The sequence below is a fragment of the Corvus moneduloides genome, chromosome 4 (assembly GCF_009650955.1).
Source record: "Corvus moneduloides isolate bCorMon1 chromosome 4, bCorMon1.pri, whole genome shotgun sequence".
Taxonomy (NCBI): Eukaryota; Metazoa; Chordata; class Aves; order Passeriformes; family Corvidae; genus Corvus; species Corvus moneduloides.
The window spans coordinates 16,292,369-16,580,726 of record NC_045479.1 but is presented as its reverse complement, the minus strand read 5'-3'; the positions used below and the strand labels follow the sequence as shown (position 1 = coordinate 16,580,726).

Sequence of the window (288,358 nt, the reverse complement as noted above, 5' to 3'; positions counted from 1 at the left end):
TAGTGAGGTTTATTGACCTGGGAAATGTCACAATGATACACCATTATCCTCCACATCCTTCTTCAAATCTGCTAGATCTCACAAATCACCCATGTTAATGGCTGGAATGCTAAATGGTGTTCCTGGTTGTTTCTTTTTTTTACATTTCTCAGTGTTTTTAAATGAAGGTATACAGCATTGTTTAAGTGAAATACCCAAAATAAATAAACAGGGGTTAATGCAATAACTTTTATCCACCTCTCTCTCCTGTACTATTCTTTATTTTATATCAAAGCACTCTTGTTTCTGGCAGAGACTGTGACTGCTTGCACAGCATCTAACTACATGGGGAGTTTATAATGTGAACAATGAACTTCTGGAAAAGTTTGCATTGAATATTTTTCATCCCATGAAATACTTATGGTTCCCAGACAAGAAAACATCCCTCTCTAATTTAAATGAATGCTGTTCCAAGAAAAGATAAATTTAAAGGTAGAATTGAGTGCTTTTCTCAAAAGGGAAGCTTAGATGATCTCTGGGCCCTTTCTCTTTTCCTGCTCTGAGAAGGAAAAGCTTTGAAGTTCAGTAGGGCACAGAGCACAATGCTGTTCCTGGCTGTGGCTCCTCCAGCTCTATTTGGGGCAGTGCAGCTCTGTCAAACAGTACCTATGTCCCTAGCTGACAAATTTGTCTTCAAATGCAAGTGTCATTCTTCCATGAGTGATTGGCTGATGTAATAGAATTGTGTTATGTGGAAGGCAGTTAAAATTATCTTTTCATACAATTCTGCCCTTAAATAATTAAATAGCTGATTTTTTCTAATCTTTGGGGACGCTTAGGTTGTTACTGTCATAAGTAAATAGGCAATAAGTACTCTCTTGAAGTATCCTTATGACTGAAGTGTGAGACTTTGCCAGTACACTCGAGAATAAATGGCATCCTGGTTATCATTACTGCAATAATCTGTTTGCTCTCAGAATTTCATCATGGCTTTATTTACGGTTTCAACGTAAAAGTACATCCTCAGGTGATAGGACAACCTTTAATAGAATACTGGCTGAGAAATATGTAGCTGAAGCCTACTGGAAACTTTGAATTTTGCCCTGTATCTGACTATTTAGTGCATGTCTGTACAGATGGAATGAAATTTATTTTTCATTCTCTTTTGTGTTTTTCTTTGCAGGCTGTTTGTCATAGCAATGTAGTTTATATCACCTATAGTTATTTCCCAGTTGGTTGCTGTGGAAACAAATGTCAAATCTAAACTAAAGGACTGCATTCCAGGTACAACAGATGCAACATGTGAACCCTTGAGAAAGGCAGTGTGCTGTGAGAGGGATTTGTTTGGTAGATGATTGATGTCTGGACTCTGTAGTTTCGCCCATTTTTGCCCAACACAGAGCTAGTGAGAGAGAACAAAGATGAATTTAAACCACTTTTATGTGCTTTTTATTTTTCCTGTGGACAGGTATTGCTAGGACAGCTTAAAGTGTCCTTCAACTCTTTCTGTCATCTTATGACCCTTGGGAGCTGATCTGACAAAGAGAGAACTCTCTTTGGCATTACCTCAGCCCTGCTCCCCAGAGAGGTTTATCTGCATAGAAGGGATAATCAAGGAGTCAGTTTGATTTGTTCATCGTGCTGCAGGAGAACTTCAAAGAAAACAAAGGCAAAACTGGCTTTTGTCTTTCTGAGCTGAAAACCTGTTGTTTGGTTCTGCTGGGTACTATTCAGCTGGTGAGACTGTAATGTAGCAATAGCTTACCCCATACAAATGGGTCAACAGGAATTATCGTTAATTCAAATAACAAATTATCAAGTATCTTTAGGTAGAAAGAAAGAAATATTTCAAGGAAGACTACTCTTTCCTTCTGTTAAAAGCTGAGAATGAAATGTACTGAATTGTCATTTCAAACTAAAGATTCTTTCAAAGTACAGGTAAAAATGATAAGAGGACATTCAACCAGAAAAAAACCCCAAAACTAAAAAACCCTAACACCCACCCCCACCCAAAAAAAAACCAAGAAAGGTTTTGCTTGGGATTGGCAGATACAATTGTGATGACTTGAAATAATTTAATTTGACAGATTTGTTTCTGCCAATAAACTGAAAAAAAATCCTAAAGGAGAGCTTTGGTTCTCCTGCTTCTTCCTTGGTTTACTGAGTCCTGGGGCAGGGATATATTTTAAACATCTTTGACAATGTTGTGTGACAAAATCCTCCAAGCAGCAATACTTTTTATTGCCTCCATACATTGCACCAAACCCCCTTCCCCTCCTTTTCAGTCCTCCATTCCAAAGCTATCAGACCCTATACTTTTCATAATATATCCTATCCCTTGGTGACTTCATCTTTTATTCATCTTTTATTTTCCTTTTTTTTTCTTTTTTTTTTTTTTTTTTTTTTTTTTTTTTTTTGTGTCAGGGTTTCCCTGGAGCATAAAATGCTCCCTGACAGATGCCAGCCAGTCCTGATCCACCTAAGTAGTGTGCAGCCTGTTGATCTTTTTGTTTCTTGCACAGCCTTAGCAATTAAGCTTGATTAATTTTTTTCAAAGACTCCGGAAATTAAACGGCTACAAATAATTATGCAAATGTTGTAACCACATTTTGCTTAGAGTATAAGTTCATTGAAATAAAGACATCCTCATTTGTACAATGCAGTTCATACTATGAGGTGTTAATCAGTCATTAGGGCTTTAAATGCAACATTTAAAAGTATGATGACATAAAAGAAATATTTCTATTTTCCATAGAAGGAATGAACATCAATTACAAACTCTACTCTTATAATGCTCTTTCGGAATTCTCCATTCTGGTTCTTTTTATTTTAACCAAAAAACAGAAGGGAAAAAAAGACTTTTATGACTCACGAAATTTGCATAACCACTGCTGGCCTCACCAAAGGCTGGAGATGGATGCCAGGAGTGAAAATAGATCTAATACAAACTTTGTATACCAACCCTCATAGACTGTGTTTGCAGCAGGATTTAACATGTAATGCAGAGTGGGTGCAAATTTCAAACTCTGGAATGGGACATTTAGAGGAGCTTGTCTGGCTTTGCTATGTGCAGTTTCCTTACATGAAATGCATTTAACTCTCAAATTCTGACCTTATCAATGAGTTCAGAGAAAGTATGAACAGTTTGTTTACTGCATTTAAAAATTCTTAAACATGAACTTGTGCTTTAAATTTGCCTTTGTGTGAGAGGTTTTTTCACATCATGTTTCTGAACCCCACAGGAAGATTAGTAAATGAAGGGAATCACACTAGCTCTCCCAAAGAATGACATAGCTCTGGTGTTTGCTTGATTGCTCCTTCTCCCCAGTCACCTGTGTTTGCTAATCCCAATAGTTGTGCTGCTCCTAATGGCTTTGTTTGGTGTTCCAGACTGATGTTGCATCAAATTATGAGCTTGCTTGTTTGTTTTCTGCAGGAGTTCTCTTGTAAATTAACAACAGTTAATGGGGAGTTAAACCATTCTCAAACCTGACTGTCAAATTCACCCAATAGGAAGGAAAAAAAAGACCTTTATAGCCAATTGACTGTTACATAAACATACCCCAGGGATAACCCAGAGTGACACATGAGGAGTGGTGGCCATCAGGGAAAGAAGTTATTAAAAGTATTTCATAACTGGCAAAGTACAAATCAGAGCCTTTTTTCACCCTTTCAAAAGTAATTGCCTCCCTTCACTGCACTGGGTCATGCTGTCCGATTTGTTACTGGCATTTAGAAGTAAATATATCAACTTTTTGGTCCATAATCTCACTGTGGTGCTCCCAGCAGAATACTGAAGTTGGAATTAAGGAGGAAAGGCGAAGTTATACACAACTCTCCAGCAATTTGTGTCTTAAATTTTCTCACTTGAATTACTGTGAACTGGATCAGGGAGAGAACCAGCTGGAAATGAATGAGCTACAGACTTGTCTGAATCATTGTCCAAAGCTGTAACTGATGGTCTTCATTCTCAAATGTACACAGAATTTTCCTGTCTTTTAATACCTCATTTTCAGTTGCATTTTTTTGTCAGAGAGCCCAAAACATGACGAGCACTCTTCAGTCAGTGCTTCTAGATCTATCCAGAATAGAGAAACAGTAGAAACCTCAAATATTCTCTAGTCAAGAAATCCAGATATGCCATCAGGTCAATACATAAAATATACATTGTCTGTCATGGAAGATGTGCACTGATAGTGTCATTTAACATCTAAGCCTCATTTTGCAAATGGCAGAATTTGAGAGTTCGCATAATCATGTAAACTCTTCAGCCTTGAAGCAAATTGAAAATCTAAATCCATTTGAAGGTTTCTCTATTGCTGAATTAAAATCCTACCTCATATTCAGAAAAAAACCAAAAAACCCAAGGGTTTTTATTCTGAACTAAGATTTTTCAGCATGCATGCCAGCTTCACTCAAATATCTTTCTCAGCTACGGTCAGCAACCTCAGATTATGAAGAGAAAACTGCCCTTTTACTTCCCAATTATGAGCAATCTGTGACATATAGATTTTGTGCAGCGCTGCTTCTGCAACACTGCTTCAGCTTCCTCATGCAAGTTTACAACAGTTTAAGATACTCACTATATAAAGTGAACATCTAACATGTCTGTAAGGTTTAATGTTTGAAAACAGTGTCTTGAGTCCTGGTTTTAAATTTCTCAAGGAGAGTTTGGTAGGAACCTCTTCCCTACCTTTAGTTTTAAAAAAAATACTAAATAGAATCATAAAATGTAGGATAAATTACATCTTCAGATTTGGCATCTTATGCATCACTGAGAAGATTATTTTTTAATTAATGAATCATAGATATCATAAACTTAACCTGTCTTCTACTCCAGTCTCTCCTACTGCTCACTTGGAAAAAGTTAAGTATCAATTGTTTAATTGAAGCCCAGATCATTGGCATGGGTTTTATAGTTGTACTTTTATTAAAGGACCAGTTTACAAAGAATGGCATAACAATTTGAACAACCTCAAGATTATTAACTAAGCAGTCCAGCAATTTTATTTGGGGGAAAAAACCCTGTCATTGATCAAAATTAAGAGGTTTATAATTGTGATAGAATCTCAAAATATTACAAAAATGCATAGTGAACCAAATAAAGAAAGTTAAATAATTCAGCCTAATGTATTTTGTATTTTTATTTTAGTGGGAAACAAACATCTGTGTTTCAGACTGCTGGAATCAGGTAAGTGGTTGTAATTCTTTCCTGCTCTCACTCTCCCTTTCCCTTTCTCTTTCCCTTTCCTTTTCTTTCACAGAGGCATAGAATCAGAGAATTTAGAGGGGATATCTGAAGGTCATCTTCTCCAGTCCCCCTTCTAATACAGCCTGGGACAGGGTTAGCTTTCTTTGCTGCAAGGGAATGTTGTTGGCTTGTGTAAATGATGGCTTTTCCCTTTTTCTTTATTTTTTCTCACTCCAGACAGTGAAACAAACAAACAAGCAAAAACCCAAATGCCTGCGTTTACAGAGATGTCAATTACTTCCCTAAAAAGGCATTGACCTGATAATTATTATCTGAGTAGATTGTTTTAGCTATAAGGATACTCATAAATTTCAAATACTGTATTAGCACTCTTCTGACAGGCAAGTGCTTCATTCAGCTTACTAGCTCATAGCATTCTTTGAATAAAATGTGTGCTGGAGACTGTGAAAGGTGACAAGGGTAAATCAAGGGGTCTTAAATCAGGTACCTGATGGATCTCATGAGTCTTTCTCTATGTCTCCAGATTTAGCCTCAGAGAGCAGAGACAACTTCATGAATACAAGTTACAAGTATTAGTTGACTATTTGATGGCCTGTGGAAAACAATTATTTCAGTCTAGTTTTGAGTGTTTATATCTCATAAATATGTACACTGGAGAAAGTTACAGTTATATTCTCTTCATCTTAGATGACTGGAGATCAATTAAATCTAGCTTCAATTAGTTAAAAAAAAAAAAAATCAGTCAGAAGTCTTACAGCATTACAATTTTTTATTAAGGCCTTTATCCAAATTCTTGTCAAGGGACCTTTTTGCTCTTGTTTCTATGATTAGTTGGAAGATAAATGATTTAACTTCTGTATACATCTAAGGTGACATGTTATAATTTATAGAAATGCCAGTGCAGTGAAATAACCCAAACACAAATGAATGTACTGACAATTCCTATGTAATTACTTCAGAGCTGTCACTTTTCTATGTGAGCTCAGTGCATTAGTGCATACCAAATGTGAAACAGCCCAGTAATCAATATTCCTTGTCAAGTATAACTATATTGCCAGGGACTTATTAGCACACTATTCCTTCTGATTTTTCTTTTCTATATATTTAATTAATTCAAGTGCATTTCATTTCCATTCTTAACATACAACATTGCATTTTCATTTGGATCCTTAGCAAATTCTGGGAAGAGTGACTCCTTTCTTTTGCAACCTGTTTTTAAAAAGCTGGGTACCAAAACCATGTCCTTTACAGCACACAGTGGGACACAGAATTCTTGCTGAGATTCTCCTTGTTAACCCAACATGGACTCAGGCTGTACTGGTTTGCTTAATTTCTTGTGTGGTCAGTGTATATAAGAGGAAAAAAACCAATGACTGCATTTACTGAAGTGCTGCCCTGAATCATTGAAAGGACAATTTTGTGATGAAAGCTTTCGTCAAAGTTAGGCAGTGTCTTACCAGCCTAAATTTCTCCCTGTGATATCTGGCTGTTCTGTACAATGCATTTTTTTTGTCTGTGAATCTGGAGAATGTGATCTTGTTTCATCAAACTTTCAAATCCATTCCATTCTGGAATATATGTAGGTTAGAGATCTAGCACAGGACTGTCATCCATTCAATCCCCTCAAAGTTGTCTCTCTTATAGCTGCAGCTCAGTCTTTATTTATATCTGGACACTGTCTACAGTGTTTGAGAACTTAGAATTTAATATTACTGAGAGGTACAGAATCATATCATAGCCATCCTTTGACTTCACATCCTAATTTGTGAAATGAGCTACTTTTCTCTGGTGTTTGCAGATGAATTAGCACTGTTACCATCAAGTACTATGTTACTGTCACAGAGAAGTTAAGGAAAATGTTTAGACAATAAATAAAGTGTGTGGATTATTGAGTGGAATGGCTGAAACTCAGTAAACATATGGTCTGCTTTACTGTATGAAGCAAACAAAACAAACGCTGCACCCGAGGCTTTCAATAGTTCACACCGTCAAATGTGTTTTGCCTGGAAACAAAAGGAAAAAACACAAAAAAAGCAACAATTCAGCCAGAAGATTCTGGCTGTCAACTCCCTTCAGAATTCACCCTTTTGGCCTCTGCACCTAGGTCCCATTTCTTTGGGGTTTTTTTGTTTTCTTTCTTGCTACCCATGCATCATCATACTGTGAGCAGGGACATACCAGGTAGAAAAGTCTAGGGAATGCATTCCTCATCAAAATAAAATGGTCTAGAAGGAGGATGGCAAACATCTTCAAGATCTTGAGGACCTGAGCCAGGAAAAGAGGAAAAGACCCAACTAGATCCAGTAGGAGCACCACAGGCTCTTGAAATGCCAGCAGAGAAACAAGTGAACACTGATCTCTGGAGAAAACCATCTCCCACAGATGATGGTGAGCTCTGGCACCAGCACAAGCAATTATCACACAGAAGAGAACTCAGCAACCATGGAAAATACTGACGTAAGTTGTAAATTTCTCAGCCTTTGCATTATACTTGGAGTCTCTTTCTTTTACATTCTGTGTTTCTCGAAAAGCTTGTGAGTGTCATGTTTCAGTCTTGTAACTGATTTTGTAACTTCCTGACATTTTCTAAACACAAAGCCATGAACTAATTTTTTTTTTTTATACAGGTCTTTGACAATTTCTATTTTTTGCTACATTCTTGTATAAGGCTGCTCTTTGTATATGTGAAATCTTATTTCACTTTAACTAATTCAGTTAAAAAATTACAATCTCAGTTAAACAGGAAAAAATGTAGTTTTCCTGAAAAATGCTGTCTGCCTCTAGAGGCAAGTCATTTTGTTTCTCAAGCACAAGGGATGGTGAAAAAAATAGTAACGAAGTGGGAAAGAAGCATATTATGACAACTGAAGCAAGGTGTTTAGTCTGAAAAGGGAAAATCTGCCTGCTTCCAAGTGTTTCCGTTGTGAATTGCACAAAACCTACCCAGAAGATAGGGAAAAGGTTAAATATAGTTTCATTACATGGGGAACCAATGATTACTGCATGTGTCAAGATACATTTTGAAACTCCATTTTGACTGTATTTCTGGGTTTTGCTTTACCACTACTTTTTATGCTTTACTTCGAATGAAAATTTACAAAAGGGTCACTGTGAAGGGTACAGGGTAATTTATTTATGTGCCATATATACCTAAATAGAAACACTGCAGGTGCAAGTGACTTTTGTCAAAGAGCAAACTGAATGCAGCCATGATCTGATCCAGAATGGAAAGCTGTGTGTGCAAAGGGTGCATATGTGTGCCCCGTGACCCTAGGGGAATACCCAGGTGTGTGAGAACATGGCTGTGGGACCTAAGGTGAATTCACAACTATGACTGGTGCTAGGAGATGGAGGATTCTTCTAGGAGGGTGGGGAAGTGGTAAAAAGGATCACACAAGCAGTTTGCTGTTTTGAGTAACTTCATCAGCATGAGCTTGTGCTGATAAGGTAGGGCAACAATCTTTTCCAGACTCCAAATACACCACTGGTGTAGTGCACTGGTGCACTGATCACTCATGTCCTTCTGCCTGGTTGGGCTGAAACTGCAGCTCAGGGGCTCACGCTGTCACCCAGGTGCTGCTCCAGGCTGCCAAGGCTGGCGTGTCCTGTCTGCAGGAGCTGCCAACACAAACAGTCCTATCACAGGCGTGTTGGGACAGGCTGTAAGTCACAAAATTATGCCGGGTATCTTCAGACAAAGCCAGCACCAAGGCTCTCTTAATTCAAAGGGCTTTCAAAAGGCTGAGATCTTCCCAAGTGGTTTGTGGCCAGCAGAAAGCTCTTGGTCAGACCCTTCCACAGGAGGAACCGGGGCCAGCACCCTTCACTGCCTGATGTGGAGAGGTATGTCTCGTCCCATGAAAACTTCACTAACACAAACGCCTGTCTGGCATCTGAAAATGTTATATCCCTGCTTTTCCATAGCTTATGTTGGCATTCAAGCCTTAAGCCATGCAAATTACGGAGTACTTAATTATAGTGAGGCTATTTTGCAGTGCTGCTATGCCATCATACAGAAAACACGAGTTAACTTGCTGCCTTGGTAAAGCTTGAAGACAGTTTCTTATTCTCCTTTCCGCTGATTATGTAAATGTTTGTTGTCATTATGTTATAAAGGGATTTTTCCAACCTTCTTCTTAATAGTTTTCTTAATCCCCACCAACATTACTGCCGAACAAAACATGCATTTGATATATTCAGGGACTTACTGACAGCATCTGGAGGGATTTCAGGTGTCTCTATTTCTGGTATAGGTAGCTTGAATTCTGTTTTAAAATAGTTTGCAATTTTTCAGAAGGGGCTGAGAATCTTCCTTTTTTAAAGTTTCTCATGCAAAGCATTCAGAATTATGTTCCAAAATATTACCCTTTCATGAGTGCATCATAAAATCACCCTTCCTTTCCTGTGAGTTCCAGGTTAAGTAACCAGTGGTTCAGCACAACCAGGGCAGTACATAGTTGAGAGACTGGATTTTTGCAGCAGGTCAAAGTGAACATAAATCCTGTAGCCCCTGAAAGAGGAGGGCAAATACCACGACAGAGGTGAGTCTCAATCTGAATGACTCTCACCTCCTGCAGCCACTTCAGCCTCAGTGCAACACAAACCAGCTTTCAGCTGAGCTGGCTGCCACGGTGAAACCCATTGCTATAATGGGCAGGAAGTGTTCATTTTGGATTGGTTTCCTTATTTTTATCTGCATTCTCAATCCCCGTCTCTCAGTAGGCTGCTTGAGGCTGTGAATCAGTGTTATTTCTGAGTGGTTAAAGCCATCTGGGTTTCAGCCCTGTGACCTGTAACTTGCTCAGGGTGTCCATAACTAGCTGGCAGTGCCTGGCCTGTCAGATCTTATTATTTAAAAGGGATTACGGGCACAATACCTGACATGGATGCAGAGGCACTGAGGAGGGGTAAGTGGCCGTGATAATGTCAGGGACTGCAGTAACACAGCTCGGGGTGTCACCACTCAGGGCACAACACTGTTGAGCAGCAGGAACCACAGGCTTTGGATGATGTTGTCTTGTGGAAGTGACTGATGCCTCTAGACAGAAGGATGCAGTAAAACTCTAATCAATGCTGCTCTGAATGCCATGTGCCTGTCTCACTCTGTCGAGTCTTTTAGCAGGAACTAAGTAAATCTATGCTAAACTGTCAGATTTTGCAGTTATATAGTACCTTGCCCTCACAAGAGGTCCAAGAGGATCATAATCCCATATCCTCCAACATGTCCCTGAATGCCCCCTGTGGAATGAACTGCATGAGCCACAAAGTATCAGAAAAAGGGGAATCAAGCAGCTTGACTTTGATCTGTGCTTCTCAGGCACATGCAATGGACTGTGCAGATGAGTTGATTATCCGTGCAGCAATATCAGCCCCTCTGTTGGTAACACCCACACTATGCTTGAACAGTGGCCCATGATTTTTTTAGGAGATGATTTTATTTTCCCACCCATCAACTGGCTCAGCAAGTAAGGATGTCTGTACAGGTAAAGGAAGTTTTTCTGCCAGGTTAAGCTGCAGGGCACTGCAGTGGGATAGGACCTAGAAATAGCAGACCTTGCAGAGACATGTAGAATATTCTGCCTTCCTAAATGCAAACAGCAGCTGCAATGGGAGACAGGCATGGATGAAGACATGGAAAATAGTAAAGCAAAGATATAGTCATACACATGGAACAATGAAGTTGGAACTGGGGTAGCATTAGTAAGCATTTATAAATCGCTCTTGAATATTGCTGAGGGACAGGGAGTCAATATCGTGTGCTGTTGACTTTCCTATAATATAAATGACATGGGGCAGTCAGGCACAAGTGAGGGAGCAAGTTTTGTGGATAGGAAAAAACTGTGGCTCAGCAAAGACAGCAACGTGGGAATTTGTAGGAGCAGGAACCATATACTCTTGTATCTCACTGTATCTTTTCCCCACTCACTTGGAGATGCTTTTTTGCTGTGGCGTTAGAGGAGTCCTTGGGCTGGCAAGTATCATGTGTGGTACATGGCAGGGTCCTCTGTGAATCAAAACCAGTGCTGAGCTCTGTCTTTGCTCCACAAAAACTCACAGTATTTGGGAGCTTGAAATATAAAATAAGTAAATAAACACTTTAAACTAAAATTTGAGGGCATCTTCTGTTTCCAAGTTATATAATAAGGTATAATTGCAACAGAATCTTGTTTTGTTAATGGTATCAGAAGAAAACAGCTGGAAATTGTGATTCCCCCCTTGCTGTTCTTCCTTTCCCTCCTCTGTGTCCCACAGCACATGGAAAAAATTCAGACAGGCAAGGAAAGAGGAGCAATTGAAAGTGCCTTCATCCACATGAGCAATCTCAGTGAACTGAGCACTGAACTGAATAATACACAGAGCTTTTTTTGATGACGATCAATCAGAGAAACAGCAAATTGCACACAACTTTTAGTCTTTTTCTCTGATGAAAAGGATTTTGACATGAGGAGTCCCAAGGCATCCAAAATATCCCACTGTTAAAGGGGTAAACTGCTTCTAATTCTGCCACAAACATTCTGCATGGCTCTGAAAATTCTGGGAACTCACCTGGTGTCAAGTGCTGGTTGGCGATGGAAGAGACGGGGCAGATTGACTGGATGCAATAAGCCAGTTTTATTGATACAGAGCTAAGTATTTATACCTTTTCAGCAGTAACTAAAAACAATCCTTATATAAGCAGTAAACACTAATATGTCTATGTTTTTTAATAATATTGCAAAACTAGAAGCTAGCACTATCCGACACAGGTACATACCAAGCACACCTTTCCCTTACGCTAGCTATTTTGTGGTAGGCCGTGCTGCCTGCCATGGTTTGTGGCCTAGCAACATTACCGTGTCCACTTCTGACATGAGTTTAGCAGTGCTCTCACTTCTGCTTTCTAGCTGCATCTCCACATCTCCCCCTCTCTTATCTATGAGTAAAATCTTCTTTGTTGTCTTATCAATCAGTCTCCAAACACATTGCAAAACACATGGCAGACAAGTCATCCTAAGCAGCAGCATGGCTAAAATATAAATTCCTGCTTTATCTAAATGCGTAAGCCAGCCAGTAAGTTCCCATCCTCCAAGTATGCTTCCAAGCCAGTCGTTATCACTAACAACTCTCAATTTGGTGACACGATCTCGAAGGGCTTGTATGTTAGCATGAAAAGACAAAGAGTGATCAGACAAGTTCATGCAGCATAAGCCTTCAAATTCATCACAACTGTGCCCCCGTGCCAAAAGCAAAAAATCAATTGCAGGTCTATTCTGCAGTGTAGCATGTCTCACACTATCAACATCTGTTAATAAGCCTGTTAAAGCAGAGCTAGTAGCATTATTTTGTTTTGCAAGCCAGCAGCCAAGGTTATTCAGGGTTTTCAGTGCATGTGCTGTTCCAATAGATGGGATAATAGAGGCAAACACTCGGGCTCCTAGGTTCCAAGACTGAACATTATCATCACAATCCTGGCTATATGTGTGTGTGCTGCGTTTTGCTCACACCAGCTTGTGCAAAGATGGTAAGTTTCCCTGAAAAGAGTGAAACATCATTAGTCACCCAAAAGTACAAGGACCTCCTATGGCCTTACCCGGTGCTCTCTTCCAAGCTCTGTTTCCACATATCAAAAATATGTTGTCTAATAATTCAATAGCAGTGCTTCCAGGAGTAATTGCTGGGGCAAAATATGGTTACACCAGGCAGAAACATTGGCGTAAATTCCTGTTCCTGAAATATCAAGGCCGAATCTTCTCTTGGCATTGTTAGTATCATTTAGACAAAAACACGCTAAAGACTGCATGGATCCAAAAATATCTAATTCTTGAGGTGGCATAGAAAGAGGAGGAAAGTTAAGAACTTTATTTACTCCTAGCCCCTTTTTGTTAGAAAAATACCACCCGGCTGATTCACCAGCCTTTTTACGCCAACTTTCCTGGCACCACCAGGTCGGCTCAATTCGACCCATAGCAGTACCGTCTCTTCAAACTGTTAAATTGAATAAAGCATCCCATTCACTCTCCACTAAGGGCATAGCTACCAAACAGGCTTGGAAATGGTCACCAGGGGAGGTCATGGACAGGCACAGCATAGACTCGTTTAAAGCTTCAGCCAGCGTAAGCCAAACATTGCGTTCTGGAAGGGGTGGCACTGCGACCACCTCTCCTTCATCGAGAAAGAGTCCTACTAGGAGGACCAGCCTGAAAAGGCAGATCCAGCTCCCAAAAATACCAATGTGGAAGCCAGCTATACTCTTGTCCACACACAAATTTTAAAATGATACAATTACCAAAAGAATATCACAAAACATCACACTGTGGGCAGTTGCCATGGGGGCGATGTGATATGCAATACCACCGCTTCTGACACTTCTGACACTTCTGACACTGACACAAAACCCACACTTGATGGGAATAATCCTTGCGAATAAAACAAGGAATAAGGTTGTTCTCAAGTCCAAGTCTCTCCTTAAACCGTTTCCAATACTGCTCACGAAGAGAGACTTGATCTGGGATCATAGCTTCGACCTGATCCGGAGTGGACTCCAGATCAAGTCAAAGCTATAATTGCAGATCAAGTCCCCTGGAATCAAGTAGAAGCAGGCTGAGCTGGTGGTCAGGCGGAGGTGTCCTCTGTGATCTCTGGCACTGAGGCTGAGACTGGAATGGCTGGGGTCTCTGCTGATAGTGTGCCAGGGTGGTCAGGATCCTCAGGATTCTCAGGAGAGGTATTCAAGGATTCTCTGAAGGGTCTCACGTTCTTAGCTGGGATCCACCTCGGGCCATTCTCTATAGAAACACAGGCAAAACCCCTTCCCCATATGATGAGGGGATAAGGTCCCAGGATCTTACCTGTTTCTGGGTCCTTAACAAGGACTGGAGCCTTCTGTTTAACCTCTAACTGTCGATTATTGCCGAAGTGCCTTACAGTCGGAGGGTTGGGATCCATCAGGGAACAATTTAAAAAATTGAAAACATACAATGCCTTCTGTAACCACTCAGCTGGGGTAGCATTCCCCATTCCCCCTTTCTGTCGAAATAAAAGACGCTTTAGTGAACAGTGGGCTCGCTCAATAATAGCTTGGCCTGTTGAGGAATGAGGAATCCCCGTTTTGTGTGTCACTCCCCAGAGGGCAAGAAAATTTACAACTCTCTGGGAAATATACACTGGGCTGTTATCAGTTTTGATCTGTGAAGGAATTCCCAAGACTGCAAAGGCAGTTATAAAGTGACAGCAAACATCTTTCACCGATTCTCCTGTATGACAGGATGCAAACAGGGCACCTGAAAAGGTATCTATAGAGGAATGTATATACTTAAGTCTGCCAAATTTGAGAAAGTGAGTAACGTCTGTTTGCCAAATTTTGAGGCTCTGGAGTCCTCTAGGGTTAACACCTCCAGCAAGAGAGGGAAAGGAGTGTCTTTGACAGTCTGGGCACACAGCCACAATGCTAGAGGCTTGGTGAGAAAGCAAAGCGAAAGCTCTTGCCAGCGCAGCAGCATTCTGGTGAAAAAACGAGTGACTGATTTTTGCCTGGGAAAAGCGATCAGGTAACACTTGCACAGGTAGCATAAGTAGGTCTGCCTGGCAATTCCCTTCTGCAATGAAGCCAGGCAAGGTAGTGTGAGATCTAACATGCATTACAAAATACAACTCCTGTCTATCATCTAAAAGGAAAACAAGTTGTTGCAGCCAATAAAACAAGTCTGCGTTAGGCACATCTTTCAACACGGCAGCTTCAGCTCTTTCCACAAGTCCTGCAACATAAGCAGAATCAGTTATTAGGTTAAAAGGAATAGGCCAGCATTCCAAGGCTCGTATAATGGCTGCTAATTCAACAATTTGAGGGGATCCTGAAACAGTGGTGACATCTGAGTCCCATCAGTTGAGATTTGAGTCCCACCACAGTATTAATGACTTATGGCTGTGGTCAGCTCTATCTGTAAAAACAGTTAATGCTTGCAACGGAACTTCACTTCTCTTGGGTCATGTTAAGAGATTAAAACCGGCTGCCACGAGCTTGTGTGGGATGTGTAGAAAGTTGTCCAGAGAAATCTGTGAGAGCCATCTGAAACACTTCAGACTGTTGAAGTAGCCACTGTAAATAAACAGCAGTAATAGGCAAGCAAATCAAACAAAAATCTACACCTGTAACAAGTCTCTGTCCAGCTTTTACAATGAGCAAAGCAAACATTTCATGTTGGTTGCTGACAGTTTTGGACATGTGATGTGGCAGAAAAATCCATTCAGTGATTAATAAAGGATCTGGCAAACTAGGGTCCCACTGAAAGATTAAAGCATGGGGCTGCTTGGCCGGATTTAAAATGATTAAAGAAAAGGGCAACTCAGGAGCCCATCGGGCCACTTGCAGGTTTGAAATAGCATCAGCTACTTTTTGCAATGCTTGGCAAGCTTCCAGTGTAAGCCGCCGAGGTGATAGTAAATCTGGTTCCCCTTTTAACAGAGCAAATGAAGGGCTCAAATCTGCATTTGAGATTCCTAACAGGGGACGAACCCAATTAAATGTCCCCAAAAGCTTTTGAGCATCATACAAAGTAAAAATGTTGGTTTGAATTTGTAAAGGCTGAGGAGAAATACGCTGGGTTCTAATTTGCCAGCCAAGATATTTCCAAGGGGGTTGACACTGAATTTTTTCAGGAGCAACACAAAGTCCTGCTTGGGTTATGGCATCGCTGACAAGGGCTAAGGCTTTCTCCATGACTTGTTTTTCTGCAGCAATTAGAATATCATCCATATAATGATATAAAATAGTGTCAGTTATGTCCCCATAAATGGGGCTGAGAATTTTTGCAACAAACCACTGGCAGATAGTGCAACTATTTTTCATGCCGTTAGGCAGGACAACCCAGGGATATCTTTGCAAGGGTGCCTGCATATTGGTGCTTGGGACAGAAAAGGCAAATTTGGGTGTGTCTTCAGGATGCAAGGGAATATCAAAAAAACAATCCTTTAAATCAATGACTGTCAAATGCCAATCTCAAGGGATCATGGTAGGAGATGGGAGGCCAGGCTGGAGCACCCCCATGTCCTCCATAACAGCATTAATTTTACGGAGGTCATGGAGCAACTGCCACTTGCCAGTTTGTTTTTTAATGACAAACACAGGTGAATTCCAAGTACTGGTGGAGGGGACAATGCACTCCTTTTGAAGCTGTTCCTGGACCAATTTGGTGAGTGCGTGCAGTTTAAGTAATGTCAGGAACTACTGATCCACCCAAAATAGGCATATCAGTTTTCCAGGTTAATTTCAGGGTGTCACATACTTCAATAGTCCCCATTAAAAATCAGACTGAATTCTGAAACCCCATTGAGAGAGTACATCTCATCCCCATAACACTATGGGCACAGGTAAAACAAATGGCCTTACACTGGCTGTGTGGTTTTCTGGTCCTGTCACCTGAATCAGATGGTGACTTTGATAACTGCAGCTGCTTCCTCCTATCCCGGTGAGGGCCAGGGGCACCTCCATGAGGGCCCAGTTAGGGGGCCACTTATCTTGAGAAATGACAGTGATGTCAGCTCCGGTATCTAAAATACTGTTGAGCGTTATTTGTTGTCCCTGTAATGACAGGGTGCATTGGCAGGTAGGATGTTTACCTGAAATTGTTTGTGCCCATAGTATTTGTGGGGTCCCTATAGAACCAAATCCTCCCACCCTGGTGTTATATTTTTCTACAGAAGGTGGTGAATCATGTGAAAGAGGGATTAATTTAGCTATGCAGGTTCCTCATGGGATAAAACACAGTGGATTAGGGGTACAAACTATGATCTTAAGTTCGTCATTAGAATCTAAGTCCATGATCACAGGGAGAACAGAAAGTCCTGAAAGGCTGGCTGAGGACCTTCCCAAAAGTAGGGCACTTTTTTGGGGCCCTACTGGTCCAAAAATTCCTGTAGGGAGTAAATGAAAAGAAGAATCACATAACATTACTGTGGCTGAGATGTATAAATCCAATCTGGCACCACCTGCAGTTGCTGGGCAAAGACTTGAGGGAAGCTTCCACTGGGCATCTGCGGGACTGGCATCTGCGAGGGCAGCTGAGGCATCTGTGTCAGAGTGCGGCACCACCGTCCTGCGTTCTGGTTCCAGTTTCCCTGGTATCCTTGGAGCAGGCAACCTTCGGAGTCATACTTAGAGCGACATTGGTGAGCAGAATGGGGGCCTCTGCGGCACCATGAGTACACAGGAGTGGTTTTGGGTTTATTTCTTTTCAGAGCAGAGCAGTCCTTTTTTAAGTGACCGGGTTTGCCGCAGCCAAAACAGACTCCTGAAGTTGCAGGGGGCCCTCTCACGGCTGCAAGAGCTGCAGCCATGGTCGCATATAGATGTTCTATTGTGCCAACACAGTTACACACTTCAACCATTTCAATTAGAGTTGGATTTTGATTAGGCAGGGACTTAAGGAGTTTTTTACAGTCTGCATTTGCATTCTCAACAGCAAGCTCCAAAAGCAAAATTTCACGAGCTTCTGCATTATCAACTTGGCAATCGAGAGCCTGCTTAAGGCGGTCGATAAACTGCATATAAGGTTCTTGGGGCCCCTGGACAATAGTTGTGAATGATTTCTGAGGCATTTGTGCATCAGGGACCTTCAAGAAGGCTTGGCGAGCTGCATCTCGGATTCCCTCAAGGGCTTCCCTGGGAATGGCTCGGGCTTGGATGGCTGGATCAGTGGTCCTGCTCCCATAAGCTGTCTAATCGTGAGGCCCGCCAGGGTCTCATTAACATGACCCACATAAGATAGAAGCAGATCCTGTAGACCTTTTTCCCACTCCTTTTCCCATAAAGTGTTTTGAGTGGGCGATAGCAGCAGCTGTGCCAGTGTTTTTAAATCATACAGTGTCATGATATGAGCTGCAAACACAGAATCTAGCAGGCTCACAAAATATGGCGAACTAATGCCGTGCTCTGTGGCCGCCCACCAAAGCTCCTTAAGCTCTGGGAAAGACAGCTGTTCCCAATGAGCAGTTTGCTTTCTTGGTCCCGGTGCCACAATTTTGTCTGCAAAGTCGAAATCCCCTTCCTTTAATGCTTGTTGTTTCAAGCGGACCCAGGTATCGTGAGGGTCAGGGGGAAATAAATCTGGCTCTTTTTCAGGATCGATGGGTCTGGGGTCAAAAGGATCCTCTCCTTCATCCTCGCTGCTGTCAGCTGGAGCATAGCCAGTAGTAAATGTTTTTATGGATCGTGAGGAGCTCTTCTCCCTTTTTGTTGCAAGGGGGGCTGGAGCCTTTAGTGAAAGATGCACAGTCTTTTCAGATTGTAAAGAGTTCTGAGGCTCTGCTTCTGCAGAGGGGGGGCAAGGGGCATCCTCTTTATCTTTACCAAGAGATTTTTCCCAAGCTTTTAAAGTTTCAAAGATTACTTTCCAGGAGGGAATCATCTCTGCAGCAGCTTTATCACCCTCAGCTACAGCATTTCAAAGTTCCACTCCTACTCTGTCCCACAGATCCACTGTAAAAATTGTGGACTGAGTCACCCCTTGCAGTCTGGAAGCAGTCCATCGGAGTATAATTTTTAAATTGTGCGCAGGCAAAGGTTTGCCTTGCTTGTCCAGCAGCTTTGACATAAGGTTAACCAAGTCTCTTTGTAGGGTGGTCATCCCCTGACCCTGGCCCATAGCTCCCTGCAGCGACTCACCTCTTTTTCAGAGGATCAGTTGCCAGCCGGCATGGCTCCCGCTTCTTCCAGCAGCTTAACCACAGCTCCAAAGGCTCCCACTTCTCCTGTGGCTTTACCTTCGGCGGAGTTACTGAAGCTCTGCAGGGCATCACCGACTGTCACTTAGGAGCAGGCCCATCCTCACATGGGACACCAGATGGCAAGTGGTGGTCAGTGATGGAAGAGACGGGGCAGATTGTTTGGATGCAATAAGCAATATGCAATGATACAGAGCTAAGTATTTATACCTTTTCAGCAGTAACTAAAAATAAATCCTTATATAAGCAGTAATCACAACATATACATAAGTATAACAACCATGTCTCTGTTTCTTAATAATATTGCAAAACTAGAAGCTAGCACTATCCGACACAGGTACATACCAAGCATGCCTTTCCCTGACGCTAGCTATTTTGTGGTAGGCCGTGCTGCCTGCCATGGTTTGTGGCCTAGCAACATTACCGTGTCCACTTCTGACATGAGTTTAGCAGTGCTCTCACTTCTGCTTTCTAGCTGCATCTCCACAGCCTGGGACTCAGCAACAGAATTACTGGGTTTTTACAGGTCTTTCCCCAACTGATGTCTTGTGTGAGAGGTGGTTCCTGTGCTGGCTTGTCTTGACACCTTTTATACACAAAATTCTCACCATCTACATGATCAATAAAACTTTCTGTGGTACCTGGATGGGTGACAAAGGCACTTTGAGAAGCTCTCTTAGAGTATTTCTCAGACCTGATCTACCTTAAGAGGCGAGACAGAACCATGAACTTTACTTGTTCACAACATAAGGAGGCTGTCTGAAGGACATTTCACAATCTAGTTAATAATGTACGTTCATGAAAGATATATCAGAGCTATGGGGAAATTAGCCTGTAGTCTTACTGCACATCTGGCAAACACACTGAGGGAGCTTAGGAGAGATCTAAAAGAATGGGTTAAAACAAAATATATATAATAACTTATGTTTTGTACAGGACATAAGGAAACTTTGTTTAGTAAAATAAAAAATGGACCGCATTGGACACATGTAAGGTGAAGAACTAACATTCCAAAGAACAGAAGGAAGTTAAGAGGTACCACTACAACGCTCAGTTTGTTACCCTGTGCTAATGAGCAGCCAGTGGCTTACAGTGCATGGAGAAAAGTGGAACTGATGCTCTGCATAACCTGCTCGATTTGTCTTATGATTGTGAGGGAAATGATTTTATGGTAGAGTCTCTCCTCACCCCTAGTGCCATGTCCTGGTGAATACCATTTAGGGTCTTTTATCTTTCTTCTTTAACTTCCTTTAAAATTAAGGGTCTGAATATGTCCAGGTTGCTGCCTCCCTAAAATTTTGTCCTCTCCTCTCAGGGAATTCCTTTTCAAAATGGGCACGCTTGGAGCTCTGCTGTGCAGGAGTTGTGCAGGAGCAGGAATTTTGGTGAGGAAAGGCAAAAGCAGAACAAAAGTTTGTCTATGACCCTCCCTCCAGCTTCCTCCTCAACACCCACAGGCTTCAAAATCTGCTTCTTTCTCTTTCATTCCAAGGCTGGATTTCAGGGGAAATTTCAAGGCAAAATGCACAGAATTTCTACTCCCTCCCACTGGAATATCTCAGACTGATAATAACAGCAATCTCAAAATATTAGCTATTAAGAATCCCTCAATGTCAGAGGGAAATTATTGACCAAAACAATATTTGTAATAAAAATAAAGGTTTCTGGACTACAGAGAATAACAAACATAACCAGTTAGCTCTATTGAAAGTTGTAGCCATGGGATTTTGTGTTATTTTCGTAAGATATGAAATAATGAATGTATTCAAAAATTGCAGATTTTATTACAGTCAGAACTTCTGATCATAGTATTGATAATTGAAGAAATTATTTTAAATGAGAAGGAAGAAATCCTAGGACTTTTGAACACTGAATAATTTATTTTCTGCCTCTGTGTTTACTTAGTTCTTGAAAGATTTGCTCCAGGTATATATGCAACAAGGCTAGTTAATACAATTGTTGGTTATGCTATAAATGAACAAATAATTTCTTTCCTTAAGGAAGATGAAGCAAAGAATAAAATATGTGCCTCCAAAAGATAATGAGCATTTAGACAGCAGCTAATGAAACTTGAGCAAGGAGTGATGAATCACAGAACTCTAGGTCATGGAGGAGAGCTGTGCAAATCACTGTTTTTTTCAGTTTACTGTCAAATCTGAAAAATGAGGAGAAAAGAATTGTTTCAAGTTAACGTCAAATGTGTTGTTTATCTGTAATAAAAACAAAAAAAAAGAAAAAGTTGGTTTTACACTTAGAAATATGAACACAAAAGCCTTTCTTCATCCTGAACCTAGAAGTTTCATTTTGAATTTGAATACTAGTGCTGTGTATCTTTTCATTTTTTTTAAAAAGAGAAAGAAATCTTAGAAATAAACCTTTGTTTATAGATGAATTTGCATTTTGTATGCCAATATATATGTATGTATTTTCCCTGGTCTGTTAGATGTAGTTTGAAATAAAAGACTGGGGCTCAGTTCTCCCATTTTTTGCTTATTTGAAAAAAATATAACAGGCCAGTGTACATAGAGACTTTTTATAGATGCATAAGCCAGCAGCTAACTAGGCAGACTCCACCATTTTCAGGTATTTTGAGAGGACCATAAACACTGCCTTTTGAAAAGCTGCCTTATTGATTTACAGCACTGCTGTTTTAATATGAGAATATAGCCTTGTGAGGAAAAGACCAAATGGGTTCAGTTCCCTCATTCATGGAGCTAAGAAGAGGGTCTGTAACTTCCCTGCAAGAGAGTGAGCTAAAACTTGGCTCTGACACCTCTCAGTCTTTGAAGCATTATTTCTTCAGCCAGCAGGACCATGACCCAAACAGGGCTCGCTGTATTAAACTGAAATGTTTACATAGACATCAATGGTCTTGGGTCAAGTTCAGAAGGGGTGTCCATGTGTGTTCATGGAAAGAAATGCTGCCCCCTTCTTCAGGGCATATAATTTTTCTAAATATTATATATCTATTAAATTAAATCAAAATATATTCATATTAGCTTCATATTACATGTAATAATCTATCTGGTAGATGTCTATGAATCACAGCTAAGCCATCACCTGGAGATTATACAACTGGCAATAGATTTTTTCATGTTAGGAGCAATTCTGAAATAAAGACAAGTAACCATAAGGGGGGAAAAAATGAAAGAAATGAAAGTGATTGTCTTTCAAAGTCAAATCAAAATTTTCTTCCTGCCAAAGAAATGGATATAGTGGAAAGATTGTCATAGTGCTAGTATAAAAAGAACTAGATAATTCAGAAAATATATGCAAAACACATTAATTGGAAAAACTGTGAGCATTAGGCATCCCACCCATGCCTTTTGAAGGAGAAGGTATCAAATCTGAGGTTACTTATTAAAGACAACAAATATTTTATCCCTTAGATAAAAAGCTTTTTTGCTAAAGACTAACTAGTCTTGTCCTGCACTTTTGTTCTGTAATTGTGCATAATAGAGATGACTAAAAATGTCTGAAACTATTAGCTAGATTCAAATGATATAATATGGACTTTTGTTGTAGGCATAATTTGGTTTTCTTTTTGGTAAAAGAAAATTGGTTGTCCCAGGGCCTGTATATCAATGTGTATATCTTGACATCAGATAGGAGGAGATTAATTGAAATCAACCTCTTCCCGAGCTCTTGCTTTCCTTCTTGTATGCAGTTATCCACGTGTTTTGGGTCTGGATGTCTCCCTAGAGCCAGGTAGACAGAGCAAGAGTAGAAGTCAATTTTTTTTCCATTCTAGGAGAGCACAGAAGAGATTGAGTTACTGTAGAATGATTCACTTGTCCTTTTGGGTAACGTCTCACTATTACTTCTCAACTGGTACTTGGTATACATGCTGAGGGCTGAGGATTATATGCCTCCTATATTTCTCTAGCCCATACATCAATATAAGGTCAATTGCCTTTTATAAGCACTACTAAGTTTATTCTTGCAATTATTTTGTGTCAGTGGCCTCTGTACCTCAGCCATAGCTATGTAAAAAGTATTTTTATTGATCAGCTTCAGCTTGTATATTGTTTTATTGAACTCCCTCTCTTTCCTCTTGATATATGAGGACAGTAGGTGTCAGATATCCATTTTACATTCTCTGTATGTTCACTAGAAACTTCTGCTAGTTTCCTGAAATGCCCACTTTCAGTCATGTCTTTACTAAACTGAACAGACCCAATCTTTCAAATCTCTCCTTCTGTGCAAATCACTGTTTTGATTATGTATTATGCATAATATTTTGTCAATCTTCTTTTCACCCTTCACCTTCAGCAATATCTTTTCTGAGATATGATGAAACTGAATGAAAAAAGTCAAGTGATATCTCACAAGTAATTTACAGTGATGTTATGAACTCCCCAGTGTTCATTTCCTATTCACTCTTTATGCATCCTAACAGTTTCATTTACATTTGATTCATCCTAACAGTTCTATTTACTACTTACGCTATACACTGAGAAGCAAGTTCACTAGGATATCAGATGTAGTATTACACTAATTTTCTGGTTTTTAGATTTTTTTCAATGAATCCAAGTATGTGTGAGTAGTTCAGATTGTTTCCATGGGCATTAAAAATCATTAGTCAGCAATAAATTTCACAGCTGAACTATTTTCTTGGAATAATTTATTTGATGCAGTTAGTTCTTTCTATGAATTCCTGTCTTCTATTTTGATAAAGAATTTGTCATTGGTAATAATTCAGCCAATAGATTACGTAAACACCTTTCAACCTTCAATTGTTCATCTATTGTTTACTTTGACTAGTGATTATTCATTGCTTATCATTTGCACTTCCTCATGGGCTATTTGAGTCAAAATTGTTGCTGTTTCCAGCTGCATTAATAATACTTTTAGCCAGGAACTTTAAAGAGTGTCTAGAATTGTACTTTTGTGAATAGAAGAGTCAATATTGTTTGGGATTTTTTTTGTAATTGGAAGCATTTCTATAACAAGAGTAGACTTACAAGTTGTTGAAGAGTGTTGTCAGGTGTGTCAGAAGCTGTTTGTCAGATGCAATGTTGGAGAAATCTGGTATTGGAGAAGGACAAGATGGCACCAGTAAATTAACAGTGACTCTCAGAATGTGTATGGGAATATTTTAGATTGACAAAGCTGGAGAGCTGACAACAGATAAAGAACTGTATATAGCACAGGTAGTGGAAAAATGCAAATACTGCTCTGAAGAACTGAGTTCAGTGGAAGATTTTTTTGCACCAGGATTTAAACTGAAGACACAATATGATAGAAGGATTGCTAATCAGTCAGAATAAGGCAGTGTGAAAGAAATGAAATTACCTGGAAAATTCAGAAGTAATTGAAACAGTAGAAACAGGAATGCTCTGATAAGTTTAACTTTTAGTGACTGCTTTAAGTACAATTTTAAAATTAGTTGCCATGCAGTCAAGCAACTTGCAAGTGAAATAGCTTATGGAGAGGAGCGTAACTTTTGTTTAATGAAAAAGTAGGTAAAAAAACTGATGGCAGCAAACACAGACAAACGAATTCCTTGGAAACTTACGTCAATTGTCCGGATACGAGCTTAAAAATTTTATCTGTAGACAGAAGAAAATGTGGTGGCAAAAACCTGGCATGAATTGATCAGTGAAAGAAATCTTGTCAAATTCTCGCAGAAAAGAGGTCCCATCTTCTACAGGCCCATACAATACAGCACTTCCCTATTGTAAGTTTGAATTACTTTTCCAGGGTGCGTCTTTCTAAACTGACAACTTTTTCCAACAGGATGAGGTCATGTTGTGCTACTTGTCTGATTTCCACTTGGCAGATAGTTAAACCAAACTTCCTGACAGAGGACATTAAAGTTATGGTAAATTTCAAGTCTTCAGAAGAGGGCTGTGTCCTACTCAAGCTTAGGTACTCATAGCCGCAGATACTTTCCATTTAGAAAATTTCAAAGAACTCTTCTTAAATTTCAAAAGACTAGTCATAACCACAATCCCTCTGACAAGAAAGCCCAACTCTAGAGTAAGCAAAAAACCTCTGAATTATATTTGGTTTCTTTCCATTATCAGCAACAGCAATATTAAAAGGTGTTGCGGGAATATTTGAATTACTTGAGTAAAATATTTCATTTTATGCTCCACCGCTGACAAATCTTCCAATTCTCATTTATGAAGTACCCATTAGCAAATGATATGTGGGGCTTCAAGGGCTTCAAAAGTGATTTTTTTCATTATCAGGAAAGCACAGCAACAGTAGGAAGAGAAATATGAATTGCTACTTGTTTATCAGAGCACTCAGACTTACACAACAGCAAAAATTCCACCAGAATTGTAAACCAAAGACTCAGAATACAGATCCTTAACTAAGAGATCAAGAACAGGGGGCAAAGAAGGAGGGAAAACAAGCATGATAAATCAGAAAGAGAAAATCTAAGTCACAACTTAAAGAGGTAGTGGGGTGGAAATATAAAAAGAGACACCAGAAGTGGCTTAAAAGCAGGAGATAAAAGGATCTTGTGATAAAATGAAGCATAAGATAATTACATGAAGTATTCCTGTAATTTGAGAAAAACACCTAGACTTTGAATGGGAAAGGAAATGCTTGTTTCGCCTTTAGTTGGTGCCCCATTCTCTCTCAATATCTCCAGAAACCCATGTGTTAGAATTTCACTGCCACAGAGTTCTAGAAATGAAAATAATTTTGATAAACCTCTATTTGATGTAGGAGTGAGGAGGCACTGAATAAATACAAGAAATTATTTAAACATTTATTCTAAAAGGATTGAATTTTTATTTATTTTTTTTATAAGGACTTAAGGTGGCTTTTTTAGCACTAAATATATGTTCTTGGAATATTTATGTCTGATAATATAGAGACATACATTTACCTGCAGAGTGGATATCAAACTGTGTGACAGATTGGGCTGGATCCAAAGAAAAAATATGTCTAGAAAATCGTAGAAAGTCTGTGAAAATAGTAATGGCAATAACCAGACATAAAAGAAGTCTTTCTGTTTTCATTGCAGAAACACTGGAACTAATGCCTTCACAGGCTTTTAAAACCATTTTCTCCTTGTTTGCACATTTGCTCTTAGAGGCTGATGAAATTTTGAAAGGCAGCATTGCAGATGTCCTTTCAGGGAAATGTGTTTTTGCCAAGCAATATGAGGATTATGAAACTTCCCATAATCTACTTCAATGACCCAGCCTGAAAATACAAGGGAAATTAAAATTACATGGTAACAAAATAACTCCAGCTTGTAAGGATGCTATTTTTTTAAAAGCCACACAATTCTGTGGATCTTAGAATGTTTTGATCTTTTTCCAGAAACTAACCTTGCTTTCTAAATAATAATTTACATGCTATTACTCACAATTCTTTGCAGTAAGATCTTGTTTTCACTAACTTTGAAGAACTTTTTATTCTGATTATAACTGAGGTGATGCTCAAGCCCATTGTTCCCATATATCTTGAAAAATATTCAGCGAGAAAAATAAATTATGAAATGTCCGTCTTAGTTTTGAGTGATAGTTCCTACAATTACTAACTATAACTTAGCATTTGCCAAAATTAGAATGAGTAATGTTGGACCAATTTTCTTCTCCTCTTTCAAAATTACAGAACCCACACAGAAAGATTATAGAAATACTCCCTTTTTCCCCCCATCTTTGCTGAATTTTGAGAAAAGTCTACTGTAAATGAAGATTATTTATTTCTCTGGAAAGATGTCTTCAAAAATAAGTTTGTAGAAGTAACTGTGTCATTGTGAAATCAAACATCTGAGCAAATACAAAGTGGAAATAACACTGTGATGAGCTTTTTGTTTAAATTTATTTGCTCTTTTCAATTTACAATCTGTTTAAAAAGTATACTAATTCAAAACGGTTCAACGGGTCGATGGAGGGAGATTTCTTCCTATCAGCAGCTCATAAGATGTGTTCACCAGAGTGTCACAAACCACATATATCTGAGGAGAGAGCGAGTCTGCATTGAGTGCTGCAAAACTTTTGGTTTAGTCACAGCAGGCTGGTGCCAGGGAGTGAGATAAAGCAGGTCTCTTGCAGGTATACTGAATGCTGAAACCAGATTTCTCTTCCCTGGAGTTAAGATACACAAGAGACACCTGAATTTGGAGCTGCACCATAGGAATAGTGTGAGATTGTGTGAAGGGCTGCTCATTTCCACTTTTAAAAAGGAGGAATCCTCTGTGCAAATGATAATGATGGAGTAACTGGTACCTCAGAGTCCAACATTCCCCCTGCAGAATGCTGCCCTGAAACACAATCAGTACAAGAGTCGATAATGTTTATTGATTTAGCAGCAAACTGCTAAGAAAGTAAAAAATCAAAAAGCCGATAACCTATTAAATAATGGACACACTGCTGTTAACAATTTACAATTGTGCCATTTTGCACATTATTGTACACAATTATGAAACTTTTATTTATCACTCTTAAATATTTTTAATAGCACACAGCTGCTGTTAAAATACAGTTCTACCACCTGTTCCTCCTCAGTCTACTTAGTGTTAGGATGCAATTCTGTCCATCTTGGCTCCACCCTCCAGCAGCAAACCTTCCAGTCACAGAACCTGATGGAAAGTCCAGGGGGTTGTCCCTTGGGGTTGCCTCTGTCATCCCACTGGGCTTGGGTCTGCAGGCCCACAGAACTGCTGGCTGTAGGTGTTTGCGCCCCTGCCTTCAGAAAGTTCACCCTCCTTTGTGGTCTGTTTGATTTTTACACCTTATTGTTCATTTTCTGCCATATCTACACGTACTTTTCCATTGCTCCTCTTCCCATTTTCTGCCTGGTCACCTCAGAAATACACAATATGCTTCTAGTCTTTTTTTTCCCACTGATTCTAATTTTGTTGCATATGTAACTGTATTTGGAATATTTGCTACCCTTAACTGTACAATTTATATCTTATATGGTTAATTGACTCCCCAACTCCCTTTCAGCTGCACATTTTGTACTGGTTACATCTGGTTTATCTTAAGTATTTGACTGTAGCCTTAATTTCTCAACCTAACTGCTATTAACTTTGAACGTTTTCTCATCTTGTGTGCTTACAGTCCATACATCAGAGCAACATGTTTCTCTAGCTGTGTTTGTACACAATCTTGTGCTCTGGTGTATCTGCTTAATTAGAAATAATTAGTCTTGATATATTCACTGAACAGTCTTCTAGGATTTTTTCAGAAACCTTTTTTTATGGAGTTAAATAATCCAGTGGGATTTCTTGCTCATAGGAATAAAGTAAAACAAAAAATAATATGCTCTCAGCTTAGTGGTTCTGTCTCTCATACATGTTTTGTTTAATTTCAAAATACATTATGCATATACTTCATTTCTATGGAGCTCCTCTCTTTTTCTTTAGTTGCATTTTTTTTATTTATTGGATTTTACAAATATAGGCTTCAGGATCTTCTCAGTCAGCCAGTGACATGAATCAGACCTTAATAGCTGAAACATCTTCCTGATACTCCTGACATCCCCACTGAGACTTTTCCACTGTTGACAGCTGCCTAAGAATCAAGCACATGGGATTGTGTGAGCTTCTTTCACTGATGCAAATGCAGCTTTAGCACCTGCCATTAAATTTAAATGAAAAACAACTCTTAGAAATGGCCACAATCCAGAGGAGAAATCTTGGCAGAGTACAGCCATTTTGAGACAGAAAGGTGTTGATTCCCTAAAGGATGAGGATCAGTCCTACTCAGCAGATCTGAAATGGTTTGGTACAAAGAAAATGAAAGTATTGGACAATAAGGGCAGTATGAATAGATGGAGATGAGTGTTTGGCTCTTGCAGATCTCAGAGGTGCAGTCCCTGAGCTGCTAATCTGAATTGTTGCAGCTTTATCTGACCTTTAACAAGTTCTAGTGTAGGCATGCCACTATCCATGCTGGGGGGAAGTCATGAAATAGTGTGCAACCCCTACTGCTGCAGCCAGCCCTGGATAGTGGAGGGAGAAAGCAGTACAGCAGAGCTGGATTTTCCCCTCTAACTTCTGAAGTCGCATCTCAGTGCTTTATGCCTCTGTTATTAGGCAAGGCATTGAACTAGAGAATAATTTTTTCTAGAAATGTCTCTTGTTACTGACTTCACATCTTTAAGAGGCTGTAAGCATTTAATAGACAGAAAAGGGAAACACCTCATTAAAAGAAATCTCACTGCAGATAATTGAGCACACAGTTCCTCTGATGTGGTTAATAGGGATATGTATTGCCATATCTGATTGTTTTACTGCAGTGGACAACAACGAAGAGCAGAAGCCATGAAATTTCTGTGTAATTTGGCATTTAGCATTGATTTTCCTTAACACTACCTGGATTATTGGCAATCCCATATAGCTAACCCAGTGTGAAAACCCTGTCTTTCGTGGATCTGTATTTCATTTGCTTTTTCATTATTCATCAGTGTGCCTCAGGCTAGAGTATTACTGTGTTCTTTTTTAATCGAGTACTGTGTTGCTGTAAGGAGCTGATCCCTTCCCCTTTGTACCCGTAAACAGACATGCTTCATGTAAAATCTAAATCAAAGCAGTTGAATTCTTTGTCTCCTGAGAGCTTCTGAATGTTACTGAATAGAAATAGTCTCCACAGAAAACATCAAGGAAGTTCAAAAAAGGGATTGTACAATGCTTCCTCAACAATCCTTCTCTATCTTTCTTTCTTTCTTTCTTTCTTTCTTTTTCTTTCTTTCTTTCTTTCTTTCTTTCTCTTTCTTTCTTTCTTTCTCTTTCTTTCTTTCTTTCTTTCTCTTTCTTTCTTTCTTTTTTATTTCTCTTTCTTTCTTTCTCTTTCTTTCTCTCTCTCTCTTTCTCTCTCTCTTTCTTTCTTTCTTTCTCTCTCTCTTTCTCTCTCTCTCTCTCTTTCTCTCTTTCTCTTTCTTTCTTTCTCTCTCTCTTTCTCTTCTTCCTTCTCCTTCTCCTTTTTGTGAGGATTAAAAAGGAGATAAGCTAAAGCATTGTTTCAGAGTTTTACTACCACTACATGACATCAGAACCCTCAATTTCATTCTCTTGCAGCTTGCTAATATCTGACTTTCAAAGACATTTGAGCAACTTTTGTGATTCTCAGAGGCTAATCAGGGAAATGGGTGCTTGACTTAGAAGAGCTAAACACCATAACAAAAGCATATTGGAGGACTGTTCCTTAACCACCACACTGCCTTTTTCTTCATATCAGTCTTTCTCACAGAGTCTCCAATATATGGGGTAGGGATAAGAGTAGTTTCTTATTTTTGGGGGAAGGAGGGTAAGGGAGTGGTTGGATATAAATTCCTGTCCTCTGTTTGTGACACCTCCTCAGTGTCCTGGTCATATCGAACTATTTCGAGATGTTGCACAAATCTTTCTAGAGCCCCTTCAGGCTCTTAAACACACAACTTCTGTGCCTACCCCAGCCAGTGACAGATGCAACCTATTGCAAAAAATGTCAGTCTTTTCTGAAGACTTTGAGTTTTCTTTGAGAAATGTGTCTTTCCCTTTTCCTGGTAAAACTCCAAAGGAAAATTAAATGTTCATGGAATTTAATTTCTGACAGAAACCTACTTTCTGTGTTAGTCATACACTAGTTTTTGAAGGAAGTCATGATTCCTGAGAAACCAGACTGCAACTTGGTAATAACCAGACCAGTGCAGATGATTAAATCAAATGCAGATATTATAATTTTGGGATCTCAAACTAGTTTATGGTGCTGAGCAGTGCCATAGCAGGTATGACAATGCAATGTACATGCACATTTTAATTCACGTCCGTTTTGGCACCCGGTTTCTAATATCAATGTCAGTAAGCAAGCTGATATCTTTTATCTTCCTTATCAAAGGTTATTTCATGCACACCTCATGGAACTCCAACTCACACACACAGGCCTAAGGCTCAAAACTGATAAAGCATGCATGACAGAATCATTATATAAGGCATGCAAAACATGACTGATTAAAAATATTCCAGTAAAGAAACATTGCCAGTATTCTGCAGATGTGGACTCTTTTTAGGAGTCCTCAGATCTGGTACATATTTTCTAACAAAAGATCCACAGCATATAAACAGATTATAACACTACCAGCAAGTAATATCATGAATCTAAGTAAATAAGTAAGTTGTAATATATGCACAAAGGCTTTATTATTTCTTCATGTATATGGAAAACATATAATAAGAGTAAAATGTGCATAGGATATTAGGAAGAATGATTTTTTTTATCTGCTTGCCCTTGCATTATTTTTTTAAAGCCTTTATTTCTTGGAGACACTGTTTGCCAGTCAGCTAGCTGAGTGATAATCAGAGCTAGTCAGGCTGCTTTATGGCTCTGACTGGCCACACAAAAAGTCTTCTTTTCATTTATCACCAGTGAAGAATTTTGTGCTCTGTGCTGCTGCAATGAATGGTAGATGTTTAAGTCACCATGACAGAGAAAGCACAAACTTCTCTAGAAAAAGCTGGTAACATGGATAAACTATAATCTAGATCAAACTAACAAACTAATCCACGTGTGATGGAGCCACATAAAAAATAATCTAGAGATTTCCCCCCACCCCGGGGAGAATTAAATTTTAAATTAGATAGTACAAAATAATAAAGAAAATCTAATATATAACTTGAAGTAATTCTTTACTTTCTATGTCCAGAATCAACTTCTGCTCATGTTAAGCTCTGCAAAAGAAAAATTTTCTTCCGTGTATATCTGATATAATATCTTTTCCACAAGATTTGAGTTTAACTTCCCTTTGGTAGACATAAACACAGGAATTACATGGTAGAATAAATTACTTTTCTTTACATGACATCTGGTTTTGAACTGTTTTTGAATCAGAACAAGAACCTAGAGAAGGGAATTTTATGACATGTATATGTATTGTGACAGGTGAAATTAAGTAAAAAGTTATAGTAGTGACTTTAATAAAGCAAAACCATGAGCAAGGCTGTTTTTATAAATTCATATTCTGATAAAGTCCAGTTGAAAATTAATAGAGAGACTCACTATGCCTTTTAGTAGAGTTTGACTCAGTCAGGTAGCCCATCAACACTAAACTCTCTCAGGACATCACATGGAATGGAATGGAATGGAATAGAATGGAATATTTCAATTATAAGGACCTATAAGAGATCATCCAGCTGCCTGACCATTTCAGGACTGACCAAAAATTAAAGCATATTTTTAAGGGCATTGTCCAAGTGCCTCTGAAACACTGACAAGCATGATGTGGTCTGACACCCCAGATGAGCTTTGCCCTCTTGGCTGCCAGGGTTCACTGCTAACTCAGATTAAATTTACCATCTACCAGCATCCCCAGATTCTTTTCTGCAGGGCTATTCTCCAGGCACTCCTCTCCTAATTTGTACTTATGTCTGCTATTACATCTATCCCAGGTGCAGAATCTGGCATTTGTTCTTGTTAAATTTCATGTAGGCTGATCAGGTTTCATCTTTGGAAATTGGTGGGAGACACAGACGCTGAGAAACATATGAATCTAAAACTGATATCAGAAAAAAGTATCCTCATTTGATTTTTCACCTATATCAAGAAAGAGATAAGCAAAGCAACAAAACATATGTTTTCAGCTATAAAACAGATTTACATCTCCTAGTCAGTGAGAAATTCCATTGAGTATCAGGGTTTGCTTCTCCTTTCCCTCTTCTTTTCATCAGATCAGGGTGAAAATGAGAGCTGGTAGAGCTACCCAATTCACCCAGTTTCCTCAGTCTTGGCTAGATGGCTTGAGTACATCATGAAGCCAGGTCATTCCTAAAGCCAGCACACAACAACTCTAAATCTGCTGCCTTGGGTAGAGAAGCCCAAATAATTCAGTCTGATTGAATAGACTACATGGTCACAACATGCTAAGATCTAAAATGGACACTTCAGAAAAGATCAAAGTCTAGATAGCTTGGTAACAGGGTGTTTTTCTTACAGAATAGCTTACAAATCAAATAACAGCAGTGGGTACTCTGTTTCAATAACTCGTTTCTCTTATTTGATGTTCAAGATATGAAATATAACAGCATAATTTAAATTAATATAATATTAATCAGAATAAAGCACCCAAAAGATCAGCAGTAACAATAATTACAATAAAGCTGCCCTGGGAGAATTCTAATATTCTCCACTGGAGTATGTCCTTCAAGTTCATTGACTTCTAGATAAGACTTGAAAAAGAAATGACTCAAGCATAAAAAAATAAACTGTTTGGGTTAACATCTCCCATAGAAAATCACAATTTTTGGGAGAAAATAATAGCAATTGCTGTCTATATGAGAAGAAGAAGCTAAAGTGTAAGTCAAGTGCAAATGGGTGTCCTTTTTCATCCATTGCAATAACAAAGAAATTGAGTCTAAATTAGAGAAGCTTTTGGAATATAATGTGCTGCAACTGCTACAGCCAGGAAATATCAGATGGGAAGCCAGATCTTTTTGCTATTTATTCCTTCCTCTGCAGCCTACCTCTGGGCAGCAGGTGGAAGGAGCCAAAAGCTGGTCTTGGCAAGGATGCCCATCCTAGCTGTGAATCCGGGGCATGTGTCTGCAGCCAGTCCAGAAACAGGCACACTGAGAGATTCCTCTCCCAAGGGTGATGGCAACTCCTGTTGCTGGTGTCCTGGAGGTTTTATGTGTGGGGTGAGAGAGTGCTGTGGTCAGGCGGGCATCAAAAGCAGAGCTAAGGAGAGGTGAAGAAAGCTTTCTGCCCAGGCAAGTGAATTTCATTCTCCATCTGCATCTGAGCAGGTAAACATCACAGATATTCCTGATGTGAATTTAGTGAGCAAATCTCAATTAATTTGGATTCAGTGGCTGAAAACGACAAAATCAATCATCCAAGCAAACCAGACTACAAACGAATGTAATACTGCAATAAATATAGACTACAGTAAATATGATACTAACAAAACCACCTGAAAAGAAGTATAATATAGCTGTAAATATATATTTAAAAGATCATTTTCCTGTTCCTAGTCAGTCCCTCGTGTCTATATATGCAATGAGTAGGTAACAGCCTACAGATGATTCAGACTTCCCTTCCTTTTACTTATCACATCCCTAAACTGAGAGCTGAATTAGGTCAATGCCAACCTTGTAACACAGAATATAAATTATTCAATTCAAAAGAAATCCTACTTCTATTTTGAACAGAAAAGACCAGATCACCAAGGAGAATGGTGCCATACCACTCCAAGTCCCACAGCACAGGCAGTGCTTCCTCGTGGTAGTGGCTGCAAAGCAGAAAATAAAATAGGCCAAACCAATACTCCAGCTGCTTTCTAATAATTATGTTGTCTCTTTCTTCTCAGTTATTTAACAAAAACCTACACAATGAGGAATGTTTCTTTTGCCACAATTTTCATTCCTAATTGTACTCTGTGGACCTGATTATTAATTTGAAGAAAATTACAATTATCTGGAAATGCAGGGGTCCTGCAATTTCTTTAAAACTCAGTTTTATTAGAGGATAATAAAATCAAGCAGACGGTCTTAAGGAGGAAGAAAAGAAGGAACAAAAAACTCCAACCAAAACCAAACCAAGCTGAGATAATTACTGCCACCAGTGATAAGTCTTTACCATTTCAATAGTTTGGATTAGCTGAGAGAAAACAGGTGGAGCTGTGCAAAAATAATGACAGGATAGACCTGGAACCAGAGACTTTATCTGAACAGCAGCAGCAACTGGCAAAGCGGCTGAACCCTCTGCTCTTGCTAACACAGTAATAAAGCAGCAATGTGGCCTTTCTGCCCAACCCATGGAAAGTTTGTACCCAGCACGAGCAGCTGGCATCACCCATCGTATCAAACACATGGACTGCACCTTTGCTGTGCTCATTGAGATGTGTGACTGCTTGGAGCCACTTCTGTGCTGAACAGCAGTCCTCTCCCCCTCAGGGCAGGCTGTCTGCAGGATTCTCCTGGCTCTTTACAGAAGGTGCTATAATCTGTGTCAGCTGTATGTTTGCTTTTAATCCAGCAAAAGTCAGTGGTTAATTCTGACTCTGGTGCTGTGTTACCGTGGAAGCAGAGAGTCTGCCTGCAGCACAGAACAAAACCAAAGCTTAGCAAAGGGCAGCTGAAGAGGCTCAGCCACGCATGGGAGGCCACGTGGCCTCTCTGCAAAGCAAACGTTGGTCGTGCTAAATTAACAGCATTTTCCATGCTGCTGGCGCACCTCCTGGTGTAGTGGTTTTCGTTCAGCCAGAAGGAAAGTCAACGACTCTGAAATGCAATTTCTTCTTTGACTTGTAGTTTTTCTTCAGTGATTCATTCATACCAGCTTCTTATCTATGCATGCCAGTGGCTTTGAGGGGTTGGATAATAGCGACAACAAGAATACTCAGTCTAGCGCTGGCCTCTTGCTTTAACAAACAGTTATCACTTGGAACATGTCCAGACTCAATCCTTGGGAAATTTGGACATGCAACTGTTTTCAAAGTAAATGAAACTGTGCATGTAAGTCAGAATTTATCCCTTACTACAGTATATTCCTTTGAAAATATTCTCCTGATCTAAATGTACACAAATGATAAAATTCCATATGCTTTCTGAAACCTCCCTTTTGGCATCCATCTCTAAGGGCTCTCCTCTGATATTTATCAGGCTAGATTGCACATGTAGACATAACCCTGATGCTCTCTCTGGGATTTCTTCACAGACATCAAAGATAGGAGCCATCATTTCCTTTCATTCCCCAGAATTGTAATTAACACTGCTCTGATAGGAGGAGAGGAAAACAATGCTCTTCTAGGTTGCCCTGATACTCTTGCTGAGAAAAAATGAATTTGTTTACTCCTTCAGTCTGTCTGGCAAGGGGGTCAAATCAGGGACAAAGACACAAGCAGAAGCCATCCCTGTTTTCCAGATCACATGGCCAGATAACTCACACAAGGCTTGATGGTTTTTATTTTTTTCTGTGGAAAAATAGTTCAAGCCACTGGCTGTTCTTTATTTCATCTGACTTATATTACTCTAAGAAAGTAATAAAAGGGTACCAATGGTATGATTTAAAAATATATTTATTGACACAGCATAGAAAAAAATTAGGAGCTACATCTGTTCTCATGCCCAGAGCCATGGTTAAAGACAAATATGAGCAACAATAACTGTCTATCTCTACTTCAAACACCCACAAGAATGGAAAAGATTTTCATCTTGCTCTGAAAGCTGACAATTCTGGCTGTTTTCACATTTGTCAAGAATTAAAAAAAAAAAATAGGCCCTTCAGAGAATATGTTTTGCAAAATAAAGTTCAGCAAGGTGCAAGGTGAAATTTAACTTCAGCTCTTTGGTTGTCATAATCAATAATAGTTACGCTCTTGGGCTTTCTCCTTGTAAGTGTATGCACATATAGTACCAGCTAATTTCTTGCAGCTCCTGGGTTGTCAAATATCTACTAATTGTTTGATTTTTACAGAGGACCTGTGTACAGTTTTCAAGTAGACTTGTGGACATTCATCACCTTTGCAAATCCAGCCAGATATTCCAAAGGGTCAGAGTGCCCATGTCTGATGGAGAGTACTGCCAAACAAATACCTCCCATCAAGTTGTTATACCTCACCTCAGCCATTCAACTGAAGCCCTCTGAAATCAAGGGAATATCTGTGACTAAAAGTGAACATTATGTATTGTACAAGAGAGAATAAATATGGCTTAGATACTGAAATACTTCAACTGAGGGCATGTATTAATTTTTTGTGACTCTGGCTCAGGGGACATGTCTAGGAAAAGAGTGTCATCCAGTCTGAAGTGAATCAGACTCTGTATTTCTTTACACTTAATACAAAATTAAGTTTAAATAATGTTCCAATATTGATTTAAGCAATTCTAGTGCCAAATTACCTGAAGCTAAGGGACATTGTTTTAATTTACACCCAGATCCATTTTCATCACCCTGGCAGTGTCGGGTGGGTGTGAATTATGTACTCTTTAAAGCTGACATGACATGCTAGAGCTCTGCACAGTGGATACAGAAGAGGCCTCAGAGGGTCAAGGAAGATAATCTTTCATAGATAAAGTCCCTTTGAATATTCAATAGAAGGTGGTCTCAGATTTGGGTGATTTCTGAGAGCCTTATTCTAACAGTTTAGTTCATCTACTGTGGTGCGAGCTGTTTTGACCTTCTCAGTGAAGGATATTAGGAGTCTATTTACACATTTTCTAAATGACACTGAAAGAGACCTCCTATGAGGCCTCTAACCTGGGGTAGAGAGGGGTAACGTGCTATTAGGGAAAAAAACCTACCTTGTAATGCAGCTCTTTGAAGTCATTGAGTGGTTTCAAATGCTAGAGGGTAAAGATGGGGCACAGGGCTGGATTGAGAGAAGGTGATCAAAAAGGGAGATTAAAGCACTTCATCGTGTAATTCTATAATTTATTATATTAATAATCTCAGCACACTGCAGCTCCCAGCTGCAATGCAACTGAAGCTGGCAAAGAGCAACAGTAGATATCATGTGTCACCCCAGACTAGCGTGCAGAGGAAGGAGTTTTGGCAAGGAAAACAGCCAAGCCTTATTACAGAAAAGTTCAGAGGTATTCATCAGAGAGAGAAAATGGACCTCAGCTACTGCAGGCTTGTCTGAGAGCAGTTTGTCTGACCTGGAAGGAGAGGTACCTAAAACAAGCCTGACAATGTTTCAAACTGTGGTGAAGAAACCTGATCTAGCAAACTTGCATCTATACTTCTACTCTGTGTGCTTCCATTCATCAGCTTGATTTTGCCCTTGCATGAAGTATTATTTTATAACCTTTGCCAAGCTGCCACTGAGCAACTTTGATTCTTTGGTCTTCAGCTGATGAATTTTTGGACCTCTTGAGAATGGGCTTGCAGAGAAAGTTAGGCTGGTCCACACAACCAGTGGAAGTGGAGTGGGTCTTGGAGTCTCAAATGCCTGGGAAGTGTTTTCTGTTACGTCTGCATCATTAATCCAGTGAGCCACTACATCATTTTTTACTGTGCTGTTCCACTTTTGCATACATTTTTCTTATCCTTCCATGTGAGATTGAACTTGCACATGCTATTATGCAACATGCAGGTGTTTCAAGTTCCTGAAGAGAAAATGACCTCACTTGCAATGTGTAAATCATAGTGGAAATACCATCCTTCGTGCTATTAATCAAGGGTTTTTCTTTTGTTTTTCATGTTGTGTAGTTGTGAAAGGGTCTGAGATGGTAAGGCAATCCAAAAGAAATCTTGGCAAGAAATCACATGATCAGGATACAACTTTTTTTTAGTTTTTTTACTCGTATTAAACTTTGTTAGAGTTAAGTAGCACTAAAAGTGCTACTGAAGTACTGTAGATTAATTTATATGGAAATTGTATCTGCCACACTGAAGTGAGCCTCTGGTCAATAGTGTGATGGTTAAGGATTAGATGAGATTCAGTGACGAAGTTTAAGATTTCCAGAAGGCTGGATTAATTGAGGCATCAGAGAAGTGAAGGACCAGACCACTTCCAATTCCTGTGCAGAATGTACTGAAAGAGAAGAAAAAAAATTCTTCAGTGTCATTATCAGAAAGCTAAGAATTCAAGTCAGTCAGAAAGGGAGTTTCTCCTAGTGAAACAGTCATCATGAGAATGGCCAGGTAGGGAAATTCATTCATAGAACATTAAGAAGATTCAAAGATGAAATCTGATTCTAGTTTTAGGATCCATGGGATCATGAGGACAGCGAGTTTTGCTACACTAGAAATTTATTCCCTTTAGTTATCTATTAATATCTATTAATAGGGAAATGAGCAGTGATTTTTCTAAATCATTCAAAATGCAAATAAACAATATGTTTTAATTATTAAGAATGTTACATAATTTTCAGTGTTTAATGTCAGAAACATTTAACTGAGGTTATAAATTCTTTATTTTTTGACTCTGTGGTTTGCAGGGGTACTCTAGCAAAAGAAGACAACCTGGATTTAATTTAAAAACAAAGCATGTATTATTTGAAGATTCAAATAAACTTCAAATAGAAAATTCTATTCTATTCTCTAGAAATTCTCCAGAATGTTTTGGAGTCTTAACCTGGTATACACTGACAGTGACAAACATGCAAAATTAATGACATGAAAATAAGAAGCAAACATTTCAGGCAATAAGTCTAGAAAGCCTTAAAAATTGAAAACAGCAATAACATTTATCTGTGTTCTGCATGGCATTCACCTTAGGGAAGTTATTAATACATTTAGTGTAGGTGGTGTGTTGAAAATTGCCTTCAGAGTTATAGGGTAATATATTATATCCCTTGCCATAGCTTCTCTTAAAGGAAAAATATTTTTAATACATTCATTTCCATAGTACTTTGAAACATATACAAGTTTTCTCCCTTTTTAAAATATTATTTTCAAGAATTCACATTAATCACTGACTGTGCTATCCCTTCCCAACAAAGAAATAAAATATATCAAAAGCTGAGCATGCACTGAACAAAGCAATCACATGAAATAGTTTATGTTTTTATCACGTGGCTCTTAGATGTAGTGAAACAGAGAACATAAACCCTTTCAGTGATTATTAGTGCTAGTGAGGTCTTCTCATGCTCACCTCTTGAGAAATTGTTTCCTTGTTTCTGTTGTGTATAGGCTTGCATTAGAAGCCTATCTTTTTCTCTTCCTTCTTCTCCATGGCTCCCCTAACTGTGTGCTAAAATTGCAGGAGTCAGAGTCAAACCTAAGTTTTTTGTCCATAGAACTGCTTGTTTCTAGCAGCAGTAAAATTTCCTCCATGTCCCCTCACTCCATCCTTCCAGAGGCAAGGTCTTTTAAGTAAATGAATCAACTTTTCTGGTTGCAGCAGACTTCATTAAGACTGAAGAAAATAAATGCTGCAGGCCCCAAGTTCACTCCTTCCTTAATTCTCTGGACAAGTCACATGGTGATGTGTGATGTGTCCATGTCCCAGCCCCAGTGACATGGACATGTCCATCTGCTTTTGGTCTCCTTTTAAACTGTAGGAATTTTAATAGAAAACACAGGGACCAACCCTACGGCAGAGAAGCAGAGCTCTGCTCTGGGCTGAGAACATTCTCCACAACCATGAGTTCTTCTGTGGCCTGAAGTTATGGACCTGCAAACACCAGCTAGAACCTGAGTAAGTCATCCAGACCTGAAACTGCAGTAGCACTTCAAAGATATGAAGGCTGGGGTTCTAAGGAGTGGTGGCTGCTGATTTACATTGAACAGTGTATGAATTTGCCTCATCCTTCTTTTCTCTTTTCACAGACTCAGGATTCTTTCTTAAAAAAAAAAAAAGAAAAAGAAAAAGAAAAAAAAGGCATAAGGCTACATTTCTATTTTTCTCCCAAAGGATAAATATGAATCATCTATGAAAACTGGAATATTTTAATGACACATTTCAAAAGATCAACCATTCCATAACAAGCTTTTAGCATCAGCTGAAAATGGAGCTTACTCAGGGAGACAATTGGAAGTCCCTAGATATATCTTATTAATTAACAGAAGAACATCATTGTCAGCATCTCTAAATAATTTATCCACCCTATTAAATATTTTGATCTTAAAATTTTTCTGGATATTCATCCTCTGTGAGTGATTGCAGGAAGAATATTGATGCTTTAATAGTGATATCGATCACTTTTATAGCATTTGGCAGTGATTTTTAGCACCAACTCGTAAAACTGGTGGAACAGACTGATGAATAAGGATTTGCAAATTTGAAGAGCTGCACAGATACTAACTAATCACTGCAACATCACTGAGCCAATATGTTATTATGCTGATGGGAATATTAACATAGAGTGACTTTCCATGTTTTGAAAATCAGAGCTCAAAGCTTCCCACTTTTTTCTCTTTATTTTCACTATTTAATGATAACAACCCAGAACTCCTGAGTACGTGCAGTAATTTTAGGGATGTCCACCTCCTCTGAATCTCCCATAGACCTTGCAGAGTGTTTAAGCTCTCAGGTGATAACAGCCATGCCCCCAGCACACTCCCAAAGCGATGTACATCACTTTGCAGCTCTCTCCTGTGCCCAACTCACCTCACTTTTGATAAGAGGGAGGAGATGAGCATTGCACTGCAGCAGCCAAAGCTGGAAGGATGGGCACTGAGAGAAGTGGTAGCAGCATGTTCCCTTGTGGAGATATAGAAAAATCCCTCCTTCTTGTGTCACAGCCCTTAGTATGTGTGAAGGAGTGGAAGGATGCTGTGGGCTTCAACAAAGATCTGCTGAGACCTCTGAGCACTGGAGGGCATGGATCTCCAGATCAGTCACAGGCTGCTTTTCTTTAAATGATTGTTCTGCCGGTTTGCCCCTACTAAGCCAATGCCCAGAAATCAGACTTAAAGTACCATTAGGATAATCTCAATCATGAAGGTGCCTTGTTCATTACTGTTTGTATTTTTATCCTTTACCTCCAGTCCATTTTATGTTCTTTTCTCTTTCATGTGCCACTAATTATCAGTGATGAAAGAGATTCTCCTTTGCTGATCCTTCCCAGTTAGGACTGGATGTAGCAAATCTGAACGTATCATGAGTACCACTGCAATCTGAGGCAAACACAGCTGCCCTGGAAGGGACAGGCCTGTCTAGCAGGGCTGGTAGAGATACTAAAGAACTACTGCAGGTTTCCTCGGACAGGGACAAATCAAGGCACTAAATGTGCAACATGGTTTGTCTTTGAAATGTACCAAGTCATGGAAAAGACTGAGACACAAATTAAAGGCTGAATCGTTGCCTCCTTAGGCTATATTGATAAATTTGCATCGATCTGGGCTGTGACAGCTCTTGATTCCACAATCTTTCTTTGAAGGAGACTCAGTAACTCAAGGTGTTGCAACTCTAATGCTAAAAGGTGGTGTGAGTGGGTGTCTAATCAGACACTAAACAACATCATTGCTCATGTGAGACAATGGGTGTGAAACCACAAAGGAAATGGCATTTGTAAAGACCCTATTTATACCTATCTTCTGATGGCAAATGCTTCTGCCCCATGAAAATTTTCAACTTGAAACTAGTTCAGTGGGGCACTAGTTTATATGTAACCATGACTCATTAGTTGTGATGTTGGTGCTTTGGTTTCCTAAAACATATTTGGGGCTAGTTTAAGCCAGAGAACCATGTTAATGTAGGAGAACACTGCCCAAAATTGGAAGTGAAATGAAATGCAGTGAGAGGTTTTCTCAATGTTCTACTGTATTATACTTCATTTTTGCTCTGGAGCACTTCTCAGATGAAGCTCTTTCTTAAGAGCCCAGGTCTGGTAAAGATGGGAGAAGAAGAGCTTCAGCTCAACAATGAGCCATAGGAACCCTTCAGACAAAATATTTGTGTATAAAACATCTGGACCTGTGGTCCACAATACAGGTTTTGATACTGTGAGGTTTTAAAATAATAGAAAATTGGTTAGAGAGGTCATCTAACGTTGTAGTTCTGGATTTACCTTAGCAGGCTGGAGCTTCCTGAGAGCTCAGCAGGGCTGCTTAGGGCAGTGCGATCCTGGTTGCCCTCCCGTAGTCCATTTCGGACGGCCCTGCAATCTTGCTCCGGCAGCTGGCAGCGCTACAACCAGTGATGGCAAGGGAGGTGAGAAGGGTCTCCCATGAGGGCTTGAGAGGACTTTAATCACATCTTGTCCCCATGACCCCCAGAGGCAGAGAGACCTCATGATCCGGGCGCAGGGTGGTTTTGTCAGGGGCTCAGGGGCAGTACCTGGGCAGGGTTGGGGCACAGGAGCCAATAGGGAGAGCCTGAGGGAGAGGCCAGGGCTCGGGCAGGGAAAAGTGGGAGAACAATGTGAAATAGGAAAAGCAATGGGTTAACAGATCACCACAATCTAATACATCCCTTGCACCACATTCAAGCTGGGTTATTATTGATAAGTGGAACTGCTATGCATGAATATCTTGGATCACAGAATCTTTATGCCACTCATGCATTTCCTTTGTGCTTCTCCTGCTTTTGCGACCATGATTGCACTTGGGGAGCTGTAAAGCCAAAGTGCTGCAGACTCTTTAAAAAAGATAGCAAGCATTTATCTCCAATGACTTAACATTTCATTTATTGTAGCTATAAAATAAGATAAAAATTTAAATATGCCCATCCTGCACGTTGTATCATCCTACACAGAGAAGCACAACATGTAAAAGCACATCAAAAGAGCTTCATTGCAGTGGGAAATTCACTACTCAAAGTGTAATGCAGGTTGTCTTAACCTGAATCCATCTGTTCCTATGTTTTATGTTATAACCACTGCCTTGTAACATCCAATTTCTTTCTGCACAATGCTTGACCCATTGCTATGCAAAAGAGCATTTTGTTTCCCTTTAGCAGATAAGTTGTGGTTAAAGAAGGAAAAAGGAATAATAATAGGGAGTGTGAAGAAACTTTTACAGTAATGATCACTGTCAGCCCACCCTACAGGAAGGTGTATCACTTGGAACAAATTTGGAAAGTTGACACTGTGAGAGTAAGAGCTGGGAAGAAAAATCCATAAGCAGACTGTGAGGGATGGAAGTTAAGCCATGTGGAAGGTGCACAGATGCAGCAGGCTTCTTCAGTGCCCTGTATGAGTATCATCATCCCACAGAGCTACCAGTCCCCTAATTGCCAAGGCAATCGTTCTATATGTTGGATAAATGAAAAAGGACTGGTTAGAGCATAAAGGATACACTCCTACCACTTTACTCCACATTTTCTCACATCTTTAAAAACATATGGTTGGTTCCAAAGGCTTGATACCTCTATTTCCTTATCAACAAATGGAAATGAAGGCTTAATACCTGTCATACCTCCCAGTGTTCTCACACACAACAAAATAAGTCTCAGCTGTTATTAATTTCCTTTTGTATTTCAGGTAATTTTGTTCTTTGCAGTAGATATAAAATGAACCTGATAGGTGAAGAACAGAAAATGGGATGGTGTTCAGTGCTCCTCTACATCTCATAATGATACTCATGATCAAGATAGTACCTTGTCAGCTGTCAGCTTGCTAAGAGGGAGTACAAACAAACAGGGAGCCAAACAAAAAAAAAGAAAACCCAAACCCCCTAAACGAACAAAACAAAAAAACCCAAAACACTAAAACCAAAATGGAAGAAGGAAAAAAAGATGCCTAGAAAAGAGAAAAAATTACTAATAAAATCAAACATCAATAGATAGTGATGTCCTTTACTGTGAAATTATATGTCAGTTTCTATTCTCATGGTCCACCAAATACTACTATTCTAATAATCTGTCAGGTCTAATCAGAGGGAGCCAGCCAGCCTACCAAAATGTTTTGTGCAGCTGGGAGCTTCATGTCATGACCAATCAGGCACTACTGTCTCTGTCACTATATGATATATGTTTTAAATAAAGCACGATAAACTCTGTGCTGAAGGGGTACTTTAAAGATTTAGTTTTTATTATTTCTGTAATAATTTGGATTTGCTAATCAAAAGTTCTGCTTTGCTTCAGTAACCGGAGCAGCTTTAGTGAGATAAAAAAGCAATTGAGAATAAAAGGAATGATGAAGCTGCTTTTTAAAGCATTTAGGGTTTGTTTTGTTTTGTTTTGTTTCTTCCCCAGGGTCAAAACTCATTTGCATGGTTAGGGTGATGCAACTCACTTCCACAGATGTCTTTCCTTACACTTTTTAGAAACCCACTACACAGTAAGTATAAATCAAATGTAATTTTGTTTAGAATGTATGGTCCAAAGTTTTACTTCATATAAGGATATGAAAAATACCCTGATTTATGCTGAAGATAAACTTGATATAGTGGTTATTTCATAAAAAAAGAAAAAAAAAAAAAAGAAAAAGAAAAAATATAAGGGTAAAACCTGACATTCTGTCTGGGATAATAATACTTGTCCCTCAATGAATAAGCATCTTAAGGCCAGGATGCACACAGACTTTCTAAAAAGGCAGATTGAAGGACATTGGCTGATGCAATCACTGTATTACCACTACCCCACACAGCTTTGGAACTTCTTGTCTCTGGAAAAAGTTAACCAAAGTTCAAGCTCAGTTTGGCCTCCTCTGAACATCCCAGCTATCCAAAGGACTGGAAGTGTTAATAACTACACTAACAAACTGTCAAAAAACAGAACTTGAAATAATGACTTGACAAAACAGGGCACAAAACAGGTAGAGAGAAAAGCATAGGCAGCAGAAAATGTCACTCTGTTCTTGTTTGCAGACTTACCCACATCTCCTGAAGAACAGTTTCCAAAATATTACAAGCTACATGATATCTTTTCTTTCTTATTCTTTCCACTTTAGATGATTGTCTCCTGAAGTTTCTCCATATCTTCCTTCTACTTTTGAGTCACAGTATGAACATTTGTCCTAAAAACTACCAAAGGAGAATCAGCCCCTTGGGAGGAAAAGAATGATTAATTTGTAAGAGTTAATGTAATTAGTTTCTTCCAACTTTTTCTTCCACCTATAGATTAGAAAGTACTCAAACACGTAATTACTTTTATTTTTTCACAGGCTTTGGGAAAAAAATTCTAGTGAAAACTACATTTAGAAATAGCTGACTTTAAGTATCTGAGCAGGAAAATAAAAGCATACCCCCTCCTGATCTGTTATTTAGCCACAGAAATGTCATGGCATTATTCACCTTCCTGAGATTCAGCATTTTCTTTCTTAAAAACACTCTAGCACAGTAGCTGTCCTCCTCTAAGTACTCCATGAAGATTTTAAGGATATTAAACTGATAACAGACTGATGAATATTTATAATCCTTTTTTTTTTTCTTTTCTCCAACAAGTCTGTGGAAGGTTCAGGAGAAATGTCCAGGATAAAAGTCAGTCTGTGAAAAAATATGAAATAGCACTGTTTCCTGTTGATGAAATATCACTTTCTGAAGCTTTTTGTGAAGTCACTAGAAGATTTCACAAACAGCTCTATATGAATATTTGGGCTCCAGGCCTTTGTTCACAGTCTGAACCCTGTGTCACCATCCTTTTACAGGCTATGATCCAGGTTAGAATGTTTGGAGGGCCAAAGGACTCCTTGACTAGATAATGAATTTTCTTTCTGTTGAAGGTGTCTGGATGGACTTCTACTGTTTGTCAATAGAGACCAAGGCAGATAATCAGATGTTCCCCTAAATATAGTTGTAGGATTTTAGATGGGTGCCTCAGCTATTCTTTTGCCACCTTGCTGAACCAACCGTACAGAAAATCCATTTCTTTTCCTTGGAATAGTGCTAAGACATTTATCATTATCCCCTTACCCTCAGCAGGCACAAAGACATTTCTCCATGCTCTCAACTTGCCCTTCAAACGGTTCCCTGTTAATCCTTCTTTGGGTGTCAGGGAGCAGGTATTGGGATCACAGCAAAGAACTGTGTTGGAGGAACTCTTGTCTGCAATGAGTTCTGCACCTTCCACAGGAGTGACCTGAGCCATACCTGAATTCAGGGAAAGTGCTCATTTGTGTCACCAGGTGTTCCTCAGATCCATCCCACTTCAGAGAACCTTTGTTCAGTTACATCATGAAAGTGGATGTATTTTATCCTCAATAAATATGGAAAATTTTTGTAGAAACTAATCTTCTAATCTTGCATGAGATGAGCCCACCTCCTTTTTGAAAATTGTACCTTTCATTTGACTCTGAACCTACAAGAAATATTTCTTGTTTTATCTGAGAGACCCTTCACCTCTTCTTTTTAAATACACATTACAGATGATGTCTCTGTTTATCAGCTTTCTGTCTTTGTGCAGGGCAAAGATCCCTTGACTGATTTTTCTGATCACTTGGGGGAGATCAGATTTTATCTTTCTAATCTTACACAGAACTTTTTATTTTATATTTCTCATATACCTCCTGCATCTGTCTTTAAATAAACACAAAAAACTTTGCCAAACCTGAGGGCTACAGAGGCTACAATTCCATCTCTCCCCAAAGCTCCTCTGAATTGTGGGTTGTAGGATTCCCTCTCATAGGACAGAATAAATAACAGTTAGCTGTCCTCAGAATCACAGATGCTCTGTTTCTATGAAAGACTAGTAAACAGAAAACATCATTCACAAAGGAAAAAAAAGTAAATTACCATTTAGTACTGCATAGCTTTTCCATTCAATAAATATTGATAGGCTTGAAAACCTAAAGCTTTATTCTATCTGATAAATTTTTAGAATTCCTTTGTAGCCTAAAAGCGTAACCCTCAATGGCCTCATTGTCTTTGCAGCTTAGATGCCTTTGGAAATATTTCTGGGTTTTTGACGAGTATAAGAATTCTCTCTCCTTTTTTGCCTATGAATAAACTCAGACAAAGCAAGATTCGCTTAAATTCAGGCAGAATATGTAAGATTTTAAAGTTAAAATTCTTTTCGAAGGTGAACCTTATTCTCACATCATTTCAAAAGATACTGACCCTTCAGAGATTTGTGATCTGTCTTGAAACTTGATACTAGTGTCAGTGAGCAATCTGACAGTGGAGGAAATATAGATTTTCTCTCCTTCCTGAGCCCCTTCCTCTTAAACGTGTGCTAATTACATTGGAGAGGCTCAGAAAATGTTATTATAAGGACTTATTAAGGATTGTGTTTCATGAGACTAAACACTGAGCTCCCCATGGCTTGAACCCTGCTACAACAGCTAAACTGTTGGCACAGGGAAAATGTTTAAATGTTTTAAAGCTTTCCTTTGCTTGAAAAAGAGTTATTCCAGGGCAGAATAATGGAGGGAGCCAGTGAGAGTGTTTCCATCCCAGCCTGGTGCTGAGTGCTCTGTAGTTGAGCTTTCTTAGGATGGAGTTACGTATGCTGCTGGAGGATTGCAGCTTCTGGTGATCCTGCCTGTCAGACTCATGTAGTTAACTTGTCATCTTTAATAGCCCCAGTGTGGGGAATTCCTGAAATAATTACACCAAGCTAATTATCTAAAATCTGAATCACCGCAGATGATGTTTGACTGGTTGGGGTGCAGCACAGACTCTTCTCTCCAGCAGCCCATTTATCTGAGATGAGTCAGGAAAACAGTGATCTCATTACTCTTACAAACACTATTCTGGGATATGGTTTAGTCACAGAGATTATATTTTCTTTTTTTTTTTTTTTTTTCCAGAAAGGTTAATATGAACAATAAAGTCATCATAGCAATAAATGTGGTTTAAATCAGGACCATAATGTCTGAAGAAAAGCCTTGGAATGACCTCCAAGTTTTATGGAGAGTATTCATGTCCTTAAAGAATCACTACCATGCAAGGATGCCTCACAGCTGATACTGTCAGATTTGCTAAAGCTCAAAGAAGCAGTGAAGGGATTACTTTCTCCTTTCTGAATACTTATCCATATCCTGCAGTACTCCAGTGTCTGTACATCCCTTTGGAGAGATCCAGATTTGCCTTGTTCTCTCCCACACTTCCTTTGGATCCCACTTTCCATTACCAAACATAGGAAAACAAGAAATAAAAAGTGAGAGAAGGAATCAAATAAGAACCTGGTGGCTGTGATTTCCCATGCTTCTGATGAATACCCAGTGGCTTTGGCAGGTGCCATGAAACTGGAAATTGTGCAATGTTTTAAAAACATTCTGTTTTTTCTGCAGACAGGAACAGCACTCTGAGTAGTCTTGGAGTATAATATAATGCACAAAATGGATGATCTAGGTCATGATAGGTTCTATAATACAGATGTAAATCATTGTCATTCACTATCTGCCTTCTCTCCCTTTTAAAATTTTTGGTTCAGTGCAGTTCACTTTTGAAAGGTCTCAATCTAATTTCGGAGAAATCCCTACAATTACTTGTCTTCAGCAAAAGCATTCCCCCCATGTCATTCCTGTGAGGGAAGTTGTGATGGATATAAGCCATTCCTGGTCTCATGCAGTGTGGCTGTCCCAAAGCCAAAGGGGCTGTTTCCAGAAAGCCATTGGCCCCAGATTCAAATTTAGAGAGAAGAAAACTAACTTAAAGATTTGGGGATATTTTGCTTTCAGCTACTTCTAATATATATGGCAGGCTGAAAACAAGTGTCAAAGGCATAAGATGTGAATGCTGTAGTGGATAATATCTGGAAAAGACTAAGCTCTGATGGCCAGTTTAGTTAGCTCTCCTGATAACACACCCAGGGCAGCTGGAGACATAATTTTTACAAAATATCATCTCCTTTGCATGGATAGCTACCTAATCCTGACACTTAATTTAGAGGCAGCAGAATGAAGCAAGGTGTCAAGTGCTCAAATTTAAGTTTCAAACCAGCTGTTGTTTCTGGCTTTAATTTTCTGGCATTCATTCCTGCAGATACTAAAAGTATCTTCTGTGTTTATATCTCTTTCTTTTTCTTTCATTTTCTTTCAAGGTTCTTCAGCATTTCAGAGATGCATTAATTCGATTACTTATCGGTCATGTAAGTGAAGTCTTTCACGGCACTAGAACTGAATACAGACTCTACTTTTACTTGTCCCTGAAGTCCTAATCCCTACAGTTTTTCAAAAAGCAGACATTTTTCTTTGAAACCTGCTGGCTCCAACAAAATTTTCACCCAGAATTTTTCACTGGCTTAAAGGCTGGATAGTGGACTGAGAAACAGAGCTCTTAAAAGGCAGATATATCAGACATTCAGCCTGGATATAATGAACTACAATCCTAGTCTCTGTCCTTCGTTGTATTTCTACCCCATGCAAGGGGCCTTTCAAGCCATGGTCTGACCTCAGCATCTCTCCAGGAAGTGGTTTTGGTGTATTTCAAAGTGTTTTATTCATGTGTGACACTTGGCTGGCAACCGTCTCTGTAGTCTCTTGTTTTGCCATTCATCTGTGATGCAGAAGCTTGAAGGCAGCATCTTTCCACTAGGGAATGTTATTGGGCAAGGGAAGTAGCTGGGAGTGAGACACAGGAGTAAGTCCAGGGACCTGTGTGTGGGGACAGTGTTTAGTCACTCAGTGGCATTTTTCCATTGGAGTCAGAGGGAACCAATGGCATGCAAGGGTTCTATCAGCCCACAGCAGGAAAGGAAATGCCTTTGCCAAATCTCCTCAAATGGAGAATGAACCTAAATCTAAAACATTATCATGGGACAAGGCCAAAACAGACATTTCACCATCAGGTTATATCCATTCTGCAACACCTAAGCAGGCTACAAAATGATGTAATTACAAATGTCTGGTATAATTCTTGCCAGGTCATTTCCCAAGGTAGGAGTTTAAGCAGAAGCAATCATTCAATTACTTGAAAGCTCTTCATCACCCACCAGCCTTATCTCACATTTCTGCAGCTGCATGGTACACATAGAGAGATTTGGTTTTACCCACCTTGCTTTTAAGCAGCTCAGAGCTTGTTCCCACATGTTTTACTCTTTTGCACATCATTTTCTATGTTGGCTTTGAAACTGGAGGCTGCAGTTCCTATGACAGTTTCTCTGGCCTTAAATAAATTCTTTGATGAAGTAGTGTTTTGCTTTGTGATCCTTCAGTGTTTTCCGAATTTCTGGTAGGTCCCCCCTTCCCTCCATAGGAAAGGGATTTAAAGATAAATATTCATTTAGAGCATCACATTATGTGTTTCAAGAGCTTGTTAAATATTTAAGGGGAGTTGTGTCTGTTCCAAGAATGTCCCAACCTACAAATGTAAGAAGCATGATACATATTTTTTATCCTGCTAGAAAGATGTCAATTTAAATTATGTTTGCCTTATTCAGCAAAGAAGGTTCTTAATACTGTACTGGAGAGCGTGGAAATCCACTATATATTGAGGAGATCATGTTCTTTATTTGCTGCAGGAAAACCACCTTTGAGACTGTTCTGAAATTCACTAAATTAAATAAAAATTATACTCAAAAACTTCATAGACTTTGAATCATAATCTTTTTTTTTTTTTTTTTTTTTTTTGCATTGACAATGGAGAGTATTTCATAAAAACAAAATAGCGTTCTGGCTGCCACAGTTCTGTCCTTTCATGTGACCATTTCTGTGTCTCAAGTATCTGTGGAGAAACAGAGTAGCACCCCTGAGAGTGTCTGCTTGCACCTGTGTTCAAAGGGACTGTGAGAGATACAAAACTGGGAAAATGTCTGCTCCACTTAATCTCTGCTGCAGCAAAAGTAAATGTTGTTCAGCAATCAAGTCTAAATCTTGATTATGGTGAGTGGATAGACATAGTTTCAGATTGATTTATCCTATTTATCTAAACACCTACCAAACTCAGGCTGGGAATCTCCATCCCATTGGAGATTCTTGTCCTTCCAGGTACACCAAGCTTTTCTTTACAAAGATATCTTATTCTTAAGACTCTTGAAGCAAATTGGCATTTTCCTTTATTGCCACCTAAAGATCTAATTTAACCTACCACACAGATATGACACTGGTATGCAACACAAGGCTGATAGTCCTCAGGGCTACAATAACTCACTGCCTTATTCTATAAATAACACCAGAGGCAAGGCAAGGTAATTTATCTTTGCATTTGACAAGCACTGGTATTTTGTAACTGAAAGAAGTTAAGGAAAACACCATTTGATTTGCATGATGAGCGACAGTGTTAGTGGGGATAACAAATTCATTTCAATAGAAGCACTCTGGGCTGAACAATACATTCATTAAAAGAGCAGTTTCCTGATTAGACAGTGGAGCAAATAGCTTTTTCCCATTTTGCCATCAGATCCACTTTACATAAGCGGTAGCAGAGAACAGGGCATATGTTTGTCTGGCTGCCACTTTTCCTGTGGGTGTACAATGACAGTACAGCTTTTCAATGCCATGGTGGAGCAGAAGAGGGTGATGACACTAGATCTGTGCACCTACAAGTATGCAGAAAACAAATCTGACTGATTTTACAGGCAGGACTAAAGATTCAGGTTGGCTGGATTTTTCACCATTTCAAATTGCTTGACAGGGTAATTTTAACAGCAAGAACATTACTAAAATTGAAGTGAATATGAGCAGGGTCTGAAAAAAGGAGCATTTCACTGGGCTATTGTCCTTGCAGCAATGACTTCAGCATTAGGTGATTTGCTTACAGTACCTCTTGTGGGGATTAATCTGCAAAGAGACCTATGTGACTCTCATATCACTTACCCAAGACTATAAGAACCCTCACTTGAGCTGGAGATTACTTACTTAAGATTACATGTGTTCACAGAGCACATGAATCTGGCTTCAGTTTGATGGGATGAAGACAGTCTGTTCATCTTTTAATGTATTTTATTACAGCCGAGCAAATACAGACATAATTCAACATATTACTGAAATAATATCTGCATTTATTTAAGGTACTTAGAGGTGACTCATATAATAACCACATTTATAACACAAATAAAGTAATAAACCAATAGGTTCAAATGACTAAGTCTTCAAATTATTGCAACAGAATTAGCACAGCACTGCCAGCTGGGCAAGGGAGGGGATTGTCCCCTCTGCTCTGCACTGGGGCGGCCTCACCTCCAGTGCTGGGGGCAGTTTTGTGTGCCACAGTATGAGAAAGAAAAGACATTAAGCTGTGAGAGAGTGTCCAAAGGAGGCCACAAGGATGATGAAGGGTGTGGAGAGCAAGATGTGTGAGGAATTGGTCTGTTCAGTCTCGAGGAGACTGAGGGGAGGCCTCATCGCGGCCTGCAACGTCCTCATGAGGGGAAGAGGAGAGGAGGTACCGACCTCTTCCCTCTCATGATCAGTGACACGACTCGAGGAAACAGCATGAAGCTGAGTTGGGGTGGCTTAAGTTGGATATCAAGAAAAAGTTTTTCACCCAGAGGGTGCTTGTACACTGGAACAGGCTCCCCAGGACAGTGGTCACAGCACCAAGCCTGACAGGGCTCAAGAAGTGTTTGGACAATGCTCTCAGGCACATGGCGGGATTTCCTTGGAGTGTCCTGTGCAGGGCCAGGAGTTGGACTCAATGATCCCAATGGGCCCCTTTTTATCCAGCATAGTCCAAACCAGTCTCGCAGAGAAAGATAGTGTGTAAAAAAATTATTGAAAATGGGTGAAAAAAGCATGAAAATGTACTACTCAGAATTGTAATCATCAGGAAGGGAAAGAATCAGATAATGAGTGAATTAATTTTCCTTGCACAGAAGCATCAGAATGTGCTGTTTATTTGGAAGGATAATGAAAGACTGAACAAGGCAACAAAGCATGGAAAGTGAAGAAGAAAATAAAGGGATTAGAGACAGACAGACTTTTGTATAAAACCACCAAAGAAGGGAAGAAAATAGAAGGAACAGAGAAATTGAAGCAGCAAATAGAAAGGAAAAGAATCCAAAGGAATATAGGTCCCAGAATGAAGGCCCTACAAAATATCTTTTTTCTTAATTAAAACAAAAAAGGAAAGTGAAAAAGGATAAAATGCTGTTGGGAAGCAAAATTGTACCATTGCCTCACAAAAAGAATGGAAAAGATACAACACAGAAATGAGAACATTAGGAAGTGGTAGAAAAAATGTAAAAAAGTAGTAAAGAGTTTTCTGCACTTTGCTGTATCTCCCATTTCCTCATAAATGGCCATTATTTCCGTTGTTCCCAGCGTTGTTCCAGTGTCATCACCATTGCCAGGGGTTTTCAGCAGCCCTTACAGCACAGAGGTATTTTCAGTGGTGAGGCAGTGGGATAACATTGTGCAGCTATTTAAAAAGAAGAGGCATGACATGAGTAATTATAGATCTCCTTAATCTAATAGGAATCATCAACAAAGTAATGCAATGACTAGTAAGGGATCCTGATTGATAAAGAAATTAAAGAGTTTACAGAAGAAAAGATTCAAACTGACTGGATATATCTGGACAACACTATGAAGTTAGTTTCCAGATAGAAGGAAAACTTTCACCTTGATATCTGATGACTTCCTGATTAATAGTTGAAATAGCATGAAATCAACAGATTAGACTGTAAATGAACCAAAAACTGCTTAAATAATAGTTCTAAAATATTGTTAGAAACAGGAAATCTTGCTGATCTACTGTCTCTACTATGATCCCATAGGGCTTGGCTCATAGCTGAGTACATTTAATTTTTTTCTCATATTTGAAGAAATTAATCTTCTCTCATAACCTTGAATGAATTTCTTAGAGTGTCTAATTATAAAATCATAAAATGGATACAAAACATAATTGCAGAAGAATAGATCTTATTGTAGGAAAAACTGATAAAGACTTGAGGTTTATGGTGGACAATTATAGTTCCCAATGTAACAAGAGTGGTCAAAATGGTTATCATCATTTTTAAATATGCAACTGAGAAAGTGCTGAATAGGAAAATTTAAATTCTCTCTTGCAATCAGCACTGAAGTGCCTGGTATTGGAGTACCACATCTTATAACCTGTCCTTTAAAATGGGAATTTAAGCAGCTGGAGAAGGTTCAGAAAAGACTGAGAAAAATAATGAGTTAGATGCATGTCTTTGAGAGTTGAATCTATTTAGTTCACAAAAAACACCAGTTATGGGTGAGCTGTTTACAATCTATGTCCTTGGGGAAGAGATCCAAATTAGTAGCAATTTGGGATTTCTGTTACTTTTCTTTTTTGTAATGCTTCATCCAAAAGCAAGGAATATCTTCTTCTTCTACAGCATAACAAGGAAGATTTAGGCAAGAGCAGAAGTGGTATTTTTAACTACAGAAGCATTCAGTCACTGTAGCAATGTATCCAGGCAGGTAATACATTCTGCATCACTGAAAATGTATATAGGAATGTTTGATTTTTCTCTCAAAGAGATATTCTAGCTCAAGGACAGCTAGTGGGTGTGAAGTGGGAATTAATAAAGAACAATCCAACAGCCTGTGTTAGGAGGAGGTCATAATTGCAGACTGTGATGTGCTTTCCTGGCCCTGACATCTATTAAACCCACATAGGCATATACTCTGGAAAAAATTGACATTTTCACTAATGGCTCTCTGCTAAAAACACTCAGATAGCATGGGTCTGTGAGTGTGTAATACATGTATCATGCTATAGACTAAGAAAATGCAGCAAAAATCTTACGGAGAAGTAAATAATAAAATAGAAGGAGCAGTGTCCTTGTATCTGTAAAGCATTCCAAAAAACATTCCAAAAAACAGTTCCAAGGCAAAGATACTTCTCATACCAGGGTGAGTAAAGAAGTGCTGACATTCAGGACCAGTCTGAGAGATGCATCATGGACCTCATGCCCAGACAGGCTCCAATGGTCCATATGTCTGTCAGTTTCTTAAAGATTACATCTCACTTTGTTAGAGCCACATATACTCAAAACCCAGGATAAGACCAACACAGATGTAAAATTTGAAACAGCAAATACTTCTTAATAAAAGGTTCAGCATCAGCCCTTATGCTCCAGGAAGAAGAGTAGGAAAAGCATTTATAGGGTGTAAGTAATGATAGCCTGCATCACTGGCTCTGAAGCTTTGCTTTGAGACTTGGGGGAGGCCTTCAAAACTTGTGGTCACTGTGCAGCCAGGACAAGAGGGAAGTTTGCATGTGTCTGACACTGACAGGTAGTGCTGCTCTGCAGGGCTTCTTGCCCTCTGCCACCAAGCAACAAGGATAAAATATTCCCTCTGTTTGGATCCCTCTCTGTCAGTGTTCCCAAGCTCTCCCTGTGGGCTCAAACAATAGGCTCTCCTACCCTGCCTGCCTCCTCTCTCCAGGGAAGGAGGCAACAGCCATCTATTTGCCAGGCACAGCTTAGGCACAGACCGACCAGATTTAAGAAGCATGAAGGTTGTTCTGGAGTCATACCTTTCCAGGGAAGAGGGGTTTGGCCTATGCTTGTGGTTTCTTCTCCTCTCTCCCTTTACACTAAAGATGTGATGTCAACCTGCTTCACATACAGCACTGGCAAGGCAGTCAGAGAGCAAGCAGTCGTTGTGCTAATGCATCCTGCAGACACAATTTTCTGCATGTGTTTAGTGCCTTTTACTGAAGGTACCAAGAAAACCCACCACACGTTTCTGTCTTTTACAATGAGGCTTTATTCTGCTTTCTGTTAGGATGTTGTAGCAAGATGTCTTTTAAAAGGCTGTAGGATAAAGAGATAATGCTATGCAAGTTTTCACAGAGAATTGAAAGCCATTTGTATCATTATTAAGGCACTGTCAGTAGAGGTTGTTCACCTACAAAATCATTAAATTTAAGGAAGTCTGAACACGGCATACAAGTTCCTGTAGTCAGCAGAAGTTATATCCCTATGTACTCCATCTTTTAATCTCATAAGTGACAGCTGCTGCTAAGATTTTGTGACATGGGATACTAGGAGCAGGGAAAATTGCCTAACAGAGGAAGATATATGCACTGATGTGCTTTATCACCCAGAAGTCCAGAGGCGATCTAGCAAAACCAACTCTGTTCAGAAGCTAAATACAGCTACAGAGTTGTGGAAGAGCAACTCTCTCTCTGTCTCATTAATGTTATGCAAGGGACACTCAGCTAATGTCACAAAATGAATTGTATAAGTGCTAATGCTTCATTAAGAGTTCCCACTCTCAGTAGTCATTCCTCATTTATGTCCATTCACTGGTGTCTTCACAGGCAGATGGCTAGCAAGATATTTTGGCATAAAAAGGCAAAAAGGAGAAGGAACTCAGAAAAAAGCCATCTTTTCTACTGGTTGGTGCATCAGGTAAGCAGCACCTCAGTTCATCATGCAGCTGCCTTGATAGAGCTGGCAACAGGCAGATTCTCCCCCCCACCCCCCCCCAAATTGAGTAAATTTTGAAAAAAAAAGGAAAACTTTAAATTCACTGCCGTGAATCAGACCAGGAAACTAGATCCACAATAATCCTACTAAATAAATAAATAAAAAACCACTACATTGCCCCATTTTCTCAGATATAAAACCAGTCTTTCTCCAAACCAAGGAATGTTAAATTATTTATTAAAACATAACTGCTTCCCCAAAAGTGACTGAAAGGGGGACTATGTAGTCTTGTTTTGTCAGTCAGTTGGAGGGGGGAGAATTGCAAGTCTAGAAAATGAATCACCAAAATCTGAAGAACAGTCTAAATAGGAGACTGTTGGCAGTTATATCTCAAGTCTCTCGCTCTTCGATTTGTTACTAGAAACATTATCTTCAAACATAGCAATCCTTTCCTGATGACACTTTCGTTGAAATTGTCACATTGCTACACAGGATTTTAATTGAACCAAATCAGAATTTTCTGACAAAAAGCAGTCTGTCAGAAAATGCTGACCCATTTTTACTGAGACTATTTACTTTAGGTTTGATACTAAAGCCTTTCCTGTCAAGAGGAACCTGCTAGAAAATAAATTTCTAGTGGAAATCAAGTGAATTGAGAATACTGCTAGCATTAAAGAAACATACAGTTTATTTTCAAAAAGGAACCTGTATTTCCATTATACTGCTATATAAAATATAACTACTTTCTACCTAAGAAAATACTATTAAGCAAACAAATAATTACAAAGTAACTTTAAAACTTTACTAGATTTCTCTGGAAGGTTTCTAAAGACAGCTATTGCTTGTAAGTGTGCTCATTTTTATATGTCTCGTAGGACTCTGCTAGTTCATCCCCTTATACCTGAGGAGCCTGGAGTCACAGAGCTCATATGTTTATGCCCTTCAGAAATCTTTCTAGGGAGCTGCTATGAAGCCACTGGCTTTTCAGATCTGAGTTTGGTCCTGACAGGATAAATAGCTCAGTTCTTCATTCCAGCATGGTATTTCTGTCCTATGTAGAAGATGTATTTCAGAATTTATTGCAGAGCAGAAATGACAGTTTACATAAAACCTTTGAAAATACATCATGGTCTTCAGAGTATTGGTGATTCTGTGCAAATCATCAGTAAATATGCTGTTTAAGGTACCTTTGCTCTCAACCATGCAGTAGTATTACTTCAAATGAACATCAGAAAAGGGAAAATTTCTGCTCATCATTCATAGCCCTCCATGCAAATGCTTGTGCAGCCCTGGGGCTTGTGGTAGATATTGTACAATGGGCATGTCTTACATCGATCAGCCCATCGCTGCTGGCAGTTTGGTTCAGGAGCTGTCAGAGGAAATTCTTAACCATCACAGAAGAACTGGAATTCAGCCCAGATGCTGGAGACAGCTCTGAGTTTATCATATAGTCTATAAATAATTTATTCACACAGTGCCACATCATCCATGCACAACAGGATGTGGGAGAGCTTCTTTTTGCCACCAGTGTAGCAGCAACTCCTTTTACAATGCACCCATTGTGCAGTGTTTGGGGGGTGCTCGCAGGAAATGTCACTTTCTGTGCTTAAACACAAAGGATGACAGATTGGAATTGCCCATGCTTTTCCTACTCTTATGTCCCACTTTCCCAGGCAGAGGGGCCTTACACTTCTCAGCAACTGCAGAAGACTTTGTGTTGCAGAATACCGTAGTGACTGCTGAGCCTAAATGCTGTCACTAAGTTTAAACACACTTTCGTTTTGAAGCTCTGCTGCCCAGTGAATTACTCAATGGAAGAAGGAAGAAGTCTTCATATGTAACCCCAATTCTGCCACTATTTCACTGTGTAAGTTTCAATAGGCAACTTATACCGTGTTTTCGCTATGTTGTCTGTTAAATAGAGCTGACAGCACTTGCCTGTTTTAAAGACATGTGGTGAGGTTAATTAGCTGATGTTTGTGCAGTGTTTTGACAAAATAAAAATGCTTTTTACAGTCTAAATGTTATTATAAGAAACTTCTGCATAAAAACCGTTTTCATTGGAAAATACCATTTTGTTGAAAGAAACATTATCCCTAAAAAGATGTTCTCTTTCTTCTAGAGGATATAACAAAACAGAAGAATGTTCCTTCCCTATGCAAGTAAAAAAAATGGGGGAGGAATTTAGTGGTGTGAACTACAAAACAAGTTTTCTCCCTGTAGATCCTGCCTGTCTGCTCCCTGACTGACACTGGGTTCCAATCCTGTATAACGCCTCTAACCACCCTCATGTGAAGCACTTACACAGAGAAACATCGGAGCAGTCCAGGGTGGGCAATGTGCCAGAGCAAAGCCTCAATTAATTGCATAAACGGGATGCAAGATTAAAGTTTGCCTTCCCCAACTCTGTGTGTGTGTTAAGATACTTGAAGAATGGGCTGGCGAAATGGTTTTCTATTTATTCCATAACTGTATTTAAAAGCTGAGAAGCCCAAGTGAGCAAAACAGCGTATCTTCAAATATGTGGCAATTTGTTACAGGAATTCCCACAAATTTTTGATTTTATGATGTAGATACAGCTTATCATTTTCTTGTCCTAGTGTGGAAATGGAACAGAAATCAAAGCAAGTTATAAATGGATTTTCCACGGATACAAAGTCTGCTAAAATTTTGCCTTTGGCAACCGTGAGTGGCTAATAATAGAAATGAGCTACTTCTCTCATTTATTTTTCAAAACATGGAGGCAAAAGTTGGATTCCTTTATGCTCCTCCTACCCTCACACTTTCTATTTTTATCTGCTTCACTGGGACTGGAGGGAAATTATAATTTTTAGTGAAACAGGGCAACACTGCAAAGCCTGCAATGAATATTTTGACTTCTGGTTAATCTTTTTAGTTTTATTCTGACTTCACAGAGCTCTAATAGAGATAAAAGGGGGTTGAGGTGTTAAATTTTTGTGGTTTGATTTTTAGTGAAAATTCTCACTGAAATATATATAGGAATAAGAGGAAAGTAAATTAAAAACTTTAATAATATTTCTCTGCTTCCCAAGCAGCTCTATCTCAGCTTTTCTGGCATATAAACTTCCAAATGAAAGAAGAATGTTTTCAGCAAGGGTTTGCTTCCAGCTTTTCTTCTCTACAACAAATACATTTTCAAGTGGATAAAGGCAACAAATCAATCATACACGTCTTTATTGCAGTCTTTATGGATTTTAAAGAAACTTTTCTTTCCCACCAGCCTCAGAGTTCTGCTGTTTCCTGAGTCAAATACACAGGATCCTTTCTGGTTTTTCTCACAGGCTATGGCTGCTGAACTCCTTATAAGACCTGTCAGTCTCCCCCCAGTTTGTCTACAGCTTTTGTAGTAACAATACCCCAAAGACAATGTCATGTTCTTGCTGAAGTCTCTGCAGAGCTGCCAGGAGTTCATTAATTATTTTTATTCATACACCTCAGAATGATGGTTCCTTTCTCTATCACAGCACCATTTTGTTGACCAGTTCAGGCTTCCTTATAAGCCCTGAACTTTTTTTTTTCTGTCTAAACAGACTTTCTCCATTTCCACTCATGCATTAGTACTTCTTAAATATTGAGCACTTCTTTTTGTTGAATTTTATGCTAATTTTAAACTAATATCTCCAGCTAATTCTGAATTTGAATTCCATCCTCCCAGGTGTTAGCAACCTCTTCCAACTTGTCATTCACCTCCAGTTTTGGAATCATGATGTCTCCTTGGTCATGCAACTTCATAAAAATATGGAAGTCAGCTTTAAACATGACCTTTCAACTCACAGGTAACAAGCCTTCCCAGCTGGTTGTAAAGCACTTATGGTAGCTCTGATACTGAGAACTCTTTTCAAATTTTCTGTGTCCATCTGATAAGCCATGCCATATTCTCTAGAATATTGCCATAAAGACAGGATTTTGAGCTTTTTTTTTAAAAAAAGTGACTTCTACACTTTTTAATGTAAATATTCTTCTACTATTTTTCATCATCTATTTGAGATTTTCTTGGAGCTTCATTTCTAGGAACATTTTCTCATTCAATTTTAGGATAAAGGTAACATTTTTTGCAGCTTCTATTATCACTAATACTCCTATACTCTGAGATCAAGCAGTTAAAACGTTGAAAAGTTAAAAACTTACTGTTTGGAAATTATTTTAAGATACATCATGTTATGGGTCAGCATCTCAGAGGCTTTGCTTCCACTGGGTTTTAGAAATTGTCTCAGTTTTATTTTAGGCCTCTCAAAAATGGTTACAGGTAAATCATTTTACAGTGGACATATTAGAACATTATTTTCAAACATCCCTTAGGCTAAGGGTTTATTCTACACTGCTCCTCACCTTTGCAGTCATCTGCATCTTTGCAAATTCTATGTGCCCATTCTAATCCAGCAAACTTTCAGCTTGCACCCTCTAAAACAAATCATTCACAGGGGAATATTGATAATGCTTTATTAGCTTCAGCAGAAAAAGTCCTCTGTTATAAACTGGCTGAGGATGCCCATCCCATTTCCTTAAAGTTTTGAAAAATAACATCTAAATCCCTCCTTGATGGGGCCAGAACCCACCTGCACTAGTAGATAATTTTATTGTACAGTCTGTTTAGTTGTGAAAGCAAAATACTGAGTAATTTCTGATAATTGCTTTGCATAAAAGGAGCAAAGAACACTACCTTTTTCAATTTTAATTGCAGTGTAGATCACCTGGTTTACTGCCTCTAGCTGAATCTGCTAATTGCTGAAATGTTTTAATTATTATGTACTTTTGAAGTGAAGATAATATTATGACAGCTGTTTCCAATACAATGAACAGCAGCTGAACAGCATAACCACTCACTGCATGGAGCAAATCCCTTCAACGACTTTGGGTCTCTCATCATTCAGCTCAATCCTTATATCATGACTAGCTCAGGGGATTTTTTTTCCTCTCTGCCAGCTGCTGTTCTTCAGTTCGAGGAGGCAATTGCTGGTGGGATTTGCAGACAGGTATGGTCACTTTCATACAGTTGTCTGGCTCATTAATGCTGTCTGCTTGGGCTGCTGCTGGGGGCGTGCAGGGATGTGAAGAAGGTTGAGATTTGACATGCTGAAGGGAAAAGAGTTGTTATCCAGTGTGGATCTTGGTTAGCTTGGAGAGCTGTGCTAAAACTCACAGGCAAAAACCAGAAAGGTGTCTCTCTAATGAAAGATCTCATGGCTGTAGTTGTGAGCACTGCTTTAAATATTGATAGTGTTCAGAGAAATAGCTGTAGGCACATCAGGTTGTTTATAGCTTAAAAAAAAATTACAAAGGAGTGATCTATGTCCCCCTGTGCCAAAGTCTACTACATGATACAACCGTTTTTACAACTCCACTCCTGTAACTGCTGACTGTATTTTGTGTTTTCTTCTAGGTGCTACTTCTCTCGTGAGCAGAGAGGTAGAAAAATGTGGAAGCTGCTGTTGTTGTAGAGCTGTTCATGGTGTGCAAGCTGTGTGGATAAGGTAAAGACCTTCTGATTTTCCCCTTAAATATAAACTCATGAATTTGTTTGATTGGCAAAAACTGTGTTTCTGGGAGAAATCTAGTCACTGAGTTAGGTGGTGAGAAAAGTCCAGCTTGATACAGCAAAGGGGCTGAACAGGCTGTGTGCTGGGTATGCTTAACCTTACAGATGTTGATGCCATGAAGATTTTTTGCCTTTTCTTTTATACCCTTGTTATACCTTTTTCACAACTTCTGTATTCCTGGTGCTTTTTCCCTACATTCTTGGACTTGTTTGTCAAGCTGAGAGACTAAACATTTGAGAAGCTTCGTAGGTAGGGATCAGTGTGCCCCAGACCCCAAGGTCCTCTCCAGAACACATTCTGTAAACCAAGATAGAACCATCCAGGGGAAGGTTCCTTGGGGAGGGGGGGCTCACTTGAGCCTCTCACTGGGGAATCTTTGATAGATATGCTAATTAGTAAAACCTATAATGTTATACCCAATCTTCTGAAGGGCATTTTCGGCAGGGTGCATCTCAATGCATATGACCTGGACACGTGCACCTGAGGATCCTTAAAATAAATACCAAGGTAAAATCCCTTTTCCCCTTCTAACCGTGTATGACTCTTGATTTTAAGACCAGGAAATGGCATCAATGTAAATAGAACTCCTAAAACCAACCCTGACACTGGCCTATCTATCATGTATATATTTGAGGATTTGTTTCATTTATCAGAAATTATTATAGAAAGGATTAGTGGAAACTGCCTGGTCACTTGTTTTATATCTAGGAGTTAAGTCTGCATGTGCAGCACCTTTTCCAGCCTCTTTCCAGATTGCCTGATGTGGAATTTCTCCTTTTGTTTCTCTATGACCTGAGAACAGTGAGTGCAGTGCCACAGAATAACACTCTAACTACCATTGCCATCATCTGAAACTTATTTTATGCTTGTACTTGAACTACAAGCCCAGAGTCAAAGCTGGTAATCTGGAAGATTGTTCCCCAAGAGATTTTTACCAGACAGTGTTTTACAAAGATGTCACTCAAAGGTCAGATACTACATAATTCTTCTCTAAACCTGTCTTTGCATATTTTTCTTACTTTTACTAAGTACTTGCTCTGATCTAAGGGCTGCAAAGTCATAATGGCTTGGTTGTCAGTAAAGTAAAAAACACATTAAACATCATCTTTGTATTTCTTTTTTGGTGGGAGTGCACTGTCTCCAAGCAGATGAAAGGGAAAGAGGCATACAGACTCTCTGGTTTCACCCTTTCCCTAGCACCTGGAACAGGATAATACCCTCGTCACTTCCATGGCAAAGGGGAGCTGGCTTTCCTAAACTCCTGTGCAGCAAAGAGCTTTCCTTGTTACCTGTGTCTTTTAGATTGTATAAACAAAATCATGCTTGGAGCTCAATGTTTCCAGGAAACTGGAGTAAGCAATGAAGAAAAGTAGCAAATTTTGAAAAAAAAGATAACTTTATTTTCAGAGAGTATGTTGGATTACTTCATAGTTGCCCCAGGCTAAGACTGTGTGGAAAATCGGGACCTGTGCTTTGGCTGACACATGGCAATTTATTAACCCGCTGTAATTCAGCAACATATGGGGATGAAAGGGAAAGGAACGGCACCCTGGGAGCATGTGGAGGTCACAGAAACTGGCTGAGCTGAAATTTGGTCCTACTGAGAATAAAAATTCCTGTGGCCTATCTGCAACCTTCTGGATACTGATAATCAAAAACCTGTGAGCCAAGATGGACTTAATGCATGTGTCCACACTTTCACGGTGTTTCCCTTATGAGAAGGTGACACCTGGTTGTGCTGGCATGCTGCCTTCCTCCAGACACTGCCCAGTGCCCAGGCCCCACATTTGAGTGCATCACCTACAAGCTGCAACACCTGTCTTTTACTATCCTAGTATCTCTAAATTCTATTGACATCCTCTAAACCCCACAAAATACATCTGAGAGCATTAGGGCTATGAATTTTCCCTTCAAAAGCTGGAGAAGGTGAGAAACATAAATGTTCTGGGCAGACAAAAAATAACTTGTCTGCAGAGCCTGGGGTAGAAATCAAGTTTGGGAAGTCTTGCTACCCTCCCCCCCCCCCCCCCCCCCTTACTTGATCTCACTACATTTTCACATGCTGAAAAAAATTCCCCCCAAAGGCATCAGTGGAATTTCTTCAATTGCACTATATTCATCAGCTATCAATTTAAACAAGAAAGCTCTTGCAGAGAAAGTTATTAGGCTATGAGGGAATAGGTCAGAGGGTAAGCTCTGTCAGGGAATATGTTTAGAGAATTTTTCATTATGATTATTTCTGCAGCAGATTCTTGAAATTGCCTCCCTCTACCAGATACCCAGCAGCTTGTGACCCAGATGCCACATTGCAGACCCCCAAAGGTAGACACAGAAAACTGTCTCTGAACAAGTCCATTTTGTAGCTATTTGCAAATGTTTAATAGCCATCTAAGTAAATCAGTGATTGTTATCTACTGCTTACTAAATGAAGCCCAGCTACAGATTCAAGCCTCTTGAAATGTCAACACAGAATCTCACTGACAAGATGTAGTGGTTTTCCAACGGATCCATCTATATATTTGTTCAGAACTGCTTAGATGGAACCTTTTTTTGGGGGAAAATTACTTTCTCAAAACCAATTCTAAGAAGGGAAGTCCTGGCTGCCATTTTTAAAATAGCATTTAGTGCTGAAGCTCTGGAAAAAACTTAAGCACACTTGCTAAATTCCTACTGCTCTTTACAGGAACACCGTTGTTACCTTCTGTTAAGGGACCTCTTCCTGCAGTAAAATCTACTCTTAATGTTTACTTCACTCATTCTAGAATGCATTGCATAGAAGTGTGTCCAGATGGCTTTTTGGTCTCAGTGAAAGGGACTTCACAACCTCCCAGGACAATTTTTTTCCCTTTTCTGTTGTATTAGAATAAGCCATTAAGTTTGAATGAATGACATGGAAAATGCCTAATCAGACAACCTGTGAAACCCAGAAAGCAGAAAACAGTGGAGATAGGACTTACAGGCAGCAACAAATTGTAGGGAACTGAAGACCTGATTTTCCCACAGGTGCTCACACTCAAACTCTTGGCTTCAGTTAGGGTTGTGGGTGTTCAGAGTTTCTGAAATCCATCCTCCCAAATTCACAGGTCGGGGATTGCAGCACTAGCTCAGCTCAGAATAGCTCTCAGGAGGTCTGACTCATGGTCTCTTGCTCTAATTGCCAGACGTTGCAGAGTTTGCAGGGAAATTACTATTGTTATTCAGGAAGGGTGTATTTAACTGTGTATATAGATCCATATGCTTGACTAGTGTAAATTGCAGTAATTCCATTGACTTCCAACAGCTGAGAATCTTATCTTTACATTTTAGTAATAATTCACATAAAATTCTGACTATTTGAAAGAAAATAGGCTTGCTGGTTACAGGTTCATGATTCCCTCTCCCCTCATTGCTAACTGTCCAGTCCCAGCAAGTATGTATAAATAGACTTACCATCATGCTTTCCTATTAATACCTGCCTTTCAAACCTTTTGAAATTATTTCACAGGTATGATCACAATCCTTTCTTGATGCTGCAGCTAGTAATTCTCACCAGGGAGTAATGAGTGTATAAGCAAGGGTGATTAGGAAGGGTATTTTATTTATTTATTTAAATTTTTTTTAATGCTTTGTATGTGGATTCACTGTTTAAGATATAAAGATGAATCTCCAAGGAGGAGAGCATTCAAGCTTATTAGGAGCACACACATGTTCGTAGCAGTAGCTCTTTAAGCATGGGAATAGCTGCTTGCTGTAAATGATGTCCCACCTACAGAAGTGAGGACTGATGCACTGAAGGGCATTCTGTAGGTAGAAGCCCACAAATCATAACCCCTTGTTTGTATTTCCCATTGCACTAAAAGAATACACACAGCTATTAATTGCTTATACTAAAATATGGTTGCTTCTCTTTTTTCTTGGATGCTTTTTGGTGTAGTTCCTATTTCAATGTAACAATTCAATTGCATACTTTCCTCTAAGAGAAAAAATAGGTTATTTTGTGCAACATGAAAGTAAATGCTTACTAATGACATAATGCAGTTCATAATGCAGTGCTTGGTTTTTGCTCAAGTTAGTCCTGGAAACTTGGAGTAAAAGAAAAAATTTTAAAAGCTTTCTGTAGCAATTGCAAGCATAAGAATCTGCTCTGCAAGCACATTCTGATTAACAAATTACTGCCACTTCTTCCCTCTTCCTCACATGGGCATCTTCAGCATAGATTGTGTGGAGGGCAGATAAAGCAGCTGCAGAAGAAAAAATCCCACTCATCCCAAAGAGGCCAAACGTTGAAGTGAGGCTGCTTTCATCCTGAGTGAAAATATGGCTCAACTAGAAAGGGACCAGCATTTTTTCCACAGGGTATGGTTTTATTGCTGTTGACTTTCCCTTTTTCATGTCAACCTCAGTGTACAAGTATATCTACCCTTCTTTTTTTTATCCTCCTCTATTATACAACAAAAGGCAGGATGTACTTTGCACTTACAGTTCCTCTGAGAACTCCACTTGCAGATTGTTGTAGTTACAGCAAATTCAAAGCTGGAGCACAATGTCTGCTTCTTTATTGCAGATGGAAGGACTGACTTGGAAAAATATAAAGAACAGGCTGACTTCTATGTCATAACAAGCCAAACCTGAATCTGATTTTGAGGAAAGCTAAAATACATGAGATCTGAATCTTGCTAAATCTGACCAAAAATAAATTCCTCACAATTACTTTTTGACTAACATAAAACATTTTTGTGTGTCTGTGTTAAGAATAATTCTTCTTTGAACTTTTGTTACTGGTTGTTTTACTTCATGTTAGTGATTCCTGATGAAGGAATGCAAGGACTTTTAACTCCCTCTGGAAGGACAATAAATCAAAAAGTTAGTTTAAGCAAAATTTCATAACCATCTTGTATTCTGCAAACCTTTTACCAAGTTTTTCTTATTCACAAGGTTTGGGCAAACAGCCTTATGTTTTCCAGCATTAATTAGAACAATTCAGGCTACAACAACTGAAGCAGAGAAGGGGATATCAGTGCCTAAGTAGGACCTCTGGGCTCCAGCTACCACTCTAGAAAGCAGTGTCACGCAGGTTTTTCCATGTCTGTGAGCTGTGTGGACATGTCTCCAACATCATACCACGTCCAAGGTGGCATGAGAGGCCAGTGGCCACTGGAATAGTTCTCAAGGTGTCTAGACATCAATTGTCACTAACACTCCCTCCAGGCGATTGTGATGTTTCATTTTTTTCTCCCCATCTTTCTTGATCAATATGTTCTGATGCTTTTATGACATTTGTTCTTGACCTACAGAATTTTCACTTCATTCCTGACCTCAAAGAGTTTCCTGTGAAAGGTCTCTCTGGATTTATTTTTTGACTTGTATAAGCCTTTTCCAGTCACTTCTACACCTTGATCCTGCAAGACAAAACTCTGCTTCCAGGTGTAGATAGTTTTGCTTTTATTCATTTGGGATATATTAAAATAAAAATAAATTTGGAGTTCAATCCTTCAGCACTGGCCTGAATACTCAAGCTCAGTATATTTGTTCTTCTCTCTTTGCTCATTATGAACTCTGTGTTCAGCCTAGCACCACCTAACAAGCAGTCTTCAATCCCTTACACAATTCCTGAAAACTCTCACTTTAATCAAGGCATTCAGAGAGCTGTGGTCTGAAAGCAGAATAATATCTGTGCTTTCCTAAGTTTCTCTCCAGTGGTGACCTTGCTCTCTCTGTGACCCTGCAGAAGTCATTTGGATCTATGTGTCCTTGGATTCACAAGCATTTAATTTGTAAGAAATAAGGCTGATGGCCCACAGGTATCTGTCAGGAGTGAGTGCTGAGGAGAAAATGAGACATAACTTTATAAGACAGAGGGCACAGGGTTTTGTTTAAAGGAATAGGAAGGGGTGCCTTTCAGTCTGGTAGGGATTTGAGGCAGAGTCTAAAGTGCAGGTAAGTTTAAAAGTTCGTGTGCTACTGTACTTGCAGAGCAATTACCAAGCAGGTTTCTGCAGAAATCTCTCCTGAACCAGATACTGATCCCTGTCTTTATTCACATGCAGTGATGGCATAGAGCATATGAGTTGGAGGAGGGCGGCAAATTAGGGAGACCTGTGAGCACAGAGTGGGCAGGTCAAAACTCAGAATATTTTTGCCTAATTGGAGAAAAACTATGATTCATGAGAGACAATACAACCACCTGTGCTTATGAGTAATTGTCTGCCAAAACACAGAGTGAGGAATGAGTGATTGGAAAATGATATTTCATTAGCCTGGGATATGGACAAGAAGCCAACCTTAATGCCAGTTAACTGTGTTGTGAAAAGGGCAAGTACTGAAAAAGAACATGTAAAAAAAAATAGATGTTACACGCCACCTGAGATATTCCTTCTTTGGGTGCTTGTAAGGCATCAGTTGAGACGCTGTATTCATTTGCAGGTACAGGACATGAAAAAAGAAGTGTGGGAATGCTCAGAGTCTGAATAGCATTGCTATTCTAATTGATTGAAGTGACAAAGTATAATGGATAAATTCTTAAAGAATTTCAGTTTTATCTCCTGGTAGCTAACTTGGATGCTTTCAACAATTAGCAGGTCTTGGAAGAAGGGCTGGGAATCCTCTGAATCTGCCTGCTCTGCATAATAGGCGCTTTGCACTTTTCCAAAATACATAATTGTTAAGGTTGGGGAAAAGGGAAAATTCCACTTAAGGAACATTCACAGTCTTGTTTCAGCAGAGGTGCAATTGCCCTCCAAGAGGAAAAGGGGGAGTCGTAATTTAATTTCTCAACATTTTCTTTTGATCTGTATACTACTTTTCACATCTAGAGTTAATTGGTTTAAAGTGTGATTCTGGTCTCTGGCACCACAGGAGCTCTGTGTTTATTGTCACTCTTTAGTTCCAAGAGCAAGTTTGAAAGGGAATGAACAAACAAACAAATAAATAAATAAATCTACCTGTCAATCACACAAATTCATCTTTAGTCAAGATTGGCTCTTTTATTTCTTTCTGACATTACTGATATTGCTACAACTGTCATTCTTTATTGTGTTTATTTTATTTCTTAGTTGCTCTCAAAGGTACTCGGTGTTTTTCGAGAAATCCTTTTCTTTTGCCATCTTATCATGTACAGCTATCTTGACCTCTGGGTGATGCATGGCAAATGAAGTTAGGATGTAACCTCAGGAAAACCTTATGATAAAATCATAAGAACCATGCAGTACTAGGAGGTATCTATCAGAAACAGAAGAGCCACCTTCTGTGACCAAAAAACAAAGCAAGATGGTTTTAGAAGGAAAGTGGAGAGAAATCTATGAGAAGGGGTAACATCAGCCCTTGTTTTACCTTTGCTATTAGCATGAAGATTATACTTTCAATGATGATCAAACTCCCTAATTGTCACAGGGTCCTTGATGCCTTTTGTGTACAAAACCAATTTGAATGAGGGAGAGGAACAGAGTCCACTGGTAAGACCCGTAATGTGAAGCAATAGGAAAATACTGGTAAATCTGGGTCTTGCCAAGTGCCAGAGACTCTCCATGCATCACTGGCCAACTCTGTTTGGTGAGGTTGCAGAGCTAAAGAACACTGCAAAAGGGCAGAAATTTTTGCAGCAATATGTGAGTAAAGCGTTAAGGGTATTTAGATGCTTAATTACCTCTGAGAAATTGCTCCAAATCCCTAATGTGCTTCTTCTGGGACAAAGCTCTGGAAACTGAGAAACTTTGCAATTTCTCACAGGTCTCCTGAACCATGTATTTAAGAAGCTTACTCTAGACCTTGTTCAAAGTGGAATATGACACAATATCTTGATTCTCTGAGAGACTATGCAGGGATACAGTACAAATGTATTTTCACCTCTCCTGGTCAAAGCAGAACCCCTTTTAATTAATCTTAATTACTGGGATTATAAATTGCCTCTTTCATGCAGGAAATTCGAATAAAACTGAATACATATGATTAAAAGTATTAGTGGGGCTGTGATAAAGTTGATACAGGAATGGCTAGATGAACAATGAATCAGAAGTTTGTGTTGAATATTGAGGAAGAGCTTAAGACCATTAGTTCCCAAACAGTGGTTATGAAGCTCTTCTGAGCTGTCATCACCACCAATTTGAGAACAAAAGGTTTTAATCTACAATTCTTTTTGAACTAAAAATTTACAAGGAGCAAGAACAGTGCTAACAGAGATGAAACCAGAATAGCACTAGGTCAGTACACTGTGTGATTTGTGGTGCTATCTCTTTTGCTCTTGGCTGATACCATCCCAGATTCAGATCAAAGTGCCTGTGCCTGGTGCTGACAGTGCAGTGCAGTGCAGTGCTGGGGGTGGTAGGGGTAGCTGCTGCACCATAAGAAGGGAAGTTGTTCAGAGGACATATTAAATTAAGGCTCTGTTTGGTTGCCTATATGGAAATTAAAGATCCCAAGACAAGTTTTAAAAAGAGTAGAAGATAAACCAAATAATGATTTGCCTTCAGAGCCACTGGCCTATTCAAGCATCAAGCTCATTACTTTAGAAGTCTTGTGGGAATACTTGCACAGAGTATGAAGTGCACTAATCCCTCCATTTCTTCCTTTTTTTATTACCTGGAACTGTGTACGTTACACAGTCTCTCAACTCCATCGCTTTGCTTAGTTTAATTCTGAGCAGACTGAAACCCAACTCAAAACCAAATCAAAATCTCTCTGGAGCACAGAGAGGAATTTTCAGGCTGAACCAAGAGTTTTGCAGGCATACTGGTCTTGTTTTTCTTTCTGTTTTTGTGATTTGAGAGCAGTGATATCATCCATAATCACAGCTGCACTCTCCAGACTGTCCTGTCCCTCACACTCCTTCACAGCTGAAGTGGTGGCAGGTATTCGAGAGCCACTTACAACTTGTTTCAACTGCAGGTGCTGAGTACAAGCCAGGTGGCTTAATTCTTATCAATTTTATTTCAAGGCACCTGTCCAAAAGATGTTAAAATCTCAAAATTGAAATAAGATGATCTTGACCCTCCTTTATGAGAAAATAAGTTATTTACTTTGGTATTTGCTACAGCACCCTTGCATTCTCTGGTGCAGGCATCAAAGCATAAAGGCAAATAGGAATTATCTCAGGGCTCAGTTTGAAAGACAGGCTTGTTTGGGGAACTCTGATCCTCCTGAAATCCATTGGTTTTATGGGTTACTTTTAAGTAGGAATCTCCTGCATATCTAGAATGTCATTAGTTTTATTGTCTATCTCCTAAATAATGGAGATAGCTTTTGAACAACTTTGGGACAATTTTTAATTTTACCATGCACTCCTTGAATTTTGACCTGCAAAGCAATATATACCCATTCTAAATTACAGAATATTAAAGCACTTGATAGCTTTCACAATAGAAAAGCATAAAAGTTGAAAGAAAATATCCGTAAAAGTTAATTAAATCAAGAAAGGTATTAATATGAGAATATTTAATGAATAAAATAATCAATATCAGGGCAGAAGGACACTCACTGTGTGGAAATAAAACACTTTAGAAGACATAAAATACATGAGATATGAGAAGAGTTTTCTTAGATTGGAGAGATAACCACGGTACTCTTCTGTAGGTCAGATCTTTTGGAACATAAATCAGGAAAACTTCTTTGGCTGTAACTGAACTATAATTATTTACTGCAACTGACAATCTGTTCCTAATACTTTTTGCGGTGAGCTAAGTACATCTTATGAAACAAAATGAAATGATAGGTTGCATCTCGGTATAGTTGTATGAGTTTGACATTTTGTGAAAGTTTCTTGTCTGAAAGATGTAGCCAAAGGATCCCTAGAAATAACTGTTTCTCCTCAGGATTGTCTAAATTGTTCCCATCACATAAGAAATGTCATGGAACTGTTTAAAATATTGGACTGGCCCAGAAAGAAAAAAAAATTGGCTATCCTAGCAGAAATCCTAACCACTGGCTTCATTAGAATTAGATGGGATTAACACTGCTGAATGGGAAACTAGAGTTACTGGCAGCGTTTAAGGAAATAAAGAGCAAAAGAAAGCAACACACTTTACCCAAAACCCAAAATGTGTGGCAGAGAAACAAAAGCATTGTTAATACTGTAGCTCCATGTATATCCTCACTGGAGTGGATAAAAAGTTGTGGCAGAAGAGACCTGTAAATTTGTAAGCTAAGAAAAGAAATTTCAAGGCACTCTCTCCAAATATCTTCTGGGCCCAAAGAAGTTTGGCAAAGCTTGGGGCCCACTATGCTCTGTGTGAGAAGAACACCTGCAGGGTAGCTGTAGGGAGGCAGTTGCTGTTACACTCATTAGAATTGCTCACGTTGAAGCACACTCATAGAAACAATAAGATTCCTTGATGTGTGTTTATTTCCCACTGGTACACTGTGTTGAATTATGATAGGTTTGCAGTCACAGTGTGCTTGTTCTGGTTGAAGAAGCACATTCATTATAAGCTCTTCTTTTCAGATGCTTATAAATTTCTGGAAAGGACTATTCTTTGGCCTGACATTTCCTTTGTTCCTGTCCAACAAAAGGTGCTGATTGTTTTCACTCTTTTTCCTTCTGTATTTATTAAAACATATTTGTTGCTTTGGGGTTAACAAGCAAATAAAACTCATCCAGTTGGTTATCACATATTCAAATAATATTTTTATCCATAGATAACTCAAAATACACTGTATTTTAACGTATTCTGTCTTAAGTGGACATAATCGGGATAAACTGTCTTGTGGAAATCAGAAGAAAATTGAAACAAAGCTTGTAGTGATCAGAAAACTCTCAGGCTAAATGTTGCATAAACTTGATCCAGGATTCAGCCAGTTTCAGTCTTTCTTTCAAGTCATGAGCTGACATTTCCATTTTTACAGAGGACAAATTTTGTTGACTTAAATGAATTGAGCATTTATCTTATAATCCCTACTAGATGATTCTCCTGAAAAACCAAAGCAGACTTTTGAGGCTGAGCATGGCTTTCAAAGTTTGGCTCTGTTGGCTATTCATCTGTCCTCCCTTGCTACAGTACTAAAATCCTGATTTCCAGTATATGCTTTGTGTGTGTGCCACTGCTGACATGTCTGCAGCATCACTCTCTGAAGCACAACAGCAGTTGTTTAACAGGTGTCATTTAGCCTGTCCTAATATTAACCACTCCTGAGCCTCTGCACACAGCCCTCCTTCCTCTCAAGCCCCACCAGGATGTTCAGATGAAAGCGTGATTATCAGAGCTTTCAGTCCAATCGGCTTTTTCATTCTTCACAGCCCTGCATCGTGCAGCACACCACAGTCTGCACTGTATGTGTGTGCCTGCCTCATGCCTGAGCTGGGCATTCAGCAGCAAAAGGGAAGAAGAAAAAAGTCTGGCACGTTTATATGGTTTACCATATCAATTCAAGGGTCATCTGCCAATTTCTCCATGCTGCTGCAATGAACTGAGCAATGTTTATTAAAGTTGGTGGAATTTAAGTGGCTTGAAGCAGAGAATGCCAGGTTGAACAAACGCTGAACCCAGATTTAAAAGTTTCTGTGTTTTCACCGGAGAAAAGCCAGGATGTGTACTGTTCAGGTTACCCCATCCATGACATTTTAAACAGCAAATTTAAATGCCTCATACATTGTATTTGCTCATGAGATCCTAGGGGGAAGATTTATATTCAAATATATACAGTCATGCCTTTTAAAGACATTAGATATTTATCTTTTAACATGGGTTTCTGAATTGCACTCCTATATAAATGTGCTAACTCTCTTGTTTCATGAAATGTGTTGAAGTATGAGTATTACATTTTCTTCATGGATTCAGGGATACTCCTAGAGCTTTTATGAAGTGAAAGAGACTACAATAATTTACAGCTGCTCTTCCATAAATGTGAGTAGTACCTTTCAAAACTATGTTTCCTGGCCCAGATTTACAGTCACCTTGGGAATAATTACTCTGTATTGTATATTTAGATTCTCATTGTCACATCTTTCCTGGTACTGAATCCTAGAAGTCACCCCCAGTGTAAAATTCCCAGCATGTAACATAATGACAGGCATGTCCCACAGCATAGGAACAAAATAAAGGGAAACTACACAATAATTTAGTAAAGGCAGTGAGGGTCTGGTGTATAAGGAGAGAATCTGTACAATTATAGTAAGCAGATGTTCTGCTATTGTCTTTAGTGGAATATACTTTTTGTTGTGGAAGATCTGAGGCTTAGTGGTGGGATCAATATAAAGTACAAAAGGAGGAAAAGACAAGTCAGAATAAAAACAGAGACTGATGTGCTGTAGGAAAATATCATGGATGTGATAAACTCCTCAAGGAAGGAATAAAGGAATGCCACGTCTTATTCCTTCCTGCCTTCTGAAAGCAGAGCTCAGATCTACAAACTTGTTCTGACCACAGAAATTATAAAGAGACTGAATATTTATTTCAAAAAATAACTTTCAGAAAGCTTCCCCCATTGGTGAAGTCCAGGAATCTAATTAAAGGTATGTGTATCTTTGCAATGTACATGAACATTCACCCACAGCATTTTTTTTGACAAAGGGAGAGACTGGGCATACCAAAAAAAAAAAAAAAAAAAAAAAAGCAATCAATATATGGCAATCTTCAGGTGCAGAGAAATAATAAAATATCCACTGTCCCAGGGTATGTGAATGGGAGCTATGACTTTTGAGCCTACGGTGCTGTTCAGTTGACTAAACCTCTCTTTGTACCTTCCAGCCCTCTGACAGCATTCTGAATTTCATTGAGCCACCTGTGTCATAAAGTTCCATCCTGAGATAGATATGTATTAAATAGTTGGGTGCTACTGATCTTGAATCTCCTAGAATTTTAAAGTATTCCCACAGAGCTGGACCCGTGTTTACTGTATGGAGCTTTGTTGTGTCTGGATGGCAGCTGCATCCTCATGGTCTTATGTGAGGTGTCTGGATCAAGGATACCTCAAGTGTTTCACATATACTTCAGATATATTTCACTATTCCACTACAGAAAGAGCCTAAAACCTCAAAGGAAAAAATCACTTTGCCACAGGTATAACAAGTTTTAAAATGTTTAATTGTTAGAGAGCAGTTGCACCATTACCCAGAGAGGCAGGGGACAAATAAAGTGAAGACGGCATAATCAAATCCTCTCCTAAAAATCAGTCTTGTGTACCCCCAGGGTATAATCTATGTGTTCTATAGAGGGGCTTTTTTTTTTTCCTAGAACTATTAAATTTAATTTAAGTTGTTAATTGTTCATTTTTATTAAATATATTGAAGCAGCTTTGCTTCTTTGGCCGAATCATACCTGGAGTACTGTCTATCCAACTATCAAAGTTACCTTGATTATAGGGTCTTCTAGAAATAGGAGGATGTGTTTGAAACCTGAGTTTCAAAGTTTTTTATCCCCATTTTAAATGCAGTAGAAATTAGAGGTAACTGATCTATCACTAGCTTGGTGCAACTTTAGGTGGTATATCAGGTCCCAGATCCTTGTCTCAGTTTTAACACAGATTTACAGAGGAGATCTGGATATTATCACTAAACTCGCAGCATCAGACTTTCTTGTAGGTAGTGTAGAAGTGATTGTAGTCCATTGCCAACTTCTGATTAGGGTGAGTTATGCTTGTAAAACTCTTTATAGATCAAAAGAGCTATGTGAGCTTCACAAGGGCTAAGGTAATGTTCCTTGACTGTGGATCCCCTCAGGAGCTAGAGTATAATAAAAACCTTTCTGATTGCCACAGCAGTAACTTTTGGTGCTGAAGCAGACAGATAAGAGATGGACTTTGTCCTCTCTCCAGATGCCATTTGACCCTAGAGGTCTGGGATTAAATATCCAGTCTAAAATCGGTATTTGAAAAAAAAGTGTCTGGTGGACTCTGTAAATCTTTTTTTGATATATTATTGCCAAACAATGCCCACCCCTGCTTCCTCCTAAGGACAGTGACAGATGTGTGTCTGCACTTGAAAGGAGAACGGTGTAGGTTCCTCTGTTAAGGAAAACAACCCATAATTTTTCCAGCTGTCCTATTTTTGAAGTGATACCGAATAGATCATCCACATCTGTGATGATCTTGGCAAGCAAAGGAGGGACTGGCAGCACCAGGCAGTGGTTTTCTGTAATGGAAATAAGTTGGATGCTTACAGTTCCAAAATGATTATATTATACATCCTTTCTACAGAAACTTCATTTACATAACTGAATCATGAAGCATCGTTGTGCTAAAGAAAGCTAATGTAAAAGACCACCAGAGCTTAGCTTTTGCCTAGCTAGCTTGCTTTTTCTTTCTCTCTCTGTTTTGAACATCTGGAATTAGCTGTGGACAAGAGTGACATTTCCAAAAGTGCTCTTCAGAGGAGCAGTACTGGGAATGCCACTCCTTGTTCCTCTACTTTCTCTTTTTTGCCTGTCAGTGATTTTTTCCTCTCCATAAGCTCCTTTTCCACCCTTGCTTTCTCAAAACACCCCCTGAACAAAAAAGCCTTCCTACTCTTCCCCTTGCTACACAAGCAAATATCTTGCTTGGTTAATCATTTATCTACAGACTTCCTGTCATCACACCTTTTTGGTTATTTATCCCCTCACAGCACTTTTATGAGATTTTATGTATCTTTCCAAGCATGAAATAAGTACATGGATTTCCAGGAAATATATTTAACAGACCAGTGGGATAGATATTTTCACTGGCGTTAACATTTCTATTCCATGTTTTGAATGGCACTGGAGACAGCAGGTTTTCCTTGAAACATTTTGATCTTCTTTTCTGGCTGTTATTTTTTCATAGCAGTAATATATGAATTTTTAAATTTACTGAAAATATTCTGATAATAATAATTTTAGCTTAAAATCCTCATCCCCTTGAATATATGGCTTCATACCTTTGTGTCAATAGAAAAGTACTTGAAGAAGTTAGTGAGACTAATGACTTTTAAAAAGTGTTTTTGTGATAAATGTGTCAAATACTCCGCTCTCTACCATGTAAGAAGATACATTTGGGAATTTTGCTTCAAAATGCATTCAAAACTTTTAAAGATGTTTTTAAATAAAATTTTAAAAGATGTTTTTAGAACATTTTAGGATTTTTCAAATCAATTGCTTAAGAAACCAACCACACAAATAAAAAACCCCAAATATGACAGAATGCATCATGGATGTCTCTCCTCCAGTACAAGAAAAACAATGATGGAGCTTTCAAATTAATATACCAATCAGAATTTTGTCTGCTGCAAATTTCAAACTCTCTTTCTGGAATACAGGGGTCTATTCTTCAAATAACTAAAACAGTAGGAAAGAGGTTTTCCATCAGAGAAAAATTTGAAACTTAGTCTGAGGCAAATTATTACCTCCCATAAAGAGATGTATATTTATGCTCTGGGTGCCAAAAGAAATGACTAAGTTACTGAAGAACTGATGTCTTGACACATCCATATTTAATCGATGTACTGAGTTATAAGGGTGATCTGTGTTAGCCTGTGGTGCTTGTAACTTTTAAGAGTGACAGTCAAGTGCTGTTTGAAAACATAGTAACTTGTGTCCCTCACAAGTAGAAAGCTGTGGTTTGATATTTTTTTTCCCTTGGGAGAATGGGATTCAACTTAACACCTGCTTGAATTCTGGTGTTTTACTATGGGCAGTTAAATTTCCAATGCATAACTAGTAAGGCTTTTCTATCATGTAACTGGGCCAAGAAAGCTGTTGTCCTTATGCTACTTAAACAAGTATCCACTCAATCATCAAAGTCCACAATCCTGGAATGCATCTTTTTTTCAATATTTAAGCATCTCTTTCTTTCAACATTTAAACATATACTTAATTTTCAGCATTATCTTAGGCCCTGCTGCTGTCAATAGGACAAGAGCCTGTCACCAGATGCTTTCCTGAATGAGGGTGTTATCTCAGCTAACTTTGTCATCATAAATGTTTTTTCTAGCATGGGAAAAATCACCTTTTGGAGGTTTTCCCAGTCCTTACTTGTCCTGACTCTTGTTGGGAGAAGAGACCCACCCCCACCTCACTAAACCTTCCTTTCAGGTGGTTGTAGGGAGCAATAAGGTGTCCCCAGAGTCTCCTTTTCTCCAGGCTAAACACCCCCAGCTCCCTCAGCCTCTCCTCACAGGGTTTGTTCTCCAGGCCCTTCACTGGCTCTGTTGCCCTTCTCTGGACATGCTCCAGCATCTCCATGTCTTTCTTGTATTGAGGGACCCAAAACTGAACACAGAAGGTGCTGCCTCACCGGTGCCAAGAACAGGGGAATTACCACTCTCCTAGTTCTGCTGGCAACCAGGGAATATATTCCACCAGAGACTCAATTAATGTTTTTTTGGCTTTCAATGAGCCTTAGAGATGCTTAGTTCAGACCTTTAAATCATGTAGACAGAAATCCACACGGTTTTGCCATTTCAAACCTCTTGGTTATCCAGCTCATGGTAGCAATAGTGCTTTAAAAAGGCATGGATTTAAGTATAAAACATTGTTATTTTCTCATTCACAAGTCTTTCTTTGGCTACTGCCAGGCACTTGGGTGTGCCCTCCTATAGGTTTCTGTGGCAGCACGCCGATTTTCTTGGGACACTACCCAATGCAGAAGGAAAAAGATGCAGCTCTGCACCAAGCAGACTGGCACGTCACACAGTTTGCTCTCTCTAATGACTGGAATCTTTCCTAGGGCTTGCTGATGGGCAGGATGCGTGCTGAACCAGAGCTGCCTGGGCTGTGCTAGCAAGGCTGGCGTTAATTATTGCGCAAGTGTTTATAGATTCCCTGTGCTCCTGGCTCCCCTCGGCCCTGTGAGGCATGTCCAAATATAGAGAAATTGATTTCAGCCTTAAACCACAAGATAGGGATTGCTGTGAGCTTTGCATAAAAAGTACCAAATTGTTATTTCTTTTACTTATCTTCTCTTTATTCCTTTATTCTGCTCAGTCTCCACTTCATGTCAGTGTTCTTAACACATTGCTCCTTTTAATTCATTTCTGGGGCCTTCTGGTTATTAATTTTTGGCTAATTTAACACGATAGTTTGAATTTGATTATCTGAGAGGCTATTACCCATGCATTTCTTCATGGTGAAGAGCAGAAAAGTTCAAATTTAAAATAGGCTTGAATGTAGCACTACTGAATTTCTTTGGATAAACTTGGACTCTTTCCTACAACTTTTCTGTACTGTTAGTGCAGAAAATGTGTAACTGACCTTTTTTTTTAAAAAAAAATCCTAATTATTTGTATGCATGCATAAGTATGTATACTCCTTTATAAATGTACACTCACAGTTTTGTAGTCTTCTCACACTGATAAAATCAATTCTCTTGGTATTTCCAGCTGGGATCAAAACCAGAAATGCCAGGCAGCTTCAAGCAGACTGGTGAGATTTCAGGTCAGGCTTTACAGACCAGATTTATACATTTTGAATATTTATTTAATTATACTAAAAGAACTATCTTTCATTGAAGCTATACAAAGTCACAAAAGTTTCCAATCTATTGTAGTTCAAGGCTTTACAACAGACTAGGAAGTACATGTAAAGTGCAATTTTCGTTCTAAAGACATCATGCTTTATCCTCAGCAGATCATTCTGTCCTGGTAAATCGAATTCCTGGAGAGATTTCAGTAGGAGCATACTCCAGAACCAAAAAAGAGTGATGTAGATGGTGCATTTTTGGAAAGACAAAAATTGAGTGAGAGATACATTCTGTATATTTCTGCAAGAGGAAAGGGACAAGGAAAAAAAAACTTGCTCAAAGGTCAGAAATACAGACACTTAAGTAAAGTCTGACTAAAAGTTTTAGCACCCAGAGAGTGTTAACTCCTCACCTGCATGACCTTGACTTCAAGTAGAATTAAATATTGCAATAATTACTTTTCCAAGTTCACTACCAAGTAGCACCTCTGAGGCAACTCAGTTTTGACTGGTGATGTGTTCCAGCCTCCTATTTTGGATCTCTTCCAGTGGACATTATTGACTGTGTGGCACTTGGATTGTAGCTGAAAAGGAAATATTTTGGCCCTTGGTGGTCCAGGCTGTGCATGACTCCAACCCCAGAGGTTTTTGCTATAGCCCTGTGATGCTCTCAGGTCTGGAGGTGAATAATGAAATATGCACAAGCCCAGCAACTTGCAGCTCTTCCAGTGCACTCAGGCAGCTGCCAGCACTGCCCCATCTCCCAGGTTGTGGACTTATCCCATACCAGAAGATGGCACTAATTAGCATCAGCCAGGGCAGACAATCAACCAGACTTGCACTGCTGCCGCAATCCAGGATTCACAATCACCTTGTCAGATTTATGGCCTCTGATGTGATGCTCTCCTCTTCCTTCTTGCCCCACTGTCATCCAGCACAGAGAAATCACAGTTAATGCCATGGGAAACTATTCCTTCACAATTCCTGCTGTCTGGAAAAGCTCTTTGCAACTCTGACTCAGTTGACTTCTGTCTCTTCTTGTGTCATAAGAACCATTTCAACTTTCTTTCTGACACACCTCAGTTTTGTAGCATTTTGTTTCTATTTCTTTTATTTATCTAATTTTTTCATTTTTCCAATCAAAGTTATTCTAGTAAATGCCAAACTATAGCTACTTCCTTAATATCTGTACACAATAGTTATGTGCTTGTCATCTCCCCATGAGATGTCTTTCACTTTTACCAATATTTGATTGTATTTTTTATATGGTTGCCCATCTCATAAATGCTCAGACCTCTGATTTCAATGGGACTTTACCTGGACTTAGTGGGGATAAGGTCACTTACCTATTTTGAAAATGACTTTAATCTGGGGACTGGAGAAGCCTTTTTCAGAGCTCAATACTTTTCTTTCTTTTTTTTCCCCAACTACTATGAATGAAGCTTTGCAGGATGGGCCCTCCTTTGTGACAATGTCAACAATAAAATGATTCTGTTAAATAAAAACCCATGAAAAGGTATTTCAAAATGAGAGGTTGTGTGACACATCACAAAGAGGCTACAAAGCACAAACAAAACTTGTCTAAACATAAACAACCCCACAAGATTAAAATAACTCTGTCTGACTTTGGTTCTCTCCTATATAATACACGGACTCTCTAAATGACACATGCTTAGCAAAGCCACTGGAGTCCCTATGCTCCACCAGAGATAATGCATCACAATAGGGAGTTAGTTAGAGGTAAGACCAATAAAACCACGACATTCACTTTCCTGATATAAGAGGATACTTTTGTTTGTCTGTGCGTCTTTTCATTTGGTTTGGTTGTTAACATTTGATGATACCCAACAAAGCACTGAGCTCATGTACAATTCAGTAGTTGATTTATTTTTCCTGTTTACATGTACATATTTTTCTGGCTGCACTATTTACCCTCTGAAACCATTTCTCTTCGCTCTTATGGATGCAAATGACAAATACTGTGCATGACAAGACCTACTCAAACTGAGTGCCCACAGCCAGTGTAATTCCTCTAATAACTTTTCTCCCAAAAGGTATGAGACGATCACACAGCATATGCACAATGGTAGATTTGTCAGTCATTATCTCCCAAATGTGTTTGTTAACGGCTAGGTTCTGGGCAAGCAACCCAATATTCTTGAGTATATTCTGGCTCAAGAACTACCAATGAATGGCATAAAAATGTTATCCTATTTCATCTGAGAGAGGTTTCATTTTGTTTTTTCTTTTCTTTTCAGTTTTATTTTCCATAATACCTTAAAGCCACCATTTTCACTCACTAGCTTATTTGGGTGCTTGCAAGATTTGGAACCAGAACGCAGAGTATGGGTAAGATCAATGTTGTTTTTCTAGCATAGCAGTGTTGCATTTCTGTAACATGGCATCACTGTGTTTGAGCCTTCAGTAAATGAATATCACATTGTAGCTTAGTAAACAGTTTTATATTACACACTGCTGTAAATTCTGCCAGGGAATTAATTCCACAGGCAATCCACTGATGCCCAAAAAAAGCAGGTATGATCATATAAATACAAAGGCTTACTGAAACTAGATAGGATTAATTCTGTACAGGCAGTGAGATTAATTCCAAAGATAACAGGGTTTTTTTCATAGAGAGGAGGGAGCCGCTTTGAGGTTTTTGCAAAAACTACATAAAAGCTGAAGGTATTACCCTAGGTTTAAGCTCAGGAGAACAGGTTCAGAATCTGTGAATTTCACGTCAGTTTTATCTGAGGCCTAGAGAATAAGATATGTTTAAGGAAATTCAGATTAATTTTGTCTTAACATGAACACATTTCATACCTATAAATAAGAATAAACTGTGCCTGTGTGACTTTCTCTCATAGCAATTAGTGAGACCTGAAGAAGTAGTAGCTCAGTAGTAAGAATTTTTAGTAGTAAGAATTATCAGCCATCTTTCTTTTCAAATCACCTGGGTTGTTTTTATAACACTAAAGGACGGTCTTGGATTTAGTATTTAGAGACAGCTCTCCCACCATAATGAGATGTGAAAACTCTTTCAAGGGGTCCTTAATAATCATAACTGTCCAGAAACTATAATTTCATGTACAGAGCTCTGTTATATATATTTACCTATGCATGCGTGACAAGGCAGATGGATGTGAACAATGTGCATGCAAGCACATGTACATATTCACACACTCACTAACTCATGCAATCACTGGGAATCGTGTATGCAAGTGCTTTATGACAGATAAACACTGGGAATGGGCTAATTTCTGCAGGAAAAATTGAAAATACTTCCATTTCTTTTGCTAACACGTGTTTCAAAAAGACAGCGGGAATTAATAACAATAACAGCACGATTTGTGAGGCATGTTGTTCCTGTTATTATTATTATTATTATTATTATCATTGCCTCATAAAATAGCACAGAGAATTCTAGTTTTGCAGCGAAAGTGAGAGCAAAATATTAGGTTGCTGTGTAATAACTGACAGCTTGCCTGTCTAAGGAAGACTATAGAATAACAACCTGCAGACAGACTCTGTTCCTTGTAAATGATCCTCGTGCTGTTTTAATTTATAGTAAACCATAGAATTGAAACTCCTTGGAATTCATTCCTCTGCAGCTGAAAATGTCAGCTTTTTTTACAAAACACGCAAGCAGGTAAATTTGGGATAGAAAAACAGTGCTGAATTTGAAGTATTAGATGGTAAAAAGTTATTTTTGAAAATTCTGTAATATGGTTTTGAGTTATTTTTCCTATTTTTGCAGCAATTTTCTTCAACTGTACTTTAAAAAAAATTTACACAATGTTTATGGGGGCCTGTCCTCTCTACATCAGGCACTGTGCAAACACATGATGAGAAAGAGTACCTTCACCAAGATGCTTTCAGTCCCACCTGGAATTTCTGAAAAGAGCTGGCTTCTACATCCCACAGTTATTCAGTAGCTCTTCTCATCATTTTATTTAAACCCCTCAGGAAAGTTCACCTGAGATCTTTATCAAAGAGGGATAAAGAAGGGAAACATAACAGGTTGGGAGTTGAGGTAAAGGTACCTGATGGCAAGATGCTCTTTAACACCAAAAGGACATTTAACTGCATATCAGTGTGATGTCCTTGTAGCTTAGGGAGATTTAAGGTGCTGTATCCAGAAGCAGTTCTCTCTCCTCATTTTTAGATAATCCACCCCAGCTTCATCTATTACTGTAGCAGAGTGGTTTTGAAGCAAACTGCCTGGTTTGAACAAACTACATCCAGAAGCTCCACTTTCAGTCCACAAAATGTAGCCCACTCCCACAGGCACAGGAGGGTCCAAAACATTTCTTTTGCCACCACACAGGTTCCTTTTCATCCCCTTTCTTAGTGCAAGTAATCATGCCAGAAACATTTCCTAAGCAGAATAGTTCCTTTCAGAGACTGTGCTGGTTGAATCTCATGTGAATTGTTTAAAATTACATAGAAAATGAAACAAGTCAAATTTCTTCTTTCCAGGATAAAATGTGAAGGAATATAAAGGGAACAAAGCAAGACAATTCATCTTACCTAATATATTTTAGTGGTTATATTTTCTTAAATGACGTATTATTTAATCTAATACCTTAACAGTGAGAAAAAAATTGTTTATGAAACAGTTTCTTCTTTGTATTTTCTTTTAATATTTACCAGAGGGTTTTTTTGGTGGCATTTATGATATCATTAAGTGAGGATAGAATTTCCTGAAATTAAATAACCATTCCTGCCATTTTATAGATAATTTTGTACTATTCTATTATGTTCTGTGTGTCTTAGCTATTGTCAATTAAAATGAATAGAAGTGGCTTTGTGTAGTAAGCAGACAATTAACAAAAATCAGAGGCTATTTTATATTCTGGATCCCAAGTGCTTCATATTCAGGAGTTACTTTATCACTGAAATGGATTGACCCAGTTGCAGAACAGTGGGGAGCCAGAGACAGGGGCAAGGGATACTGAGTAGTTGTAATGTACCTGTCAGAAAGGTCTAAACCACAACCCCCTTGGACTCTACCCCGCATTTCAAACATCTGTAAAAACGAGCGCGTGTATAGTATTTTTCCCTACATCCAGGGAATCAGAAAAGTCTGTCTCTATTTAATCTAACCTATTCTTCCTGAATAGGTTTTTGGCTGTGTAACTTTGTAGCTAAATTCTCTGTCTTTGACTGCAGAGCTGGAGAGTTTGATGCCCGAGAGGTTTTAGTTTATTAGGAATGCCTCACATCTATTATGTGTGCAATTTCAAACAGATAGATACATTTTCAACATATAATTAAATTTGGCATCCAAGGGTACTCACTGCATTTAACAAATAAATTTAATCTTTCTTTTATTTAAGCACATACTCATTATAGTTATAAGTACATGGAATTTTAAGAAAAAATAAAAAATAAATTTCTGCTTTGAATCAGGCACATCTGTATGAACAACAATCACAGAGGTCAACAAAGGAAGCTGGCTGGACACACACAAACAAGCAGCTAACAGATATTTTGTATGACTGAGAAGGAAACAGGAACTTTCTCAATTTGAGAGGAAAAACCTAACTCTTCTCCTGTAAAATGCTACACATATCTCACTTGTCAGAGAGCTAATACAAACCCCCCAGTCACATTGATGGAAAACTTTAAATGGCATTCAAAGGCCTTTAAATGAGGCCTTAAATCTCTTCATGTAGGCCACTAAAAGTCTCCCATCAATCAGTTTGTGACTGTGAGCTTGTTTATCCCTTCCTGTTGTGCTCCTGTGTGAACTACCAGCTTTAATGCTACTGAGAAACTAATTAGACAATCATTCTTTACCCAGCAGCAGGACTGGAACCTGAGAGTGAATAGGTCTGTGGCCAGAGGAGACAGACAGAGTCTGCTTGGAGTTGATGCCTCCTGCAAAGAGTAACATGTTGTGGGTTTTTTTCCTCACTCTTTGCTGCAATCCATCCATCACAAGAGAAAGGGGCAAAGAAGAAGAGAGTTTCACAGTTCAGTATAGTGAATCTTGAACAAATTAGCTCTAAACCAGGCCAGATGATAAGGAAAGTGAATGTGTTCCTGGTCTGGAGTCAGCCCAAGCCCAAAGTCCAGGTTGGCTGCAGTGGCCAAGGCAGTATTTCACTGCTTTTGCCCTGTTTAACCATATTTGCCATTGTCCTGAAGGAGTGAGAGAAAGTGTCTTTGTTCTTCACCACTGTCTGCAGATATTAGGTCACTTTGTGCTGTGGAGCAGGTGTCCAGCATCCTTAAGAACCCATCAGGAACCATAAAATATTTAGATCTGTTCTCACTTATGCCAAGCCTTATCTTCAATTTCCAAATTCCCAGAGTGACAAGAAGGAACTATGTACAGTCCTATTGCAGGCAGCTTTATCTGACACAATTCAAAGAGGTGGAGAGATGCAGAGTGTCAGTTTACCTATATCCAGTACTGCTGTGCATGCCATACCCACTTAGCAAGCTATTGCTGTTTTGAAAACATATTGATTCCATCCCTCCTTCAAAGACAGCAGAGAGATCATAAGCACCAAAGGTTCTGTGGGATTTTACATCTCCTGCAGGTGAAATCGCTCTCCCCAAAGAGAGGGCCTTACATCACAGAGCATTGTATCCCCAAAACAGGGAGCTGAAGGTGTTTGTTCTTGGATTTAGGCATGGCAGAGACAACAGATAAATAAGATAGGATATGGGCTTTACAAATGTCCTATCATTTTCATTCACTTTAATTCTGCCACAATACAAGAGTTCCTCCAAATCTGTCCTTTGAAAGGCATATTCACTGATTCTAGAAAGTTCACAAGCACAGTGAAGGAGACTCATTTTTACAGCAAAATACTCAATATCATGGTGCACAGCTTGGTATGTGGGGACCCCAATTCTGAGCAGTGAAAGGCAGCTCATCTCACTGCTCTGTGTCTTGGCTTTCCCACTCTCCACACATGGACAGGAGAGCCAAACTTACCCCTTTTTCACATCACTTTGAGATGTCCTTGTAACAAATGCTTTAAAATAACTAGAATTTGTCAAGGATCTTAGTGGTCACCCTGCTGTGACACGGTGCTGCTCTCTGTTGTTCCCTGTGCCAGTGATGTCCCTTGTAACCTATGTCCCTTAGGTGTTTAGACTTCTATAAAAGCAAGTGTCTTTAACCTCTAAGTACAGCCTGTAATGATATGGGCTGTCTTGAAAGCAGAGTTAGGGAATTCATGATTTGTCAAACAACAATCAGTTCACTGTATAACCTTAGTCCTTGAAAGTCCACTTAAGAAAAAAAAGAAATGTTTTACCTAAAATGTAAGCTTTTTGTAGTCCAGTAGTCTTCAGGTGATATGCACAAAAGTGAAAGACCTGTGGTTGCATTATGGTTCTTTTTGCTCCTTCCTATGATGTTTGGGTACATTGGCCAGTTTCAAAATAAATTTATTAAGAGGGTAAAGACCTCTGTAGGTTTTGTGAATAATAAAAAAAAAAATATTGAAGACCTTTCTCAGCTTAAATTAGGCATTAATGAATCTACTTCATGATATGGATACACCAGTTTTAAATTTGTGGCATCATAGTACAAACATGAGACAAGCAATATCACTTTATCACCCCCTGATCACCTCATCCTTTATATCAGCCTGGAAACTGCATCTCAGTTGACTGTCAGCTGACAGACCTCATAAACATGACAGAAGCAACCTTGGATGAGTCACTTTACTTCTTTTTTCATTTAAAAAACTGATATAATAATAATAATAATGATGATCTAATATGTATTTCACAGGGGCAAGTAGCTTAATTGTTTATGAAGTACTTCTAGATGAGACCTGATGATGAAAGCACTGTGCAAGTGCAAAGTATTATTTTTTATTATAGCTTACAGCTACTTAATTGATGAAATAGTCCAAACCTAATCCCACACAGACTCACTTCTGCACTATAAACCCTGATTATCTTCATGCACAGACAGCTGATACTTGACTTGTCCTGATGACATTAACTGCATCAATGGTCTCTTTTTTGTTACTATTTTCTATGTTCCAGATGCTGACCTACTCCTCCATTATCCTTTTTGTCTTTAAATTCAAATTATTTGCTCCAGTAACTGATGAATGCCAGCAAAACCTGATTTTGGTATTAAATAACATTTTTAGGTGGCAGCTATCATTCTTTAATGATTTAAATTGCTTGGGCCCATAAAAATCATTTAAGCTTTCCTGAAATCTATGGGTTGATGCCAACACAATGCACCTGGAGAGTCCAGGCACCTTCATTTTCACCATGGTCTCTGCATGGGGAAGAGTGGCCACACTTTAGCTGGAGAAGAGAGGATAGAGGCAGTGAATAAGGCAAGTAAGTCCCTGTAAAGTTCCTGAAACTGAAGCAACAGAGGAGAATGAGTTAAGGGGCCAGGCCATTAACAGCAGATAACAATGGAGTCCTTTATATGATTTCTTCCCATTTATTTGTCAGACTCCAGAATGCCGACAGTGCCAACTAATACCTTAGGACTAGCAGATTGTTGTTGGTATCCCTCTTTGCCATATGGGCAAAGAAAATTTTTTTATTGTTACACTGAGATTTTAGTTTGTCAAGCCACTTACAGATTTATCACAGGTTTAGAATTCTCACTTCACAGAAATTTTGTGGAGAATAGTGATAGACGTCTCTGAGGCCCTGAACCACAAACACCTAACATCCAGATCCTTATTCCTTCCATGAACCAGAATTACTGGATTTCATCTCTATGGGGAAGATGACAGGAATAGTAGGAAAAGTGATGCCAAAAGCTGACAGTCCTTCATGAGCTAAAGAAAGGTTTCTGTTCAGAAGAAAACTGTGGAATGATGAAGTGCACCAAACCCTGGATTTAAATCAGTTAAGATAAGCCCAGAACTGAGCCTTGTCCTCTGTATGAATGTACCAACCTGCTTGGAAATAGTGAAATAGAGATTAGAATCTCTAATTCAGAGCTCATAGATCTGTCATACAAACACCTTGTCTGGGGACACGTAAGAAGGGCTTTTTCAAGGGAAAGAAGAATATGGAGAAAGATAGAAAATGACAGACTAATCAGGGTTGTGAGAAAAGCAAACTTGAATGCAGAGAGTAATAGAATCAAAGCTCTTCTTGACCTTTTATCCAGTTTGCTTTCACACTGAAGAGCTTTCAAAGTGATTTATCTTAAGACAGTGGCAAACGAAAATCTGTGAAGAAACTCCCAAGTGGCAAACTGAGTTCCTGACCTGTGTCTGGTGTCTTTGCTGGCTTATGGATTCCAGTTGTTCTGTGTGAGCCTAGAGCCATACAAGGATGTCACAGAAGTTACAAACCATTAACAAGAGACATTGCCTGGCATGCTGATGTTGTCTTCCAGCAGAAAGGAAGACTGGAAGCTGCTATTGAAATGCCAAATCCCTTCTATGCTGGTGCACCTGTAAGAGAAGTCAGATTTTGCAGTAAAATAAGACTTCCTCTTCTTCCTGAATGCAACAATGAGGTCTCACGGTGGGAATCAGTGCTGCTGGGTGGGCCTTATGTCAATGTGCCTACTGCAGGACTGTGTTGGGTATGGAGATAGGCAAGCCCAGGTTTCACAGAACAGAAAATTAAAGAGTGTTACAAGAGCCTCTGAGTTTCCTGTTTATTTAGAGATTCTAAAAGAGAGTCTGAGTGTTGACAGCACCCCTACTGTGACTGAGGGTAAGTTTCTTTAAGGGTTACAAGAATTTATAAATAATCTTTTCCCTACCACTTCTCTGTGTGAGGAAAAAATTATCCTCTTGCTGAAAATACACAAACAAATGAAGTTTTGCTGTTTTAGGAATGACAATGTTACAGATTTTTACAGTCAAGTGTGGATAATCACAGTGTTTGAGTTTGCTTGCTTTATTTTTTTTTCCTTCAAAACCCTTCATGTCTGTTTAATTTGTCTCAGGTTTTACCTGGGGTCTTGTCACACCAATTTACAATTTTCCTGGTGCCCTGTGTTCTCAGTATTTCAGGGGCTCTTGGGAACTTCATTTGTGCTGCCCAAACGTTGACTGAAAGTGAGTGACGAAGGAAAAGATGGTTCTTTGTAATCTCTAATGACAAACAGTCCTGACACCCTGAGAAACCCACAAACCTGACTGAAGAAAAAAAAGTCAGGATACACAGGCTGTCATCCTCAGCACTAACGGTGTAAAAGGGGACAGGGGCTTGCTAGGGGAGCTTAACTAGCTTGTTTCCATGGCAGCAAGTTTGCAAATGTATAACTAGCTACAACCCTTGTTAAGAAGAACTTATTAACAAAGATCTGTCCTGAAATCAGGAGAGGTACCAAAAGGCAATGGCTCACAGAGCAATTCTAACTGCAGAATTACATTTCCCGTTTCCTGTATCCTCTTGCCCTTTTCACTGTACTGATCTCCTGCCAATCTCGTAAATACTCAATTATTTCAAAGTAAAGGAGATGCAGAAAAGGCTACATACGGATGTGTGCTACACATCTGCTAGGCAGAAAACTGAGAGCCTGAAGAATGCATGATAAATCTTTCTCCATTCTGTGCACTCTTATAGACAAAAGGATTTAAACCAAGTAGCATTAAATGCTCCTTTTTTCTAAAAATGCTAGGAAATCATATATAATCTTAATTTTACAATCATGTCTATATGTACCCCTTCCCTATTTTTTGTTTTCTTGGCTTGTTCTTCCTCAGCAGAGTTGTTTGCATTCTTGTAATCCTCTGATGATTTTCAAAGTCGATTCCACTTCATTATCCCCAAGTTATAGTATCCTAGAGAAATGCCATATAAATGGTGGTCTTCCAGTATTCAAGTACCAAACCGAAAGTTAAAAGTTAGAACAAGAATGCAGCAAAGAGATTTGGACTACGTTATCTCTTACTCTGCTTCATCTGTCCCTGCCTTGGCTTTCCCTACAGAAGAGGATGTGTTGCCTTGCAGAAAGATGTGGGCAGACCCAAGGTTATATGCTAGAGTAGCTGAGGCCTTGCAAGCTGGGCAGTTGCAAGGAAGTGTTGAGGTTAATGGCCAAAGCAAACTTCAGTCTTGCCCCTGGAGGGAGAGAGTCTGACCTGATAGCTCAGATCCAAAAAGCTCCCCCAGAAAAGCACAGAAAGCCTTCCAGGGGCACAGGTAGATCCCTTTTTGCTCTTGCACAGGTTCATTTGATACCTTCTGCCAGCGTTGTCAATCAGTTGCAGCCAGAGGAAAAAATAGCTTTGTGCATACTGTAGTTGATGGAGAGAATATCCTCTGTCAGGGTTCCTTGTTCCAGTCTCAGCATGAATCTTTACTTTCTGCTTTATTTGTACAGGGAACTCCCCTTGGCATCAAAAGGGCTCTCTCTCCAGAGAGAGCACTCCTACAGCAGTTGTGGAAGAAGCATCTGGGTCTTATACAATTGTAATTGTATAATAAATATGGGAGCTGTTATGCTTCTGCAGGATACTGTGCTAAGCTTTTAGTCCTCTGGCAATCCAGCTGTGGAGCTCCACTCTTCACTATCTAGTCTGTGGGCTGATTTTTGTCCCTTAGGAAGACAATCAGTCAGTCTTGATCCAGATTTGTTGGGTTTTTTGGGTTTTTTTTTTTTGTTTTCTATCTGTATTAAAGTATGTGAATAGTTCCTGTTATTTCTGCAGAGAAGTATCTTGCAGTCTTGACTCCAGTGGTCATCACAGTATTCTTGTGAGCTCTAAGTTGTAGAATTTGTTCTAGAAGAGAGCCTAGTGGTGGTCATGTCGTGTCAAGAGGGAAGACTGCCCACCTTAAGTGACATGACATCGATGGACGTCTTGATGGACCTTTTGGTGGCCCTTCTTTCATCCTGTACCCTTTTTCTCTTGACTTCTGCCATGGTCAAGTCACCTGAGGTTGTAGGACTGTGTCCCTAATCCACAGCCACACAGAAGTACCCACTGTCTCGCTTCAAAATCCTGCAGAGGTCAGAAGATTTTCCTGGGGAATGTGACATGCAGGAGGAAGGAGCCAGTGGGACAGACAGCCAGCAATATGCAGGACTTGCACAACAGCATGGGGAGCTAGGACCAAGGCAGGTGCTACCCCATGGCAGCGAGCACCTGCTTGTTAAAGTCACAAAGAAAATTTATTGCAAAGAAGAGATTTGAACTTGTTTCTCCCAAGCCTCTGAGTTATTGCAAGAGGATAAGCACAGAAAATGCCCATGGACCTCAGTACTCACTCGTTTCCAGGTGGGCCCCCTCCATGTCCCACCGTGATAAGAAATATTGCAAGCTCTTCGCAGGTGTGAGAAAACAGATTTTCAGAGCTCTGCAGGGAAGTCTCTGCAGCCATTTCAGCCTGTTCCCTGAAGGTTGCCTTCATGGGAGGTGTGTCAGAATTGGGCAATTTAGGCTCTTTGGCATTTTTTCTAGGTGTCCCAGGCAGAGCACACCATTTTGCATGCAGTGCCATGTGGTGTCCCTGCAGTGGCACCTTCAAGGCTTAAGGAGGACTGTGTGGAACTCAATGCCATGTTGACTTGCTAGTTTCTGACTCACTGACAGCTTTAGCTACAACTTGGAGGGACATGAACCTTTCTGTGGACTATTGAAAAGTCTAGTGCAGGTCTTGATTTGTGTTTTCTAGAGACGAGCGTACTGATACCCAGATGAAGATAAATCCATCAGAATTAAGAGTGCCAAGCAGAATTAAGAGAGGCTGGAAAAGAAAACCAATCACAAATTTCAAGCATCTAAAACGCAATTAAAGGACAGCATGCTTGCAAAAAATTGTTGGAGCAACCTAGTGAATCAGAGAATTGAGAATGTTCTGTCTTCATTTCATTTTTTCTTAATACATAGCGACTTATATTATTAGGCAAAAAGACCTCTCTATTTATAATGCTGGTTGCTTTTGTTCCCCTTCTCAGAAAAAGGAAACATTTGGAAAAATTAAATAACCTGATGATGTCTTGATTCAATATTTGCAGTGAACAGTCTGGGCTGATGGTACTTCTTGCAGAACAAAGAGGCAGACAAAACACAATGAATACCCAGGATGGCTGAAACCCAAGGTATTTTGGACTCAGAAGCAGGAATAAGCTTTTAATTGGTGTTGAAAAATAAACTGGGCAAAGAAATAGAATAAATAATAAATATGTCTTGTGGCAGCACAGCAAGAGACTTCTTGTTTGCTTGCTTCTACAGATGGCCAGTACATCGTGTTCTTCCCACACAAGTTCCAAACAACTTTGTTTGGACTGAGAAATTTAAATCCATGTTTCTAAAACAAATCTATCTAAATATTTTTATATTAACAGCAGCACAAGAAAACCCAGCCTGCCTGCACTTTCTACACAGCAGTGATGTGTTATTGTTATTGCTGCTATTAATTTCAGCTGCTATTATTGCTGGTGACAGCAGAAGACAGTCCACAGCCACTGCAACTCATCCTCTGCTGGAGGAGACCATCCCTGCTCCAGGCAGGCTGTAGCATACAGATAGGATAAAAAATATTGTCCTCACACTTCTGCAGACCTCTAATGAAATGGTGACAGAACAATCTTACTGCAAACTCAAGAAACACATCTCAGGACCACAGTCCTAATAAACACACAATGGTATTTGTATGCTAGTCTAAATGACAGGTTTAGAGCTACTGCCTTTAGATATAAAAAAACCCCAATAAAACCTTTGTAAACTTGGCCCAAAGCACTTAGGCTGCTTTAACAGTTGAGAAAAAAATTTTAAGAACAAAGGTCCTTTCGTCCTTCCACTGAAGAAGCCAAAAGGTGAGACTTAATCTAACTCTACAGTTTTTAGGGTCTCCTTAGAGTCCAAACTGTGTTCAGAAGAAATGACATTTGCTGATCAACTATATTTTTAACGCACAAAATGGCTGCAGGAGCAACAGTGATGTAATTCCATTGGTATGGTGAAGTGGGGAGTGATGGAGTAAAAGTATCACTACATACCCAGAAGAGTATTTATCTCTTAGTTTTCCTGCAAGCCCATTTTTTCTCCAGTTATAGAAGTTCATCTGCTTCTTAATAAAATCAGTAAATTAAGAAGAATAATAAATCAGTAAATCAGTAGATTAAAAGAGAAAATCAGTAAATTAAGAACAAGAATAATTCCATCTCCTTTATTAAAAAAGCTGTAAGACATCTCATTTATTCTGAGTGTTGCAGGCATAAAACTTAAGAAAAATAATTTACTAGAGATGGTTGGATCTTTGGAACAAAATGCCTTTATCTTGAAAGGCACACTGATTTTTCCAATTAAATATTTAGCAAAAAGTTGAATCTATTCCTATTATTTTTCAAGCCTTATGAAAAGTGTTACTTCATTAAAAATTAAGATTATTAAAATCATTATTAAAAGTGATTAGCAGAAGGGAAAATATCCATAATCATTAGCCTGGGTTTCTTAATAATATTCACTGAGAAAATCTACAGGTAAAGGTTATGAAAAAAAATTTAATGGAATGGAAAATTGCCCTACATTTTTCAAAAGAGAACAATTTTTCTTTCTGAAGACTTTTGTGTGTGTGTGTGAGTAGGCAAATGAAACTGTTTTTAATGGTTTCCTCAAGCTTTCTCCAGAAAATTCAACTTGTGTTTTAAGCTAAGGGCTATTTCAATTATTCCTTGCATATAGAATTGCTCTTCTATAAGGAAAAATATTTTTTCAGGATAACAGGAAGAGGGGGAAAAAAGGAGGCTTTTGTGCATACCAGGAAGCATCTGATTATCATAAATGAGCTAATGGATCCAAGGCATATCTGAGATGGGGATTCATCTCATTTGCTTCCGGACGTTTGAAAGTTATCTGAGGTGGCTTAATTCTGTCTATAACCAATGGAGGGAGCCAAGAGGCACGGGCTGACAATTCACTGTCCTCAATTAGTGCCTCTGATAGGTGGGATGTGCTTTCTTCAGGATACACCTACACTCCTAGCTTGGCTGAAGGTGGAACCTGGATAAATACAAATTTCAGGTGAATCCTTCTCTGTCTGCTTCTCTCTAGGTATTCCTACCAGCACACAGGAACCTCTGCCTATTTCTATAGTGGAAAAGAAATTATCAAGGCCGCTTGAGCAACAAAACAAAAAGACATTGCTTTGATATGTACAGCAAAAATATGTGGGCAGTGTTTCCTGGCTATGGAGACAAGTGAATGCCTCTTTTATTTAGATGGTAGTAATTTCTACTGACTCAGAGTACTTCTCAACTGCTTTTTTAGCTGTCATCCTAAATTTATGGCAATTAGATAGGCAATTTAGTTTTCTTTGTAAATTTTCCAGCATATGCAGTAAGTGAATTCTAAGGGTTTTACATCTCCAGTGTGATAATGATTCAGAGCAATGGATAACAAAAGAAAATGCCTTTATGCCATAAATGGAAAAAATTGTGTGTAATCTTAAAATGTACTCTACTATCAGTGAAAAGTTCTTACACTTGGGAATGTACTTCACAGGATGACTCTCAATTGTTTAGATCTTCCCACCTTGCAATATTACTCATGCATGCCTTGTCTGCCCATTCAGTTCATCTTCTCCTCTGCAGATGACACTTGTTTGCAAAAAAGAAGCTGTAATAAAGTTAAGCCTCCCTTTAAACCGACAATTCAGAATTTTGAAGGAGACCTGACATCAGCAGAAAAAGAATCAATCTCCTTGCTATTTAGTTTAATTTCATGCAAATCTTGTTCCCTTCCCTTTCTCAGGCTTTGTGCAAGCAGATCTGGACAGATCTGGCCTTTTGTTTTTACTTGCAGCTTGTGGTGCCTTACAATAATGACGAAACCTCAGCTTAAAAATCAAAGCCCAAACTGTAGTCTTTAACTTTTTAGAGCTCCTGCTCACTGAGCTATGTATAACTCTCCCTGTGTTGTCTGGCTGAGTCTGCAGCAGCTGCTGCTGCGGAGCTGCGTGGGAGACACGCCAAGGTGTGGTGCTGGAGTTATTGCAGTGACTCCTGTCTGATGGGCTGTGAAGTCAGCGGATTTCCATCCTGTGGGCCTCTAGAAGTGCTTTCCTCTACAAATATGCTGAAAGAGCAGCAGTTCTTCTACCATAAACCCAGGCTTTTTTTTTTTTTTTTTTTTCTTTTGATTTGCAAAGAGAAAGAAAATTCTAATTGCTATTCAAGAATGTGAGCAAAAACACTCAGGCAAAGCCAGCAGTTTATAATCTGGAATAAGTACACACTCCCAGAACAAGCTATATTTGCAAGGAGAATTTGACACAGGATTAAGGAAGAGAGGGATGAAACTCCAAATACATGTTCATACATGACTGCAAAGAGGAAAGTTGATGGTTGTGAGTGATCCTGGGATTTGTAGCCACAGTTTCTAAGCAAAGATAAACACTTAAAACATTAGCCACTGAGTCTCACATGGTCACTCCTACCATCATCTGAAAAACAGGTCAAAGACCTTGATCAGAGTCTTGGACTTTTGGATTATACTTTTTTAACTGTGATAGAAGAAAAGATACTACTACCTGAATCTTTTGCCCCACAGTCATTTATTTCCCTCTCACCTTCCCTGATACCTTTCAAAAGATAACTCATCCAGGTTTCGCAGAAAGAAGTCTTAAGTCTCCTTCCTGTGTGGAGAAGCTAATCATCAGCAATTTTTGTGTCTTCTGTCTACAGTAGCATCACAACTTTAGGCATTGTAAACCTCAGACTGTTCTGAAACATGAGAAAAACTTCATACCCTTGCCTTCTATCCTAAAGGGATGTGTGTGTGTGCATGTGTAATACACCTGGGTTTCTGCCTGTGGATAACCTTACTGATAGTTTGGCAGCCCTAATAAAATTATGATGTCCTTTCAGAATAACAGTTGCTATTCTTAAGTGGTCCTTGACATTTAAAAATGTTATATGCTTTGGTTTACCATTTGGTTAATCTTGCTAGTTTAAAGATCATTGCTAGACTAATGTACCCCCACTTCTCAAAAATCCCATGAAAAACCCTATAAATTTCTGTTGTGGTCTAACCCCAGCTGGTAACTAAATATCCCCAGCTAAAACCAGCACAATTTAACACCCAGGCAACAAACAACAGCCATGACTATATCCAAATCCTCTGTTTCTTTGTATTGCCCAAAAAACAATAACAATAAGCAGTTCAATATGGATGGTATTAAAGCAGATTAGAAACAGCTGTTCACAGGGGCTGAACCAGATTTGCAACTGATATAAATCAGGGAAAAACCAATGGCTTTGGCTGTGTGTGGTGGATACCCTCTGAAAATTTGGGTTGCTGCTTTTCGTGTCTGGTGGGGTTTTTCCTTGCAATTTCCTATTTTAAATGGCTTATAAATGACTTATGCCTTAGACAGAAAAGGCGGCAACAGTCGGCTGGTTTTGTTGGACAGAATTTGTGCCAAGGCTATTACCTCAAATGGTTTGCATCAGTAAATTTGGGAGGAGATAATTTTAAGGATTTACTAGTGGTGATAATTTTTTTTTTGCTGCTCCCTAATAGGTAAGGGCACTTCCCATGTAAGCAATTTAGCAAAGTTTCAAGCTATTGTTTAATTAAATAGGAATACATTTTGGGGATGATAATGTATGTGAGAAAGAGCTAATATAAGAGGAGAAGGCTAAGTATAGCAGTTCCTTGTCTTTCTAGGATCTGAAAGGCTTGCCATGGTTTTACACAGTGCAGAAGTGGGGCTATTTTCCCAGAAGACAAGTACATAAAACAAACAGCTATGTTTGTAAAGCAAATCCTGCTTTCTTCATCAGTCTGGAAATATTTTGATGTTAGTATAAAAACCAGGAAGCATTTCCAACAGCAGTAACTGATATCTGCTTATTACTGTATACTTTTCTGTTATAATCTCTGTGATGCAATTAGAAAAAGCCTTTAATGTGCAGCTCTAACTATTTATCATTTCACTAGGCTAAATATTTGCAAATGATGAAGAGGACTCTAAATTTCTAGGCCAGACTTGAGACTAGGAGTTTAGCATTTGATTTTTTTGTTTGGGTTTTGGTGAGGGTTTATTTGTTGGGTTTTTTTTTTTTTAGTGTCTTAAGGATGGGACTCTTAACCATGCAGAACAGAAGAGACTAAATTTTTCTACAAATTTTGGTAATGAAAACTTAACTCAGATGGCAAATCTGTGCAACTGCAACTTATAAATTTCTTCTGTAGCTTTCCATGGGGCAATTCAGATGGGAAGGGATGTGGGGTGATTTCTAGCTGAGCTTAGTGGTCAGAGCAACTTGTTCAGGGCTTGATTGAATTACGCCTCAAATTTTCAAGGATGAAGATTCTGCAAACTGTGTTCAACATTTAGAATGGTCAGTATCTGCATAATGAAAACTTTGTCTAGAGACAGTGGTAGTCTGTCCTGGTTCAATTTAGGAGACCTGTTTTTCCTTTCTTTCTATACATCTTTGGGGAGGGAGGACACATATCCCTCTTCTTGGTAATCTCCTCATAGGCATAAAGTTATTTTAAGTCTTTCCTAAGCCTTCTCCTGTTCCAGGATAGGGTTGATTCCTATGCAACCTCATTCTGAGTCCAGGAATCACATTGGGTGGTTTAGTTTTTGTTTGGTTTTGATTGGGGTGAGGGAGCTGAGGAGTGGTTTCAAACTGAACAACCAAACTAAAATGTTCAGGAAATATTAACCCCATTTTGTCTCTCTAAGTAATCTACTCTACACACCTGTCTGTATATAAATGCACAAGTGTGTAATGAGAAGCAATAGTAAGCATGTGTTAAGCTTTTCATCTTGCCTTTTTTCCCTATCCTTTGTTTTCCTTTTTTTTTTTTTTTTTTTTTAATTGTCAATTCTTCAGAAACTGAATTTTCTAATTTGACTCTACTAAACTTAAGCCAGTGGCTAAGGATCTCATTTGTGGTACTTAAGTGTGACCAAAATAGATGTCACTATTAGAAATATCAACATTGTTTTATGAGAGCAAAATCCTGTGAAGAGCAAATAATAAGATTACTTCATTCTCTGCAACTGTCCCCAGCCTTTGTCACTGGCTACAGCACAAACTCAGGAGATTATTTAGCCTAAAAATATTTAATCCAATTGTACCTGAAGAGAGGTTTTGAGGTAGATGGAATCACTGCATTTGTCATACAGTATTGTGTTGTAGTCCTCACAGCAGTGCAAAGAGGAGGCCAGAGTATGTTTGTGTTCTTGGTTTTTGCACTATTAAGTTGATATTTGGTAGGATACAAAAGCAGTCAAACAAGATGGACAGGTCCTTGATGGCCACTGCCTTACAGCCCAGCATGATACAGAACTATTTCATGGGAATATGACAAAAATAATGGAATACATAATCAGGCTTTCTTCCAAAAATGATGCACCTGTCAAGATCTTTTGACACAAAGAATTAAAATATTCCAAATATTTGAAAGTATCCAAAAATTATTTGTCTCAAATTTTCTGCTAAGTAGCCACATAATGGGAGAGCTGGAAAAGACAGGAAATTTCACCTGCTGGGTGAAAATTAATACCTTCTTTTTATCAAGACAAAATAAATAAAAATGAATTTTTTTTTTTTTTGTGAGCTGCTGCTTCTAAGAAAGAAGAACTACCTCTTAACTTTAGAGACATTGACAGATTGTGATTCCTAAATTGGAAACCAGGTACCAGCTGTGGTCCTGCTGTCTTCAACATACACTTGACTCTGCCATGGTCTGCAGTGGCTCCTCTGAGTACAATGGATCAGCTGACTGACTCTAGTTCTTCAAACACTCTTCTGAATGCAGCCCTGCAGGACGAGGGTTCACACTGAAAACAAACATAGTGGAGAAGTGACAATCACTTGGAAGGCCAGCCTCAGGTAGTCGCTTCCTCTGTCAAATTCTGAGCGTGACATAAATGATATTTATGCCCAGCATTTAGAGTAAAATGACACCACTCTGTTCAGTATTGCAGTACTGAACACATGCCAGCAGTGGTTGTGGGGCATACAAGTATTGTTCTGCAAATTGTCTGGGGAAAGTACTGGCAGTAACTACTCAGTCCCCTCTGGTCCTTACTGCATTTAACACCAGCAACACCATTCCAAAACTTTCAAATAAGAAGGAAACAAAAGCACTGAACCTCACATCATCAACATCATCTGGTAGAAATCTTGCAGACTCATTAGGCAGCAAATTAGCACTGTTTATAAAAATAATGATGCAAATATGAAACATGATAATCAGCTACAGCTAGTAGCTCCAGTTAGCTAATTGAGGAGATCTGCAGATTAGGTGTATCTATCCCATCCTTCACTCTCTGCAGAGAAAAACTTCACCTGCACTTCAGATGAACTGAAAAAGTCCCTGTGACAGTCTAATTCTGTCCTCACTGAGGTCTGTGGAACCACTGGGAGCAAAGTTACCTCAGCAATGAGTGCTGTTCCTCACATGTAATTATCTGGCAAAACAAGTACAGAATGAGGTGGCAAATTCTGATGACATAAAATTAAGTGAGGTGATAAAGTGCTATGTGAAGTAGCAGAATCACCTCAGAGTACTAAATGATTGGGCAAAGAAATTGCAGGAAAAAAATTGGTGCTGTTGGATATAGAATAATGCAGACAGAGAAAGCCTGTCCTAAATACTAAGTGCATGCTGATCGATACCAAAATGTCTATTAAAAAAAAAAATCTTCCAAGTACTGCAGCTGATAATTTTATGAAAATGTCAGCTCTTCACTCAGTCATGAGTAAAGAAAAGTCATTACCAAAAAACCCAGCAAAACAAAGCAGAAAACTGCTGTGTCACAATGTTAATCCACAGTATGTCCAAATCATAAAGAGCCAAAGAATTTCTGGTTGTAGCATCTTGAAGCATTGATGCAGCAGAACCAGAAAAGGTGCAGAGAGTAGTGATAAGAATGATCAAAGGTATTAATGTTTTCATCTGACAGATATTAAATAAACTAAGGCTCATCTGCATAAAAAGAATAGATAATTAAAAAGGGTAGAATATGGGGCTGTGAAATTATCAGTGGCAAGGAGACGGTAAATGGGGAACCATTATTCACTGGTTTTGGTAACATGCAGATGAGAGGCCATCAGGTGAAATTATCAGAAGGCAAGTTCCACTTAAATTATAAGATTTTTTTTTCTCACCTTTCAATTCACAAAGAGTCATTAAACCCAGAGGTAGCACCTCTGGCTTAGGAGGGTTTTGAACCGCATATCATTGGTTCTGGACCAGTAAATAAAGAAATAATAAAGATAATAATAAAGAAATAAAGAGCCTGCTCTTAGGATTTCCCTTTGCTATCCATGGCTAGACATAGCTAGAGACATTTTAGAGGGTAAATAGACCTTTGGCCTGACTCTCTCTCTGTTGTTCGTAAATATTAGGTACTGAAAAATACTACACATTTGCAGATGAAGCAGAATCAGAATGCTTGTCCTTGCAATAAGGGCTTAAAATGAACTTTTCCATCCTAAAATTATTGGCTCATGTGGTGGAGAATTCCTGGTGTTTTGCTTCAAGCACTTAAGAATTTACATGTAACTGCTATAGAAATCCTAAAACCCTCATGCACCATAGAAATTAATTCCCCGATTCTTCTCTAAAAAGAAGTTGTTTAGTCTGGAGTTAAGGTAGACGTGAGGTACTGAAGGAAAAACTCTAACAGAGATGCACTGAGCTTTGCTTTGAAGATTCTCAGTGTTTCTTTTTTTTTTTCTTTATTACAACTTTTCCCTAATTAATGTACGTGTGCAGCCTTATTATTGCTCCTGTGATCTTCTTAGTGCATTTTTCTGGTATAATCTTTATCCCATGGGGCTGCAGAGATAAAGTCCCTTGTTTGTGATGCCTACCTTGTTGAGTGTTCTATGTTATGTGCAGAAGAACAGCAGTTCTCAGTCATCTATTTTCCTTTTGGATTAAGAGATATTTTACATCTGTGAACCCTGAAAACTGGAATCATTCCTGAGACATATAATTTAGCATCAAAACCACAGTAGGAGTTCCTGAGTGCCCTGACAGTAACCCATGTGCAGGTGCACAGCCAGAAAGAAAATACACATGAAGAATGAACCAGGCTTCTATTTCTGGCATCTGTCATTAGTCATGAATAGAATAATAACGGAATTGTGTTAGAAAACAGCTTGACAGGACATGTTACTTCATTTTCTAAGGAAAATGAAAGCAGTATAATGCTAGTACAAAAGAGAAGATCATCTCACTGCAATATATCTTTACACTTAGCTTAAGGCTGTGGTTCAGCTCTGCAAAACTACAGTTATGGTTTCTTGATTTACAAATATATTCCTTCTGTGCATTCAAAGCTGTGGTTTAGTGCCAAAAGTTAACAGTGCAAACACAGCCCAAATATGAGGAAAGGAGCTGAATTTTTCTCCTAACAAACCTGCCTTCAAGAAAAATTTTAACTGATTTTGAGTGATGAGGGTAGAGTCTGCCTTCAATAACAGTTTGAGATTATACAAGTTTTATGGCACACAGAATATTACTCGTGATAATGAGCAAGCTAGACAAAAAGCAGCTGGGCTTTTAAACCCCAGGTTGTTTGTAGAGCTGACAGTTAGAAAAATCTCTTTATTTTTCCCTCCAACTGGCCAAATTGCTATGAGAGGAGCAAGGAGAGAAAAGAAGTGAAACTTAGGTTGAGATTTTTTTTTTTTAAAGAGGTACATTTGAAGCCTGAACAAAACCAAAACAAAATGAAACCTATCAGAAAAATCTCCTAGGTTATGTTCAATTCTCCAAATCACCCTGATATCAAAAATCTGTTTTTTGTTTCCAGAGCTGCTGCTATGTGTGCTCAGCACATTGTCAGTTCCTAGAGATTGCTTTACTCACCAGATAGATGTGGGAACTCTAGGATTCCCATGACCTCAGAGGACCCAAGTGTCCTGAAAGTACAGTGTCTGAAGCAAAGGGAAATAGGAAACAAATCATAAGCCTCCCTATTTAAGGTGAATGAGTGGAAGCAAAATTTAACATTCAGTGTCTCTTTTTTTGCTATCCTTTAGTTTTCCATTCTGCTTCCCCATCTGACGTGAAGCCCAAAAAATACTTCCACCTCCCATTTATATCCACAGTATTAAGATCCAGACCCCTTTTGTTGTTGAGTGATCCCCTAATAGGCACCCTTCCCATTCTGGCTAGGAGAATATTTTTCCCTTAACATATGGTTCTTGCTGTGCTGTAATTTATTGTCACACAGATATTTGGTTGTTTAAATAAGTTATTTTTATTGCCCTTCAGAAAGGTTATGTAGGACTATTCTTGTAACTCTCCTCAATGAACACAGGTGGCTGGGAACTTAGACTATATACAAAAAGTGGTAATGAAACATTAATTTATTCAAATTTAGAAGGAAGGAAGAAAGACACAGCATAACTCTGAGGTGGTTACTCTGCTGTCAGCACAGAGTCTGCTTCCTCTGCTGCTGTACAGCTCTTGAACATAGTGAGGCTCTGCATGACATCAGCAGTCAAAAGTTTCTGGTGTCATGTCATGGTTTAATTTTACCTCTTGACTCAGCAGTGTTAGTTCTAAGATTTATTTCTCTCTGTATTTTTTTTTTTTTTTTGATGAACAGAAGTTCCCTTTTATACAGAGAATGTGTGCACTATTAAGTCCCTTTTAAGCACTTTGTGCAGTAGTTTATAGCCATTTGAATTCAAAGATCTCTTTAGATTCCTAAATTTGAACAAAAATCCAACCTCTCTGGATAGCAACTGCTCAGCAAATATTGATGTTTCCAGTGGAAACACTTTAATTCTTCAGCTTATTTCAGAAAGTTTATGCTTAACAAAATCCTCATTCAAGAAGCCTACGAAAGGTGAAGGTTAAAAAGCCAATTATCTTGGTGTACAGTTCATGGTCTGAAAGGGGAAATACTCACTTCAGGTGTTTTATATGTTTGATTTTGCATGGAACGTATTTTACTCTTCACTTGAAATATGAAATATTTAGTAAGAGGCATATTGATATCCTATCTTAAATAATATGAAACAGAATAAGGAAATGCCTGTGAAATGTGTTCAAGAGCATGGAAGAATCATTTCTACACTGTAGTTTTAGCAAGAGTCACTCTCCTTCCTGTGCTAATGTGGGCACAGAGGACAGTCTGAGCGCTCTTCTTGTGGCAATGGCTACCTATGGCATTCTCTAACCAAAATGTTTAATGATACCACACATGTACCTTTGCTCTCTGTCCTTCCCCGCAGGCATGAAACCAAATACAGAACAAAGGTGCAGAGCATGTGTGGTCCTTCTTGCAGTTTATGAGCCTTTTAGTGGAGCCCAGAAACCAGAGAGCACGGTATTCATTTAGCATACACAGCTGAAAATTAACATATTTGCCTCTTGCAAGAGGTTACCCTACACCAATGCCCTTTTCAATACTTTTATTACTCTCATATGTAACAGAAGCTTCTGCAAGGGTTATTGTGGGTTTGTTTGGTCATTTTTTTTAGTCTCATCCTTTTGAAATTAAGAATCAATGGTGAAATAAGGTCTAAATAGTCAAAATTCTTTAACATTAAGTCTATTGCAAGATAATTTGGCAGCAGACAGATACAAACTAAGGACAACTTTATTCTGTTTTGTGTAATGAACATCAAGTGCTGATAGCATCAGATAAAAATGTGAGTCCCATTCTCTGTGCATAATTCACTTTATTAGAGTCAGTGGTGCATAACTTCAGACATTTATTCACATTCATGCAACCTGATCCTATGATGATGCTTACAGCAAAATGGAAATACTCTTTTAGAGATCAGAGCACAGATGACTGGAAAAATAAGTCATCTTAAGGGGAACCATGGAGTTTTCATATAATGATTTAACTTTGATCACAGAGATCAGAGTGTTCTACTGGAAAAGCAAACAGGGAATAGTTTAAAATATTTATTTAAAATGAAGCAGGGGAAAAAAGCCCTTCTATGACATGTACTTGCAAGTGTGTCATGGGGAAAACACTAGAAATGCTAGTTGATGACAAACCATTTAATTAACATACGGTAATTGGCTTAGGAATGCAGCAGTCAAAAAAATAGGTAGTTTTTACATATTTAAGATATTAGAATATTAATCAGGGGAGAGCTTATCATTATTATCAGACCAGAAATGATGCAGACAGAATAGTTAAGCAGAGATTAGCTAGAATATATTTCCCAGTGTAAATCAGGCTGCAAATGCATTTGTTTCTCTGCTCAACAATATTTCTGGTACCTGTTCAGCAAGGGGAACACCACCCACCACTGCTCTCCACCTGGACATGGAGCCCTTGAGCACAAGTCTTTGAGCATGACCATCCATTCCTTATCCATCCAGTGGTCTGTCCATCCAATCCTTGTCCCATCAGTTTAGAGATCCAGATGTGTCAGATGCTTTGCACAAGCCCAGATAGTCTGTCAATTGCTCTTCCCTTATCCATCAATGTTGTAACCCCATCAAAGAAAGCCACCAAATTTGTCAGGCATGATTTACCCTTAGTGAAGCCATGGTAGCTAGCACAAATTGCCTTCTTGTTTTCCATGTGCCTTAGGATAGCTTCACAATCTTTCCAGGCATAGTGGTGGGACTGACTGCCCTGTAGTAGTTCTGGATAGAACTCAGCAATAATGAACATGTGAAGGACAGAGTTTTGGGCAGCTTGCAAAGCACCACAAGCTCAGCTGGCTGGGGATTGCTGCAGGAACATCTGCTGGGAGCATCAGGAGCAAAGCAGATGCCAGCCATGAGCTGCCCTGTCAGGATGGACACTTCTGTCACACAGCAGCCCATGAGAGACAGTGTGAGCACCAGTCCTTCAGCTAATACACAGCTAATGCCTTGTATATGCTGGAGAGCATCTGGCACAGCGGAGCAGTGTAAGGAGATGAGCCATGAACATAGTCTCACCATCTCCTTCTGGGAATAATCAACACTGGGGAAAGTGGGGCCGTGCATTTTGCCAGAAAAAGTTAATTGCTCTGGCTGTCTGAAGGAACAGCGTATAATTTAAACTGTTTCTTTTCTTTTGCTTTCAACAGGTTTCTCATCCTTTGCTTTGGAGAGACATAGCCCTCTTCAGACTGGTGAGGATTTTTTTTTTTTTTAAGTAATTAATGTTTCTGCTAAGTAGTTATGAAGCATCCAGCTGTTAAAAGCCTTTAATTGGTGAGTCTGCACTTCTTCAGCCCCTAAGGGCTGGAGAAAAATAAGCTTGTCTTTTAGAAATACCAACAATAACTGCAGATGTTATTGAAGTCAAGGTGAAAACAGACAAGTTTGACTTACTAAAATCAATTCAGAATCTAAGCACACCTTTTTCTGTGAAGTTATAGTGGTATACCCAGAATTTTCCATGCTGCAATGATTTTCTGTTTGCATTGTTTTACACTTCTTCATTAAGACTGAGGCTACTGGGAACCCCAAAAATTGACCTGGAATGTTGTGGCTTATCTCTGTTCATTACACTAGAGTTAAAATACAGCTGTATATTCCTAACTTTCCTTAACATGATAATTTGAGATTTGTGAGCTTCAGTGCACTGAAACACATACCTAAGCAGCAGTAGCAGAATTCTGGATTATCTTCAGTTTATTCAAATGTTTGTATCTACTTAAGTTATTTCAGAAATTCAGTCTTTCTGTGACAAGCACATTAGTTCCTCATCTGAAATCTGTGGTTTCTGTCTTTATAACAACACAAGTTGAAAATCCAGCAGCAGCTTCTTTTAAACTTTTTATCTGAAGTTTGTACTGCTGTCTGTTGTACAAGCATACAGAGGTACAGCAGTTGTCCTGCAGCCTGGTTTAAAATTCAGCTGAAGGTACTTTGCATTTTCCTCAGGTTTTCTCTGTGCTGTGGCTGCTTTAATTTGTTACCAATTAATGGCATTGTCAAGGCTGCTTTGGGAAGGTGACTGACAGAAAGAAATGGAGTCTGGGGGTATAAGAGATAGGATTAAAGCATTTTGGAGTTATGGGAATAATTAATTAGTGAGGTGGCTTGGAAGGTGGGTGGTTAATTCCCCAGGAAAACGCCTCCCATAATCTCTCTCTGCCTTGTCCTTACTATAACTCATGTTCTCCCTGTACCATCGGCTGGTTCCAACTCCGCACACTGCTTGTCAAAGAGGGACTGGCTGTTGCCTGCTGGGGTAGGTGGTTTGCAGGATGGTCTGTAGCACTGCCGTGTCTTCCTTGGCTCCTGCAAGGCAAAGGATGGGAATCTCCTATTTCTGCTCTCATTCCTTGAGGCGCCAGAACCCCAAATTCCCAGGACGTCAATCTGGCCTGGACAGAGACACATTGTCTACAGAGACAGGTTTGTCCAAGTCCAATTCCCACCCAGTTCAATATTATTACCTACACAGGGTATAAACGAGATCATTAGTTCAGGTGAGAGTTAAGCACTTATTTACAGCAACTACTGGATTATGAAGAGATAAAATCTTAAAATAAGTTGTTTATGACTTCACTGCACTCTTAGTTGAGCACTAAGGATTTCTCCCTTAGGCTAGAGGCATATCCCAGTAAACCTTAGCTCTGCCGGGACAGTGTCCTTTCTCTGTCCTTTCCTTTAAGTCTAGCTCATTGTTTGGACATTTGTTTCATGTGAGACATCAGGGATTGTGAATGATGTCTTAAAGGGGATATCTCTCAAGAGTGTTTACTGCCTGATTCAAAGCATGGCTGAATAACTCCCTTTCCTTGAAATACTTGGGAGCTCTGTATGTAATGATCTTTGTCATATGGTGCTTAACGTCAGGACACTGCTATGGGAATGCTCTTTCACCTATGTAAGAATTCATGGTACATGAAGAGGGTTACTGATGGGCTCATCCCTTTGTATCCTCCACTGTGATCACAAATCTACATTTTTGTAAACTCTCCCACCTTTTGCAGTAATTTTCCCTTCATTTTTCCCTGCCATGCTCCTCCTGTCCCTTAGCTAAAGCAAGACACAACACAAGACTTTCTACCTGATTCACAGTACACTTTCATGTACCTAATAATAAAAGAGCACTAGTAATGTATATGAGAGACCTAACAGTGGCTTGTAATGCCAAAACTCTGTGTTTCCCATGGATTCCACACAACAAGCCAGAAATTATGTAAATAACTTGTCAGCTGGAGTCTCTCCATCTTCCTGCCTCTGACATATCTGATCAGTTCTGTCACCATTCCTACCTAAAAAATAGTGATCCAAACTATACAAAGGCTTTATTTAAAAACTTTTAAAATTGATTAAGAAGGACAGAATAAATTGAGAAGTGTTGTTCTTCACATGTGCTGCTTTTCTCAAAGTCTTTTATGTCAACATTACTGATCTTATACATCAAACCCTAGTGTTTCTAAATGCTGGTGTTGAAAATCCAAACCACAGTGGAAAATTGAACAGCATTCTTTCTCCATCATCAGAAATAGAAGTCCTGCAATCAGATCTGAGCCGACAGGTTTATTAATGATGTGTGAAGCAAAACTGAATCCAACTCAGCCTTCCTTGGCTGTGTAGGCTCTGCAATGATAACAGTAGCAAAATCATCATTACAGCTACCACTAAAAAAAAAAATACCCAAATGAAATTCAAGGAGCTGCAGAGGGAGCCAGTATATTGAGGATGATGATGCTGGTTTCTACAATGCCTCTGTTTGCTATAATCACTTTTTAAGTAACAATTTTTTTGTGTATGCTTAATTTTTTCTGCAGTCATATAGAAATAAAATGTAATTTGATGACACTGACTTCCTTGGAGAGTGAAGCTATATTTACAATACGTTTGGAAGAAAGCAAAATATCTCTCTGGAATAACTAACAGCTAGTCAGAATCAAAGACTGGAAGAAGAATTTAACATGCTGACAAATGAGAGAAAACATCCAAATAGACAATCCTAATCTTTGGGAAGCAGTAAGACATATAGAAGTTGTGAAATTAAATGTAAAAAGACAAAATTCTTCTAGTAGAGAAGGTCTCTATAGTACTGGTAAATGTTTGAAGGTTTGAGATTTTTACATTAGAACATGTAAGAGAACAGAGCAGCATTCCTCGTAAAATAGCTGCCAGAAAATATTATACAATGCAGTATATTTTCCTGTTTCTTCTTATGATGATATATTTAGGACTGACTTTGGAAGGAAAACCATATGGGATTATTCTTCTCTTATTTTCTTCCCTTGAATATATCTGTAAAGCAGGTCTGTGTGAATGTCAGTGGTTGTTTGTCATTGAAGACATAGTAGAACACCATCTGAACTCACAGTTTTGCATTACAAAGCACAGTCTTTAAAGGATTAGAATATCATTTCCAGATAGTTTTTAAAAAGAGGGTCTGGCAGTCCAAGAGGAATACACTAGATAGCACTACTTTTTGTCCAATTCTGTGCCTAAATAAATGTCAAACTGTGAATAAATGACTTGGATGTCATCCAAGAATGAAAGTTTTCAAACAGTAATTGTGCTACATAAGCAAATCAGAAACCCTGATACTAATTTAAATAGGACAAGGATGTTACTCATGATCAGAAATAAGAGTTTGTGAAGGAGCCTTTTTAGATGTACATTATCTTGTGATTTTGCTTCAAATGGAAATGCTTCATGCATGACTACCCCCTTGCTAAAGAAAGGGTTCCAGTTTGGGATCAAGCTACCATGAAAGCCTTGTCCTCAAGCTGAGTCAACTCGTAGTTATTTACTATTGAACAACTTTCTTCTATTCTTACTATGACAAGTAATTTTTGTTTATTACATCACCCCAGAAAAAGAGATTGTGAATGGAAAGACACTTAGGGTACCTAAGATGCTATGTACCCTGAGTCCAGGTAGTCTGTCAATTGCTCTTCCCTTGTCCATCAATGTTGTAACCCCATCATAGAAGCCACCAAATTTGTCAGGCAGGATTTGGCCTTGATTGTTATTGCTCTTCATTCACACCAATCATTAATTAAAGCTCTTCTAATTAAGTGCTTTCCAGGCAAAAATCCCACCAGTTTTTCTCAATTAGAATCATGGGCATCAGAAAGTGTAAAGGTAAACACAGCTGAATATTCACCTTGTTTATATTTATAATATTGCTTTGTTATATTTATAATATTGCTTGTTTAGGTTGCAGCAGTGACCAGGCTGTTTCCAGATGGAAAGTCAGAGACCAGAATTGAGCAGTGCAGCAAATGCTGCTTTAGGGCTCTTTGTGGTGTTGAATGAAAGATAATGATGGGACGTGGTATTCTACTGCTGTAAATTAGTACCAGTAGTTAAAATTTACTCATTAATTTGTAGCTGTGATTATGAGGTTTTACTAGGTATGCTCTGTGACATTCTAATGTTGTGCTATACCAAGTACTGCAGCTTCTTCCACAGCTGCCATCAAAGCAAAAAATCAGTATAAACTTTATATTGTGTGTTCTTGCACAGGAGAGAAATTCAGTCATATGCACACATTTATTTGGATTAAGTTTATATTGGAAAAAAACCCTGCAGTTACTGATCAAATATTTAGGACTGTGAATCCAGACACACCATTGCTACCACACACCATGTTTAGTGCTTGCTGTAGAAGGGCGTGGAGCCAAAGTGAAACCACAGTCATCCATTTTGGATTAGGTTTAGAATTCCAGTCCCTCCTGGCCGCGCAGCTGGAGCCACAGGTATTCCCTCTACTTCTGAAAGAATAAAGTATGTTCCTGCCCTCCTCATGTAGGAATATTGTTCCTGAAACTCATTCCTCTTGTACTTAACAGCCCTTTAAAGGGAGCCTGGAAGTACTCATGGGTCATTTATCCTGATCTGGTTTTGTGCTAGCGTAATTCTTTAGTTCAAATTACCCTCCCTTTCTCCTTTGTTTTTAGCACACACTAAAGATGAGCAGTCATGTCTTCTACTACCTTCCAGTCTGATAAGATTAAAGTCTCATGTCTCCAAGTTAATTCTGACAAAATAAAGCTTTTCTTCTGCTCACCCCACAAACTTCATTCACTTAAGCTCGTACTGAACTTTTCTGGGCAGGTGACCAAACTCTTTCTACATCGTGCCACCAGCATTTTCTCAGTGAAGTGTCCTTCCTAAACACTCCCTACCTTCAGCATCTGCAGGCTGCATTTGCCCTCTTCACTGCTACATCACAGTGGGGTAGAGTCAGGCCTTCATCAACCCAAGTGCCAAGGTTCCTCTCTTCTTTTGGGTCCAATGGTGAGACCCAGATTGTGGCAGAAGTTCTTGGTATAAGCCCTTCTGCATATCACTTTGCATGTTGCATTTCACTTCGTTTCTGTTAAAAAGGTCAAGCACTGTTTTTTGTGATATGCCAAACCTTAGCAATATTTGTACCTCCCAAGGTGACACTGTCAGCAAATTTCATGAAAGCACAGTTCCACTCTTGCTGTTTGAATCACTAATGAAGAACAATAAGAAGTGTAATTAAGCTCCAAATAATTATGTCTACTGGTTCTATAAGATTGCATACACTCTGGTAATGTTTTACATTATTTACAAAGAACAGTTGTGATTGTTTCCAAGTTTATTCACTACATGACCTCTAAGAACATACATGGAAGTAAATTGCGTACTGCTGCATGATTGCAGGGCTCAGAGAGAAGATGGTGGTCACTTATCTGCAGACTAACTTTTTTTTTTTTAAAGTTTCTGCCTTCTACACAGAGCCAACTCTCAGCTAGTAACCGAAGTATTAACTAATACTTTTGTAATTCCTGATTCTTCTCAGATTTTGTAAATTAACCAGTAAACAGATGATGGGGTCATCTGAACAAATAGTCTTCATGGTGCAGAGGCTGGCAATCTAATCTGAAAGACTAAGAAGAGAGAAATACAGGTCTGCAGGGCAGCCAGCAATCTGCTTCTCTGCATCTGGTTCAGAACTTAACAGTGAGATTACTCTATAGCATAAACTCTGCTCCTCTGGCACATTGGAGAAACAGGGAAAGTCAGTGCTCTTTGTCCACAGCCAAGCCCTGTCTGCTCTCATTCAGGGTGGACGCGGTAGGACTGACTGACCTGTTCACCCTTCATTACCTCTACAGCTAAAGCAAACGGGTCTCTGAAATGAGTCAGTGCTTAGGAGGATCTCAGAGGTTGATGCCACAGAGACACTGCTGTATTAACCTTTATGATCACTGCATAGCTCTGACACTCCTCACCAATCCAGTAGAAATAACTGAAACTCACACAAAGGTCTCCTGGAGAAAGAAAGAAAATCCAATGACATTTCTGTTGAACAAGAGAATGATGTCCTCTTTGGTGAGGAGACAAATCTTATGTGCATTCTCTGCTAGGCCATGGAGAAAGTAAAGGGGTGATCCCTTCATGATGTCATTTCTTTGCCCTCTGCACAGCCTTTAGATGTCTGTAACTGGGAAGGTGAGATCTGGTGGAGAAATTACATTTTGAGGCAGCTTGGGGCAAAACCACATAATGTTATTCATTGTGTCCTAGGAACCTGGTACATTTATTAATACTGAAGAAAATTCCAGCATGTTGGCTGGATTTTTTTTTCCTTCTCCAAATCATAGCAAAAAGTGCAACAGAACATTCAAACAGAAAAGGGGTTGAATTTACTTGCAGACTGATGTTAATCCAGCTGAAAAGATGCAGCCCTTCAGCCAAGTTTGCCTCAAGACTCTTATGCTCCTTTTCTTGCTCCTTCATGCTCTGTGATTTGTTCATGACGCAACCCTATCAGGAACTGGAAACAGAATAATTTCCTTATCTTCCTCTGGTGAAAATATTCAAATTATATTATTTTTCTAACAGGAATTTGTTTAAACTTACAAAGCTATTTCTGATGAAAATATTTTCAGTATGGTCTTCCATGCAGTCCTAATTTGAGCCTGTTCAAACAGATGCATTTGGATGGCAAAGAATCAGACCACAACTTCAGTGCTGTATGTATAAAATATATTCTTTCTTTGGCAAGCACAGTGCCCTTTCCACAATGAAATCAGAGTGTTTTAATTTGGTGCCAGAGACAAGCCAGTCAGTTGTGTTCATCCAGTGTAAAAGAAAGAAGATTGGTTTTTCTCCCAAAGCCAGTTACAGGTTTGATGTGAGCATGTTGAGTGACCAGCACATGGGAGAGTGTGGCTCTTTGTCCCATGGCTGAAACAACAGCCTCATTACTGCTTCAGTCTAGTAGCTACTTAGAAATTTGTGTTTGTTTGGTCTGCTTACAAGCACAAATTGCTGCTTTTCAGCCTCACAAATACAGAAATGGCAAGTTTTGCTGATGATGTGTTCTTGCTCCAAGGTTTTGGTCTGTCCCTTAGTGGTGTTTGGGGTCTGACAATTGCTGCTTTGCATGATGCCTTTAACTGTGGGTCAGCAGCAAACATGGGCAGACTAGAATCATGCTTAACTCCTGCTATCAAACTACACTTGATGTTGACTAAACAAACCTTAGGGAAGGAAGAACTATAGAGAAGTCACTGTGAAGACAAGGGATCTGCTTGTGGGTGTAATCCAAAAGCCCTGCAGAATTGCTACACTCATAAGACTGTCTTAGGTTTGACTATTATTGAACCCTAGGTTTTAAAATATTATTTCTGTGACACAAAAGCTGATTTTTTAAAAAAAAAAAATTAGATTTTTAGTAAATGGAAATTCTGAAAGGATCGTGAAGCATTTTGCTGTTACATGTATCTGCATAGCTTGATTCTCATTTTGCTCATGTTTCTTCTGCTTCGTCTTTGAGGAAAAGCAAAGGCACCCACTTTTGGCATGAATTTACATTCTAAAGACAGTCAATTTGCACAAAAACTGATATTGCCTTGTGCTCTTCCCACTTCAATGCACCCAAAGGAAATATCTAACTGCAAAGATAAGTGATATTTTTCTTTCTCAGGCTTTAAAGTTGGAGAACAATTGTCAGCCTGGCACAATGATTAACACACTGACTTTCTTTTAAACCTGAAAGAAGGTAGTGTTTGTCTCCTATATTTTGCTTTGCTAAAATTGAAGCTTCCAGTACTGAAGGCTGTCCCCTAAAAGGCTTTACCAGTACAAAAAGGGAGCCCTAGATAAAATGTTTCCTGGGGACCAGGTGTTACCACCTTTTCTGAAAGAGAAAAATTACTTCATTAGTACAAAAATTTCAGTCTCTTAAGGTAGCCTATGTCACCAACACCTTCAATTCCAATAGGATAAGTCTTTGCCAACACAACCTTAGTTTATGCGTCCTGCTTCCTGTTAAATTATCTGTCATTTCACCAGTAGCGATCCAATTACCAAGAGTCTGCTAAGAGCTCAACATTCACACTTATCCAAGTTCTGTCCTGCAGACAAATAATTCTTCTTCTGTCTTCTAATGAGTATGTCATTCATGTGTGCAAGCATTGCTATTATCACCTTCCCAATGACCAGAAGAATGTTAATGAAAATGTCTTAGGTGGCAGGAGCTTGTCAACTATTTTGATTACCATGAGAGGAAAACTGGTCTGGGCCCGGCTAATAACTGTATAACTTTGTACTGGCAACACTGCTTTCTTGTATTCAGTCTGAAAAGGGAGACTGTAGCCTGCTGTTTGTGTTGAGCTGCACTGGAGAAACACATCAGGTTTCAGCAGGGTCTTTTTGGTTGTTTATAGTCTCCTGCTGATGAGATGAGACAATATAGATTTTAAAAAAATCCATTTATCTTTGTATACCTTGAGGGTAATAAGTAATATCTCATTAAAAAAAAATTAAATTGCTTTAAAAAAAGTAAAAGAGAAAGGCATCCTTTGGAATTAACATTGTAATTAACTATAACTAAATAGGAGAGGTTGTCAGGACATGTAACAGATGTTCCTTACTTTTATGTCACCTCAGCTTGTAGCACTGCTGATGTGTGTCATGCTGGAGAGATTAGAGAGAGTCTGTTCTGAAGCTCAACCTGAGGAGAAAGAGGAGAATAGTTTGGATGTACATATTTGCTCAATATTTGATCAATACCTTTTCTTTACCAACTGTTCTTCAAAAAACCAAAGAAACTATTGATCCTTTATAGCTGTGCTAACTGCTTGGCAGGTATGAGTAAAATATTTTACATGCTGTTATACTTCTTTGACCCATCCTGCCCCTTTGAGTGGTGAAACTTTCTGAATTCTGTAGAAGGACTTCCTTGCTTGGAGTCAAATTTTCTCACTTTTGCAGAAACAGAATAAGTAACTTTTGTCTTTTCTCCATTGTCTCTCTCCCATTCTACTCCACAGACAATAGCAGGGAGGGAGTGTTAACAGCATGCATGGGAACAGTCTCATTATTTGTGAACTGATTGTGTGGAAAACATTTGTTTTCTGCCCAGCTTCACTTGTTTGCACACATTCACTGCTTCCAATGATGCAATGCAGAGGAGAAAAAGGAAAACAAAACACAGCAAATCTGCCATGCTTGTTGGTTGTCCCCATGTCTGTCAGCCCCACTTGTTCCGTAGCTTTCAGTTCAGCAACAAGTGATGATGAGCCACTGAATCAAGTGTATTAGCTGAACTCAAGTCAGTACTGGACTGGCATCTAGAGAGTTTTCATTTGTGTATGCAGAATAGTAAGCTTGGTCTTTGCCTTTTCCACTGCACTGTGGACCTCTGGAGTCCTTGGTCCCAGTGTGCAATTTTGAGTGCTCTGCTTACTGTTTGCTGCTGGACATAACCATATGATGACATAAAAATGAGTGATAGATGACAAACAGCACTACTCAGCTGTATCCCAAGACTAGAAACAGGGCTACCAAGCAGGGGAAACATTCCTTGTATTTAAATAGATCATTACCTTTATCAAACTTTAAACCTGTTGTCACTTCTATCTCCCCCTTTGCAGCTGAAGCTGTAGAGGAAGTTTCTGTAGGGTTGATATTTGACAAAGAAAAGGAAGCCAACAGTGTTATGCTTCCTACCTGTTTCCAGTCACCTGCTTTTCTTCACTGCTGGATTCTACTTCTCCTTGTAGAGCAACCTTTTCTCTTTCAAACTGGGATGCTGATGGGTCTCACCTATTAAGTTCAGCAAGGTCCCCTTTTCTCATCGGGTGATCTTTTTTTACACTTGCCATCCTCACTGCAGCCTTGAACTTGAATCTGGGGTTGTTGTTTTCTCTGAATAATACTGAGTTCTGCTGGATGGCCTGTACCTGCCTGTACATTATTTTTGCAGTACAGTTTGACTCAGCATGAGCCTGTTTTGATATTTTCTCAGGAGGTCCCAAGCAAGACAAGGAATTCAGCTGTATATATCCAGTTGTACAGCAAGAGAAAATACTGACAAGAGACCTAACAGGGCAGGAATGGGTTCTTACCTCCCTGGACTAATCCATTCACAATCTTTATTCTATTCATGCCCTCCAAGACTCTTTTATGCAGTAGCTCATGGCCTCTTCCATATTGAGATGAAATTCTGTGGCTCTAAGGTCCTGCTATCTGTTCATTATGAATACACTTCCTAGAGCTGGCTTTTCTAAAATGTCTTATCTCAATGAAAACAAGTGCCTGTACATATTCTGGTATTGCTAATGGACCCAACATTTTTCTCATTTATTCCCTTAAGAAAGCTTCTTTTTCTTCCCATGGCAAATTTCGTAAGGTTGGATAAAGAGCAGCCCTTAAAGTGTTCCAAAATTTTATCTTTACTCAGCCCCACACTGATAAAATTCAGTTCCATAAAGAGGTATTTGCAGAAATCCCACAGGGTAATTCTGCCATAAGCTTTCAATCTTCAGTGTAGACCCTGGACTCCATAAAACATTCACAACTGGGAAGGGGGCCAGGATATATGAAGATAGGCACACCCTGAAGTTGGTTCAGATTATTCCTTGTTTACCTAACTTTTGTCTCCTCTAACAGGGTGTTTTCCAACTGAAATGAGAGTTTATGTTTTATAAACTGTCCCATGATCAAAAAAACTTCGAAAATTCTGTTGGTAATGCCAGTCTGAAAACCAGATGTTCATCTGCATGATTTTCCTGTTTCTTGCCCCATCATTCCCTGCAACTGGTAGTACAGAAGGGGACACAACTGGTGTTTCAGATCCCTTGACCTGTTGTCCCAAGGCTCTTAGGATGGCTTAATACTAAAGGCTCTTTAAGACACAAGTACTCTGAAAGCTCACACTGGCTTTGCTCAAGGAGGATAGGATTGTGTGGACCCTAGAAAATGACTCTGACTGAACATAGAGGAAAAATATTGAGGACATCCTCCTCATTTTTTTTAAAAATTATTCCCATGTTATCCCTCAGGAAGGGTTCTCTCACAATCCTCACCTTTTGTAGGGGGTCATGTTAAAGAGTATGGCTTCTTCTTTAGAGCAAATACTAAACTGGAAGTGGAGGAATTCCTCTTCCTCCTCCATCCCCAAAAATAAAGACTGATCATCTACTCCTTCAGTTCTACCGTCAATGTTATCTTCTTTTATCACCTAGAAATAAGTCTGTGTTCAATGCCTATTCAATTAGCTTGTTAAAAAAAGAATCTGTCTTTTAAAGTATTGGTTATTCTTGCCATGGCCAAGGGCAGCAGTCCAGCAACCATAAAAAAGTCTTAAAAGAGAAAAAAAGTGCACAAAATACACCACTACCGGACAACCTGCTCTTTGCATACTTTATTTTGTTAATGTTGGGTGAAAAATAGAAGGCAGAGAGGACACTTATTTCACCCACCTGAACACACAGACTCACTGCATGGGAGACCCCCCAGACCCTGTAAACAATATGGCCCCATTATTCTACAGGAACAATATCAGTAAGCATCCTGGCAAAAGTCATTCTGCAGTTCAGGATGCTTACTGCAACTTTTCCCTTTCTATTGGCATTTGGTAGGCTGAGCTCCTTCCCTTACTATTATCTTCTCACTTCTCATTTTCTCCACTCTTCAGTCCCATAAGTTACCATTCTGCAAAGACTGCAATTACTTCGTGGTTCTCACAGGACAGTACAGCTTGCCAGCTTTTGCCTCAATGCCCTTCTTCTATTGTTTGTCTTATACAATGCAGGCAAACCACAGTGTCAAAGACAATTGTATTGCAGAACAAATAGTGTTCTTGTGTTGGAGAAGGCAATGATCTGTTTTTTTCTTTCTTGGACACAAAGTATTTGGCTTTGTTGACCTTTCTATTTAGAATTTGGATTAGTACCCATAAAGGAGTACCCTTGAGCTCTTTTTACTTAATTATAGCTCACAGCCCCTGAAAGTAATTCTACTTGGATTTCTGCAATCATGACAAGCAGCTCTTGCACGGTGCTTTTCTTGCATAGATCTCAAAGTACTTGATGCAGGAAGTTAAGGTCATTCTGCAGATGTAAAATCCAAGAACTGAGGAGATGGAGTGAGTTGCTGAAGTTCATCCAGAGTTTGAATAGGAAAAAAACCAAACAAAAATGACATAGAAGAATATTAGTTCTTAGTAGTCCTGGCATTGCAACATAACTATCTTGAAGGAAAAATACAGTTTCCAGTACAGGGGACAAGCAGAAAGATCCTAAATATAATGGAATTAAAAGCATCCATCAGAATGTTTTTCAAACTATAAAATGTGTCTCTCTTTTCTTTTAATTATTTTCACAGGAAAAGATGTTCTGGTACAGAACCAATTCTCTCTATCCTCACAACTTTTTATAATAATGCTGTGGATCCAGACTTTTTATCTTCTCTCTCTTTCAGCATGAGTCTGTGGTTCTGGAACATGCTCTGTTTAAGTCAATGTGTAGGTGAACTACTCAGAGAAGGACAACAGAAGATGATAAATTCCATGGAGAAGGTGAAGTGGCTTTGACCACTAGAAGAAAGGCACGAAGATTTGAATTACCCTTCAAAACCCTGAAATCTGGCCATTAGAAATATGGTCTTCAAACTCCATTGTGCAACACAAGTCATATGCATATTTTCAGCCCATTTTGAGTAGCTTGGCTGAAGTAGAAATTATTTCCGGCTATTAACAAAAAGCAGGTAACACCAGCTTTCCATTTTAAAGGATTTATACAGTGATGATACAGACCTTAGCATTTTAAAACTGCCAAACAATTTTTAACTTGGATGGGACTCCCACAGCTAGCTAAATATATCTCTCCACTGTCATTTATACCAGCCTTAGGACAGCTAGCATTCTCTAGATGAGTAGCCAGATTACAAAAAATGGTTTTAGCTCCAAAGATTCCTCACAATGTTACAAGTAGTATAAATGATGAACAGCTGCCATCTTTGTTGTCCAGGTCAGTCTGTGACCTTCATGGTATACTTCAGTAAGACATTAGTAGTTTAGCATTCACATCAAAATCATTATATTATCTGATACATTAAGAAATATTATTAAAAAAAAGGTGAAAAAACTTCATTAGCTGACAAATGGATGTGTCTTCTCATTAAGGTCAGAAGACACAGGCTTCTATAACCCTCGGTGGGTTAGGATCTCACAGGAAAAATATTAAAACCAAACAGCACTCTTTAGATCCCCTACTGTCCATCATCCAAACACAGCAGGCCACTTTGAAAGAAGGAAACTGGGCACTCTATCTCAATACTTGTTTTCTTCTCTCATACATTTTCTAGTCACAACCCAAGTGTTTTATCATTGATTTCTGTTACGTTGAAATCAAAGGTTGATCCAGATAGATGACTTTCAGCATGTCCATGTGCTTTTGCAGCACACTTTGATCATTGGGAGCAACAGAAAAGGCATGATAGCCTCCAATTGCAGACATGGATCAGTCTGCGCGAGGGACAGGTTCTGCACCCAAGTCATCAGAAATCATGAGAGTGGGGCATCTACCTCCTGTTGGCTCCCTTTAAAAACTGTAGCTTGAATCTGTCCTCAGCTTTGTTGCTTCTGTTTTAAAAGGAAGTATTGCCTCACCCTGATTATTTGCTTAGGTGATACCTTCAGTGGGGTCAAAGGCCACCTTTTCCTATGTAATTTGAGTTACATTCTTAAATAAGAATCTCTTATTGCAACCATATTGTAAATCTCTCTGATAATAGCAGAAATATTCTCTGCAGTTTTGAACACAATGTTGCCTGTGACCCTTTAGCCTCAATGCTTAAAAAAATCCAGAGCAAACTTCCCCTAAATTATTTCTATGTTTCAAATGTCATTCCCTTTTTTTCCTGAGGAATACAGATTTTGAAGAAATAGTTGCTTTGAGTATGAATAATCACATCTTAGCTAAGAAACTTTCAGTGTGCTCTTAACTTGCAGATGAGAAGCACTGATTTGGCTCTAACAGAATGGTTACATGCTCCACAGAGACATCAAGTACAGAGATGTCATGTGGCCTCTTCATTTAATGGAATGACAGCGAGAGGGAAAGAAAGCACTTGAGGGATCAACGCAATCATTACTTTCAAGACGCTTCTGTTTGAAGGAACCTTGAAGAAGTTTCCATCATTCTGCACTGATTAATTCATTGGAAACAACCTAAAGCAAAGACTGTAAGGGCTCACTGACCATCTGAGAATGGTACAGGTCCAGAAAGGCACAAAAGCCATTCACGGAGCATTTTTGTTGAAACTTTTCACACTTAGCTGTCAGTACCAACATTCATATCCTTGCCACCTGGACTGAAAAATCTCTTTTTCTTCTCTATGAGTCTTGCTTTAGCTATAGCTCATATATCAAGTCACTAAATTCAGCTAGTTCTTTCACTGCAACACACCTGAAAGCACATCCCTCTTCAGGTCCCACTGAAATAATCTCTCATATATCTTTCATCACAGTTACTTCTACCTAGTCCTCCTAATCCCCACAGTAGACAAGAGTTACAGCAAATCCCATGAAGCACTTTCTGTTTGTATCAGCTTATACCTAACTCAGCTCCAAAAGCAATTTAGAATCTTGACAGAGAAAAGCCTGAAACCAAACATGTGAGCTTCACAACCCAGCAAGGTCCAGGCACCATGTTTAAAAGGGAAAAAAGCCTTTCAGGAGCTTTTTGAAGGTAGGGCTGGGTCTGTGGAGGTGGTGCCCTATTACTGATGTAAGAAGGGCTTTTGCACTGAAGCTCTAGGGAGGGTACAGGAAGGTTATGGAAATCATCATCAGTAGTCTGGGAAAGATGGAAGTGCCCTGCTGTTCAGTGGAATAATGTTTTGAGAGATTAAAGTATAAGGAGTGGCCTCTCTTTCTAAATACCTTTCAGTCTACCACCAAAGTGATGGCTGCTAAATTTTTGGAAATCCTTCCTAGGCACACTACCACCACGCTACTGCTTCCTTCTGACTTTAGCAACAAATTAATTTGCTCCATCTCCACTTGCAGTTCTCTGAGCATAACTTATGCATGAATCTCCACTCTCCTTTCTCATCAAACTGGTAGTTCTTGCAGTATTGCTTTTCTATCTCATTACCCCTTCCCTTTCTCTTTATTTTCTCTGTATTTCCATCTCTATCTTTAATGATCTCTCAGTTCACCCCATCGGAAAATCTTACCTCTATCCTTATAACATCTAAGTAACATTCAAATGTTAGTTCACACTACTTGGTTAGGCAAGGAACATGTCTTGTAGTGCATCTTATATTGGTAAATTGGCATCTCAGTATCCATACATCACCACTGAAAAGTTACTTGAAGAGCTTCACTGTCTCTGAACTTGCATTTTTTCTTATGCTGGATTATTAAGGAAAGGAGACAGATATCTAATGTAATTTTATGTAAGAATTTGGATGTCTAAATGAACTCATGCACTGGGATAGATTCTTACTGTCTTCATATCCTTAAGATATTCACAGTAATGATTGCTCTGTATGAAAGGAGAGGTGCATAGGGAAAGCACAAATAGGAAACTGAGGACAGGACTTGAGAGTTTACTCTCAGATTTTAATTTTTTCAGGATTTTATTTAGCAAACAGATTCTTAGAGCAAATACCCAAACCCAAAACTCTACTTACTTTTAAATGCTCAATATTGATTATGAGGGTGAAGCTGTCAAGATGACTACAAAGAATAATATTATAGTATGTATTCTCTAGATTACTATGATAACACTCTCTCTTAACATTTGTAATGGACTTTCTCAGATGAAAACTGACTATATTATGTGTGAGAGCTACCACATTTGATGAACTACAGGGGCCACAGGTACCTGGACATGAGCGTTGTTATGGCTGCTCAAGTGCAAAATGTAAAGATCCTTGTCATATTTGGAAGTCAGAAACAATTATTTCTCTGTAATACAGACCTGTGTAAGTTGTGGTCATGCAGAATGATTCACATTTTCCTGTCCTTGTCAGAAGTTAATGCATCAAAAGTGTTTTCCTTGTTCTATGGAAGCTATCTGGACAAATACATAGAGTCTGATATTATTAAGGTACCCCATGTAATTTTAGCCATAAACTGAAGCAAATATTCCATTAAAGAAGAAAAAACACTCCCAAATTTGAAGCTTCCTTGTTATCTAAGAGACACAGAAACTTTCTTCAGAACAGTAATAAAGATGGAAATACCACTTACTGATCTAGGTTTCCTCTTTCTCATTTTTTTCCAGTATAGGCTGTGCACTAAATGTTCACATTTTCTGTGCGTGTGTGACCAGGGTATTCACTACAATGGTTTTCTGAGAATGAATATTGAGTCTGGCACTATGGAGAACGAGGCAGACTGACTAAAAGCACTGACACACAGGCAATTCTGAGTTCAGAAATACACTTTATCTCCTTCTGTTTCCAGCTCCCTGGGTTTTTCATGAGAGAATTTCTTCTGCATAATGCACACTGTGCTCTTCTTTCCCTGTCTCCTCCCTGTGGAGTCAGGTCAACATTATAATTTCAGTCTCCCTGAAGTTTTTTATGACTTCTGCTATCACTAGATGAAATATTTGCTCTCTGCATTCTCGTCACGTCTTGCAAGGAAGCACTAAGGCTGGAATTTAGCAGCCCTGTAGAGGGAGTGTAATTCCCAGACAATGTTCTACAAATTGACAATTTCCCTGTGCCTTTATAGTGTGTAACCATCAGTAGCTGTTGTCTTTCCCCCACTTTATTTTGTTTCTTACCTGAGTGCACACAGGGTTGCCACCGTGGGCTGACGACTTTACAAGATGAAAGTGCCACCGAGCACTTGAAGCTTCCATCCCTTTTGCCCAGCAAACACTAAGAGACTTGCACTGATTCCATTTTTGGATTTTTGAGAACAATCAAGGCTCTGCCATGCTGATTGATCCCTTGTGTTCTAGATGTTAGTCTCCTGTCTACATTGCATAGAAATTATGCAAGCAATGAAAGGTCGTGGACTATGAATAAGGCTTACTTAAAAGAGTAGGAAATAAATCAGGAAGTTGATAATTTTCATGAAATCTGCGTAGATTGCAACTATTTTTAAGACTGAAGAATTCTGCCTTCTATAGGGTCCACTCCAGGAAGGGAGGAGTTTTATTTAAGATCCTAAAAATAAAACAATGTAGAGAAAAGATCCACGTGTAATTACCAGAATAAAGTGAAATTACCATGTCCTTTCAGGTGTGCTGTAAAACACTTTGCTGTCTGAAGGCTTGAGCTATAGTATCTTCCTTTTCCTTGTGCAAAGATCGCAGTTTTGTGTTAGAGACATTAACAGCTCTCCCAAAGCCTTCATAACCATCAATAGTAGACAGGGAGAGGTTATGAAATGCTTCACATTATTTTTTTTTATTCTAAGACACTCATGAGGCGTGTAGACATTTTGAAGTATTAAAATAAAGCATCTATCTCCATTAAGGGATTAACAATAACATGTTCTTTGTTTTATAAACATTTATTGTCTACAAGAGAGACAGATATGCATACATTGAAGTTACAGGAATACAGAACTGTGGAAAGAAATTGGTGTAATTGAATGAGGTTCTTCATTAAGGGAAACTGATTAGTTTATGGTTATCGTTTTGCCAACTCATCCCAGTAGTCTCCTCACAGAGAAGTGGACAGTTAAAACACAACTTCTCCATCTGCTTCTCTTGATTGGAAAGGATAAGCTCCTGGTTTTCTTCCCTCACTTCTCAGTTGTCCACCTTTCTCCTTTTTTCCCCGGCTCATTTCCCATCTCATGTTCATTTCTCTCACCTCATGCCCTTTCCCTCTCATTTTGTGTTTTGCATAAAGTATGCATTTCTCCTTGTTTTCCTGAGATTAATTTTTGTTCATAGTTTCCAAGGATCTCTGTGGTATCCTAGACCATCACCACTATCAAACTGAATGCCTTTGTTATTTATGAATGAAGAATCTCTGAAGCCTATAAAAGGAGCTAGTGAATGTGGCCAGAGTTTTCTTTTTCCTAGGTAGTTATCTCATGTTTGTATTTTACCTAGTTGAGCAGGTGATTACTGGAAATATCTAGCTGAATTACTGTATGAGAACAAAATACAAAAAATTGTTTTCTCATTAGATTACAAAAAAAAAGTGAAAAAACACTTGAAACAAAAATAAAAGTATGAAAAGGGAAAACACAAAACCAAAGAGCAGTTACATCAAAAGAGAAATGTCCTGCTGAAATTGTGTCCTACTTGCTTAGGTAAGGGGTTCTTTAAGCTCATGTAGCTCTGTGTTTCTCTAACAAACTACAAAGAATTTGGATTATGGCTGGAATTTCCAACAGTAGGTGCTGACACAGTTTTAGACACAAATGACAACATCCAAGCATGGCTCATGTCACAGTGAAAGGAAGGAAAGACTAAACTAAACTACAGATTTGAACAAAGTTAATGAATTCTCTTCTCAAATTTCATATCCTCAGTGTCTTTTTCACAAAATGACTGTTGATCAATAGATACTCATGGCAGGCTTTTGAAAAATACTTAAGTTATTATGCAATTCTCAAATATAGAATAATTGTGAATTGAATAGTGGTAATGTTCACTAAATGCAACCAATATAAATTATATACATTTAAATTTATTTGTTATTTTCATTTCAATTTATTAATGCTATTCTAGACCCTTAAGGGACTGTCTGAAACAGCTTTATCTTTTCTTCCCTGTATTTCTTGATATTTATTTTGCAATGGGAGTGAAAAAAATAATTCCTTTTTAATGCAGGACCAAAGTTTTGGTTTATTTTCATGTTTTCCATTTTTCCCCTGTAATCTAAACCAAGTTATTCTCTAGCCTTTCACTTCAGCAATCTGTCTTTAAATGGTGAAGTAAAGAGACTTCTTTTAGCCATCTTTTTTCCTGTCTTGTCTATTTTGGTTTAAAGTATTTGAAGGCCAGAATTCTCTTTTTCTTTCCCAAATATTGCTTAGTCTGGAGATGCCTGATGCCTGAGACTAACCGGTGTCACACAAAGGTGTTGCAAGACAAACAACCCACAATCTCACAATTTTTGGTAATAATTCCATATAATTTATAACATGCCTTTCTTGGGTGGTTTTTGTTCCTTATGGAATTCAGAGCTGTTCAATGTGCTGAGAGTAATTTCTCTGTAGAAAGCTGTGGAAGGCTCTGTAGGGAAAGGCAGTGTTAATTTCTTTTTTTTTAGCTCAGTTTTCTGCATTTAGGACTCAGCATATGCAAAAGCACCTAATGAATCCTCTATAGTGGATACCTACTCATCAGTAGGCAATTTTGCTCTTGCTGAGTCCAAATGGAAAATGATGCAGCAGAAAAATTTGCTAGGCTAAAACTTGAAGTCCTTGATTGTTCTCACCTTTATTTAATCACATCTCCAAACAAGCTGGATGAACCGCAGGATTCATCTTCCTATGTTTCTCTTATTGTTGAGTTTATCTGGGAGGTTATTTCATTCTCTTACCCAGAAAAAAAGAAAGAGGCTGGTATCAAATTAATACGACCCATCCAAATGAGCTGCAGTAAATTTTTAAAATGTTGACAACCACATTACACCAACAACCTCCATATTTGGCCTTTGGTAAGAGACTTCAACAGACATTGAAAAAAAAAAAGTTTTTCCTGAGCCCAGCCTCAATATATTTCTGAATCAGATAGTTTTCATTAGATTACAAAAAAAAAATTTGGAAAGAACATGCAGAAGGATGAGACAGGTCAAAGTAATTCTCCTCTGATCAGCCAAGGATTTAGAAGAAAGGGTTAAGCATTGCTGCCCATCTTTCCACCCTCTTCATAAAATCTCAGATTAAAAGTTGCAAGCCCTTACTTTTCATGAGCTTCCTTTAGTTCCTCTGGGACTTAGAAGGGCTTTTTCCAAAACAGGAAGATTTTGAAAACCTTTTAGTTGGAGATTGAGTTGACAATATGAAATTTTCTTCATGTTCCTTTGCAAAGGAGCCCTATGAGGAAAACAATTCTTCAGAGCTTAGAAGTTCTATATCACATTGTTTCTTCATGTGTTTCAGAAAACTTCTGTTCTCATTCTTCAATTAGGGCAGTCCTGTGTTTCCTTCAGAGAGGAATAAAGACAATTTGAAATATTTCTTCTTTTTTTTTTTCGTCCCACCACCATCTGCCACCTCGTCCCTCTGAGTGTGGGACATACAGGATTACTGAAGCTTTATTGTACCAGGCAAAACATGAGAGGATAAGAGGAAAGAAAATTTGAGTGAGACATGAAGATGATGAACCTGAATTTCAGCAGAGACTGAGACACCTCTGACTCCAGTGGCAGACAATGACCTCGAGGCCGTTAAATTGAGTGGGATAAAAGCACTACCAAAGCCACTTGTTTCCCTACAGATGTGAACTATTCCCACAAAATCCCTGAGATCCAGGCAGAGAACATGTGAATTCCTTCATCTGTGTTTGCTAGTTATTAAATGAGAGAATTTTGAGTATAATAGGAGTGAGTATTTTGAGCTGGTCCATTCCAGTCCTGAGGAGAATGAAGAAACTGCATCTCTCCAGTGCACATCTCCACTGGAAACAGATGCTCTTCCATATCTCCATTGAATCTTCCCAGAGCAGTGACTTTTGAACATCTTTCCAAACCCTGCCTCAGGTACCTGTTTATGGTTCATTTCAAGAATATGTGACCTTATGAAAAGCCTGCTATTCAAACATGGGCACATAATTAAAACCTCCAAATTTTGCATTTGTACGTTCAAACCTGGCACCAAAGGCACTAGCAGCTGCTCCTGCAAATAAAAAGAACAGTTGTGCATTTTAGCACAACACCTGTCTCTGGCAAAGGTATCTTTGCCATGCTAAGGAGAATTATTACAGATAAGCAGAGAGTGTATTTGTGGTTTGGAATTGGCTTGTCTATTTCCACCTGTCTCTAATACAAAAATAAAAATCTCCCCTGTAATTTCTGAGTTAAAATTGTGGTGACCCTGGCAAATATACTCAGAAACTCAACTCTTTGGGCTGAATTTAAAACTTTTTTCTCAGTTTAGGATTCATCAGTGGGAAATACCTTCTTAAAGGAAAGGTTGTTAACCTTAAAAGTCTCTATCCCATCAGCAGTTAACTTTTCTGTACAATGAATCATTACACTCCCCACAGTCCAAAGTGCCCCAGTGCAACCAGCTCTCCTGGGCAAGATAACAAGGGCTTAAAAAATCTAAATGATCCCCCTAAATACAGGTTGCTCATCATTGACTATCTCTGGGGTATTTAGAAGTGAAACCTCTCTTCCTCCTCTGTCAATCTTTCCCTCTCAAGTTTTCCTCCATTCTAAGCTTATGCCATGTTTCCAGTCATGACACCAGCTCAGGCTGTGGCACGGATTTGGTCTGGATCAGAACACACAGTCAGGTTTGTGCCCGACTACCCCAGCACTGACAGAAGCAGAACCTGGCTTTCTGCTCCTATGTCAGCTGTGGGAAGAAAGACAAGACTTAACTGGGCATAAAGTCTTGTCATATAGGGTAGATCTGTGTTTAACAAACAGGAGTCTTTATGGGATATATAAATATAGATGATATAGGTAGATGATATAAATAGAGATAGATTAGATAGAGATAGATAGAGATAGATAGAGATAGATAGAGATATGTCTGGCCTTGTTTTGTTTGGATTTTTTGGGTCTTATTTTAAATATAAATCCATTCCATGATCTGATTTGCATATAAGCACAAAAAAAAAATTGTTGGTACAGCTGTGACATGAAGGAAGGAACAGCTGGGAATGTCCAGTGCTGGGATTTCTTCACATGTTTCTGGAGTATGGGTTTATGACCTCAGTCTCTGTCAGCTGTAAAAAGTGACAAAGAAGGAGCAATCTCTGGCTAGTTTCCCTCCTCGTTTAATTTTTTTTCCTTCTTCCACAGCAGTCTTTCTGCCTGTATTTTAATGCACTGACAAACTCCTTAGTTTCTTCTATTGAGTGGGATAATTAACACAGGTGTGTTAATTGTGCAGGTGAAACCTTATAGATCACAGTAAATACATTTACACAACGAATGTATTACTTATGCTTTTGTATTCCCATGCAACATGGGCATTTCAATACCATCTTCTGTTTCAGGGTAACAGTACACAATGCAGTCAAGGTGGAAATTAATGTATAGCAATTGATAACTTTGCGCCTACAATGTCCATGAGGATTGGCAGGTAAGGGAGAGAAATCTGATATTGCTACAGGTGGTGTTAGTAACTAAAGCTAAAGTGTGCCCTAAATAATTATCTCAGTATGTTTCTCCAAGGCCATAGGCTAGACAGGGATATGACTATAGCTGACTGAAAATATTTGGTAAAGTGAGGAAAAATAGAAAATAATTTCCAGGCTTAGCCTAAAAATCTTACAATTGTTTTGACGCACCAGAAAAGTTATGTGTCAGAGGTAGAGTAGTTTCCTGATGATTTGGCTGCTACTTGAGTTCATTATGTCTTAACTTAGGGCTGAAGTGACCTGTTTCTCTGAGGAGTGGAAAAAAAAAAAAAGAAAAAACCCACAAAGAAATGTGATAAAGGAAGTGTTTTAGAGAAAAGTGGTCTTTAAACACAATCCAAATATTTTAAATCATCTATGAGTCAGTATGACACATTATATAAATTACCATTTTTTCTCTCTTGCTCATTACTGTCTGCCATTCCTCCCATGGTCTGAATTCCCATGCATCCCTGCAGTTCCCAGAGAAGGCAAAACCTGATTTCAGCTGCACACTGCCATTTCCAAAGGTCTTGAGGAAAGGGTGCTGCTGGCAAGGTGATGTACTGCAGGTTTGCTGACCACTGTCCAGGTCTGTCTGGAACTCAATTAATCCATGAGCCACTAAGTAAATGGCTGTTTCCCTGTTTCTCTGAAGTATCAATGTGTTAGTGCAGTCTGCTTGGGACCCAAGCCATTTAAATAACAGTTATTTAAACCCACACACTCTTCATTTTCAGGGAGTTCAATCTCATGCCTTGCTCTTCTCATTAGAAAGAAGACAAATCATATTTGCCTCTTTTTAAAATTCCTTTTGTTTTTTCCTTCCTATTTATATTCCCCCAGCCTTCCTTCTGGAAACCTTCCCAGAATAGCATCCCCTCTCCTTACCTGCCTTGCTTGGGGAAGCACCTCACTCCCAGCTGTCTTCCCAGGGGAGGTGAGGCAGCCAGATTTATTGCAACAGGGCAACCTGAGCCATTCTCTTGTCTGGGCTGGGAGTGAACAGGAGCAGCAAACCCTTTCACATCAGCTTGCTATGTCACCAACACATTTGAAACTTCCTGGTCACCCAATGTGCTATTTAGTCAGTGCAAGCATTTTGCTTGTCAAAAGACCAGAAAATTATATTTGGCAATTAAGGTACCGATTGATGGAATATTGTCTATGCTAGGTACTTATGTGTCCTGTGTGACTATGTCCCCAACCCACAGGCTTTCACTCACCTATCTTCAAATGATGCCTCCCAGCACACTAAAGAGACTCCAGAATTGGTTATTATTTATTTACTGTAGAATCTTTTTTTTTTTTTTTTTTTGCTATTGGAATGAAAAAGCTGAATACATGAGGAAAATCTGAGTTTTCTGATAATATTACCAGCTTCTCTTAGTGAAGAATGCAAGTTTTGCCCTTACTCTCTTCTGTCCTGTGTGTTGCACACTTCCTGCTTTACATGGTTTTGCCTGTGGGGTCATGAGTAGATACTTTGCCTGTTCAGGCTTTGCCTACAGCTTGTGTCGTGCTCAGATTGCAAATATCTTCTGCAGTTCTTATCCTGGATAGGAAAAGATGCACGAATAGGAATGAATATCTATTTGTTGGCTTGCTAATCCTGTACAACCCAGTGGAAAATGACTTCTATTCACTCGCTAAATTAAGTAAGGTACACGGCTTCTCTTTGTCTCATTTATTCCTTCTATACAATGAGAGGCGCTTGCCTTCTTTGTCTGGAACAAACAAGTTCCTTCTTTACATGGTCTTGGATGCTTTGATGTTTTCCTGGATCTTTTTCTCCATGCTGCTTATAAAAACAAATGTCTGTATTCTGTAGTCATGCCCAAAACAGCATCGAGAAATTGTATTTCCAATGCTTCTGAACCTTCATTCAAGCTGCTTCTGGCTTCCGCTGATGAAAACCCTAAATTCAAGCTTGTGTAAACTCTGTAATGATTCCTACCAGCCCCTCCAGGCAAGTGCTGCTTCATACTACATGCAAACTAATGTCTTTGGATGGGCTGTCCTAAACCTGTTTAGGACAAGTCTAACTCAAGAAATCTCACCTTTTGGTCATTACAGGTTTCTTCTCTGGGGGGGGTTCAGTGGCCAGCTGCATGGTGTTTAATTCCAAGTTAGGCTTAAACCATGACAGTTGTTTTTCAGATACCCCGAGACTGCCACAATATTTCTTAGCCTTCCCCCAAGACTTGGATTTTGGTTTATGAGCTGTCAGATAACTGCTCAAGCAGTAAGGAAACCCCAGATTTGGTTTATGCATTGGTAGCAGGTAGGTGAAAAGCAGTCTACTTGTAGCTATGCAAAAACTGAGAAGAATCAACTCTTTTAAAAGCAAAAGTTTTGCTTTAAAAAAAAAGAGATTGCTTTATCATCAATAAGGACAGAGTCATCAGTAATGATGAAAAGAGAGATGTTGTATAGTACCACTGGCCTCCAGTCCTGCTTCCCCTCACTGTCTCTCCCTGGATACTTTCAGTAAAGGTTGTTCTTTGGCTCTGCTCCAATGGTTGGCTTCTTCTCACTCACCATTTGAAATCAATGCAGGTACCTGAAACACTGGCTGTGGCAAATACAAATAACCAGTATTTATTAGACCCTTGAAAATGACTTAGCAAGCACAGCAGGGTTGCTACTTGATATTTATTTTATTTTGAATGTAGAGAGCCAAAATCTATGATGTTATCTTAAGGAGAAAATGTTTGGGTGTGTCAGAACTGAAAGAGTGATGGCAGAATATACGTGGTTGTCAGCACATCCACAGTGAGGCTGTTCTTTCCTGTTTCCATAGAACAATAAGGTCTTCTCATTGGATCACTACAGCTGTATTATGTCTAGGGATGGTGGAATTGGGGCTTCCATTCAAAAATAGCCCAATTCAAATTCTGTGCTCACGCCAGAATAACTACCAAGTAATCTCTGAAGGCAATGGAAGTATTCCACAGTGAATGGATAGAAGAGGATTTGGTTCAAGTAGGGCCATTTGTAAACCAGTGGTAATTGGTGAATTTGGTGCTAACCTTTGCAACTCCTATTGATGGCTGGCTGTCTACTTCCAAATATATTTGCTATAGCTACAAGAGGTCCTCAGAAGTCTCCATACAGAATTTTCCAAATGATGTTAATGTAAGGAAACCTCCCATTCCTGCTCCAGAACCTCTGACAACCATCAACCACAAACCCTTGAAATCCTTTTTTTTTTAATTTGATTTCTGTAAATTCACACAGCTCAGTGTTACATCTCATTAGAGGTTTTAAACCATTTTGAGCTTCTGGTTTTGTGGGGTTTTTTACAGTTGAAATGTGAATTATAACTTTAATATGTTCTTTTGTGTTACTTTAACTTAGTGTTAATTTTAGAATTATTTTATTGCAAAGAAAAATTAAAGATTATTAACTGAGTTCCCCATTTAGAGTAGCTGACTTTCCTTCTGGAGCAGAGGATCTAACAACAGTTTTATAATTTTTTTATAAAAAACCCTACTTTCTTTCACTCTGTAAACTGATATTGTCACTAGTAGAAATACTGGCTGATAGCTCTGAATAGTAAATGTGCTGATTATCTATAAAGTCCCATGAAACATTGTCAGCAATCATTCCATAAGCTTTTCATCTATGTCTAATATTACAGTTATCCATGCAGGAAGGTCAGACCACATCTTGGAGTGTTTCGGGAATTCTGCTTCTCTAAAGGTATTGTTTCCATTAATTATTTTATCAGAACTGACCTTCTGTAGCTATTTCAGATGTTCCTTTCAGTCTGCCTGTCTGGATGTTCAAGTGAGTAGTTCTCTGAAAAGCAAGCATTGTTAGACTGTCAGAGGCTCTGTCTAAGAAGGGACACTGCAAACCACGCTGAAGAAAATAGAAAGGCCCAACTGATTTCAGTGGGATGTGAGTTAGATCAGATTGAAACCAATAATACCTTTGTGGCTTGAAGCAGATTTTTGTTTTATATATTTGCTTTAATCTCCTTTGACTAAAACAAACAAAAAAAATCCTTGAGGAATAAGCCAGCTTCTGTTGGCAGGTTATACTTGCACAAGCAAAACATGAAATGATGCCAAAACACTGTAGTGAAGTTTTATTTGAAGTGGACACCTGCCCACTGGGAGCTGGCTTGCAACCAACGATTCATTCCTCAGTTCAGTTCAATTCAAAAAGATTTAATTGGCATGAGAAGCTGTACAAATGTATCCAAAGGATCAAAGAGGAAGATCTTTCAGATATGCTTTAGACGATGAATCTGATCTACTTATCTGTGTTTAGAAGAGTTTGGTGTCCAACACACATTCAGCTACTGTTAGGTTAGTCCACCCCTCATCTGATATGAAGTTAACATATGTTTTTATCTGTACAGACTATGCAGATTTTTCCTTGCTTTGTGTGTATACATATGAACAATTATGTTGTCATGAGTTTGATGCTTATTCCTAACTACCCACAGCAGAAAAATTTCTTGCCGGTCACTGTGTTTTGGGCATTAAAATGGAAGCCACACTTTGTCTTCCCACTGTCACTTTGTTTGCAAGGACAGTAATGGATGGGTTCATCCTGTGGGTTTCCTTAATTGTTTGAGGAAGCCATAGTCCAAGTGAGTACATTAAGAAGAAGGTATTTGAAACAAGTGGCTCTGTTTCTTATGAAAATTTTTTTTGAGACAGGCAATCCTTTCCTAAAATATATGAATATCTAAATGCTAAAAAAGTTCTTCCCAAAGAAGATTAATCTCTGAAATACAAAACTAAAAATTTACAATTTTTTTAAAAAGTATTTTTTCTGAAGTAAACATCAATTGTGATGGCAAACCAGAATCTTTTTTTGACAAGGTAAAAATGCTGAAGCATCTTTTGAAATTCACAGTTCACATATGGCATAACGCAGCTGAAATTTCACTTCATTCTTCTCTTCGTACCAACAGTAATCTTGGAAGACTGTCCAGTAAACAAAACATGAATGTACCAGGAAAGAGCATTTACATCTAGGTATGCAGAATAGTTTCCCTAGACAACTATTTTCCCTTTTTCCACCTTTCCTGTGATTCCAGTACCTTCAGTAAAACTTCTTCAAACATAGTCAAGCACTTGCACTGTGGTACCTGCAAAGAGAACACCTCTTATTGCCCAACCTCAGCCTTTTCATAGGTTTTGAAAACACCATCTCTGAAATATTTATCCCAGGTATCTTAACTGACCTAAGAGTTCAAATGGATAATACAAGAAAGAATGCCTTGGAAATAGGAAAAAGCCAAATGTAGAAATCGCATTGGAACTAAATGCTAGAAGTGCACAATTGACTATTTGGCATTAGTACCAACCATGATGAGCCCTAAGAGATGCACTCTGAGATTTGCTGAGAGTCCCCAACATCTTTGTGCCCTGCCCACTGGGGCCTCCACACATGAAGCAGTGGCTGAAGTTTGAGCTGCCGGCTTGCAAAACCCAGGCTTCAGCGCAGGGCAGGGGAGAAGACAGAAAGGGGAGCCCTTGTTGTCTTCCCAAGAGGATGAACTCTGTGTGCCTATTCCTTTTCACTTCCGTAAATGTGTTTTGTAACTTTATTTTATGAAATTTTAAAGGCAGGATTTTGGTTGCTAAATCTTGTAAGGAAGGCCATGGTCCTTGTCTTTGTACTTGTGTTTATGTAATAGCTACACCAAGATAATTTCTTTTTGGCTGCAGCATCTCCTTTCCCGCATTTAAATAATTTTTGTGTCTGTTGTCACAGTGCCCAAAGGCTTCAGTTCCACTCTACTCTGTGTACATAAATAAAACGGAAATCCTACCCGTACAGATTTAAAACTTCTACATTTGCAGCCCTTGAAACAGCTTCTGACTCATAAGCACAGCTGATAAACTGCAGAAAAAGGAAACTGTCCTTCAATCTGAGGTCATCTAAGTGACCACTGATACCACCCAAAACTGAATAGGAAATGAACTTTCACCAATACATATTTTAAAGTTCCTCTTTCCTAGGAAAACTAAAAATATGAAGGCTACTGTGGTCTTTATTTTTTTTCTTGAAGGGGAAAGAAAACAACTAAGCACACTGAGAGAAAGACACCCTAAAAGAGCCCTACTGTGCAACAGAGAGAAGACTGGAGCTCACATCTCTGCAAGCTTTTGGTGAGCATATTGAACATCCTTCCCTCTGTGATCATTGCTCTCAGGGTCTCTCTCACAGTGCAATTCTCAGCTAAAGCATCCTCCTGAGATAAGGAAGACTGGGAAATGCTGTGCTCCACAGCTTGCTGAGCCAGCACTTGGACCTGAACTTGGACTGATCTGCAATATGCCCTAGATCTGCAAAATCATCATGAGAAAAGTTCCACCAGAACAAGTAGTTCCTTCCCCAAGAAAAAGTTCTGTTTTGATACTCAAAGCTTTTTTTCAGTAAGAAAAAGAGAGGTTCATTAAAAACACTGGATAAATTTTACCCATTATTTCTGTTGCAGAACTGGCACTACCTAATATGTTTCTTGTGTTTTCTGCATAGGAAAGTATCTTACCTGTGGAGTCAGACCTGTTCATCTTCTGAGCAAGAGAAAATCTGTTTAACTGAGCTAAAAAATACAAGCCTAAGTAGTGTTAGACAGAGAGTGACTGGTTGAAATGAACACAAGCATGTAAATGCCACATCAAACAAAGCAAAATGCACAAGTACAGTAGGGTACAATGTTGTTAATTTGGAAACATTGAGACTTGAAAGAGACATCACAGGCTTGAAAGTTACCTTTCAGTGTGCTGGATGTGGAAACTCTCTGCTTTGATAGCATTCTGATAACAGCTCCTGCATCTACCTTAGTCAATACTGCAGAGTATTGACAGCTGTAAGATCCTATTGTATGCTGCTAAAGGGAATGCTGATGAGGCTCCTGAAGCAGCCTTCCTAGTTCCAACAGTTAAAAAATAAAGAAAACCTGTTCTATAAATAAGAAAAAAAAAAAGAAAAGAAAAAAGTCAAACACAGGACTAACGTAACAACCTCCTATGATGAATTGTCAAAATACAGTTTCCCAAGGGGTCTACTTCATCTGATATCTAGTTCAGCTTTCTAAGAACTGGTTCTGTTATAAGAATCAATCTATGTGGTTGGTGGAAGGAAAAAAACAAAAAAACCAACACTGCTTTAACCAATTCTTGATAACCAATTGCTGGAAATTTCCTTCTTGCAGTAAGCTGTATTTAGTCTTATTCAGAAAGAAGCTAAGATTTAGATTCCACAGAACATCACTTAGAGCACCATGTGCTGGTCTTGTGTCCATATTCCACAGACACAGGTGTAATTTTCTGACTCCTCTTTGGAAAACCATCCCCCACCCCTCACCTCCATATACATTACAGTGATGTCTGTCTGCCTGCAGAGATCCTAAAAAATAGTTTCAAAGGGAATTGCTTGATCCTGTCACCTCAAAGGCTGTTCAGCCCTGAGGCTACTCCTCATCTCTCATCACCAGCAGAGAGCTCGGTGTGGGGTGGGACTGAGAAAGGACAACCAGCTCCCCAGTCAGAATCTCTGGGATTTCCTTTCCTGCCAGTGTGCTTCCCTAAGAAGAAAAAGAATAGAATGGTCTCCAGCTACCACTTGTAGAATCATAAAATCATTTAGGATGAAAAAGACCTTTAAGTTCCTGAAGCCCAACCATTAACTGAGCACTGCCAAATCCAGCACTAAACTATGTTCCTAACCACCACAACTCCTATATTTCTTTTAAACATCTGCAGGGATGGTGACTCTAGCACTTCCCTGGCAAGCCTGTTCCAAACCTCTTCAGTGAAGAAATTTTTCCTAATATCCAAACTAAACCTCATTTGGCACAGCTTGAGTCTGTTTCCTCCTGTCCTATCACTTGTTACATGGGGGAAGAGTCTGACCCCCATCTCCCTCGCCACAAGTAGTTTTAGAGAGCAATAAAAGGCCTCCCTTCAGTCTCCTTTCCTCCAGCTTAAACAACTCCAGCTCCCTCAGCCACTCCTTGTAATACTTGTGCTCCAGACCCTTCCCCAGCTCCCTTGCCCTTCTCTGGACACGTTCCAGCACCTCCATGTTTTTCCTGTAGGGGCCCAAAACTGAACACAGGATTGGAGGTGTGGCCTCACCAGTGCCAAGTACAGGGAGAAAATCACTGCCCTGGTCCCACTGGCCACACTATTGCTGACGCAGGCCAGGACACCCTTGGCCTTCTTGCCCACCTGGAAACAGCTGGCTCTTGTTCAGCTGCTGTCAACCAGCGCCCCAAGGTCCTTTTCCAACAAGCAGCTCCCCAGCCTGTAGTGCTGCATGGGGCTGTTGTGGTCACAGTGCAGGACCCAGAACCTCATCTGTTCTAGTATTTGATGCTAATATGGCCAGATTCCAACCACTTCCAACACAGCAGAACTGCATAATCTTATGATGAGGCATCACAGTTTCAGGACTAAACAGCCTTCTGAGAATACAGCTGCTGAACAAGGACTGGAGAAGCCAAAGGGAAGGCAAAATAACAACCTGCAGGTGTGTTCATCATCCTGTTTGTCTCTCTCAAGATCTCCTTCTGAACACACATGCTCATGCACTCAGGCAGACTAATTTTGCATTGGTCATAGACAGTGCTTTAATAAAAGATTATATTCATTATGTGGGCGTTATTACTTTGAGGATGCTTCATTTTATGCTCACCTTGAAAACTACTGGCAATCAGCCTGTCTCAGGTGGCTCTGTGCCAAGCCCAGCAGGTTGTTGGATTTATTGCCCACAATCACCACTTTTGTCCAGATTTATCATGCCTCATTGTGACCATTAGCACCCTTGATTATCTCTTCATCTTTACTGTTTTGAATCATGACTTTGATGCATAACATCTCCTCAAGCAAGGACATTTCCCCTTCGACAGCAATTCTGAATGGTACACAAACAACTGGAAATATCCCATCAGCTTTTTCAGGTGCAGAGAGTTTGTGACAAGGCTTTTATTTTTAAGAATATCAAGGATCTTTTTTTTCTGATGATTATTCAATTCTATCCAGTAGTCATCATGGTATGCCTGTGCAATCCAGATCCAGAACAACAGTCTTAAATAATAAACACTAAAGGGAACAGAAACTTATCTAGAAACCAAAGGACCTCTTAAATGATTCTTCAGACAAAAATATTCTTCCTTATGATCACCTGTGCTTCATCAGACCTACTCAGAAATACCTGCAAACTTCCCTGCAATTGTCTATTAGCTTTCAAGTGAGCAACAGGAAAAAAAAAAACTAACTCTGGTATACTGGTCAGTTTTTCTGACTCACACAAGGCTGTTGCAGTTTTCCCTTATTCTTCCTTTCTTCCTAAATTCACCTTTTGTCTCTTGCTGCAGGCTACAAAACTGCTTGGAGCAAAGATTAGGTTGGTTTGGCCTGCATTTAGAAAACACCTATTCATGCTAGACCACAATTATGCATCTAATGATAGTAGTATAGTGAACATTTCTTTAAAATGTACTTCAGAAATAAAGGAATTCTTTTAATGAGCTTGTTTTCTTCCCCAGTGGAGTATAATGTTACAGTAGGTAGCAAACTTCATGGGAAAAGCTCTGAGGGACTAAGTGCTCCTGCTTCTGCTGGCATTGATGACAAGTAAGGTGTTTCCTAAGATTCCTGCAGGACTTGTGTTTGAATATTTCTGACCTTGAGAAATGTGATTCAGAGCAATATTGTCCAGGAAAAAGCAAGTGGATAATTATGAATGTTCTTGCTTCTTGGGCCCAGAGTACAGAGGCAACAGGTGAACTCAATCACATTTCCTCAAACAGCTTATCCTCCTGCCTGGCACACCAAAAATCCCCAGACTTGTGGTTGCTGAACTAGCTGTGAGCACAGCTACATGGAGGCACAGTGCTCACAGAAGTAAGGCTCTGCAGACATCACAATTCCCACCACAGGATGCAGTGCTAGCACAGTGGGTACCAGCCCAGCAAATTCACCTCTGGCAAGATGAAAAACCATAAGAAATATCCATCTGAGGAACTTTACTTGCTTTCCTCTGCCAATTTTGACTGCTTACTCTTTGAGTTGTAGAATTCCCTGCCTCTCTCCTGCATCAGTGAGGGCTACAGGTTAAAAAACTCCACACTACCTCCAGCATACCAAATAATTTTATTGTCATTCTAAGCACCTCTTCTGCTTTTGTTCCATTCCTTCTTTCCCAGCCTGGCAGACTCTTAAGTATGTGCCTTCTCTATAACTATAAACAGTCCCACAGAAGGAGTCTGTAATGGCAATTGCCCTGTCAGATGGAATAAAGATTAAAACTGATAGATAAGAAGAGGTTCAAACAAAAACTGTAATAATGAGTCCACCCAGTAGCCTGTATTTTCTTAGCTTGCTTGCTACTTGGATCCTAACAGCTACGAGACCACCTGTTTTCTATCACTGCAGCTCAGCTGTTGTTCACAAATTTCAAATGTTTGTGCCAGTAATTAAATTGTGCCAGCATAACACTATTAAGTTTAGTTATTGCAGAAAGGAGCTAAAATAATTTATCAGATCTGAGTGGATCATCAGTGTGTTTTTGAATATAATGAAAATGAGAATTAGGTCAGCAGGAGGAAGAGGAGACATCAATTAAAAAATATATCTAAACTGGAGTCTCAAAAGCCATTAACATTGATTTCAATCCAGGACAAAGGGCCTGGCTGGCAAAAAACATTGAAGAATAATTAAAGAGGTTATTTGTTTTTTGTTTTTTTTTTTTCCTGTGGCTAGAATACAATAACAGAGCTTTAAGAAGTGGAAATAAAATAAGATGTAATCACTCCAGAGAGCTATAAAGGGATTTGAGAAGCTGTTAATGCTACTGCTTTTGTTTGGTCTCCTTTCATATCTTTATTTGCATTTTTAAAGTTAATGTTTGCTTTTAATGGACAGGAATGCAGGACTGGAGCTGGAATTTATTTTACCCCTTTAATCTGTTCTTCTCACAGGCTCATCAATGCACTGAAGCATTGTGAGAGCTTCTGTTGCTGAAGATGACACAGTCAGACAGGTTCCTCACAGCTGAATCCTGTTCAGGTAAGGGTAGTAACACAGACTGGTTTGATTTCACTGTATTTTGGTGTTTGTAATATCCCCACCATAAATAATGTAACTATTCTATTCTTGAGTCAAAAATGTGTCACTTCTGCGCCAGCCCAGTCATGTGGAGACTAGAGATGACAAAGATGATCTTCTTTCATTTTCCTGCTCTTTATTTTCAGGTCTATATGGTCTGCTCTGAATGACCCAAACAGGACTGACTTTTCACTAAAGAATTACTCACAGAGCTGATATATGGCCATGAGAATTTTGTTGCAGACTGGATCCAAGTAGACCCTTGGCTCTGCCAGCAACAATTCTTCTGCTTCCATCTTTGAAGGATTTTCAAAATTGCAGCTACGTGACTACCAAGGTTAGTGATTTTTTTCAGTGTGGTGTGTGAATATGAGAAGTTACATGATCAAGAACTTAAGTAAAACTCAACCTCCATAAAAATGGGAAACTATTATGTCTTCCTCCCTCACATACTCTTGAAGAGATGGCTATAATTCTGCTTTTGCATCTTTGGTAGACCTTTTCTGATTTAATTCAATGCACTAATCCTGCAGAAAACTCTCCAGACTCAAGGGTTTCTCTTTCTTGTTAGTTAGCAAGGGGTTTGTTTTTTTTTTCAGTAATGAGTTGACCACTCACACAGCGGTCCAATAAGTGCCAAGGTTCCTTAAAGTGAGAAATGGGGGAGACAGGCAGTACAATCCAGGGCCTGGAGCAATCCCTAAGAAATAGCATCTATACCACCTGTCTTGTTTGTACCCTACTTTAAGAGCCATTCACTGGTATTTGCTAGACTGTAATTCACAAGGAAGGAAGGTATGTTTAAATTCTTCTTAAATGTCTTGTGCTCAGGCTAGAAAAATAAAAACAAAGCAATTCTGTATGGGCTTGGTTGGCACATTATTAGCCCTAATTCCACTAATTAATGGACAGCAGCTGTTCAGAGGCTGAGTATTCTGTTTTCTGCACAAGACAATACTTGAAAACCTTCTAGTGCGATACCAGGCACACAGATTTGCTAGTTTATGTGTGCCAAATCAAGTTACCCATCAGAACCATAACAGCTTTCGTTTCTGAAAAAGGCTATTTACTTCATTCAGACACAAATGTATTTTAAGGCATTACTAATGCTTATGTTGGAAATAGTTGTCAGAAAACTGACAACATCTTGATCAGAAATACTGTTGGTCTAAGACTTGAGAGCTGGCAGTCAAACATCTTCTGGGGATCACTTTACTTTCTTCCATTTTTTTTTTTTCCCATTGGCTGTGACAAACCAAGCCAAACAGTATTTAAGGAACCCTGCAAAACTCATAGCTCTTGCCAGGTTATTGTCTGTAGGTATGAAAATTTGAGCTTGTTGTTATTTGGAGTCACTGTTCCTGGAGGTGTTTAAGTAAAGACTGGATGTGGCACTCAGTGCCATGGTCTAGTTGACAAGGTGGTGTTCAGTCATAGGTTGGACTCAATGATCTCAAAGGTATTTTCCAACCTAGTTAATTCTGTGATTCTGTGATTTATGTGTCTAATTATTTCATATGAGCTGTGTAGCTAAAAAATATGTATATCCTGAGATGCACATTCAGGTCATTTAAAAAAAAAAATTGATACGCAGTTGTAGTTTTGCAATACAAACGTTCCCTGACATTTGCCTGGTGAATACATTTGCACCTTTATAGTGGCTAAAACATTTCTGTACATGCAGGAATTCTGCATCAGATGGCCACTCTATCAAGTTGGATTTAAAAAGTATTGAAAAAAAATCACCTACGATATTAGTTATTTTTTCTGATATTTTTTCTTTTCTTTCTTAGATAAAATCAACTGATATCATTACTGTCTTCATTAAATTGCAGGTCAGTCAGTGATACACTGCATGTCACTGTTAGATATTGTTGGCAAACAAAATTAATTGTCCAAAATATGGACAATTGCAGCATGAACAGAAGCAGGCAGAAAATAGGGCTACAGATCTTGAAGAAAATACCACACTTTGGCCATCATTCCAAAAATTAATTTTACTGGAGTATGACTACCATTATTAGCAAAATTACTTGACAAATAGATGGCCCAGAAATTACTGTTTTACCATTTTAGCTAAAATCTCATTAACCTCTTTTACAAAACAAAGAAGTATTTTGGTGCAGATCATATCCACCTAGTATCATGGGGGCTTCTGCAGATCAGCTGGAATTCAGATCATTTTGTTTACTGGCATCTGCTTTCAGCACATTTTGGCATGATTCCTTATCTTGCATTTACACTGGTCTGAGAAGGACACATGAGTGATCTCTGAAACCTCTGGAAGAAAACAAATATGTTGATTAGTTAGACTTGTTTTGTTCTGCTGTCTGAAATTTTGGGAAGATCAAGGGAGTATTTTATTTACAATTTCCTAAGTCTGTAATAGAATTTTTTCTCTTTTGATCAAAATCAGAGGCTTAATTTAAAGCCAGCTGCTTTAATACTAATGACTTTTATAGAGCACCAAGCTGGCCCACAAACCAGCTCTCGGAGAAGTCATTCTATTTCTGAAGGTATTTGGTTAATTCACTTTTAAACTCTCTACAAGCTGTTCTTTTGCACAGAAATTATTTCATGTGGAACTTGGGAGTAAGTCTGGAATGAAAGAAGTGACATAGGAATATTTGCCCTTCACTACTTCTGGGGAAAAAAAATCTTATAAGGCCTCAGGCTCAAAGCTACACCCTTTCATCACAGGACTAAAATATCATTCAGTTTTCAGATATAACCCCATCATAACCTTTAGAACCAAGGTCAAATCAAATGTTCAACAGTCAGTGTTAAAAGACAAGAAGCAGTTTTAGGGATCATGAGTAGTCAGGGCTGGAAAATGAAACTGAAAAACTTCTAAAATTCCCTGATTTTACACAGGCAGAACCTAGCATTGAACCAAGCATTGAACATTGAGGATCCCAACCATATTTGTGAGCACAAGCCGCATGTGTACAGCTAAATTTGTCTGTTCAACATGTGTTGCTCTTAAAAGTGCAGATGCTAAAATGAAGCCATTTCTAAAACATTTCCAGAATATCAATTTATTGTTGGCTAGAAAGGGTTTCTCATAGAGGAACCGCTGGTAGGGGTAGGTCAGAGGCACAGCCAGTGTAGCAAGGGAATTTCAAAAGCCATACCAGATGAGTGGACTTCAAGATCTGAGGAGAATTTATTACCATTTGAACATATACCTATGTAAATTGCACCCATACTTAATAAATAAGTTATATCTGAAGATAGAGGATTTTAATTTCCACCCCCCCCCAATAGAATTCCAAGTTTCTTTGCCTTGATGACACAGCCTGTCCCAGGCTTTTCTACAGCTTGGCAGCAAGCAAAATACTATCCATTACCTTGGAGTTGTCATACCAAACCCACCAGTTCATAACCCTGCTGTTTCCAGGGAAATCCCTGAACAGCCCCTTAGTCAGGCACTGGCTGCAAAATGCCTGCCTTGTTAGTGCACTTCCAGGCCTTGCATTTGGCAACCCTTCCTCCTTCCTCCACTGGTTTAACTCCAGCTTCTTCTGACCCTCTGCACAATCTCTTGCCATCTGCAACATCCTTCCGATATCTCTCTGCCTTATCAACTCTCCATCCCTTATCAGATCTCATCTGCAGACTTCTCATCATTCCCCTGCCTGCAGCTCTTAATTTCTTCCACTCTCTTCTCTGTTATTTACCTTTGTCTCTCTTTAATATGTTCTACAGGCAGCATCTTTCTGCTTCTGTTGGTCTGTAATTTATACAGTATAACACCTATGGTCTTGTATTATTTATTTTGTATAGCATTTTAGGAGAACAGTTCACATGAAAGGAGCTATGAAAAATAAATTTGCATTGAATTATTGATAGTCTGTTAAGATGGGCTTGCTCTATAGTCGTCTTTTGTTGCAGTGGCTAAGTTCACTTTACATCCCCCAAGTTCCCCTAAAAGTGGTCTGTCCTTACAACACTGTGCTAGAAAGTTCTCCCTTTGTCTAGATTCTGCTGGCCACTGGCCCTCTCCCCCTCCCATCCCTTTTCCCATTGGCCCCTGTTATGCCATTCAACCTTGCCTCTGCCTCCTAGCCCTCAGACTGTTGGTTTTGGATGCCCTGCCCGCCTTTGGGAGTTTTCAGGATAAAACTGGAGTGGGCTTTTGGTTTTGTGTTCTTCTTGCCTCTGTTCCCTTCGGGCTGTTGCCATTAAACACCTCAGAATTGCATGCAGGAACCCCTCTCACCTCTCTGTCTCCAGTTCATGCACAGCCTGTGGGTGTGTGAGCGGCTGTTCACGACCACCTGTGAAGGTGAGATCGTGTGCACGCGTGGGTGCTGGCAGAGCGCTGCCTAAGAGGGCCACGAGGGACCCAGCAGGGACAAACGCGGCATCGATCCACCAAAGCTCTCATACAATAGTCTCCTTTCTTACTTTTTCTTTTCTCTCTTTTTCTTTTCCTTCCCTTCATTTCCCACCCCAGAAATTGATTCTGAGTCTGGAGTGTGCACCTCCCACTAACTGAGCAGTGATAGCTTCACAGAGTTAAATGTGGGTGATAGGTAGGGTCTGGAAGCAATGCTGTCCAGGACACCTCAAGGAAAGAATGAAACTTTGAAACAGAGGTCACCAAAAGAAAATGGAAAAAATTATTGATGTAATTCTCAGGGGCTTATGGCCTTGGCTAATCAAAGTGCATAGTCACACTCCTGGGGACAGAGAAAGAAGAGAGCAGCAGGAGGCTTTGCCAGTAAGATCTGTTAACTTGCAGATACACCAGCATCACAGACATAATAAGCACTGAGTAAATATGAGGAGTGCAAATCTCTTCTTTCTTCCTAAGGTCGTGTTTGAGGAGCATGGTGGAGGTGCCAATGTCTCCAGAGTACAACAGCCACCTGGTAGATTTTACGTCCAGAGTATTAGCTAAAAACTGTGGAGTCACATTATTGGCCACAGCAGTGTCAGGCCTTTAATAATTTGGCAAAAGGTTTTACAGAAAGGAAGGAGGTGTCAAGAGGGAGTGAAACTTTTGAATGAATCTTGTCATTCTGGTCAACTATACAACCCACCTGGATAATTAAAAAGCAACCACAAAGGCAGTCAGACAGAATAATTTTTATATATATCTTAAATTTATTCTTTAATTTCCTTTTCAATTCTTTCTTCATTAATTGCATGAGTATAAGTCATCAGTTAAAGTAGATCTTCAAAGTCTTTCCTGAAATTATTACTTTAAGTCTCCATTTTCATTATGCCTGTTTCTTCCTCATATGCTTGTTTTTTTTTTTTTATTTTTTTTTATTCTTTTCATTTTGCTTGCAATTACCTTCATGAAACTTATTTATATGTTTAATTCACTTTATGATTATAGGTATATTCTCACACTCTGGTAAATATCTCTGGAGCAGGATGTGATTGGCATAGGTAAAGATAACCAGCTTTAACAGAAGAGTCTGCAGTTCTCTCCTTTTCCTGAGAAATGACATAGTTTTACTTAAAGATTCACAATAAAAGGGAGGAAGGTTATCTTAGTCTTAGGTTATAAGTCAGGTCCTTGGCTGAGGCAAGTCTTTGTAACTTTGGGTTACTGGAAGTGAATTACAATGTCTAAAGCTCTGCTCCCTATTTCTTATGTACTGCCCTTCCTGCACTGTTAACACTGCAGAATATTTTATGGCTACTTCATGTTCTGCAGGTAAATGAGATGTTATCAGAAGCTCAGGGAAAATTAAAAAAGAATATAAAAAAAAAATTAAATAATTTCCTCATCAAGGTAACGTTTCTAGGAAGGAGAGTGTAGGAGTAAAGCGTGAAAAGACTAAATTGCAGCCAGAGACAATATCTGAGTAAAACATGCTCTGAGATTTATTGTATTAATGTAAAGATGGTTGAGAGTTATCCCACTATGAAGTTTGTGTCTGCAGCCGAGGGATGGAGAAAACAGCCCCATTAGCTGTGCCTGGTGGCTGCAAAAGAGGCAGCAGGTAGGGACATAGAAGGGAAAGGAAGACTTATGTTGAGGAACTTAGGACTTTTAGGGAAAATACAAACTCAGCCAAAGTAAGTGAGAGACATACCAGTGTCTTGGCCAGTCCTGGATTCTGATGTGGCTGAGCTGCCCCATTTGTTACTGGTGACAGGTGTCCTCAGTCTACTCAGTGCTGGACTGCTACTAAGGAGGAGATAAACTGAATTTCAGTTTAGGAGAACTGCCTTCAATAAAATCAGGTGGGTTTTCTTTTCCCAGTGGGCTAATTCATGTAATTAATAAAAGAGAAGTCAGGTCAATGATCTGATATTTGCATTCAGTGTTTCATGGAATGAATCAAGAAATTTCCTTGCTTATATCTCCAGACAAAGCACAACCTAGCCAGCACTACATCTTCTGAATTTGCATTTGAGGACAAAGATGAAAGAATTTTTTTAGCAGTCATGTAGCAGAAGTTGTGATGCAACAGATTAGAAATAGGGCTATACAGTGGCTTGTTACAGATGAACTGCTGTGAGGACAAATTATTAGATGACATTTAACCTATGCTGGCATTTTTGTTTGCCCTTAGAACATCACCTAATTAAATGTGGATTTATTCTGACAAGCCAGATGGTCTTCTGGTTACTGCAAGGAGTCATGACATGCCAGATCTATTCCTGGCTCTGCCACTTTTCTGTCCTGCAGCCTTTGCAAATCACTTAACCTCTTTGCACCTCCAAATTCCATTTTTGATACCAGAAGAATAATGTGGTTTTTTACTGTGCAAAGGCTTTGCACAGTTCAGTGCATTAAGATCACTAGTTGCTCCACTGTTAACGAGAGGAGAACAGATTTAAGTTTGTGGAGCTACATGATCAGCTGACATTAACTGCTCCACCTCCCGTGACTTAAATGGACTCTCGCTAATGCATGCTTTCTGAAGATTTACTTTATTTTGTGTTCTCATCTAATTTGAAATCAGAATATTTCATTTTCTGTATTTTACCATTAAGGTCCCCTCCTATTATATTGTTTTTAATAAGCTATTAATAAATTTATTCAAGGGTAATAAATCATTATGAAGTCATACAAATCAGTTACTTGCTCTTATTGTAGCTAATAGATACCTCACAGTTCAGCCATGTGTGCTTACAAGATGTTTTATGAAAAGTAGTTATTGCTATGTCAATTTAAATTTTGAAATTAGAAGTACTTTTAATCTCTTCTCAGAATTCACATTTTTTAGGAAATACTTCTATGCCTTTAAAACCTAAGAGGTTCATTTTCCTTCAAACTGGGACATTTATCAAAACCAAGAAAATGTCAAAACCTACTCTTATGCTTTTCTCAGGCTTTCCAAGAAATACCAAAGTTAATCAGAAAATATGACTTGTTTTTCAGGAAGGAAATATGGACAAAAAGGTGTAGTTGTCACAAAATGCAAGTAGAGCATTTGATTAAAAAATTCTCTCTATTACTTTATACTTTGCTTTCCCTGAAAACTTGGGCTCAGGGACGCTCCTAAGTATCAGACTAAATATACAAAAAAGTCAGAAAGAACTGATAAAGTTGTGTCCTTTCTCACTCTTCTCATATTCACCTCCTACATTTCTAAAATTTTTACATACTTTAACATTTTGAAGTACATTTACAGAAGATTTGTTTGATCCACAGAATCACCAGCAATAAATAGGTCCTTCAAAGTATTTTGTGTTAATTTCTTTTCAGCTCTTCCAGTAAAGATCACAGACTGCAAAGCAGAGGTAACTACTTTTTTCCCATGTTTTGCTGATGTTGGAACTTTGATTTTTCAATTTTAAAAATATTAATTTGAATATTTAATTGTTCGCTTCTATAATCTCAACTTTCAGCACCATTCTGCCTACATTTGGAACCTGAGGTCTCCGAGGCATGTGATTAATTGCTAACAAATTTCTCTTAAACACTTTTTCTGTTGACTTATTTACTTGTTAGAAAATGAAGGTGATATGGATGTGTCTTTTGAATCCCAAAGAGCAATAGCAAAGTTGACTCTGTTTCTGCAAATGCTTCTTGCCTTCCTGATGCCATGGATCCTTGCTTCAAGCTCTTCAATAACAGAGGCAATTTTTAAAAATAAATGTAAAGTGTGAGAAAAACTTATTACGGCAACACTGATGTGTCTGAGCTACCTGCAAGAACGTGGCTCAGTCTATAATATATTGGGTTGTAATTGGTTACTGGAACTTAAACTAGATAGAAATTGGCAGGATCAGTACCAGATGAGATATTTCCATCAGAAATCTCAGTGATTCATCAAGTAGACATATGGCTACATTTTCTCCAGGAGCCCAAGATATATGATGGAGTTTTAATAATATCCCCAGGAATCCAGTTTTAGCAGCTTGATTTAAAGCTCTTGGTAGGGAGTCTTTCCAGGGGCACTACTGGCCTTTCAGTCAATATGCTCATACCACCATAAAGCCTTCATTTCCCCTGGACGTGCTACTAATGAGTCACCACTACATTTCTGGCACTGAGCCCAGGCAACAGCATTTCGCTCTAGAACCAAATTTGCCTCAGGATGATGGATGTGTAGATCTGGAGTTTTGACTCTGACTCCTACTTGAAATATTATTCCTTCTTAGCTCTCAACTGAGATGTAAAATTATTAAAAGATGGAAATCCTGTGGCATTCATTAGCTATGCAATAGCACACGATTCCAAAAACACGGAGGTACTCTTTTTCGCATGCAACTTCTCTAACCTGACACTCACAAGGACTCTCCCATCAATTCAGCAGTATTGGTGTGTTTCAACCTTAAGCTTTTCCACAGCATTGTCCTGGCTTCACACAAACATTTCTCACAGACTTGCCTGCTACTTCATTAAAATGACCATGTGTTTCTGTTCTCCCCAACAGTGGCAACAAAATCCACTTTCCCGTGGAAAGCTCTGATCCTTGCAAAAAAAATGTGCTTTAAGTGACCCCAGTTTCAACAAGTGCAAGATGGGAGGCTCTTTCTAGGGCTTTTAGCTTGGTTTTGCTGTTCTGTGCAGCTCTGTGTTGGAACTGGTTGTAGGCTGTATAAACAACATCCAAATTATTCAAACTATTTATTAGAAATAAAGAGTTCAGTCATGTTTGCTCATCTTGTCCTTGGTGCATTTCATATGGTTGCTTGAAGCCTAGCTGTGCATCACTTAAATACCCATCCAAACAGAAAAACTGGGATCTTTCTGTGCAAACAAAAGCATTCACTCTCATTTCTGATATACTTCACATTATTTGCTGGTTGTAAAATGTTCACTAATTCAACTGGGGAGCAGAACCTTGTCATGTGATGTAACTATTCATCCCCCATGAGCAACAAACAGTATTTAAATAAAGGTAACTATGTGTGGAGCTGCCATATGCTGAGGTTTACTGCTAGAAACTATGTGATGAGAGCTGTGACTAGCAGACACTTGCTGTTTGTCTCCCAGATAGATCCAGGAGTTACATCTGTACAATGAAACTTGTGACCAGCTTTTCTCAGAGTATACAGCAGTGTAAAATAATATTTTCTATGGAATCTAGAATTCTCTAGAAATCTCAAGTATGACTTAAAGGAAAAAACTCAAAATCCTAGCATGGTGCTATTTTTTTTCCTAAGGAATGTATTCAACTGGCTTTCTGGGTAGGTTTATTGCTCTGAAAATGCGAGTCAAGTTCCACAAAAAGTTTGCAATGTTATTTTGAACAAAGGCTGAACAGAGTGAAACTTGCCAAAAAGGTTGCATAAATTTTAAGTCTTCCTGGTATGAGCAACACTGTGGGATTAGAAATAAAAAGGCTGGGTTTATAAACATCCAATCTATACTTATGTGAAACAAAAGAATAAGAAGGTAAGTGAGCTCATCATGTGTTTGGAACAAAAACTGAAAAGTAAGCCTTTGCTGCAAAACTCCCAAAAAACTCAATTGTCTTTTCCATGAGTCTTGTTGAGAACATGACACGATATAAATCAATTATACTTTTGCAATTCACATTGACAGAGACAGGATTTGGCCCTCTGACTACAAAGTCATGAAAGGTTATTACAAGTTTGCTGTATTATTGCTGTATGGTAAATTTTCTGCTTACCTGCAAAACACACACACAAAAAGTAAAAGGGGCAATGAAGGGAAAAAATCATATTCTTTTAAATTACTTTTTAGTAAAACATGTTCTTTTTTCTACCTCTTTTTCTCCGAAGAGAATATACCATTTCTTCTGATTCATTTTTGGGTATGTTTTGAAGTGGACAGGAATCATCTCTTTTGCAAATGACTTTCTGCACTGTGGATCATGTTCTCCTCTCCATATACAAAGTAATGATATGGTAGCAAGCACAAGAAGGAGTTTGTCCTCTGTTCCCTGGCACCAACATTCAACTATCCCTACCTGATAACGCTTGAAGACGATAGCAGAATGATACCTTTAGCAGTATATACATTTTCTTTTTTTTATTAAATCTTTAAACGTCTGTTCTTCTGAGTTTTAACCACTTTGAAGTCTGCATGATAGTTATTATATTCATGAGCCTTCATAAAGATGTTTGGATTTGGCAAAAACCTTCTTGCAAACTGAAGTAACCAGGATAAGTTATGAAGAAGTTTAAATGAAACCAAATGTATCTCAGGAGTTTGTTTGAACCTATACAAAATATTGCCTATGGCAAGTATCCAGCATTTATTACAACCTTCTCTTCTTAGACCACAGGCCATGGTTCTCCTTTCACTTACATCAGCACTAAATGAGAATAATTACCTAGATATATAGCTGCCCTAGTGCAATTGGCAGAGAAATCAAGCTCCACGGATTTATGTTCATTCCTTTATAATAAAATTGCTTGATCTTATTTTAATTCTGATTCTGTTTTCAAAGGTAGAAGAAAATGAACCAACATGTTTCCTCAGACACACAGCTACAAGCTTCTTAAACTGATCGGTGCTTCAGCATAAGCTGCAGAGGTTTCACACTTGCAGCAGAAAATTCCCAACGAGATCTTGGGAACATTCAGTATCTGCCTCCAACAAATTAATCCCTCAGGAGATAAATATCCAACATCTCAGAAGAAATGAAAACCTTTTGTAAGTGAATGGTTTTATGTTCTATTACAGTCCCCATATGAGTTTACTCAACAGAGAGTTGCCAAGAGACTACTGACATTCTGCATTATCTGCAGGTCCTTATGTATTTTCTGGAATACCCAGGAAACTGCTGTGAATTTATAGAACAGTTTGTTCTGGTGCATCCTAGTCACAGCTGTGTGTGTTCATGTCGTGAGTAATTAGGCAGGCAAAAGAGGTGTGTATAACATCTTTACTCATTTTAACCAACAGCCTCTTTTCAAATTCCCTCCTGTTGTTTCCTCAAGAGGTGGCATGGAAATTTCTGCTAGCACATCTAATTAAGTAAAGCAGAGATTAGTTAAGACCCCTCTAGCTCCATGAAATTAAAACACATTCCTCCTAGGGAAGAGATCATAATAATTTTTTCTACTCCTGGTCATGATTGCAATTCCTGAGTCCTAGAAACTGCCTGAAAGCCTCTGGCCTGTGTGTGCAAAGGCAAAGAGTGCTGGACAGTTGTGAGATGTATGGTGAGGGTCAGTCACTCAAATGATGGCTCTTGATACAATCTTCTCAAGCATTGCCAAAAGTGTTAACATCACAGGTCTCAGGTGTATCTTAACTGGAGCCATTAGTTTCCAAACTGAGTATTGTACCTGCTCCATGACCTACAGCTGCTCAGGGGGTGTAGGTAGTAGCATCCTTCCCTTGGCAGATTTGTAGCCACTCACCCTTGCCAGTGGCAGGTCATCCACCCAGGAGAGCAGATGGGAGCTGCAGTCCTCCAGAACCTGTAAGCTGATTAAAGGAGCAGGGCTGGTCTCTGGACCTCAGAAATCACTGTTCATGATTCAGTACTTTTAAAGCACCTGCTAAAACTGAGGAAGAAGGCAGAGGATCAAGCTGCTCTGTTTAATGGCACACTTTCAGCTTTAGCAGGTGAGGAGAAATGAAAGCAAAGAGGATACCTGAGATGTGGAAACCACTTTCTCCTTCTGTAACCCAATGCCTGATGCTGGTATTTGGCATTAGATAAGAGACTATAACCTTTGGTTTTTAGCTAGAAGCAAGAAAAGGGTTAGTGCTTATTAGATACAATTAAGCACTCTTAGTCTAGACACTCTACAATGAATGTTCTAGAGAATATTATTTTTTCCTTTTTTTTTTTTTTTTACTTATTTCTGTGAAGTCAATGAGAGATAAGCAATAGGTAATCTAAAGCTATCCAAATCCATCACTATCCCAATGAGTCAGGTCGTTCTACTCGATAAAGATGGGCTTCCTCTGGGTTTTCTGAGCTGACTAATAGCATCAGTAGGGAGGACATTGTGGCAGCAGTGTTGTTAGGCATAGATTTTAATCTCTCTCCTTCACTCACCCAAGTGGTTACAGTAACTGGAGTGTAAAGCAGTAGGTTTTTAGCATATTTGAATATAACACAAAATAAATCTGGAAGGATCTAGCACACCTAGTGGCAGTTACAGACAAGGGAGGGCAGCTGGTTTATATGAGTTAGAGTGTGTGTGCCCTACAGCTGCAACTACAGTCCAGTAATTGCATCTTCACTGCTTCTTTTTTTCACCTTAAGGAGGTTCAAACTGTCTCCACGCTTTTCCCGTGGACATTTTTTTTATCTCTTATGAAATTAGCAAGGGAACTTCAGACAAGGTCCAGCCTCAGAAATGTCTGCTGAAAAGTCAGGAGCATTTCAAAACTAGAAAAACTATAGAAAACCTTAGGCCATAAAATTCATTTATTATTGCAACTAAAAAGAACCTATCCTTTCTCATACAGACAACTAAACATAAGTATATATGTTCATATATAGAGATCCCACAAGGATTTCATCCAAGGATCTCTTAATGCATACATTTTCCTCTCCAAAGCCATTATTTTAAAAGCCTGAAATTATTTATCTAAATTTTATTACAGGTATAAACAAAAATTGACTCTGTCTAAAAACCTTATTTTTAATTTCTACTGACTTGTAGGCATATTAAATCTTAAAGTCTGAACTCTCTTTGAAAAGCAAATGTGATACTTTTTATATTCAGACATATGCTGAAATAGGAACAATAAACACTGCCTTTTCCATAAATCTGTTCCACCATGACAAAAAGCCATTTTCTGAGGGTGGCAAATAATTGAATTATTTCTCAGCTACTATTGTCACTGATACTCTATTGAGTAATGTAAATTTGAAATATATAAATGAAAAAATTATTATATGATACATTGATCAACCAGTGCTGATCTTAAAACCATTTAAAACACCATACACATATTTTTGCAACTTCCACTGTATTTTCTGAACAAATAGTAATAAAGGAAAATATACTTTTGCTAAAAGAGCTGAATCCCAAAGGTACCCTGTGCTCTTCAAATAAAGAAGTATTCTGTGTATTGTTATTGTACATTGTCTACCCTGAGACACTGAGATCTACTCCTGCCAGACTAAAAAAGACCTGTTATAGTCCTTAGTCTAAAAATATTGTTTCTCTATCTTTTTGTTGCGTGTCAGACTGCATCAACTCTCTCCCACAAGATATGTTTTGCTACCACATCCCTACATCCATGCTGCAGAGGAGCTTTCTCAAACCCCAAACTCTGCAGAGAACACCTGAAATTTTGCTTGACTCTAACCTCAAGGCACAGAAAACTCATCTTTTATGTCTCTGTTTTCCAGTGGTTTGTCTACAACCCCCTGGAGGTACTTTGGCTATTTCTAGAGAAGGCAAGAAATATAGCTAACAAAAATAAATCTGTACTCACTAGTCTTGTATTTGCAGTTCCATTAGGATTTTTTTTCAGGGTATATAAAACACAAAAGTTTGAAAACTTTTGATCTAGGCTCTTACAGTCTAGACATTAGGCACTGTCAGTATATGGAAGAAAGACAAATAACAAGGAAACTGGGGAAAAACGATGCAACTGAAATTTACTGAAAGTGCAGGTGTTGGTGGGGTAAAATTATTATTATTACTATTGTTGTTATTATTGTTGCTCTTGCTGTTGTTATTAATAACCTGAAAAGCAAACCATAACACTTGAGCAGAAAAGTATCAGTGCAGGGAAAGGTTCCATATGCCTGTGTATATATAGACCTGGAAGAGAAAATAACAATAGCTCTGCTGCTGCTCTCTCAGAGCTGGGCTGATCCTGACAAAAACAATGGGTGATTGTTTCTTGCTGCTTTCACTGTAGATGAGAGGGAGCCAGTGTAATGAGACTGCTTATTAACGAGGATGCATGCAACTCAGTGAGGTAAACAGTAATTATGCAACAGGAAGAAAAGACTGGGTAGGTTTGAAATGTCCTCAAATTGGTTGTTGCAAAGCAGTGGCAAGTTCTGCTTCTGCCCTCTAAATGCTTACAGGGAAGAACAGACTGCTTAATCACTGCAAGTGTTTGTTGCCCTGTACTGTGGGTTAATCCCAGAATAATCATTTTCTGTGAGTCATGTCTGTAGGAGTCATATAGAACCACAGAATCACAGAAAGGCTTGGGTTGGAAGGGAGCTGGAGTTCCCCTGCCATGGGCAGGGACACCTTCCACTAGACCAAGTTGCTCAAAGCCCCATCCAACCTGGCCTTGAACATTTACAGAGATGAAACATCTGCAGCTTCTCTGGGAAACCTGTGCCAGAGTCTCACAATGCTCACAGTCTATTTCTTTCTGATATCTAATCTAAACCTACCTCTTTCAGTTTGAAGCCATCACTCCCTGTCCTATCACTTTGTGACCTTACAAAATGTCCCTCTCCAGCTTTCCTGCAGGGCCCCTTCAGGCACTGGAAGCTGCTCTAATGACTGCCTGGAGACTTCTCTTCTCCAGGTTGAATAATCCCACCTCTCCCAGCCTGTCAGCATAGCAGAGGTGCTCCAGCCTTCTGACCATCTTCATGGCTCTCCTCTGGACTCCAATAGGTACACATCCTTCTGATGTTGGGGGCATCCCGCATCCTTGCTCACCACACAGTAGAGCAGGAGCTGCTCTGTGATGTCAGAACCAAACTAACTCAAAAGATGCCAATTAGCTGATCACTGTAAAATAAAGAAGGCAACTACACTTCACATTTAGTTTGGGTAGTGGGTATTTTCTTTTAGAAACTAATTACATCAAAATAGAAACTGTTCTTTAGGTTTTTGTTGCATTTTTTCCTTCTCTTTTGTGTGTGTTTGGGGCATTAATTTCCTATATCCTAGGAGTCATGAATAAAGATATATATTTCATTTTGTGGTAGTGAGTCTGATTACACCATTCAAGGGAATATGCGATGGGCAGTATTTGTATGATTTAGTGAAGACAAATATTTTTCTTCTACAGTGGTGATGTGGCAGATCATACTTCATTACAAAAGTCACATCTGGGAACACCATCTCAATTTATAGTCTGTGGCAGAATTGGAGTGCCAGCTCTGAGATATACTTTCTTACATGTCAAATTCTGAAGTACTAATACATCTAATTCTTTTTTATATATCTGTCTGAGGACAGATAATGATAAGAATTATTAAAGCTCTTCAGTTCTTCAACCCTTATTTTCAATCTTCCTACTTTTAATTACCAGAGTCTACCATTTAGATCTAATGGAAATGTTGTAGGAAGAATATATTTTTTCTATTTTATTGAAGCTTTTTTTTGAATTTTATTTGTTGGTGGTTTTAAGGCAGATTCTTTTGGCAACAGAAATCTCCCTGGTTATGGAGAAAAACCTTTCCCCTGCCCTCCTCCTCTAAGGCTGACTTCATAGAACAAGTTGATGTTCTGACAGTTCTCTCAGAATAAAAACCTTTTTTCAGTGTTCTCCTCTTCAGAGGGAAGAACAACAAGAACTAGTGAAACACTGATGGGTGTCACAAGATGAAATTGGCCTTCTCCAGCCTGTTATAATTTCCACAGTCAGCACACACACAGCTTCCTTAGTCCTGTGTGAAATCATCTACCTGAGACTCCCTATGTAGGCATTATTCCATGAGCTGCCACACACAGGGCATCTTCAAGTGGCATCTGTGGTATTTACATTAAAAAATTTTCTCAAAGGAAAAGATAACCACTAGTCCACACTATTATTTTAATCAGAAATCCTGGACAAGCACCATGTCTAATAATAATAAACTTAGTTTTACCAGATTTTAAATATTAAGAAGGAAGCTCTATTTTAAAACAAAGGGAAAAAAATGGGAATTTATGAATGCAGCAAATTTCCTCTCATTGTCCATTCTACTGAAAAGGAAAAAAATCTATTCATATGTCCTACCCAAAGTCTGCACAACCTGAACCCAGGGGTCTGAAGTGCATTAGCAGACATCTAGAGCTTAGGATTTCTGCATCACATCACAAAAACAAAACCAAAAAAAAAAAAAAAAAAAGAAAAACAACCCAAAAGCCAAAACCTAACAATATAAGCAAGTGGTGCAAAAAAGTCCAATTGCTCACCACCAGCCAACAGATGCTCAGTCTGCCCCCAAGCAATGTCAGTCCTGGCAAACTTCCTCTGCCCCTGTATTTATTACTGAGCACAACACCACATCATATGGAATATTCCTTTGATCACTTGGAGCCAACTATCCAGGCTGTGTCCTCTCCCAAATTCTTGCCCACCCCCAGCTCCCTCACTGGCAGGGCAGAATAAAAAGTAGAAAAGGCCTGGAGGCTGTGTCAGCACTGCTCAGCAACAACTAAAACATCTGTGTGTTATCAACGCTGCTGCCATCACAAATCCAGAGCACTATACTAGCTACTATAAAGAAAACCGACTTTATCCCAGACAAAGCCAATACAACTGGCTACCAATATTATTATGTGGGCAGAAACTGGTCAGCAAGAAGTCCCAAATCTCTTTGCCCATAGACACACACACAGAGGATGAAACTTAGTCTAGTGGTACATAAAGAGCCAGAAAGATTGAGCACAGAGGGTCATTCTTTGCCTGGACTCTTATTAATCAATTGCTGCTCTTGCCTCCTGACTGAACTACCTCTTATGAATCCAAAGTCTTAAACCTCTACAGGAAGACTCAAGGGCCTAGGTCCAAGCTCTGGAGTCTGCAAGTTAATGTTTTACAAACTAGTTCATTTTGCACGGCTAGATCTAGTTGCTCATCCTTCAGAGACCCAGAGGATAGCTTGGGATGATGAAAGAGGTTTTTTTTCTCTTTCTGTTTCCCTGTATATTATTATTGCCTGAAATTGAAAATATTTTGGTCCTTGTTCTCCAGAGTGCTTTGTTTAGGCTCAGCTCAGGTAACAACTTGTACAAAAAACCTGGGGTTGATACAAGGAAGTCTTGTCTGGTACAGCCATTTTCTTTCTATAAAATCAAGCTCAGTTCAGATCAGAGGTGGAAATCTCTGACAGAAAGGACCACTAGATAACACCATGAATTCTGTAAAATGTGCTGAAAAAAAGAAATAAACAAAATCCCAAATGACCATAGCTAACAGATAAAAAAATGACATTTTCTGATGCATTTTTCTTTTGTTTTAAAGAACAATATAAACAACATGATCTATTTCTGGTTACTGGTACAGTGAATAGATCCTAAATCAATGAAACAGCTGTACAGATATGTAATATTGATTGTGAACATGAATCTAATGTTATTTTATGAGTATTTAGGCATGTAAATTTTAACTTTGTTGAATCAGAGACATGAGTAGGAGGAACGAATAACCAACCCATTACATGAAATAGATACATGCCTCTCTGCTCCTCTTTTAATAATTTGTGCCGTAGCATCTTTGCCACCTATACCTTTCCACATGTGAAAGACTTCAATTAGTAGTGCCTCACAACACACCTTTGAGGGGGATAATCACTGTAGTGAATTCTCAGGGTAGAAAAGGAAGCCAAGACAGATTGTAGCCTATATGTTTACTAAGTTCTTTAGGTTTTAAACAACTAACCTGACAAAGCAAAGCCCTGGTTCTTAGTAACAGCTGCTCTGCTCAACAGCCACACACAGTGGATATTCAGCAGTTCTGGCTGAGCAGCCTTGTGTTTGGAGCACAAGTGCTGTATAACCTGTACTTGAAAGAACTGTTTGGAAAACTGGCACTTAATCGAGTATTAAAGTAATAATTCTGACTCCTGAGCTTATTCTTTGCTCCCTGAGGTCCAGGTGAGAATATCATATCCATGTTCAGGTCCTTTAAACCAACACTTTTGTGCTGAACACTGAGCACTCAGGCATTCTCATGAACTATTGTCATGAACTATCAGAATAATAATTCTGATGACACCATTTTCCAACAGATATCAATATCTAGGCTTATCTTGCATATGGAAATAGGCAAGAAAAAGTCTTTCTAATGGTTTACAGATGTGACCTTTTTACTTGGGCCAGCTTATGTGCACAAATTGAGCTTTAATGCTAGCTATAATCTTTCAAAATATACTACAGTGTTTGGCAGTTCAGGTAGTCAGGTATATCTTTTGTTGAAGAGAAAAATCAGGAGCAGAATATTAACAGTCTCAGTAGCTTATTAAATGTGCACCAGAGAGTGACTTCTAAAGGTTCTAAAAAACACTGACATGCTAATGTTCCAAGTGGCTCATAATTGAATGCAATTAGCTTTACTCACCCTGCTTGTCATGAATGTCAAAAGGGGTCTATCTATTTACTCGGGAAGAAAAAACATACTTTCTTCTTCTTAGATGGCATATAGAAAGTTTCACTGCATCATCTGTTGTCTCTACAAGTGATGCAAGAAGGAACTTGTCTTAATAAATGCTATTCAGTTGTTGAAACGTGTAGTACAGTGAGGAAGAGTAAGAATTAAAATAATTTGTTGTTTCTGGTAGAAAAGATGGTTTGATGAAAATAATGTTTGATTAAATAGTGCTTGACCTAGCAGAAGTCCATGCTGATAACTTGGAATGTGAAAAAACATATGAAAGGAAGGGGATTTTCAGCTATTTCTCATTCTAAGGATTCACAAGGGAATCAGACAGCAGTGGATTCAAATCTCTGTTCCTGTGTAAGATTGCCACATGCTGTGATCTACAGTGTTGCTGAATCACCAAACAGCATTAAAAGTGTGGCTGCAAGACACATTCTAAAAGTGCTCCAAAACTAATTTAGTTTGCCAGCTAAGCTTGACCCCACATGATTCATTGCTCTTAATAATCACTGCAGCAATGTAGAACTTCATCTGAGAGCTTTCTCCTTCTAATTTAAAAGCTTATTAGAAAGGCTGCTTATACTTGATTTAATGACAGCTTGAGCTACAAAACTACTGTCATGTCTCCCCTCAAGAGAGTCTGTTCCTTCCAAAGTAAAACAATTCAACCAAAAACGTAACGCACAGGAATGTGAAAACAGGTAATTTTAAGATGTACAATATGGAAATACTGACAGAGGGTCTATAAATGTTATGTTTGTTGAGTCAAACTGATTCAGAAAATTTTGTTACACTTTTTATTAATATTGCCTCAATTAAATATATCCTATTGACAAGAAATAGCCTAAAATCACAGAAAGAGGAAAAGAATGGCTTCTCATTGTCATGTTTCATAGGCACATTTCACCCTTTCTAGGTGGGAGAAGTTTTCAGCAAAATACACAAGTAAATTCTCCAGGATGCTTAGGAATATAATAAAGTTCTTTCTGTGTTGATAATGAAGATTAAGAGATAAAAAACGTGGTAGGATTTGTAACTTTTATGGAAAGATAATATGGCTATAGCTCAAAGCTGCAGAAGAAAAAAAAAATGTTCAAAAGTAAAAAATTGTTTTATGGGATATGTGACAGTAACTGTTACTAATCTTACCTTGATTTGCAAGCTGAAGGTTGAGAAGCTGTAGGTACACAGCTGAACTGAGTTGGTATGACTTCAGTGCAACTGCTAGAAGTAGAAAGGAGGGGAAGTCTAAGCAACTCCATTTGGTGGAGTTTTATTCTCTTTCAAAGTATAAACAGGTAAGATAGGACTGGTGTAATAAAGGAAGAGTGGGAATTTAGAACTTGACCATTAGTAATAAATGAGTCTGCAAATTGTTTCTGACAAAGGGACTCCAATAGCAGTTCGGAAGAGTGCAGTGAATTGAGAATGGGTTTTGTGCTGGACCGGAACCAATAGAAAAAGTGAAGAAAATTGAATGCATTTAACAAATTTGGTGGTTAATGAAGCTCATTGTTGAAAAATACAAAGCAGAAGATTCCAAAGAAGAAAAAAACTATATGCTGTTGTATTTTGCTCAAGTTTTTCAGTTAAACACACCAGTGACACAAGTATAAATCAAAACAGATTAGCAAAGATGTTCAGAGCTTAGCTAAGTAAATAAGGCAGAAGGATGTTAAGCCACAAGGTTTATGCTGATTTATGAAATAATATTAGGCAATCATATTAGAACATTATACGACATTATATAGACCATCTATCTAAGTGGTGTGGTTTCATCCAGAATAGTATCTGCAATAAAATGAACTTGTCTCGAGAAAGATGCTGTAAAAGGGAACCAGAAAGGGGGAAAATAATTGCCATGAAGAAAGGAAAAACAGAGACACTTGGCTGAACAGGGCGTGAAGAAAAAACACTGGAATCCTTACCCTTAGAGAGTAGGGAGACAAGAAAAAATATAGAAAAAGTAAAGATACAATGAATAATTCCAACCTGGGAATTTGCTTTTACAAGATGGGAAATCATTGTTTTTGCCACTTCAGACCAAAAACCAAAACACTGTGGGGCCATCAGTTGACATAATAGGTATCAACTTCAAAACTCATATAAGAAAATACCTTTGTTCACAGACTTTGAAGTGTAGAACATGTATTTATACTGTAGTTGTCAAAGCCAAGGACGACCTTAGGCCTGAAAAGAACTGGGTTTTTCTAGGCATACCAGCAATACCATAAGTTACAGTATTTAATGCTAAGACAAACAGGAGAAGAGACAACAAAAAACATGCAGGAGAATTTATGCAACCATAACTCTCTGTGATTAGGAGGACCCTTCTAGGAGGAAGCAGATTATCTCATGTCTAAGGGATAAACTGCTTGGCTCTTTCTACAGAAACACCTGAATCTGGCCATTGCTGGAGACAGGCTGCTAAATTTGCCAATCTACGGATTGGAAATTCTTTCCTCATTTTGTGAGCCTGAGACAAAGATAAAAAACTTCAAGAGAAATTTAAGCTGTGAAGTAGAAGAAGTGAAAAATGTAGAAAAAAAAGAACATGAAACTCAGGTTAAAGAGTGAGGTAAACAAATGAAAGAAGTGTTTTTAAGGCTGTATCTACAGAGAACACAGGAGTGTAATGGTTCAGGTGCTGAAAACAGAGCGAACACAACAAGGTGGAGCTTCATCTGAGCCTGTAAGCCCTGATCCATAGAAGAGATACTTGGAAATATTGTGCCTAATTGCAGAAACACCTCTGGCATCTCAGGATTCCTGGCACTGTGTGGTGCAAATTCACTGTGTGGTGAGTGTGTAACTGCTGTCGCTAGCAGTGGGAGAAAAGAAAAGGCTAAAATAGTGTCATATTATTCCTGAGCATGATGAGAGATGTCTGCCCCTGAACACAGGACAAATAGAGCTCCTCTCTCTCTGATTCCAATCAGCAACTCACTGGACACTAAGGAGAAGGTGCTATCCAGCATTGTTCATGGAATGTTGTTGTTAATGCTTGTTTTAAATGAAATGGCTGTTGGTTTCGCTATTATTGCTTGAATTCTCATTCCAGCTGAGTGTATGTGTGACCAACATGAAGTTAAGCCATTTAATCAGGCAATGTTCTTCTGCAAGCTTCACTGCTCCAGTAAGTGACAAAAGGCACAAAATACAGCATTTTCAGGAGGAGAAAACAGGTATCTCATAGAAACAATGCTCACAGGGAACATAGAAGTTATAGTTTTCAATACCCTCTCCCCAAAGAAACTGAATTAGTTTTCCTCTTTGTATTTTTTTTTTTTTTTTAGGATGGATCTGAGCTGCTTGCTGAAGTAGCTTAATAAAAAAGTTTTCAGGATCTCTGATTTTAAGAATTCTTTTTCTGGATTTATGTGCTTCAGATGGGCTTCAGATAACCATTCACTCCTTGTGTGTGCTTGGGTGAGCAGTACCAGTATTAGATTTTATACAAGCCCTGTGGCAGAATCAAAAGTTCAAAGGGGAAGTATCTACAGAGTTACACTGCAGGAGAACTTCATATGTGGGCTTGAGTGCTTAAAGAGCAGACAGAACCCTTGACTTCATGCCCAGTGAAGATGAACTATTGAGACTGTTTGTAAAGTAATATTTGGGGGGAAATATTTCCCCCTGAACTGTGGCCCTCTTTAAATCTCTTCATCAAACAGTCCTCAGTGCACCTTTGGAGTCACTGGAGTGCACATAAATCTGCCAACAGTCTGCCTGCTCTAAGAAAAAATTGTGTTTGAAATACCTCTTGGTCTTTTCCCAGCTAATTAAAATTAAAAGAAGTGCATAGCCTGCCTGACACCTGCTTTCCCGTGTCCACACACCATCCTGGTGTACAACATGAGTCAAGTGGGCACGTTTCCAGTGACTGAGGCTCTCTGCAGAAAGTTCATTTTTTGCAATAACACAACTATTTACTTAAGCGTGTACTGAAAGGAGCTATTCCTAGTGCTGAGCTTCAAGTTACTCTGTTCTTCTGTGTGTTTGAACCTCTTCTCTTGAAATATTCAGAAACCATCTGAACGCAGTCCTGAGTAACATGCTCGAGAGGACGCCGGGAGGTTGGACTAGATGTTCTCTGGTGGTTCCTTCCAACCCTCCCCATTCTGGGATTCTGGGATTCTTTGACACTCTCAAAGGCACAATGAACTCTTCCTCATTTCTACAACTGACTCCAGCTCACGGGTGCGTGCAAGGCACAGAAACACCCTCCTCCAGCTTCCTGCAGGGAGTCATCTCCCAAGTAATGTGGGATTGAAAACTAGAGGTGTGACCTCAAGGAACACCTCACCAGACGTGCAGCTGTGTTTGCCTGAACAGCTGTGAGCACAAGTACGAGCAAGGGGCGTATGTGCAAAGGGATGTGTGTCTGTGTGTGTGTGTGTGTGTGCACAGACACACAGGCACAGGGACACACGGACACGGGGAAACAGGGACACTCCGGAGGCTGCCAGGCCGCTCTCCAGGGTGCTGCAGGCGGAGGCTCCGAACTCCTCCGGCGGCTCCGTCCATTTCAAGGTTTTCCCATTTTCTCCCAATTAGAGACACTTCAGGATATGAACCACTGAGATTCAGGTCAAGGTGGGTCTGTTTTTCTATGGCCAACGTCAAGTAAAGCTTTTATGAGGCAGATAACCCACTCCACACACCTGTACACAATTTAGAGGGAATTTTATTTAACTTTTTTGCCTTTTAACAGCTTTGTGCCACAGCTATAAAATATACCATGTTATAAACAAAACCATATCCCTGCTTGTCCCCTCGTTAATTTTTTTTTAACTCCTATATCACATAAATTGAGGTGACATACTTCTTTCTTGTTTTCTTTTTCCTGAAACACACTCTTCTGTCTGTACTCTGAAGTGTGTCTGACAACCTTGAATATTTGCTATAGCGTGATTATCAGTCACTGTCTTCCCAAATCTGGACACTGATTCTCAGCAGATATGTTTTGCAGATTGTTCTGCAACTCTTTTCAGATCTTCCCACCTGGGACACTGCAACATTTTCAAGGAATAAGTATTTCTACACAAAAACAAAAACCCCTAAAAACAAACAAAAAAACCCAAAACAACAAAAAAACAAACAAACAAAAAATGCAATGAAGATATGCACTTGGTAGGGGTTTATTGCTAGGATGGTAACTGCATGCATGCTTATATTAAAAAGTGCTCCATCAGTTTTGCTGTGCCTAGCAGAATGCTCTCCACGTACTGTGCTTATCCTTAATAAAACAGTAGATTTGATTTTCCAGTTCGCCACCTAGCTGCTCCACAAGAGAGAGGATCAGTTTGGCTCTTAGAATTAGACCCTGAGCCCCATCTAAGCCTGCTGGGAATTTCCACTGCATCCATTTCCATCTGATTTGAATAATTCCCAGTATGTTGGGCTTTGAGATTCAAAGGGGACACAAAAAGAATATCATCATCCAGGGGAAAGGGAAAAGAAAAGCTTGATGATTTTGTATTAACAAGGCAGTTTAATGTAGCTGGTGGGTGAAAGCAACACCCCTCCTCACCAGCTGTTCTGAAGGACTTTAAGGCTTGAACTGAGAAGAAGAAACCAAGACGTTCTTAGTTCCCTGGCACTAGTGAGATCCAAGCTACCACGTGTCAATGTCTCACTGCCTACCCTGGCAGATCTAACTGCGGTTTATAGCACTCCTAGAAATGCACTGTCCTGGACATAGCTGAGGGATTACACATCATTTTCTGTTAAAGGTTTGACCATCAGTTTATTTAACTCATTTAATTTCCTCATATATGTGTCTATTAGGAATTTATTTCTGTGGACTCTGGCTTGCCTTTGTCTTAGTTTGGATTTGTTCCTTCCTTTCTTCTTGCTCTCCGTGTTCCACACTGTCAAGGTAATTTGCAGTTCCATTGTCCCACTCTCCCCAGCATTTTCCCATCATCTCTCAGACACCTGCCTCCCCATGCATTAAATTCAGCTATCCATTGCGAGGCTGGGGGTAAATCAATGTGGAATTTTAATGGCCTTTCACTACTTGCACTAAGAACCTGTTTGCCTGGTGTTTTCATCCACTGAGAAATTAGGGCTTTGTCCTGCTCTCCCCAGTCCTATTTGCCTAAAACTGCTGGCAAAACCTCCCAGGGAAGAGGTGTTCTCGATAAACATGGTTCTTAGACCCACTTCCTTCCCCTGGGAGGTGACGCATCCACCTCCAGCAGGCACCAGGGAGAGGACCACACCTCCGAAGGGAAGTGAAGCATTTTGGTTAGCAGAGCTGGATGTTCCCTGGGCTTGCTCTCTCAGGCCCCCAAGAAAGCTGTCTGCTGGCTGGGAAGCCAGTCACCCAAGCCATGAAGAACATATTGGAAGGGATCTGAGGAAGCAGATCCCCATCCACTGGGCATCTGCACATCTGAAAGTGCGCTCTCCCTGCTTCCCTCCTCCTAGGAAACTTAGCAAGTGGGAAACAGCAAGTGACTGGAGCTGGACTACTCTCCTGGTCCGTCGTTATCCACCTGGGGACAGAAAGAGGCTAACGGGAGGGAAGCTGTCATGTGGCCTGGCTCTAGGTGGGTGTGAGAGCCCCTGGGAGTGAGAGGGAAGTCACAGTCTGACCTTTTCTCATACCCCCTCTAACACCAACCCTGTGGCAATAGGATGAAACAGGCATGGAGAGAGGCTGAGAAGGGGGAAATAGGCGCTGTGGGAGCACGGGGACCACCTGCCCAGGCCCTTGGTAGCCTCCCTCACTCTTGAGGGAACCTTGAGTTTCTGCAGATATCTCTGTGACCCCCAGGTGCAGATGAGAGCTAAATCAGAGAGCGAGCTCACCCCTATGAATATCATAGAAAAGCTCCCTTTGGAAGTAGCTCCCGGGGACACCCCTCCTCCCTCTCCACCCAAGCTATAAATCCCTGGGGACAGGGGATTCATCCTGCTGGAGCAAACCCCAATGAGGTAGCTCCATGCCGGGGGAAGGAGCCATCTGGGAGACGTGTAGCCAAAAACAGGGAGAGCCCCCAGCAAAGTCTCATTAGAGATCACTCGGCATCTCTGGACACAGATGCGGTTTCTTTTGGAAATAGCCTCGCTGAAAGTTGCTGTCCTTGCCTGCGCTCCCCGGCAGCGACTCCCGCTCCCTCTGCGGGAGGGGAAGTTCAGCATGAGCAAATACTCGCTTCCTCACGAGCTTTCCCTTTTTTTCTTCCAGGGAAGGGCTGAGTGCTTTGTTCTATGGCTCTACTAAGAATTTAACTCTTCAGCGGTTTAGCGCCCTGTAAATGACTCGGCTCCCTCACCCTCCCTCTTCTTGCATGAGCCGGGGACGAGGGGGGTTTGGGGCGGCGGGAGGTGGGGGGGGGGGGGCTGTGTTTTAAACATTTTACGCACAGAAGCGGCAATTTTTCCCTCAGGAGGTGTGTCTAGCACCTAGATCTACAAAGAGGAGAGCCGGTAATGACGGATGTTCCGTCAAACTTAAGAGCTGCCGATTACGGCGGAGTCACCGGGTGCCATCAAGATGTATCTGCTGAGATTGATTAAGAGCCGGGCTCGGCGGGCTCGGGAGGGCAGCGCTGCTGACACGAGTGTCGGTGCGGGGAACCTCCGCTCTCCCCGGGCGGGCTGCAGACAAGGCACGGAGGAGGTGAGGGTCACACGCCAGGGGTTTTCAGGACCGAGCTTTTATTTCCACGGGAGATCACGGCGGGGGGGGGGGGGGTGGGGGATGCTTGCGAGGAAGGGAGATGCTCCCCGCTTGGCCGAGGTTGGCACGGCGGAGGATGTCCCTCCAGCGGTCCGTGACGAGCACACGGCGCTGAGCAGCGTGGCACTGGGGAGCCCCCTGCAGCTGGGTAGAGCCAGCTCGGAGCTGCCTCCTGCCTTCACTCCAGCCGTGCTGCTGGAAGCGATCCCCGGCCCCAGACCTCTGTCCTTCTTCTGCAATGGAGGGAGGGAGGCTGGGGAGTCCCCAGGACTGTCGTGTACTGCCGGGGTCATCCCAGGGCAGGGACGCCACCCACTCCCTGCTCCCCCCGCTGTGGGAAGGGCTGACTCGTGCTCGCAGTGACTGAACTCTAATTAAATCTCCAGAAATCAACGTGCACAATCAAACACTCGCTGGGAGGGAAAAAATAACAATAATGATAATAATAAGGGGAAGAAGAAGCAGGCGTTGTCACTTTTGAGGCTGCTGATCATCCTGATTAGTGAATGTTAAAGCGTGTTAAGTGCCAAGGTCTGAGAGACAACCCGTGGGAGGTGCAGGGGGCGGCCGGGGCTGAGGCTCTGTCTGGCAAAGGAAGGGGCACCCAGACTGTGGAGGCGGCTGTCCCCTGTCCTGGCACGTGAGGTGGAGCAGCCCCACGAGGCTGCAGTGTGCTCATGGCCATCATTCCAACCTCCCAATGCGAAATTTCATCTGAGTTGCCTGCATAGCTGTCTTCTAACTCTGAAGTCCAGGCAAAATTTTCTGTGAAGGCTGAGAAACCAAGGGGCGGAAGTCAGGTCCCAGCTGCCTTGATGTTCCCGAAGAGCTACAAGTAATCCAGCCCTTAAATCACGTGAAAGTGCTTTCAGGTAGAGAAACACAGCCTTGTGTAACACTGAAGTACAAGCACCTCCAAATTCAGAGCTTCCCATCTCCAAATTAGCTGGCAGTAAGGAACACAAAAGATCATCTAGCTCCAACTCCACTGCCACGGGCAGGGACATATTCCACTAGACCAGGTTGCTCAAACCCCCCTCCCACCTGGCCTTGAACCCTTCCAGGCAACAGTCCTACCCTGAAGGCACATCACCCTGTTTGGGGTAAATCCATCCCTAAGGCTTCCAGGAGCTTCCAGGAGCAACAGCTACATGTGTGTGAGTCAGGTAGACAGCTCCAGCTCTCTTCCTGGAGCAATCTCAGACCAAGAAATGCTTTCTCCAAAGCGAAAGGGGTTTTGGAGTTGAGACAAAGGGAGTGGTTGGGATGTGGCTCCTTCGGCCCTTCAAGACAAGAGATGGGGCAGGGGATGCAGTAGCCAAAAGCCAGGATTGCTTTCACAAAGTCCCCTTCTCTTTTCTGCACTTGCCACTTCCCCCCTACTATTCTTTGGACGTTAGAGGAGATGAGTTCCGCTCTCCTGCTTCCCACTCCGACAGCCCCTATCCCAAGAGAAAAAGCAACCTTCACACCACAAATCAGTTCTGGTCCAGGAGAGAGGTGAATAGAAACAAAGAAAAGATAAAGATTTTTATATCTAGATTACATCCGTAGAACTGGCAAGTTTCCTTAAGCAAAACAAATACTTCTTAGCCTAGTGACTATTAGTTAAACAGGAATGCTTTACACCCTATGAGAACTAACTCTTGTTCTCAAAATACACCTGTTTTCCCTAATTTGTTTGTCATTGTGCTAAGGAAGCCTCTTTCCAAGAAAATTTCAGAACAATAATCAGTTTAAAAACCTGAACTGGATTTAGTGTAAGAACATTTTTCCACAATGTGGGGAGCCTCCGATGACTGCAATAATCTAAAAGCAAGATCTCTTTCTCTCTTTCTCCTCCCGTACACTTCTTTAGACTTACAGCTATCACCGAATTGAAAAAAAAAAAAACAAAAACAAAAACAACAACAACAAAAAAACCCACCAGAAATAAAGATAAGAGTATTGCAGGGAAAGATGGGGAAGGGGTAATTGAAAAAAAAAAAAGTGATTCTGATGTGCAAATTGTAGATAAAGACTTCTGATGAGAAAGAGGGGAGTGCCTGATGAGGAAGAGGGGAGAGTGTGTTGAGAGATAACAAGAACCAGTAATTTCTATTCAGCAAAACCACCAAATCAGAAAGCAGTGCGATCTTATTGGAGGAGAGCCTTCAACAGCAACTAATCCTGTCATATTGAAAGAAAACTGTAAATGTTCTCTGCAGAAATTGCCTTCCCATTGCAGCTAATCGAGCCCACTTCGCGCTCACACACATCACACACCCCCGCACACCCCTCCGGGCGGTCAGCGAGCGGACCCAGAGCCGCAGCACCCAGCAAGGACATTCACCCGAGATGCTCACCTAGGCACCCCTCTCCCTTCGCTCGCCACCAGCCCAGCGAAGGCGGCAGCTTACCCTCATTTCCCCACGAGCTCTGGGGGAAGTATGAATTATTACCGGCTCATTCACGAGTCCCGGCTTCACCTGTTTTTAATTACTCCAGTTTTGTCTAAACCTTTGAGCCAGGTTTGATTGCACTATTGCTCTCAATTTTATTTATTTATTTTTTTAAAAGCTCAGCTTGGCTGAACTAGAGCAGAGACTCCCGAGGGTTAGAGCCACCGAGGGTGTGCGTGTATATGTGTGTGCCTGTGGGTGTGGGAGGGCGAGAGGGAGCGAGAGACAAAAACTCCATCAGCCCGGACAATACCACCTCTTGTTTAAAGCTTCCGACCTGTTATTCTTTCCCCCCGTTATCACGGTACCAAGTGATCTGTATTTCCCCCAGCCCAACCCCCCTCCCTCTTCGTGGAAGATATGGAAGAGGAAGATAAAGCCGCTGGCTGCGGGAGCTGACGGCGCGCAGCCCGCATGCCTCTGCCGCCACAGCCGCGGCCGCTCCGCGCCACCGCTCCAGCGAGCCGCTTGCAGCGGGATGAGATGCAACTTCTGCTAATTGGATCACAGGTAGGAAAGCTTTGGGTTTTACTGACGTTTCCTCTCTCTCTCTCTTTTTCCTTTTTCTTGCCATCTATGTTTTTTGTCTTTTTTTTTTTTCCTCTTGGCTTTTCTTTCGCGTCCTCTACCCTCCGCCCCTTCTTCTCCGCACCTAGGATTTCATCCGCTGCTGTCATAGGAAAGCTCCCGCCAAGGAAATAATGTCTAAGAAACGAGCTTTTGCTTCCTGGTAGAAGAAGCAGAGCAGACCATAGGGAAACTTTTGCTGAATGGGTCACAGCTGTGCGGGCCAGCGGTGAAAGACAGCGAGAGGAGATTAGGCAAAGCGATTGCTCCCAGCACAGAGCCCTTCTCTGTCGAGTTTCAGTTGCGATATTAATCCCAGAACCGAGCCTAGCATGGTATAGCGGGGAAGCAGAGATACAGTAGCCTAATTTAGAGAAATCCTCCCATTCTTCAAGCTCTATACACAAGGGGTTTTATTATAAATGCTACGTTCCGACACAGGTTCATCTGCCAGGCTACCCTTCCCAAATCCCGCTGTGACATGTTTGTCGACGACTACTGCAAAATGTCACCGGGAGCGGGGAGCGGAGCCGTCCCCGGGGAGCGGAGCCTGCCCGCGGTGCGCGCTCGCTGTCGGGCGGGAGGGCAGGGACGGGGCGGGCGGGATCCCTGCCCTGCCGGGACCAGGAGGGATGCGGGGTATCAGGGGAGGGGGCTGCCGCTGTGCCGGCGCGGTCCGTCGCCCCAAGAATCCCTCCTCTGCCCGGGAGCAGCTCCCGTTCCCGCTGCCTCAGCTCCCACGTCCTGCCTCGGGGAGGGGAGCGCCGGCTGGAGGCGCCGCCGGAGGTGGGAAGGGTCTGGGGTTTCCCCGGCTCATTTCCGGCCCCTCTTCCCCGGATCTTTGCTCCTGGGGTTCGCTCCCCGGAGCAGGAAGCAGGGTGCTGCGGGAGAGGATGCTCCGCGGCAGGGTCCAGCTCGCCCCGCGGCCCCGCTCCGGCTGAGACCCGGCAGGGCTGTGTCGCTCCCGGCCGTGCCTCCGAGCTCCCTTTCCTTTCGCCCGTGCCGCCGCCACGGGGTGCTTGTGGCCGGAAAGAGCGAGCTGATACTTTGAGAGGGAGCTCAGATCAAGCTGTGGGAGAAAAATTGCGCGCCAGAAACAGCCCTGGGGCATCGAGGTCCTGGTGCAGCCCCACAGTAAGGCCGTATCGAGGGCTCTGAAGGGACAAAGTGCTTTCTGCTTCCTCTCGGGCAAAAGCCGATTCTGGCCATCCCTACAGGTAGGGCACTCTCCTGGCTTTGCGCCTTCCCACCGCTCTGTGCCCCGTGCCATGCTTGGCGGCTGCCCCAGCAGCAGGATGATGGGGAAAGGCAGGCTGCGAGCTCCTCTGCTCGTCCCCCTGCAAGGCGGCGGAGCCGCAGGGCCCTGATGCCAGGTGCTCCTGGAGGATGGCTGTGCCCGCTGCCAGGGCTTATAACTCATCCCCCCTGGCCCATGGGTGAGTCCTTACCCCTTTGCTGGGTGCAGGACAAGCAACGCTTCTTCCTACCCCTGTAGGATTGTTTATTCCTACTATTTTCATCTGCCAAACTTCCTTTTAGGGCAAGGAGATGGCTTTATTTCCAGCTGGAAATTCTTGCTGCAAATCTAGCCAAAATGACATCTCTTCCCATTTTTACGTATCAACCAGTGTGTTTGCACACACTGACTTGTCCTTGTCCCTTAAGGAAGATATTCTCTTTGCAGAAGGAAAAAAGCAAGGACAAAAAAAGAAGGTCTAACCTCTGCTTGACAGCCTGCTCTTGCAGCTATTTGGGGGAAATACCAAATCCACAAACTATAAAAAGCAATAAGGAAGGTTGATACAGGAGAGCAGAAGTATGCATGCTGTCTGCCATTATGGTATTGCATCACTTGCAATCACAGCCCCTGTCTGAATACACACCAGCTTTGATTATGTGGTTTATGATACGAGCCACTCTCGGTGACTCATCTATAAACCCCTCTAAGCTACAGGGAATACATTTCCTCTTTCCTCTAGGAGCTCTTTGAGTACAAGTTTGGTTGAACTTCCCTTCTGCAGGACCCCAGGACTGTTTGCTTTTGCACCAGGAGAGTGAGAGGTGCAGTAATCTCGCTGGTCTGTTGAGCATGTGCCCCACTGAGCTGCCCTCTCTGTTCCTTCCCTCAGCACTCTGCAATTTCTGCGTTGCAGTCCACTTGGGAATGAGACCCAGTACATGGGGAGGGGGGGTCTAGGATGTCCCCAGCTTGTTTTGGATGGAGGGCAAAATTATAAAAAAGGAAAGGTCATGCTTTTCTCCCACCCAAACCCAAAATTTCGAGTAGTGTCCTCTACCTGAATGGTTGTAACTCAGCATCTGGGCAGAGCTCCGGGAGATCTGGACCATGCGTGATCAAGAATGACCTGAGGAGATGGAAGAGACAGGACAGTGCTCTGTCATCATCCGGGATGGAGACCGAGACATAGAAAGGGGAAAACTGAGGCCATCAGTTTAAAGGAGAATCTATGAACAAAACTACTTTTTTTTTTTTCCTCCTAAGTGTTCAGCCCAGTGCCCACTGTCACTTAGGTTGTCACTTCTGGGCTGAATCCCTGTGTATGTGTCATGGTTCTCAGCTACTCAAAATGCTTGGCTTTTTGAGCCCATTGGGTGCCTCATTCAATAATCTTTCGAGGACTTCTACTATGAAATCCCTCACAGTTGTTAATATAATCCCAGGAGGTTACTCTGTCCCACTTCACCCCTGTAACCCACTCACCCATTCACCCAACTATCCCTTCTCCAGTACTATCATGACCTACATGCAAAAGACGTATTTTCTGGTCCTGTTTCCATAGCAATGCAGCATGGGGAACTGAGACAAGCCAGTAGTAATAAAGCCAATTCCCTTTCTGTGAAATCAAGACCTCTTTGAAAGTTGAGTTCAGTTTAAGGCAAAGTCGGAAGCCGTGGAGAGTTGGATTTCCAGCCTGAAGCCCAGATCCCCGCGCCCTCTAGTGCCAGCGGCGGGCGAGGAAGAGCATCCCCGGGCGCCAGGAACGTGAGGCTCCATGGCAAACTACAGCAGAGGGGGAGAAGCGAGTGGTGTGAGAAAAGGACATTCTTCCCAATGAATGTTTCCAGTCAGATCTTCCCTCTTCTAAATCTCAAGCTGGAAAAAAAAGGCAGGTGGTGTTCAGCTGATTCAGCTGATCCTGGTTTGGTCACTAGGAGATTATGGCTTGGGTGGGTTAAACTGTGGAGTAGTAAGTGGGAAGAAATTGGAGCTGGGAAGCCCAGACTATGTCTGGCCATTTATTCAGAAATTTTGTATCTCTCTGTCCTTGAGCTTCGCAGCTTGAAGCAGCTCTCAGCTAATTCTGAGAGATTTGAAGGCACAGAAGAGGAGTACTCAGTTGTGAAACTGCTGCCCTGACCTTCTACCAGCTGTTTAGGTGGGTGGGTGGGATAGGCAGCAGTAATCAGGCTAAGGAAAGCTGAAGGGGCTTAGATCCAGCTTATATGAATGACAAGGATAACTTTTTCACAAATACTTGTAGCCTTAAATCTTAAAAAGCTTAAACTGTATGCTGGTATTTAATGTATGGTAGCATTAAATTGTGTGGTAGCACTTCAAGCCCTGTTAAACCCATCTTAGAGATTCCCATCTCTAAGAACCAGGCTGCAGAAAGAACCGAGCACTGAGAACTCCTATAGCTAAACGAGACTCCACGCACACCTCCTACCCATCTTTTCCAGTTCCTCTATTTTGGCAAAGGTAGCTTTCAGTTTTGCCAGGGTCTCCACATCTTTTCCTGTGTCAGAGCTGCCCAAAAAGATACAGTTCCCTACTTGCTTGTCCTCATCCCACCAGCTGACTGCCAAACACCTGTGCCTAGCAGATTGCACTCCCTAGCTTTCCATATTAAATCAAGGAGGGATCCCTTGCTGACTTATCCCATCGCCTTCCTACACTTCCCTGATTGAAGTGGGCAGAATTAAAAGTTGAGACCACTCCTGAAGTTGCATTAAAGGGCTGCCTCCTTTTCCCATACACCCTGAGCTTGCTTCTGTGTAAAAATGCTTTAGGCTGTGGAGCTGCCTGTCGTTTTGGGCTGACTGTCCTACCTTTAAAGCTATATTGCTACCTATGTCTAACATCATCTGTTCCCCATAGAAAGGGTTATACATCAGCAGGTCTTCAAGAGAATATCTCTCATATAACGTAATTTGAACTCCCAAGAGGATAGGACAGGGTGGAGTGAATTTCATCTCATTTCCATCAAGCACTTCCTAAAGAATGCTTGCCAATGCCACTAAGATATGCAATGGGATTTCAGTAGTCCACATGCTTCATGTATTCATTTTTAAGGATATGATATAGATAAAATGAAACAGACCACATTTAGGGCCAGCTGCTTTGCTCAGAGTCTTCTGCATGTTTTCTGTTTGACAAGATGATTCTCTGATTCCAGTATTTCTTTAGACTTCATGGGCTAGATAAGCTCTGATCTTAATTACGTCCCTTCAAATCAGGGGTGCCTCCAGTGATTTTAATTGCGTCTGGTTTATTCTGGTGCAATTGAGCTCAGAATTTGACTTTCACAGAAACATAGTAAGTGTTGTAATTAGAATATGCCAGTGTTTTGACAACTGTTCATGGAGCAGCTCTGTTTCATCCGACTCTGCTGAGAGGGAAATGCAATGTGATAATGGGCATTGGGAATAGCATGGGGCACCTCTTCCAGTGACAGCAATAAAGATCTCTGTGAGCAGCCACAACATAAATAGGCCAGAAATTCTGTAAATCAGCATTTCCCAGGGTTTCCCTCAAGCTCTTAGAAAAGCTTTGAGTAAACGGTGGGCATGTGTGGGTTTTCATAGTTTTTTGGTTGCTTGTTTTTTGGTTTTTTTTGGTTGGTGTTTGGTTTTATTTGGGGTTTTTGGCTTTTCTTTTGAGAGAGATGTAATAAGACAAAAATATCTCCATAGATCTTTCTTCTGAATCAGTGTCAAAATTAGTGTTGGAAACCAAGGTGATAAAATAAACCTAGTAATTTAAAAGAATTCTCTTGCTTAGTGATTTCTCTGGCTCAGGATTTTCAGGTAGCCTGAATATATAAAGATCTCTTTATTTCTGTGCAGATTGGATGACCTGCAAACACTAAAGATTAGATCCTTCTCTTTTGTAATCCATTCCACCATGTGAGAAACAAAAATTAGCAAAAACTGTACATGAGGAAAAATTAGTTTTCTGATATAGCCCATAGCATTTTCATAGATTCCTGAGAAATGTTCTCTCAGCTTTGCAATGAATTACTGATGTCTATTTTAGACTCATCTTTCTCATGTTCAGTCAATTAGAAAGCAGTCATATATTGAAAATTATTCATAACTTTGTTCATGAGTAATGGCAACAAGCTTATTCCGCTATTATTTCTGAAGTCCTTTAATGCAAGCCAGTGACCACTGATTTATTCATGAAAACATTCACACATTTCAAAAGTTTCATGAATGTTAGCATGAATAATTAACAGAATTTGTGTTATTTGTTCTCATTGCTCATTGTTTTCCTATTCAAAAAGGCATCAGTCATCCACTTAAAGAGCATTAGAACATAATGATTACAGTATTGGATCAGACAGGTGTTTTGTCTCGTCCTGCAGTGTTTCTATCAATGTAGGCTACCAAAAAGGCAGGTGTAAGGAATAGATAGGAATAGGGTGCCCTAGATATCTCCACTGCCCTCAGGTAAAAGGGTTTTATCAGCTTGGGTTTGCTCACTACCCAGAGATATTTTCCAAATGACAAAAAGACCTCCTCACCTCCCTCACCAAATTTTAGCGATTTTAGACAAGCTGCAGTTGTACCCACTGGCCAGATAAGCAGCTAATCCAGTTCTGCCTCCCAGTAGGGTCAGTACCATAGTGATAGCATATATCAGTGAGTTTCATAGGTTAATTAAATATTTTCTTTGGAAAATCATATTCCAGAGAACTTTTGGTCTATTTAAATTAGTTGTCTTTCAGTGTTATTGATACCTCTCTGTTATACAACACAAAAAGACCGACTGGAACAGCCACTTCATTGTGTCATTCATTTACTCAACCATGAGAGAAGAAACGAACAATAAAATAATTTCCATTTTAACACCTCTTACTCCTCCCATGCTAATTGAAGTTTTGTTTTGTCTGTTTGATTTGGGCTTTTTTTTGCTGACCACTGCTGTAATAGAGCAGAATTGGGTAGTTCACTGTAATGTCATATTGAGCAGCCACAGCTGGCTTAGAACCCAGAAAGGCTGCCAGATATTTCACTTCACCTGTGATTGTTCTGCATCAACCAATGTGAATTTCCATTAGAGATCCAAATTTTAGGTTCACTCAACTTAATTAACATACTATGAAATAGTTTAACCCTTATTCCCTTTTTCTAAGAGCAATAATTTCAGTAAAGAAGTTCTAAGTTCTTGGACAACCCCACTGTTAATCTTTTATAGTGAAAAAGGATCATTCGTATGTAGTTTGTTTTCTCTTTCTTAACCAGCTTCCAGCTTGTAACAATAATCCACCTATTCTACCACAACTTAAATTTGTCAAAGAATTTAAAACAATATATAAAAACCTGTATGTGTAAATTTGTCGGGCTGTTTTTCTTGGTCTTTTAACTTGATGCTTCAAAGCATATATGTCAGACAACATTTTTAACAGCTTTTAAAAGCTAGGATTCTTTTATCCTCTCCTATTTGTAAATCTAGTTTTTGTTAGTTTCAATCAATTGAGGTGGAAGTGAAACAAGGCTTTTCAGTATATAATACCTAAGATTAATCCTGTGCCTGTCCTAAAGATAGGTGTGCTTGTTGCTGCCCTTCTGTCCTTCTGTAGCATATCTGACTTCAGAAACAACTTGCGTATTTTTGCTATCAGCACAGCCACTTCAATTTCAAATGCCTTCCAAACCCTTGCATATATAACCATAAGGTCCTTGTGATAGGCTGCTGTTTAGTTTATCAGTTTGTTCCAATGTTTCCCCTTTCAGTGTTTCACGTTCTGACAGCTCATGTGCTTTCTTGTCTTGAAAAAAAATAGGTCTAACATGGATATTGGCACAGCATCATTTGCAGAGAAGATTTAACCAAATAAATAATTCAGAACCTCTGTAAACTCCTTTTCCTCACTAATTATTCCAAATAGTCCCTTGATGTGCAGCAGATCCCACTGATTCCCTCCTAAACAGGGTGAATTCAAGACCTGTCAGAAATGTCCTGCAGTTCCCCTCTCTGCACACACCCCCACAAGCTCTTGTCAGTTTGTGCACCCTTGGCCCTCCTCATTTACGACTGACATTTTGTTTGTGTTTTATTTTAATTCCCTCCCTTAGCCATGGGCTTCACCAGAGATGAAGAGTCTTTTCCTCAAAGCTGGTTGCTTGGCTCAAACAACCTCTTGGACTTCTACATTTCACAATAACTTTCTTCCCATCTTGCCTTCCAGTTTGCTTTCTGCCTGACTTCACTGAACCAGAAACTGTCTGTTGAAATACTTGTTGTTTTGAATCCATGGATTTTACTTTCTTTCTCTTTCATTCTTTCAGTTTTTTAATTTTGAATTCATTTTATTTCTGCCTTCAGTGCTTTTTAAGCCGTTCACTAATTATAATTAGTTTTAGCTTCATGCTCTTAATATAATAATAAGTTTATTACTTTTCAGTGTTTTGACTGTACCACATCTTCAGCTATTTAGTTAAGAGCACCTACTCTTATGTTCTCCACTTATTCTAGAAATCACTTAGGAATTGCTGGGGTTTTTTAATCTGTTTGAACCAGTTGAACTACCAACGTGGGTGGGTGAACTTGCTGTTCTATTAGACTTGGATACCTCTTTGATCTCTCTCCATAATAATCCATTGAATATCCCAGACATTTCCTGGATTAAGGGTGCTAGTGCTTTGTGCGAGCATCAGGGTTTAATTAGAGAAGGATATTTTTTCACTTAGCACACTGGACTGAGACCAAGTTGATCATAGATAAGGTCCTGACCGTGCCACCAAACTGCTGCCTGATTTTTGACACAGTCCTATGGCCTCACACAAAGTCTGCTGAGGTCAGAGATCAACTCTTGTTACCTTGGGTAGGTTTTGGCTTGGCATTCTGAGGCAGGGACAATAATTCTTCCTGGTCCCATGACCAGGGGATTCACTTCCCACAGATTGTCAGATAATGAGGTTCAGCTGTGGTGCTGCCAAATGCAAGAAAGGAGCAGACTCCATCCATAGGGTTTTTCTTTGCACTGGAGTGTTGGAAAATTGAGCCCTTAGGAGTTGCTTACTGGGAAAGTTTCTGTTCAGAAAAGGAGGATAAGATAAAATATTTGGGATCCCTCAAACAAACAAGTACTGAAGCTGCAACTGCTCCAGATCTTGGTGAGAAGTAAAAGAGAGATGTTTTCTCTACTGTTGCTTCTCCATGCTTAAGCTAAGCTCAAACTGATCCCCTGATCCATTACTGGTATCTTTCACCCACACTAATTTCACTTTTTTAGCAGTGTATTTTCAGCTGATGAAAGCTGTCAGAGCACGAGTGACATGAAAGGAGAGGCCATCACCAAAGAAAGTGCTATATTTAACCTGGCAATGTCATGCCTTCTCGTTGTGACCTTGAGCCCTAGCAGTGAGAATTTAAACGGGGAGTCTTGGTTGTAAAGTTTCTTCCTTTAGCCAAACATAGAAGGCTCTTAACTATGAGGAAAAGCAGGGAAGAAGGAAGGTAAAATAAGTTACCTTCTGCTTTTGACATTTGTGATAGCCAGCTCACTTAACTGCCACTAGAAGGAAAGAATACATGAAGGGCTCACTGTTAAATTCTCATAAAAAATGTCTGTTTGATGTCTGCTAGTCATTTTCACAATCTGATCCACTGGAAGTAAATGTAGGGATTTTTACTGAAAGGTTTTGACATCAGAAAGAGTTTCTTGCAAGGAATATCCTACTGTTATTAGTTATTTTGCTATGTGCTTCAGTAAAGAGAAAAAAATGCAAAAGTCTACAATTAGAAAAAAGCAAGGAAAGAAGAACAAAACCGTGTTTTGTCTGAAGAAAACCTGTAACTCACTCTCTCCCTTTCTTTAGCAAAGAGTGAGACTATGTATCTCCTACTTTGAAGCACAGGGGAATGCAAAAAATCTGGTTTAAAAAAAACCAGATAAGTCAATCACTGCCATCCTTTCTGAATGGCAAATTTGACAATTAATATTCCACATTATTGTCTTTAATTCCTCTTAAAAATCAAAGTGGGGTGTGGAAATGACACATAGCTAAAAAGATGAGGAGTAATTTTCTTGTTACTGCTTTCAGAAAGTAGTGACAAGTGCTGAATTCCTGTTTTTACCACATGGCCTTGGACAAACTCAGCAACCTCCTGTATCTCAGCTTCTAACATGGAAATAGTATAAAATAACATTTTCATTCTCACAAGCTTTGTCTGTTCTTCCTGTTTAGATTTTAAAGCGTTTGGCAGCCTTTCTGGAACAGCACTGAACTTACCCTTAATTTTACCTAAATCTGGGCATCCATAGAAAGAAATTAATGATATATTATCTTTCAAACATTCAGTTGCTTTTATTCCATGTGCAAATTACCTAATAGCATGGGTCTTTGGAGAGTAAGAGCCTTTCCATTGACCCTGGGTGTCCCAACTTATGCTGGGGTGGTGTCACTGTGTGCCTGTTCCCTTTGCTTGCTCACTGCTGCCACACACTTCTGAGAGAGAACAGTGGGAACATGGGCTTAGAGAGAGTTGCTTTTGCACTCAGAGCCCCACTCAGAGTCATCAGGTGAGCCATCTTCTTTGGACAATGATCAGCCTGCTTCACTTTCTCTGCTCACCAGAAATTGTTTGTCCTTCTTGGCCAAGTTCTTACTAAAACTACTACAAGATACTTTGGAAAGTTGTTTAATTAACCCTTAATCCCACCAGAAGACCTCCTACAAATAAATCCAAAGATTCTTTGTTTTATTTGTTCATTGTAGCAGTTGGAGAATTTAAAAATACACCTTGTTTCCAGGCTGATCTCGATGCCATCCTCAGAGTGTGCTTTCCTGCCCCACTGTCTATAACTACAATATAAGATCCTAACCTTGCAGACAAAATTCTCTTTCAGTTTAAGGCCTTTTCGTGCCTGTTATAGGTGTTCTCTTTAGAGTGGAACAGTGAGTTGAGAAAGGTAAAATGTGGTCGCATCTCCGGTATTTCTTCTCATTCTTCCACTACCAGCAACAAACATTGTCTCTAACTGTGAAAACTTTGGAAAAACATAAAAACAGAGGAGAGACAAAAGAGAAAGGGGAAGTTCTCATTGTGCCACTCAGCTGGGAAGAGAAACAGCCAGAATTTCGAGACCTCTCCTGGCTGTTATTGCTTGCTGTTGGTGTTGATTGGAGCATGCACTGCTCAAGGCAGGGGCTGCACGGCCAGTTTCTTGTGCATACAAGAGCATTATTGTGTCCCTTGCACAAACTGAAGGCTATAACTAAAATACAGTGAAAGGAGGGGGGAAAAAAACTTGTTATCTCCCAGGTGGCAATTGCTGCCCATGAGAACCCAGTACAGAAAGGTTATTGGGAGGTGCAGGTGCAAGGTTCTGAGGTTATCAGCATGAGAATAAGACTGGGAAGAGTGAGGGGAAAACACTGCTCCAGGGACTCTGAAAACATGGCCCCAACAGACTGGGTGGGAGGGCTCAGAGCCCTGAGGGAACGGCAGGTGCAAAGCTGCAGAGAGAAAGCACTTAGCCACCCAAACCAGCGACAGCAGTATTTACCCAGTTTGGGAAGGTGTGACAAGGTGATATAGTGGCAGCCTAGAAGTCAAAAGTGCTGCTCTTCAGGGAGAATCATTGGATCTGGCTGCTGTAGACAAAAGGTGCAGTTTCTAAAGACTCAATCCCACTGAAGACTGTCTGAATCACCTTTTCCTGGGACACAAGCAGGCTGGTCATTCTCTCTCAAAGGGGATCTTTCTCCTGGTGATCAGCATATTCTATGATGCTATGACTTGAATGAGAATGAACCCCTTGCCCTCCCTACACCTTTCTTTTCTCCACAATTTAAGAGTTGAAACATCAGGTTTCCTCAGTGCAGGTCAGTAGACAGGACCAGCTGAGAATGCCTTGATTTTGTGCTAAGGATGACAACACAACAAATGCCTACAGCACAGCAGCAAAGGAGAAATGCATCCTCTGCATTTTCTGATATGCTTTGGATGCTATGTTCTGGTTGAGTCAGCTGGGAGGCTCAGCGACTCCTGATTGCACATCTCTTAGCAGGTGAAAAGCTCTCAATTTAACTTTTATTCCAGTTTGAATAGATGGAGCAAACAAAAAGGTCTCCATCCCTTTCCTTCAAGGCATGAGGAAGCTGTGGTTAAACCTATTTCCTAAACCTCTGGCAGTGGTGTTAATGCAGTACGACAAAAAGAACGAGGAGAAAAGCCCAGGAGAGCTCTCACTTTTTATTTTCTTTAATAATTTGTTTATTTCACAAGAATAGCTCCAGATCAAGATTTTATTCATTGCACATTATTGCTTCTTAAACAAAGGAACAAAATTAAAAGCACGACAACCAGGAAGGAAGAAATTTTTTGAAGCTGAACACATAGGCAGAGAAGAGATGATAGAGAGAAATCATTTGCTTATTTTGAAAGTCTAGTACTGCCTCTGTGCTAGGGATCACACCAGCATATATTTGTTGTGCTGACAAACACCCTCATCTCTTCAACCTGCTCTTCTCTGCCATAAAGCCAGTTCCTGCACTGCAGCATTAAAGAGTGGTTGTTGCCTTTTCTTGTGTAATGATTAGTTATTGTACAGGCCACCTAGAAGATTTCTGTGGTCATCATGCCAACTCTCTCCCCCACTCTAACCCACTCCTTTTGCTGGAATGGTCAGCCACAGGTGAGGTTTGGGGGACATTCAGGCTGTGCAGAGCCCATCCTGATTTCACTGCATCCTGGACACTAAAAGGGCCCACAGGATCATCGAGTGAGTAAAAACACAGAGATTTTAAAGCCTGCTGTCTCTTGCTCAGCCCCTGTTTCCCTGCCGTGATGTGAGAGGATTAGTATGTGTGCTAGTGCCAGACCTCTTGCTGCTCTGAAGTGAACCACTCTGGGTGCTTAAAGAGCAGCCTCAGAAGGAGCCTAATCCAGGCCTTGTCAGCTGGCAGCACGTTTTCTCTGATACCAGGGCTTAACAAGCTGGGTGTTTATGAGGCAGGCATGAAAGCAAGAGGAAAGGTGCTAAAAGAAAACAGCACCTCACAGAGAACTGAGATGCACTTCTTTGCTCTGGTAGGAACCAAGGTGTGTTTCCAGTTAGCCCTCAGTGCCGCTGCTGCTAAGATGTCAGTCCCTTTTAGTGGTGGAATTGATTAGCTACAAAGTGAGAACATCACTGTCTTTGCTTTAAAGTGCCGTGTACGTCCCACCGGGGAAAAGGGAGAAGGACTGCGCCTTGTCTGATCTCCCACCGTTCCTTAAACTCCGAATGGAACTGCACAGTGAGGGAAAGGAGAGCTGATCTTTGCTTAGATAAGCATTCTCAGGCACATTAACAGAACAATGACATAGCTGTTTGTGTTCCTATAGGAAATCATGTACATGACATCCCAGCTCCAGGGGCAGTCCTGCACATTGAATGGTGCAGGACCAGAACCACTCCCTCAACTCAGGAGTACCTGGGATTTGGTACAATACCTAATTTTTTTTTCTCTTGCTACTTTCTGAAATGACTACCTACAGTGCCTCAAGGGCAAAAGAAAAAAGAAGTTCTGAAAAAAAACCTCCACAGTCTCCACAACAGAGTACATGCAGTTACTCTTATCACTATTTACACATAGATGATTATGCTATCTTCCACCCAGTGGGGAATGAAAGGATTAATTGGGGAAATGATCTGAAAATCAAATACTTTCCTTGATGTTTTTTAAAAGGATAGATTTTGCCAAAGCTGTCCCACGTTTATTTATTCTTTTAACAATCTATCATTACTCCAATTAAACATCTAACTGAAGAGAGCAACTTTTTATAAAAAAAAGCCAAAGATTTATTATTATATGGAAAGCAGCTCTCTGTTTTGGGTTGGGAGAAGAGAGAGGAAACTTTCTCTCTTTGGTCTACATCCAGCAGACTGAAAACAGAGAACTCCTGTTCAGTTTCCTGTTTATTCCTCCACCCTCCATACTCCCTTCCACCATGCACTTCTCATCACTCTTTTCAAAGACACAGCCTAGTGAGTCAGCAAATGACTTAATCTGCTGTTTGAGTCTTTGAGTCAATGTGCTGTGATCACCTAACCAGCCCCATTCACATGTAGAGCTACTGATTTTCTTGATTTTGCACATTCAGTGCAGGAGCACATTGCTGTTTTGAACAGTTTGCAGTCTGCCACTTCTGTGGGGTTGTCTGGCTGTTATCTCTGCCCTCTCAGCCTAAGGAAGAGAGGGCAGGACACAAAAAGTTGTCAGGCTATAGGTAATGAATAGATGTGGGACAAAACCACACACTTATCTTATACTCCTGCCTGCCACCCTCCCCACTCAGCTTTGCTCATATAAGCTTGTGCCATCCTCTGGGGTGATGGTGATGGAATTTGTTTGCAAGCAAAGCCATCTGATCAGGCTGGTGTGCTGGAGTGTAATGCCAACACAAATGGTTATTATGGGGACATAATTAGCAGGCTTCTATAGAGGAAAATGGCTGTAAATTATTGAGTGCCATTAACCTGAAAGACGTGAGGAAAATTTTGTCTTCCCAATAGCCTCAAAGAGGGTTGTGTGAATATGGGCTTTTCTGAGAACAGACATGCCCTCAGTCCTGGGTCTCGTCACTGGTCTCATCAGACAGCTGATGCTTTCTTTTGCTTTCAGATCACTGAAAATAAAATGACCTATGATGAACAATCTGTTAATTGTCATTAATTTGTCCACTGGATATTTCCCCCCTATATTTTAAATTGTACATCTGCAAGTGTGCTGGCTAAGCTTCACAGTCTGATTAATCGTTCCAATTATTATGTCAAGGCCAAGAGATTCTTTAAAGCTTTTCACATTCAGTATTGAGAACTTGGTGCTCTTCATGTGTGACTGTCCACTTAACACATGTAAACCAGCTTCCTGCCTCTAATTTAATGACCTGACATCTGTAGGCAGAAGCTGAAGGTGCTCTAGATGGCAAGACAGGCTGGACAACAACTGCTCCCTCCTGCTCTAAGAGCTCAAGAGCAGCATAGCTGAAAGGAGAGATCCCAAACCAGAAATATCTTGGAGGAAAAAACAAAACCAAAGGCATGTGCTGTTCAGCAGGGGCTGTATTTATTGTTCCTTTCCCCCCATCAGATAATTATTATAAATCACTGGTGGCTGACTCCATACCTCAGCCTGTTCTTGATCACATCTTGCAGAAGGATCTTTTGGTTCAATACCTGGGAACATAACACTGATATGTTATGGTTTAGCATTATTTTGCATCATCCACTTGTCTTTTTAAAGACAAATGCTTTTAAAGAGATATGAAACTGCAGGTCTACACTGTGGCTAGTAGTAGAAACTCCCTTTAGGCACATTTTCCTTGCATACATCAGGACTGCTTCCACACAAGGCAGAAACTGTGCTGCATCTCCTCCATCCTGGATGAGGCACAGAGTCCAGTCCACTCCAAAAGTGCAAACCTGGTTGGCTGTGTATGTCCCAATGGAAAATGTGTGATCTTAAGATAGACTTGGCTTCCCTGGGGAGTTAATTTCTGTCTCATGGTTTCCTTCACTTCAGCGTTGGCTGCTTCATCATCCCTTTTCTTGAAAACTTTGCAAAAACTTGCAAAGCAAGCAAAGGGATTCCTGTCTTACGACATTTCTGCTGCTTTAGCACTGCCTTTTTTTTATACTACCTACTGTCTCTTCAGCTCATTTTAGGATAAGGCAACTGCTCTTTTATTCACTTTGGGTAGTACTTCATCACTGAACAAACACCCCAGAAATGTTTGTCACATCAACTGCTCCATACTGTGAGTGATGGTCCCTGGATCTGGCACAAAATGCTAAAAGGAATGAAATAGTATCCAATCTGAGCAAAGACTTCAAAATCTTTCATGATCTTTTCACCCACATTTGTTAGCATCTCCTGTTTTACGCATAAAATCTGTTCACACATGCTGAAAATACAGGGCAGCACATTTGAAAATATTTTCAAAGTGTATTTTACTCAGTGACTTTCTTACTGTTAGGCAGCAGACTATAGACAGTTACTGTACTAAGAAATTTAGTGCATTTTTAAGAAGCATTGATCAACCATGTGGAAATAGACATCACCCTCAAGTATGATTAGAATTACTAGTGGTATCAGACCTTATGTGCCTGGTTTTACACGGATTACAGAGTTCAAAGAGTATCCTTCCACTTAGTAAAAAGCTGCTGATTATTGAGCAAAGTGCATGATTTTCAAAGAATGAAATATAAACAATTACTATATTATTTTATTATAGTAGTATTTATTTACTATATAATTTATTATAATTACTATATTATTATATATATAAAAATACTTATTATATGTCAACTTGTGTTTGCTCTACTCTTGGATAGGGGCATCAATGATGTCTGCCTCCTTGGAGATTCTTAAGTTTCAAAAATGTCTCAGAGCCATTAAACAATGGCCAAAAAGAGCATGGGAGACTCACAGGGCCCCAGGGACCTGTAAATAGACAGACAAGCGTCATAAGTGGCAGGGCTAGATAAATTCTATTTAAGATGTCACTTCTAAAGAGTCTGTTCTTCATTTGTTGCACTTTGTTAGCAGAGCAGAGCTTCTAGAAATCTATTTCAATGCATCAGAGTAAACAAAGGCAGCAGGAAGAATAAATGGGTTCTGTCTAGTGTCATGCTGATGCCAAGGGGCCAGAACCCAGATGTCCTGACTCGGAGTTCAGCGCCATGCTCTCATTATTGGACTATAATTTTACATGGAGCTTTCTTTCTTTTTCTTTTATTTTTTTTCCCCGGGGGGTTGGAGGGTGGTGGTACGTTGTATTTGTTCACATCAGCCAAGGCTGAAGAAAAAATATTATGTATAATTACAGAGCAAGGCAGGCTCGTACGTCATCCATCAGCATTGTCTAATCGCTGGTATTATTCTCTGTTCTTACTCACCCTCATGTCACTGCTGCCTCTCTTTCCACCTCGAGGGCTTAACTCCTCCTTCCTCTGACAGGATGTACAATAGCCAGAGCAGTATAAATCAAAGCCTAGAATCAGGAGAATTAGAACAGATTGGAAGTGCCAGTTCCTCAAGAAGGAAAAGGACGAAACAAGGCAGCAGGAGATCAGAAGAGTGATTGCAGCTTCATTACAAGGGCTGTTGTACCATTGCAACAGGCTAGTGCCTGTCACAAACCGTTTCTATTTTCCAGCTCCTGACTGCTGCAGATCTTCATCTGAAATAAATGCCAGCTATCCACTTTATCAATCTCCTTGCTGTGCTCACATTTAATATTTACTTGCCTTCACGTTTTTCAAGTTAAATATCGTTTTATACTTTTGGTATCTTTATCGGAAAGGAGCAGCAGAGAGGTTGAGAACTACAAAGGGGCTCTTACAGGTCCATGCTGCAGTGGAACTGAGAGGGAATGAACTCAGGCAGATCAAAAGGCAGGAAAAAGTGTGAAGGGGCTTCCATGCAGTGGCTCTCAATGTAAACTGCTTCCTTAATCAGGTCCGGACATTAATCATATAAGTGGTCAAAATATTGCTGTACTGAATTTTTAAAGCTTTCTTTCATTAATTTACTTACTTGTTAAAAAAAAAAACCAAACCAACAAACCAACAGAACAAAACAAAACAAAGCCAAACAAAAAACCTTATTCCCAGCAATTCTACAGCACCAAGTTGAAACCTAAGGGTTTCAACAGCATGTCATTAGGAGTTTCCAGTTTCAAGAGAGTAGTAAAAAAGACGCCTGGAGCAGAAAGAGGTAAAGATGGTTTCTGCCTGAATGCTGGATCTCCCTTTCCTAAGAATTTTTGTTGAGAGCAGATCTCCATACTGACTTTTCCGGGGGAGGGGGTGTTTGAAAAAATTATCTCTTTAGGATAAAGAATTTATTTTAATTTTAAGATTTATATGTAAAATAATAACTGATCTTTGTGTTAGCAACATCTATAATTGTTAGACTTCCTACTTATGCAGCCAGCACAGTATACCCAGGCTTGTTGTATAGAAGTTGTGTTTGGAGGTAACCTGAGCAACGTTGTGGGCTGGTTTATCCTCCCCCTGCTCTGCAAACAGCAGAGGTCGGGGGTTATACTTTTTGAGTGGCTGCCACTTCTAAAGCAGCCTCTGTGTTCTTAGCTTGAGGTAGAGTGGGTGTTTTTCTCCTGCTGAAACTTTGTAGACTGTCACTCTCACAAGTGGTCCCTCAGATGTAGGTAGGAGATTTGGACGAGGAAGAGGCATTTGTTTAAGCCAGGACTGCAGGATTTGAGTCCTGAACTGGGAATGAGGAGCTCTCATTTGCTGTCTCCACACAATGAGGGAGAGATCCAGCTCTGATTTCCCTCCTGCGCAATGTAAATCTGAGGAGGAAGGCTGCTACTGACATGGCACAGGAATTGTTATTTTTGAAACATGCAGGATGTAAGTGTACCTGTAGAAGCATGAGAAAATCTGCTGGCATTCAGGCCTGGCCCACTGTAAGAGCTGGCAATGAGCAGTCTGACTGGGTTTGTACTTATGCAGTAGCACTGCACTTTACTGCTGAAGTTTTGTGCCCTGGTCTCATTAGCCAGGTTTTTAACACACAGCCAGACTTGGAAGAAAGAATGTTCACTCCACGTTTTACAATAAGTTGTTGGAGACCAAAATGATCTGATTTTGGTACTTTAATGAAGTGTCCCAGTGCTGCTTTAGGTTAACATGTCATTGACTGGATAATTGTTCTGAATAGATCAGTCTAAGCTGAAGTCTCATGGCAAAAACGGGAACAAAAAAAATCATCAGGTTTGTTTCATGAACCCATTTCTCACCTGAGATGTATTTTCACTCTCTGCATGGGATTGAAGAGTAAGATTTCAGCTATCCTTATCTCTCCTGAATGTTCAGATTTAGGATGAAGTGTTACCATTTTAGTGAATTTTTTCACTCTTCCTCTTTACATTCCTTAATTAATTTTTAAGACTCTGGGCTGACACCATAGTTGCAAGGAGCTTTCCATTTCAGATGGAGTCTTTTCTTAAACAGTCTTATTCTTTCATTTTCAGTCATTATAGTATTTCTTTATGTATTAAACTTCCTTATTAGCAAATTTATTATAGAATTACTGCTGTCTCTAATGAAAAACACTCTTTTAGAGCAGAGAGGGTTTATTTCTTTTTAGATTCAGTAATTTCCTATGCTTAAGAACAAGAAATGACCTAATAGGAGAGGAAGATAAAAAAAGGGAACAGCTCCAACTGTCAATAACTGCCATTTATTTGTATTAAAAAGCAATGACTGCCAAAAACTGCAGAAGCCCAAGAAAGTTATTACTTTAATATATTTATAAAAGATGATTCCTCAGTAAAATATTTCATTTTCTATTAGCTAAGAATTCCAGTGAAAAACATCTGCCTAGATTAAAAAGAAAGGAAACAACAAAAACTACTAATTGCTTCATTAGAAATGCAAAACAATGCATTGTCTCAGGTTTCAACAGCTCGTTGAAACTCTTTCCCTTTAATTTCTTACATTTTAAAACAAAGTTTTAAAAACCTTGCTGAACTTTTTTGCTTGATGTTGTTTTGAAGGATGAAAGTACCAGATCAGCAGTGTGCTAGGTATATGTGAAGAAACAAAATACGATGAAAAATCTAATTAGTGGAGAAAAAGAGAAGGGAATAAGGAGATAAAAGCCTTAGAAGATAATGGTAGTTTTAAAAAATACACTTGTTACTACCATGATATTCCCCAATACATGGTAAGCTTGTGACCTAAAAGTTTGTAATTTTTCTAAAGGAGAGTAGAGTATGTACTTGATTTGACTGGATCCATTTACATCTAGAATGTTTTTAAATTTCCTTTTTTTTTTTTTTTTTTTTTTTTGGTGATAGGCCACTAGGAGAATTTCTTGGAACAGACTTCATTTGCTACCTTGAACAGAAATACTTTTTTTTTGTGCCCACTGTGGGCTCTTCATGTCTTTGGGCAAAGCAGGAATGGATGAGTTTGAAATCAACACTTGTTCCATATTTTCCTGCTGAAAGTCCTGCAGGATGATTGCCTTTCTACCAATATCACCATAAAACATCAGTGCTTGTGTAGGATGAAATATGATCAGGGTTGTTTGTGACTGCCTGACTGTGGCAGGGCTTTGACTAACAGGCAATTTCTTAGTCACCTGCTTCAGTTTCTTTTTCCACATGAAGACTTGGAGGAGCAGGGGCAATGTATGGACAGGAAAGACCACAGAGCTGGAGAGAATAATGCTGAGGCAACATTTTTTTGGCCAGACAAAAGCCAAAGCCATCTCCATGGGGTGGGGAGCATAAAAACCTGCTAATGATGTTGTTGGTTTATGTTTTCTGCTCTCTCACTGGCTCTGGAAATAGTGTGTGGGAGCAAGATGAAAGGGAGAGAACATGGGACAATCAACTCTGTTCCTTAGGAAATAACTTAGTCTTGAAATCTATTTTTTGCTTGCAGCTGAAAGAAAAACATCATATGATCTAGAGATCACCCGTACATATATATAAAAAAATTATACCTCAGAAAAATTATCTAGCTTACACAATTTTTCAAACATGATTCCAAACCAATTAATTATGCCTCTCTGTTCCGAGCTAAAGTGAGTACTAATATGTGTCTTATCTTTATTATATGGAAAATGTACAGGAAAATAAATAAAAATCTCACAATACTTCCCAATATCTGCCCCATAGAGAATGTAATTTAAAGATGAAGGAATGGATTTAGAAGATAATTTGAGATAACCACTGTATCCTTGCAGCAAAACACACACAAATCAGTTGACTGAGAAATGAATGATGTTAGCAAACGAAGATAGTTGTTTTAGATAAATAGATTAGGGATGGATACATCCCACTGCTTTAAGCCAAACTCCTGTTTGTCTCTTAAACTCCATTTAGCTGTCAGTCATTTCTTCTCCAGCTTTCTCCTTACCCTGTTTTTCTTTAAACTAGACTACATTTTTGGCTGGAGTTCACAAGGAGTTTGATTATCTTACCTAATTCACTAGTTTGGGAGTTTTTTCTTTTTAATTTCTGGGGAGTTTTGTTTGGGGTTTGGTTTTTTCTTTGTTGTTGTTGTTGTATTTCTGGTGTATGATTCTTTCCCATTCTTCCTTTTCATGTTTCAAAAGCTTGTTTTAATACTCATACACAGGGGTTTTCCAACTTTATTCCTGCCTCTGCTTTCTCTTTTCCACCTCCCTACCTCTTATTCCCTATATGTTCATCTGTAGAGATTTTTGCAGAGTGAATGAGATGACACAATTCTATCCTCCGATCCTTTGCAGGCTCTGAGTGTCACAGAGGGAATTCTAAAACCAAGTAGCTAGAATTTGGTTCACAAATGTGGAGCTTGATTTTTACTTTACTTTTAATGCATTCTCTTGAAAGTACAGTACAAACTTAGTTTTCATTTTCTGCCTCTCCTTTTTTCTACCAACATGGAGGGGTTTGGTATTCCGGCTCCTGTCACACAGGGTGGTTGAAAGAGACCTATCCCAGGATAATCTATAACTCACTTGCCAGCAAAGATGCACCAGCTTGGTGCATTTTACTGTGGCCTTCCATCATATCCACAGGTGGCATGGCTGGCAAAGAGAGTCCAGCCTCAAACCCACTGATATTTCTCACCTCCACAGTGCTTGGAGCAGGCTCACCCCAGTCATGCTGCTGTGGCAGATACTGTCAGAGCCCTTGCATTTGTATTTCTTTTTAAAATATCTGGATACAAGAAGAGGGTAAAAGCAGTGTCTCCTTCATGCTGTCAGCAACCAGTACCAGCAATTATTTCAGAGGCATCAGATAAACAGCAGACTAACAGCCTTTGTCTGCCTGAGCCCAGCACCCTTACACCTGCACTCTTACCTACCAGCAGTATCCACAAATGCAATAATATAAGGAACACTAAATTAAGAGAGACTGGCAATTTCAGGCCAGAGAGACTTCAAAGGCCTCTTACATTAAGCACTTAATAATGAGCCCTGAAGGGCAGCCTGTGTGCCCGGAGCAGAAATGAGAGCATACACGTGTCTGCTTCGTTTGTGCCACATTACCTCTGCACAGCTTTGGAGTGCAGGGTATTTCCAGACTCCCTGGGCTGCCTGGATATAATACATCCACCTGATGCTGCCTCTGTGAGTGTCTCTGTGTCAGCCTGCTTAGGTCAATGGCCTGACTGCTCAGAATGTGCCACAGCAGAGCTGGCAGAGGGTGAATTTTGTCCTGGTCACAGTCCCCTGAGATGAAAAGAAGCATCTTTCAGCTCTAAAGATGGCTTCTCAAATCCCAGGCTGCTCTGGAAATAAAAAAGAAGACAGTTCTGTTCTTTATAGTTTGTAATTTTCATTTTTTTTCTACACTAGAAGATAATTTGTAGGTAGATTTATAAACAAGACCAACAAAAAAAAATGCACAGAGAAACCATAGCTCTTGTTTTTCTTTCTCCTTATTACTGTTATTATTATTATTCTCTTCTTATTTTCATTCTACATTTCTGTGTGGATTTTCTTGAAGTGTTACTGAAAAAGCTCCTGAAAGGCTTAGAAGAAGTAAAAAACTTAATTGTAAAGCCCTGCTTGCAGTTCAAACTCAGTAGCATTCTTCAGAAGGAGACTTTTCCTTGCTAATGCTAATGTTTGAATAGAAATCTTTTTTATCATCTATGGCCTCTTGCAGCTAGAATCCTTTTATCCAGGACCAGTGGGAGCAAGTCTTACACTTTACCCTGAAACTGTTTAGGAAGTAGTTTGGTCCTTTGATTGGAGAAGGAAAATCGTTCACAAGACAACTGGAGTTTGTGGGCGATACGAAAACCTACACAGAATTATAGAAAGCCTTCTGCTGAGGAAAACAGCTTTGAGTTGTGTTGGGAAATTACCTGACAGCTGGTAAATATCACTTCTGTGTGACACATTGTTCTGCTTTTATTAAAGCAAAATGTCTGGAAAATTACTTAAAGCCTGGGATAGCAAAAAGCCTCACAAAAGCAAGGATAACCAAAATACCTTTAAAGAGTCTCTTGTTCCAGGGTATTATCATGAGGATGCTTACTGTCCATTGCTGCCTGCTTTCTGACAAGATGCAAAGTATTTCATGGTATTACTTAACTAATTCTGTGTGGTGCAGTACTTCTAAGAATTAACATGAAAGTAGCATTAATTAATTAATATCTGCTCTGGTTTTTATTTTCATGCACAGTGAGCTGAATTGAATTCAAAATTTCTTTCTGATTTTGTGTACTTTACCAGGCTGTTCTACCCAGTTACTTCCAATATGCACAGCAGCCTGTTCCGAAAATACCATATTTCTTGGGAGCTTCAGTAGTAAGAGAGAAAATCAGATTTCATTCCATTTAGCTGGGAAAAATCAGTTCTTCTAAAACAATGTTTCAACTGATGGAAAGAGCAATCATCATTTTCTGAAAGCAAAAAGTAATAAACCCCTCATCATCCAGGATTTTGTTCTGTTGGTGGTGGTTTTTTCTCTTTGTCCTGCAACACATCACAGCCCTTTAATGTAATTTTGTTTTCTTCATTTTAATCAGTTTATCCTTTAACTACAAGATTTCTCTGCCTGCCTGTCTTTTCCCTTTAGGTTTTAGACAAAATTATTACAAAGTAGGAAAACCAAAAGAAAAGCAGACCAAACCAAAGCTGGATTTCCAGTTAAGTCTCCAAACAAGACCATATCTAAATGAGAACATCCTGCTGGAGATATTTCTGTTTTGAAAGAGTAACTTTCCTTTAAGATAAATGTCTACTTTTTTGTTTAGTTTGGTCAGTGTCATTGACAAGAGAAGAGATCATCATACTCCATATATCCATTTTTCATGTAATGCATTGTGTAGTAAGCAGCGTTTGAGTTTCTTTGGGTAGTACTGCTGCCCCTTGGGTTGTTCTTTCTGCTTTGGTAAGTGTTCTTTCTCTTTGCAACCTGTCATGAATGATGTGTAGCAGACTTATAGAATTTAGGAGCTTTCAGACACTGGCAAAGCTGTGTGTCTCCCAGAAAATTAACCTAATTTCCTGAGCTTGGCATTACAGCAGAAACACAAGAGAATGAGAAATGCTCTCTTACCTTTTGCTCTCACCAGTTTCTTTCTGGCATCATGAGTTTTGCCCTGTTACTCAAACAAGCAAGCAAACAAACACCAAAAGTAGCATTAGAAACAAAACTCCAAAGCCTTGTTAAATGCACTTACTCTTCAGTCAAAGTGTATCTTTCTGTGCAAGCTTGTGCTCAGTTCTTAAAAGATCAGAACCCTTGTGAAAATACTGGGTTTTCTGACACCAGAGTTACACTCCTGTGAAAAAATTGTCCTCTACTAGTGAGGATTGATGCCCTACCTAAAGCACAGTTACAAAACAGCACTATGAAAAAGGACTACTTTTACCAGGCTAAATTTTTCATAGTGTAATACATAGAGTGCAATTTGTTAAAATACCACGTGACTATCTTGAATTGAAGTTCAGCCTTTCAGTGCAAGAAATGGCTTGTGATGTGCTTGAGATTTCATTACTTAGATGGCTTATTCTTTTGCATTAAGCAAATGACTAGCAAATGAGGAGTGAGCTGGCAAGGAGTTAAAAATCTGAATGTGAAAGATAATCTCTTTTGAAAATGCCAGGGACATCAAGGTGTTCCTTGTCCCATTTGATCAAGATTAAAAATCCCATGTTCCTCACAGCAGAGGCTAAACTCATCAAAGAGGCAAGGTTTTGTAGGCAACACTCAGTAGGCTATTTGTTTTCAATACATAATGGTACAGCTAGTAGGAGCCTTTTTCAAAGAGTTGTCTGATTTAAATCCCTGATGGGAATGACCACCTATGGACTGGGGTAGGATTGTCTCTCAGGTGAAAAAAACAGAGGTCTCCTAGTTTTCAAGCAAATTTCTCTAATAACTGAAGCCTCTGATATCCCTGTGGATGACTATGGTAATATTTTAGCATACTGTCCTGTGCAACACTCTTCAGGACTCAAATTCTCTTCTCTCTTTTTATGGATGCATCTCATGAGCAAACGTTTCATGATGATGATCTCTTTATCTCACACCTCAGAATAGATGAAATTTTTTCAGACTTGCGTTTTCTCTTGGCTTCTGGTACAGTGTTATCATAGAATCATAGAATATCCTTGAGTTGGAAGGGATCCGTGAGGATCATCAAAGTCCAGCTCCTGGCCCTGCATAGCATCATCCCCAAGAATCACCCCAAATGCCCAAGAGCATTGTCTAAGTGCTTCTTGAGCTCTGTCAGGCTTGGTGCTGTGACCACTGCCATGGGGAGCCTGTTCCAGTGTCCAGCCACCCTCTGGGTGAAGAACCTTTTCCTGATATCCAATTTGAGCCTCCCCTGACACAACTTCAGGCCATTCCCTCAAGGGGGTCCTGTCCCTGGTCACCACAGAGCAGAGATCAGTGTCTGCCCCTCCTCTTCCCCTCATGAGGAAGTTGCAGACTGCAATGAGGTCTCCCCTCAGTCTCCTCCAGGCTGAACAGACCAAGTGCCCTCAGCTGCTCCTTGTACAGATTCCTCTCAATACCCTTCATCATCTTTGCTGCCCTCCTTTGGGTGCTCTCTAACAGCTTTATGTCTTTCTTATATTGTGGAACCCAAAACTGCACACAGGACTGGAGGTGAGGCTGCACAGCTTGGAGTAAAGCAGGACAATCAACTCCTGTACTTATCAGAGAGCTGCTTGGTTTTATAAGACAATTAAAGCAATTATAATAAACCATTCATCTTTTCACTATTGGTTATAACTCTTGGATGGAAGAGGGCATGTGGCAGTATTTGGGGACAGGCAGTTTGCATGGTCAGCTGCTAAAATATTGGGTAATGTCAAAATCATGTCTGAAATGATGGATTGTGCTGTCCCTTAAAAAGATTTTAGCTGCCTGTTGGTCTTTATTTGTCTTCAGAAAAATGCTGGCCCTTAGAAGAATCATTTCATTTTTGACATACTGCAAAAACTATGTGACTCAGCAGGGTGAAATGCCCTGCAGATACCATATCCATCAGGGACTATTCATTAGTTCAATAGTACACAACACACAGTTCACATCAAATTAATTCTGCCCATTCGGTAGAAATCTATAAGTCTCAGCTCACAAACAGTTGGATTGGGAGAAAGCTTGTTTCCACAGGGGTTAAAGTAGATCTTCTTTCTCTCCTGGTTGCCACAAAACTTCACCTTATACCTTTCTGGCCAGGTAGTATTAGACAACATCTTACTCCAAATTAAAATGAACCAACACAGACACACTTCCCCCAGAGATCCTAAGAAATGTGAAAATTTTTAATCTTGTGAGAAGCCTGCAATTTTGTAAAACAGGTATCTGTCCTCATCAAGTCCTCCACAGAAATTACTGGAAATTTTTGACTCGAATTCACTTTGAAAAAATTCTACCCTGATATAAATTTTATACAGATACTAATCAATTCCTTTGACACTTCCCTTGGACTAGTAACTTTGCAGAGGCAGGAAAAGCCTTGACTTGGCAGCATTTTCATCTTATAACTTCCACCCAGGAACTTTCACTTCTATGACGATTATAAAAATTATTATCCAGAGCTTTCATCTTGTCTCTGTTGCATTCCCTCATGTTACTAGCAGTAATTACAAGAAAGTCTTCTGTAGCATTTTAGGGAAGCCCATGAGGCTGATTTACTGAGATTTTGGGAATCTCTTTGCTTTCATGGTCTTCAGCTGGGGCTGTTAGAGCCCAACACTTCCAAAAATCATGCTAGATTCTCCATAATCAAATGCTACTGGAAACAGTTTGCATTTTCATGTTATCCATCACCTTAAGGGAGCAATAAAATATATTACCAACTTATTCAACTTCAGTACACTAAAAGCTCTCCACTGCATCATATTCAGCACACTTCTGGGCTGAAAAATGCCAGCTGTGTCAGAGCATTTAGGAGAATTACACCTTATCAAAGGATAGGAAATAGAGTATGGTATCCCATTGCAATGCCAGATAGAATTTTACATATTGGAATTTAATTACCCAAGTTGTATTAGGGTAGCAGTTCTGTATCTGCTTTAATCCAGCTCATTATCATTTGAGAGAATAGCACAATTGCTGGTAATTTACTGCTGGTGATACCAATGGTCTCTGGAGATAGTTTTATCCAGCCCTTGTAATGTTGAAAGAGAAAGGCACAAAACCAGAACTGTTTAAAGGAAAAAGTGAGGAATAAAAGAAAATCTTCTATGAGGAATGCCTTTCACATGCCTTTAAATCAATCACTGAAAGACTTTGCAATAACATACAGCTGAGATCTAATATTTTACAGACGATAATATTTTGTAGTATTATAATGATAAATCTGAGCTCCAAACCAAAAAACTCTAAAAGAATTCATGGCTTTTGGAAGGAATTGACTCTCTTAAAACTCCTCTTTGCCTTCTTGAGGACAGAGGAGATCACAGAGATGAGGTTGTCTTTTGAGATCTGCCAAAGATCTTTGTCCCCTTCTCCATTGCATCAAGTTCTGCTTGATATGGGATCTGGACAGTGATCAGTCAGTCAGCAGGTACTACGTATAATCGGGCACGTTAAAGAAACCTTGGAGCAGGTCCCCAGCCAGGAAGTTTGACACAAATAGAAACAAAATCTAAATATTTCCTGTGCCAAGAAAGAACATTTCAAAGTTGGTGGGTTTTTTTTTTTTTTTTTGGCACACTTATCAGACTGCTCTGTTGTTGACAGCCAGGAAGTTCTTAAGAAACTGTCTCTGGTGGTGCAGTGAAATTTGCTGTTATAGTGATAATATCATAAGGGAGACTGACAGACTGCAACATCAATTATCTTTCCACAGTACACTGGCATCATTGCTGTCAGTCATCTCTGCAGCAGATTTGAAGTATAGGCTTACAGTCCTACCTGAGCAGGGAAGGAGGCAGGAGAGGTAAATGAAAATGAAAAGAGCACTGGAAGGTCAGACTACAAATTTCATCTGTCTTTCACCTTCCTTAGTACCTTTTGGCAGCTCCCTATCCCCATTCTTTAAAGATTTTCTCATGGCAATTGCTTTAGTAAAACTTTTTTCTGATTCATGTTTGATGGAAATGAAACAGGGAACAACAAATCTACAGTGCCATTACACAGTAAAGTGATCAAAGGGCTGCTGCTAAGTTGTAGAAAACTTGCAGAAACACACAGTCTTGTAATTTAGTTATGTATCAGATACTGTGTCTTTTATTTACTTTTTCCTTACAGTTAGATCTTGAAACATTATTTCATTCTGAGAAGATGTAGTTTTCCTATCAGCCTTGCACATTTCTGTGGGTTTACTCAGCAGCAGTTCATGCATTCCAACTGGGCTATTTGAAGAATAATGTCTTACTAAGCAGGAATCCCATGTATTTCCCCACAGCAGCTCAGGGAGTAATGTACTCTTCACCATAAAGTAAGTATATGTCATCAACATAATTTGAACTACTGTGCATATATTTACTTGAAATGACTGTTGGCAAATGCATGAAAGCAAAGACTAAGATTTCATTTGTCCTTTCTACTTATACTCATTATTTGCTCCTGCTGTGACATCATCATCATCTCAGCTGCGACTAAAGTTAATGGTACAAACAGCCTTGTAATTTCAAATAAAGATAAAGCCACAAGAACAGATGCACGTCCCTAAAACCCCTCAGCTCTAGCACATGTATTTTGACTCTGAGCAAATGATCATCCCAATACATTGCAGAAGAAAGTAAACACCAAACATATCCATTGTAGAAACCAAAAATTTCTTTAACTCAAATACTTTCAAGACAATTATGAGACATCTTTATAGGGATGAACTGCAAAATGCAGCAATAATTTCTTTGTCCTAAGTAGTACTTCCTTGATACAGAGTAGTTTTCAAAACTGTATTGTCATTGGCATCTCTTTATATGTTTTTAGGAATGTATCATACTTATCAATACTAAATGTTAGATATGCTTTCTTGTTCCTTTTCTGTAGTTCTAGAAGAAAAGATTAGTGAGTAACTGTGCTGCTGAACAGGAGCCTAAATGTGTACAAGGTCTCTTCTTAAGCTTCTCCTGGGTTACACAAGCTTTTACAGAGTGAGGTGGCTGTGTGTGCTCCTTCCCTGTGACAGAGTGGTGGGGCGTGCATGAGTCTTGTCTCTGTGTCTTCTCTAGCCAGCAAATGCTGTCATGTATCGTCACTGTATATCAATAGTGAATAATTACAGCCTCTTTACCCTGAAAAGAAAAAAAATATTATTTGGGTGGCAGAAAAATGAATGGCAAACCTACCTGCCAACTTAATTAAGAAAGCTAGGTTGCAAATCAGTAGGGGAGATGAGCTCCAAAATAGATGCCTATTTGTTTGAAATGTCCTGCTATCGCTCCCCAGTGAAGCTAGCTGAAGACTCTTGTCAAGAGTATATCACCACACAATTTAATCACCACACTGGTCAGCTGTTTGCATAAAATAATAATGTGACATTTAGTCTTTCTGTGAACCTCAGCATACCTCTCTGTAAAATGCATAGCATGTTGTAAAATTCATATAATACCTTGGAGGAGTTTCGTAAGGCTAAGCTAATTAATGTCAGGCAGTCAGCTCAAATTTGCTTTTTAAGCAAAATTAATTTATCTAAACCTTCACAGAAAGAAGATTTCTTAATACTTTTCCCTAAAGGTCCTATAGCCATCATGCTGACCATTTATTATTTATACATCAAACCCAAAGTGTAGGAGAATAATGGGCAAGCCAGAAAGCTTGAAAATAATAGGTTGCAAGTGAGGTCTCATTAGAGGCACCAAAGTGAAGTACAGAGTCAATGGAACTAAAGAACAGCTTCTGACACTGTGCTCACACATTTGTACTGTGCTTGGAAATGGTAGAAAAATTTTTAAGATCACCATGATGATCACCATGATAATCACCATGATCACCATAGAATCTTCCTTGGACATAAACATGTGATTTGAGGCTGGAAAGACAGTTCAGATTCTGCTCATCTTTGAGAAATACTGAGGAATTTCCTTTTATAAGTCTTTCTTGGCCAACCAGAATGTATTTCTTACATTATTACTCACTTTCTTCAGCATTGCTGCAAAACAAAGCAGCTACCCAAAAAACTTGTTCAGACTTGGTTAGGACATGAAAGGAATCCCAGATTTTGTAATTCCTGATGGAGGTCTCCACCCTGATGCTCTAATTGATACAGAAAGTACTGAGTGTGGAAGGAGTAGCATGACAGCCATTTACCAAATGCTGAAAGGAAAGGTGTGTGTGACCTCTTATCCATGTGTATCAAACTGTACAATGGTGGAAAAGGGGTAGTAAAAGGAACAAAGGAGTTTGCCTGTCGTAGAAGAAATGCTAAAGGACTCAGCAATTCCCTGTCCGACGCACTGAGGATGAAGAGGAACACTGGAAGCAGTGCTGTCTTCATGAGTTCATGGTTCGACACCATGGATCTCCAGGTGGGTCAAGATTATAGAGATACACCAACCTGGAGGACTCCATGCTGTTGAGCTGTTCATAAGCAGCGGAAGCCAATAAACTCCTCTCAACCACCTGGTTATTTTCCCTGTCTGCCTCTGGAGCTCTTCTGACTGCATTGTTTGCGCTCGCTTTGGAGGAAATTACCCATGGAGAAAACCCCAAACCTTCCACAACTGACGAGACGGAGCAAACCATCTCTCTGTTGGGGCCTAAAGCACAATCAATACTGGTACACAGCTGAGGAGATTTCCAGGTTGTTACCAAGCAAGAGCATGTGCGTGCACATGTCTGCAGTGGATTTGCTTCCACCTTGCTGTGAATGCTGCAAATTTCAATTCTTTGTCAAAGGGAGAGGTAAATGGGCAGATGATGCTCTCTGTGAAACCATTGAAATAGTAAAGCAAAGAAATCAGGCATGTTCTGAAAGGGTATGCCTACACTGTCAAAAATTTATGGGCATGAGGCCATTCTCCAACACACGTGGATGGATGCCTTCCATCCTCAGTGAATACCTACAGTGGTGGTAGCGGTTCTGAATTCAGGTTATTTATGATTTTTTGGAGAGAGGAGAGCCTGAGCCCATTCCCAACCTCTGCATGAACCCAAATCTTGCTTAAGTGTTCTAGGCAGAGCAAGCTATGGCTGGGCAGAGCATGTTACTCTCCCACTGCATCAGCACATGTGAGGTACAGCTTTTGCCTTTTTCCTGGAAACTTGAGCTATAAATACCAGTGTGGATGGTAAGCTCTGAGGTCATGGGGAATGGCACCCTTACATCTACTTTTGAGCCCTCTTTCCACCTGGAAGTGTAGACATACCTATGGAGGATCATGTCTTCTGCATGATCGTGTGTGTTTATGTGCAATGGTGTAATTCAATATCGAATCCACTGTTGTTCACTTGGGTAAAGGGAACTTTTGTCATTCTGGAAGAGGGGAACTACTCTGGAGCAGAAGACAGCCACTCATATTGAAGACCTTGTGGCTTTTGGGTCACTCACTTTTTGCATCTGAGAGCACCAAGGCTCTTCAAAGATATTGACAATGAATCGTTGCAAACCAGGAATTTTTTTACCTCAGGAATTGTCAGTGGTAAAGCTTAGGCCATTGCTTACTGGACTTACTTACATTTTCTTTTTACTGTACAGGATTTCTATTTGAGGGCAGAATAGGAGGTTGTAAGAGAATAGATATGAGCAAGAGCTCTGTAAAGCGGAATGCATCCTTATGCATGCTTCACTGAACTGTGATTTAAATATATCTTGTCTGCCACTGACGAGCAATCTAAAAGTGATGGGATTTTCAGAGACCTCTTTTGCTTTCCGTAAGGCATTTCTCTTTTCCTTAGGGAAAAAAGAAAAGAAAAGAGATTAAGGGAGTGAAAGAGTTCTTTGGGGGATAAAATGACTTTGGGAGACAAACAATGCACCTGTATTATACAGTATTGATTGTGACGTGGCTGTGAGTTACATGGAATTACAAGCTCCCTTGCTCTCTGTTTCACCAGGGCTGTTTCATGCATTATGAATTGATACAGGACCCACAGCTGAGGGGATATTTGTTACATTCTTTTACCTGAGCCCTTGGAGCTGTTGGTAGTGACTGGGAAGAGGGGGGAACTGATAAGCAGGGAGAGTGGAGGCAGTGTGTTACTCACTTTCCAGTGCCCTATTATCCTACTGCTGAGCTGACTCGGGGTCACAGCCCTCTCCAAAGAAATCTGCACTAGTGCCATTGGCCTCCAGCAGACAGAGAGCAAGAAAGCACATGGGGTGTCACTTTTGTGCTGGTTATCTAATGTCATAAAATAAACTTTTTGGACTCCAAGTTGGCCGGCAGTCACCAGATATTGTTACTGAGCAAAAACAGCTTTAATCAGGAACAAATGAATGCTCCCACTTGTTCAAAAGAGCTTTGTGATGTAGCATGTTAAATTTTGGCTGTGTGAGTGGATTGTACTCAAGCAGATCCCTAATGTTTTTGGAAACAGTGTTCACCCAGTAATGCATCTTTCATTGTCCTCAAAAAACTCCTGGCACAGAGTGGGACCTTGCTGAGGCTAAGGGACTCCAAACCACCTATACCCATCTGTCCAGACATGCTCTTAGAGAGTAGGGTGTAATCATTGTCCCTGTTTTTCTCTTGTCTTCTGAAAAAGAAAACATGTTGCTATTTACTCAGGTTCTTTTAAGAAACTCTGCACCAACTTTTATGGGTTTAGGGCTTTTTTCCCCATATTTATGGATCTTATTTTTAGACAGAGATTTGTGCTGAATTACAATACACCATGGCAGCTGCTTATTCACATGTTGGAGCCTGTAGCTTTGACTTCAGTTGCTCTGTCTCATTGCAACATCTCTTAAAAATGTAAACATGCTTAAAAAGTAGATTATATTTTGAACCAAAGTGAAAAAACGTGACCACTTGTCTTTGTTTATGAAATTTCATGGCATATGGGTGTTTACTAGCTGGGTAACTGCTCCCAGCTGGTGTGTTTAGTTTGCAAAGTGTAAAGCTTACTGCAAACTGGCTAATCAACTTGTCCTTTTCAACCTGCTGATTTCATAAGAGTTATAAATCTATCCTTTCCATTCTGATGTGGCTGGATAAACAATGTAGCAACTATTTGAATATGGGTGCCACAAGCTGCAAAACTGATCCATCAGACTAATCCAGTTTAATATGGCATGGGGAGTATTTCTGAATCTCTTCAGCACAGTGCACCTCAATATGAGTTAGAATTTACTTTTTTCTTTCCCTTTTTTGGTCATTCACACATGGAAAGAAAAAGGAGTGGAGACAAGTGAAGGAATTCTCATCTTCTAGCCTGGAAGCTAAGAGAGTGTGGGTTTTAAGTTGTGCCACCCTCAGCACAGTAAGGGTTTTTGTCTTTCCTCAGTAGCAGCACAAACCACTCCATATACAGGACACTAGACAGCAACAATACAATGTTAAGGTTTCATTGGGCTCCTTTGTGATTCCTTTCTACAAACAGCAGATACTGAACCATCTTCACTTTAACCCCCTAATTCTCCCCAGATCCATCTCACAGAAGATTGCTCCTCAGCAAGCACATTTTAAAACAAAACATTTCAGCTGTTCTCAATTCATTCCAGATGTTGGAATGTTTTGAGGACTGGAAACTTACATTCTTTCAAAATATTAGATGCTATCATAACCTGATTCACAGAACTGGGATTTTAAGGGAAAAAAAACATAAAAAACCCCAAACACATGACATATTAAAATTACAGGATCCGGAAGTGCTGGATTTTGTACCTGATTTATAGACAGTTTTAGGGTTTTTTGTTTGGAGGGTTTTCTTCCTAGTACAATATTATTATCATCTTTAGAAAGAAACAAACAAACAAAACCAACCAACCAAAAAAAAAAAAAAAAAAAAACAAACCTACAAAGCAAAATGCAACAACCAAAACCATAGATCAAAGTTTCATTTTGTTAATCAATATTATTTTATTGGACAAGGAAATTAACAATCTCTTGAAGGAGTTCAGTAAGGTGAAAGCCAGTTTTAAATATGAATAGAATCTATTCACAAGGTGGATTATTGCACTCCCTTTCTTTCTATAGTTGCTTGAAGGATGTAGCCAGCTCATTGCTTTGTTTTCTGCTCAGAGAATAGAAAGTGTGACCATCATGCATATACCTTCCTACCCCTAATTACACCTGTGACACAGATTCCTTCTTTGAGGGCTAGGTGAAGGGAGAGATCCTGCATTAAATTCCCAGCTAATATCAGGCCACTTGTGTTAACACTGCTTGCCATCATGTTGAAGGCAACAGGATGAGCTTTCTTGTTTTCTGCATCAAAGATCTTTGTTATTAGGTGCTCCTCAGCAGGTGCTTTGGATGGGCTGCGATGGAACAATGCCATTAACAGTGTTGTGAAGGGACAGCAGAGCACAAATCCACACAGTTAATGCAGCCTCAGTCTAAAGTGTGAAAAAGACACTTCTTGATCTACATTATGTATGTGTCCTTGAAGACTTCTGCTTAGTTTACTGACCAAGATTTTCTATTGTTAGCAATGCTCAGCTATTACAATCTGGAAGAATGAGCTGTGCTCTGATCTGATGTGTGTGTGCCATCAGCAAAATTGTCAGCTCTGCCTTAGTCACTGCACTTTTATTATAGGAGGGTTTAGGCACGAGGCTGGGTTTGCAGGGCTTGTAGACACTTAGATTGACTTTTGATTTGTGCACTGAGCTAATATGACATAAAAATCTACATAAGGTAGCAAACACAATCTAGAGCCCTACTTGGTACTTTCACAGTGTGGCTTTTGTGGTTACTACCATTCTTTGCAGTGAGGGTAAAGAAAAATCCCATTATTATTACTCTGCTTTGTTTTCAGAGTTCCCTTGTAGCTCACTTCCACCAACTGTGAGTTCTGTCTCACACACATAATGGAAAGAAGGAAGTAATGCCTTTAGCTTGAAAGCCTTCTAATCACAGGCTAGAGGATTGACATTTTACCTAACAATAGCCAAAGAAACCTCTGTGCTTTAAGAGCCCTTTCTAATGCCAAGGAAAATGAATAATAGCTTTACTACTTAGTAAGCGCTGAGAATTCCATAACACAGTTGTGATGCTGTCTTTTTTCTTGTAGTGGGAAGCTTCACAATTGAAATTTACTCAGTCCAGTGAGGTACTCCAGGTCAGTACTGGAGGTAGGATTCCTCCCAGTTAGGCTTCAAAACCCACTTACAAGTTGGCCTTCTAGTCTACAAGGCCTGGCTAAGGTTGCTGTGTAGTAAAGAAATGTCCACTGCTGGCACTTAGTTCCATCCTACTGTGGGAATAAGGAAGAGGGGGCAGATTCCCTTCTGGAGGCATCTCTGTGGTGTTCTTTGCTGTAGAGGGACCCTAGATAGCTTTGTTAAGGTACATGACTTACAGAACACTAAAATCAGGCAAACAGTATCCCGCAGAAGGAGAAGGAAGATTTCTGAAGTCTGTTTTGCTTGTTGTCTCCTTTTTCCAGCCTCAAACCCCAATGAACATTTGTTTCAACCAGAAAGGGGTACCTTCCTACAGCCCTTGATACAAAGCTTCTAATCAAACACGAGGAACAAGGAACAAAGGGTGAAATACCCTCATGAAAGAGACCTCGTGGGGTACCAAAGGGGCCTCTTTCCCCTGGTATTTGAAAGAAGAGATTTTGCTTGTTCTTCTCCCTTGTCACCTACTCTGTTGAGACTTCAGAATTTTCTGTGGAAATTTTTGGGAGCATATCCATTGATTTCAGCAGGACATTTATCAACAGGGCAAGGTGTGTCTGTGAAGAATTTGTTATGCATTTTCACAGTGACAATCATTTCAGTAGCCTCTGCTTTTGAAAATGTCTATGATTGGGATGGGACCCTGAGCCTGGAACATACCCTAACCCCCAGCACAGTATTTGTAATATTCTGCTTTAGTTGTAAGGTACAGAGCAAGCTACTTCTGTGGATTAGGTTTTTTCCTTACAAATAAAGGTATGCCCAAAGTTGCCAAACCTAATTCCTATTTAATTAAAGGTGCTACTAGAAGAGGATTCGAAGTTCCTAAGAAAAATCCCCTTTACTGAATAAAGTGAGTTCTGACTTTAGCTCCAGACAGCTTGAATCTTGAAGTTCCATAAATAAATTATTTTCAGAAAAAAGTAGATAACCAATGCTCCACGAAGTTACTCCTATCAGTGATCTTAGTCCTCCTTTCTAACTTTATATTCTTCATGTCTCTGCAATTTTTAATGTCAAAACTCTGCTTCTGGAGAGGGAAAAAATTTTGTGGGGTTTTTGTTGTTGTTTTGTGGGGGTGTTTTGTGTGTTTGGGTTTTGTTCTTCTTTTTCTAACTCATATTACTTTCTAAAACTATGACATGTGCACTGTTTACCTACTACAATTATATTTGCCTATCTATAAAACTCTCTGATGTGTCAAAGGATTACTTTTCCCAGCAGAGAAATTTAATTTAAAATTACTGAATCTGATATGAATATCTTATTTTGGTCATGTATTAATTTAAGAAAATCCATCCAAGCAAGATTTCAGGCAATGAAATTTGGATTTCTAGCTTTTTTTTTCCCCTTGATGCCAGACAACACAACCAGTGAGTGAATAATGTTCTGTCTTTTGCAATGTACAGTTTTCAAAATACCATTGTGTAGTTTCCTCTCCATCTATCCATTTTCTTGAATCAGCCACAACTTGCAACAGTGTTATGATTTCAGGTTGCCTTTTCTCTAGTTGGTTTTAGGTTATCTCAAAATTAAATTGCTGTAATATAAAATACTGGAGAATCACTAAAGCCTATAAAATTAGTTCTTCTGCATATCCCAGAACAGGTGAGCTCCATGTTACAAAGCCAGGCAGATTTAAATTTATAGTGCAGGTAAGTTCCATGCACTTTCTTAATGTATATACACTGGCAGTGACTGGGCTTTTCCTGATGTGAAGGATTGCTTTGAACTCCTGATAGCCTTTCCAAAATGGACTTACATTTGAAAGTAATGCCCAATTGAATATGTTTTCAGATGTTCTGTCAGCAAAGAGCTGAATCATAAAAACTGAAAGTACTGAGTGGGTTTGCTTTACTCTGAGGTTCATTCACTCACCATTGTTGCCATGCCCTGTGGCATTTTATATGTATTGGAAGCTGGAATCTGGTTTCAGATTCCAAAGATCTATGCAGGAAATTTTGCATCACTTCTTTCTAGTCTTTGACCCATTTACTTCTTTATTTGATCTTGGCAGAATTATTAAGGGAGCCCAGTAGAAGTATGAAGTGACTTGATTGAGAAAACATACAGAGATAAATGCTTGTATTTTTAGATTGTATGTAAAGACAAATGACTGTAAATAGAAATCACATTAAGTCAAAAGGCATTTTATCTTTAGTAAGCTCTAATGTCAGCGTCTCAGCAACTGTTACGTGACACAGCTTCAGTACAGTCAAGAGAAGGACAGTTTGGTATAGACATAATATTTGCAGCAGCTCAGAAGCTACAGGGAGCCCTGTGCAGTGAATTCTTCTTCCATTTGAATGCCAGTCATTTAGCTTACCTTTTAGAAGGTGCATGCAAGTAACTTCCTCAAATTATGTCAATATGAATAACAAACTCAATCATACCCACACAGGAACTTTTTTTCCCTTTCTCCTCACTTTTACAGCCAATACCACCACCACCACATCTGAGGGTCTTTTACCACTGATTTCTCCAATTTATCCTTCCTGAGCTCATTCCAGAATTTTCAAGAGAGGGGCATACAGATTGTGTTACACAGCTACACTGAAATTATGAAAGAGATGTCTTTGCTTCTTCCCATGTGTTCACGTGTTGTATGAGAGAGCCATTTCTTCATATGGAAGAATTACCATTTTTCAATATAACTTAGCCCACTGTGATAGAGAATGGTACTGCTGTTCTGTGCACTCACAGACATTCACTTCACTAAAATCATACGTGACTTTGCTAGTCATCCTTAAGGATGCCAAACAAGCTCAACAAGGTAAAGGTGAAAATAACAGAGAGTAAAAATGGAAAAGAGCAATCAAACCACCCACTGGTGTATGCCCCCTCTTCATGGTTTTCCTGCAAGCCTTGTTATGGTGTCATGATTAGGCATTTTAGAAATTACACCAGAAACTGCTAAAGGGGGCCTGTGATGCTTTTACTCTTACTCCATGGAAGCAGTACCAAGGATATCTTGATTATCATCAATAGGTATCTGTATACCCTGATATTAAAGGCCTCCATGGATGGAGATGCTATAAAACTGTTGGTACACTGATCCAGCATTTAACTCTCCCTTTAGCTAGAACCTTTACCTAATTAGGAATCTAAATCTTCTTTTCTGCAGATCAAAGTAATTATTCCTTCTGCTGTTGCTTATGAGGATAGAGAAAAGTTTCTCATCCTTTGAAACAACCTTCTGAAATTCAAACTTCTCTAGAATTAAAAAATCCAATTCTCCCAATTTTCAGTCTATTGCATGATTTCTTGACCTCGGATCAGTTTATTTCTACTGCCCTGGACCTTTGATAATACATTTGAGAATTTCTGAAAATGGTGTGATAATAGAATGCAGTATTCCAGCTGAATACTCATTATTGTAAGGTGCTGAAATAATTATTTTCCTTAGCTTGAGATTTGCACATTCCATAATCATATTTATCTTTTCATAGTAACACTGCATATTGGATCTTACTGATGTGAAGATCTTTTCCACAAGAACAATAGTCTCCATTTGGAGTTTGTCTATTTAATTTCCACTTCCTTCATGTAGGACTTTGTTCTTGCCTTTATCAAATTTTAATTTCTGATTTATTTTTTTTTCCAGGGCACTAGATCACTAGAGATTCTCATTCTTATGCTCACTGCTTATCATTCATACCCACATATTAACATTGGCAAAGCTTGTGAGCGATCAGGGGTTTTTTGGGGAAAGATTATCAGCTTTGTGGAACCCCCTGTAGTTTGCCTCCAGCTGGTCCATTGAGGGAAATGTGCTCATCCATGTTGTGATATCAGCATAGTGGTGTGGGAGAGCAGCTGCTGCTTTTTGGGTGGTAAATTACCTTTATAAAGAAAGTTTTCATTAATAATGTTCCTTGATATCCATGTTGCAGTGTAATACACTACCTCATCATTTTTCTTTATTGATCAAATCTCTCTAAATGTGTTACTTTTTCTCATTTTCACTGTAAATTAATATTCTGACAATTTTTCTTCAAACTTCACAGTTGGTACAGCTTTACTCCTGCTCTGGTTCCAAATCTCCTGAGAACCCAATTCACAGAAAATATCCCCTTGAAGAAAAAGTTTAAAAATATGTTTAAGGCTAATCATGAGTTTCAATTCAAAATTGCAGCATCATATTTCACAGCTAAGGGGAAAAGTCTCCTCCTCTACTCTCATTCCTGCTCTGACAAGGACATATGACAAAAAGAGGTGTCATTGTGCAATGGACAACATTGTGCAATATCCTGGCCCCCACCAGCAATGCAGACATATTCCTAAAATTTGATATTTCATTCTAAGAATTTTCCTGAATAAGGGCCTGCTTAAGTTCTTTCCTAAATCAAAGCTCAAGCTAATTTGTATTATTTTTTCATCTGCTCCATTATTTCCTATAATATATTCATATTGTTTCATTTCTAAGCTGTTTATGTTCTTGAATTAATGAATATGTTAAATAAAATTAAATCAAACAGCTCTCCCTGTAGCCACATTAGAGAATATCACTCCACAGATCAGACATATCACAGAACTGTTATCTTTATTTGCAGTCTTTTGTTTTTACTTAGTTCACAGGCAGTAGTGTTCCTATTTAAGTCAGATGGGGTTTCTGGGGATAGCAACATTTCATGGAAACCTACATTACATACTTTAATATAATATTACATCATATTAGAAAACTGTTTGATATTCTTTCCTAGAGCATTATCTGCAAAATTAATATGCAGATAGAACACATGATATGGATGCAAATTTAAAAATCTATCTATTATTCATTTATTTTTTAACTGCCTATAGTTATTGAACTGAGGGCTCTGGTACTCATTAAACACACTGTGATTCTTCAGTGAAACTACAGCATGCACATAATTCAGAGCTCGGTTAAAGCTTCTCACTTGTGACCGAATCTTGCTACCTCCAGCATAGGGGCAGGAGAAGGTGGAGAAAACAGGAATAAGTAGGGGAGGGAGCCAGAGGGTGAGAGCCTGGGGGAAGCAGTCAGCAGCTGCTGGTTTTGTCAGGAGCCATCACTGCAGCAGTGCCTGCTCTGAGGTGCCTGGCAGCAGCAGGGGGGCATTGCCAGAGCTGTGGTGTTGGCAAAAGCAAGGCAGCAAGACCTGAGCTGTGCCACTGCCCTGCTCATCTGACTCTGCCCACCGTGGGTGGTTCTGCCCATCACAAGACTTGTCCCCAAGAGTACTGTGGCCAAACACTTGTAAGATCTTTACTGAGCTGGTTAAAACAATACCATTCTTTCGTGCAGACAGGATACCAGCCAGATTCCAACAGAGGAAACATCCAACTTTGTATACAGGTGGCAAAACACAGGCCCGTGGTGGCACTGCTGTGATGTGCTCTGGCATGCTGGGGACATGCAGTTAACCCCTTTTCATTGCCAACACCAGACATCGCCCCTCAGCTCAGGCTGTGGAGGTGATAAGGCAGTGTACCATGTCTATTTATAGCTGCAACCTTTAGAGAGTTTATTTTCAGGACCAAGCTCAACAACGTGATAACACCACGGGGCTGCATCTCAGTGTGGTGGTGGTGGTGTAAGACAGTGGCCTGGAATAATGCAGCGTTACCCTGCCATGTACTGGCTCAGATCACTTAGAGCACAGTGCTGCTAAGTGCTCTGGGGGCAGCATGCAGGCTCCTCTTATGAGCTACTAGCTGATATTCATATGGCACTACACTCAATTTTACTAAAAAGCATTAGGCTGACCAGAAGCATCCTGAAGCACCTGGAGAAAGCAGGTTTTTAATGGTATTTCATTCTTCCCTCAATATCCTTTATCAAGGCTGACTGTACAGCTTTCCTAAGGTAGAATTAATGGTGATCTGATGAAAGTAGATAGATGACAGAGCTCAGGTATTTAACTATGTGCCTGCAACATCCTTTTTTAGTCTTTAATTTTTTTTAGCTTGAAAAAAGCCTAAGATAAAAAATCATCGGTCTTTATCAACAGCCTCAAACTTTTCTCCCTACACATGAAAAGAACAAGGATATTCACTAGTCTTAGGCTGCTTCCAGTGACTGGGTGTCCAGAAAGCAACTGAAACTTCTGAAGCTTCAGACATGGGGTAATTCTGCCATTCTACACCAACTACAACCTCTGTACACATCCTGCAGGGAAAACCTGTGCCATTTCTGTAAAAGCTTCAGAACATCTCATTTGCCTTTTTTATGCCTTTCATTTTCTTGCCTTTCAATCTCCCCATTTTTCTCCCTTTTCCCTTGGTCTTCCTTCTGCTGTCCCTCTTTTTACTCCTCTGTCTTCAGACACTTCCCATTGCCTTCACTCTTTTTTGTCAAGGATTCAGTCCTGTGCTATGGATGGAGCAGATGCTCTCACAGAAGGTTCTACGTACAGATTAGAAACATCCAGCATGCTGTATGGGAGAATCCCTCAGCTGCCAGTATTCAGCCAGGACTGGGGATCTACCCATTGCAATGCAGTTCTGAGACCCCAGAGACTCCCGTCTCTATCCCTAATGGGCATCCAGCAAGGAACAACCAGGCACCCCAAGATATTGTTGTGGAGTTTTGGTAACCAATAAACACAGAAACCTCCAGAGATGTAAGTGCAGAGTAAGGTTCCACTTAACTGCAGGAGAGCAAACCTGTGTTCAAACCAGGAGCTGCAGAAGGCTTTCAACAGGAATGTTTATACTTTGCAAGGAGATTTGTATTCATTAGGTAGCCTTCAAGACCAGTGGTCCACTCTAATAAGTGTGCTGATAACAGAGGTCATGTCCCCAAAGGATGTCTGACTGGGACATGTCACTTCTCCTGTAAAAGATGATTACAATAGTCAGACACTGATTGTCTTCTAATATCCTTAAGGCGACAACCTTTTTTTAAAAAAGCTGAAGAAATTACACTGCTCCTTCAAGGTTGTTCAGTGCTGATGAAAGTTATTAGACTGATGACTCTGAGAAACAAAGTCCTCTGCTTCACAGCATAGGCATTGTCAGTGCAAGAAAATTTTGCATATTTAGCAGCATTAATGACCAGCAGGGTTCAAACCTGCATGCAGGGACAATCCTCAAAGTCAAGGATAATATGACTTCCAATTCTTCTATTCCAGCTGGGATAGAAACCAATACCATATAAGCTGCATATGCTTCAGTCTGTAACCTCCATACAGCCCTTTGGGCAGGGCATGACCATTAGAGCAGGTAAACCAGTCTGCAATTTAGTCCTAAGAGATTTCAGAAACAGGCATGGAACGAGCTTGGGGATAGCTACATTCTTTCTGGGAGCTTCCCCTTCGCTGCACTGTCTGCCCATGTCACCAGAGTGGAAGGGACCCTCTTGTCTCCTGGCTGGATGTTGTGGATGTCATGCACTTGAGATATAGGGCCAGGCACGGAGCTGGTGCATGAGGAGGGTGTCCACACTGTGGGTCTTAGGAGGAATCCAGAGCAGCCAGCCCTCACGTATTTTGCTAGAGGCTGCAGCACCTCCACACTGCCTTCACAAGATGAAATGTTTTTCATCTGTGCCCTCAGAAATAATGAGACCAAATGTGGAATCTGAGTATTATTAAGTGGCAGACAGTTGGGAAAAAGGTCTAGAAAACAGAGAAAAATTCTTTACTGATTCTTCCACAGAAGACTGAGCTCAGTAGAACACTGCCCAACAGACAATACTAAGTGTAAATAATCATCCAACTGCTTATTTGAGGCATGCACTGTAATGTCAAAATTTAATTACATAAAGTCAAAAAAGACAATGAATAGTTTACTAAACTCTCTTTCCCTGGTTTTGTTTTTTTCTTTTTTTAATTTCCACTGTCCAGGAAAGTTTTCATTATTCAATTTTCAGGAGTGTGATAGGATGAACTAATTCATGGTATGGTGAGGTTGTGAAGTGTTCAGATAACAATGACACAAAGCCTGCACAAAACAGACACCCATCTTTCTTCTGCTTCTTCCTTCTCATTTGCACATTTCTTCCATTCCTATTAAGTGACTTTTTCAGTTTTGGAAACCTAAATTCTGATTTACCCTCACTGTTCAGTCTCTGGGGTTTTTGTTTGTTTGTTTTTGTACTCCTTTCCAAGTCTAGATGCTTTTTACTGTACCATTCTACCAGTGCAAATAACAGGGACAATTTAGAGTCTGATGGCCTATTTTGGCCATCTAAATTTTATGGCCTTTTGCTTTCCTTCTTCAGTGATGTTTTTGTTTCTTTCCTAATACTGTATCATTTTGAAACATATCTGGACATTAACCTGTAACTAAATTCTATACTTCAACATGTGTGGACGTTCTGAAAGGAGTTCTTTTTCAGACCTACCACTTTTCTATTCTTAAGAGGGGTAATTCACATTTCAGTTAATAATAGTTAGCATTTCCTTCCCTCTCCCTCTCAAAAGGTTTCCTTGTCTTGTGCGATTTCGTGAAACTAGGAGGATTGTCTCTTTTTTCGCTCCTGAATTTCAAATATCTACTTATTTATCTACACCTACTAGGTTTGACTGGACAAAAGATGTTAAAACTCCTACCTAAAATAACCACACTATTTCTAGTGCTGCACTTTGATAATCATCCTCATCTCGAGCACACCTCAGCAACTGCAATTACATCTGTTTATGCTTTGGCATTATCTGCTCGTATAACTGATGGATTTCCCCAGTTGCATTGTGGAATTTTGCCAGCAGACTTGGCAGAGAGTAAGGCTGCCACAACCTAAATCATTATGGAATTTAATAGAATTTCATTGTATTTATTGTTAGAGAAGAGAGGAGAAGAAAAATGGCCAACTATAATATCACTCACAATCTGTCAAACAGAAACATAAACTTTTTATGAGAATCAGTTTCTCAGAATAGTACCAGAATAGCAAATTCCACAATCAACTCTTCCTTAGTGACCTTTTTTCTTGAATTTTATGCAGCCCTGAAACATTGGCATTGCTGGTACAGAGAGTTTGCAACATGCTTGTCACTGCCAAGATGTTTTGCTTCCACAGTAGGGGCTCAGCCTCACTCTCTTAACTCTTAAGCCAGAATCAGAAGTCAGGTTGTCACTCACATCACATTTACCTGCCTCTGGCAAGAAGACAGAAGTGATGTTTTCTTTGAAAAATTTCTACTGCAGTGTTGCCAAACATAAATTAGCTGGGACAGACATCTTTCATTTGCTTAAACAAATGAGACTGCCAATGTCAGGTCAGGGCAGACAGACTAAGGATAGGGAAAACAATATAATTAGGTCTTTAATCACACAGGTTTCTGGAGGAAGGGGTCTGTGACCAGAAACTCTAAGCTCAGTTATGATTTGGAGCCACGCACCCTCTTAGGGCGTGGCTGAGAGCTGCCTCTTCCAGGCATCACTGCTCATTGGAAGGGAAATTCTTTGCCCTCTTTAGAGCTGGTGTTGGTTGCAGCCACATTTTCTTTGATGACTTTTGGGGACACATAAAGGGACAAAGGAATCAACAGTTTGCTTACAATGAAGCCTACCTCTATGAGGTTGTTTCCTCAGCTTTATACAAAGTATGATCCTGATGTTCAAATACTGTTGTCTCACCTGAGCACTACAGGGCAGGGCTTTGGGCAGAGGTGGCCATCAGGCTCATGTGTGCAGGCAGCAAGGTTCCACATTCTGGAGGAAGCCCCTCTGTATGATTCATATTGAAGGAAAAAGCCAAAATTATGCTAGAAATTACAGGCAGAAACCTGCTTGAAGTATGCCAACCCTGCTACCCACCACGATTTTAGGGAAAAACTGGCAACTGAGAGGATTGCAGAAAGGTAAAGTGTGTGGGACAAGCCCTCCACTGCTAGAAGTGTATTAGACAGGGTTCAGATGTGTCTCAGTTTCTGTATTACAGAGTCAAGAATCCCTAACTGTTAAATGTCCCCAGATTCAGCTGTTCTTTATCATCCTCTGTAGCAAAAGGCTGAAAGAACAAATCATTGCCAAGTGCTTCCTTGCTTTTAGTGTGTAGCTTCTCCCTGGTTGACCAGCCCATGTGTGTTTAAGGTAGGACTGATGAAAATAATTTCTGTTGGAAAAAACAGACTCCACAGGGAATTTTGTCTTCCCCAGGGAATGTGTTTCTTTCTTGCAGTTCTCTTTTACCCTTGTACTGTGTGGAAGGGGGTTTCAAACATGCAGGCTTTACATGATAAGTGAACTCCATAATTTGCATTATCAAAATCCTAAATTCTGCATCTTGGTGAAGATTTCAAAAGTAACAGAAGCAGAGGGATTTAAATCTGTGTCCTATTCAGTGGGGTATTTTCCTCCAAAACTTTGCTTTGTATGGTCTTTTTTTTTCTTCAAATATATTTTAAAACAGAAATGTATTTTTTAGCCTTGTAAACAAGGAATTGACATTAAAATTTTGTAAATTCTTGTATACATCTAAAACATTAAAATAAAGCCTCCAATAACTCTTAATTTACAATTACTTCAAAATACTTTCTGAATGTAACAATAATTCTGTCACAGCAGTATCCAAGGTCTTTTTCTCTCCTTATATTCTTGTGTTCCTCATGACCAATGAATATTTCAAAGGTAGCCATTTATTGTAAGATAACTTTTCTTGTAGTATGAATATCAATTATGCAGAAATATGAATGACAAAGTTATTTTTTCTGAAGACAAGATAACCTGCAAAATATACCTTAACTGTTGCAGACACTTAATGAATCACAGAGGTTTAAACCTTCATAAACCAGAACTGAATTTGACAATTGCTATAAACAGTGGAATAACATGCATGCCTCTGTGAAACTGGCTGCATGACTCCTCTGTTTCCCTAACACTGTCAAGAATCCAGCTAATATATTTTCCCTTCTTGACCAGATGGAGTCTCTGGCATTGTGCTGAATTTTATTATTCAAGAAACTTGTGCAAGTATTGATTGTATTTTCCCTGACAAACACGAAACTAGCCATAAAGAGTGATGTCAAATTGTCTTAAGAAATCAGTCTGGAAGAGTAGTTCAACCTTTTGCATCTTCAATAAGCAGTGTAATTATGCAGAAACACTTCTGACTTATAAAACACCTCTTAGTTAGGTTCTACAAATTTTCTTACGTATAAAAACATGTCCCAGAGGGCTTTAAAATGCAAACTCCATGTAGGAGATGGTGTGCTGTTCTCCTTACACTCCATTAACTTCGTGGTTTCATTAGTACCAAGTGGCAATGTAAAATACTGTATTTTTGTGTTGAATATATGATGCAGAGGGTTTGATTTTTCATTCTTCCTCTCTGATTACACTCTGTGGTTTGCCCATTTCTAAAGGGCAGATAGATGTCTATGCAGGGAGTGTTTGCTATGGGCAAGCCATGCAGATGATTAACCTTGGCATTATCCCATGTCTCTCAGTGCAAAATTTTCACTGAGCAGATTCGAAGTAAATCATCCAGCCCACTTCACTTAATAATGCCTCTTTAACATGCTTTGCAATTATATCATTTGTGCTGTTGAGCTTGGCCATTTTCCTTCTTAGCTATTCATTTCCCCCCAAGGAACAGCACTTTAGCAGGCATTGCCAGTGACATAAGTGGTTAAATGAGGCAATGAGTTATCTTACTGACCACAGGATTTCTCTCTCATGGCAACCACTGCAGTCAGGTGTCATATTCTTTTCAGGAAGAATTCTTCTTCCATCATAGATCACCTGGGAGGACTGGTAAAGCTGGTCACTTCCCTGCAAATATAAAACAGAAGGCTAGCCAGAGAGTTCCATGGTTTATGTCCCATTCTGTGGCTCCTCTGGTGTATCCACCCAGCCTCCAGAGAGTCCAGCAGCAGCACTGCCCAGCAGCAGACAAAAGGCACCAGAGAGATGTTTCAGCTTATCCAGGAGTATCAGCCATCCATGGCTGCCCCACTGGGCTTTGGTTTCACAATTTCCAAATCCCTGACAACAGATTGCAGAAGACTCCACAAGTCAAACCTCAATTTCTACAAGATTGTACACATTTTGATGAATTCATTTTTTTCCATTCCTGCAGTGGGAACTGTCACCATGAGGAGGAACACAAAACTATACTTGCTTCACTCTATTCCAGTTCAGACCCAGCTCCTGACAATTTTAGGTCACTGGCAGGGCCATGGTAATTTATCTTTGTGCTTAGCTGGTATTGCTTTTCTGTGGGAAAGAGGCTTTCCTTCCCATCCTTCTCCTCCTCTCCTTTGCTCTTTTAGATGGTGTGGTCATTCAAAAAGTGAGTTTCTTATACAGCAGTGACACTGCAGGTGTTCAAGCAGCTGTGACGCTCTCGAACCACTAACACCTGGCTTTGGGTTACCCCTTAATTGCTGATTCATTTTTCACAATGAACAGATTAAAAATATTTTGAAATTTACTGTTAGCTAAAGACTACTTGCAATTCACAGCAAGACAAACTACCTTCTTGGACAAGGAGTGCTGACAGGGATGTTGTTACCAACATTTTCCATGCAAACTGCGGTGAGGAGTTCTGGTAGGATGGTTCCCATATCAGTTCACATTTGAAAAGGAGTAATACCTTGTGATTCACCATGCTTCTTTTCTGTGACTCCAGAGAGTCACATAATAGCTCCATAATGTCAGCAGCTCGAATCATAGAGGGAAAATAGTTAATATACTTAGCAGGGTTCCTGAATCAAAGGCATCCTGACCTGTTAATAGTTTTTTGGCACAGTTTCACTTCTGTAGGAACATTTGAAGGGTCCTAGTTCAGTTTCAGCACTGAATAAAAACCAGTAAAAGACTATCAAAGCTGCCCTCAAACAGAATGATTTCCTTCTGAGTAGTGGGATATATCATGCCAGATATAGACTCAGTGTGCAATAAATGGATGCAAGTGAACTGAAATTCAGAAATTTTTATCCCCTTTAGGATGGATTTCCATCATTTAAACACATGATTAAGTGCAGGATCAAGTACAAGAAGTGGGATAGTCAAAATATAACTTGGTTCTAGTGAAGCATTTCAGATAGCTGTAAAGGCCTTTATCAGTGCATAAAGTAACCTTGATAACAGGGTCAGTGGTGGGAAATAGAGGGTAAAAAAAGAAGTCAAGAGGAAACTTAGAAGATTTTAAGTATAAGCAGACATAAACAAATCGAAAGATCAATAGGAAGAGCGTGGAGTGGAGATCAAAATTTATGTTCCTGTGGTCTAAATCCAAGGGAAGCTGCATTGAAAAATATTAGGGAAAAAATACAGTAGTGCCTAAGAAATCTCTGAATGTGTCCTAGGATTACTCTTATAACACCTGGTTCCTTTTTATCTGTATTTTAATGACAAAATGTGGTCAAGCTCTTTTTTTATTTCCTAAAAAGGTTAACAGGGTATTCCCTTAACCAGAAATAAAGACAGAAGAAATGAAATATGCAGGAAGGGCAATTTCATGAACAGGAAAGCTACAAACATACTCAAAGCTGGATTTCAAACTGTACTCTGGCATGGACTTCCCAGGCTTTCTTTTGGAAATGTTTTGAGCAAAGTTTTCTTATTTTTTTTTAAATTCATACCACTTGTGAAAAAGATTGGTGTCCTCACTGCCTGTACTCAAAGGGAGTTTCTCAATGCAAATCATCTGTAATGGAAGTCTGCATCTGTCACCTTTCTTCTCCTCTTCAAGGAGGAAGCACAGACAACAAATCTCTTTTACACCAGCCTTCCAGCCATGGAGAGTCCTCTGAGGGGACACCAAGCACAAGGGCTGTTCTAAGACACTACTTGTCGGTGACTGACCATGTAAATTAAAATGCTGCAGCCATCAGTAAGGTCCTGATGTCTTCCCTTACTCTGCTGCAGAGATTTCTTGGTGGAAAAGAAAATGTAGTGCTCTACGATTTTATCCCTTAATTACTTGCCTACTATAAGTTAAGTTTTAATACAGACAGTAATATTTCCTTTCTTCCACCCTATCTATCTAGTTGATAAAGTCATTGAGAGGGAAGAGCTTCCTTCTTCAACTATTCAAGGGCAAGATACTCAGGGACTGACATAATTTAATTAAAGCCACAATGCAGTTATACTGCTTTATCTGAGCTGGTGACTTTGTCTGAAAATTTTAAAGGAGCACACTCCAGGACTGCTAAGTCTTTGATCCTAAAGCAAGGAAGATATCTGTTCTGTCCCAAAACAGATTCAAAAAGTGCTGCCATCAGTTCAGAGAAGCAGAGTGTTGAAAACTTTACACTCTTCTCATCTTTCATGTATTTACTATCATCTTCTACAGGCACCCTGTACTCCTCACCTTGCTGTTTTCCATTGAGTTCTGGAGTGCTAATAACACTGCCAGGAGAATCATGCAGTTATCAGACAGGGTGGATTTCTGTGCCTTTCCTCTCTCCTGCGTCATGTTGGGAGCAAGTGTGCTGTCTATATACACTGGAGACTTAGATTAATCTCTCTATTACAATCACTGCTTGGCCATGAGCCCTGGTACCTGAAAGTAATTGAAACTTGGAGAAACTTGTGGTTGTTAATACAGGAGAACACTAATGAACTCCTCAATCCATGAGCCTGACTTGCAATTATGGAGAGATTCAGTTCATATGGGACTTTTTCCTTTTGTTATTTATCCATACTTGAAAATATTAAGAGAGCAAAATAAAGACTATTCTAATCAAATTAGTTCAAAACCAGAAAAAATAGGAACTCTTAGAAATATTAAATAAAGAGGTAATCAATAGTTTAATGAATGAGGCCAGCTACTTTTCAAATTCTGGCAAAAAAAAGTGGTGATCTATTCAGTAAATTAATTTCTACTCCATTTCATTTCAGTGTGACAAAATAAGTGATTTTCATGAAATTTTTCAGTAGGATTTGCTTACCAAGTTTCAGAGAAATTAAATTTATCTCCAGTGAGAATTTTGAGCTCTTGGATACTTATTTGAATTCAGTTAAGCACTTGGAGTGTCACTTACTGCAAATTCAACCAAAACACTTCAAAACAAAAGATGATTAAAGGTCCATAAAGGTCACCTGCTCAATGTTACCCCACTTGAGTGGGAGGGTAGACAAGATGACCCCCAGAGGCCCTTCCAACCTCAACCATTCTGTGATTCTATGATTAATTTTTTAAATTCTGTTATCCTAATCTCAGTTTGGTCTTTTAAAAAAGGTACAGTATTTACTCTTTATTTTATTCCAGTATCAGCAATGAAAAACAAAAACACTGTAATTCAGTTATCTGGCACCTTCACTGGTGGTGCATTACTGTGTGCCATGATTTTGAAGGTTAAGCTGGTATGTGCTTACTGTGTGTTCATAGAGTTTGAATCCAGCTTTATTCACCAGGAGAGCTGAAAAAAAATTCCAAGACACAGTAGCAGTGAATGGCTGAAGAATGGAATTCATGTTATTCCTTGGTATAGCTCCAAACATGGCATGTAACTCTTCAACTGCATTTTGAACCACAGATCTCGAAAGTGAAAGCTCAATAGACAAAGGATATCTCAGATGGGTCTAAGCAGGCATGAAACAAGGTGCAGTGGGTGTTGTTGATAAGTAGAGTATAAACCCCTTCTCTATGGTGACATATGCAAATAGAGCACAGAATTTGGATATTAGGTGGTCTTCTGCAGTACCAATTAGAATGGTGTGTCCTACCGCACTCTCATGTCTGCTCCTGTGAGAGGATGCAGCAGTGTCTGAATTCCCTTGTATGGCAGTACCAGTTGCAATCGTGCAACTTTTCACTCCTAGAGAGCTGATAACATTGGCTAATTAAAAAAAAAAAAATAAATAATCTGATTTCAGCAGTCAAAACATTAGCAGCAAGTGTATAAGAAACTATCCTTGCAATTCACTTGCAGAGAAACAGTGACTTCCAGGATAATTTAGATGACACCTACCTGAACTCTGCTGTTAAACATTTCTTGCAGTTTTGTCTGTGCATTTTATAACTGACAGTCTTTAGTGCTCCCACTGAGTTCTTGTTTCAAGAGTTCCTTGAAACTGTCATATGTGAACCAAAAACCTCTCATCCTGAGCCAGAGGGAAAGTGGGGAGAAGGGGTTATGAGCCTAGATCAAACAAGTGGATGCATGGGAGAATACCAAATATTTGTGTGTTGTGGTGAGACTGTCCTAAATTCATCTGATCAAATATTCAGACTAGAAGAGTATCTAAGCTCTGTGCTCAGAGCCAGATGCACAGGCACAGAGATGATTGGCACCACGAGTGCCATGAGAGCACTCCTGGCGCTGGCATGCACCCCGAGCAGAGCAGCAGGCAGTGCCAGCGCGTCGGAGTCACTGTAGACATGGACTGTAGAAAATGGGAGCAGCAGACATTTATTAAAGAAAAGGATCTGAATAGCTGTCTCTATCAGCATGTTGAGGAAGGAAGCACTTCTTCAGGGCCTCCAGAGTTTCCCCTTCTCTCAATATCCCCTACCATTAGCACAGCTGAAAACTCCAGAGCTTAACAGCAAAGAATTTCAATCAAACTGCTTAATCTGAATAACCACTGAAGAGAAACTGCAGTTAGAGGATAGAACTGCTGCCAGGAAAATGAAAACATTTTAAAAAGAGAAGCCCTAGGAGCGGAAAAACAGCTTTGGTGGGAACCATGTTGCAAAGGTCAGCCCTCCCTTGTGTGATTTTAGCAATTCAGGTACAAGCCTTTACAGGTTCAGTAGCTGATTGTTAAACACACACCTTCAGCCTACAGTGCCTGCTGTTGGCACACAAAACCTGGTTCTGTATATACAGGATTTCTCTGTGGCTCAGAGGGCAAGTGAGCCCAAGGCTCTCACATCTGCTGAAAAGCACTCGAGGTTTTAAAAGGGAAGCAATGACAAACCATGGAGAGACAGGATGGACATCCATATCTAGTCCAAGTGTAGGAGAAAAGAAGAAAAACAAGCATGCATGGGAGTTAGAACCAGGGGACTTGCCCTCAAAGGAGAAGCTGTCTCCTCAGGGCATATTATTGGGTTTCTGGGGTAAAGTTTCAGAGCTGCTTTTTTAGCCTTTGAAATGTGCTGCACTGAACTGCAGGAAGGCAGGTGAGAAGAAGACAATGAGGGACTCGGTCTGCGAATGAAGTGGTTGTCAAATCCAACAATTAACCAATTTACAATGTTTTCTTCAAGTAAATTCCCATAGAGGAGAATTCAGCTTGAGTTTGAACCATAATAAAAAGAGATTTGTGAATTAAACTCTGATTTTGGGGGAAGAGGGACATTACTGGTCTCCTAAGTATCTATAGATTTTAATTAATTCTGATAAAACTTACATGCCTCAAGTGGCAAAGCATTCAGAGATATGTTTGCTTTTCACATAGAGACAGCAAGAAGTGAGATACCAGGACTTGAACTGTGAAAGTGTGAGTTTTTCACTTGTAACCTATGGCAGACATTTTAATTTCCATTTCTCATTGCTTTCATTTAAAATGTAACAGTTAAATATCTCAGAAAATCAAAGTGCAACCTTATATTTCACCTAGTTTTCACTGGAAAGTCTAGTTTGCTTGAAAAATGCCCTCATATTTCCAAACCAAAATATGAGAGATGATGAGTAGGAATCAAGCATTGAATATGTTTGGAAATATGAAGTCTTGTTGCTTGGGTAGAGCTTAGCAGAGAAGTGTTTACACTGCAGCTGTTGAGATTCCCCTAACCCATTACAGCCTTCACCAGTTCCCTCAGCTTGACTGCAAAATGTGTCAATTTAAACCCATCTACCCCATGCAGTTGCAGAAGAGCTTTCAATATTGATATTTATGAAAGGCCCTAGTATACAAGTGATTTTCTAAACTGCAATATATAGCAATATTCCAGTGTTGTCAGTACGAGCAACTGAAACCAAACCACAGAAGTGCAGTAGTACTGACTTTTTCCAATTACACAACCAATGAAGGGGGATTGAAGCAAGGCAGATGAAGACTTCTAATATGAAGCTGGGTAACCCAAGAGGATTGAAAGGTGAATGGAAGGTCAGTGTTAATTTAAAATACAAAATGCCTTCTTGATGTTGTTTCTCTGTGCAGCTTGGTAACTCCTGAAAGTACAGTAGCTCCAGCCTGAATCTGGAGAAAATTATAAACAAAATACTAATTGTAGATTACTCTGTGGCCACATTCCTGTCACTTCTGATCTAGTTTTCCTGATCTGACATCCTCATACTTAATCACTAAAAATGCAAAATCCATTTCCACTGTCTCAGATGGCTCTGTTGGAGGGCAACACTGTGGTACACATATTCCTGTACTTCCTATGGTGTCATTACCACTGTTATCAGCACAAACTTGCCACTTCCAGGATGAGTGGAAAGTTGCCTGACATCATGAAGCAATTCAGGCTTTTGTGCAGGCCAAATTTAGGGAGAAAAAAAACTGAGGGGGAGGTAAAAAAAGTTTAATTAAAATATTAATTTTTTGTCATATGTAAAAGGTCAGTGCAATTCAATGTGAATCTGTAAATTCATAGATATGTAGCCTCTGCTGGCATCAGACATTAACTTGTAGGGGATACACCTACTGTTTGTTGGCAGATAAAACACATATGGCAATGTCTTCCAAAACCCCAGTTCCCATTTTATGTAGTCACAAAATCCAAAAGAAGCATTAATGTCTAGCATAGATGAGTATTCTTCCTAATGGCTCCTATGAGCCAAGCCTGCAGTGAGGGTGAGAACACCATAGGCTACTCCCCTGTGGTGGCAGAGTCGAGATGGAGCCCTCATGAAATCTGAAAGGTGCCATGCATTTTGCCACAGAGCTCTCTCATCCAAATAAGCTAAGGTAATTCAAATAAAACAAGGTAACTTGAACATTTAGTTTCATCAAATTTCTCTTTTGGTGGCAGTTGTAAAACAAAAAAATATTCCAGTTCTGCAGATGTTTACCTGAAATCAAAACCAGGATTTTGGTTGCTATTTCCAGGGTTTTAGGTTCCATTTCTACACTGAAACAAGCTTTTCCTCCCATATTGTATTAACAACTAGGGCAAATAAAGAGAGCACTACCATAATTTATCAAAATTGATAATGAAATTTTAATGAAAATGACAACTAGAAACCCTTAAGAAAATGTGTTAACCAGCATGTCAGAAATAATCTGTGGCCCAAAATTACTAAATGAACACAAGTGAATTTCTGAGTTCCTGCAGAAACATGTGGTGTCTTTTTAAAATGCACATCTCTTCAAAATGCCTCTTCTCTGGCACGTTCCATGAAGGGCATTTTCATGGATGCACCTGCATGAATGGTCTCTATGTCGTCAGTGAACCAAGAGAGAGTCGTCTCAAAGATGCCTCTTCCTTTTTTTTTTTTTTTTTGCTGAAAAACAGAGTAGGAGAGAAGATGTCTAAAACCTTTTGACTGACTCTTTTCCATAAAAATCTAGAATTTCAAAGAAACAAAAATTTTTAAAAAACCACCACCACCACAAAACAAAACAGGATGTTCTCTCTATAATATTAGTTACAGAATATTTGAAGTAGAACATTTCAAATAAACATTTCAATCTAAAAAAATTCCAACACTAATATTTCCAGCTGTCAGAAATATTGTACAAATTTCTGAATGCCAAACACATCAGCCTTTTGAGATTAATAATCTCTTTGATCAAGAAAGAAAACATTTTGCAGTCCAATATTTCCACACTGAGATTGTTTTCCACTTTCTTTTATGTGCAAATAGTTGAGATGTCAAAATTTCATCAGCGTGGGCCGAAAACAAATTAGTAATATTTCCTACAGGGAGACAATTCAATTTTCCACATTTCTCTGACTGAGAAGCTATTCAGACCAAAGTGTGTTTTTATAGCATGTAGGCTTTGAAGTACCTGAATACCCTCACATCCTATTAAGACTTGGTTTATGCTCTTTAAGAGTCTTCACCTCCATCCTTCAGCTCTCCTCAGAGCCCACACTCTCAAGGAAAAAACTTTCCCAAAGAGACAGTAAGCCAACAGAAATAATAACTGTCAAGCCTCAGTATAAGATCGAGCAGATAAATGGACTACTCTCTGCAAGAGTTGCTCTTAATTAGCTGCAATTATTACCTAATGAAGTCAATAGGCTAAAGGGAAATACAGATTTGGCAAAATTAGCTGATGGAAGTGGTTAGGTTAGCCAAGATAGAATATGTAAGGTTCCAATGTACTCCTAAATAATCACATTACGTAGGAAGGTGATAAGTGTAATGGGCAGTCTCAGGTGCATCCATGTACAAACATCAGCTTTGAAATCAAAGTAACCTTTCTAGGGAAAGAAAAAAAAAAACAAAACAGTTAATAAAGCTGAAGAGGCAAGAAGTGAATAAAATGAACAGTTAAGTGTCTCATCCACAGTGGTTTCAGCCCTCTTGTCTTTTGTTTCAATTATCTTGTCTTTAAGAAAGAAAAAAACAAAAATATGAAGGTCTAAAGACAGTGAGGGAAAACATCATTCAGTGTAAGACAGAATTGAAGAGGCTAGGAAAATTTTTTGGCAAAGAAAATAGTTACATCAATCATGACAGAGTTATAAAAATTAAATTAATTGATTGAGAAAGCTAAATAGACCTAAATAGAGATGTCTGTTTACCTTGAGTTGAATAGCACAGGATGCATTAATAGCAAATGTACAACAGGGGAAAAGAAATAGTTTCATGCAACATTTAATTGAATTGTTGTTTTTCACTGCATGGAAATTTTACTGACAGTAAAAGCTTGGCAAGATTAAAAAAAAAGTTTGTGTTTGTATGAATTACATGTTGGATACATGCCTATGTTTTGGAAATTGGTTGAGTAGAGAAGAGCCATTACTGCTGAACAAGATGAATGGCTGGAAACCTGGGGCTTGATCCCATTATAGTATGTGTAGAGCTTTTAGGATGAGAAGAATTTCAATTCCCTCTCCTGCTATGACCTCACCAATATGGCTGTCGAGAGTACTTTGTTCTTGGCTTTAAATGGTAGCAGAATAAAGCAAATTCTAGACACCTCTTGGAAATCCTTTCTTTAGTTCTTGCTCTGAGACATTCAGTGGCAAAGGTGACAGAAAAACTTTTGACCACTTTCTGCATTCACCAAAGGCCAGGTAAATACATCTTATCTTTAGTCCTGCAATACAATCTATCTATCTCAGCAGTATAGGGACTCTGTAGTCTATGATTCTATGGTAACACTGACAAGAAAGAAAATGGAATTTTATATGGTTTACCCCATTTTGTTATCTTTGATTCTCTCACATATTTCCTACCATGTCATATTGTTAGAAGATAAGCCACCAGTAACATAACACCATCACACATAAAAGCAATACTACATTTGCACTGGAGACAATATAATTTTGACAACCTTTATCAAATGCTGTTTTATACAACCTAAAAATAATAACACCCACATAAGCAGAAGCTGAGCAGTATAATGATCAGTAACCCTGTTTTGCAATATGTGGTGTTTTATCTTGCACAGTTTCACAGGGGCTCAATCCCAGAACTATTGAAACATAGTGGAAAAAACTCCCTCTGGCTTTAGTAAGCTTGGATCCAGCTCCAGAAAAAAAAAATTATCTTTGACATAACTTTTTTATTTGATCAGAAAGTCAGCTTTCTATGTTCCTTATCAACCCCTGATGCCATTCATTTACACTTCTAGATAATTTATAAATATGGTTTGGGAAGCTAGGGAGAAAAGCCTGGAGAACACATGCTGTGCTGGAGAACACTTATCAAAGGGAAGGTTTTCTGCAGTGAGTTCTGCACGTGTCCAGTGATACTGCATAGTATTGTCTCATACTAAATTTACATGAAGCCAAGAGTTAACAAAACATGTGAGATTGTCCTATCCTCTTTTTTATACTATTTAATATTTTCTAGGAAGTTTTTTCTTTTTCAAGCCTGGCCTCAAGCAAGAAATTGCTCTCCCAAGTTGTGTAGTGTTCTGCTACTTTTTGTTCTTATACTTGTTCTTATCTTGTCTCTCTTCTTGCCTTCTGGAAACACAGTCTCTGAGCCCAAGTGCAATTAATAGCAAATAAATTTAGACTTGGGCAAATTCTCCAAATGAAACTGGTGAAAGAAGAGCACTCTTATCTCCCGTTATATACTTCTGACAAAGTATAATTAAAATATTTTCATGCTGGCTTGCCTGCTCTGTCTGCCTTTCATAAATGATGAAGTCTATCAAGCTATTATTTGTCTACACATTGTGTGAGGAAGGATTAAACCACTGAAGTGTTCAATATCAGTAAATGATCTGGAACTCCATAAAAACATCAATTATTATGCAGTTAAAGACATCTCGGTGGTCTCTCAGGAAGCTGGCATTTCGTCTTCATTCCTCTGCTGATGGAGTGTGAGGATGAGCATTTCCAGAGACAGACGCAGCATGTACAACTAAAATGTAAGCTACAGGACTGTGCAGAAAGGAGGGGATTGTCTCAGTTATTTATTAGGAAATGCTGGAAGAAAAATGGAACGTAAGTCAGTGCAGAAAAAGATGCCTTACTTATATCTTGGTAAAGATGGGCTCCTCTGCCTAATCCCCTGCATTTTGGGCTGACACAATGTAATGGTGCCATGTCCTGAGGTCACATAACCTTTGAGGGTTTTTGGTGAAGCAATCAAAAAGACTGTAATTAATTTGAATGTATTAATGTCTGGCTGAGTGGTAGGCAGCCTGGAAATGTATTGATTAGGAAACAGATCCCTGCTCAAAGCCACATTGTCCTTTTTTTTTTTTTAGTGGTAGGGCTCTGCTAGCTTCAATGTATCTGTGCCAATTTAGGGCTAAAGAGGATCTGAAACATCAAGCAGGCACCATTTCCAAAGTCCTTCCTCTAAGTAAAAAAAAAGTTTAAACTAAAGCAAATAATATATTTGCGCTCTGTAGAGATTGCATGTAAGCCTCAATGTAATTATGACATACAAAAAGTACTGCTGGTGACCTTAAATTACACAACAAAACGACAGAGGACATCTAAAAATTAATTCTAACTCCTTAAATGCATTGCTCACTTAATGAATGATTCATGACTCATATTGCTCGAGTTGCCAAACATTACCTCAAATTATAGATTGGGTGCATCCTGTCACCAGTATTAATAATTGCAATTATGTCAGTGTAAGTACCTTCAGATACAAAAGCCATTACATTATCTTCTCCAAGCCTTCTGCCTCACTCTCAGAGCAGGACTAAGCTAAGGTCCCTGGAGCACATAAGACTACAGAGAAGGAATAAATTTTTTTCAAAAAACCACCATACTTGGGAAACCTAAAGGTCTAACAAAGGCTGAAAGATGTGCATGGTCAGGGTTGATCTCAGCACACCTCATGCTTGCCAAATAGTGTTGGACCATGAGAACACAGGACTTGCCCAGTGAGTTTCTAATCCTCCCTCTGCTTATGTCCACTAGTGCTTCAAATCTTATCAGCTATTTAGGAAGCTCCTAAACAAACAGCAGGATGAATAGCTGTTACCAGGAAAAAAAAAAAATTTAAAAAGGTCTGTGTGAGTTGTACTGCTTAGAAATCACCCTGGAAATCCAGCCACAGGTGAGTAAGGACCAGCATGCCATCTCCCTCTGCATATAGTCTTGAAGATTCGTATTATGAACATTTTACATGTACTTTTTGTGAGTCCACACATTCAGTCCTGTTTAAATGATGGTGAGACCACAAACCTCTCTTGTGGAAGTGAGCTCTGCAGCCATATGTACAGCACATGAAAATCCTTGTGCCAGATTCACATCTGTGGACTTTCAAATTTCTCTGAAGTCCCCTTATTTGAGAGGAATGGGGCAAAATAAGCATTGAGTTCAACCTCTGTCTGACACAGAGCATTTCATGTGATCACTGCATCATCTCCTTTTCCTCTTCAAGCTAGACAGCGGCAGTCTCTGATGTCTCAGTAGGTCAGCTAAATTAACCTTGGTAGAGACAGAAGAGGTAAAAGACCTTTGTATCTGAAATGTTCAGAGAGAAGACTCTTAACCCAGTGTAGCCATTATACAGCTTGGAACCAGTTCCTTGGAGTATTTTGTGGTAAATACTGGAATGAAGCTTTTCTTTCCCTTGCAGTTAAATTGTTTATTTATTTAATTACCTACCTCTTGGACAATAGGGAGCATTTAAGATAACTTTTGAGGTAATAGAAACCATAATTGAACAAGGATATGAAAAGACAGATGTAAATTGGTTTTGGATCTTTTATAGCAGGGAATTTTTTATGACTCAACAGAAAAACAAGAAGCAGGAAATCTATTTCTATAGTGAAGCACAAAAAGTCTCTGCCTGCTGTGGTGACAGGATTAGAAGATGTAAATATTGTGGAGTTGTCAAAGCATCTGCTTTAGGATTTCAGATTAACTAGATGGTTTGACTGTAACCATTTCCAAAATGTGTTAACCAGAAAGGTTTATTGAACTTTCTAGAGCCGGACATGATTTACTTTCATTAAGTGCAAAAATATCAAGGCAGTCTTTCTTCATGCTGAAAGATTGCAGAGGGCAAAGTCACTTTGCTGCTTATTGAAGTAGATATTGAACTGCCATCACTGTTTTCTCTGACCTTTTGTCTCAGTTTGACTCAGGGTGAGAAACTGAGCAGCTGCTTTCATATAAATTACCCCTATAATCTTCTACAACAACCTGCTTGAATTTTTCTCTTTTCTTTTTTCCCCCCTCATCTCACAAAACAGCTTTTTCCTTCCCCAGTGAGTGTTACTCCACTAGAGGAGTACCAGCAAATTTACACTGTTCAGTTTACTTGTAGGTAAACTCCATTTTCCTGTATCTTCCCTCAATTATAGTGCCACTACACTCTGCTTAGATTTTACCATATCTTTTATTCTCCATCCTGAATCCCTCTGATATTGCCGTGGCATCTCAAATAAATGATACACAGCTGTCTGACATGCCAAGAAATGCCTTTGTGGACTGTCCAGTTGCAATCATCTATTCCATAGCAACGATACAAAGTGTCAGGAGAAAAAGTTATGGGGGAACCCTTGTATTTTTATGAGACAGTTTATTTGCCATGAGTGGGCCAAAGCTGGATCTCTCCAGCCGCAAGAGACCATGAGTGTCAGCAGGTTTGACTTGCAACCCAGCACAAGATGAATGGGCAGCATTAGGGGAATGACACTTGCAGCTGAACACAATAAAAAGCAACCCATGAGGGAGGCTGGCTGGTCAACTTTATTGCCATGCTGTTTGCTCCACTCATCACAAGGTGTTTATAACACACTTGTTTGACTGCCATTTTCTCCACATCAGGTTGCACAATAATTTGTGGAGGGGAGATGAGACAAAGATGAGATATTGAAAGACTCCCAAAGATCAAACTGGATAACAGAAACTAAATAGCACAGTTCACTCTTTGGCATGATGGGGCTCATGCTCCACTAAGCTGCAGCTGAGATTCTTGGGTTAGAAGCCTAAGAGGGATCAGAGAGAAAGGTTTCAGAGGTCTGAAAAGTCAAATGACTGTGAAAGATCTTCCCCATCTTCATTCACTGAAGAGCTGAAGGTGAGTCTGCTAACTTAGGTACCACTGTTAAGCATCAGCTGCTATAGGTATGAAAACTCTCTCCTTCACTCTCTCTTTGTTCTGTAGTAATTAACCAGTAAGTCTGTAACCACCACAAGAAGCCAGGTACTGAACTGCACACTGACACATGACAGGGCTCCTGATACCTGCATGGCTTTTATTCCTATCTAGTAGTGTTAATAGTAACTGAAATACTCTTTGCAGGAAGCTACTCAGGTTTCTATTGAATATTACCAGATAAACCAGGAAATAAAAAAATAATAATTAAAAAGTTATACCCCTCTGGGCACCCATACTTTGACTTTCTTCCACAGGATTCAAAATCCTTATCATAATTACAATTTCTTTCCAGGCATGTGATAACTGTGACTTTCTTTAAAGCTGTGAGCTTCCCCATTTAAAGTATGCTTTAAAGTGGTATTTCAACTATCTATGATGTTGTGAAGGAATGAACTCATCTAAGTGTCATAAAGAAGATTTTTTTCTGGGTTCAGATAGCCTTTAGAAAGCTTGCATGAGCATTTTCAGAAGGAACAGCCAAATGTAGGGGACTTGCTCTGAATTCAAAGAACAGTAACCCTCTGATAAGACCTTTCTTACCTTCTAAGCACCACAGCCCTTCAGGTCTCAGAACTGGCACTTTTATTTCCTGAATGCCTACAACACTGGAGAGAAAGATTAGCAGGAAAAGCAAATACAAGGCAGAATGTTTTTCAGAAGTTTGTTCCAGAAGGAAAGATACTTTCTCCGAGTAGAAAAAAAATGAGCATGAAAAAAAATGCCGCTTTGAAAGCAGCCCTGCAGAGTTGTCAAAAGTTAAATAACTTATCTTGTTAATCTCCTGGGAGCACAGCAAACGACAGAATAGAGAGAGAGAAAGGCAGTGCAGAGCTTAGTGGATACAAATGATGGAAAACACTGTGGTATGCATCAAACAATCTTTAGGGAAGAAAATGTGTTTGGAATATTTTCAGCACTTTCATTTCAAATGGCATCAGAGAACCAGTTAGGGGAAAGGATGAATTAATGAATCCGAACTTATAGCTATTCCAGGGAGTTTTTCTGTTCCTGGATCCGCTGATAGAACTTTTAAAGCAAAAGAGAGGTCGTTATGATAACACAATCTATCTGGTATCCATGAGGCAATAATATATAACAATTGGCAATATTATGTCTTTCCAGAATAATTTAATATATAAAGAATTTGATGAAAACTGGAGGTGGTGGACTGCTTGTTTTGTTCTTGCTATTTTTGGTGAAAATACTGAAAACCTTTCAGGCCCTTGCCAGGTTTTATTATTATAGCTGGAGCTGTAATAATACTAACTTGCTTATTTATGGTTTCACTGAATGTAGCAATATGGCATAAGGATTCACTTACCTTCAGCACACAAAAAAGAAAGAGAGGGGGAATTATAAGCATGAGTCACTTATTATTTAGCAGTCTCATTTGGGCCAGTTCTACCAGGCTTCTACCAACTTCATGGTATAATTTCAAGGCTTTGATCCAGGTTTTAGCTCAGCTCTGCTGCATTTAAATGGATCCTCTTAACTTCCCTTTTTCCTTTCTTAGACCCTGCTTTCTCCTTTCTCTTTGAGCATTATTGTAGTTCTCCCTTAGCAAAAGCTGTCTGTGTGTACATGGAAATGCCTGCCATCAGTGATGTGCCCCAAAATCCCACCACTTCCCAGCAAGCACAGGCTGTGTATAAAAATGTGCCAAAAATAAATTCAGTGCTTGCCTGTTTCATTGCCTGTAAACAAACAAGAAAATGAAAAGGTGAACAAACCTTCCGCTCTCCTCCATGCCTTGGACTATGGCATGCCATGCAGTTATATAGCAGCTCTCGTGTCTTGGCATGCCTATTGTGCTCAGCATCTCTCTGATGTGAGTGAGACATCACCAGTGGCCTGCAGATCTTTGAGCTCTGAGTTGCAAGATAAATTTGGAGCAGGAAAAAGAGGGGGAAAAAAGGGACAGACAGGAGACTGAAATGGATAAATAGACTGTCATAAGCAATAGCACCTCTGGGTGCCAGAGGTGCCTTTGAGGTCAGGGATGATGTGTTGTGCCCACAGTTTTCAGAGACAGACAGTGATTCCAGAAAAGTTTAATCTAAGTCATTGTTTTTATGCCAAAACTCTTGTTCCTTCAAAAGCTCTGTGTTATCATGTGCAATATCATCATCACTTCTAGTTGTAACAGTTCTGCCACAACACATCCTTCTGCTTTTTTTTTTCACACTCGAGTATTTTACAAAATATATTTCTGATACTATAATGACAGTCAAAAAACTGAGAATGCTGTTCTGGCTGGGTTGTAATTAGAGCTGGACTAATTATAGAGGTAACTCTTCATAGAGCATCAGTGAACTGACTATTCTTTAAATGGAATGAATCTCTATACCCTCATCCTCTTCAACAATGGGTGAATAACAGAACCTCCAAGTTAACAGCAGAAATGATAACCCAAAGAGTCTGGCTACTTTCCTACAAGCCTTTGTGCTTGAACTGTATGTGGTTGGCTCTCTTGATGCTGCTGTGCTGAGCCTTTACACTGGAAAATGAATCTCAGCTGCATCATCATTGCAGACTCCATTCATGTCAGGGCCATTATGCTCAGAGGGGAAGCAGCTGCTCCTTCAAGACGTGCATGCTTGGGATCAGAGACAGACAGCTGTCATGGTTGTTGGTAAAAGCAATTTGGAGGGGGGGAAAGATACATATCATGTAATGGAGATGGAAAGGCTGACTGCTGTGTGATCCTGTTCACTATTATTCCACAGTTCTGCCAGGGCCTGCTAAAACTGTCATTTCTCTTGCTTATGCACAAGGTAGCACTTTTTTGGAAGACAGTGTAGAGCTTGGGATCTTCTCATGTGATTCGTTACAATGTCTATGTGAACTTGTGGTAGGACAAGAACAGAAATAAGAGTTAAGGACAAACATGGAACCTAATTCACTTGTGCTTAAATGCATTTTGCTTTGGCATGAGCTGAGGTATGCACCTGAGTACTCACTCTTGCAGTGAAATTTTGCCAGCACACAACTTTGCTCACATTATACCTTTCTCCGTGTATATTTCTCCAAAATGATGTAATCAGGGCAGAACTCTGTAAGAGTCTGATCTCTACACCTTAAGATGTTCTCTGTGGGCCCTTCCACCCACCCTCAGCATCTCTTTCTTTCAGACTGGCTGCTAAGGCTATCTAGTGGTCAACAACAGGTCAGAGCTGTGGAAATTGGGGCAAAGAGGATCTCTTTCTGATTCTCTAATGATCTCAGCTTCAGCTCCTGGGAAGCAGCAGATATCCCACACTGCAAACTGCAGGCAGGTGACTAAGGGGCAGTTCATTCTGGCGCAGCTCAGATGTTGACTTACTCTGAGTGAGAAGCCAAGGACCTGCATGATGCTGTTTGTTTTTCTCTCCAATGTGCTTCTCCCAGACTCACAGACTGCTTTCTGCACAATCACATGGGTTGCTTTCATCATATCTGACTCTATATTAAACAAAGGTATTTGTGTTCCTGCTTTCCTGATCCAGAGTACCTGCAAACTTCATGGCATATGCTAGAATCACAGGAACATAGAATAATTCATAGGGATAGAGCCTCAGGAGGTCTCCACTCCAATTTCATCCTCAAAGCAGGGTCAGTGTGGAGTTCAGACCAGGTTGCTCAGGATTTTATCTGTTTTGGCTTGAAAAACTTCCAGGGATGGACCCTGTACACAAATCTGTGTCCACTGCTTTGCTGGCCTCTTTTTTTCTTTGATATCATCAAAACCTTTTGTCTTCTTTCTTTCATCCTCTCACTACACACCACTATAAAAAGACTGGCTCCATCTTCTCAGTAGATTCCCTGTAGGTACTGGCAGGCTGCTACCCCAGCCATCTCTTCTTCAGGCTAAACACTCTCACTCCCCTCAGCCTTCCCTTCCAGGTCACGTGCTTCACTCTATCAAAGAGAATATCCCTTGTCATTGATCTTGGACATATGGTCTGCTCTTAAACTACTTTCCAAGGTGCATCAGTCACTGGACAAAAGCATTTTTTAAAAAATTAGACATCTCTGCTATATTACAGATACTTCTGATCTGCTGGACACAGTCCTTCTTGGACTGTGGGAAATGAGATATCCAAAGCTGCTGTCTGGTGGATGAGAGCCACTGCCACTGCAGTGATTAGTGACTTAGGAGAATCAGGGCAGAAAGCAATGTGAGTAGAAGAAGGAAAGACCATGTTTATCCCAGTGGTGATTCTCATTCCCAGTCTTGCAGGCAGAGCCCAGTTGCCCTAGGGAATACTGCATCACTTCAGCCCCTCTGTGTGGGTTCGGTGACTGAACTGAAAGAACCAATCTTCTGTCCAAGAGTTCTCTAAGAAATTTCCTGTAGTCTCTATTGATTCTCTTTTGAGAGGGAGACATTTATATAGCATTGCTTTTTGCTTTCCTTTTACACAGAGAGCTGTAATTAGTGGCCTTTGTACTAAATGTTAGATGTGGCCACCTGTGGTATCTTGAGGTTATTCACACTTGTAAGAGTTTTTAAATGTTGGGTCTAAGCCACCCAGAGAACTTACAGCAGGGGGAAAATATTCAGTTGCCTGGAAGCTTTTCCATTACCTTACACCACAGGAGTGGCATAAAGGAGCTACTGAAAAGTCTGAGTCTCATACTAATGTTTCGACAAACAGAAACATTTTTTTTAAGAGGTGATAGGGCAAATGTGGGGGAGTTCAATTCTTTTTGCTGTTATTTATTTGTTCCTTTGTCTTATTCACTTAAGGGACAAGACCTGAGTAAAAATGGTGGTGACTTAGGTCTATTTTATTTTGTTCAGAGAAGCACTTGCTCATGGCAGTCATATAATTTCCTTCCTCTCCTTCTGTTTATACGGATGACCTTGTCTTTGTCAGGACTTCCTCCAACTCATCCCATCCCATGACATCCCAGTAGCTCTTGTCCCTGCAGCTTTTCCCAGAGTTTTAATTTCCAATTTATAAAGGAAAGCCTGTTAGCCACATCCTCTCCATAGAATAGGTGAATGAAAATGATGTTATTTTATTCCTCAGTTGTTCTGCTGATTATCACAATCTTCATAGAACTATTACTATGCTCTTTTTATTGATGATGCTGCTAGTCCCTGTCATTTACAAAGTCCTTTTATCAGTTAAGGTTCCGTGTTACTTTATGAGCTCAGAATAGTCATATACATGGAGATCCATTTGGACATAAACAGGATGGGTGAACTGCAGCAGGTGCTTAAAAGGAGGGGACCACTGTCCAGTAAATACACCTGGAAAACCAGCAAAGCAGACTGTATCTACAGCTCTGGGGTATCAGAAGCCCACTAGGTTCCAAACCTGAACCCAGCATTATACTTTGCAGGTTTTTTTTTTCCAAGATATATATGGCAATGACCTGGCAACAGTCACAGCCCTAGATAGTTTTGCCTGACCCTGTGCTAAGGGGAGAAAAGAGAAATATTGTCCTTTAGAAGGAGGAAATGCTTGGTTGGGCACTCTTAATGTTACAAACAGATACTGAAGACGGAGTTTTCTCCTAAGTGATGAATAGCAAGGGTGATCCCAGGACAGTTTACAGCAGGGAACAGCAGAATATGATTCTGGATCTAATAAAACAATGAACTAGGACTAGTCCCCAGACACCAATCCTGGCTTTTTCCTATTTTATAGAAAAGTCGTGAGCCTACCAAAAGCAACAGAAGTTTTGCCATTGGCATACACAGGGCTTTTGACCTATTGATCTTTCTTCAGAGCAATTTACCATGAGATTTCAGGCTCTGAAATTGGACTGTGGATGAGTAATGTAGCTTATACAGTGGAGCCCTGCTCTCAGCACTCTCTGAAGTCAGGCTTCCAGGGCCAATGCTGATGTGTGGAATTTCACAGCTCAATCCATGAACACTCTCTAATATCCTTCCACTGATTGCTGTTTTTATGAGCAGCCGGATATTTAATTAATTCTTAAACCTGCACAAAAGTAGCATGTTTGCAGAGCAGATGAAGTGAATCTAGCACAAGCAAACATTATCTGTGTATTTTTGTCATGAAGAGATAGATCTGTTAGCTACAGAGGGAGCTCAGATTAATTCTGTGAATCTCAAACCCAAACAATATAGAGGAGAGATAGAAACACACCGTACATTCAATGGGTGTGCACCTTCTGACAGAAACACTGGCTATTGTTGATTAGCAAATATAATTGGATCATATTGGATTGATTTTCCTTTGTCTAATATTCACAGTTCTGTCCAAACCCCTTGTGTACACGACAAGAAAAACAGATAAAGAGGAAAAAATGCAATGCAGATCAACCATATTGAGAAATATATTAGTAAAGAATGAAAAAGATAGGAAATAAAAAACTACAATAGAGCATAAATATGTAAATATACATACACACACAGAGAAAGAGAGATTATGCTTTGAAGGCATTATGAGCTTTCGATTTTCTATCTGTTGCAGAACAGACTCATTTTAAGGAAGCAGGAAAAATGATTTCTTGAATAGTGATTAGGTCTAACAAACCTCTGTGTTTGCTGGAGTAGTTGCTGTCACTCTTGGGGATAAAACACCTCCTTGAATAAAAATAGGAGGACAAAAGGAAAAAAAAATATCTAAAGTGAAGCTTTAACCTACTTGGCATTCCCCTTCATTAATACTACTACCTTTGTCACTTTGCTTATAAGTCTCAAAATAGAGTTTAGGAACTTTCTTTTCAGAAGGAGAAAAATCTCAAATGTCTTTTGTCACTTCCTGCATAGAGCCTTGAAAACCCAAAACTTTTGGCTCACTTATCCAAATTCACCACGTAAGCTTTATTTTTATCCTGACCCTAGCAAACAGGTAGAATGAACCACTCCCTGGCCACAGAAGTACAACATTCATCACAAGATTTAGAAAGAAAAACTAGGAAATGGATGAATTTTTCCTCTTTTTACTGCATTACCTTTATTACCAAGCAGATATCAGAACAAGCTGCATCACCATTTATTTGCCATTAACTCGCTCTCAAATGTCACCCCGTTTCCCAGCATTGAAAGAACAGGAGGTATCACAAGTCATGTGCTGCAGGTTAATGACAAATTTGCTAGAATGCCTGAAACACAAATTTCTGCTTGTGTTTGAAGTCCATGTGTATTTACATGGGAGTTGAAGTCATATTGACTCTGTATAGTACAAGGCAAATTGCATCAGGTTCTCAGTACCTGATGTAGAGCAACAACCCCCCTTCACCTGTGAAGATTACAAGGCAGCAAGAAGAGATTCTCCCAGAGAAAGTGTAAGAGTTCAGCTCTTTTAATCTCTCTGCCATAATTTCTGTAGTTGAAAATGGCTATGAACTGTGTTATTATGTTTAATTATAAACAGGTTGTGCAGAGGTATGGGGTGCAAATTTAGTAAATCACAACATCCAGCAGGATTAGCTAGAAAAGACATTTTTCTTCTTACCAGATATGATTATATTACTTGTGAATGCCATGTTTGAGATGCTTGATCTTCTCTACAAAGGTGATGCAATGCAAATGTGCTGTCATTGAAATGCTTTTAATAGATGGTGGGGTTAAGGAGAAAGCACGCTATCCCTTAAATTACAAGGTCTGAGATCTACAGACCTTACACAATTAAGAAGAAAATAAATGCCCAGGTCAGTGGCATGGTGGGTTGGATAGCATTTGTTTAGGATGACCAGTATCATTATGAGTGTATACAAAATTATGAAAGATCTCAGTAAAGAAAAATGACATTTTAAATGCTCACTTGCAAAGTAGTAAATGTACAGAAGCAGATAATTAAATTTAAAGGGCATTTTCCAATCATAACATTAGAAAGATTAAGAGGTTATTCATTAACCTGACTGTAAATACCTCTGCTATGTCTTTCTACAAATAAGAGTGTCTGCATTTTAATTATTTGGTGTTGTTCAATGCTTCGAACATTCAATGGGATTGCATTGCGTATCACAACAGATCAAGAGCAGATCAACAAATAGATACAAACTAATTAAAAATTTAAAAAGAAATCTAATCATACTTTTATATAGCTTTATATGTACTAAAAAAAAAAACAAAAACCAAACCCAAACCAAAAAATGCTTTAGAAAGTTTGTGAAAGGCATTCAGGACTTTATACATATCTAGGACATTGATGGTATAGATAACATGTTAAAAGCCTCAAAAAGTGTTGAATTTAGAAATGAACCTCATTTACATTAAGAGACAAGAAAATGTCATGTTAGTGATTTGCCTACAGCCTGAAAGGACACCACCAACCCTCAGAGATTTTTCTGTTTACTCTGTGGCTGGGTCTGCAGCAGGGAGCAGTAGTGCTTTAGCATGTGCTACTGCTGAAAGCCCTAAAATAAAAAACTGAGTGAGAAGAGTCCCTATCTTGGGTCCAGCTTGACCCAAGGAGCCTAGTCTTTGACAAGCCCACTCTAAGATGAAAGCATCTGGATTGGGATCACACAGCTGTTTTCTTCCTCACTGCCAGGGGTTTTTTTGTGGCTTTTGTAAAGTAAGAAGGGAAAAATAACCCACTGAGAAGCAGTTATACCAAAACATCCTAAGCCTGTTATATCATGAACAGAAAAAAAGGGACAAGCAGACAATCTTTTTTTTTTCCTTTTTTCTCTGAAAACATTTCCTTTCAGCTGTCCCTTTGAAGTCACAGGTTTATTGCATGAGTGACTGAGAGCAAGGAGCTGTGAAATGAGCCTTTGAGCCACAGATTTCTCAGAGAGTATCACAAGGCGTGTGCAACTGGGGTACATGGCATCTGCAAATCAGGGTGGTGTTACTGAGGCTTTGTTCAGCCTCAGCCTCGGAGAGCTGCAGAGAGCCACAAACCTCAGCAGGGCAAAATCACCTCCCATATTCCTTCCACCTTCCCACCTGGGTTATCTCACTTCCACCCTGGGCAGTGACTGTGTTGATGTGACCACTTTATGAGGAAATAATTGAGCATACGCACACGTTCTGTGTGTAATATTATTGGTCATTTTATATACATAAATTAGGTAATGTTACCATCTCTGTTCCCCTTAGTCCTGCTGTTGCTCTGTAACTACTGGATACTTTCTCATTGTTAGAATGCTGTTGTAAGGTCATCCCTTCAAACTACCCTCACCATAGATCACTCTTGATGTTTCCTAAAAAAAATCCTGCTCAGAGGGGTCTGATTCACTTCACAGTCTAACACACAGATTGGCAGAATACTCCAGCCATGGTTATGTCTCCTCATTCTCCAGTCACAACTCTTCTGCATTTCTCATCCAAAACAATTTTCATTACTTCTCCTACATAAAGCATATTGCAAAGATACTCTGCCCCATGGATAATTCTCAAAGAGGGAGCAAAATTGTGTCTCATGATTTTGGAACAGTCAGTAACGATGTACCCATTTCTTACAAACTTCAGAGCAAAGCTGTTGAAGGTTAGGATTATTTCTGCAAGTTGTCTGGTAGAGACAGAGGTCAAGTTCACCCAACATTGGCTTTTAGTGGGAGGGCAGCACCATAATGTGCTATCACAGCATTGCTTCCTGCTACACCCCTTAGGAGGTTTATTTGAGACTGCAGGAGCCTCTTTTGTCTTTCTGCAGTTTAAAGTGCTCAGAGAAATGGGAGCTGAGCACTGCCAGCAAAACCAATACCTGTTAGACCAGGAGATGAGAAAAGCAACACAGTGGTAGCCTCAGGAAAAATGATAGCCAGAAGATGGATGTGAACAGCAGAGAGCTGATGAAGAGGGTAAGAAGGACCAGAGAGGCTGAAGGGGAGCAGGTGTTGCATTAGGCAGCAAGGAAAAATGAAAAGGGAAATGGATCAATGAGAAGAGTGGTGTAGGTCTGTCTCAGACTTACAGGCTACAGATCAGGTCCTAATGCAAAGCTGCTGCAAATATCTGAGAGAAAATTGTCACTGTTAAGGAGAAGAGATGCTGAGGCACCCCTTGTTAATACAACCAAGAGCAGGGGGAAAAGAGACAGCAAGACAACTGAAATTCCCAAGATGTGACCTCATGGAGAGCTGTGGCTGGTCCACAGCACTGAGCTGTTCCTCTGCCAGTTCAGCTGACACAGAAGGGATGTACCCCACTCCAGGGGTCCCCCAAATTCAGTCACAGTTTCCCTTTTCTGTTTACTTTGTGTCATTTTCTTTCAACTGAGTATTTTGAATGCTTTACTCATCCCCAGGGATGACAGGCAGAATTATAGAAACCCTTTGATAACTGCCATCTTTACCTGGAGATAAAAATCTGAATCCCAGTTGATTATCAGAATCCCATATCATTTAGAGGCAGACCCTTTGTGGAAATGATTGTTAATGATCCCAGACTCGAGGTCATGGCTTTGATGCAGAACTGAGCAAGAAAACAATGATAGGAAAAGGAGGAAATAAGTTCATGATCACAACATAGATAATAGCACACAAAAAACCAAAAAGAAATTTACTGGAGAAAAAATAATCTCTATGCAAGTAATAAATACATTGGAATTTCTGATTATGAAAGAAGATGATAATTTTTTTAAAAAATAATTTCTATCCTCTTCTTTAAAGAGGTTATAGAGCTCAAGTCTCAGTGAATAGCAGTGGCTTTAAGAACTTAAATGTTTGAATGACAACTGAGGTGAGATTCCAAACTTCAAGTCACTTCAGTGTTTCCACGATACTGTTCAAAGTGCAAGGCTTGAAGAAATGTTACCCTATCTCTGTGTGGACTGTCATAGGATAATACAGACAGGTACTGAAACTAGGGTCAGTGAGGTATTTCTACTAAAAATAGGCATTAAAGGGTGACAGTGTGAAGAGCCCATGTGAATGCATTGCAGAACTGCTTCTCTTGCAGTCACCCTTTCTTGCTTTCCTCTAATTAACTTATTTTCTTTTTTATTCACACCTCAGTCTTGTCCCGATTTCCTCCCTCTCACATTCACCCCATTTATTATTTTCTCTTGCCCCACACGTTTTTATGTCTTTCTCTAGGTATGTTCTTGTGCTCTTCAAACAGGTTTGCTCTGTGTGGAGGCACGTTGCAGTGCAGCAATCACTGCTGAGTGGTTCTGCTGCTGTTGCAAGGCACAGTGGGAGGGATTTAATCCCCAACATGACACTTCAGGGACACAGCAGATTGATGGAGGAGATTGTTCCCTAGGCACGCTGCTAGATACTATTCCTATCTAGATTTAATTTTACTTCCCATAAGTTTGCTTTACCACAAAGTCCCAATTTAAAGAGTTGTTATGTAAAGATGGACTTAGGTTCAGGGAAGTGGACCACTGCAGAAGAATAAGGTAAAGTGAAACCTCAGAAAACAAAATATATTAGTTAGTAGTCTTTTTGTCCTTAGACATGTTTGCTGTGGAAAGGTGGCCTGAGATGTAGAAGCAGAAACAGGAAACTTGCAGACAGTAACAGATAAGCCTGCGAAAGAAAGGCAGAGAGCAATTTACAGCATAATTGTGGAATTTCAGGACTTTAATAAAAAGAGTTTGAGATCCTCAACACCAGAAATGGGAGAGGAACTGACTTCATCAGCAAGTCAAGTCATTCTAGCAACAGTTGTGCTGAAGTTGACATGGTGCTTCTGCCACAATGTGGCAGTTCCCATGTGGTAAAAATACAATGGCACAGCTTCTAAATTTCAAAATCAACGTCTTTCTCTCTTTTAATTAAAAACTCATCTTTGACGTAGAATGGAATGTGCAAGGGACATCAAATATATTCATCACCATCACTCTATGGAAATTTTGTATCACACAGACTTCACTGATAAAGTACCAAGATGAGTTTGTGAAGTTTGCAGATCTGTGCACACAGTAATGGCCTTGCTTTTCTCTACCCTGTGCTAGTTAATGCCCCTCAGGTTTTTAATGGTTTTGGCTTCAAGTAATCCAATTTAGCCCTTCTGAAACCCTACATTTCAAATGTTCCCATTATTTTATTTTGGCAAATATTCAAGAGAGGTCAAAATCTGATGTGAACAGGCTTTACAATGTCTCTTTAAAAAACCAAAATAAGCAGAGAGCTTGAGAGTATTTGCTTATGCGTTTTAGTCTTCCTGGCCCACTGATGATGAACATAATTTTTGCAGAAGGTACATGGTCAGAGAAAAGTCCCTCAGTCTCCTGTTATTAAGTTAAGCTTGTTAAACATTACATTATTTTTTGACAGAGGGTAGGGGCTTCTCTTAGAGGCATGGTGAATTAATGCAAAGCTAAGGTATTTTACCTTGCTAAGAGTAGCTGCAGCATGTTAGGACCAATATCTGGACCCATGTATCAGAGCCAGATTCAAACACAGATTTGTTAAACCCGTAATGGAGTCAAAATACAATTAGTCTGTAGCTAGAGTCTATGTAATTAAAGTTGGTAGCAGTCATGCAGTGAAACAGCATAGTCAGAGACTTATGGAACCTATACTAATGCAGTAGCCATGAAAAGCTGCTGAATAAATATCTCCTTTCATTGGCAAGGACTATGCAAACTTTGAGGTTCTCTGCTCACAAAAGGGGAGATGATCATGCAGACCCACAGCAAACATTCATAGCTGTGACCCACAAGTTTATAATTAGCTGCAGAAAACACTTCCTTTGAGATTTTTAAATGTTTTTATAAATATTTTGTTAGGTGTTGCCACCCTCTTTCCTTCTTTCACAAACTTTTCTCAGACTGCAGAATGAGCTTGGAAATATAGATTCTGGTTGGAAATTTAGGTATCACTGCTTTCTGGTAAGGTAAGAACCAAATTAAGTTCCTTCAGTATTTCATTATCACTGCTTCAAATGCAATCTTCAGTAATACAGACATAAAAAAGATTTAGCTGCTCTCTCAGAAACAAGTTTGAACTTCTGTTCAATATATGCTTAAATACTTGCAAAGAATTTGAGCCATTCCCTGTTATATCTGAGTCAGCATTCTTCTCTGTGCTTCTAATCTACATCTCAGGTAAGCTGTTAAGTGAGATGGAAGATGTGTAAAAATCCCCAGAATTTATGGACACGGAAGCAGAACAGACTAGATTTTCAAGCTCATGAGAATTTCATGTAAGACTGACCATGATGGTGTTTAAAAGAATTTTAAAATCATTTGCTGAGTAAAGAAATGAGGTACTTTCCAAAGCAGATTCAAGGATCATCTGATAGATCTTAGTGAGTGAATAAGAAAATCCCATGCAAAAGCCACATACTAACACTGTTTACAACCTAGGGAAAAGGAGAGATTTTCTTTAGCTTCAGGAAGAGTCTCTTTGTCTCTCATATGTTAATATTCCTGTCAGAAGCCCTACTCTGACTCTGTCTGAGGAACAGAGTCAGAGTCTCCATGGGTTTATCCATGATCCCAAAAGGACTTCTATGACTTGGAGGGATTTGCAGGCATTCACTGAAATATCACAGCATCTTTTCTGGGCTCACTGGCAAGTTGAGGGGGTTAATCCATGGTTCCTTAAGGGACCCTCCCTGTGCTGTATTGCAGTTCTCTGGGGTTTTTTCATGACCAATATTCCTACAAGCTCTTCCAGAAAAAAAAAAAAAATTAAGCCAGGAAAGACTAGAAAGACTGGGATTTGGGTTTTGATTTTTATTATTTTGTTTTGTCTGGGGGGGGTTGGTTGGTTGTTGGTTTGGTCTGGGGGGATTTTTTATAGGTCTGCTTGTATGTTTCTTAAAAGAGGTGCGTTCCTCTTATACATTAGCTTTGGGTAAGAATAAATTCTAAGTTGGTTTCAGTCAGCCTTCTGATCCCTCTCCTCTTTCAGCAGCTTCACTACTTGTCACTCAGGGACTTCGAGTAGGTCTCATAAGGTTTCTGTATTTAACAGCACAGGTGTGATAGCTGATCTGAGGATAATGAAGTACTGTGCCTCCAATTTGTGCTGGGCTGCAGAGGAACAACTTGACTCACACCACACTGTTCCTTCAGAGAATATAACCTAATGATCCTCAATTCAATCTGAACAGAAACTTAAATAACTCTTCTGCTGAGGCAACCTTTCTCATGGCTGAGGATAGGTATAGCTTTAGTCTGAGTTCTGGCATGATTATTTTATCTAAAGTGTTTGAAGAAGACAGTTATAGTCAGATAAAACTTGCTGGGTGATGGGTGTATGGAGCTTCAGTCAACTTCCAGCAACAGCGGTGCAGCACAAGGAGGAAAAGAGTGACTTACTGACATCTGTCAGTGCTCCTGTCAGGGTAAGTCCCTTTTCTAGTTCTCCTATAACCTCTGCAAGTATAAACCAGTATAGGTGCCCTGATGAAATGTGTATGTGCCGTGAGCTAGTCCCTAGATTTTACCTTTTAATGACATCATCCACTCTTCTGACCCATTTATGGCCTCTCGAAGGAGTTGGGTCATGCCCAAATAGATGACTAAATGATGGTTGCAGTGAATAAGCTCAGGCCTAAGCATGTGCTTCTGTGCAGTGGGTGCCCCAGTGTAACTAGATCACAGAATATTCTGATTTGGAAGGATCCACAAGGATCAGCAAGTCCAGCTCTTAAATGAATGGCCTATCCAGGGATTGAACCCAGAACCATGGTGCTATTAGTACCAGGCTCTGACAGACTGAGCTAATCCCAGGGCCATATACCTCTTCACCCAGACTGCTTGCCCCAGGAATATTTAACTGTAATGGTTTCAGGTTTTCATCAAATTATGTCTCTGCTCATTAATTATAATAAAAAGTAAATTGCAATAAAATGTGGGGCTCCTCTGCCTAAGACGTAAGTAATTATCTAAGTTTTTAACATATTTTGAAACTATCCTACTGCTGGAAATTACTGTTTTATGTGGCAGCTGCTTATCTGTGCCTCTAGATGGAGATCCTATCCATTTAACTCAACCCTCTAGAGAAAGCTGTGGGATGCTTCAATAAGAGCTCCAGTTTGCCTTTCGTACTCCAAAGACTAAATTTTACTTTTTTCTCTGATTTCTGGATTATAAATTTATTTTGATTTTAGCAAGTAGACATATTTCACAGCTTACCTGGAAAAAAAAAAAAAAAAAAAAAAAAAAAAACACCAGAAAAAATGCTCTTTGGTTCTAGCTTTCAACAGCAAGAGCATCCTTAACTACTGACTTTGACTGAAATGTAGTGCTGAAACCCTCTGCTTTACAACTGCTATCCTGAAAATTCCCTCTACTGTGTAAGCACCTCTGACAAGCTGAGGTGCACAGCATTGCAGGTGGGACTCAGAAGGAATGATATGGATCATTGTATTCAGTCACTTTTATCATAGGGATATATCTCATGGTTCCACAAGAACAGCGAGGAAAACCTTCCATAACTTCACCAAGAGACTTGGCTATTTCCCTTCTGGACCAAGATTTTTCACATATGATCCTAGCAAGAATAAGGAGGCATGTGAGTCAAAGTATCTTCTCTAGTCCAGGAGGTAAAAATCCCTTTTTGTGAATCAAAACCACTTAGATAAAACCATGCCGATTAAGCATATTTTTCAGGTTTGCCCAATGCAGTAGGATGCAGAGTTTAGCTTGTAATGGTATCAGCTGCCCAAAGACAGAATGTAAATTCTCTCTTGATTACTCAGGTCCTGGAAAACAAAAACATATCTGCAGCCAAACCTATACTTACAGAAAGGTAATATTTCACGTGCCTCAGTACCAACGGGTGACTATCAACATAACAGTAGTAATTGTAATAACAGTACCCATATATTAGAAATACTTGGTTATCCATATCTTTGAGGAAAAACTACCCTTTTTTTTTTCTTTTTAATTTCCTGACACCAGAGAGGTTATTCTTTGTTTGAGTTTTTTTTACTATACTGACTATACTTTTCTTTGTGTGATATTTAATACAAACAAGTTGGGCTCATTGCACTATATTTACTTCCAAATAGTTTTTCTACATTTGCTCCTATATAGCTTTAGACTATAAGAGCAGCAGTGTGCAAGATGTAGTTAGCAGCTTTACAAATCCTCAGACCCTAACTTGCCCTGAGGCAGCACTTTTGGTGCCAGCATTGACACCTTCTCATGTACAGTCCCCTGCTGCTTTTGGGGGAATGTTTTCATTTCTGCCTTGTTCAATTGTTGTTTGTGGCACACTGTTGGTTTGGTTTTTTTAATGCTCTTTGACTCTGATCTACTTGTTGTTTCAAGATACATGCAGAAATTTTTAATTTTGCCCTTAGGTATTCTTCACAATGAGATGGAGAAAAGTAGATCCAGGCAGGACCACAGGATATCTTTTTTGTAGGACATGTGTTGATTGAGATAAACAAAAGTGCATGAAAATTAAAACAAATGGATCACACCAAGACCATAACACTTAGCAAAGATGTTTCTAGTTTCAAAAGGATTGCAGAAGATAACCCATGTGATGAAGATTTTATTCTTCAGGTGTTGGGGTATTTTCTGAAATGTTTTTTTACCAAAAGTCCAGACTACATCTATAGCTCTCTTAAAGTCTGCAATAAATTCTGGCTAACAGACCTAGGATATTTGTCACAGATGTAGGGATTTTGTTTCTCTCTTTTTCTTTTCATACTGTGAGTTTAAAATGGTGTGAGGAAGAAATGTAGAATCAAAATCAATTCAATTCAGGATAAAAATCGGTTCAGGAAAAAAAATTCTATTATTGCTACAGCAAACATCAAATCCATTTTACATAGGTTTGGGCTGAATAGGAACTAGATCAGAAAAAGAAAGTTAAAGTAACTTCTGCTTGAGAGTTGCATGTTGAAATGCATTCAGAATAGCAATGCACATAGAGTCTTGGGTAATCCTGTTTAAATCACAAATATAACTTTCAGGTGCAGATCATTTGTTGCCTCTTTCACGTCTTGACCTTTATATGGTTTCAGAGAATTCAAAGAAGACATTAAATCCTTACCAAATTTAACTTGTCAATATGCACAATACAGAAGAAGGGTTTGTCTAACACACTCTGACAGGCGTGATGTTTCAGCCTTTTTTTTCAATATACCAAACATTTCTACAGTCTGTTTTGTGACAGATGTTGGAGATATATTTTAAACTTAAAATTACAGTGTTTGCTACAAGATTCGCCTGCATCAAATGGATGTGTTCCTGTTGGGGTAAGTGGAAAGCACAACTCAGCAGGATGTAGTGCTTAAGTATGCTCCAGTTCTGCCCTAAACTGTTGTCCAGTCAAAAGAAGGGAATGATTTTCAGCACTATGAGTTCTTTAGAGGGAGGAACTACTGCACTGGGAATGTTTCCCACGTACATATCAAATATAAACAATGAATTAATTTATATGTGGATTTCTTGGCTTTGGACATTTTCCGTGCAGTGATTATGGTGTTTCCACTCCACGAAGTCATATATATTTTGAAATATATTTCAGAATATTAACTTGGTTGCTTTTCAGGTCACAAGAGACATTCCTTGCCTTTTCTGGGTATCCTCTGTTTAGCAAGAATGCACTTAGTATAGGAGGATAAATTATGGTAGCCCATGGGAGTCAGTGCCATATTGTGTAACTCACACAAACACCCATGGGCTTGCAGAGGAGAGCTCTGTTTGCTCAAGAGTAAGATCTGGTATTTCTCACACCGGAGGTCATATTACCTTAAAATGCCTCTGCCCCTAGGTCTGCCTGATGAATAACATCTGCTCCCATAACAACTGCCTCTCCAGCAGGAGAGATGGGCTCTGTGGCAAGACAAAAACAAAAGCAGTCCGCAGGCAGTCCTGTACTGAGGCAGCAAGTGGCCACGACAAGAAACAGAACCCTCTCTGTGCACCTGATTCCAGCTCTACTGGAGCCAACAGGAAGGAGCCCAGAAGATTGCAGGGGCTCTTGGGTTAGGAAGCGTGCACAGCCCTGCCTCTGCTCATGTAATATTTGTACTCTCAGCAGTGACAATATATGTCAGTGGAAATCAGATGTTTCTGTCCAGCCCTACACCCTCTCATCAACATACGCAGCAAAACATGCTTCACTTTACAATCACAGTGATGCAGGCAAAGGAAGTTTCCACTGGAGCTGGTGACAGCAGATGTTTCCCTGTACCTCAGAAAGCTGTCACTATCTATGGAATTTGCAGTCCACAATTACCAACCTTTTTAAAGGCTGGAAAGTTTTGTGCACAGATCACTGGGAAAGGGACTAGTTTGCTTTGCTTCCATTTGCATCAACACAGGGAAATCCTATTCCTAGCAAGTAAAATTAGCTTTTAGCTTTCATCCATCTCCTTGCATCCCATAGATTCCCATAAAATCAGGGGAATTGAATTACTAATATTTCCAGTGAAAGTGTGTAAAAATTTTACCTGAAAAAACTCAGGAATAAAGTTAGCTGGGAGATGGCAATTTGGTTTCACAACAAGTTTCAAGTTTTTAAAATTAATTTTGTTCTTTGGTGGAATGAAGCAGAACTTCTAAACAGTTTTTCAAAAATTTATTTCAGAGAAACATTTGTTTTCTTATCATAAAGCACTATTTTTTTCAGCTCTGATCCATTCTCAGTCATTTCCATTTTTGCTCCCCCACTCACTTTCTGTCACCAGAGGTAGCTGCAGAGCCCTGGATCACAAACCCTCTTCAGTTGAATTTTTTTTTTTTTAAATCAATACATCTCTATGTGTGATTTTGTCTTTTCATTAAAAATGCATTCTGTTAAGAATGTTCATAAACAACTCTGCTTGGGAGTAATTCTTAGCTTGTCCAAAAAATTGATGTCTTAACACATCTAACTGGATAACCAGCTGCTCAGCTGTGAAGCTTTGGGAGAAAAATACGCAAGGAAATGCTGAAATGACAGTCCTATATATTAAAGGTGTCCTGTGGATGTGTTTGCACAGAGTAGAAATTCTGCTCCATTGCACTCAGCCTATTCTTACTGTACAAAGAACACACTTTGCTAAAGCATTCCTCCTCCTTTTTTTGTTGTCTCGAACCTGATCCCAAGAATTTTAGGGATGTACCTCTAAACAGATAGAAGGAAAATAATGCCTGTCTAGCCTGATGTTCCTCTACTTATTCATGTATTCACTTCAACATGGAATTGGCAAACAAATTTTAGCTGGTTTTGAAAGCAAAGGCTTTCAAAGAGCCCCACCCTCTGCCAGTTGTATTTCTTTAAGTGTAAATTGCAAGATTACAAAGTTGCCTCAGACAGAAAACCTTTTACCCTGGTTTAGCATTTTGACTTTTCCATGGGGACATACTCTCTTATTTTTCCGAGAGGTCAGAAGGGGTTTTGCTGCTGTGTTGACATTTTGCATCATCTTCTTTCTTTCTTTCACATCTGAAAAAAAAAAGAAAAGCAAAGCACAGTTCTGAAATGACAGTAAAAATGCATTGCTCCTCTTAAGTGACGTGGACTGCCTATGCCTGTACAGCAGCAGGTTAGTCAGAGAGACCAGAGAATTCCTTAATCCCTGGTGTTTGGAGGGGCTATACATAGATGAATTTTTTGTCTTCCTTTGATTGCACCACCACATTTAGAAACTCTTTCTTAAGGAAGTGAGGCCTTATGTGTGGGGGGAAAAAAAGGAGAATATTGTAATTAGAAAAAACCTAACTTCCCTGTCACATCTGGCCTTCATGCTTCAATAATCCCTTGAGCACAGCTCATAAATAATGAGCAGTCAGAGATGGGCTGTACAATTCCAGTGCATTCTATTGACTTCCAGGGGATGCACAAAATGATAGAACATATCCTGAAGGCAAAAGCATGCACTGTTTTCTCAGTCTTCTCTCAAATGTGTATTGCTAGCAATTTAATTGCTATTTATTGAGCACCACCAGTAGGGTATACAGGGCACAAAAAGAATTGCTATGTGTAAACAGAACTATTTTTATCTGTTTCTTTATTTAGCATTACCCTGCTATCCATTTCAGACCTTTTGTTGTAGTTTAATGTGATACCAGTTAAAAATATTGTGATTTGAAAAATCATGAGAAAAGTATCAAGCAAGCATCAAAAGATAATCTCATTGTGTTTTAAAAAACTCTACCCAAACAACACTGCCTTATCCAGATACAAATACTCAAAACTAAGTAAAAAATAACTTTAATCTTACTTGTTGAAACATTGAAATTGAAAAAAATAGAAATAAATTATGTATGCATCTAACTAGATAGCCAAACGCTCAACTGATGTGAGTTTACTAACTCTGTTAACTTCAACAGAATCACCCTCTTTTGCTTATTGACAGACTAATTAGTTTGATGCAGTGCCAAAATCTTTGTATGTGTTGACTATAAAAGGAACTGCAGGGTAAGAAAATTGGGAGGAAATATGATAAAAACCCATTCCATAAACCTCACAGAAACATTCCCGGGTGGAACAGGAAAGAAAGATGGAAACAGAAATCTCCTTCATGTCATCTGCCTCTCAGTAAATCACAGCTTCACTTTGGGTTATAAGGGTGTTGCACCCTCAGGTCCAGACTTTTTATTTGGAACAGGGTTTGAAATGCGCAAAGTGAACTGTTCTGTTAGCAAGAAAGAAAACAATATGCAGGTTCAGTTCCAAAATATTCAAGTCAACATTAGTTTTCAAAAAGTAACAAAGAGAAAATTGTATCTGAGAACTTAAAAATGTAGTGTTGGATCCAAATGTGTGCCTTTCTCACATGCTTAGACCTAGCCTGTTGTTCTGTTACTCTTAAACTGTACACTGTAAGGTGTTTCCTTTAGCCAAAGCTGACTGGTTTTTCCTGAATACATCTACCTTTCAACTCCTGTCATGTCGGGCTTTTTTGGGATCCATTCCTTAAAGGCAAAGAAACTAACTTCCTGATGGTATCTGTTTTCTTTTCTCTCCTCTGCAGGCTTAAGTTGTAACTGGGTACCTTGTTATCAGAAGCGAAATGAATAACTCAACGTACATAAACTCTTCCACTGAAAATGTGATGGCTTTGGAGAGCCCTTATAAAACTGTTGAGGTGGTGTTCATCGTCCTGGTGGCAGGGTCTCTCAGTCTAGTCACCATAATTGGGAACATCCTGGTTATGGTGTCAATCAAAGTCAACAGGCACCTCCAGACTGTCAACAATTATTTCCTGTTCAGCCTGGCCTGTGCTGACTTGATCATCGGCATCTTTTCCATGAACCTGTACACCCTCTACACTGTGATAGGCTACTGGCCCTTAGGGCCTGTGGTGTGTGACCTCTGGCTGGCTCTTGACTATGTGGTCAGCAACGCCTCTGTAATGAACCTGCTCATTATCAGCTTTGACAGATACTTTTGTGTCACCAAACCTCTGACATATCCTGTGAAGCGGACCACGAAGATGGCAGGCATGATGATCGCAGCTGCCTGGGTGCTGTCCTTCATCCTGTGGGCCCCTGCAATTCTCTTCTGGCAATTTATTGTGGGAGGAAGGACTGTCCCGGATGGGGATTGCTACATCCAGTTTTTTTCCAACCCTGCTGTCACATTTGGCACTGCCATTGCAGCCTTCTATTTGCCTGTTATCATCATGACTGTCCTTTACTGGCAAATCTCTCGAGCCAGTAAGAGTCGGATAAAGAAAGGAAAAAAGGAAGCCACCCAAAACCAAGAAACAGTTTCCCCCAGCCTTGTCCAAGGTAAAATAGTGAAACCAAACAATAACAATATCCCAACCAGTGGAGATGGGTTGGAGCACAGCAAAATTCAGAATGGAAAAACCAGCGAAGAGACTGTGACTGAAGACTGTGTTCAAGGGGAGAAGGAGAGCTCCAACGACTCCACCTCCGTCAGTGTGGTTGCTTCCAACTTGAAAGAGGACGAAGCTACCAAAGATGCCAGACAGGCTTCTGCCTCCCAAGACCATCTCAAAGCAGAGAACTCCAAGCTGACGTGCATCAGGATAGTCACCAAGTCCCAAAAGGGGGACTGCTGTGCCCCTACCAACACTACCGTGGAGATTGTAGGCACGAACGGGGAAGAGAAGCAGAACAGCGTCGCCCGGAAAATCGTCAAGATGACAAAGCAGCCAGCCAAAAAGAAACCACCCCCTTCTAGGGAGAAAAAAGTGACAAGGACTATTTTGGCCATCCTCCTGGCCTTCATCATCACCTGGACCCCATACAATGTGATGGTGCTCATCAACAGCTTCTGCACATCCTGCATCCCTAGCACCGTATGGACCATAGGTTACTGGCTCTGTTACATCAACAGCACCATCAACCCCGCTTGCTACGCGCTGTGCAATGCCACTTTCAAGAAGACCTTTAAGCACCTTCTTATGTGTCATTACAAGAATATAGGAGCTACAAGGTAAAAATAATGATGAAAATAATTATGGAAAGGGTGAAGAAGTTCCACATTAAATTTATAAAAACCCAATGCTATAGCACTTTATGCTCTTCTATGGAATGTGCAATCCAGGATGTTAGTGGAAATACTGATAAGGGGCATCAGCTGAACCCCTGAGGACTACACTTAAAAACATTTTTTTTATAAATGAAAATAAATCTTTGGGACATGGGGATGTTTGAGAAATTATTCAAGGATGTGGACTGGAGGCACAGTTCCTTACTTTCTGAGAATATTCTGCAGAAGGGCTTTAAAGTCTCTGATTTTTAGTCATTCTGTGTAAAATTCTTGTTCTTTCATTCTCTTTTTCTTGTTTTTTTCCTGTATGTGTTTAATACATCTTCACCTAGGGCTAAAACCCCCAAATTTTAATAACTGTGTGGAAGAGGCACAGGAGTTTGGAAGATCATTGTATAATCCAAATCAATCATGGCAGAAATTTTCTAAAGCTCCAAGTTGTCTAAAGCTGTTTTGCCACTGTCATGTAAGAAGCTTAATGTTAGGTAAATCATGATGACAGTTTTTTATGTTGTTTATGACACCACCATTTCCAAAACTGCCTCAGTTCTGAAAGTGTACTTATGCTCTCAACATGTAATCATTGTATATTGTTTGAAGTCTGCCGCTTGCCCCTTCCCAGGGGCTTTTGTTCTGTGACTACTTCATCACGTCAAGATCAAAGTGAAAAGATGTGGTCTCGTCCAGATTGCTACATGTCAAGACTTTTTCAGCCTCCATGTAAACCAAAGCTTTTGAGATTATTTTGTTCACTTTGTTCGTCACATAACATCGACCTGTGGATTTGTCTTTTACCTCCATCAGCCTTTTCTTCCTTTCTGTACCTTATTTGTCCCAGGCAAGACTGAACATCAAAAGAAGTTTAAATTCAAAGGTCTCATCCAGACAGCCACCATGGTGGCCAAACAAAGGGTCTCAGCTGAAGAATAGAAACAAGATTATTGCTAGGAAGATGAATGGTTACATCCATTTAAAGTTGGATGTACAGACAAAGAGGTATGTTGAGGCTTCACAGAATGAATAGTTAATATTAGATGACCATGCTCTTGGCCTGTCAAAAGATGATTCTATGATTAATTTATTGAGGAAAAGAGTAAGATAGACCAACATATCCACCTTGATCAAGCTCTGCTAAGCCCTTAGTGTGAAACTTGGGTCCTTTCTGGGTGAATCCTGGACAAGATGTTTGCTTTCTGGAAAAGATAGTGGTCACATTGCCTTGTGTACTGCCTGGGAGCCATATTTTGACTGTAAGTCAAGGGATAACACTAATAAAAAGGCAGAGAGGAAAACCGTGATTATAGGAAATCAGATACTGAAATAGTCTGGATGGGAGTCTGGCAAGAGTTAAGATCAAATATTTTCTGCTACTCCACACTAGGCAAAATTTAGATTATTTCTGCCTGATAAAGAATTTAGTATTCCAATATTTGATATTTACTATAGCAAAACTAAGCATTGTGTGGACAGGTCAAAGGGTATCAGATTACTGACAACAGAGGTTGTCTGTGAGTTGTGCATATTTTATTTACCTCTTTCTTAGTAGCTCTAACTTCCAGGCCCTATCAAAGGTACGTTTATATATTTTGTTACCCAAAAAGAGCATAGACAGTGTCCGAGAGTCTCTTTTCTGGAATGAAAGCCACCCACCAAACAGAACACCAATTCATTCTGTTATTTCATGCTACCACATTAGAGTATTCCAAAATGTACCTCAAAATAGCAGCCTCTGAAATTGCAGAGAAATTAATCTTGCAGAATTAAGTTTTACATTTGACAAGCTTATTGGAACACAGTGTCAAAGCACTTTGGTATCACAACAATTTTCATGTTTCATAGTACAAGTTCCCAGCAGAAAGCAAAAAGCAGGAGGATTAAACTGCAGTAAATTAAGGCCACGTTAAACTCAGGATTAATGTGTCTTAATATGAAGCCATTGAATTTATACCCCTAGTGATTTCATCCTAATATAAGTGTCTCCATACAGCCAAGGATTTAATTTTGAAACCCCCACTTGCCTCGAGTCATATCTACTATCACTGTTTTCATCTTCCTGCTTGTAAGGAAGAATAACTCAATGACAAAGCTTGCAAAACTGAGCACTACTTGCCTTTTAAAACTTCGTTCACTAGGTTTATCTTGACAGGTCAAAGGAAGGACTTACACATTCCTAGGCTGTTCATTCTCTCACAGTATTAAAAAACCCAGATAAAATCCCAAGATAAAATAAAATCAAATGTGATCAATTTCTAAATCTGACTTCTTTAGAAAAGTTTCATAAAAGAAACACGCCTGCTTCTTTCATTCAGCAAGTGCTGTGGATATCAACAGTACAGGTACTCAAATTGGGAAATAATGGTTTGTACAGCCATGCTTAATCTTTTAACTCTGGTTTTCTGGCAGGGGGCAAATCCTTTATTCTCACATTTGAAGCTGTCACTTGTTCATAATGAATTAATCTAACAGTTAATGACACCCCTACAGGTTAGGAAGTGTGACAGATAGATTACAATTATACTTCATCATGTGATAACACTCAAAATACCACAGAAAAAAAAGTATTTTGGGGCCCAGCATTCATGTAACAAACAAGCAAAGGAAAAATATCAGTTCAAAGCTTTCTAGTGCTTTTCCCTGGCACCACCCTCACTTTTGAGCCCAAAAGACAAGGTGCTTTAATTTGTGTTTTAGTATATTTAAAAGGCTTGCAGGACACACAGTCCTTTGTGTTTCCACCCTGCAACAGTTCCATGATACCTCTACATTTGCAGACAACTAAACAGTGTAAAAATAGATGACATAATGCATGTGTCCACAGGCAAGCAAACACACAACCCAATATAGTTTATATACATGAAAAATAACCAACTACTAATCAAGATATTGCATGGAATCTTGTCTGCCTTGTGTGCATTACCAGGTGCTGGCAGCTGCAGAGCCAACACTTATTACACTATCTAGCCTCTCCTGAAAGCAGAGAGGAGGTACAGATAGAGCGTGCCCTGAGATCCTGGGAACCTCTTGGGTCTTCAGCTGGCTCAGTAAGACAAAAATGTCATAATGGTTCAGAACCACGAAACAATTTGTTCTTGAATATCCTTTGAGCTTTCATGTCTTTCCTTTGTGTCCCAAACCACGTTCACCAGGTTTCACTTCCCTTCTGAGTGATAGTTCTGCGGGATCTAGATGTCAGTCTTGAAGAGCAACTCTCCCTGGGTAACTTCGGCTTCCCTGGCTGTCACCTGCACCCCGTGGCCCTGCGGCCCCAAGTGGCCCTGCTGCTGGAGCTGCCTCATCTTCACCTTGGGCTTGGCCAGAGGATCCCAGCGGCACATCCACACCACGTGCTGCACTGACCACTTTTGCTTCACATAGAAATCAAGCATACTGTGCAGGTGACTCATGAGAACAAAAAAGAAAAAAGAAAGAAATAAAAAACAAAAAAAGGATAGCTAACAACAAAAAACTGCAGCTAGAACTTCTTGTTCCCTCGTTTTTTTTCCTCTTTCATTACTTCCAGAAGGAGGCAGCCCACGGGGAGTGATTTGTGTTGTCACAGGACAGCCCTACCTTCACTCTTCAGGAAGAAAACAGCAACTTGAAGATGCAACAATCCAGTGGGCAACTTCTCTGAGTATTAAAGGTGTTGTGGTAAAAGAGGAAGGAAGGAAGAGAGGAAGAAGAAAAAAGAAAAGAAACGAAAAGAAATGAAACGAAACGAAATGAAAAGAAGAAAGAAGAAAAAAAGAAAAGAAAGAAAAGAAGAAAGAAAGAGAAATCTGAAGCAATATTGAAAATCTGTTTTCCAGCGAGAACAAAGTCTAAGAAAAACTTGTCAGCCTTCTTTCTGTTTGAGATTTTCATTTGATTTATTAGAAATCATAGGATCTATTAAAATATAGGAAAGTATATGAATGCTGCCTGATGAAAGACAGTCCAAAGGCAACAAACACATCTGTAGAGGTCAGATTGCTTTTTCTTCCCTTCTTTCATTCTTTTTTTGCTGTACAAATGCTGACAGGATAGGGAGTGCTCAAGTGGACCCCAGAGATCAGTTGTTTGGCATTCACAAAGCATGAAGGGGACAAAAGCAAGTGCTAAATCTATCAGCCCTCTGTTTTATGCCCTTCTGGTGGAGGACAACATACTGACTAGAAGAGGTGCTTTTATGAAGTGTGACTGTGGTGAGAGCAGCCCACACACCACTGAGAAACCTTGAAGTGGCCCAGCAGCTCCTGGCCTCCCATCCAAGGTTAGGAGCAGGAGGGCACAGAATTTTTTGGTTTTATCTCTTTATGGATTTGAATGTGTCCATCTGTCTGTGGGACTTGCTAGCAAACTCACTGTCCACTTGCCCAGTTTTGACCAATTTTGGTCTCTGTTCTTCATTCCTATGAATGAGACATTCCTGTGGATGAGTGTTGCCTCAAGATATGGCTCCCAGTTTCTCCTGTGGTGCTGAGGTGGCACATTTTGAATTTTTCACTTCTGTTGACAGTACCTCTCCTTGCCACTTCTGTGCCCCAAAACTAATCATGGCAGTGGCCTAGCAGGACCAAATAGGTAAAGCATCCTGACAGCCCCCCTGCTGCAAAGCTGACATGAGTGCAGCTTGGGGTGGGGGGGAAGTGGAGAAGTGCAATGCTGATGTTTTTCTCCCTCCCCTTAAAATATATCCTAAAAATCTTTATTTTTTGACAAATTGTGGTGTTTTTGGGGTGAGAAGCTAAAGTCTTACAAAAGAAATGACCAGAAAACAAACCCTGTGCATGGGGGGTGTTTTCTGACAGTGAGTTTGGAGTTTAATAGTCCCAGATGACAGCAGTACAAGTGGTAGAAATTGAGAGGCTAAAAAGAAGTTAGCTATTCTCTCACACTGGGTCTATATACTATGTCTAAAGACACTTACAAGGGTATGATTTCTATACAATATTGCTTTTACAGTTCTTGTATGTCATGAAATGCTGCAGGCTTTTAAGGAATCTTTTTTTTTAATTTATAGAAAATCTGGCCTTGAAGGAATCTGAGAGATGGTCTTTAATTTGCTGTGGCCTCTCTTCTCTGCCTGTTTTTCCTCTTTTACCACAGTTTTAACAAAAAGCTTTCTTCCTTCCTCACTTTAACAAATGTCACCTGTGTTTCAGCTACAGGCATGCAGTTTCATTTGCCTTTCAGGCACTGTGAACGCTGGTACTCAACCTCTTTAACTCCACCCAAAAACTGCCTTCCCTAGCATGCACATCCCCCCCTCCACTGAAGCCCAAACTACTGTGTGGAGTGGCAAGTTCCATAAATCCTTTCTGCATGGGTTTTAAAATGGAAGTAAAACAAACCCTCAGATGAAAAAAAGCCAAATCATTTCTTTTGTTCCCCAGTTTTGTTATCTCTGTATTAGGCATAACAGTGGATAATGTCAAGGAGCAAATGTGCTTGTAGTGGAATATCATGCTGCAACATGCACGGATTAATTTTATGCTCTGTGCAACGGAAAGGCAGCCCTGCCTTCCCTCAAATCCCCTTTCATTCATGAGCTTACTAGCAGAGTATGCACTGAGAGTCCAAACCTAAGAATGTAATTATAGCAAGGCTAGGTTGAACATGAATCATTTACCACAACCAATGCAATTATTTCTCCTATAATTTTCCTTCCCTCCTTTTGCTATGGCCTCTTTTGCTACATTGTGGAACTAGTGGGTTACACGAGCGTCTTAGTCCTCCCAGGCCTCATATCTCAGGGTACTGGGTAGATTTGTTAAACACATTTTATTCCAGTATTAACCAAATAAAGGAAAATAAATTCTGGTGTCTTTTTGCCTTCCAAAATTCTGCATTACCTGAAAAGTGCCATTCAGTAACTACTCTTTTCCATCTTTCCACGGTGAGTTTCTTTCCTTTTTTCCTTTTTCTTTTTTATTTTTTTGGATCATACTTACCAAAAAGCACACATAAACTATTTTCTGAGAGATGTCCCAACGTGCTCTGACTCTGACAGAAGCAGCTCTGTGTAGTACATGAGGCAGTGTGATCACAGCCCGTGTTACAGTGCCCTTGGAAGCAAGGACCTCGCTGAGTGTTTAATGTCTGGACTCACCTGATGGAAATGGAGAAAGCACAGGGGGACAAGGTTGGTGTTCTCTTACTTGCAAAGGGACAAGCAAGTCCCAGCTGGATTGCTTTTCTGCTTCCCCCAGTTCATGTAGGCTTCAGGGAGGAGGTAGGGATTTCTTCCCCCACTGGAGACTCTGTCTCCACCTCTACCCCAAAGACAACCCTTCTCTGAAGCACATCATGGTAGTAGTGGCAGTAATAATAATAATAAAAACACTGGCGGGAGTGCCATGACTGCCAAACACAGACCTTCTTCTATCTTATCCCTTATTTCTGGTGCCACTTAGCTGAGGTGGTTGGTAAGTTAGAGACTAGCAATTTGTAAATACCTTTAGATAGTGTGTTTTAACATGACCAATACCATATCCTGACTGTGTAAAAAATAATACATTATGTGTAATACTATCCAGATAAGGTTGTAATGTAAATATATCTACAATGAATGTCAAACTACTCTTCAAGTTCTATGTACAAGGAAGAATCTCATCTCTTCTTGAGATCTTTTTTAACTTAAGGATATGAAAAACTTGTTATTCATTTATATATGTATTAAAAAACACCTGCATTCTTTTCCTCAAAAGAAAATATGACTGCAAAAAAGAAGGGAATGCGTTACCTGTATGTGATGTCCAAAATCTTGTGGTAAAACCAGGAACTGAGGATCTTACAAGTCGGGAACTGGTCAAATTCTTGATGCCGTACATTTGATCTCATATAAATAAGATAAGCACAAGTTTATGGTTAGCTGTGTAAAGCTGACCCACTTGATTATATATACATTATAGATATATATTTATATATGCTGTATAGATACACATATATTATACACAACCTTCATACAGTGAAAGCGAAGTTTGTTAAAGTCATATTAACTGGGAATTTGGATGTAATGTTGTATTTCATTTGGAGGAAAAATGTCTGTGTTATTCAGCAGCATTCTAACTTGTTATACAAGATGAAGAAAGAAGGTATTTCACCAAAACAAGCCATGAAGGAATAAGATGATGAGGGTTTGAAACATTTTGAAGAGACGACTAAAATTACATGCAATATATGTGTATGTATTTCTGCTGAGTTGTATTCCTAGTTAAAGCATTGCATTAAACAGAGAATTATAATAGTAAAAATGTGTTTGTATGTGGTATCTCTGTTTAATTTATCTTTCCACCTACTGAACTACTCTGTGAAATACGAAACAGTGATAGATCGAAAGAAATGCTTTTCCTACAGTAGCCACAGGCAGTGAGAATGTCTGTAGTAACCAGAAAAAAAATTCTAACCTTCTTTTGCCTGACTTTCTTGGCAAGTGTGAAGTTCAAGAGAGGTCTGAAGTACAACTTCACCTGTCCTTGTTTTGTCCACATCTCTGTTCCTCCTTCAGAAAATGTCACCTTTAACCACAATGTCCCTTGAGCAGTCTGACAAGGGCCTCCAATAAAACATTCCTCCAGATATTTCTGTCATCCAAGTATTGGAAGGGAATAGGTAAGATTCTTTTGTAGCCATCCTGTTGTATCCAAGCAAAAGAATTTTTTTAGTTATGAAGACAGATGGCACCACTAACAACCAAATATATGTTGAGCTCCCTTTGCCTTATGAATGCAAACCCAGCTGCATGGCAGGCTCGGAAAGCATCTGGGAGTAGAGGTAAAGAAATAAGGTGCGTATTCATCTTCTCAGGGTCTCAGAACACAGTTTCACGCCAACTTTGGAAGCAGACAGGGCTCCAAAGAAGCAGAGGGAGACAGTGGGGGTGATGTGGGGCCATGCCTGCCGAGGTAAATCTAGGTTTTGGAGCTCAGTCAGTCTATCAGTCTGACAAGCGATTGAAGAGGGGGTCTCTTGGGCATGGTGGATGCATCAGCCATGGCAGGGTCAGGTTACTTTTGTCCAGCCACTCCAGAATGGGAAGAAGCCATTTTAATAATGTGGTCTATGTTGGCTTCCTTTTTCTCAATTTTTCCTTTCTAAAATTTGAGGATGTTCACTGGTTCCACCTTTAGAGGACTTTACACCTGTGTCGACCTCTCTGCCAAAGACTTCCTGCCTCTGCCATTTGCTCTACTGTTTCTTCAGCCCAAGCTCACCTCCAGCCATTTCACCACCCTGCTGCCCACCACCTTTCCACAATAAAAATGAGAAAAGCCAGTTTTTTAACTGTCGTTTTCTCAGGGCAGTCAGATAAATTGATGTGTTTGAATAGATTTATTTTCTTGCCCTGTATGTAAGGCCCCTTGAACCCTGCAGATGAAGGACTCTACTGATAGGCTGTAAGGTGGGAAAATTTTAAGGGGTAGACCCTGATGGTCAAAAGACATTTGTAAGAATCATAATAGAGACACAAACAGGTACCTGAACTCTGTTTTCCCAAGGCACAACTATTTTTGGCATGCACATTTCTTATTTATACATGTATTTAAGATCAACATTGCAGAAACGTACAGCTAAGGCTACCAGTAAATTCAGAGCACTGATGCTAAACCTTTGTTTGTCTTCCCACATATATTTTGAGAACTTTTTTGCCAGTGCTGATTGTACACAGTAGAAAAGGTCCATGGATATGCCAGAATACCTGCCTAAGCCATTCATTCACACTCACAGTTTCACCACTGGGCTCTGAGCAAAGTTACGTTTTTCTTTAAAAGTGCAGAATCACTCTTAGCACAATAGAAATTGCCACCTCAATCTTCAAGTACAGCCAGCAATACTTGCAGTTAATATAATACCTGATAATATCCATCATCTCCCTCTGGAGAGACATCTTGAGACAATGGCACCAGGCCAGAGGTGTCTCTATTAAGTGCTTCTCTCTGAGGCCATTTATTAGCAGAAAATATCAGGTAAAGCATAGCTACCTACTTCACCCTGAGTTCTGGGAACTCCCTAAGAAAATCAATACAGAGAAATGCTGCTATTTAGTAAATCCATTAACACTGTTTCTGGCCTTTTGCCAATCATTACATGCACCGTCTAGACGTTGGAACCTACTTGGCAGCACTAGGAGATTGACACCTTCTTCTCCATGGAGCTTGCCAACTTCACTTCTGCCAACACACAGAATGAGGGAAAAGAAGAAAATCAGCAAGAATGATATTGAAGAAGTAGAGAGACAAAAATACCCCTTTCCTTCTGCTCTCAGTCTTTGTTCTGTCTTGCCACCCTCTCCTTCCTTATTTCGCTCCTTCCTCCCTCTCCCTGTCCCTTTCTTCCTCTCCTGTCTCTGACAAGTCTCATCTACCTCTCCAGGTTTCTCTCTCTCATTAACAGCTTGCAAAAGGTGCCAAATAAATCACTAAGAAATCAAAGCCTTTGGCTTAAAAATGTGAAGCAATGTAGGAGGGAAAAATACAAGAAGGAATGCCTCAAAAAACTGGAGTTAATTCATTTAGCTTAGGGACCAAAGGTTTTCCCTGACTCTCCCCATAATCATTGCTATCATTTTGCCTGCAGTTGAAAAACACTTATAAACAGGGCTGAGCAGAGATGATTGAATCCATATGGCACAGGAGCAATATTTCTAAAGGGAAGCATTGGAGCAATATTTCTAAATGGAAGCTGATGGCAGCTGCACCAAACCATTTTCTGGAAATATAGATACAGTGGATCTGTGGTTTTACAAAATTCATCCTACTAAAATGCAACCTAATAAAAGAATAGGGAGTAAGGTCAAAGCAATTAAATCCCTCCAGCACAGATCTACCTTAGCTCCCATCACAGAGGGGAAGACTAAGAAGTGCCAGGAGCCCAAAGAGCAAGAACTCCATAAAAGTCGCACTCTTTGGCACAAATTAAGGTACTCCTGGGTTGTCTGGCCAGGCTGTCATTTTGGGTACAAAGAACTAAGCTACTGCCAATATTGCATGTCTTTCAACATGAGGGTTAGGCTTCAGCATTCCTGCCAGTAGCCAAGAGATGAGAGCAGAATTCAGTGTATACAGGCTTAGTTATTAAAACCATGGATGTTCCGGATGTTTCTCAGAAAATATAAATAAGACATATCAAATATGGACATCAAATCCCAGATTTTGTTATGCTGTCTTTCTAAAATTAAAAATAAATAAAGAAAAAGTTTCCAAGTGTTTAAATTAATATATTTTCCATGTAATTTCCTTGTGTGGAAAAAAGTCACCATAATTTTTTTAAAAGGGAGGGTTGATGTCTTCAGTGGCTTTTACATCATGCTGAGAGGACTAGACAACTACAAAATAATGGAGTTGTTTTGTGGTAGCCTGTTAACCCCCCTGATTCGGTGATGCCATGTTCCCCCTGTTCCCTGCCCTAGCCTTGGCCACTCCCTCGGTTTCTCTCTATTGGTTCCTGTACCCCAACCCCGCCCAGGGACCACCCCTGGGCCCCTGACAAAAACCACCCTGCACCCAGACCACGAGGTCTCTCTCTCTCTCCCTCCGAGGGTGCTGGGACAAGCTGTGAATAAAGCCATCTCACACCCTCATGAGAGACCCTTCTCTGCCTCCTTTACCACCACTGCGCTGTAACGCTGCTGGCTGCCGGAGCCAGATCGCGGGGCTGTCCCAAATGGGCTCCGGGATGCGCCTGGTTGCACGGCCCTAGGAAACCCTCACTGAGCTCTCAGGGAGCTGCAGCCTGCTAGGCAGAGTCCAGCAGTTACAACAACAATTGTTTGGGAACTTTCCAGTGAAACTTTTTTCCTGCTATAAAATGCTGATTTGTTAATTTTTTTTCGGGGGGGTGGGCAAAGCAAGAGGAGACTGAGGGGAAAGTTCATTGCAGTTACAACTTCCTCGTAAGGGGAAGAGGAGGGGCAGACACTGATCTCCGCTCTGTGTGACCAGTGACAGGACCCAAGGGAATGGCCTGAATGTGTGTCAGAGGAGGTTTAAGTTGGCTATCAGGGAAATATTCTTCATCCAAAGGGTGACTGGGCACTGGAACAGGCTCCCCAGGGAAGTGGTCACAGCACCAAGCCTGACAGAGCTCAAGAAGCTCAAGAACAATACTCTTTGGGCACATGGTGTGACTCTAGGAGATGGTGCTGTGCAGGATCAGGAGGTGGACCTGATGATCCTTGAAGGTCCATTCCAACTCAGCTTATTCTGTGAATCTGTGATTTCAAATGAATTCCTGGTTTTGAAATGCTCTAGGAAAAAAAAGGGATAAATTGTATGGCTTATGCACAGCCTTGAGCAGAGGCTCAACAGAGACATGCACCAGGCTAGAACAAGCATAAGCAGATCTCCATAGCATTTCACAAAGAACAGGAATGACCACCATTTCTGTTCTGGGCATGCTTGGGTCATAATCCAGAGCAAACAACCAGCATGATTATACTTTTATGAACAGTTATAGTGGTGCTACTCGAACACGTGGGACCCTGCAAAGAGGAATAGAAGGGAGGAATATATACTTTAAAAGATACATGCTATAACATGTGTTGATCCCCTGGCAGGCACAGTTCAGAGTGGACAGGGCTGAAAAGTGAAAGTCAATGGTGTTTGCAAAGAACTCTGAAGCCACAGCAAGAAATGAAGATGAGGCATGTCACACTTCATCTGTCAAAAGTAGGACACCCTCCTGGGGGCAATGTAGAAATATAATTTTCCCTAGAACAGGAACCTTATTGAAATGGCTTGAAGGCGTCTTTGGATACAGTTTTTTCTGCCTATACTGATGATAGGGAGAGCCAGGGGGACAAGCTCAGATGACCCTCTTTTGAACTGCTGCAGTTAGACAAGATGCTTCTCAGTCCACGTGTGCACAGCTCCAGGGTTTCATAGGTTTTGTAGATGTAGCTGTAACAGTAATTATAATAACTGGTGTCATGCTGGGAGAAAATAAGAAGTAGAGAGGGGAGGAAAGAAGAGAAATCCATTATGCAAAGCTGCAAACTGGATGGGAAGAAAATAAATCTGATTAGTTCTTATGCCTTTGCTCTGTATCCAGGAGTCTTTTGTTCTGAGACAACATTCGGTTCTTACAGCAGCGACGGTGATGTCCAGTTTTGCATGTCCTTGAATGCAGTAGAGCCACCTTTGAGGTAAGTTTCCTGAGGGCACAGAACAGTATTCTTTCTCTACTCTGGGTGCAATGGTCACGGCTAGCATGGACCTGCCCCTCTCATCATGTGAAGTGAACAAAGCAATCAGGCCAAGAGCTCCGGCCTGGTGCAGTGCAAGCTGCAAAGGGCAGAGCGGGACTGCTCTGTTAACAGGGTCTGACATCCCCATCACGTTTTCCCCTCTCCATCACTCCCTATTAGCATGCATCCCACCGAAGGTGTCAGGAAAGCCACTTCACGATAACATCGCCCCACAGGAATACTAACCTGAAATGAGAGGAGCCTTACAAAGGCAACTGTGAACCTGATTGCAAAGGCCTAATGTGGCAACCACCTAGAGGAAAAGGAAGGGGCAGGCAGCAGTTTACATGCATTTTTTCCATTTTCATCCTCCCCTCCCCCTCGAAGTTTGCATTTTGTACAGAAGGGACAAATAAAATGATTTGGAATCAATTCCACACAAGTCACTGGTCTTCCTGTTATGCTGGACACAGGTTGTGACTGTAATGGATAAGCTGTAAGTATACTGAATAAAAAAATACACCCTTGGCTTGTTAATTTGCCAGGAGAAGCCTTGAGACTCCTGTTTAAAGTAATTTTTGTTGCACAGCCTATCTCCTTCTGTATTGCCTTTTGCCTATTTTTCCAAGAAACCTCCTCCAAGGGGCTTTCTTCCTATTGGGTTATGGACCTAATCATAAAACAGTAATTTCTCAGGGGCCCAGACAGTGCTGATTACCTTCTAATGAGATAAAGTACCCCTCATCTCTAGGTCACTGCCTTGAAACCACCTCTAGTTTCTCCATGGCTAGAAGTGATCACAATCTGTTGATGACAAAATATGTTAATGGTGGTGGGTACTGCTGCCGCAAAGCAAAGCACTTAAAGGCAGAACCTAGATGAAATGTAGAATTTAGGGAGGGAAGGTTATGAGTTTTATCTTTAATTTCTGCTGTTTTTCATCAGGTCAGTAGCTTATCTGAAACAAATTCAGAATTAACCTTCAACTCAGAGCAAATACAAGCCCAGCAAGCATTTGTCAATAATCTTGCCCATAAATTTGTCAGTAAGTTATTCTAGAGTGAAAGTGGCAAGGGGAGGGAGGGGCATAGTATTACACATGCAGTGACATAAACATCAGAAAAGCATTTCAAAACTAGAAATGAAAAATTCAACAAAATGAAAATTTCATTTAACACAATCCCATCATTTATTCTTTGATTATTGTATGTATTTCTAAATGATGCTGTAATAAATCAGTGAAATTCATGCACCATATAACATAAGATACTGAAAACAATTTTCAGGATTTCTCATTTCATAGAAAGTTGTAGAAACAAGCTTTTGTTCCAAGCCTAAAAAACAAAATAATAATTTCCTAGTTTTCCATGAGTTGAAAAACTGTATTTCAATGTCCCTAATATTTGTGTGTCTACCACATGAGAACATACACAGACATAAAACTGAAAAACCTGAAGGCCAGGATGCTGACATACTAGACATCACAAAAGCAGGCACAGAAGCTGAAGTATAAATAACTACTGCCTCCTCAGTATAAATACTTATTTCAATATTTAAAATTTGTATTCAATGTAATTGTGCAGTGAGTATGGTTTGAGCAGGGCAAAACAAAAATCTTCTATTTTAAACCTCAGAAAAACACTGAAAGGCAGTACTTTTTCACAATCTGGGAGAGGGGGGTGGTGTTTGCTGTCCTGATCAGTCCCTCAGCTGGGAGGAGGTGAATCAGCATCAGCACACAGCCTGTCTTTCATGCCTCATACAAACAAGCCTCTCCAGACACCTGGGAATGATTGATGCTTGTAGGAGTTTAGGCCAGCTGAGCAAGGGCAAGAAGTATCTTTGTAGGCTGGAAGGGAACTCCTCTCCCTGCACAGCCTGGGTGCCAAATTCCCCATACCCCTGTTTCAGGAGCACAGCTCTGCATATTGATCAGCACAATGCGGCTGTCCACCCACGTGGTTATTAATGGGTAATAAACAGCTCAAGCACCCACAAGCTGCATTTTTCTTAGCACCAGCCTGGAATCAATTAAATAACCAGAAGGGCTCCAAGAGGTGCCATCAATTGCAAAAGTTATTACACTCTCAGGATGTTTCACTGAAAACTCCCACACAAAGCAATTAGGTGTCAGATGCTGCTGTGTCTTAATCAGGGGTTTTCAGTGGGGTTGGGGCCCCTTGTGGGCACTGCCTGGTGCAGAGTGGCAGTGCTGCACAGAGCCCTCAGCTCCCTGGTCCCTCTGTGTTCAGCTACCTGGATTGACTGCTCTGTGGTCCTCAGGAGTAAGAGAGGAAATTAAAACAGCTTGAAGGGAGCATGGAGAACAATGACAGACAGAAAAAATCATCTGCAGCTGGCTCCCAGTAAGGAGCAAATCCTGTTTGCTGGTCAAAAAATCACAAAATATTGGGCTCTTTCCAAGGGATATATGAGGAAACTTGAGGGAGGTATCCCATTTTCACTGCTTAATTTAACAGCTTGCTGTTAGTGCATGTGAAAAAGGCAATGGTAGCAAACACAGAGAAAATAACCTGTGCAAAAAAAGAGTTAGACAGATATAACATTTATGTTCAGAAAAAAACAAGACAAGTGTTCCTGGTTGTTTTTCCTAATGATATACAAGTTATTTTAAGTAGTCTCAGCTATGTTCTGTAGTGTAAAGCAACTTCCATTCTTATTTTATGACATTTCTCATACTGAGATTGTAGTGAACAAAGCAGAAGGAGAAGGTGATTGACTTCAGGTCACTAGACCACAACAAGGAGAAAAATTGAGCAAACATCTTCAGCAGAAGTCACCAATACCTAACAGGTGTCATTTCCCCTGTGCCCACACTTCTGACATAAGCAACAAATAGTCCAAAATTTTCAACAAAACATTCCTCACACACCCAAGACCTTAGCCATAAGGACACAGAAACAGCCATGCAAAATGTCAGAGAAAAATACTCAAATGAGCTAAGATCAACTTACATGGTAGCTGAGGATAGACTCTGAGTTTGCAAGACTCCCTGTGCAGTGACAGGAGCAGAGGTAGAGGACTAAGTAGAGAACTGATAAAACATCCCCAGTGCCTAAATACTTGTAGCTGCATTGCTGAACTGCCTCTGCCCACAGAGTGCTGACTATGGAGGGTCTCTGTTCATCCACAAGATCTGCTGGCATTCAAAAACTCATAAACAAATACTCTTCTGCCTGTCTGTCCTGGTTTCAACCAAGACAGAGTTAATTTTCTTCTTAGTAGCTGGTACAGTGCTGTGGTTTGGATTTAGTATAAGGTTGTTAATACACTGATGTTTAAGTTGTTGCTAGGTAGTGTTTACCCAAACTCAAGGACTTTTCAGAAAGCAGGTGCACAAGAAGCTGGGGGGGAGCATATCCAGGACAGCTGACCCGAAATAACCAAAGGGATGTTCCATACCATAGAAGATCATGCTCAGTATATAAACTAAGGGGAAATTGGCCCGGGGTGGCCAATCACTGCTCAGGGACAGGCCAGGAATCAGGTGGTGAACACATACTCTGCATGACATGCCTTTCTTGGGTTATATTTCCCTCTCTCTCCTTTTCATTACAATTATTAGCATTGTTATCATTAGTATTATTTGTGTTATATTTACTTTGTTTCAATTGTTAAACTGTGGGAACCTAGAATGCAGAGAATATTTCTCTGCCTGTTTTGAAAGGTTTTACCCCTCTGGACATTACTGGTTTTGACCTTTGTCCATGGGAAAATTTGCCTAGCCTCTGGGAAGAATTTGAATCTACAATGGTGTGAATGAGGTGATAGAATACTATGTGAGATTATCACAGGGTGAAAAATTTAGAGGTTTTAGGTCTATTTGCATAGTAAATAGATAGAAGTAGAAAACTCAAATTGGAGGATAAGTTGTAGTTAAAAGCTTCTTTCTCCTTCTTCACTAACTCCATATTTTGCAGCAGTAGTGGTTTGGGATGATTGGATACAGAATTCCACAGTTCCTGTCTACATGATTTAGGAACTTGTTGGACATTGGTAAAAAAGTGAAAAGATCTTGCGTTTTAAGTTTTCATTGGGTAATTTACCTTAAAAAGGCTGTGAGATCTTGATAAGTTGTCTTCTTGCTGCATTCTCTGCTCTGTGCTAGGTCTAGGCCATGCCAGTGGCTTGTACTCCTTAGATAAGAATTAATAAACACCTGTCTGGAGACTGAGAAGCATGAAGTCCCATTCGCCTCCTTTTTTGTCCTGGAAAAATCTGAACATGTCCCCCATCAGGGAAGACAACAATTAATGATGCGGAGAGCGTTATTATCCATGAATTTTCACTTTTTTCCCAGTTCTTCTCCCAGTCCTGCTGTCAGCAGGGGCTGTCAGCAATGCCTCCTCATATCTCCTGGCTGAACTTTTCCTACTTTTCAAGAACTACAAGAGTGGAACAGAAGAATGACTCCTTACCCGCTGGATACCTGCTGTTAGGATACTCAGCTGTGGCAGAAGATGCCTGTGGGTGCCTCAGATATTACCTGGGACAACTGTCAGCACTGACTTTCCCCCTTTTTTTCCAGTGCTCTAAACAGGAGGTTAGGTGGTCACTCTGTTGAGTGTATTAAAAAGAAGAGATTGATGAATCTGTTGCTCTTATGGATTTAAATGGAAGAAGGATATTTTAGCCTTCTTGGACACGACAGACAGATATGAACCAAGGTTTTCTAATGGTAGACAACCATCCCTGGGCCACAAAAGCATTGCTTTAAGTCTGAGAAACTGGCAGCAAGCTGGGAAAAAATTTTACCTATAAATACAAAATAGACTTCCCTTTAGATGGATGGAAGCTCTGCATCTGGAGACATCCTATAAGGTCAATTCCTATTCATGACATATATTGGGAGTAATTCAAACACAACAGAATAATTACAGCAATAGCCTCAAAAAAAAATTGCCCTTTCCTTCAGTGCAGTGAGAAGGCAGTATGTTCCCCATGACACACTCATCCTTACTAATGCATTTGCAGCTGAAGACAACAACAATTAGGCCTGCTGCCTAATCAGAGGGAAATGCATTGCAGTGATAAATCATTCCCATGGAGGAGCTTCTCAGGCAGCTCTTCCAGCTGGGGACCCCAGGCTGTCATCCACGGTGCTCTGCCACTTGCCCAATGCTTCAGGCTTTTCAAATCAGGATCCAAACTGGTTTCTTCTCTCCAGCTCTGGAATTGCACAATGCGGTTGCTTACCATTTGCTGACTGATGCAAGATCCCCCTTTCCCAGCCCAGATCAGCCACCCTTCTGGATAACTCCCCCCAGTTTATATACTGGGCATGATGTTCTGTGGTGTGGAATATCCCTCTGCTCACTTTGGATCACCTGTCCCAGCTGTGCTTCCTCCCACTTTCTTTTGTGCAGCTCCAAAAGGCAGAGCATGAGACGAGGGGCAAAAAAAGTCCTTGATTTAGGATAAACATAACTTAGCAAAAAAACCCAAAACATCAATGTGTTATCAAGACCATTCTCAGTCAGAATCCAAAACACAGAACTGTAACAAGAAGAAATTAACTCCAACTCTGTCCTGGCTGAAACCAGGACACATATGCTGTTCTGTAATCTGATTCAACAGCTGACCACAAACACAAAGTAGGCTAATTAGAATTACACAGAAATAGGCCTGGGAGCTAAGATGATGAATTAACTCAGGTTTCATTGCTCAGCAGTATTTCTTGAATAAAAATTGAGCTCTTGATCTCACCCAACCCTCTCCAGCCCTGCCCTTCCTCTTTCCTCTCCTTCAATCTCTCAGGAAAGACTTAGCAGCAGCCCTTTGCCTTGCACTTAGGGCCACAGGCTTCTGAAATCCTGGAGATCCCAGTGGTGATGCTCTCACTGAGCAAGAGGCTGCATTTGAACACAAACTCATTTCCTTGTAGGCAAGAATCTTCCTTGAAACCAAGTTTCGGGGGTTACTGGAAACCTGTTCATTTTTAGGACTATCTGAAATGAGATGCCAACACAAATGGAGGTGGCTTCTGAACCCTTTTTCTCTCCTGAAGTAGCAGCATGCAAATTTTTGAAAATAATGAGATGAGGTGATTACTACAGTCATCCAGCTGAGACATTTTTTAGATGTCACTATTTCTTTTAGAAATAAAGCAATTCAGAGAGACACTCAGACAATCCAAAGCACGTATTGAACCTTCTTTGAAACTTAACCCATTTGCGAGCTTCTCATTTTACACTTAATGAAGGAGTGTTCAAAGAACTGTATTTTTTAACAGTGTGTTAGATTCACCACACAGTAAGAAAGCACAAGGGATGACACTCCAGAATGCCATCTCTGTGTTTTTAGGTGCACCACTTCTACATATCCCTGGGAGCGTTCCTCATCTATGGCATGCTTAGTAGGAAACAAAGAAGAGGATATTTTGAAAACAAATCATCAAAGATTTGGTCAAAATCTTCTCATAACCTTTGCCTTTCATCTCTGTGGAAAGATTCATGGGTGCAGGGAACAGTCCCATAAAATAAAATTATAAAATTTTCATTAGAAAAAGAATGAAATTGGGTAGGATCATCTATTTCCTGTGCCAAAATCATCGCTCATACTGGTGAAATTCAGCATTTGTGTTCTCTTTCAGCCAGCTATAACCCTATTCAGCAATGAGGTGTTCTGATACTAATTAGCCTTCATCAGTTACTTATCTGCCTTTATCATGGCAATTTGCCACTCTTTATTAAGCATGACTAGTGAACATCCCTATAAACAAGAGTCTAAAAATTTTTTCTATCATCTCTCTAGAACTAAGACTGCTACTTAACAAATCCTCAAGGAAAAAGGTGACATGTAAGCCCAGGGCTTGCATGCCCTTCAGTATGGGGAAAGGTACTAGAGAGTAAGTTCCGATTCTTTTCTCAAAATCCTAACATTTGAGCTCAGATGATAAGGCATAGATCTTCTTAATGCTGGGATTTAAAAAATACATATTTGAGTCAACAAAAGCTATTTGTCAAGTGTTTCTCAAAATTTATACTGAGGGAAAAGAAGAAAATCTTAGAATGAATAATTGAAATATTTTCAGGAAAATGTGAAAAAGAAAGGAATGTCTTTGAAAAATGGCCTACATTATAGTTTAGTAAGTGGAAAATAAGGAAAGGAATAGTAAAACAAGCCTTGTTTCATTTAAGTAGATTTCAGCAGAATGTCTAGTGAGAAAACATTTTATTTGACCTAATATTTTTTATCATTAATTTTAGATTAACTTATGAGGCAGAAAATAATTGCAAAACCTTGACTTCAATACAGTCATCAACTCTGACCTTCTGCAGAAGAGATACCAGGAGTCACCATCAAGAGATTCTTACTGCAAGTTCAGAAATTGCACTAGAATTAAAACTTGTTTTATAGAAAAACTTCCTGCTGAAACTTGAGACATTTTAAAAATAATCCTGGTTTAGTGACAGCCTTTGCTGGCAGGTATAATCTATTTCTCTTAAAGATGCTTCAGTGATTGATTATTCTTATCTTAAACATTTGCCATTGATTTCTATTCTGAATTTGAGTAGCTTCAGCTTCCAGCCATGAAAGCCATCTGCAGATTTTTATACTTTCAGATGGTTAAAATGTTGTCTTCTAGTAAATCTGCTCCTCTCAATGGCACTTATGTGCTGTGAACAGGCACCATTTACTTTTAAAGATAAACGAAAAAGACATTTTACAGTAAAAAAGATTTTACGAGACTCCAGTATTCCTTGTAGCTCTTTTCTAGACTTCTCAGTTTGTCAATATGCTTTTAAAAATATGAAATAGAGCTGATTGTGAGCAGTTTTCTTTGAAACACCTTTCTCAATGTAAAACAAAGTTTTCCATAGAAACACAAGGATTTACAGGAGATTGCCAAACTGTCTCAGAATTAGACCAACAATGCAAATATTTTCTAGGAATGTGGCTGATACATGTACAAGTCATCTAAGTTCAAAGCAGGGATCTCAAATCTTTAACTCTGGTAATCCAAGGGATTGACCTAACCACTAAACCAGCAGTGCTCTGCATTGATTGTCTCCAGCTGGAGTTCTTGCACTTTTTGTAACTCACTGAAGCTCAGTGGAGATAAACTGAGGAAATTGTAGTTCATCATGTGTTGCACAAGCTCTCTCCTGGCACTGCTCCTGGCACGAATATCTTGGGTTCAAATTCCTGATCCAAATCCAGCAAAGCAGACCCACAAACTGTGACACATAGCCTGGTGGGAAGACCACCATCTTGGGTGTCCTGAGGGACTGTCCAAGGTACAGACATGTCCAGGTCTTGCTGCAGCACTCCCACAGGATGGGAGCCCTGCCATGGCAGGGAAAAGAGGTGGCTGTGGCTGGGGACCATCAAGGAGGCTAGAATGCACCAGGTGCCAAGATGTACCCAGGCTCCAAGGCACCCCTTGGGACACTCATCCAGCCACTGAATTAAAGTCCACGATGTCCCACGGGAGGGCAACCACTACTTGCCACAGGCTACTTTGAATGCCTTTGAGTTCTCTAGCTTTTACTCAACAAATATCAGACAATTCTGGTTTGCAGGGCTAAAAACAATGACTATGCCTTGAAACACCCTGTTAATCCAAGCTGTCCCAATCTCTACTGGTAAAACACCATTCCTGCTTTTCAGATAATCTTGGTTTATCTGATGTATGTAGTCTGTATGTAGTCTTGCTACATATAGTGGTAGCAGCTGCTCTGCTTGTGATTGATCTTTATTTACACAATCAAGGACTGCTTAGCCTCTCATCCTGCTACTACACCATCCTTAGAGCTCATGTTGCAAAGATTATTCACCGTGATCCTTCAGTCCTTTATCTCAATCATGATTTCTAAACACATCCTTCATTTTATACAAGTAAGGCCTACAATTTTCATTCCTAGATGAGCAACCTTGCGTTTAGCTGTATTAAATAAAAGGTGATAGTTGTTCAGCTGAGCCCCCTATGCTGTCATCAATGTGCAGCTTTGGAAAGTTCCCACACATCTCATCCTTCCAGCTGGAGGCAAGGTATCCACAACTAATGTTGCTGAGGGAACTGAGCAAAGGGAAAGGGATCAGGACAAAGAGGATGACCACAGGAAACCCAGGGAGATTTGCCCTTGCTCGCATATTGAAAGGCAACTCCAAAGATGGCCGTGAAAAGATTTCCAGTTCTTAATCACCTACCAGTTTTCTCTTCCATTCAGGAAAACCAGGCCTCTGAGATGTGAAGCATCCCATATCTTCTAAAGTCCCCTCTTGCTATGGAACTTGGCACTTACACCATTCATCCCTCCTGCAGCTTCAGTTCCTCACACAGGCAGTCAGTTTTGAAAGCAGTCACAGGCTTCTCCCTCTCTCTGTGACAAGAAACAAAAAGCAGTCCAGGCAGGAAATTTTATGTGACTGGAAGGAGGGCCTGCCTATGTTTTCCCAAAATACAGATATAATTACTGTGCCTCAGGCAAAGAGAAAGAGGGACAGAGAAAGAATGTGTGCCTATAGGCACACAGCACAGCTTAACTAGGTCCTGTACAATTCTTCTAGGCAAAGGCAGCTGTTGCATGCCCCAAACCACATGACAGCCAGGTTCTTATTTGTCTCAGGCACACAGTAGCATTTGAGGTTTGGTGTGGATTTTTTTTAATGACTTTCCAACTTGTGCTGTTTATTTCAGTACTTGTTCCAGCCTCCTAAAATAGAGCAACTTTCCAAGAAAAATATTAGGAAGCAGTGAAATGACTCTATCCCAGGTAACATGGGTGTAGTCTCTTCTGTTTGGGGTGCAATTTATGAAATTCTACTCATAATTTCCTCTCTAAAGTGAAGCTTTTCAAAGATGTGCACAAGCAGTCTTGTAGGACTACACCTTATGCATGCAAGTTTGTTGAGTTTCTCTTCTGAATATAGCATCATTCTGACTCAGTTGGTCAGAGCATGGTGTTAACAACACCAAGGTTGTGGGTTTGATCCCGGGATGGGCCATTCACTGCAGAGTTGGACTTGAACCTTGTGGGCCCCTCTCAACACACAATATTCTGTGATACAGTAGAACACCTGTAATTTGTCAGCTTGAAGGACTCCTCTCATCAGGGTCTCTTTTTCCTATTTATCCGTGGATGCACAGGAGAATTATTCACACCACATTTTGTCCGAAGAAGCAAACTCCGTCTCTCAAGAGAGCAATCACTGAACCATTTACTGTGCTGTTGACTCCTGAATTATCCCTCCATTTCAGAAGACAATAACTTTCAGTGCTGGGATATTTTTGCTTGTAGACACTCAGAAAGTTTTTCTTGGAAATGCAGCCTTCTGCAAAGTTAATTTTTGCCAGCTAGAAACAAGCAGTGTTTTCTCCTCTGCTTTTTGTTCATCTCCCCTAAGCCACTATACTTTCAGGGCCAACAGAGCCCAGCCTGAAGGGGTAGGGTATATCCCTGCATGGAAAAACACACTGTGAATAAACAAGACAGTGTTTTCAATATACACAAGGGTTGTGATTACAGGATAATCCAGGCTACCCCAATCTCTACTGTTATACTTTTCACTGAAATATGCTCCCTGTTAGTTTCAGAGCTCAAATTTTAAAGTGATGATGTTTGGGAACTTTTTTTAAAATCCCACAGTTAAAATATTTCTACCCAAACCTGCTCAACACTCTTACCATTTAACTATAGTGAAAGCCCAATCTCTTGGTTTTACAAGTTTCTTAATGCATGCAAATAAAATTCCCAGGGAAAACGGACAGCTTTTATGAAAGCAATATTTAAGGGAGAGAGCTAACATACCCATAAAATTATATTTCAACAGGAAGATTCTCCTTAAATGGAATCACTTATTTTAAAAGTGTTAATATGTTCTTGGTTTCACAACCCACTGCAGGTGCAAAAAGGAAACACAGAGAGCTGTACATTCCCTGAGGTTGTGGTCAAAGGGAAGGACTGATAAAACGCCTGTAAAAGACACCTAGGCAGCTTGTATCAAACAGGAGTGGCTCTCTATCACCCATTTCACAACCCCAACCTCTGTACTCCCAGGCCCAGCAGGGAGAGGACACAGGCTGAGGCTGCTGCTACACAGGCACAACATCATTTCACACTAGGAAAACAATCAGCATCACAGCAGATTAGCATAAACCCCTTTTCTTTCCCAGAGTGGGGAATTTCTTGATTACCGTAAGATGTAACCTCATTAAAATATCACAAGGAAAATAGTATTTCTGACACTCACAGTGCTTTTGCCTTTTTAATTCACTCATCCTCACCAGGAGCAGTTATCGAGAGCGTGGGAGGACAACTCCTCTTAACCAGAAGCAGCCTTCAAGGGCAAACAGCTCTGATCCAGGCTGCTGAGGAAGGGGGAAGAGACAATCCCCAAAGGAAGTAAATCTTCAAAGGCTAGCATCAAGACTATTCTGGCAAAAAGCAAAATGGGTATACCAGTCAAGTTTAACATCCCTTTTTTCCTCGATTTTCAGCTCCTAAAACAGATAAAAATATAAAACAATAATTTTTTTTCCTTTTTTATGGAGGTACTCCTTTTGGACTCCTTTACGAACAACCCCCAAAACTGGTATCAATGATGCTGCAGAAAATGAACAGTGTATGAGCTAGGCTGAATGCAAAACATGGGTAAAATACTGGCAACATTGTGAAAGGTGAGGTGGCAGCAGAGCAGTGGAAATACGCACATGCAGCTACTGGCTTAGCAGTTTGTTATGATGTCTGCGGAGAACAGCACTCCAGCTGAGTCCAACCAATGAACCCCTGTTTACTTCAGACAGCTTGTTCCAAGCTTTCACAGAAAACAGGTGGTGGCTTAGGGAGAAATGTGATGGATTTTAAGTAGGAATACAAGTACAGGTCTCCCTCCATTTAAAGTAATGCCTGGCTGCCCTTTCTAAGCACTACATAAATTATTGGGCAGGCTGAGCTAAGGAGGGGGTAGAATCCAGCCTTGAGGTAGTTCATTTCCTCCAGCAATGCTCTCCTAATCAGTAGGATATGTGGGACTAGATTAATATCAAACAGGAATCAAATTTTTTTAGAAAATACCTTGTTTTCATTCTGCATTGGATTAAAGGCCAGAATTCTGTGAGATACTCGGTAAAATGAGACAGATTGTGCTCAGAGATGTTCAGGTCCCTACTGCTCTGGAATTTGCTTCATCCCAGGCACAAGCACCCCACAGCAAGCTATAATGTCAGTCTCCATGGGGTTATCCATTTGGCAGTGCTGCACATTCCTTGCACATGCAGCAATTAAATTTTGAGCAAAAAAGAACATGACTCAGACAGGTTCAGTTTCTCCCACATGTTGACATTAGCTGAGAACCAAGAGAGTTCAAGTAACCCACTCCAAGCAACTGTAAGAGATAAAAAGAATTTTCATTTGAAACTGCAATGCAATGACTAAATAAGTAAATAGTATCTCATACATGTCCTGTCTCACAGAGATGTAAAGGGTACGCAGCCAACAATTACACTGAAAAGTGCGTGTGATATGAAAGATTATACAAAGTAAATGTAAAGATTATTTCTAAAGAATTTAATTTACTAAGGCAGAAACCTTACCCAAGCAACCTACATTCTTGAGCTAGAGTCACAGAGGTATTTTTAAGGTATTAAAAGATGAGAATCTGTTGATGAGCATGGGATTAATGGAAGGACAGCATCTTCTCCATGGTGGTCTTTCTTTTATTTTTATTATTGGCATACACATATCAATAAATACCTTATTTAAGGTGGTAACATATCAGAGTACTCTTTTATCTTAATTGAAGTACATTATAAAATGTTGATCAGGCGCCTTTTGAACAGACTTAAGTCTTCTGATCTGTGTCCATAAAGTGTCCCAGTTACCTAACTTCCTAACATAATAAATTATTCTGGCATAAGTGGCCTTTATTTTTTCTCATTTGTGCGAAATTACTGTCATCATTTTTATCTTGTTCCATCCATAGTGATTTCCACATACTATTTCCTACATTGTCCTATAGAAGGTCTTACACTTGGGCCTACCAATAGGCTTAGAATTGATTGACAGCTTTACTAATGCACATGTGCTCTTTGACCAGAAGTCCATTCAGTCTGATGTGCCATCCTAGCAAATCTTCAGTATCCTGCAAGAAAAAAAAAACATAAACAAAAATTAGTCTGGAAGATATATCTCGAATAACATTTATTCCTATATATTTACAAATCATTAGAATAATGTTCTCTATTCTACTTTAGTGAGGCTTTGAACTTTTAATTAAAAGAAAAACACAGAAAGGAATAGCACAAACTTTTTAAAACAACTTTCTAACTTAATGAATGCTTCTAATCAGCAGCTATGACATGTCACTTGGACTTAGCACAAAGTATCAAAGCCAGGTCCCCTCTAGGATCCCCTGGGGCTTTTATTGTCCTCAGTTTACACAGTCAAAGAACAAAACTGTGTGCCTCCAAGTCATCTAAAAACTATTTCAGGGGCAGCATGTGATTTTGCTCTTCATGCAGAGTGCATCGCTGCATTAATTGTGAATGAAAAATTAGTCATATTCAAATTCCAAATAGCTCACAGCCCAATTTGGCTGGCTTTTCTTTGGTCCCTTCCCATCAAGCAATCATGAAAATTTTAGAAGCTCGGTTTTGCATAAGAAGTCAGCTCTTTATTGATTGATGAACTGATAGTGAATCACCATGGTACATATGTTACCTCCCTGAAGAGAACGTACATTTACATCATCATGGGAGAGATCCCCAGTTAATTCAGGGTAAGGGCAGAGAAGGCTCCAGCTTTCAGTTTCCTCCAGCACACTGAACAAGGACTCATTTCCAGGAAAAACAGGAGTTGCTTACCTCTGGTTTAGACTGAACTTGCACCTAAGTCTATACTGGGTAGATGTAACTACTGCCATGTACTGAAAGGTACTTTTTGCGTCCTTTTTGAACTGCTGTAAACAAATGCTGCTTCAGGACAAAAACATTAAGCCCAAAAGGACACATTTTATGGGCAGGGGTGCACAGACCATGGGTCATGGCCTACATTGGGGCACCACAAAGAACTGCTGTCTGTTTACCCTTGTGGACAGCTCAGCTCCACACAGCTGCTTCCTCACACCCAAGCGGGATAGGGAGAAAATTACAGGGGTACAAATGAGAAACCTTGTGGGCTGAGATAAAGACAGTTTACTAGGTAAAGCAAAAGTTGCACACCTAAGCAAAGCAAATGAAGGACTTCATCCACTCCTTCCCATCTGCAGGCAGGTGTTTAGCCACGTCCAGGAAAGCAGGGCTCCATCCCACCTAATAGTCAGGGAAGACAAACACAAACACTCTGAATGTCCTCCTTCCCTTTCTTCCCCCAGCTTTAGTTGATGAACACAACATCATATGGCATGGAAGATCTTCCCATGGTCAGCTGGGGTCAGCTGGGGTCAGCTGTCCCCACTGTGACCCTTCCCAATTTCTTGTGCCTCCTCATGAGCAGGGCAGTGTGAGAAGCCGAAAAGGTCCTTGATTCTGTCCCTATGTTCTCAGCACTGTTCTCATCACAAAACCCAAACAGCAATGTACAAACTTCTATGAGGAAAAATATTTTTTTCTATATCTTTTCAATCTTAGTAGCTTAAATGGAATGTAGTGGCATAAAAACTTGGATTCAATGGTTTAATTTTAAATTCTGGATCCCAGGCATGGTGCCTGATTCTGCCTTGCCTTGCATTTTCTCCCTACATCTGTGAGAGGGTGTCGTGGTTTGACGCTGATAAATTGAGACTATAAACATGAACTGTTTTCCATTGGAAACACAGACATGTCATAGGAAAGCACTGTGAGCAGATGGCTTTCTGAAGTCAAGCACCATGTAGGTGTGAGCTGTGCACAATTCCTCCATCTCAGACCTCTCCATTTTCTGCCCCAGCACAAGACAGAGACTGACAGAAGGGTTCGACTGGACTGCTTATGCTACAACTCATCTACTATGTCAACACTCAGGCTGAGGTAGGTAATAATTCCTTTGCAGGTTTTAAAGAGAAAGATTGAAACCACACCACCTCCTTCCTACCCTTCTTTTTTCATTTGCTGGTGATACGAGGGAGAAATCAAATATTGTTCTTTGCATGCAGTCAGTCACTGATTAAATGCAGTCACCTCCCTCTATGTATGTCCACAGTCTTTTAACACATTTACAAAGTGTCACACAAAAAAAATATTGGCCCTAGGCAACAGAGGAAAGGAAAATAAAGTTTAGCAAAATAAATGCACTTACAGTCATGGGTCTCAAAGAGTTTCTCTGAGCTTATTACAAGATCCAAAGAAATCTAATGAAACTTCAAGAGGATTTTAGAAAACAATCATCATGCTGTTACTCTGTGGATAGTGTCAAAAGTATGAAGCTAACAGAGAAGGCACTTGAAAAGACAATAAAACATCTCTTTTAAATTGAGTGTGCTAAATGTCACAAAGCCAATAGGAGTATCTTATTTCCACTAAATGCAGGAAGGACGGGAAACACATTTTTCCTGATAAACAACCCTGGTGCTCAAGCAAGTGAGATAATTACAGGTACACTTGTCTTGGGGATGGCATGTGGCACATGGGAAAAGAAAGACATCCAAAAGTCCCAGCTCATTCCCACTTCTGTATTGCCAGAACCTACTGGGACAGGGCTCTCTAAGCTCTTCCTTACTTTCCCTCTCTCATTAGGATATTGCCAAGTCCATATAATGCTATAACCCCCTTTTAATCCTCTCTAAAGATTAACTAGCTGCCCCTAATACTGACATGATAAAGTCTAACACTTGCCTAATTGCTCCTCCCTGTGTGGATATGAAGGTGAGAAAGTAATAGGCTTTTATACATTTATGGTTATAGTGAAACAGGAAAACCTTTGCTTCCTCTCACATTTGTGTGGGAACATGTGCACATGTGCCTGTATATTGTGTATGTGTGCCTATATGTGGACACAGGCTGATCCCTGGGTGAGTGTTTAAGTGGGTGTCTCGTTTTTGTGGCTTATATTTCCAGAAGGTTGTCTGGTGGCATCTGATAGTTTATGAATGTGTGTTTGTTGTGCAGTAAAACTTTCCTTCAAAGACTCTCACGGCCCTGTCTGGGTTGCTGCCTGTAGGAACGCTGCAGGGAAAGGGAGAGCTTGTTTCCAGTGTCCATTTATCTGCAATAAAATTGCTTTCACTGTCCCACCAGAGAAATAAATCTGGAATTTGTGGCTACTGTACAGGTTATTATAAAATAGGTCAGTGACACTTTGACAAACGAACTGTATTCATTCTTGCCTCGCACTAGAGCTGCAGGGAACTTCAGCTTCCTTGAGATATGTGGGAAATAACAAGGTGGAATTATTTAAACATTATCAGGTAAAAACCTGCAATGTGACTGAAATCAATCTTCACCTTCAGGGTCTCCTTGCATGACATCTAAATTAAGTCAGTTCCCCATCAATTTAGACAATAATTTTTCTCCATGCAGAATCTAAGGATTAATGGGTACTACTCCATCATGATACAACAAGGATGACATTTCAGAAGCATCTTTGACTTGTTACAGTCTTTCCTCACCAGTTCTGCAGTGCAGTTGTTTCAGGAGGCAATTTCCAAAGACAGAGGGACAGATATCATTTAGGATGTTGTGACACATCCTTCTAACTCTGTCACATGCACTGTGTAATGAGTGCCTTGTAAAGACCACAATCAGGGAGTAGAGTAATTGTGCCAAGATTAATTAAGAGAATTTATGAAATCAGAAATTTGAAGTCATTGAAGATATTAATTCGAATTAGAAGAGTTCTACTAAAAGCTAGACTGATAGAGTTGATGGATAGCTAGTTTTTTCCTCTCTCTCACAGTTTCTTGTTTTATTTCTTCATTCCCTTAGTAGAAGTCTAGTTCAAATCATTGAAAAAGATGTTTGTTCAACAGACCTTTGAAAATAATATTTTGAGTTTCTTGGTAATTCAAATTATTCACCTTTGTCAGGGGAGGAAAGACTTGTAGGTGGGTGAGGAAAAAAAAGCATGTATATATGTAGCCACTAATTGATCAATGCAGCACATCAAAGATGGAACTACTGACAGTGAATTTTTGCTTTTATCTACAACATTGAAAATTTGAAAAACAAACAAAACAGAAATCCTGCAATCATTTCTTGAAAAAGCAAATTTTCCCATTTCCTTAAGAAAGGCCATCTGGGAGGCAAAAATAATGTAATGTGAATATGTCATGATTTCTTTCCACTAAAGGAGACATATAAACCAGCATCATCATGGGTTTAATCATAGCATTTTTCACTTTGGGATTTCAGAACACTGCCAGTATTCATTTTTTTCCACTGGGTTCATCCTCAAGCTCTTGCTGAATATGCATAAATAAATTCCTGCCATATATATTCACCTTAAAGAGAAACAGTTTAATTGTTCTGGTCATGAGAGACTATGAATTAACATTAACAAAGAAGTTATGCCTTCATTGCAAGCATTCCTCAAGCATTCCTGAGGCAAAATTTTGAGGTATAGGAAACAACAAAGGAATTTCATGGACCTATTTCATCTCCAACATGAAAAGCCAAATTTTAGACCATCCTGGGTGCACTCGGCAGTAACTTAAAATCCAGAAATTTCTCCGCAGTCTACATGAACATTCACATATCAGCAAAAGTGTGGGGTTTGGGGTTGCCCAGTGCAGAGCCAAGAGCTGAACTCAATGATCCTTGTGTCCCTTCCAACTCGGGCTATGATTATATGACAAGGGCTGTGTGCCTCTTTGCTCACAGACAGGGCAGAGAAAAGTTGGTGGCAGGATAATGACTCTTCCCCGCTAACTGTAGCATGTGAGGGAGCAGGACCAACACTAAAGATTTTGCACCATTTCAATTGGTTGCTGGTGTCAGGAACAGAATTTGAAGCTGCTAAACACTGCACTTCTTTTCCTAGTCCTCGTTCTGCTTGCAGCTTCTCTCTCACTTCCTTGAACTTAAAGGAACTTAAAGCTTTATCTGGAGAACAGAGAAACAAACACTTACCCAAAGCTGAAACAGCAGCAAAAAGTATTCTCTCATCCTTTAAACAAGAAGTGTGTGCTGCTGTTGTTTGTGGCTGTGACTGTCAGATGGAGCTGCCGAGGCTTCCAGCATGTTGAGCATCAAGAGCCATTCATCACACAGCATCACACCTAACAGACTGGGATAGCCCTTGCCCACAGCTTTCCTCTTCTCTCATCCACTCTTCTAGGTTGCATCTAAACATCTGCTTGAGGAAATGAAGACAAACGCTTTTATTCTTTTTCCCTACAAATTGGTAATTAGAATTTGGGTTTTGGTGCACACTGAGAAAAAATAAAGTTAAAACAAAGCCAGTCATCAATAAAAATTCTTCAACAAAATGAGTGCTGATTCTTCTGTAAGCAGTGCCACACAGATACATCCATAAATAATCCCAGAGTGCCACTGTGACAGTCGAGTCTGGCCAACAGCACAACACAGATCACGCGATTTTCAGGACTGAATTATTTCTGTTTGGACAAGAGTGTCCTCTGTGGAAGAATGATCATTTTTAGTGCCACAGTTTTCAAGAATGAAGAATCCATCACAATTCAGTAGACATTCTTCCATGCCTAACTATATTCATGGTTTAAAATGTGCTTCACATTTTTGGAATTGTCTCTCAGGAATGATATTTGAAATGTTCAAGTTACTAGATGGCTTCGAGCTCAGAAAAAAAAATCAAATATTATTTTTGCAGAACAGAATATATTGCTTTCCTAGAATACTCATAATTTGTTATTTTGGGGTTTTCAGTGTTTCAAAAATACAACTCTCAAACTGACACATCTGTCTGACCTTCAGTGTGGTTGTGGTGTATTATAGAGGCCCATAGGGCCTTTGCTTTTCCTTTAGACTTTGCGCCACTTGGAACTGATAACAACATATGGATGCTGGCTAGCACTCCCCTGAAAGAACCTGGAGTGATGGGAATGTTTACCTCACCAGACAGGCTTCCTGTAAAAGCTACTTCTTCTTCTTGCAATAAGGCACCTACCCTTGTTTGACCCTGCATTTGATGTCAGGATAATATCTTGCTAAGGATGACACGAGCTCAGTGTAATTTTTCTTCACTAGAAGCTCAGAGACAGTCAAAGGAGGAGATGGCTTCAGAGGAGGCAAGATCCAATTTAATTGTAAATATCTATAAGATTAGTGTGAGATAAATTGGTTTATGACCTATGATTAAAAAAGAGCTAAGATTTCAATTCTAGTGCGGTCCTTGGTCCTACTGTGTGGCACAGACACACACTTGTGGGCTCCTTATGTATGTGGTAAGTCAATGAAACAGCACAATAGCAGCCCTATCCACCTATTTCCTAAGTATATTTGTGTATCTTACACCACATACTCTGTACGAGTATACTGAATGCAGTCAATGTCAATAATTTTGTAGACTGAAAAATGGCAGTCAACAACTACTTGCATGCACTTGTGTATTTCAGATTTTTTAAAAGGTAACTTTTTTTCATGTTTTCCATACTAAGGGAAAAAATCCCACATTTTTTCCATTGCAAGGTTTTTTCTTCCAGTTTAATGCTTGCGTCTTTCAAAGCCCCTTTAAAAGGAAATTTTGGCATGTCATGAAAACAAAGTCAAAAATGAAGTTTTTGCAAAAATTTAAAATAAGTAAAGTTTAGCTCCTCTGTGGCAACACTAAGTAGCTTTTGCAAAACGATTGCACTGAATAGGCTTACCTTTTCCAACACCTTCTAATATTAAAAAAATTGACCCATGCCAGTGATTCCAACCCAAGGGTATTTACAACACATTATTTCTAACAGATAAGAGAACTAACTGATTGTTGCTGAGCTCTTGCTGAGCTCTGAGGAAAGGATCTTGTGAGAAAGTATCTCCAGCTCAAGAGTAACTGAGTGCTGAGATTTTTGCCTGGGGAGACCAGGAGGCTAATGTCACACAGGATCCAGAGCAATTCAATTAATTTAAGCAAAATGACAACTGAAGCTTCTCTAAAACTTTGCCTTTGTCAGCGCAAGGGCTGCAGACAAGATGCAGTCACTGTGCTCTTCTTTACAGAAGAGAAAATATTGTTATCTCCTATACAAAGTACTAATAAATGTTTGGAAACCTTTCAGATAGGAGTTAGGAACACTTGCAAGTAGAATTCAGTGTAAATCAGACAGATGCCTTTCCTCTGCCACCTCCCACTGTCATTGACAGTGACAATGAAACCATCCAGCAGATGCTGTATTGCTTTAAACCCTCAGAGCTAAAATGCTGTGCTGTGTACTTACAACATTTTAACATCACTGACATAATTTTTATAGCTCTTCATGGCACAGTGCACATCCACATGGCCACGAGTCAGACCCAAATCTCGCAGCTGTATTTGCCCACTGTCATCCTTTATGTAAAGTGAGTGAAAATGTCAGCAAATGGGAGAGTGGTGGCTACAGGTGACTACAAATAGCCCCAGATCAGTCCAAAACTTGTGCACTAGGAGGATTCACCAAGCATGTTAAAGGCATGGTTCTAAGAGAAAATACTATATATTCTCAACAATATTCCCAAGTGGACTTAATTAACATCTCAAGATGCTAACTATATTGAAACCCAGCACTGCTCAAATCATGTCTCATTTTCTGAAGCATCCTCTGACACACTCCCATAGTCCTTAGGTATACTTCAAAGCTCCTTGTACAGGCAGATATCACCAGAAGATCACCCTTAGAGAAAGGAATCCTCCAAAAGATAAAATAGTCACAGTAGAACACAAGACTCAAATTTTATTTCACCTCCTAAGAGACTGATTCTTTTATATATTTTTTTCTTCCCTAAATGAGTTCTTTTCTTTGTATTATGTCTCTTGCTACTATGAAACATCCTTCCTTCCTTCCTTCCTTCCTTCCTTCCTTCCTTCCTTCCTTCCTTCCTTCCTTCCTTCCTTCCTTCCTTCCTTCCTTCCTTCCTTCCTTCCTTCCTTCCTTCCTTCCTTCCTTCCTTCCTTCCTTCCTTCCTTCCTTCCTTCCTTCCTTCCTTCCTTCCTTCCTTCCTTCCTTCCTTCCTTCCTTCCTTTCCTTCCTTCCTTTCCTTCCTTCCTTTCCTTCCTTCCTTTCCTTCCTTCCTTTCCTTCCTTCCTTTCCTTCCTTCCTTTCCTTTCCTTCCTTCCTTCCTTCCTCCCTCCCTCCCTCCCTCCCTACCATAGCCGCCTTTGGTATTAATTTAGTTTGGAGGATTTTGTGGTAATGTAGAAAAAGGGTATAATTTTCAAGGTATCAAAGGTTTATCACTATGCTCTGGGGGCCACAGAGTGCTAAAAGGCACAAATGCCTGAGGCAAGGACAGTTTACATGGCACAAAAGACAATTCATAATAAATGATAGCCTGTTTCTAAGGATGAACTCATTTACCTTGGCTGGCTGTTGAGTTTAAAAATAATTATAAAGAAAAAATAAACTGACATACTGTACAGCCAAAATAGAAGTTGAGTAGGGAATAAACCAGCACCGTACTGCCTGAAATTCCAACAGTTTCTGAATTGCCTTGAGATTATCTTTTTCTAACATCTTTTTTTTTTTTCTTTTTGAAGTGAAATCAGTTCTCTTTGACTGAAATTTCTTGTCTTCCCTCATTACTTTTTGCTACTATTGCAACAGCAGGGAAATGTGTTGCTACTAGATATCCATCAAAAAACTGGGCTGAAGAGCCTGTGCCAAGTGGGGAATGAGGTATTTCCCTGTCCTGGGAGTGCTGTGCTGGAGCCAGGTATGCAGACAGGAGAAATCAGCACTGCTGACTGATTGGTGAATGGGTAGAGCTGGGACACACAGGCAGAACTGCTGACAGCAAGGGAATGTGGCTAGAAGATCTCTGACTCTGGCAAAAAAAGTGGGCCAGCCTATGGGCCTGTACAAGCCCTGGCACCAGCTCTGTTTTGTCCCCATATTGTGCTCTTTTTCATTGCAAAGGATTTATCTTCCTTTCTAAATAGACTAAATCAAAATCTGAAATAAAGGAATGATCTTAAAGAAAGTGAACCCTCATTTGCTACCTGAAATAAAGATTTAGTAAAACCAACATATTTTTATGAAAGCAAACCAAGCCACTACTAAAAATCTGTAAGGTTGCATGAATAAATAATATTTATATTGGTTTGGCCAAAGTCTATATTAGTGCCTCTAAATTGTCAAAAGCCAGTTCATAAATTTTACGTTGAACTTCCCTCTTGCCCTCAGAAGAAGGGCTCCTTCATTAATACCAAATTCACAGTATCCCTGCTACATTCATTCCTCATTTTCTTTCTGTAACTATCCTGTGAAGACTAACATCAACAGGGTAAAATTGGGAAAGAGGACACCAATCCACAGCTATAAATTTAATTTGTGAGTGGTTAGTCTGCCAAGCATGATAATTTCCTAACACAGAGTTCTTACATTTTACTTAAGCTTCAATTAACAGGACTTTCTTCCTCTGGTGCACATGGAAAATGGATTCTGACATATTTACTGCATAAGTACCTTCATCGCTGAGGCTGGCTCCTCTCAGACCACACCTGTTAGTAGGAGAACCACAGATGTAATTTATTGCTGGTACAAATGAGTGAGCCCACAGATCATTCCCTGGAGGAGTATTTGTATCCCTACTGTTGCCTTTGGAGATGGCAAAGGTTGGTATGGGATATTTCCTTAAACCTTCCAATCTGACCCTGCAAAGTCATATTTAAAGTGGGAATTATTTTCCTGTTCCAGCTGGATAAGACACCACAGTTGTTAGACCAGCAGTTCAGAGATTTCAGGTCACCATGAAGAAGAACATACAACAAACCTCGTTAAAGCCTTAGTGCCTCCTCCTGAAATGCTGATACCTCAGAGATCAAAGACCCTACCAGGATATGGTCTCATGGTTTCGAAGCAGTAGGATTTCCAGTTTGGAAAGCCCCTACTTGTCCACAATCAATTGCTGCGTGTATTTATTTTGTCCCTGTGGTGACACAAGCTCGTCTGTATTTGTCAGACTCTAATGTCAACTCTGGCTTCCATTAGCTATGGAAAGGTTGCTATCACTAATCCTACTAATAACAGCATCTTGCCAGGCCTCAGTTGCTTAATGGACTTGCAAAATGCACACAGCTAGTGATTTCCTTCATTTGCTGTCAAAACTAAGGTCAAAAATAATCTCAGGAGACCCCAAACTTGACCTTTTCAAAACTTTATGCTTGTCAAATTTTACTGCAGAGGATGAATTATCAATGCAAGCAGTAGGAGAGCAGCAGCTCGATGTGCTCAATGCCTTGCACTGATTCAGGTAAACGGACGTTTGCACATCAGCACAGATCAGAATCAGAAAAGAGGGTGATCCGTCAGTGGTGCTCACAACAGACGTGCCAGCTCCTGTCCAAAACAGACCTTTTACCATTAGCATTGCCCTGAATGCATTCTTCACTTCCCATGTGCAAGAGCAATGAGGCTCACAGTAAAGTAATGCCATCCGTATTGCCTCCCACTCCTCCACAGTTAGCTTTGCTTTTAAAAGACTGCTGCAGGCTCTATTAATTGTGGGAAAGAATCGAGAATTGTGCAGGAAACCTATTTCCCCTCAGGGAAGGAGTGGGCCATAATTTCATTCCTTAACATTATAAATTATGGGAGATTTTCTTTTTTTTTTTTTTTTATTTTTGAAAGGTTAGAAAATGCTGTGGAGATTAATAACATCACTGTTATTAATTATAACCCACCAAAATACATATTTCTACAATGAGGAGGGAGTATTCTCAGTGGGAGATTATTCTGCTAGAGAAGAGAAATTACTTAGGAAATAGCGATGCCTGGGTCAACTGACAGAAAGCAATTAGAGCTTTTCCCCCACATGTAGGAAACAGGCAACAGTATAATTGACTCATTGTACTTTTTGAAATAAACCAGTAAGAGAATGCACAGAAAACATAACTGTGATAACTTGTGCCAAACTAGAGTCAGATCCTGGGAAACAAAATGACAGCGAAGAAATCCAGCAAGACTGAGGGAGGTATGAAGATCCTGACATCAGTAGCAGATTAGACAGCTAGACTGACAGACCACTTATAAATAATGATGCAAATGTACTTACCATAGCATGTGAACATATTTCACTTTTTTATCCCACCCCCAGGTGTTACATATTCTTTTTACTCTGGGCATGTACATGCACGAGGGAAGCGACAAAGATATTTTATAAATGGTCTACACACGCAATCCATGTCATACAAGCACACCTGCAGTAGAAATAGAATATAATTTCTAAAATGAGTTACATTCTGGATCTAAATAAAAGCTTGTAGATACCTACAGGGAGAGGCTGTAGGGTGCTGCGAATCTTTTTAGAGTTCACAGACAGTCTGGAATCCATAATGCATATTTTCAGAATATATTCATAGAGCTAGCAAAACAGTGAATGCAAGCTGAGGCATTATGCCATCAGTTTTTGTTGGTAGGCCAGTGGCACCTGCTCTGGAAAGTCAGAAGATGGGTACAGGATTTTATCCAGAAAAGGTGGCAGTCAAGCCAGAATTCTTTTGCTTACTACAACCATTTTATGCCCATTCTCAACAAGAAGGAAAAAATAAGGAAAAAATTAAAGGAAGCAAACACAAGTGTGACTCAGTTTGCAGGCACTGCAGTTTCATCTCAGTGTATCCTTCGTGGTTTGTGGCATTTAATTATGTTTCTAGGTCTTTGATGGTCATTTTTAAAATAATAATACAATTAAATTAAAGTGTATAGTTCTGCTAACTGATCTATGCTTCTTCTGTGCTTTATATTTCCTGCAAAGTTTTCAGGCCACAATAAAAATGCATCTTTTTGTCCCAAGTTGAAATAAGTGACATTAAATATTGTCTGGAACAGGAGACCAGTGATTTTCAATTAACATTAAATAGGAAACTGCTTAATATCAATTGTTATTAAATGGGCAAATTAGCATTAAATTAAAGCTAATAGCGCAGGCAAAGTTTTCCATTAAGCAAGCCAATATTAAGTGTATCCAATCTTTTACAGTATTCACTATTTCGTTTCCTCAGCTGAAAGACGTTTCTTGATAAATAAGCATTTATCCAGTTTATGCCCCTCCAGCTACCAACTTCATCTGATCTCTATTACTAAAATTCAGTGAATCAGGCATTCTTGCACATTTTGCTGTGCATTAATTCTATGGCTCCTGCCAACTAATTGTCCTGTTTTCAAACTTCTTTGAGCTTCATCTCACGTGTACCATTAACTATCTTGCTGTTCCACGGGATGAAATCATTGTGTTTGATGCTTCTCCAGTTTAGATGAGGGCCAACTGCTGATATTGATAGAACAGTACTGCACAGGGAAGAAACAAATGCAGAAAAATGCTTGATATTTTTAAAATGCTCAGAACATACTCCTCATTATCGAGCTGGTAGCTTCTAAGATTCAGGAATCATTTTTAAAAATGAGCAGTGCGTGAATCAAAAAATGGTCATGTCAGGATGTTTATTTACTTTTTACTGGCTGAATAATAAATAGATGTTGAGTTGCATGGTGGGAGGGTACATGCCATGAATTTTACTCAAACAGAAAACCTAGGAGGAATATATGTGTTGAACCATATCTGAAACCTACATGTTTGGAAAGAGATGAGAGAGTACCAGACAGATCTGTACTTCTGAGATTCTGAAGCTCGTCTGAAAACTTGTTTGTTGGGTATGTTAGGATACAGCTTGAAATCTGAATTATTCCTAACCAAACCAGCCATGTGTTTTTCTTAGTCACTAGATGGGCCTGAAGCCATAGAGTGAAGGAGACCCTTGGAACTCTGACTCCCATCTCCTGTTGTCGCAGAGATCATGTTCTTAAACTCCTGTTACAACTTTATCAAACTAACTTGAAAGTTAGCATGGCAGTTTCACAAAAGCAGCAGCTGTGTCTGGCTTGTTGAGTTAGGAATTCAAATATCTTTCCAGAAGGGGATTAGAGACATATTTTGGTGGTGTATTAGCAAAATCAAAGTATAAATATATTTACATTTTAAAAGAAAGTTTTCCTTTTCTCAC

General features: G+C 39.8%; 1 protein-coding gene and 2 long non-coding RNA genes across 5 annotated transcripts; 2 read left to right on the top strand and 1 right to left on the bottom strand.

Annotated features, from left to right (window-relative positions):
• The first annotated feature begins 133,154 nt into the window (after positions 1–133,154).
• LOC116442646 lies at positions 133,155–138,958 on the top strand. The gene is made up of 3 exons (XR_004239609.1): positions 133,155–133,685; positions 138,506–138,593; positions 138,779–138,958. It is a non-coding gene; the product is annotated as an uncharacterized LOC116442646 (long non-coding RNA).
• A 28,216-nt stretch (positions 138,959–167,174) lies between these two features.
• CHRM2 (cholinergic receptor muscarinic 2) lies at positions 167,175–253,584 on the top strand. 3 transcript variants are annotated; one of them, XM_032107232.1, is made up of 4 exons: positions 235,090–235,171; positions 244,874–244,955; positions 248,664–250,096; positions 253,300–253,584. In XM_032107232.1, the coding sequence occupies exons 3-4, from the start codon at positions 248,703–248,705 to the stop codon at positions 253,319–253,321; spliced, it is 1,416 nt and encodes a 471-aa protein (XP_031963123.1). In that variant the 5' UTR covers positions 235,090–235,171; positions 244,874–244,955; positions 248,664–248,702; the 3' UTR covers positions 253,322–253,584. The 3 variants fall into 3 exon arrangements, with proteins under 3 accessions (XP_031963122.1, XP_031963124.1, XP_031963123.1); XM_032107231.1 differs by lacking the exons at positions 235,090–235,171; positions 244,874–244,955 and adding an exon at positions 167,175–167,925; XM_032107233.1 differs by lacking the exons at positions 235,090–235,171; positions 244,874–244,955 and adding an exon at positions 167,175–167,925 and having other exon boundaries at positions 248,664–253,584.
• Positions 253,585–274,983: 21,399 nt separating this feature from the next.
• On the bottom strand, positions 274,984–286,675 carry LOC116443491. The gene is made up of 4 exons (XR_004239934.1): positions 286,411–286,675; positions 280,327–280,549; positions 276,505–276,594; positions 274,984–275,426 (listed from the first exon to the last, which is right to left on the bottom strand). It is a non-coding gene; the product is annotated as an uncharacterized LOC116443491 (long non-coding RNA).
• Between the last annotated feature and the right edge of the window lie 1,683 nt (positions 286,676–288,358).

Bases quoted from the DNA above. Each gene is read 5' to 3' on its own strand.
- CHRM2 (XM_032107231.1), top strand. From the start codon at position 248,703: ATGAATAACTCAACGTACATAAACTCTTCCACTGAAAATGTGATGGCT. The intron at 250,097-253,299 runs GTAAAAATAATG...CACGTTCACCAG, and splicing joins AAGAATATAGGAGCTACAAG to GTTTCACTTCCCTTCTGAGT.